The 288,358-nt window shown below is 36.6% G+C and overlaps 1 protein-coding gene across 1 annotated transcript; it reads left to right on the top strand.

Annotated features, from left to right (window-relative positions):
* The first annotated feature begins 85,061 nt into the window (after nt 1-85,061).
* SEMA3D (semaphorin 3D) lies at nt 85,062-283,263 on the top strand. Its single transcript, XM_080667041.1, has 18 exons — nt 85,062-85,430; nt 154,340-154,528; nt 181,462-181,622; nt 198,959-199,021; nt 208,811-208,930; nt 214,319-214,412; nt 216,975-217,103; nt 227,554-227,696; nt 244,317-244,431; nt 245,692-245,761; nt 248,607-248,751; nt 257,480-257,702; nt 259,683-259,771; nt 261,795-261,836; nt 264,772-264,929; nt 267,128-267,192; nt 271,887-272,026; nt 281,840-283,263. Exons 2-18 carry the CDS (start codon nt 154,378-154,380, stop codon nt 282,257-282,259), a joined length of 2,328 nt encoding a protein of 775 aa, XP_080523167.1. The 5' UTR covers nt 85,062-85,430; nt 154,340-154,377; the 3' UTR covers nt 282,260-283,263.
* The last annotated feature ends 5,095 nt before the right edge of the window (nt 283,264-288,358 follow it).

Below are 288,358 nucleotides of genomic sequence, written 5' to 3'. Positions count from 1 at the left end.
CCTTTTTAAGTGCTCATGTATCTGCATATGTTTAGGTGAAGGACTCAAAATTGTTATTGCATTTATGTAGCATGATGGTTCAAATATGAATTGTTCTTGATGGATCTCACTTGTTTTTGTGTGTTAGTTATTCATGTACAGATATTTAGGTTACTAGGTTATTATGGAGAAATTCTATATTTAAAATGTTTCTCTAAATCATGTAAGGGAATACTCTAAAAATAGTTAAATTACTAATTCTTTTAATAGAGTGCTGATATAGAAGCTAAGGTAAAGGATAATAAAGGGACTTTTTCAAAAGAGAAATGAGATTAGGATTCTTAACTCCCGTGTTTTCAATATATGACTATTATACAGAAGCCATTATACTGTATATGGCTTCTTTATTTCTAAGTCTAAAATAGAGTATGGAATCAATAAAAGAAGTGCTCAAATACAATAACAATGATAGAATAATTTAATTATGTTTCCTTAAATGGAATAAACTATTTAGAAACTCTTATGAACTATGTTTTTTTGTTTTGCACCCACTAGTATTAAATAACTTTTAAATAAGTTTACAAAGCCATATAACCTTCATTTAAAAATATGGTAATTTGCCTTTATTATCAATTATTTTACCCCAAACAGCTGATGTTTTATAGTAACTGGTTACACATGAATTGTAAATATTGAAAACATACTGGGACAATTAGAAAATTCATCCAGATTCAAATCACAATTACCTAAAGTACTTAGCTAACTAATTACCCTAATAATAGACTTATGTTTTCACTTTAAGTTGGTACTGAGAGCAAGGGTCTTAATTTTATTTAAAAAGAAATGTACATGGGTGAATCTACTGCACTGTGGCATTTGCAAATAGACTTTACAAAATATAACTTATAAAACCATAATTTATGCACTTAATTTATTTTACAGAAGACCAAAGTTTTTGTGTTCTACTGTCCCATTTTCTTGCAATTTTCTGCTAATCTTGGGAGATCCTTTTTAAAAAACTACAAAAGTTCATGAGGTGCCTCTTGAGTTGTAGTTAAAGGGAAATTAATTCTCTGGAATCTGCATTTGTCTTTTTAAGTGACAACAGACTTGCCTCAAGTGTGAAATCGTAAATTTAAAAGTTAAAAGGCCTCTAGGGTACAGTTGTCCTGGATGAGGAGTGCATTGACAATGGCAGCAGATGATATCCCTCAATGCAAACACTGTTATGTGTGTCCACGTGGAATTTATGGAGAGATATTCAATTCTCTTCTTTTATGGTTGGTGTGGTCTGTCTTCTAGAAGAGAAGCAATTGTTATCAGTATGTAACTTATGTCTCTAGGATGTGATTACATACTTAAGGCATGAAGAATTAGCAATGCTTTCAACAGTCCCCATGGACTGGCATAGGCCCTTGTGACTGATCAACAGGGCTAACTGTCTTGGTTATAATCCTCACATTACATTCCAGAGGAAAGTCATTACTGCACCCTTAGTTTTGTAAATTGTGTTACTTACGTCAACAGTGAAGCCTTATCCTAATATTAACTGGACAACTGTATACAGATGTGTCACCTAAGATGGTTAGCCCAGGGGGGTAAAAATATGTCTTGGTCTCACCATTCATCCAGCAACAGCTGACAATTTGGCAGCAATCTATGTTATGCTAAGACCTCCTAATATCCCTCCTTGTATTGTTTCATAGGAGGCTGCTTGAGGAATCAGATGATAGTACAAAGCAGGCTAAGTTACTAAAACAATCATCGAGTGTATGTCTCTCATCCTATCTAATAAAAGAGTAATATGCAAATTGACCATCACTCCAACATACAAGATGGCTGTCCCATGTGGTCAAAGATGGCTGCCCCCATGTGGACACAAGATGGCTGCCACAAGGTGGCCAGCAGTGTAGGGCAGTTGGGAGGGACCAGGCCTGCAAGGGAGGGCAGTTGTGGGCGATCAGGCCAGCAGGGGAGGGCAGTTGGGAGGGACCATGCCTGCAAGGGAGGGCAGTTGGGGGCAATCAAGCCTGCAGGGAAGGGCAGTTAGGGGTGACCAGGCCGGCAGAGGAGGGAAGTTGGGGCAAATAGGATGGCAGGGGAGCAGTTAGGCATCAATCAGGCTGGCAGGGGAGTGGTTAGGGGATGATCAGGCTGGCAGGCAGAAGTGGTTAGGGCCAATCAGGAAGGGAGTCAGGTGAGCAGTTGGGAGCCAGCAGTCCTGGATTGTGAGAGGGATGTCCGACTGCTCATTTAGGCCCAATTCTACTGGGATCGGGCCTAAACGGGCAGTCAGACATCCCTCGAGGAGTCCCAGATTGGAGAGGGTGCAGGCTGGGCTGAGGGACACCTCCCTTCCCCCCTCCCCCATGCGTGAATTTTGTGCACCGGGCCTCTAGTTAAAAAGAATGTTGATGATGATATTTCTGGATGTGCATGAGAACACTAAAAGGGGGAAATGGACAATGCCTGAATGAAAAGTTTCATATGTAATTGAAAATCTGTGTTTCCATATGTTTGAAATATGTTTTCTTTTTCTTGTGAAAGGGTGTCACAATTACCTTTGCTCATTTCCAAACTACTAACATATTTCAGAGATGAACCACTTACAGCTTTCCCAATAAGGAAAGAACATGTGGTAAAACAATCTATAAAAGATAGGAAATTAAATAACTGGATGCCACATACAATAATTATAGTCTGTCTCTGCATGATTTTAGTCTTTTCTATTTACTGGGTCTGCCAGTGGGAATATCTGTTAATCTGAGAGTTAACATGAAGTGTTTGTTCTGAGTGACTGATTGCTGAATGCTGATGTGAACACTTTGTTACTGTTTTCCTGTTAATCGCACCAATGTTTTAATCATTCCTTGTTTCCAACTGTGTTTCTTCATCTTTGGCATATATAATCTGTCCTGTGTTTATATAATTGCCTTCTTTCAGTATACCAAGAAAGAATCACTATATATTATTTTAAAAACTCAATTCATTTCACATGAATATTAATTAGTCTTGTAAAAACAGAATATGGCACTGATAATTGTGAACAAATTTTATCTCAAGCCTCACCTTCTGGTACCCCAATCTTGACATTGCAGCTTTATTGAATTATCAGTAGAATTAGTTTATTCTTCTATCTAGGTCATGAGCTTACATCATTATTGTAGCTAAGTGCCATTCTGATAAGTTGCTCAACAAAGTTATTACGGCATTATTAATATTGAAATCAAAATATTCAAAGCAGTGAGGGACTCTCCATATATTAAAGGAACACAATAATATGTCGGTATTCCAAGATAATAAAGAACATCATATTAACCGTGATGTATTCATTCAGATCCTTTCATTGCTCTACTCACACTATGTTATGTGAACCAGAAAAAGTTAAAAAAAGGATTTCCTAGAAGTTAAATAAGTAAATGGCTAACATTTACTAAGTGCTTAAGAAAGATTCTACATGCCTTATATGAATTGACTCATTTCATTCTTACAAGAACCCAAAAAGTAGGTTGCAATTATTTCCCTTATTTTACTAATGAATAAATTGAGGCTTAAATAGGTTAATTAATTTACTCAAGATGACAAAACTAATAGGTAGAAGAACCCAAATAATCTGTCACTGGAACTTAATGTCTTGACCACTAAGTTATGTTGCTTCTCCAATATGATCTGAAAATATAATAATAGCAGATGCACTTAAAAGCTACTGGTTTACATTTTTAAATAAGGATTTGGAAAATTTCTTATTTGAAAGAGTCTCCTTTTCATCACAAGGTTCTATACTATCATTTTGCCTTTATCAGGTATCTGTCTTTAGAATATTTCCTTACTTTCCATAGTGTTCTACATCTTTGATATTTTCTTTCCTAGATTTTTTCTTTTACAGTTTAATCACATTTATTCTATAAATTAGAAAGCATATTCAAAATTTTGTAGAATTGTCAATATGGAGTCATGATTAAGAAATTAAATTCTGAAATTTGAAACACCAATTTCAAATCTCCGGTCCAATGCTCAGTGGTGGTATAACCTTAGGCACTGTTGTTTCTATTTCTTAATTTCTAAGGCTTTGCTTTTCCACCTGCCAAATAGGCAGTAATAAGAGTATATTATTAGTATTAAAATTGTTTATATTTACCTCGTGATGTTTTGAGATTTAAGTGAGGTAACACACATAAAACAGCACAGCACCTAGCACAGAAAAAGTAAATTGTAACTATTTTTGTTTTTGAGAAAGTGATGGGTATAAAATTTGATGTTTGTTACAGCATTTGTTTGCCTTTGTTTGCTGCTTGTTGTTGTTTTTTGTACAGTTTTGCCAAGCAGATAACTTTGAACCTGAAGTCTTCAATTATTCTCAGTTCAGCATTAAAAAAATCACACATTAATAACAAAATACATGCTTATAATAAGAATTATAAAGATCCAAAGGAAAAAATATATCATAGATTTTAATGTTAGGAATGCAGTTGGGGGGAAATCTAAAGCATTTATTTTAACTAAATATTATTGGAAATAGAAATTCACACCAGATTTTACGTGGTGTCTTTGTACGAAATACAGGTTGAGGAGCTCATGGGCTTAGAAATTTTAGATACACAAGGCTGTAAGAAGCTATGAGAATAATTAAAGAAGAACCTGCTCAATGAAGCATGCAATAAGGAAAGAAAAATATTTTACTGTAACTTACATATGACTTTTTTTCTTGCTTTCGTGTGATAGCACATCCAGAAAGCAATAGATCCCACAGTAAACACTAGAAATAAACAATAAAAACTGCTTAATAGAACTACTTAAAAAAATAATCTACTGTCTCTGATGTCTTAATGTTCCCGGTGATTTACTTCCCAAGATGTCCACTTCATATTGTTTTTGCTGGATGATTGGAATAGAGAACCCTTTCACTATTTTTTGCTTCAGTGGAGTTGAGATGGAATGGTTCCAGTTGTGTAAACAGCTCTTGGTGATCTGCCAGCCTTCTGTCCAGTGCCCCATGGAGATGCAGTTGATTAAGCAGGGCACGGTATGGGCAGGTGCTGCACACAATTCCCTCACAGTTCTACCATCCCCTTGTGGGCCTTACGTCTGATTCTAGTCCTAGTTCTTTCATGGATTCAGACAACTAATTATAATTTACTTTGAGGTGATTTGGGTCATGTACACAAATTGCAGATAAAATTAAGTTAATAGAGTCCTTTTATTGTGTGCATGGCCAAAGCCAGTTCTCTTGAGAGGAAAGACTAATTGACTAGTCACCTCATGCATTATATGCTCAGATAGAGGGGCCTAAAGATAAGAGCAGTAAAACAACTAACGGTATCCAATTACACAGAGGACTAGGCTCTCCTTCTGCCTGAAATTTATCAACTGCAGCAGATTTTATATCTGCTGGAATCTTTTATTCCGCTGTTTATTTTTAATGGGAAGACCTTTAGATAAGAATGGAAAGGATTTCCATGACAAAAGTATTTCCCATATTACTTACACATTAAAATGTTCATTCATGGATAATTGCTTTCATAAATCGTAGAGTAACCATATGTAATAAAGATGTTTATACATGTGCTTTTAAGAGAATATTTTAAGAGAAAGAATATTTCAAAATTTTAATTTATATTTAGTAGACTATTTTGAAGAAGCTAATTACTAATCTCTTAAATCTATCCATGGTTAAATTTATTCCTAGATATCTTAATTTTATTTGTTGCAATGGTAAATGGGATTTTTTTTTAGTTTCCTATCCATATTCAGTATTGGAGAAAAGCATTAATAAGTGTGATATGAAGAGTTTTATGAACATGACTGTAATAAAAGAACAGTCAAAGTTATTTAGGCCACTTGTAAATATTAACTAAATAATTTAGCCTATATTTAACACATTTCAGGATACAAGGTTAAAATACCCAAATACCTAAACTTTTAAGTCACTATATTTATGATTTTCACCCCATTTCTTCCCATTGCTATAACAATTGTATTTTCTTACTTTCTTTTGTTTACTTTTATTCCATACTGTAATTATATTTTTAAAAGGAGATATGCAATAATAAAGGAGAGAAAAATAAATATTATGCCACTTCCTGCTTAAATATATATGGTCTAGGAGATATTTCAGTGAATTCACATTAAAAGTAGATTTTTAACATCTGCTAGGACAGTGGTTCTTAATTCCCTAGTTACATTAAAATTATTTGGAGAGATGACCGAACTCCCACTTCAGATCAACTAGTCCTTTTCTAAAGATTAGTCCCAAGTAAGAGTATTATTTAAAAGCTCCTCAAATTACTTAAATGTACATCCAGATTTGAGACCCATAGCTCTATGAAAATTCATACATGTTTACCATGTGCTAGATGTGGTTTCAGGCATACTTCAAAATTTGCTCTCTCTAACTTTCACCAAAAAAGTAGAATTCAAATCAAGTTTGAGGTTTCAAGATTTAACTTTATGATTACCTTATAAAACTGTCTTAGAACAAAATACTTTTGACTGATTAACTTTAGTAATATAAATTTTTTTTTAAATTAAAACATGGGTAGAGAAAACCACACACACACAAAATTTAGGACTCCATTTTGGTTTTGTGTGCATGGCCACAAGAATTGTTATAAGACAAATCCCTTGTGTACATCGCCCAGATCAAGAAATAATTTGTTATCCAGATCCAAAAATTTTATTAGTATATAAAAATACTTTGTTTAAATGGGTTTTAAATGTCAAAAAAGTTTACATTAAATTTTCTTATTTTTAAAAGTTGTAATTGAAGAGAGTTATCTTAATTTCTTTTGGATGAGTAATTATCTCAATAATTTTACATGATAGAATCTTCTAGAAATGATAGATTTATGGACTAGGATGAATTTTAAAAAGACAAGCGTTTAGATTTCTCTTTCAAACAATATTCACGTTAGGCCTACTATCATAATTCACTGGAAAATTTTATGCAATTATTCAATAGCTAATGTCATGTTTGGCTATTCATTGTTAATATGTCAAATAATGAATTAAAATATTAACATGTATTAGGCTTCCCTGGGCAATGGTATCTTTCTTCTTTTTTAAAATGATATGTTTATCTCTTTTGCAAAGATGATCAAAAATATGTAAGATTTTTCTCTATATTAATAAAATAAGAATCATTTCATTGTATTTTTACTTTATATTTTATATATATTTTTTATTGATTTCATAGAAGAAGGGAGAGGGAGAGATAGAAACATCAATGATGAAAGAGAATTATTGATTGGCTGCCTCCTGCATGCCCTCTACTGGGGATCAGACTAACACCGGGACATGTGCACTTCATGGGAATCGAACCCGGGACCCTTCAGTCCACAGGCCGGTGCTCTATCCACTGAGCAAAACCAGCTGGGGCTATTTTTTATTTATATTTTAGACATTATATGAATATTAGCATAAAAAACAACGAATTAATTTTAATTCAAACTGTTTACACAGGTAAACACTATTATATATTCTAACAACACTGTTATGTAACATATATGTAACTATTATATAATATACATAATACAACATGATGTATTACATATTATACACAGAATTAAAAAATACTTTATATATTCATTTAAAATTGAATTTATAGATCAATTGGTAAACTTCAGACACCGATGTGTTTATAAGTGAATTCAATCATACCAATTTAAATTATGCTCTTAGAACGATGGCCTGTTGAAGTTGTCTAGCCAGACAGCTTATTAAAATGCCAGACAGCTTTTCTTTTTCCTACTCTTAAATGAGGTAATTTCTGTGGGTTGGGAGTGAATAAGAACCTTTGGACACTATTGACAAAACTGTCTGTTTTTCCCAACCTAATAAAAGATATATATATATATATGTTCATACATATATTTCCTTTTCAATTTTATTGCTAGAATTTTCAGCAAAGAACAAGAGAGCATGTCAGATTTTCCATTCTCTCTGATGCTCTTGACCAGGAACAGAAGAGAATATTGTTAAAGAACTTTAAAAAAAAAAGAAGGGTCAACTTGTCTCAAATGTTTTCTTAGAAATTCAGACTTAGAATTCCAGTGCTGTATAAATATCCCATACAGACCCTAAACTTCAGCTCCAGCCTTTCTCCAGGACATATTATAGGATTTTCCACATGAAATGTGTGGCAACTCTTTTTTATGAAGTTCTCTCAACACAAATCTTTCTGCATTTTTAAGACAAAAGTAAGTTTTTATGGTGGTGTCTGAAAGTTGAAGGAATTAGTCAATTGTCATTTCCTATCACTTGTATTAGGTGATATATTTCTTTGGGAAATCAAATTATCCTCTAACCCTAAAAAAAAATCATCAAACCATTAGTGACTAATAGAAATAACACACTAACGTTTAGAAACATGGCTCTGGATTTCAGCACCTATCACTTCGACTACAAAGTGTCTTAACATTAAGTATTTACTTCATTTCCCACATGCGGAAATAATGGCAAAAATGTATTTGGAGAAGAGAACATGGGATTTCTGATAGGCTGTACTTTCTCTTCATTACTCATGTTTGGTCTCAGCAATAGCAATGAGCTTTTAAATACAAACCTTGACTTCAATGGATTTGGCTATGGAGAATAAAATAAATATCAAGGGTATCTTCTGGCAATCAAATAAAACACTCAAAACACTCCAGTAAAATAATAACTTTTTCATTCCTTCATTAGAAAAATATGTGACTGTCAGTGAATATTTTTCTACCCATTAGAGACAAAATTTCTATTTTAGAAAAGCTTCTAGTACTTTAAAAACTATTTCCACCCAGTTCGTTAGAGTATTCGGGTGACAGGAGATGGGGTGTAGAATTGACCTTTGAAAGGGATCAGTTTCCTTTATAACAACATAAAAATCTTCAACCTAAAAAATAAAACCATGTTATTCTGTATTTTTCACAGCACAGCACTTGCTTGAATGACCCTTGACCACAACAAAGCATTAGAATTGACATAGCAAGGAAAAAATATTTTTGAAAAGAGGTTGTTATCAATAAGCAAAGAATTTTGATTTAAAGAAAATATACTCTGGGTAGTAAGGGTTTGTGTAAAACAAACCATGGTATGTCTTCCTGCAGGAAAAGCTTCTGTCTTACTGTTATGTTTGGTTCAGGACTTTTTCTGCTTATGTCTTATTTATACATCCAAAGAAATCGAGAAAGAAAGCAGATCTGATAGGATCATGGTCATAAGCCATCAGTTTATACTCTTTATGTGGAAAAAATAATAATATAATTTTGTCAGTGTTTTGAAAATAGAATTGATATGATTTTCAGGAATTCAAAAATACATGTAAGTAATATATACAGTATATACACAACACACATGTATGCTTATGTGTGTGTATGTGAATACAGTTGACCTTTGAACAACATGGGTTTGAACTATATACTTATACATGGATTTTTTTAAAAAATAAATACCTCTACTGTTTTCAATCCACAGTTGGGAGTCGGCTGAGGCAGAGGGCTGACTGTAAGCATTTATCTACACCATTTTATATCAGGGACTTGAGCATCTGCAGATTTGGGTATCTGTGGGGGTCCTGGAACTAATCTCGCATGGACACTTGGGGACAGCTAAGTTTTGGGGGAGTCAAATGTGTATTTTCAACTGCATGGGATTGAATACACTAACCTCTGTGTTGTTCAATGATGAACTGTATATATGTGATGTTATGCATATAACACAGATTTATAATTAATTTAGAACCAGTACTTCACCATTATTGTAGAGCAGAGATAAGCTTTCGTATATTCTACTGTCTTTTTCCCCACTGTCTATTCCTTGTTCTTCTCCTGTTTATTCTCATTTTTATTCACTGGGATCAACAGTACATTGTCTTGCCTGCAGCACTCATTCATCCAGAACCTTTTCTGTACTACTTTCCAAGCTGCTATAGACTTGGAAGTTGAAATTATGAAATGTCATTGTCATAGGTATGAGGAACCATCTGGTACTGTCACTATGTAGGGAAGATGATTTGCCATTATACAGGATAAGCTGTTGCCTCAGAGCTGTGCTCCCCCTTACGACTAGTGACTTTATGTCAGACCATTCTGACTCTTGTAGTAAGATGAGTATCTTACAAAGTCTAGCGGGTCGTGTGTGTTTTTAGGTGGGGTTTTGATCAGCATAAATTGCAAATTCCAAAAGAGCAAATAAAAGAAATTCTGGTTGTTTTTTAATTTGCCATTATATCCTCAGAACCTGGATCAGGTCTGACATACAGGAGATATTCAATGAATGTTTATTGAATGAATAATAAATGCATTATGACAGAAAGGTCCACAGGGTAGTTGTGATTTATTCCATTTTACTTGCCTTTCTCAACATATGCCTTAGTTGTGATCAGCATTTTATCTTTGAACTTATTATACCACTAAAAGTAGTATATCCATCTAGAAAGTAGTGGTATATTTTGATTCACTGTTTAGCCAAGTTAATAAAATCTCACTGGAATAAGAAAAGTTAGATGTCACTGCCATTTGGGGAGATGGTAAAATTACTTGGGTTGTTATACTGTTACTTTTGAGTTTTTGCTCTGCGAATTAAACAACTTTGCCTGCACAATTTTACCATAGCTACATGGGCACTACTCTAGCATTAATTTAATTTAGACATTAAGCCATAATTGACTATAACTTCCTTATAACTAAGCTCCATCTTACAAGTAGTTCTACAATGTTAAAAACTCTCTAAAATTAGTTAATAGGTCATTTTGATTTGGGTGACTCACCAAAGAAACATCTTCTAGTAAGCTAATTACAACCAATAGATATTGATTGGATAAAATTATTTCCATAGATATCTTATTTGCAATGTTTACATTGTAATGCATTACCTGAGAGCATAATTCATTGTAGCTTGAGTCATCTCTGGGCTTAAATATGCTGATGACTACCTTTTCTATGAGCCTTTGTAACTGGGGAAGAAAAGACCTGAATGTATAATCAGTCCCATTAGACCCTAATTTCCAAATTAGCCTCTGGAACTCTAACTTCTGCTTAGAGATTTCAAGACTTTAGTTTGATAATTTTGGCTGACATTCTATATGAGTTCTACAAAGTAAATTCATGGCTCCAAAACCCTTCTTGGAGACCACCAAGGTAGAGTTTGCTTACAACTTAGTCCCAATAGAAGTAAATAACTCTGTGTTAGGGTTTGTAGTATTTTTCAGAGCTCAGAGCTCTCATATGTTTCTGGTTAATGTAACCACCCATGTCATTAGAATTAGTAAAATACAAGTTTAAAATACCCAGAAGTGATGAGAATTGTAGTCATAATAGAATCATGATATTTTTAGGAACATGTCAAATTCAAATGGCAAATGCAGAATTTTAATAAGGTAAACCTCACTGAGTGGTACCATGACTATCATAGCAAATCAGACTCTTTTGAAAATGTTTACCTTAACTTTTCATTGCTATCAAATTTTGTATTGCTATCTAAAATTCTGCATTAAACTTGGAAATGTATTCTGTGCCACATTTCACAGTAGATTTGTCTACATAAATGAAAACACTAGGTGAAGAGAGTAGTGAATTCAATTCATTTCTTGGTACTTTTTTTTTTTCTGCCTGTGGTTTAGCTTATTTGAAACTTATCAAATATCACACATACAATTAGATCTGACGAACATCTCTCCCTTTTCCTACAGAAGACTATTTCTGTCCTTGCTAATGGGTCACTTTCATCATCACTAAACTGAGAGAATTTCAACTGATTTCCTTTGTTTTTTGTTTGTGGTTTCTCTATTGCAGGTAAATATTACCTTATCCATGAAATGTTTAGTAAGAGCTATTAGAATCACCTTTTTATTTCAAGTAAACACATAAGAAAAGATTTCCCTTTCATAACTCTAAAAGTGACTAGTTTCATTTTTTTTCTATTTTATAATGCTCCAACCAACTGAGCCACACAGGCCAGGGCCTAGTTAATGTTTTTTATTTTAAGAACTTGAGACTTGAACAGGGACTCAGAATCCATCCCAAATGTACACACTGACAAAAATCAATAATATAAAGCCATCATTGGCCCTTTGAGGAGGAAGAGATATACAGGACCACTTAATGCAAACCTCTGAATTTTCAAGTGAAGAAATTCACTACCAGACAGGTCAGGTGATTTTCATGGCTTGCCTAAGGTGAGTGAGATATGGCAAAGGGAAGCCTAGAATCTAGGTCTCAGGACTTCATCCCAGTGTGCTCCCACTTTACTGTTACTTTTGGAATAATTGTATTAAATTTAAACTACAGGTACTACTTAAACGATTACAAGGCATAAAGCATATATATGCCTTTCCTCCTTCAACTCCATTGTAAAATTCAAGATGTAACAGTGACATAAACTCCCATGAGTATGGCTTAATACTATCTTAGCCCTGACCTTACTTCATTGTATAGAGTCCCAGAGTTAGAGCATCATTCTCTCTCATCTCAGTATTATCAGCACTTTGCGCAATTATTTCATTTCTTGTCTCAACTGTAGAAATTATGAACCAAGTTTCTCTATGATTTGGGATATGAAAGATCAAAGATAGATTTCTCTCTCTTACCTTTTAGATACTATCCAATAATTTTACAACATAGCAATTGTCCTACTTTTATAAAATGCAAGTCCATTTCATTTCTACTGTACTTTACCTTCTTTAAATGACTACTGAAGTAAATACCTCTTTAGGATGTGGGAGTTAGAGTAGATAATATTTTTACCAAGGTTTACCACAAATCTTTTTCGAAGCTGCTTATCTTAGATCACCGTATGCATCTGATTGCAAATTGCTGTTTTCCAGCAAAGGTTAATGGGAACTGTGTGGACAGGAGCATAACTATTTTCCCCCCTGAAAACAAAAATGCAAAGATTCTGGAGAAATCTATTAAGCCTATCTCCAGACTTGAGCAACACATTTGAGTAATGGGAGGAAAGTTTGCTGGCCATTGGTAGAATAATGAAAAAGCAAAGGAGTGTAGGTTGAGCTTTAGTTGATGGTTGCCAACAAGGGTTCTTGTTTTAAGACTACACCAGTACTTCTAGTATAATTGTACTGCTATTCTTTGCTACTCTATTCATTTTCACTATTATAATTTTCAGCCCTTTAAGACTAACTAAAATGGGGCTCAAGTATAAACAGAATTGTTTCTTTACACAAAACCTGAAGAGGAAATTGTGTTTAAATATAAAATAACAAGGAAGTAAATGTGACATCTATATACATGTAAGTGAGTTTTTAATGCAAGTATTCTTATAATTTTAGGTGCTATTATATAGTTGTCTTAGTACTAGAAAAAATAGAGCTTTTTGGGGGGTTTCTCATTTTCTTTTCTTTTCTTTTTTTCATTGATTTCAGAGAGGAAGGAAGAGGGAGAGAGAGATAGAAACATCAATAATGACAGAAAATCATTGATCTGCTGCCTCCTGTATGCCCCCTACTGGAGATCGAGCCCACAACCCTGCATGTGCCTTTGACTGGAATCAAACCCTGGACCCTTTAGTCTGCAGGCTGATGCTCTATCCACAGAGCCAAACCAGCTAGGGCTGGGTTTCTCATTTTCATTGATTTAGACCTATGATATATGGTAACCTAAAACTGGGAATTAGAGACAGACATTAGAAGCCATGTAAACTTGGCCATTTATGTTTAGAGTTTATGAGGGGAAAATTGTTCTCCCTTAAAGAAATTACTTAGTTTTTCTTCATTCTAAGTATTCTAGAACTAAGTTATTCTTAGTTAATTCATTCAAATAACATACATGACTTATAAAAGCCAGGCACTGTGTCAAAAATATAATAAAATTCTGTATTTCTAGTTTTAAGCTCCAATTGAAAATTTTCCAGACATTTCCTTTTTAATAACCTATTATTCTCCTTTGAGTTCCTGGTTTTTGTAATAATGGTAGTCTTACCTTTCTCCTAGTCACACAGACTTGACTCTAGGTTTTTGGCTTTCTTTCTTTCCCATAGTCACTCAGTAGAAAGTGCAATCATGTTTCTCCTCAAAAAAGTTCTGTTCCGTTATTACTACTATATTTTAGATTTCATTCCTAGACTTCCTCATTGACCTCCTGATTTCTACTATCACCTTCTTTGATGTATCTTATATACTAAAGCCAAAAAAATCTTTCTCAGTCACTCTGGAATCATGTCTCACACGTATAAATGCAATAATTTCATAATGCCTACAATTTTTCTAGCTTGAACAATTTTAATAGATTCACATTATTCCTAAATGAAGTTTTTAGACTGACATCCCAAAACCTCCCTATTTTGGCTCCAATCCTATCTCACTGAGCATAACTGAGGTTACTCCCCTAAATAAACTTTTGGCTCCACCTGTATAATCAACCTTCAGAACTCTAACCTTGCCAGCCACATTCCTGATTTGGGGCTAGTGCTGCATTTTTTTTCTTTGTTTTGGAAAATTTTCAACTCTTTTTCAGCTACTTACATTTGACCTACTTTGCAGTGTCTATTTCAAGGCTATGAGAATTATGTAATTACTGGCCCGGTGCATGAAAATTCATGCACTGGCGGGGGGTCCCTCAGCCCGGCCAGCCCCCTCTCACAGTCCAGGAGCCCTCAAGGGCAGGAGGCATCCTGGCGATATGGGGAAAGCGACGCCCTCATCACACCTCTGCTGCTGCCACTGCCAGCAGGGCAAGTCTCAGCTGGACTTGGTTACCTGAGCCTTGGGACCACCCTGGGCAGCTGGGTAGCCAACATCGGAGGCTTCCCTGTGCCTCGGGCATTGGCTGGGCAGCTGCCATCTGAGGCTTGCTTGCCTGTGCCTCGAGCTAGTCCTAGGTGGCTGGGCATCCAACATCCGAGGCTTGCCTGCACCTTGGGCTGGCCCTGGGTGGCTGGGGAGCTGAGGGTGGGTCTGGCCGCACCACGCACCTGCCACCCCCTGGTGGGGCTGAAAGGACTGGGGGACTCCAGCAGGGCTGAGGGGACTAGGCATTGCCATCTTGTGGCTATGGGCGCCACCATCTTTGTGACCATGTGATGGTCAATTTACATATTCCCTCTTTATTAGCTAGGATTAAAAGGGTTCAGATTGTTAGAGTTTGAATCCACTTTCCAGTCAGGAGAGTCTAAGTTAGGCTTAAGTGACAAAAGAATGTACAAATGTCAAGCAGCTTTAAAAAGTGCATATTTATTCCATTTTATGCTGGATGTCCATAGCAGACTGACTAGGGGGTTGAATCTGTGTTTTCTGGTCTTAGTGACACTCAGACTGGCAGAGTCTTCACCCTCTGAAGTACAACAGTGTGAAGGGAACCTAGACAACTAGAAACTATCTTTTAAAAGTCTCCCACCCTTCCTGTGGCCATGCCCAACTTCAAAGGTTATAGGAAAGTCAATCTTTCCATGAGTGTGGCACTAGGAAAACTGGAAATTTTGACAACAGCACTAGTAAATACAATGCTTCCCAAGCTAGAGTGCTCCATTTTTACCATGGAAATATTGATATGTTTTATTTTTTAATATATTTTTATTTATTTCAGGGAGGAAGGGAGAGAGAGAAGGAGAGAGAGATAGAAACATCAATGATGAGAGAGAATCATTGATCAGCTGCCTCCTGCATGCCGCCGCACACTGGGGATCAAGCTGCAACCCAGGAATGTGTCCTACCTGGGAATCAAACCATGACCCCTGGTTCATAGGTCAACGCTCAACCTCTGAGCCACACTGGCTGGGCAATAATGATATGTTTTAAAGGGTTGTTTTGAATTTTAAATGTGTACCAAAACAAAACAAACAAAATAGTTTCTATGAAAAGTAACCTGATAGGATGATCTGATCATAAATTCTTAACTAAGTAGGTCATGATGGGTAGTTACATCCCATGCATATAACTTCTTTAGTAAAAGGTTTATCTTTGCTGTAAGTAAGACCTTTCTATTGTTTCTGTGCATCTAGGTTAACATACCTTTGAAATAAACATACCCACCCTCAAGAGAACACATAATCTTGTTAATTATTCTGTAATCTAATCCTTGCCTTGCTTTCTTCTAATGCAATGTAATCTTCCTTACCTTCCCTTCCTTAATTTCAAATGAATAAAAAGAAACTACAATCTGTTACTCTCATACAAATCTATCAAGTCTGTTGAGATCTTGCTTCAGCCAGGTGTATACTCTTTTGGGCTCAAATAAATTTTTATAAAACTTCACTAATGTTTGGACGTTTTTATGTCCACAATTAGAAAATGCATGCTTAAGAATCTGGCACTATGTATTGCTGAGTACTAGTAAATATAAGCTGTATTTAGTTTCAGTTTCTGTGAAGCCTTCCTACAGAACTTAACACAGTGTCTGTCTTGGCCTATTTCCCCCAGAGAACACAAGTTAAGGAAATGACTTTGTACAGGTAGTTTATTTGGGGACAAGATCCCAGGAAACAAGAGTGGAGAAGTAGAAGAAGTGAAATTGGAGAGGAGAAAGCCAATCAAATCAAAGGTGAGCTAGCAAGCTCATTACTATGTGGGCAACAGAGGTTGAGTCCCACGGGGCTACAAAGAACTGTCCACTTCAAGGTCAGCAGAGGAGAGTATTTATCCACAGGCTTTCCTGTTCCATTGATTGAGGATTGCCCAGGGGTCATTAAGTCCTTATTTCCCAGGTTCACTTATAGGAAGTGACAGGTGGGATCTCACAGGCCTTATGAGAGAAGCTGCAGAACAGAAAACAGATAAATAACGGAGCTGACTAAAAATCAATGGGAGAGAAACCAAGATGGCGGCATAGCTAAACACCTAAACTGCTGCCTCGCACAACAATTTCAAAACTACAACTAAAAGACAAAATGGACATCATCCAGAACCACAGGAAAGCTGGCTAAGTGGAAATTCTACAACCAGAAGGAAAGAGAAAAGCACACAAAGACTCAGAGGAACTGCAAAAGGCTGAGGTACAGAGACGCGCGCACGGAGAGGACTGGCGGCTGAGTGCACGGCTGGCTTTCTCAAATGGGAGGGAGATGGAAGTTCCCAACTGCAATGAACTCCAGTTCCGGGCGAGACCCTGGGGACCCAGACTCATACAGGGGGAATCTGGACTGTCAGGAAAAGAGAAAAGCACACTGAGACTCAGGGGAGCTGCGAAAGGCAGAGGTCCAGAGGCGCGCGCAAGGAGAGGACTGACTGCTGAGTGCATGGCTGGCTTTCTCAAGCGGGAGGGAGATGGAAGCTCCTGACTGTGCTGACCTCCAGTTCCAGGCGAGACTCTGGGAACACAGACTCATTCTGGGAAAAACTGGACTGTCTAGCAGCAGGCGAATCTCGAGGGCAGTTTTCTCTCACAGGTGCTTGCAGCAATTACCAAGATACACTGAGACCCAGAGGCCTCATAGGGCAGGACTGACGGGAAGCCAAGGCTGTCTGCTGCACCCTGAGATTCCGCCCCATCCAAGCTGAGCACAGAGGCTTTTGTAATTTTGCAAGTCTTGTCTCATAAGGGTGTCTCCAGCACAGAAGTTCTCCCAGCATAGACACAGCTGATCCTCACAGCCAATTGGCCTGGAGGTCAATTCCTCCCAGTGATACCAACAACAATCAAGATTTAACTACAACAAGGCTGTGCACACAGTCCACAAAGGGGTGCACCAAGAGTGTCCACCTCAGGTAACTGGGGAGGCTGACCCACTGGGCCCTATAGGACACCTAGCACACAAAGCTACTCTACCAACTCAGGGAAGCAATGAAAATGCAGAGACAAAGAAACAGATCACAAATGAAAGAAATGGAGGAAAGCAAACGACTAGATATAGAGTTCAAAACCAAGGTTTTTCAAGAATTTCCTAGAAAAGGCCAATAAATTTAGCGAGACCCTCGAGGATATGAAAAAGGACCAACTAGAAATTAAACATACACTGACTGAAATAAAAAATATTATACAGAGACCTAACAGCAGACTAGAGGACCGCAAGAATCAAGTCAAAGATTTGAAATACAAAGAAGCAAAAAACACTCAACTAGAAAAGCAAAAAGCAAAAAGAATCCAAAAATTTGAAGATAGTGTAAGGAACCTCTGGGACAACCTCAAGTGTACCAACATCCGAATCATGGGGGTACCAGAAGAAGAGAGAGAGCAAGATACTGAAAACCTATTTGAAGAAATAATGTCGGAAAACTTCCCCCACCTGGTGAAAGAAATAGACTTACAAGTCCAGAAAACGCAGAGAACCCCAAACAAAAGGAATCTAAAGAGGACCACACCAAGACACATCATAATTAAAATGCCAAGAACAAAAGACAAAGAGAGAATATTAAAAGCAGCAAGAGAAAAACATTTAATTACCTACAAGGGACCACCCGTATGATTGTCAGCTGATTTCTCAACAGAAACTATACAGGCCAGATGGGAGTGGCAAGAAATATTCAAAGTGATGAATAGCAAGAACTACAACCAAGATTACTCTACCCAGCAAAGCTATCATTCAGAATTGAAGGTCAGATAAAGAGCTTCACAGATAAGAAAAAGCTAAAGGTGTTCATCAACACCAAACCAGTATTATATGAAATGCTGAAAGGTATTCTTTAAGAAGAGGAAGAAGAAGAAAAAGTAAAGATAAAAATTATGAACATCAAATACATTATCTATCAACAAGTGAATCTAAAAATCAAGGGAATAAAAAATCTGATGAACAGAATAAATTGGTGAATATAATAGAATTAGGGGCATAGAAAGGGAGTGGACTGACAATTCTCAGTGGGAAAGGGGTGTGGGGGCTGCGGGAAGAGACTGGACAAAAATCGTGCACCTATGGATGAGGACAGTTGGGGGGAGGTAAGGGCAGAGGGTGAGGTGGGAACCGGGTGGAGGGGAGCTATGGGTGGAAAAAAGAGGAACAATAATCTGAAAAATAAAAATTTATTAAATTTAAAAAAAATTAAAAAAAATAAAAATCAATGGAAAAAAAAAAAAGAATGGAGCTGAGGGGAGCAAGGATTGGAGAATAGGGGTGAGGCAGAGACTGAGAAAATTGAAAATGGAGCACAAGAGTTGTCCAATACATTTGGACAGCTTGTATTTGTAGTATCCTAAAATGTAGTTTCATTTTCAGATTGATAATCATATTAATCAAGCATATAGAGATTGGTGTTGATAATGCCAAATAGTGTTTTATTAATTATAATAAAAATTATTGTCATGTTGTATGGGGACTATCTTTGATTACACTCTTATCACTGTCATCCTGGCTTTGGTTGAAGCAATTAAATTTTTCTTTGGAGAACTAAAGCCACTAAAAAGTTATTTGGAAGCGACAGAGACAAACCCTTGTTCTATAATTGGACACATGACCCAAGACAGACAAAGGTATCTTCAATCTTGGGACTTTGAAACTATCAGGAAAGAGATCCAGCTGCTGGAATATAAACTGCCATTATCAGAGGACTCTTTTGTCACTGCAAGAGGAAAGTTGCCTGAGATGAAGCCAATATGGATAAAAGCAGGGCCTAGGGGTGGAGAGATCAAGACCCAAGTCCTGATGACTTCTTTTGAATGATTGCATTCACCCAGATTTTACAACTACTCCACCTGCGTAGATGTTGTTGTTGTTTCATGAATCCATTAATTCCCTTTTTTCTTGAGCCAAATTGAATTACATTTCATTTATTTGTAACAGAAGGCCTTCTGGCTAGCTGTCCAGAATGCTTGTTTCATCTGATCATTGTACTTTTCCTTGTACTTTTTCGTTACATGGAAACTATCTGATGAGCCTGGAATCAAAATACTGAAAATCAGCTGTGTGATTGGTTCATGTGTTGGAGGATACCAGCTTTGAACAAGTTGATGCCTCCCTCTTTACAGGTTATGTCCTGGACCTGCTCCTTTGGACTGCTAATTTCTGTCCCCTCAGAATTTCTTTTTATTATGAATGGCTAACTACCCCCTTTTTCTTTCTTCACACTGTCTCTTTCAAAAAGAGAATCTTTAAGATTGACTAAATATATCTATGCAAACCCTGACTCCTAAATGATCTTGATTAGAGTTTACAGAGATGAGTTTGTTTACTGTTTTAGATATCTAATCACATGACCATTATGCAGATCTTTTTTTTTCTAAGTTTAACAATTTAAAGACTATCTTATTTCTCTTATCTCCAGTTTATTTATTTATTTATTTATTTTTGACTAGTGACAAAGTCCATGGACTTTGCAGTCAGGTTGATTTGGGTTAAAACCTTGGAACTGTCTCTGGAATCTCTAAAAGAATGCTTAAGTTTCAGTTTTCCCAGTTATATCAGGGAATAAGTATGATACCTTAGAATATCTCCTTTTAGGAACATGCAGATAAAAGCACATGTATGTGAAATGGTTTTTAACAAACCTAAACAATAAGTGCTAACTATTTCTGTAATTATTGTTTTTATTAGAATCCCTTTATTGCAGTGGTTCCCAACATGGGGCATACATCTCTCGGGGCGGGGCGGGGGGGGAGGGGCAATTTGGTTTTTAAGGGGGGCAATTCGAGAAAGAGTTATTAACAGTGAATTTTTTACATTTTTATGGTTCTAGGGGCCTGATATACAGTATATAAATATATATTGTGACATATTTAAGCATTTCAGTTCTCTATGTTTTGAAACTTTATTTGCTATTTTTTCATATCACTTCATATTATTTCTTTAAACAATTTCTTAGTGATTTCTTCCTCAGTACTTCAACTGTTCTTTTTTTGTTGTTGTTCTTTTATTTTTCTCTTTCATGGATGCCATGTTCTCTGGTAGCTTGTTTAGACCAAGTTAATAGCCTTTTAGGTTTCTTCCACATGAATAGAAGTTCACTTTTGAATAATAAGAATTATATGTCATCGTGGGGGCATCAGGACTTTAGAGATGCTGAGGTGGGGCATGGCCAAAAAAAAGGTTGGGAACCACTGCCTTATTGTATCTATATATTGAAAACTCCCTAAGTGGACCAAGATATTTATTTTTTTGAGGAAATAAAATTTAAGATATTTACTAAAGATTATTTGAACCAATACTTTATAATCATTTAAAATTATTGTCTTTTTTAAATTATTGTCTTTGAATCATTAATATTTTCTGCATTAATGCAAAGTAAGCATTATAAGTGGATGTTAATAAATTCACAACTGAAGTCAATATTTAAGAATTCAATTAAAGAAAGTGCTTTGGAAAATGGAAATAATCTATGAATTAAGATGCATTTTCATAAGCAGTGCTATTATTGACTGAAAATTTGCATTGAATCAGGTGGAAATATAATAAAACATCAGAGTTACAGTGATTAGCACTTATCAGTTACCTTCAAAGGCTAGGGATGAAGGGAGAGGTTGAAAGTACCATGAAGAGGGCATGCTAGTGATTTGCAAAGTGGTATTCCACAGAAAGTAAGCAGTGACATTACTCAATATAAAGCTATAGAAAGGTAAAGAAATCAGTACCTGAGGAGAAAAAGATGGCATTTTAGCAAGATAATTACAGAAATTTTCCTTTGTGAAATGTAGTTTCAGATAAATCACAAACGAAGCAAATGTCTCATTTTTTCCAACAGGAGCGTGCTTACAGCTATGACCTGAGGGAAAAGATGATAGTAGATAGATAATAGGCAACAGAATCAGTGAGCCAAATATTCACACCTCTTCAGTCATCAGAAGTGAGATAAAAGTAAAAAATCTGTAAAAAGAAGTGAGATAAAAGACTTTAGCAAGTGTGAAATTTGGGAAGTCTGTTACCATATATCAATAAATATTTATTGTTTTAGTCCATTCTGGCTGCTATAATAAAATACCAAATGCTGCATTGCTTATAAACAACCAACATTTATTTCTAACAGTCCTGGAGGCTGGGAAGGTCAAGATCAAGGCACTGGCAGATTCAGCTCTGGTGAAGGCCTCTTTTCAGGTTCATGGATGGCTATCTTCTAGGTATGTCCTCACATGGCAGAAAAAGCCAGGGGACAATCTGGGCCTCTTTTATAAGGGCACCAGTCCCATTTGTAAGGGCCCTGCCCTTCTGACCTAATCACCACCTGAAGGTCCCACTTCCAAATACCATCACTCTGGGAGTCAGGTTTCAACGTACAGGAAATTCAGGGAGGGAAAGACACACATTTAGTCTATAGCACTTAATTTATGACTGCTATACATTTTCTCTAATTTATACTTCTTTCTGATTATCTCAGGTAAGAGCAAGAAAGTTTGCTAGCCATGCCTGTACCATACTTCAAATAGTCCTGAGACACTGAGAAGGATGAATGAAAATGAATTATAAAGAAGTCTTTGACTGTAAGTAACAAACTAATTCAGGCTAACTTACAGTAACAAGCCTTTACTAGAGTGTAAACAGGCTGACCATGAGCCGTCCCAAAGTATTCAAACCCGGGGACACTCTCCTGATTTAAAATACAGTGGTAAGGTTAGGGAGAGGTGGGGGAAATAAGAGATCAACTGAAGGACTTATATGCATGTATATAAGAGTAACCAACGGATGCAAAACATTGGGGGGTGAGGGCATATATGGGAGTGGGGTGGGGGTCGGGGGCAATGATAAGATATGTACACATATAATACCTTAATAAAAATTTGAAAAAAAAAAATAATAAAATAAAATAAAATAAAATGCCATGTCATCAGACCACCACCCTCTGAGCAAATCTTCCCCAAGTGTTTTCTTTTCTCGAGGCACTCTGTTCCAGAACCACATTCCAAAGAGAGTCTAATTGACTTTGCTTTATACAGATGACAATCTCCATTGACCAGGATAAAGAAGAGTGCTTTGGTTCATCGTGTCAAGACTGAATCTAACTAGGATGAAAACGTCTGGGCATGAATAATGGATAGCAAAAACCCTGACAGAAGCCGACTGACAGCAGCCTTAAGTGCATTTAGCCATTCACCTGGAGAACTCAGAAAATAGATGATTGATCCTGGTGCTACATTTTTGGGGGTCAGGGGGCAGGGGAAGTATTCAAAGAACAATACCGATTCATCTATTTGTAAAATAAGAAGTTGTCCACTTTCAAATAAAAATTCGTAGCTTTTCATTAGAAACAGCAAGCGTCACTCCTTCTGGGTTTTAATGTTCTTATCTGTGAAATGAGAGATTAGAACTAAATCATCTCCAGCTCCTACATTCTTTAAATTTATGAAGATAATGACCCACTAGAAGCCAGTCTCAAATATAAAAATATTTTTCAGAGATATTTAGAAACTGAAACTCATCCTCTGATACTTTGACTTGTGATCCAGAGTGGCTGAGCTTAGGGAACAAGGTCATGGAATCTCCACCCTGAAATTAGGAGTAAATCCCTGATGTCTAGCTGGGTCCTTATCAACCGAGTAGCCTGCCACACTTCAGAAGAGCAAAACGGTGATCTTTCTGGGGTAAGTGTAGTTAGATATCTTGAAATTAGTGAATACAAACACAATTGACATTGTCTGATTTTAGCTGTTTTTCCTCTTTCAAGAAATCCCCATTCCTTACTTTAGAATATGGATGAAACATATAATTCTTATGGACATACATGATATTAAAATATGGACATTAATAATAGAGGTAGTTCCTTATTATAATTTCCGGTAGATATTTTTTAAAAAAGCATTGTTGATAGGAACACTTTATCATGCGTGTTTGCCTGATGCCTGGCCCTGTATGTGAAAATATAATAGAGAACTTAACACATGATAATTATAGTTTAGTACAGGAAGTCTTTGGTTACTATTATTCTAACTCTTGTAAGAAGCCAAAATTTCCAGCTAAACTACAGTGATTAAAAAATAATAAAAATACACTTTATTTTTATAATAAATAAAATACTTATATGCAGTTTTAAGTGAGAGAGTGACATTCTAAAAATTCACATAATGTGTTTATAATAATGTTTATAAAATGTTTTATAAATATAACATGTTTATAATAAACATTTTTAATTAATTGTATTGGCAATATTTGGTGGCATTCTTACCAAAAGTGTAATACCAATTTCTTTGGCCTGTATAGTGTGAAATTTACAGACTTTAAAAAGCATAGTAGGGACTACAGGGGAGGGAAGAGTGAAGGAAGAGAAAGGAACGTGAAAGGTCCAGTAGAATGAAGAAACAAATAAAAGTATATTATTTATAAGTCAGCAATTAAGTTTACTTAATTCTATCTTTTCTATTTAATCCAAAGCAAATGATGCATTTTTAAATTAGCTTTTTATAGTATTATAAGAAATAACAGAATGTGTTAAACCAAATAACTAATGATTAAATCCTATCAAATCAGGCCCTGGCTGGGTAGCTCAGTTGGTTAGAGCAGTGGTCGACAAACTGTGGCTCGCGGGCCACATGAGGCTCTTTGGCCCCTTGAGTGTGGCTCTTCCACAAAATACCACGGCCTGGGTGGGTCTATTTTGAAGAAGTGGCGTTAGAAGAAGTTTAGGTTTAAAAAATTTGTCTCTCAAAAGAAATTTCAGTCGTTGTACTGTTGATATTTGGCTCTGTTGACTAATGAGTTTGCCGACCACTGGGTTAGAGCATGTCCTGATACACCAAGGTTGTGGGTTTAATCCCCAGTCAGAACACATACAAGAAACAACCAATGAGTGCATGAATAAGTGGGATAACAAATCAATGTTTCTCTCTCTCTTGCTCTCCCTTTCCTTCTCTCTCTCAAATCAACAAAAAAGTAAAAACTAAATAAATGCTATCAAATTACTATAGAGATATTCTAATCAATCAGTCATTGTCATTATTCATTGATTTTACCCAATTAAACTTTTTCAACACGGTGTTAGTGAATTCTTTTTTAAATTTGGAATCTGCTTACTATGCTTATATCTTTTTTCATTTGTTTAATTATTGTTTTATTGTTATACAGGTATCATAACAACCTGTCTTAACTTTGGAAAAATAGAAGAGAGTAAATTGAAATTATCACTGTAATATACTTTCATACTATATCAGTTTACTTCCCACTGGCTTGTCCTCAGCATGTCTATGTAGCTCACAATTTAATATGTAAATTTTTAGAATGTTACTCTCTCACTTTAAACTACATATAAATATTTTCATGCTATAAAAATAGAAATAATACCCATAATATTTAGTGGTGATTTAATATTCTGTCATGTATAAGATCTCACAAAATTTACTTAGCCAGCACCAATTTTGGACTTTAAAACTAATTTCCATTGTCTTTGTTTAACAGTTAGTATTGTAGTCCAGCTGGTGTGGCTCAGTGGTTGAGCATAGACCCATGCACCAAGAGGTCATGGGTTTGATTCCTCGTCAGGGCACATGCCTAGGTTGTGGTCAATCCTGCCATGGAGGCCATGAAGGAGGCAGCTGATCAATGTTTCTATCTCTCTCGTCCCTTCCCTCTCCCTCACCCCCCAAAAAAAAATCAATAAAAAAATATTTTTATAAAAGAATTAGTATTATAATAAAATATACATCAGTATTTTTTCCATAATTGCTTAGGATATATATAATACTTTTGGACTCACATGGTAGAGGGTATGAGTAGTTTTATATTTCATGTTTCACATTAGCAAATGGCTTTCTAAAAAGGCTGGCCAATTACACTCCCATCAACAATATGGAACTTCATTTTCCTTTGACAACCTAATTAATGAGAAAATGATAATTCATGGTTGTTTTAATTAGCATCGTTTTGGGTATTTCTGAGGAACCATTTCTCTCCCCTTATTTTCACTATTTGTTACTGGCTGTTTTCTCTTTTTTGTGAATCATTGCTTTTATGACCCATCCCATTTATCTAAGGAGCCCTTTGGCTGATTTGGGGGCACTTAAAGATTCAAGAAGCAAAACAATTGTCTCAAATCATTAGGTGACCCTCTCAATGATATTCTCAGTCTCCATAAATATACATATAGACTTACCTAGTAAATAGGATATAAATGATCATTCCATTTCAATTTTAATCATTGAAAATTAATAATTATATAAAATATGTAGCACATATGTGAGTATAGTTCTTTCCATTTGGTCTCATATTTTAATTTGTTTCAAATAAAGAAAGCTCCACACAACAGGAATGTAAGATAGGCAGAAGAGTGTGCACATACTGTCATATTTAACTTTGAAGGAGTTAGGTTTGTAAGAAGAAACATGGGCCTGTCAGTGATGACAATTGGGATCTTTAGCAGGGAAGAACATTGCTGAGTCTCTGACATTAAGGACAAAGGGTTATACTTCCCTTTAAGGGAGACCTAAGTAGGCTGTTGAAGCTAGGGAGTGTTGGTTATGTTGTGGCATATTTTAGAAAAGGGTGTGTTAGGTGGCAAGATATCTGAAAGAAAAATGTACCATTTAATCATCGTGCTCCAAGTTGTTATTTATTAGCATAACACGCAACAGCTTGTTTTAGTAATGTGTTTTTAATGGTGTCATACAGTCTCTGCTCCCATGTCAATCTGCACCCCAAAAGTACAGAGGACTTTATACTGCTAAGGGTGAATCACGAATAAAGATTTAGTTGTACAATAATTTCTGGTATGCAGGGTGTAGTCCTGAGTAGGTCCCATCCCGTGAAAGTCTTAGCTCACCCCCTCCCACATTATGCATATGGGGAAAATCTGTTATTTTGGATTATGCTGCTTCATTTAATATAATGACATTTAGGTTTACCTCTGCTCAGTAATTGCATTGGCTACTTTATCCATCCAGTAAACCCAGACACAAATATTTTCAACAAATATTTCCTAGAATAGTTACAGAAGTTCTTTGGGAATTTTATGTTACAAATCATAGTGTAACATTCTTTCCTTCTAGCATTATAAAGCTATATGATTAAAGAGTCTAAAAAAATTCTGACCTAATGTTGAACTTAATGAAAACAACATGTCTAGAAATATTCTTAACAAGTTATATAACTAGCTTACACAAATAAGCAACTACTGTTGTAATTAGTAATTTCAAAATATTTCTATTTTAATATAAAGAACTTTTATTTATTAATTAATATTTTTATTCATTTTTAACAGGAGAAAAATCAAAGTTTAATACATGTACATGGAAAATTCACACAGACATGATAAGTTCATGAAAATTCCCCTCATATAAAAAACTTTTAAATATTTTCATTCAATTCCTAGAGAGTATAAGTCATTTTTAAAGCATGAGAATTAAAATGTTTTATATTTTACCCTCTTGATACTTTTTTGTCTCTCTATTTTATTTTATGGTAGAATATTTTGACACTTGTTGTCTTTTCTGTGTTTTAAAGATTATGCAGTGTTTTAAAATAATTGGTATAATTATCCGTTATAATCTATAAGCCTTTTATTTGTGTTAGGTGGATAGAAAAATAAATCTAAGTGATTTGACTTGAATAATCTTCCAAGTTTCCCTGCATCTAGCATCACCCTCTGAAAGTAAAACTTCCACTATTGATTGAGATAATTTCACAATTAAGAGTCAACATTTGATTTTTGTTTAAATTTTAAAGTATTAAGATAGTAGCTTATCAAAGACTAATTCTTCTATCACTTCACAAAAACCTGAAAGATTGAGGAAAATCCTTTTAATTGGAAAGGCATGAAGAAAGAATCACAGGACCCATATCATGCTAAGAGACATTCATGCACTGAGGATACGTGGAGACTGAAAGCCAGCACTAGGCCACTGACCACAGTGAAGGAGAGAAGAGTGATGCAAAGATGAAATGGGACCAAGAAAAGTTTGCTTACTTCATATCTTTTCCTAAGTTATTTATGTATGTTTATGCCACGCATCTCTTCAACTTTATGATAATCCTGCAGGTTGTCTGAAGAGGTTTTCTTCATATGGTAAACTCAAAAGGCAATTCTTCATGACTAAAGAGGCCACCAGTAAACCCACAGAAAGAACATTTAAATTTATAGTGGAGTTGTATTGCCTTGGCACTTAATTGCATGTATTATCCATGGCTAATTGGATTTAAGGTTAAAATTGTGGCTGTGGGATAAAATTTTTAATGTAAACTTAATATTTGATATAGCAAGAAAACATCTCATTATTAATAAGTATTGTTTCATAAAGACTTGTTCTAGAAGAAAATTTTTGGTTAGCAGATCTCTTGTTTATCATTAATGACTATAAACCTTTATTACAGTTTGGCAAATATTTGAACACCCGTTATTAGTGTTATTTGGAATATTTAAATAATGAATAGGCTTGGTACATGCTTTGAAGAGCTTAGCTAGAAGAGGAGGCATACAGATAATCAAATCGTTTCAGATACAGTTTAGTAAGTACTGAGATGCATGGGAAAGCATGGACACACATAGAATTCTTTCAGGAAGATGAGATACTTAATTAGGAGTAAGGCAGGCCAAGAATGGGTGTGGTAGGGATGCCAGATGTGGGCTATAAAGAGTTTCCAGTAGAGTCAGAACAAAAAGAACAATTGCACAAACATAATGATGGGTAATTAGAGGCAGTTCAATACCGTCATGTAAAAACTGGACAGGGACACTTAGGGTAGATGAAGCTGAATTCAGGGGCTAAGTCACAGAGGGTCTTATATGTCATTATGTCAACATGACCAAGTACTGGTGATAGTTATAAAGCAAAGAAAAAACATCATTTTATTTACATTTTAATATATTTTTATTTATTTCAGAGAGAGAGAGGCAGAGAAAGAGAGAAAGATCAATGAAGAGAGAGAATCATTGATTGGCTGCCTGCCTCCTGCATGCCCCACACTGGAGATGGAGCCTGAAAAACAGGCATATGCCCTGACAGGGACCTCCAGGTTCATAGGTCAATGCTCAACCACTGAGCCATGCCAGCCAGGCTTAGTTACATTTTAGATATGACATTCTGGGATATAGTGTGAGGAATTAATTTGGGGAGTTGTTTTAAGGGGAAAACCAAAAAAACAAAAAACAGAGGCTGGGAAATTGAAGAAATGAAATAATTCACAGGAGAAAGATTAGGGGACTGAACTAAACAAATGGTATTGCTGATAGAGAGCAAAGAGACAGATATATAAAATACATGTAAGGTCTGATCCACAGAACTCAGTAACCAATTGGATGGCTACAAATGAGAGAGTTGGAGGAATTTAGGGTGATTTCCATGTCCTTATTTTTGCAGACAACTGGATGGTGAAAACACTATCCATAACAGGGGCTACTGTACCAGAAGTGGCATGTTGCATGTGAGGTGTCACAGGAACTTCACGTACAGGTAATATTAGGCAATGGGTTTTGTGGGTCTGGATCTCAGGGTTCCTCAGTATTAATATCTGCTTCTCTCTTGCATCATGCAGAATTATAAGCCTTTTCTGAGCTGGTCCCCGTTGCCATTTTTCTGGCTGCCCTTCCTCTTATGGTTTTGTGGTTGCACTGTAATGTCTGTGAGCATAGAAAGTGTCTCATTCACGTTTCTTGCAACAATTAGACAGTTTTATGTTCTTTTTGGTTCTCAAAAAATATTAAATCACTCCTTTCATTTGCTAGACATTGAGGTTAGCAAGATGAAAAACAGGCAGAGTTGCTGCCCTCAAATGGCACACAGCATCACTGTGCAAACAAGCAAACACATCATTACTCCTCTCGATACCTGTAATATTGGAGGGGCTGCCAAAGCAAAAGAGAAGTAGCCTTGAATTGGTTTGCAGTGGGTAGAGGTGGGTGGAGATTTTTGAGCAGAATTTACCCGGCAAGGCCCAATAGGACTCCTGCCTCAAGATGCTACTTTCACTGCAAACTGTAAAGCCTGAATGAGTAAACTACCTCAGTCCTCCATACTCCATAGCAGCTCGAAGAAGACAGAAGTTTATTATTTTTCTCCCCACATTAATAGTCACAGCTGACACTATGGTGCAATTTCAGATGTGGGTGCAATTTCTTTGAATTTTGTTCTTCCATCTCCTAGGTCTTAACCTTCCTGGGCATAGACAACGTATACTCACTAGCACTTTGTCTCCATATTAATTCATATAGAAAGTAGAGGGCAGAAAATTTAGTTTTTACAAGTATGGCACTGAAGTTGTCCACGTAAATTCTATTCATAGTCCCTTGTACAAATTTACTCTCAAAACCAATATAAGATAAAAGAGAGGCAGAGAAATAGGTCTGCCATCTTTCTGAAGAATCATCAGAGTTTTATGATCACAAGGAATGATGGAGAATTGATAGTGGGGAGTTTTATTACCTTCTCGGTTATAACCACTCAATCCAATAGAACCATTGTTATCAGAAATTTTATCTAAAATCCCAAATTGTTCATCCTATTCTCTCACCTACTAATTTTATTTTTGTAGTTCACTTTCTCTAGCATCCCCCACAACTACAGATTTTCAGATTACCTATGACCTTGAACTCACCTTTTTAGTTTCACTAACCCTTAGCTTCCTCCTCTCTTTTTCTTGTTACCTTAGAATTCTATGATCTGTTAATATAATCACAACATTGAAAATAATCTTAGTACTCTTATCTTCTTCTAATTGTACCATAATTATGTAACAAAAATCCATGTATGCCTGAAGACAATTACCCATCTACTCTGAGCCTACATCTTAGCTTTTAAATGTTTCTAGAGAAATTAATAAGATGATTGCCTTCACTTTAAATTAATTATCATAAATGTCATACAGAAAAACAATACCAGCCAGAGACTTACTATATTATCTGCGTAAGGTTTCATATTCCCAGGCTCCAAAGTGAATGGTTATACTTCTTCCCTCACACTTCTTGTACCCTCAGGAGCACCACCCTAACTAATTTCAAGGGTTTCATTCACAATGAAATGATGTCCCCCAACCTCAAACACCCCCTTTCCTCACCCACCCTGTGCCTGATAGTCTCAAACTTCAAAAATAAATTCCTTCATCTTTTCTAGTACAAGTCAACCTATAGCTACCCAGGTTTCCCAAGAGAAAACATCCCTTTAATGTATCAAAGGAAAGTCCAGGCCACGCATTCTTCTAGAGCCCATCCCCTGCACACTTTCCAGAGACATGTTAAAACACTTCTGATAGTCTTCAAATTCTTCCTTTCTAATGGGTATCATCATTAGCATGCTTTATCAGTTCTGGTACACACCAGAAAGCATCCTCTCTGTTTGTATCATCCTCAAGATACTGCTCAATTATTCTGCTATCTTTCTCAAAAAAAATTCTCTTAAAAACTATTTATACATATTGACTCCACTTAACTTCTTATTTATTGATTAACACATTTAACAACTTCTTACCTGTTCTTTAACACAATCCAGTTTAGCTTCAGTTTTACAATGCCACTGAGGTCACAGCCTTCAATGACCTCCATACCACATAGCTAAATTTTAAGAACATTATTTGATTTTCATGATACTTGACTCCTGGGAATATACCTGGGTGGGCAAAAGTAGGTTTACAGTTGTTATACAATAAAAATACAATCTACAATAATAAAAGGGTAATATGCTAATTAGACCGGGCATGTAAAAAGGGGGTTGGGGCCACGTGAAGGGCCCTGGACATGGGCAGGTGATCAAGGGGCAGGGCCACATGTCAACCCAGAGGAGTGCAGGTGAACAAGGGTGGGGTCTTCTGATGGTCCAGAGGTGGGCCTGTAAACAGGGAGGTAGTGCCAGGAGATCAACCTGAAGCCAGCTGGCTTGAAGACCCCAAATCAATTTTTTTTTTCATGATAAAACATAATCTGCCAGGGGAGGGAGTCGGCTGAAGCCAAAGGGAAAAACAAAACAAAAAAAACACGGTACTTTGTAATCTAAGCCACAGAAGGTGAGGAGAATAGGGGCATTCTCCTCACCTGGCCCTTGCCCCCAGGCAAGGGGTCTCCGGCCAAGGTTACCAGCTGGGAGGGACTCTGGGACAAAGAGAGCAGGCACCCAGAGGCCCTGGCTCAATGAAGGGACCCCTGTCCTCCGGGGCTGGAGGAGGGGTGTGGGTGGAATGGGCAAGCCCATCAGAGCAAATGGCCCTAAAGTGAAGGGCCACCTACCCAGAGGTCACAGGCAAAGGAGGCACAGTGTGTGGGCAGCCCAGGGTTCTATTTTGAGCTCTGCCCTTTAACTGCTCTGTGCCCTGGAGGAAGTCCCTCGCCAGCTCTGTGCTGCAGTAGCCTCCCCTGTACAATGGCCACAGCGGCTCCTCCCAGGCATGTGCAGCACTTGCCCTGAGGACATTCTGCTTCCTAGTCAACACCCCTGCCTCCCCCAGCCTTCCAGGGACTACGCAGTCCCTTCTGGAACTCTTGTATGGACTCTGGACAGGCCTTTGCTGTCCTGTCTCCTTCTTAATCCCAGTGGGAAGCCAGCCGGGTCCTGGGTGCCTGCTGGTGGCCCCGGGGAAGCTAGCCCAGGTGCGGGGGGCCAGAGGGAAGCTGGTGCCGGCAGCCGGGGGAAGAAAGGCCTACTCTTGCATAAATTTTCATCCATCAGGCCTCTAGTAATTACTAATTAATAATACAAGAATAAACTCTGTGTTTCTCGTACTCATAACTGCAAACCTACTTTTCCCAACTCCTATATAACAGTTTGGCCTTTTGCTCCTCCTAGAAATGCTCTTTTCTCTAATATTACGGTCCTCAGATTTGCTTCCAACTTCCCAAGATGCTCATTTGCTGACTTTATGACCTTTTCTCAAATTATACATATTGGAGTTCCTCAAAGTACAGTCTTTACCTACTGTCATGTCTATTTACATTCTCTACCTGGGAGATGACTATTTCCATAGCTTTAAATAATAGCTACAGGCTGGTAAATTACAATTTTACTTCTCTGATGAAGACCTCACAGGAGAGATAAAATTTAAATAACTAACTGTTTCTTTGATACTTTGAAGTGGGATACCTTAAGGGAAATTTAAAGTTAAATTATTCAAAACAAAATGCTGATTAGACCTCCATCTGCTACTTCTTCATCTTAGTAACTGGTGTTCAGTTCACCTACTGGTAATATCCCCCAAACTGAGAGTTATTTTTGGTTTATTTCTTCTTTTACCATCCATACCTCCTCTTATATTTCCCACAGTTATGGCACCATAGGAGTTTTAGCATCTACCTTTATAATATATTTTATATCTATACATTTCTACCTTCCCCGCTACTAGATTATCTCCAGCCATTTCTATCACTTGATCAGATGACTTTCAATCACTTTCAAACTGATTTCTCATTTTCTATGTTTCCTCTCCTCCCATCCATTCTTCATCCAGCAATTAGAATTTCCGCTAACGTGTAAATAAGCAAATACTGTCCCTGTGAACCTTCAATGGCTTCCATCTGCACTTGGAGTAAATGTGAATTCCCTGTTATGAACCAAAAGGTTCTGTGGGATGTCTCTTGGTTCTCTTCATAGCCTCATTCCCTGCCACTCCCTCTCAGGTACTGCACCAGCCTACCACCAGTTCCTAGCACCAGCTAGAGCACCTCCTGTATCAGGATCTATTGCTGTTCTCTCTACAGTTCTATCTTTCTGGATGGCTTGTTCCTAAAATCAGCATGGCTATCTTTTTTTTTTCTTTATCATTTAGGTATAAGGTCAATTAAAAGTAAGCTTTTCCCCAACCATCCTATCAAATATAGACACCACCCTGGATGCCAACAGATATTCTCTAATAGGTGCAGTGACTTTCCTTTCTAAAATTAAATGAAACAATATTATTATGTGATTATTTTACCTTTGTTATTTGTTCCCACACTAGAATCTCAGCACTGTGATTTTAATGTTTTTATTTCCTACCCTGTGTTATCTATTTTATTTTATATTAATAGTCCCAGAATAAGAACCATGGTTGGCACAGAGTAAGTTTTCAGTAAGTATTAGTTGACTAATTGAATGAACGTATTTTTATAAATAAGAATTCACTTATTTATAAAAATTCATATAAGAATTTTATAAGAATTCTTATTTATAAGAATTCTCACTTAAGTAGAGAAAGGAAACAAAGTCCACATTGTAAACATAACGAATATGGAAGGGCCATCAAATATCCTAAGGACAACAGGCAGCTTGGTATGTCTATGAATGTTAAGTGAAGGGCAAACAGTCAAATCATTAGGAACATTGTACATCACGTCAAGTACTTGAAGTATTTTCTTCAAGTTAGTGACAATATTGACTTCATTTTTTATCTAGCTAATTTTAGAAGCAATGTCAAAGATGGAAAGGAGAGATGGAAAGGTATTCTTCACTGCAAAGAGGAAGAACAACTAAGGTGCTATTACCCTGTTCCCAATGAGATAAAAAAGGATGAGAAACTGAACAAGGGGAGAATCAGTTGGACTACAGAGAATGTTACATAAGAGGCATTTGATACAAAAAGGGAGAAAGAAGAACCAAAGATGATTATCAGTGTGTCTGATATTGGTGATGTCAGTAACAGAGAAGTAGGGAAAACAATGGGAGTAGATTTCATGGCAAAGTTGATATTTCCGAAGTTAACACAATCTTATTTACTTGGGTATCTAAGACAAAATGATGTGTGAACTAAAATTCCTTCAAACTTCATATTACTATGCTCTGACTCCTATTCTGCAAGCTCTGTTTAAAGCAGCAAGAAAGGATCGCTATACAGATTCTATGACAAAGTGCAGACAGTTTTGGGTAAAAGTTGTAAACTGCATTATTTTACCAGATTTCTCTCTCATATTACATGTTGTTTTTCCTCAAATATATATATTTTTAATTATCGTTCCAAGCCATGAAGACACGGAGGAAACAAATGCATATAACTAAATGAAAGAAGCCCATCTGGAAAAGACAAAACTATGGACACCGTAAATGATCAATAGTTGCCAAGAGTTAGAGGGGAGAGAGCAATGAAAAGGTAGAGCACAGAGGATTTTTAGGACAGTGAATTATTCTGTATAATACTATAATGGTGGATACATATCATTATACATTTGTCAAACCCGTAAGATAAAAGGCACCAAGAGAACCTTGATTATAAGCTATGGAATTTGGTTGATTGTTAATGACATGGCAATGTAGATTCAACAATTGTAAAAAATGCAGCACTCTGATGCAGGCTGTTGATAGTGAGCAAGTTTGTGCATGAGTAGGGGACAGCTGATAAATGGGAACTCTCTGTACTTTCTGCACAGTTTTGCTGTTAACCTAAAACTGCTCTAAAGAATAAAGTTTATTGCCCAGCTCGGTGTGGCTCAGCAGTTGAGCATCAACCCAGGAACCAAGAGGTCACAGGTTCAATTCTCGGTCAGGGCACATGCCCGGGTTGTGGGCTCGATCCCCAGTAGGGGGCCTGCAGGAGGCAGATGACCAATGATTCTCTGTCATCATTGATATTTCTATCTCTCTCTCTTCTTCTCTGAAAGTAATAAAAAATATATTTTTAAATAGAATAAAGTTTATTAATTTAGAAAAATCAATGCTTCGGCCCACTGAAGAAGTTATCCATATTGTATTTAAAAGTAAAAGTGTTGGTGAGATAATCAACTAGCCTTTCCTAGTTTCCTCTAAGCTTTTTACATCTTAGGTGAAGACATAACCACAAAAGAGGTGGGAGAAAATGTAATATAAATTGATTTTCACTCCACCTACCAATGTAAAATCCCTATAATCTCAACTATAACAACACCACCTACACCTAAGTAGCTTCAAATCAAAATGAGGTCCATTCCTACTCTGTGCTGTAGGAGCTTACCATCCTCTGATATGAAAGTCTGCATTGGCCTCTAAGACACCTAGAGGAACACATGACAGCATTGTTATTTAATCACAAGTTAATTAACCTTGGAAATTACTTTTGCCTCGGGCTTTTACTAGTATACTCAACTATAAAAGTTATCTAAAAAATTTATCACTTTGAGGGAGAGTTAACTAAGTTCACTAGACTTCAACTGAATTAGTCCTTTTTTTCCTTATATAACACCTTGGGGAATTCAATTTTTATTTAACTTACTAAAGCCATGATTTTTTCTCCCAATAAATATACAGGATAGAAAAAGTAGGTTTACAGTTGTATGTAAAACAGAGTTAATTCTTGTATTATTATTTATTAATTATTATTTATTTTCCCTAAGAAAAACTGTAAGCCTACTTTTGTCCCACTCTATATATAAAAATAGAACCATCTGGATCATAGAGTATATGCATTTTTATCTTCACTACCTTTTTCTTCCAGAGTTGTATAAATTTATGTTTATGTTTTATAAGAATAATAGTATATAATAATATACTTGCTCTTCATACTTGCCATCATTTGGCTTGGTAAGGTTCTAAAATTATTGGCACTTTGATGAATGTGTCTACCTAAGGCCACAGGGAAATCTAATCTTCAAAATACTAGATATTATCATATTTTTCCCTATAGTGTTGTAACAAAACACTCACTCATCTTCATTTTATGAGCATTTCCACATATTTTAAACCATGCTTGGTATTTTCAGACTTTTAATGTGCCCTAACTGGAAGATGCATATCTACTAAGATATATCTCCTTGTGGTTTTAATTTTTATTTTCCTAATTACTGGTATCATATATTTTCATGTATTTGTGTGTCATTCGTTTTTCACCAATGAGGAGATCTTTACTTATTGCAATGGTACATTTACATTATCAGTTGAATAAATCAGTTCACATTCTTCAGTGAGAAAAACTGAAGGAGGGTGAAGTTCCTGGAGGCCCCTTTAACCTTTTGTAAAATTACAAGGGAAATTTGTACAGCTCTGTTATGTGAAATATTTCCAAATGCATTCCTGCTCTTACTTGTTGAACATTACAACTCATCTTAATGAAGTGTAATCCAATCTCCCTTGAATAATCTTACCTTTGCTGTTTTAAAAAATATATTATTGGAAAATCTGATCCCACAGGGGAAGGGGTGAGAGTGGGGAGAAGGGGGTTATTGGGGGGGGGAGGGGGAGGACATCTGTAATATTTTCAACAAGAAAGATAAATTTTTAAAACATAAAATTAATAAATAAAAGAAATGTGAAGAAGGCTCCTGCATAAAGTTTTGATGGCCAAAACCAAAATGGCATAGTACAAATGAATGTATTTATAACATAAATAAAGTTGACACTGAATGTTACATATTGTTGTGGATAAAGAATAAAATTATTAATAACATCTACTCCAATTTCACTCATTTTTATCCATCCATTCTATATCTTAGATTTTTATGTCATTTCTATTATTTTACCAAATCCTATTTTCCAGATTTACTTGTTTATCTTCTATGCTTCCAACCTCACCCAGTTGTTTCAAATTATGACATGACTAGAAGCAAGATAAAAAGTTTAGACAGTGTATACATGTTTTGTTATTATGTGAGACATACTTGTTTATAACTTTAGTAAAGGAATTTAAGAGAAGATATAATGAGAGGTAATCTATAGCTTTTAAAAATAATATTTTTGTTTTTCTCATTTGTCTCTTATAAAGGTAAAACATATTACACATAAGATAATTTTTCACATATTAAATTAGCTCATCTTTTTTAGGTCTAGTTCATTTGAAGATTAACTGTTTCCTAAGTAAGACAATTGTTTAACTTTCATTTGTGTACTGAATATGGGAAACCAAAGGTTTCAGCAACTTCAATTTGATTAAATGTGAAGTAAATACAAAAATGAAGAAGAATTCTACCAGTATTGAGAAAATATGTTCTTTTTTTTTTTTCCTTTGAGGAACTTAAGATTATAACTGATGAAAGCTTTTAGGATATTTTCTTTCTTGGTGTTTTTTTCTTGAAAATAGGCATGTTGATATCTGAATTGACAGCATAATGCTTTGCTTAGAAACTTATAATTACATTTCCATCAGTCCTTATTCAAGCACTATTCTGTTAGAGATTTTTCTTTCTTTGTATGTCACAATGCAGACACTGAATCTCTATTCTTGCCTCAGCACATCTGCTGTTCTTTAGTCATCTGGTTCTGTGTTGTCCAATGATCCTCTTATGACTTCATATCATTCCATAGACCAGCCTTGTGCTTTTGAATCATAATGATTTTGTGTCAGGGTTTCATATTTTTCCAAAGTTCACACTTTAGGTTCAGTATCTTGCTCTATCTACCATACATGCATTTTCAACATACTCTGTAAATTGTAAATTGCTGCTACATTCCTTTAAAAGTAAGTCTTTTCTCATAGTGCTTCAGTACAGTATTACAATAGATTGTGATGATTACTCGGGATTTCTCCTGGAAAAAGAATAATTTAGGTTTGAATGTTACCTGAATTGTACCCCTCCACCCCCATCATCATATGTTACTTACTAGTTCAGACTGCCAAATATCTCCCCGCACTATTTTTATTTTTAATTCATTTTAGAGAGAAAGGAAGGAAGGAAGAGGGAGAGGGAGGGAGAAACATCATTAATTGGTTGCCTCCCATACACACTCCAACTATGCCCTGACTGGAATCGAACTAGCGACATATTGGTGCACAGTCAATGTTCAACCAACCAAGGTCACACTGGCCAAGTCTCCCCACACTATTTCAACCTGGTGTTTTGTAGTTTATTTTATATCCATTTACATATGGCTTGTGCCAAAGTAAAGAATGTTTTCTAGCACAAACTGGATCAGTAACTCTGTACTATGTTGGAGATGTGAGGGGAGCCAAGTTTGCTAAAGTAATTGTGGTGATAAAAATGCATTAGCTTCAGCAGCTACTGAGGTGTCCCATTCTATCTTAGTACAGTGAAACAAAAATGCAAGTTTTATAAATATAAACAGATAAAGTTATCACTAAGAATGGATAAAATATACATTAAGTACATTAGATAATTAAGCAAATGATATGCTACTCTAAGTTTATCCTATCCCCCTAACTTATTAATAAATTACCTTCTTGAAGGCAACACCTATAAAGAACATTAATCTTGCTGACTATTCTTATTGCCAATACAGGAATGCAGAGGTGTAATTTACAAAATAAATGCTGAAATGGCAAAGTCTTCAGTTGGATGTTAGAAAAAAGTCAAGATCAAGTCATTTCATACTCTTCAAAAATGCATTTCTGAAAAGAGTTGAAGGAAAATATTAAAACTTTCCATAGCTTATGTTGCATTTGGAATAGTTCATTTTTAGATAGTTTTTTAAAAAGGATTATAAAATCCATTAACTATGAGGACTAGTGACATTTGAATAATGCCAGTGGATTGTACCAATGTCCATTTACTGGTTAAATTTTGTAGAATATTGCAAAATGTTATCATTATGGGAAACTTGGTAAAAAAAATTTCACTGCATTTCTTTGTAATACTTCTTGCAACTGCATATAAATATAAAATTATCTCAAAATAAAAATCAATTAACTCTACCTCCTTCTTAGAACATAATTTTTGATTATATATCTCTAATATTTTGTGCCTGTACTACCTCTTATTAATTTACTCAAAATTAATAAGTTGACTGGCTGAAGTCAAATTAAATGCAATTGATGGTCAAAGTTTCACTTTTAAAAAACTAAAGTTTTTCCACTTTATCTTATTGTAGTCATTTAGTGAGAATTATTATTTTTAAGACTAGTGAAGTCACTTATTTTTCTATATTCCATTCATTTTATAAAAATTCAATAAGAGCACTAACCATTAAAATATTTAAATCATTAAGCCAAAAACTGTAAATGATGTGATAGAGATGACACCATAAAAAGGAGTTCTTGGATTGCAGAAAGTGGCACCAGGAAATAACTTGTGTTACAAATTTGCTTGTGGTAGTTTGAATTTGGTATGTGAAAGCCAATTAGAGCTGTCAGTGTGCAACTACAAAAAAACTGGGGTGTTTGAAGCCATGTATAAACATTTGGGGTAAGTATTGTAGAATGGCATAAAGTCTAAAAGGTGGGGAGAAACTTACAAAATCTTAGTTGTACAAAGGAAACTCATAATCTAAGTTTTTCTAAGGAGAATTCATTGTTTTAAAGTTTAAAGATTAAATAAATTACAATGTCCCTTTAACAAAATGCCAATATTTAACTTGACCAGCCACCTCCCCCATTCCCCTCACCTGCTATGTGCCACACTCCTCACACTGGCTTCACTATCTGCAGCAGCACTCCCTATTAGTAACAGAGAACACAGATGTCTACTTAAAATTGTGCCTACGTAGTCACCATTTCCATCTTGTGGAACACAATTATAAGTGTCTCTCATTATTCTTGGCTAATTTCTCCACGTGTGCTTCAAAATTATGAACTGTATTTCTTCTGGATTTGTTTTCTATTAATATTATTTTCCCTTTCACCAATATCATCTATCTAACCCTTTCAATTGACTCCTGCCCTTGGCTGATGCCTGCTCAAATCTCTTCCATGAAAAAACAAAAATACTTTCCTTGAACACATAACATTTCCTAACGTTACCTTCCTTTGCTTTATAAGAAATGGGCATAAAATTGAGATGTTCTAGGTATATGGTACAATTAGCAGACATCCTTTTTTAATAATGTCCCTTTATTAGTTACTAGTGGCCCGGTGCACGAAATTCATGCACCTGGGAGGGGGGGTGTCCCTCAGCCCAGCCTTCATCCTCTCCAATCTGGGACCCCTCGAGGGGTCCTAAATGGGCGGTCAGACATCCCTCTCACAATCCAGGACTGCTGGCTCCCAACCGCTCGCTTGCCTCTGCCTGATTGCCCCTAACCGCTTCTGCCAGCCAGCCTGATCACCCCCTAACCACTCTAATGCCAGCCTGATCGACGCCTAACGGCTCCCCAGCCGGCCCGATTGCCCCTAAATGACCTCCCCTGCTGACCTGGTCACCCCTAACTGCCCTCCCCTGCCAATCTGGTTGCCCCTAACTGTCCTCCCATGCAGGCCTGGTTGCCCCCAACTGCCCTCCTCTGCTGGCCCGGTCACCCCTAACTGCCCTCCCTGCTGGCCTGATTGCCCACAACTGCCCTCCCCTGCAGGCCTGGGTCCCCCCCAACAGTCCTCCCCTACTGGCCTGGTCCCCCCCAAAGTGCTCCCCTGCAGGCCTGGGTCCCCCCCAACTGCCCTCCCTTGCAGGCCTGGTCCCCCCCAACTGCCCTCCTCTGCTGGCCTGGTCACCCCTAACTGTCCTCCCTGGGGGCCTGGTCACCCCAAACTGCCCACAACTGCCCTCCCCTGCCAGCCATTTTGTGGTGGGCATCTTGTGTCCACATGGGGGCAGCCATCTTTGACCACATGGGGACAGCCATCTTTGACCACATGGGGACAGCCATCTTGTGTCTTAGAGTGACAATTTGCATATTACTCTTTTATTAGATAGGATTAAGATTTGTTTTCAGAAAAGAAATGAATTTTTAAGTGATAAAACAGGAGCACTCAATCATCTGTTTATAAAATACCCTACCCTAACACATATAGTAGGACACTTAAATTCTGCTATCAAGAAGAGTTCAGCCTGGCTGGCTTGGCTGAGTGGATAGGCATCTACCTATGAACCTGGAAGTCACAGTTTGATTCAAGGGCACATGCCTGGGTTGTGAGCCCAATCCCCAGTGTGGGGTGTGCAAGAGGCAGCTGATCAATGATTCTCTCTCATCATTGGTGTTTCTATCTCTTTCTCTCCCTCTCCCTTCCTCTCTGAATTCAATAAAAATATATTTTTACAAAAAAGAATAGTTTTCATATATCCAAAAGAACTCACAATAAGTTATCTCTACTGGCTCCCACCCCCAACAGTAGCAGAATTAAAAGGAACTGAGACAGGAAATTTTTCTAGAGAAGGAAGAGTAATACTGTCCACCACCACTACTATTTTCCTTTTCTTTCATATGCCCATTGATGCTACTGAGCAGCCATGGAGCACTTATGTCCTGTCTAAAGACCTTACTGAAGTTAATGACATACGCACCTGTGCCAGGTCCCACCAAGCTCAGCTCACTCCCTAAGCAGCTGATAAATTCCTTAGGAATCAGTGTTTATCTGAGCCTCTGAGGGCTGCTGGCCAGCACTGGTGAGGGAGCCTCTTTGCTCAAACAGAACTATGATAGAGAACCAAGCAGTAGTGCAAAGGTCTCTTCCCATCCCCTTATTTTTCAGACTTTGCTTTGCCAAGCTATAAATTCTAAAAGAGAGAATTAGAGTGAACTATTTACTTCATTAGTTCTTAGCACTGTTAAAATCATTTTCATTTTTTAAAAGCAACCATTTTATATTTTTTAACATAACTTCTCTGAAAATAAATTTTATGTTGGATATCTACCTCTCTATATACTAGTATATGATTTAAGAGAGAACTTTTTAAAAAGTTTACAAGCCCCTCAAGAGTTTTTCTGAGCTTTCCACAAGCTTTTCTAGGCTTAGGCTACATAGGTGCAGCCTTCAAGCAACTGTCATTAGCGATGGCTCAAATCTTTGTCAGCGAGCAATTCCAAAGTTTGGTCATTTGCAATAGGACCACTGATCTCTGCACAGTCTCCAGTTTATCTTCCACTGGTTTCTGCTTCACATCTGCCTCCTTGGGGCCCCAGCAGCCCTGAGGAAAAATATTCTGGTGGACAGCATGAGAGAAACCCGTTCTGGTTCATCTCAGGGAAGGTGTGGGCTTCTGTCTCTTTGCCCTTTCCCAACACTTTAATGAAGCTTCCAGCTTTCTCTTCTTTATCACCAGCCTCGGTGTTCCCTGGGCCATACAAAGATGACAGATAAGAGTTAGATACTAAATCCTTCATCTTGGCAGGTGGCCCTTCAGGGTCTCTCAGCAACCACCCACGCTACTCCCAGAGGCCTGAAAAGCTTCATTTGAACTATTCTTAAAAGTTGTAGACAGCATTTTCCTTTACCTCTAAAAAATTCAGCTTATAAAACTTCAAAGAACAACATTCTCTTACTAATGTACAATTATCAATTTATCATTGGATAGTGATAAAATATTATCTAAAATACTTTTTTCATTTAGTTTTTGACAGATGTGCCAATAACATCATTCAAGACATTTTCCCCTGATCCAGATCCAGTTCAGGCTCTTGCAATGCCTTTGATGGCTACGTTGTTTTAGGTCCTTTTAATCTGGAAGAGTTCTACCACCTTCCTTTGTCATTCAGAGCCATGATTTTGTGAAGTACAGGCCTGCTTTTTTTTGCAGAAGTAGAAGATTTTATTATTTTCTTTATTCCTATTGTTGATATTAATATCACTTCCTCTACATCAGCCATAAAACCTTGTAAAATTAGCCCCCATTCCCACCCCACCCCTATCCAAGATTATTATAAATATCTTCCCCTTTTCCCTTTTCCATATCAATATCAATAACTGAACAAAGTTTGTTAGGGGAAAGGTTGCATGGAGTGGGAAGTGGGGGTTGTGGTTCTTTGTCTAGGTCAACATATGTGGAGCGCAGATTTAACCTAGTTCCAGACTATTTATCTAATAATACTGTGTGTTCTCACTAGATCATCCAATCTAATCATATATGTACACACTTTCTCTTTGCCTTCTGTTAAAAATTTTCAAGTGAGGCAACTTAAGTGGCATGAGACCATTAGTTAATAGTTCTTGTATCATGGCCCATATGTAGGAAGATGTTGTCTCACATTATCCAAGTACAGATGCCAAGTTTTCCTTCCCTCACTGCTACCACTCCTCTGGGTGTAAAGTCTATCATCTTTTGTTAGTTCTTACAAATGTCCTGAGTCATTAGAAAAACAGAACGATTCAGATGAGGGTTAGCCAAGTGTTTGAGTTTGAGTGGATGATGTAATGGTGATTTGAAGTCATGAGCTCACACCCCACAACAATTAGTCTTTCAGAGGTTACAAGCAATGATATATGGTCTGCAGATCTTTGCCTAGCTTCCTTGTGAATCCCCAGTACTGAAGTCTGAGGGACAATGTCTGATGCCAACCTACTCTTCCCAATGCCCACTGCAACCATCTCTCTTTTTTTAAAAATATATATATATTATTGATTTTTTACACAGAGGAAGGGAGAGGGATAGTTGCCCGCAACCAAGGTACACGCCCTTGACTGGAATCGAACCCGGGACCCTTGAGTCTGCAGGCCGACGCTCCATCCACTGAGCAAAACCGGTTAGGGCTCTCTCTCTCTCTCTCTTTTTTGTTTTTTTAATATATTTTATTGATTTTTTACAGAGAGGAAGAGAGAAGGATAGAGAGTTAGAAACATTGATGAGAGAGGAACATTGATCAGCTGCCTCCTGCACACTCCCTACTGGGGATGTGCCTGCAACCAAGGTACATGCCCTTGACCGGAATCGAACCTGGGACCTTTCAGTCCGCAGGCCGACGCTCTATCCACTGAGCCAAACCGGTCAGGGCTAGGGCTCTCTCTTTTTTTAAAAAAAATTATTTATTGATTTGAGAGAGAAAGAAATATTGATTTGTTGGTCCACTTATTTATGCATTCATTGGTTAATTCTTGTATGTGCCCTGACTGGGGATGGAATCAGCAATCTTGGCATATCGGATTATGCTCTAACCAGCTGAGCTACTCAGCCAGGGCTGCAACCCTCTCTTGTCCCTAGCACTCCTCCAATAAGGTCATGTTCCCATCTTTACTTTTCTCTCCTGTCTCAACTCAGGTAATCTCTAATGACCTCTTAGGCCATCAAGTAGAGTGGATGAATCTTCTTCATTTTCTTTCTAATTTGACTATTTTTATAAACTCTATTTCCTGCTTTCGTTTCCCCTTCTTTTGATATGCAGAAACCTAATTTTTTAAGAAAAAAATAAACTTTGATTTTCCTCTTTTTTTTCTACCAATAATAGTGCCACTTTTCACTCAGTCAATATGAAGGCCCTAAATGATTTGAAAAAATATCATCCTATGTAATAAAAGCCTAATATGCTAAGTGTCTCACCATTCATTTGACTGTTTGACCAATTGCTATGAGGCACACAGACCATCAGGGGGCAGATGCTCCAACCAGTAGGTTAGCTTGCTGCTGGGGTCTTGCCAATCGGGACTGGGAGAGACAGGCTGGACATGCCCTGGAGCCCTCCCATGGTCCCTCCCAGGCCTGATCGTGCACCGGGGTCCTGATCGTGGGGTCCCTTGGCCTGGCCTGTGCCCTCTTGCAATCCAGGACCCCTTGCAGGATGTCAGAGAGCCAGTTTCAGCCCAACCTCAACAGGCCAGGCCGAGGGACCCCACCAGTACATGAATCTGTGCACCAGGCCTCTAGTATGTAATACAATAATAAAATAAAAAATGCAAAGACTGAAATTTCAACATCTTATCTGGCTATATAAAAAAAAAACTCACTAAAAATTGATACCAAAGCACTTTATTGCTGGTTTTAATGTGAAGGTTAAAATAATTCAATGATAATTTAGCTATCTCAACTGAGAATGTTACCTTACACTATTTAAAAAAAAAAATGGAGTAGCAACTTCAGAGAAATTAATGATTTATTGAGAATTGCAGAGATTTATTCTCAGCTGTTTGGAAATAGGTTTCTAGAATTTAGAAGAGTTGTTGGCCTGGGAATGCATTTGGAACAAAACTACACAAAGGTGTTAGATGCAGACAATGGGGTATATACTTTAACATAGTAAATGGGGTGGGGGGAAAAGAAGATAAAGCAAAGGATAGAAGCTTGAAAGTGTCTATGTTTAGGGCAGAGAAAGGAAAGACACCTATGAAGAAACTAATGAAAAAAGGCATAGTGAAAGAACTAGAAAAGATTTATAAGAACAACAATCAATATATCAAAGAAGGAATACTCCTAAAAGAAGAGAAGGTGTAAAATATCACAGGAACTGAGCTCAATGTGTTTGAGGGCTGGGACCAAAGCACACTATTAGAGGGAAGCTGGTGTTCTTGTTGAGTTTGTTGCAACAGGCAACAGGAGATGAAAGGAAAGCTAAGTGGGAAGAAGAAAATTCAAGAGGCAATAGAGATTACTCCTTTGTGCCCTTTGACATTGAGAGGAAGGAGAGGTTATTGACTACATGAGGAAGTAGAAGTTTTGAGGGAAAGCATTTTGATGTAGGGGCCAATTAAGCATACATGAAATGTGGTGAGCAAACAGCCAAGGAAGAGAAGAGATTTGAAGATCATGAAATAAGTGTAATCACTAATGAGTTAAATTCAAATTAAATGAGCAAGGGGGGCCTCAGCACATTAATAAGCTTTTAATCTTAATAGGAAAAGCTTAAAAAAATTGGTATTGCGGTGAAGAAGAGAGCTATTAAATCATTGGGTGACTTCAATTTCTACAGTGCATAAAATGAGGTATGTGGACTGCTTTAACAAGGGTAGGGTATAATTGTGGAAGATAAAAATGATCTGAAACACTGTTGATAATTCTTCAATTATCAACATTGAAGACTTTTGGAGGATTGATTCCTTTCATATGCAATGTACCCCAAGAGCAGCCAGGGCAGCCCAAAATTAACAGCACAGAGATGCTCAAGGTTTTGATTTTGGTAAAGTGTGAAGAAAATAAGAAATTCTTAAGGTTCAATAAATTCCATTGTTGTAAAAGGTGATTGTAATAGAGGCATGTGATTCTGTAAGAGTTCTAGAAATCTTAGTGAAAGGGAGGCTAAATGAGACACAGAGGAGCCACATAGTGGCACAAATCAGATTCCAGAGAATGAAGGGAGTGAGGAATGTGAAAAGGAGGACATTGATTAAGATGCAGAGATACAGATGGGTAGTCAAAGTCGTTTTGCTGTGCAATGATCTGGAAGTGGTGGTGGAAAGAGCGAGGTATACTGATTTAATGTCAATAAATGAACTATAGAAACAGAAGATGTCTGAGTTTTTCCATTCAAGATAATTAGGCCTTATTTAAAGCAGTAACAAGACCATTATTTTTTAAAGAAGATGTACACTGGAGCTTGCTTACATTTAAAACCAGATCCCAAAGTCTGGGGTAGAAAGTAAGTAGTAAGCTGGCAAAGTAGGTAGTTGGGAAAAAATGATCAACAGGAATAGGGATTTAGAAATAAGCTGGATCAGACATATCAATTCAGTAGAGGGGAAAATTCTAAATATGTTGAGTATGTAAAATTTTTTATTGGAAGAGTATATTTAATCATATCCAGTGTTCCATTTTAAATGCTGGCAGAATAAAATAGGACTATAAAATTCTACTCACTTTATTTTGATTTTTTCATTAAAGACAATCAAATTTTCTTTAATGAATTTTCATGCTCATATTAAATTTAAACACATTGCCAAACAGAATAGGTATATTTAAAGTTTAGCAATAAAGCCGAAACCGGTTTGGCTCAGTGGATAGAGCGTCGGCCTGTGGACTGAAAGGTCCCAGGTTCGATTCCGGTCAAGGGCATGTACCTTGGTTGCGGGCACGTCCCCAGTAGGGGGTGTGCAGGAGGCAGCTGATCGATGTTTCTCTCTCATCGATGTTTCTAACTCTCTATCCCTCTCCCTTCCTCTCTGTAAAAAATCAATAAAATATATTAAAAAAAAAGACTAAAGTTTAGCAATAAAGCTTATATTAAAAATAATTGTGTTAAAAATAATTATCATTTTGTGAATATGATCCCATGTGGGAGATCCTACTCCCAATGAATATTCTTGTTTAGTATGAAAAATATTTTATATGAATTTTATTGAAACAAAATATTGTTATGTGGAGAGCATTATAAAAACTAGCAATGAATCAAGACACTTATTTAATAATACAGCATTTAAATATATTTGAAAAGTATTTCGCATATTCTGAGAGTGAAATGGCAAAATCTTGCTAAGACAAATGGATTATCTCATAGAATAACGTGTGTGTTTTTAATTTTTATCTTCTGAAGGTTTAAAATTTTATGTAATTTCAAGATTTCTGAAATACAGTGACATATTTTCTTTATATTAAACATGGAAAAGCTCTATTTTATAACTGCTCATATCCTCTTATAGTGAATAATATTTGTATAAGAAAAATACAGTGGAAATAACAACTGTAGTTTTCAAAGAAAAGTTGAGTTTTTATTTTATTTCAGAAGCAAACTTTAGTCAAAAAACATTGGAACAAATATAGGGCTTCCTTTTTTTTCCTTTTTTTCTTTTACTTTATGGAAACCTTACAGAGTACATTGTGGCCAATAAGCTGTGCTAAGTGAGGCTTTGAATAAACTGGACAACCCAGTTGTCTTCTAGGATTATCAACATGGTAAACAAATAGGTCCAAAACTGACTAGGGTAAGTTTGTTGTTTGCCTCTTAACCTAGAGCAGAGGTCAGCAAACCGTGGCTCATGAACCACATGAGGCTCTTTGGCCCCTTGAGTGTACCTCAAACAGATTGAGGACATTTTTAGCAAAGGCCAGCTTAGGAGTACACTAATTAAGTTAATAACAATGTACCTACCTATATAGTTTAAGTTTAAAAAATTTGGCTCTCAAAAGAAATTTCAATCATCGTACTATTGATATTTGGCTCTGTTGACTAATAATGAGTTTGCCAACCACTGGCCTAGACCTAGAGCAATGAGTTGAAAGTAGACATATAACTTTTCACCCTTCTTATAATTCTTCCATCTCCAATTTCATTTTTAAAAAAAGGAAAGAAATCACAAAAATGTCAGTTTTTCAGTCAGCAAAAAATAAGAAGAAAAATAGAGGAACTAAAAGGAAAAATCAGAAGAATAAGGATCAATACAGCCCTTTGAAAAACAAGTTTCCAAAACGTGTGGGTGATCAAAGAAAGAAAAGAATCAAGAGATTGCATAAAGAGAAAAAAAATTCAACTCTACAGCCTGGAAGGCATCAGCTCAGGTTATCTGATGAGATTTCCAGATCTTACACTGGAAGTAAATAATAGACCACTGTGTACCAGAAGATTTTTATCAAGTCACACATGTCTCTCCATAGATATATAAGCAAATACATGATAGATGATTGATAGATAGATAGATAGATAGATAGATAGATAGATAGATAGATAGATGATAGATCTTTGGTTTGTTCCATTTTTTTAAAAAAAATACTGCTTTTTTTTTTTTGTTATTTCAGAGAGAGGAAAGGAGCAGAAGAGAGAGCTAGAAACATCAGTGATGAGAATCATTGATCAGTTGCCTCCTGCATGCTCCCTACTGGGGATTGAGCTCGCAACCTGGGCATGTGCCCTGACCAGGAATTGAACTGTGACCTCCTGGTTCATGGGTGAAAGCTCAACCACTGAGCACACTGGCCAGGCCATATTGCTTATTTGATGACAAATACCTGATCAAAAAATGGAAAATATATCTTTCAGAAAACTGATATTCAGTGCAGAAGAATATATGAATGATTCTTTCCTTCTTTTTATTCAAACATGTTGAAATTATTTAGCTACAACTTAGTATTATGCAGGGTATGTACTGACTTTTCATGAGCAAATGTTTGACAAGAAAAACAAAAATAAAAATCCCAAAATATCAATCAGCATGACAATAATATCAAAAGCTCAAAGCCACGTAAGAAAGTAAGTAGTCACAGTGAAATATGTGTTGCTGTCCCATAGAAAATATATAAAAAGCATAACCTAATATCATCCCTATGACCAATTTAATACATTATAATAAAAATATTAGAAACAAATGTTTGCTTATGTCTCTGTGCCTAGTTAATTAGTATGAAAATTAATAAGAAAGACAAGAACAATATCTTAATTTATAAATTGTTTGATTTACATATTTATTGCCAATGTTAATCTTTGTTTTTAATGTGATTTGCCTTAGAAAAATATAATGTTGATCACAAGTAAATGAATGACTTGATTTATTGTACAAAGAATCTGAGAGAAATTGCATTTATAAGTAATGGGGTCTTTAAAATTTTCTTCACAAAATGGTAATCAGAACTCTATTTTATGAGACTTCATATATTTATTTTCTACTAAAGGAATACAAAGATTTTGTCTGTAGACTTTATATTACACATTCATATATATTACAAATGTTTTAAATTAAGTGTCATGTAAATAGAAAATGTTTCAAAGATAGTTTCAAAAATATCTGATGCAGACATTTTTATTTTGTTCAAACATTTTAAGCCCTAATCCTTATTCTTCATAGACAAAACATTTATAATTTTAAAGAAATATTTTCCAGTGGAACTTTGCAGTAAAAGATATAAATACAAAGGATAAAAAGAGTCAATTAACTCAATATCATTTTTCAAAATATAAAATGTCGAAACATATTGCAATTATTGTTTTTATGATTCTACTTTATTTGAAAGAGCACAAAGATCATTGTGTTTACTGCACACTCCTTATAAGGAATCACAAGGTTTTTTTCATTTGCCATATTATCCACTGATGTCTAGATAAATCTTTCCAGTACCATAAATTTCCACAATACAAACTCAAAAAAAGGCTATATGGCATGTACTTTGAAAGCATTTGCCCTTACCATCTATATTTCTATACCAAAAAGGAGACCATGTTTAACATTCATTTTAAACAGTACTTATTAATTTGACAAAATCTTCAGCTTATGGTACAAAGATTTTTCTTGGATATGAACAGAAAAAATAATCAGTATCTCAGGCTTTCAATGTTGAAACTGGAAAACTGCTTTTCCTTTATGTAATCATGTCATCAAAGCAAACTATGACTTCAAAATCCTTTTGATGCCACAACTACCATAAAACCTGTAAATATACTATTTGGGTTTCTTCCACAACCACAGAAATGGAAGGAATATTTACTATCATTTATATTTTAATGTATATTTAAGTGAAGAAAGAGAGGTCACCAACTATACAATAAGTGTGTCATTTAAAAAGAATGTGAAATAGTTTATAAAAAATATAGCTACTGAATTGTCTCTGGGTTGAAGTTTTAAAAAAACCCTTTAAGTTATTACAATTTTCACCTGCAGCATGAAGTTACCATTTTAATTTGTCAAACCTAAAAAAAAAAAAAAAATAGAATGTGTTTTTTGAAACTGTACTCTTGAGGCTACTTCCAGAAATAAAAGCTTTATGTTTAATACTAGAGGCCTGGTGCACAAAATTCATGCATGGCGGGGGGGTGTCCCTCAGCCCAGCCTGCACCCTCTCCAATCTGGGACCCCTTGAGGGATGTCCGACCGCCTGTTTAGGCCCGATCCCACCAGGATCAGGCCTAAACGGGCAGTTGGACATCCCTCTCACAATCTAGGACTGCTGGCTCCCAACCGCTCGCTTGCCTCTGCCTGATTGCCCCTAACCGCTTCTGCCTGCCAGCCTGATCACCCCCTAACCACTCCCCTGCAAGCCTGATCGACACCTAACTGCTCCCCGGCCTGCTGGATTGTCCATAACTGCCTTCCCCTGCAGGCTTGGTCCCTCCCAACTGGTCTCCTCTGCAGGCATGCCTCTCCTAACTGCCCTCCCCTGCAGTCCTGTTCCCCCCAACTGCCCTCCCCTGCTGACTTGGTCCCCTCAACTGCCCTTCCCTGCAGGCCTGGGTCCCCCCCAACTGCCATCCCTTGCTGGCCTGGTCTCCCCCAACTGCCCTCCTCTGTTAGCCTGGTCTCCCCCAACTGCCCTCCTCTGTTAGCCTGGTCACCCCCAACTGCCCACAACTTCCCTCCCCTGCCAGCCATCTTGTGGCAGGCATCTTTTGTCCACATGGGGGCAGCCATCTTGTGTCTTGGAGTGACAGTCAATTTGTATATTACTCTTTTATTAGATAGGATACTGTCATAAATTCAAGCTGGTAAATAATATTTACAGCAGAGAAAGTGAATAAAATGTGAAATCCATGGGATTTTAAACAGACTTAATCTTGTAAAGAAATGTATTGATATTGCATTGATAGAAAACCACAGAAATGTAATGGGAAGAGCTAAATGATAATTTTGACAATTTTATGATGAATTGGTGAATGAGAAACCATAAATATAAAAGAAAAAATTTCTTATTGTTTTTAAATCAAAATTAGTACAATTTGAAAACTTCACAGTCCTCTTGTATAGTTTTATATTTGTATTGTATTTGTATAGTATAGTAAGTTAAACTTTCAAAACAATATATATATATATATATGTATATATGTATATATATATATGTATATATATATATATATATATATATATATATATATATATATATATACATATATACATATATATATATATATATAAAAGCCTAATATGCAAAGTGTCCCCTCGGGAATTTGACTGGGAAACTGGGAGTTCAATCACTTGCTATGATGTGTTCTGACCACCAGGGGGCAGCGTGGAATGAAGGGAGGCCCTGGCCGGCAGCCAGTAGGCCCCAACTGGCCCTGATCACTGGCCAGGCCTAGGGACCCTACTCGTGCATGAATTTCATGCACTGGACCTTTAGTATAGTTAATATCTTTCTTAAAACTTGTTGTTTAGAAATGTATACTAACACCAAAGGCTTAAAATATGCCAATAGTACATGCTTAGGAAAATTTAAAGAATAAACTACAGTGAGAAACAAGTTTGGAGGTAGCATAAATGTATTGATTACTGATGCTTCTCTGTGTCTTTAGCAGCACTTTCATTTATCACAATATTTATTTCACGATGTGTATGATAACTTCACAGTTATAAATTTCAGACAAAGTCAAGGCAAATTCATTTTTTTTAAATGTGTGTAACAATAAGTCTGTATGTTAAATCTAAGTAAGCCTCAGACTACAGTAGGCTTTGTGGTAATCATGGCTTCCACTCCATTCTATTTACTGATCCTACTAGTTTTAGAAAATCTTTTGCAAAAGTATTCAAAAGATAATGTATCACAGACAACAGGGGGTGGGGGCATGCGTGGGGTGGTTGGGATGGGAATGGGGGGATGAGGACAAATATGTGATACCTTAATCAATAAAGAAATTAAAAAAAATAATGTATATCCAAGTAAACATAATTTAAAATTAGAGTATAGCCTAAAATGTCTCCTACTTAACTCAACAGAGTCTCTTTCTAAAATGTACATATTTACATGTTTCCTTGCATAGCTTTAGTACTGAAACTACATATATATACATGACCCTCCTCATCCATATTGTTTGTAATAAAAATCTAGACTAACCATATTTCTATATCAGTACTCAGAGATCACTCAAATTCTTGTGAACATCTACATATTATTTTACTAATTGATAGATTAAAATGTATGTAATCATTCACTTAGAAATGGACCTTTAATTTGTTTCCAGTTTTTTTTATAACTTTAATGCTGAAATAAAAATCTTAGAACACATATATAATTATAACTTATTAAATTATAGTAGTAGGGGAAATGTTCAGAAATAAAATCGTTTCACCTCTGGTGTGGCATCATCCTATGAACTAGGAGGTCACAGTTCCATTCCCTGTCAGGGCATATGCCCTGGTTATGAACTCAACAATCCCCAGTCAGGGGTATGCAAGAGGCAGCAGGTCAATGATTCCCTCTTATCATTGATGTTTCTGTCTCTTTCTCCCTCTCCCTCTCTCAAATCAATAAAAATATATTTTAAAAAAAGAAATAAAATTTTTGACCAATACTGATTATAAAGATACATTTTATTTATGATGTCTGCAAATCAGATTTATTTAATCCATTGTCAGAAAATTTATCCAAGTGATAGTTTTAAAAAAATAACTAGAAGAGTAATTAGTTCTTATTAATATTGATGTTATGAACTGTATGTTTGTATCCCCCTCCAAAATTCATATATTGAAGACCTAAACAGTCTATATTTGGAGATGGGGCCTCTAAGGAAGTAATTAGTTAAGCGAGGTCATAAGGGGAGACCCTGTTCCAATAGGATTACTGTCCTTATAAGAGACACCAGAGAGCTCGCTCACTATCTCCCCTACCCCCTCATACACACACACAGAGGAAAGGCCATCATGCAGACATAGGGAGAAGGCAGCTGTCTACAAGCCAAGAGTGCCTTCACCAGAAATCAACCCCTCTGACATCTTAATCTCAGACCTCTAGCCTCCAGAACTGTGAAAATATAAATTTCTGTTGTTGAAGCCACCCAATCTGTGTATTTTATTATGCTGCCCAAGCAGACTAAGACTATTGATGTCACATTTTTTTCTGTCAACTAGATAGAATAATTACTTAAATAAAATTTGCTGATAGTTATCTAGAGAAACTTTTAAACTATCAATCTGGCTACACATGACTTGTTAATAGCCAACTCAATGGATGTTTAAGTGCAAACTATAAATATACACATAATGAAGAGATAAAGAGTGGAAAACATCCATGTTTCAGGAAATATAATTCACAACATATGTTTATTTTTTTTCTTCTTAGAAAACATTTGTTGTTTTAGAAAATCCCCATACTCAAATTAAAAGTGTTTATAAAAACAAAGAAATGATGGATTTTCAAAATATAAAAAAATTAAATAAAAATAAAACCATATATAAAGGAATAATTATTAAATACATATGTTTTCATAGTCACATACACATTTCATTGTATTTCTATTCCTAAGCAAGTTATATCCCAGCATGTGTGTGGGACAGGAATCATTACTCACATAACATTTACCATTTTTGAAATAAATTTCACATATCTATTCATTATATTCTTACTCTTATACCACCCCAAATAAAAATTACACACTGTAAGATTGGAGAAATGTTATTACTGCAAATTTACAGATGAAGAAACTCAGGCTCAGGAAAATTTGTAACTGCATCAAAAGTCTCAAAACCAGGAAGTTACAGCATAAAGATATGAAACAAGATTTCATGAGTATCAAAGCTTGGGTGCTTTCTCCAGCAGTGCACTCTATTCTTTTTTTTCATACACCTTCAAATATGTGTTGCATTATCTCTAATGAGCATCCATTCTACATTAGCACTGTGTGAGAAAATCAGTGAGAGAGGAACACTGTGGTGTGAAGTCAGAGAAGCAAATGGATGGTGTAAGCGGGGTAATAAATGCTCTGATAGAAGCAGGCCCAAGGAGCCTGACAATGGGCTGCTGATTCAGTCTGGAGAATGTCAAAGAGGACTCCCAGAGAAGGTGATGCTTGGACTAGCACTAAAGGAACCATGAGAATTATTCAGATCAAGGCAACGAGAATTCTAAAACAGTCCCTGTTAGACTTATAGTTTTCAGTAACATAGAAGATGGAGGCTAGTTCACTGCTCCAAAATAAACATAGGTGCATACATGTTAATTAAATTGGTATTTACATATTTGCATTCATATTCACTTCTATATCTATTATTACATTGGTATTGATATATATTACATTTAAATCTATTTCTATATAGTTTTAAAAATCTTTGAGTTCACACCCTACTTCGAATCATGTCACAAGTTCATTCTAGTTTCCTCAATTTCTATAATTATAACCTTCTTTTCTGACAGGAGGAAACCAGGGTCCTATTAGTATTCCTAATTTATTAACATATTTGATTCACCTCTATACTAACCAATCCTCATTACCATGGCTGCCCATCCCTGCATGGAAACCATGCTCACCAACTCTTGCACTTCGATAAACACCATCTTCACCCATTCAGTTTTTAATATTCCACACTCCTTTACCCCACAGATTGGCATCCTCCCAACTTACTTGGGCTCTGAAACCTCCAGAGAGATGTTCTCAGCTTCTACTTGGGCTCTGATGTCCCTCAGCAGTCCAGCCCACCCCCTCCATAGGGATGACTTCCTATGCTGCTCCGGCTCTTAACATCCCTCACCAGGCTGCACCTCCAGGTGAGCTCAGACCTTGCTTACTGTGCTCTGCCCCACCTGTAGGCTGTGGGGCTCCATAGCTCAGGAAGAGGAAGAGGAAGGGGAGGGAAAAGGAGAAAAGAAAAGAGGAAGATTCACAAATAACAATCACAGCTTGCTCTTATTCCACCAAAAAATCAAAAACAGCGATTCTCAAAAAGGAAATGCCACAGATTCTGTGGTTTGAAAAGCATAGCCAATATATAATTTTGTATTTGGAATAGGAAACAAATATATTGTTTCATAATACAAACTACTCAGAATGAAGCTGGACAAAATATTCTTGGCTAAGAATAGGATCTCGTGGTGAGGATGAAAAGAAGTGAGATTTTTGTGTTTATCAAAATGAATAATGGGTTTAAAAATATTGCCATAGAGGATAGGTATCTCAGCTTTTAGGGACTATGGCAGTCTCCCCTTATCTGCAAGGGATATGTTCCAAGACCCCCAGTGAATGCATCGGACCTCAGATAATACTGAACCCCACATATATTATGTTTTTCTATACATACATGCATATGATAAAATTTAATTTATAAATTAGGCACAGTAAGAGATTAGCAACACCAGTAATAAAATAGAACAATTATAACAATAAACTGTAGTAACAGTTATATGACCGTGGCCTCTTTTTGTCTCTCAAGTCTCTTACTATACTATAGTCACCCTTCTTGTGATGATGTGAGATGATACAAAGCCTACCTGAGGAGGTGCCGTGAGGTGAATGATGAAGGCTATGTGACATAGCATTAGGCTGCTATTGACCTGCTGACAATACTTAACAAGCACTTTACAGCTTCTCTGACATATCCGAATTGCCAGCATCATTACTCTTGCACTTTGGGGGCATCATTAAGTAAAATAAGGGTTGCTTGAACCCAAGCACTGGATACCAAGGCAGTAGATCTGATAACCAATATGGCAACTAAGTGACTATTGGGTGGGAAGAGTATGCAGTGTGGAGATGCTGGACAAAGGGATGATTCACCTCGTCTACTAGACATCATGAGATTTCTTCACATTCCTCAGAATGGTGTGTTTTCCATTTAATATTGTCAGGCTACAGTTGACTGAGGGTAACTGAAACCTCAGGCAAGGGGGGACTACAGAACCTGTCTTATTGGTTTTATTCAACTCAATATTTATTAGCATGAAAAAATAGATGATCCTTAATTCAATACCAAGAAATCCTGAATTCCATTAAATTCTAACTCATTTTATATATTTACTAGAGGCCCAGTGCACGAATTCATGCTGGGTGGGGTCCGGCTGGCCCACCCAGATCGGGACCGATTTGGTCCAATTGGGCTGGGCCAGCCAAGAGGAGGGGCCGTGGGCAGTTGGCTGGTTGGCCCCGCCCCCTGGTCGATCACCCAGTTGAACTCCCAGTCGAACTCCTGGTCGAAGGGACAATTTGCATATTAGCCTTTTAATATATAGGATATGTAATGGGTTCAGATCATTATGCTGTGCCTCTCTCTAATACAAAACCATGAGGTCTATTTGTGAGTGTTATCTTCCCATCAAGAGTAATATAAAGGTGCCATTCTATTATGCTACTCTCTGTGATATAGTTCAGTCACTGCAAGTGGTCACAATTCACCCTCCCATCTAAAGAGGGTACAAGAGCCTTTTTCAACCTCCTTTCTCATTACCTATAGCAGTTTGACTTATGCAGATTCAGATACAAATGCAGATATTGCTGCTGCTACTAATTATTCATCCACTCCTGTAGATGAGTAATTATTTTACAGCCATAAAATGAGATATCATGTAGTTCTAATACCAATTTGAAGTATACTTTGATTGGGGAACAATTCTTTCATATGTTTCTGAATGAAAACCTAGCATATACCAGAACATAACTTTATATTAAAAACAAATTTCTATGTATATATACTTGTGCATATGTACATAAAAAAAGCTCTTATTGGGTATAGATAAAAACACTATTATGTACTAAGAGTTACCACTGGTTTTATTTTAATTGTTTGTTGTTTTCCCTGTGCAATGCTGCATACACAAAGTGGAGATAAAGTCAGTTCAGTTCCATCCTTTATATGATGTTTTCAAAAAAGAGGCAGATGCCTGTATAAGGGTCATTTGCCCTTCAGATTATAAAAACATAGAAACTCGTGCTCTACATTTATTAGTTGGAAGGGTATTTCTTATTAAGCTTCAGTTGAAAATGTGAGTTTGAGTATTTATTAAGATGTGATGTAAAATATAACAGTTGTGAGGTATAACAAGGGGAAGGTCATGTTCATTGCTAGTTATAGGTAGACATTGATTACTTTTAATTCAAAATAATGAATTTCATTTCATTTATGTTCTTATTATACTGAAACAAAAACAAGAGAAAGCAGGACTATTGTAGAACATTTATGTTAGAAGGCCCAAAGCCTGAATAAGAGCCCAAAGTCTGTTATGTATCCCCTAGGAGAGAGTTCTTGGAATGACTCATTAGCAGGCGAAGTCAAAACCCAAGAATATTGGAGCACTGTTCTTATGCAGTCTTGCAGTAGGAATGGCTAACTGTCAATCAAAATCTGTGTTCTTTCATTTGCCATGCAGAGTTCTCACTGGAGAGTACAGCCCAGCCCTTTTGCATCTCGAGGGGATATGTGATACTTTGTCCTAATGAACACAAGCAGAATCGATGTGTGCTACTTAGGGGTCAAAGCATTTAAAAGGTGAGTGTCATCCCCACTTTTCCTTTCCCTCTACCAGCTGGATGCATAGAACTCCAGGCTTCAGGGTGAAAGAGTCACAAGAAAGAAGAAGCCTTATTCCCTAAATGTCCCCATGGAATACATTTGCCCACAGACCAGAAACAACTATACCAGGCTGGTTATAATATGGGTGGATAATTAATTGTATTAAGGAATGGAAATTTGGGGATTATTTAAGAAATTATCATTACTCAAATAATACAATTCTCTATGATATTCAAATAATGATCTGAAAAGGCAGAGTACAAGAAAAATGAGGAGAAGGGATGAGCATAGATGTGACTGGGTGTTTGTTCATGTGCAAACAAAATGATACCCTGAACATGATATAGCTAACTCTGGGCTAGCAGTTCAAACAGGCACATTCTAGTTCCACACCTATCACTGTTAATTTAGGCAACTTCATTGTTACTTTCCACACATTTTCTGGGCCTCGGTTTTTTTACTTGAAAAATCAGAAGTTCCACTAGATGAACTCTATGATTACTTTCACCTATAACATTCCCATCCCATATTTCCACTAACACATGAAGCGATCCCAGAAGAATCGTGCCATAAAGAAACACAACACTGGGAGTCACCTCACAGCATTCCAGGGTTTGCTTTACCTCTAGTTGGCTGCAGGTATTTAGAAAAGTTATTTAAATTCTCTGGACTTTGGTAAAAATAATGATAAAAATCAGCTCTAGGTTCCCTTTAAGCCCTAATAGTCAGCAATTCTACAAAGAGTCCAGTTTGTGTACTTTTTATGGAAATCAAAGGGAATACCACTAGTGTGCCTCTGTTAAATAAAAGACATAGCTTTCTTTGTGTAGTGCTATCAAGAAGTTAGGGAAAAGAAGTTCGGCCAAAATCTGTTGACCCGTAAATAATTTTTAAGAGACCTTGACATTTCCCCCAGCCCTTTCCTGACTTATCAGTGTGGCATAGGAAACGCTCCCTGAACAGCATGGCAGAGGCAGCAGAAGAGCAAATTTATAGCTGCTGCTCGCCCCTAGGCCAGGGTCACATTCCTCATTGGTGATGTCCTCCGTGCAGGCTCCACTGCAGCCTAAAACGCAGCGCGATGCAAGGCCTTCCTTTCTGTGAGGCAGAGGAGGCTGGCTTATGCCATGGTCAGTCAAGGAGAGGAAAGGGGACCTTTTCTCAAATTAAGCTTTGTAAGCACCAATTGATTCTGACAATATCTTTATAACAGTGCAGATCCTCCATAAACACAGAAAAGTGAATTGCCTGGATTTATCTTAAAAAAAAAAAAAAGTCAGTGAAAAAGGAAAATAAAGAAGGAAAATGATGACAGGTCAATGTAACCTACAGCCATTAGTAGGCACACACACACACACACACACACACACACACACACACACACGTGTATGTATGTGTGTGAAGAGAGAGGAGAGAGTGAGTCCTTTATTATTATTATTAATATAGGCATTGCATTGGAAATGTTAGTTTCTACCTATCTCCAAACACCCACCTTAGGTAATTTTTTCCCATTAAAGTAATTTAGAATTTAAATACAAAATTCCAATTTTATCTTTAGCTACTTAGAAAAGAGCTTTGTTTAAATAAAATGTCAACTCACTGTCAAAAGTATAAACACAAGGAAATGTTTAGCTTCTCACGGGGTGAAAGTGGTAGCAAAATAAATTTGAGAGATAAAGACTTTCAGATGTCTTTTTTTTTTTTTTTGGTTTGTTTTAAGGGTGTGTATTGTATAAATGAGAATACGTATTAGGATAATTGGACTGGTAATGTACACATCTTGAGAACAAACAGCTAAATTTGATTAGGGATTTCTAAACCTCACTATATACAAGCTTTAGCACTTTTGTTTTCTGCAGTGATTACCATGCTTGCCTCTATGTCTTGCCTTCAGAAGAGACTTGTTTGATGGCTATTAACCTACGTGTGATGGCTCTGATGGCATAAAATAATGTAGGTTGAAATTCTATAATTGTACATGTGGCTTTTATAATAGGAGTATATGACATTCAGCCAATGTTATTATTTCTTCACGTTTTTGTGCTAGTTATAACATTGATTGCTACATTTTCTTTAAGATGGATTTTTCCCTCCTTGCTCCTAAGGCTACCTATAACATTATTTGACAGTTTGCATGAGACATCTTATTTGTCTGTATGTTTGTGTATACATTTCATGTGAGTGGCCAAAGTAAGAGAAATTGAACTACTACATACATAGCTTCCTGTTTTATATTTGCTTATAGTTTGAGAGCACTAAACATAATAAACGTGTTGGGACCTACCGAATGAAGACATCAAGAACACCAGAGGAAACTGTGTTCAGATCCTTGTCAATATGTACACTTTGGCATGTGATCTATCGTCTTAAGCCTTCGTTTTCTTAGCTATAAAGTGAGGGTATGTTGGAGTCTCAACCTGTAAAATGATGCAGCTTCTACTTCAAACAACAGACTGTTATCCGAATTGCCATTTTATTCCTTTTGCATTTTGGGTTGCATATTAATCATAGTCTTTTCTGAGTTGATTTTTACTCCTATTTTCCTTTCTCCCTCACATGGGCATCTACTGTCCAAAGTGAAATGGCCTGGCTGAACAATGGACAGTTTAGACATGGACCCACCGTTCCTGCTCTACGGTTCACTGGGATTCGTGCTACTTTTGTCTGTTACTCTGCTGAGGTCATGATATTAGAGCACAGGTCTGCTTGAAATAATCTGAGGCCAAGAACCTCTGGACTCCCCCATTGCTTTCCTACCTGACCCTGACCCTTAGAAAATAAAAGTGCAGTTTGCTGCTGTGACTTTACCACTCTGATCCCGTTTTCTGTTGAATTCTTTGTTCTACAGTTTGTGCAACATGATTCTCTCTATAATCGGGTCCTGGCCCTTCTGACCTGAACCAACTGATTGTACCATGGGTTTAAGTGATCACTCTGGTTGGATCAAAGAAGCGGAGAGCTCCTTTCATTCTCTGTCAACACCATCTCAATAGTTGTCTTTCAAATAGCACTGTCTCTTTATCAGACAAAAGTGTAATTTTAAATCTGCAGTCTTCTTTAGATGTCACAAAGCCCATATTTACCTATTATCTTTTTAATTCCTCCTATCAATAAGATAACACAGATAAGGTAGGTATTACTTTTACCTAATTTTATATACAAGAAAGCTAAAACTCAGAGAGGTTAAATGCGTTGCCCAAAGTTACACAAGTAAGCAAGGCACAGAACTGAGATATAATCTCGGGCTTTTTGAATCAGAATCCTTCCCCCCCACTCCCCACCCCCCCCCCCCCCCCGCCACCAAAAATTACTGACTTGAGCCATTTATAAAGTGTGAATCAAAATGAGGTAGGGCAAAGTACCAATAAACATTTTTTTTGTTTCTTTTTAGGGGAAGACTGTGGCCAGAAATAACAATGATAAATTGAATGGAAATTTATGAATAGAACTTTGCTTGGAGAGAGAGAAAAAAAATGAACGCTGAAACTGTGCCACCCTTATGTATTTTTTATTGGAATGTTTCTAGGCTGACTTGTTGATATAGCCCAAGAAACCGAAGTGTCACTAAAAGAGTGAATTGTTTAGCTACATAGCTACAACACATGGTGTCCAGATCTGGCTCAGAAGAGCTTGAGTATATTAACAATTGTTAATATAAAGACTATAACTAACACCTGAAAGAATGTGATAACATAGAGCAAATTTAAAAAATAAAAGTACGGATTTCTTATTATAGAAGAAGCACAAAATATATTGGGGGAGGTTACTGATAATTTGCTAATGACTTACCAGATATCATATTAAAGCCTTATTGATTTGAAATTTCTTATTGACAAGTTGGAATAAAATTAATGAAAAGTCCTATGAGGCAACTGTGGGAGACAAGTGTGTTCTTTACTTTTGTATAGATAATTTATAATTCAATGTACTTTACAGTAATTTTTATTTCTTTTTCTTCTGTAAATTTCCTTTGAGATGATTAAATATATTGCTAGGTGTAATACTTTGCATGCACAAGTATAGAATTATGAAAATCTTCCATCAGTATCAATATCTCACCAATGTTATGCATATAATTTTATCATACTAACATCAGTGAAAGATTTCTACAGTTGGAATAGTGTCCCTGTGAGTGCATGCCTGTGTGTGGGTGCATGTGTTGACACTGTATACTTCTGTTAGGAATCATCTTTAAAAATAGATATTTTAATCTAGCTATCTAATTAAGGTACTAGATATATTGTATCTATGAAGTAAACGCACATGTAATTAGAATATGATAGAAAATAACTATAGAATTATTCACATATGACTAAGCAAACCAAAATGTCCTCCATCATATATTAATGGACTATTAATATGTAGTAGGTATGAATTAAGTACTTGAAATACAAAAATAATTAAAATATGATCAGTGTCCACTCTGAGGTCTATTCATTGAGGCCCTTATCAGAGAAGCCAACATAACCAATTCTGTTATTCCATCGTAGGAGCCTCTTCATGCCCAAAGGGCTCCTAGATTTCTTTCTTTTTCTAGTAGTAAATGATAATAATAGTAATTTAATAACAGCTTTATGGCAAGCACTGTGCTAAAAGTTCATCTAAACCATTTGCCTTAACTGGTTTGGCTCAGTGGATAGAGCATTGGCCTGCGGACTGAAGGGTTCCAGGTTTGATTCTGGTCAAGGGCATGTAGCTTGGTTGCAGGCACATCCCCAGTAGGGGGCGTGCAGGAGGCAGCTGATCGATGTTTCTCACTCATCAATGTTTCTAACTCTCTATCCTCTCCCTTCCTCTCTGTAAAAAAAATCAATAAAATATATTTAAATAAATAAATAATTTATTTCCATGTATGAATGAGGAAACACCTCTATTAAAAAAAATAATTTCTAGTCAAAGTCATAACAAGCTGCATAAGAGATAACATTTTTACTGGTTCTTGACAAATAAAAGGTGTTTGCTTAGGCAGAACGTGGCAAAGGACATTCCTGGGAAAAGAAATATCACAACCAAAGAGTTCTCATATGTTGGTTCCTGGAAGTTAGAACACTCTCATTCATCTATCCTCTATTTTACTTGCTAAGTATTACACTTCTTTATGGAATTGACTTTTCCCCACTTATCAGTCTTCCTTATCTATTGAATTAGTGTCCCAGAACACGTACCTTAATTTCTCATTTAACTATTTGTCTGAAATCCCCCAACATTATTTTCACTAGACTAGGAGATCTATGAAAGCAAGGACCATATCTCTCTCACTCATCGTTATCTTCTCAGAGTCTAGAAGTATGTAAACATATAGTAGGTACTGAATAAATATTTGATGAATGAATGACTAAATATATTAGTCTGGCTTGATAACAGGCACAGGCAACTATCACCTAGTGGTATCTAGACAGAGTAAAAATAAATACTAGTTTGACCTAAGTTTTGAAAGCCTTAAAGTAAGTAGGACTCACAGCACTATAGCTAAAGAAGTGTAGATAACTGGAGGAGAACAAGAAGGTACATATCAGATCAAACAAATTGGTGCTGAATAGAAGATTCTCCAGATTACTCACTCGGTGATATTAGCAGACAATTTATGCTTCTAAATCTTGGTGTTATTATTTCTAGTATGTGAATAACAATAACTCCTATTTCACATGGTCCTTTACAGAAGTAGATGTCACATGAAACTAAAATGCTTATGCTTCAAGGCCTGTGATTTTCACAGGCACCTTTCAAGGCTCTAGTTAGAGTATAGAACAATTGAGAATAGTTACTGCTTACTGTTAAAGAAAATCTGAAATTTCCTGAAACATTACAGCTTGCATATATAGTAGAATTTATCTATCTGTCTGTCTATCTATCTATCTATCTATCTATCTATCTACCTATCTATCATAAAAATGTAATATGCTAATTAGACCGGACATCTTCTGGACATCCTTCCTGATGAAGCCAGGGCCGGAGGGAAGCCAGCCAGGTCCCAGGTTCCTGCTGGTGGCCAGAAAGGGGAAGCCCGGGTCCCAGGTGCCAGTGGAAAAGTCAGTGCTGGCAGCCATGGGAAGAAAGGCCTATTCTTGCATGAATTTTTGTGCATCAGGCCTCTAATATATATATATATTAGAATTTCTGGAAAATTAGATAGCAATCCTAAATTTTTATATGACCTTGACTATAACAAGTTATAAAGCTAATAGGACCTTTTCTAAACTATCAGTGATAAAACACGCATTTTAAATTACATTGATAGAGGAAAGACTGATTTTCCCCCTATTCTTTCTGTAGGAAAAAATATTACAAAATTATTGCTATAATACAGGCCAAAAGAATTATAAATAATAGGAAAACTAATTTACATAGACTAGTCCTTACAATGTTTGATTAGGGGTTTATATGTAGATATATATCCACTTCAACCATCATTATAAAAGACTAGAGGCCCAGTGCATGAAATTCGTGTATGGGGATGTGTGTCCCTCAGCCCAGCCTGAACTCTCTCCAATCTGGGACCCCTTGAGGGATGTCCGACTGCCCGTTTAGGCCCAATCTAGGATGGGGCCTAAATGGGCAGTCGGACATCCCTCTCACAATCCAGGACTGTTGGCTCCCAACTGCTCGCCTGCCTGCCTTCCTGATTGCCCTTAACCGCTTTTGCCTGACAACCTGATCACCCCCTAACCACTCCCCTGCCAGCCTGATTGATGCCTAACTGCTCCCCTGCCAGCCTGTTTTCCCCTAACTGCCCTCCCCTGCAGGCCTGGTCCCCCCCAACTGCTTTCCCTTGCAGGCCTGGGTTCCCCCAACTGCCCTTCCCTGCAGGCCTGGTCACCCCTAACTGCCCTCCCCTGCAGGCCTGGTCCCCCCCAACTGCTTTCTCCTGCAGGCCTGGTCACCCCTAACTGCCCTCCCCTGCAGGCCTGGTCACCCCTAACTGCCCTCCCCTGCAGGCCTGGTCCCCCCCAACTGCTTTCCCCTGCAGGCCTGGGTCCCCCCAACTGCCCTTCCCTGCAGGCCTGGTCACCCCTAACTGCCCTCCCCTGCAGGCCTGATCCCCCCAACTGCTTTCCCCTGCAGGCCTGGTTGCCCCCAACTTCCCTCCCTTGCAGGCCTGGTCCCTCCCAACTGCCCTCCCTTGCTGGCCATCTTGTGGTGGCCATCTTGTGTCCACATGGGGGCAGCCATCTTTGACCACATGGGGGCAGCCATTTGTGTGTTGGAGTGATGGTCAATTTGCATATTACTCTTTTATTAGAGAGGATAGATGTTTAATCAGTAGCATTAATTAGAGGAACAATCCTCTCACTCTCACAAGACTGAAATTAAATAAAACACCTTTCTATTTATTTTCCTAACAAATGATACTAGAGAAGTCACCCTAAATACAATTAATAAAACTGAAAATATTTACTGTAAAATATATACAACTTAAGCATATTTGCTAATGATGACCAATGTTGGAATGTGGAAGCAGTCCTGTTGCTATTAATCCACACACTGAATTAGTGATTTTACTCTAAAGAATGCATTACATTTGTGAGAGGAAGAAAGTACCAACTAACCAAAACAATATGTATATTCTATTACTCTTCCCATTTAATGTTTCACAAAATAAAATTGTACCTACACAAACCACAATATCAGATTATATGTCCGACTGAATTTTGTTTATTTGAATCAATATACAGGACTGTGCACGTTTATGGGTTTATATTACCACAGCCACAGATGGTAGCCACTGAATGTATGACATTTTTAGATAGATGCACATGTTTTCAATGATGTTAAACTTAATAATTTATGTATTTTTTATATAGCCCATGAGACTGAAAGGCAGCCAAAGGGAGCCACATCTAGAAATGTTGCTGATGTAAACGAAATTAAGTTTAGCATAATGTTGTGCAAACAACATGAAAATTAAAAATAAAAACACATGTCTTAAATACACTTTCAGTAATAATCAAATACTGTGGGTCACAAAGGTTAAACACATCATGCACTTATAGTAAGTGACAAAGGGAGAACAGCTTCTGCATTTAGAATACTGTCCCCTCTTGCCTTCTTAATAGATTACATAGCACTAAACAGAACAACCTTTATCCATCTGTGAAGAAATACAGGGTGTGACACATGCAGGGAACCATCAATACACTCAATAATTAGAAAACAGTTCCCTCGAGACACAGAATTTAAAGGGTGAGTATTTAAAAAACAAATACGTGCTTTAGGATTACAATAATAGAAAAAACTCTTAACTGAAACTTACTGGAAAGGAATTTTTTCTTGAAATTAACATTTAGCTAGCCTGATAACATACAAATGAAATTATATAAAACATACAAATGAAGTAATTTTTAATTCTTTATGTGTATGTTTATAAACTAAGCACAGTATATTTACTAGTTAACTATTTACTGATACAATAGGTTGCAAGATAACCAATGACCATAACTGGTGTGTCCAACATATGACACTTGTGTATTTTTAAAATCAGTACTATGCATTGCTTAACATCTGGGAAAACTGATCTTATAATAACACTAATATTAAAATCCCTAAATGCATTATAATATGTTTTGTTATATGCTGATAATTTATAACTTCTAGAATAAATTCACAAAAATAGAAAACAGGGGGGTGAGGGCATGAGTGGGGAGATGGGGGTAATGGGGGATAAAGACACATATGTAATACCTTAATCAATAAAGAAATTAAAAACAAAAAACAAAAGAATTCTTTTAATATTTAACAACATAAGCCTTCTTATGGATGACATTTAGGCAAGTCTATGATTCTGTCTAATGCACTGTAGAAACATACATGAGGTTTCATTTAACAGATATGTTGCCTGAAATACAATCACGTTATAAATTTGCTATAAATTGAATGGAAATAAAAAAATATAAAAATAAATAATAAATAGTACATGTTTTGAAAATGAGACTATAAATTTATAAATTAGATTTTGAAAGAAAATCTTGTTACTATAGCTGAAGTTTTGTTTTGTGTTTTATTTATACTTTTTTTATATCCTCACTTGAGAATATGTGTATTGATTTGAGAGAGAGAAAGAGAGAAGAGAGAGAGAGAGGGAGGGAGAAAGAGAGATATGAGAGATCTGTTGCCTCCAGTACATGCCCCAACAGGGGATCAAACCAGCAACCCATGTATAGTATATGCCCTGACCAGGAGTAGAACCTGCAACCTTTTGGTGTATGGGACAATGCTCCAACCAATGGAGCCACCCAGCCACGGTGCAAAGTTAAGTTTTAATATTAAAAAAAGTTATCTGTGATAAATCATTAAATGAAGGTTAATTTATCCCAACTGTATAAAATTTTGATATTAAAAGGAAAAGTATTTTAAGGTCTAATTACAAAAACACATGTACACATATACATGCACGCACACACAATTCATAAGCAGATTTTTTAAAAATTAAATCTAAGCCTATATCAAAGCTGAAAAGTGGAAGAAACCGCACAGGTACCATATTTCTCAGAAGAACAGATTAGCCTTGAAGTTGGCTTCAGGAAAAAATACTGGTTTTTTTAGGCACACACTGCTGTCTTGAGGCTGGGAGTTTTGCAGAAAACACAAGTTTTGGTCTGTTGAAATGCTTTGATGTAAAGAATCAAAGTATCATATGAAAGAAAATGCTCAGGCCCTCTATCTTCATCTAAAGATGTCAGCTGCATGAATTCTCTCTCAAAAGATATCAGCAAAGAAAAAGACAGAGGGAAAATCGGGAATTCAATCTGGAAAAGGCCTTCAGCAGAGATTAGCAACTAAAACACACTCTGTTTTTAAATAGTAACAGAGTTAACACATGTTTAGAATTGGGTCCCATTTCTCTACATTTTTACTCATTTTTAGGAACTCATCTTAGTGGTTCAATTTTTCAGAAATTCCTTAAACTTGCTTTCAAGCCTATTCCATTTCCTTGGTTAAACAACGATAGTGACTGCTGTTGTGTGAAACACTGAGTGGAAGGCAGTAGATAATCAAGGAGCCCCCTACTTAATCTTTCATACACGATGAACCTTGCTCATAAATTTATCACAGTTCCAATGTCACATTTATTTGAGAGTATCTGATTGTAGTTGAGAGACTTTTTTTATTCACCATTTATGCTGAGCAGCTGCAGCACATAGTGGGCATTCAATATATCTGATGAAAGAATAAATAAGTAAATAAAAGCAGAGTTAACTATAACAAAATCCTTTGTCCTAATCCTACTGAAGACTATAGTAAACAATACGCTCACTAGCTCATCAGATCTTATATTGATTTATATCTCACAATATTTGCAGATCAAACAAATCAGATGGAGTAATGTTTGCCATAAGTACCATAGTAGCTTTTGGTTTTTTGCCCTCTTTTGTTTTGAACAGATAAAAGTTTCCATCTCTAAAAATGGTCTCTTTCAAAACAATCTTTAATCCTAATGAATGTTTATTTTTATATCTATTTTGAATGTGCTGATTAACTCTTTGAACTGGTTACTAATGTAAAAGAAAGTATAGTTCATGATATAATTTTCTTAATTTCAGACCTATATACCTGGAATCTTTCATCATTGTGCCTTTATTATGTGAATGCCTAATGATCCTAAACATGTTTATATACATATGATGATTTCTAATTAACCTTAGAGGGTGAAATGATTGTGATCTGAGAAATTCACTAAAAACATGAAATTAAAAAGTAAGCCTATTTTGCATAGATGAAGTCGTTTAAAAAATTTCTCATTTAAAAAAAATCATTTGTGTTTTGACTACATAATGATTAACCAATGTTTTGATAGGAAAAAGGCAAAAATAATCACTAGGTTACCTTCCCAGGTATGGAAATATATGTTTTGTTATAGAAAGGAAGGATTGTGATGATATTACTTAATTTGCATCTGCTAAGAGACGCAGTGGTATATAATAGAATAAACACAAAATTGATCCTAGTTCAGGACCTCCCAATTAGCTAATGGTGTGACCTTGGGCAAACCATTCTGACTCCCAGTTGACTCATCTGTAAATGAGGAGGTTGGAGCAAAGAATTCTAAACCTAAAGTTCTACAATTTTCTGTCATAGCCTCAGGGGTTATCATTCCAGTTCTGATGTTGTTGCAAATTTTTGAATGAAGAATTTGAATACACTGTGAATAGTTTGTCAGGTTTAATAATAACTAAGACAAAGATTGAAAATTGCAGACAAAAAAAGTAGTTTGAGTTGCTGTTTTTAAAAACAAACATATTTTAGTTGATTTTGATAAGAATTAAATATGTAGACACTGCATGTAAAATGTTTAGAGCCTAAGAGCTTAAAAACTAATTGATCATTTATTATTAAAAATTTTAATATTTTGAATTAAACAGCTTGAGTGTTCAGAGTTTTTACTGGTTGGTAGTTTTACAGGAAAATGTATTTGGGAGAAAAAAAGGAATGGAACATTAGAAAATGTCAAAGAAAAAGTGTAGAATGAAGGGCATAAGATGGGAAGAAATGGAGATGATCAACAAAGAATAATTACTTTACTCTTGAAAGTGTTTAGAGAATTGATTGGTAAGAAACAGCCTCTACTCAGTGGGTATGCATTGTGATATGTCCCTCTCTCCCTGTTCTCCCCCCCTCATCCTTTTGGAGGCATCCTCCTGACTCAACAATGTCTAACTAGTACCCACCCAGAGGACCAGATCGTGTGTGTAAACTGTGATGACTTTAATTTGCACAAAGCTTTAGCGCTATTGTACCAGTTATACTTGTTTGTGTGTACTTATATATTATATCTAAATCCTACACTTTTATATACTACAAAAATGAGTGGTCTTCTCAAAGATTCAGTTTTTCCATCAATCATATCAGTAGATATATTTTGAGTTTGTTCTATTAAAGCAATTTCATGTGCTGAATATTCTGTATTATATTTTGATCAATATATTTTGTTATTACTACTTATTAAATTGAAAAGTTAACCATACGTAGTGTTGATCTGAGGTTAAATAAGACTAAAGGGGTGTAAATTAGTATGATGGAGTTCAACAAGGCTAGTGGGGTATAAAAGAAACAATTGTCCTTGACTACTTTCAATTGGGATAGGCACATATCTCACACTTGTCTTTCCTCAAAGCTACCAATCTCTCCAAGTCTGAAACAGAATTTCCCTCTTCCAATTAACGTATCTAGGATATTTATAATGATGTGTGGATTTTCTTTGCTGTTTAAAGCTATATACAAATGTATGTCACAGAAGGATATAGCTTATAAGTGCCTTGGCTTACTTACTTTCTTTATCACCACTCTTTCCTCACATTTCCCTCTGGTGGTGTAGGGTGAGACCTAATGAAGTAGGTCACAGTAAGGGAAGCTTATCATCTTCTCAAAGTTACCAATATTGCTCCTTCAGGCTCAAAGTTACCAATATTGCTCCAATGTTTTAAAATTTTGTACAAAAAATATCCTAAATTTATATTTTGGAAAATGCTAAGTGCCCAAGTAGCAAAATGAAAATTAGGTCTAACCTGAGACAAATCCAAATCTCACCATCATAGAATAACTCCTAGAAAGTAAGAAGAAAAAAAAAAACCACTATTTAAAATTATTTTACAAAAAAACTTGAATAGTTAATTTTTAAGAGTTAGGCATTAACATACACTTATTTCTTAGCACTGTCCATAGCTTCTTTATTCATGCCGTTACACTATTGCACATTACCAATATCATATAACTAGAAGCTCGATGCACAAAGTTTGTGCACTGGGGGGCGGTCCCTCAGCCCAGCCTGCCCCCTCTTACAGTCTGGGAGCCCTTAGGGGATGTCTACTGACAGATTAGGCCCACTCCCCGGAGGGAGCGAGCCTAAGCTGCAGTCTGGCCTCCCTCTGCGGGAGGCGACCGGGCTGATCAGGGGAAGGCATCACCCCCATCACCCCACTGCTGCTGCCACTGCTGGCTGCTGCAGCCGCCAAGGTGTTTTCATCAACATGGACCCCAGTCCCTTCACCATGAAAAAATGACAACTTTCTTTAGGCATTTTCAAGATGTGTCTTTCATAGGATATGACATTTCTTTCTTTCTTTTTTTTTTTTTTAATCATCACCTGAGGATGTTTCCATTGACTTTTAGAGAGCATGGAAGAGAGAGGGAAAGACAGAGAGAAACATCAATGTGAGAGGAACACTTCGATTGGTTGCCTCTTGCATGAGCCCTGACCTGGGAGAAGCCTGAAACCTAGGTACATGCCCTTGATCAGAATTGAACCCAGACCTTCAGTCTGCAGGCCAAAGCTCTACCCACTGAGCCAAACCGGTTAGGGCAGGATATGACATTTCTTAGCCCCTCCAGCAGCAGACCTTTGTTTTTCCTCCAGGAGTGAGGTGGAAAAACCCTAGATCACCTTCTTGGATTCTTATTACCCAAGTTACTGAGAACACTGCCAGTGGTGTACAGGGAGCTTAGTCAATGAGCTGTCAGAAAAGGTGTTTCCTCTGCAGCTCACATGCAGAGGCGGGACTGCCAGCACATCGCGGCTGGCAGGCCCACATCTCCGCTCCGGGCCTGCTCAAGCTGCTGCGGCATCCGGGCTTGCCTCACCTCACACGCAGTCTCCTCCCGCCCACCTGCTCACACAGCCTCCTCCTGAGCAGTCATGACATTACGGCGTCCCAGACAATTTGCATATTACCTCTTTATTCAAATATAATAGTTGGTTGCTATGATAATCAGAATACAATGATTAAGTCAGGAAGTGTCTCAACTTGTTTTTACATTGCTGGGGGAGGAGAGGTGGAGAAAGATGTAGAAAGGTATAAGGGGAATGAATAGTGATGGATGGACTTGGGGTGGTGAACACACCATACAGTGTACAGATGATGTGTTGTAGAATTATACACCTAAAACCTGTATTCTATTTTTTAAAATATATTTTATTGATTTTTTACACAGAGGAAAGGAGAGGGATAGAGAGTTAGAAACATCGATGAGAGAGAAACATCGATCAGCTGCCTCCTGCACACCCCCTACTGGGGATGTGCCCGCAACCAAGGTACATGCCCTTGACCTGAATCGAACCTAGGACCCTTCAGTCCACAGGCCAATGCTCTATCCAATGAGCTAAACTGGTTAGGGCAAACATGTATACTTTTGTTAAGCAGTGTCACCCTAATAGATTCAATAAAAAGAAAAAAAAATAAGCAACGTTTTACAATTGATGCAGTTACTTGGAAAATGCAATTTATGTAAATAAAATGTGTATGATATTTTGTAATTAATAGCTACCAAACTTTCTTTTATAGATTAGTGTGTGCGAGTTTGAAAATTGAATCTGAGTAAATTAGGATTTATTTGGCATATTATTTAAATAAATGAAATTTAAATTTTGGAAGATAGATGCTCACTCTCTCCTGAGATTAAGTCAAAGAAAGAAGATATTTTCATCTAACTCTATCAGTGGACATTGTAGACAGTGATGCTATGACTAATTTATTAAACTATTTTTCTTTCTATAGTAGATAGGTCTACCAAGATTAATACCTATCTCCCTGTTAGCTCCAGAACTCAAAGACTGATACAGATAAAATTTTGTTTTTTAAATATTTTATTGATTTTTTTTTTTTTTACAGAGAGGAAGAAAGAGTGATAGATAGTCAGAAACATCGATGAGAGAGAAACATCGATCAGCTGCCTCTTGCACACCTCCTACTGGGGATGTGCCCGCAACCAAGTTACATGCCCTTGACCGGAATCGAACCTGGGACCTTTCAGTCCGCAGGCTGACGCTCTTCCACTGAGCCAAACCGGTTTTGGCGAGATAAAATTTTGTTGAGGCAAAACAAATTAAATATTTTTTAATGATTAAAGAAAATATTTACTGAATGTTTTCACAAAGTTAACATGATTTTCCTAACTTATATTTTTATTTATATTTGCATGTCTCCGATGCTTCACAAAATCACTTTAAATATTCTTAATCCTTGGATATAGATGTGTGACAACAGATCAATGTAATTGGCATGCAAGATAAAAATAAATAACATTTCTGAATTTCTGCCTGGATCTCCACTTTCATTGAATATACACCATTTTCAACATCTTCCCTGGAGAAGAATGATTAGTAGAGTCTTCACAGCAGGCAACATAAGAAACACTTGCACTCTGAAAGAATATCATTTGGATTCCTTCTACAGCTAGTTTTGGCAAACTACTTTCTCTGCAAGCAACCATTGAATGTTATTAAATATATTTTATCTGAAAAGTCCTGTATTAAGACATTTGTTGAAACTTCGTTTTCAACATGAGAGCTGCTATTCTACCTTATTGGAACATCTTGAATAAATAAATACCAAGGCAGTTATAAAACCTCTCCTCTTTTATGGAGTTTGGCTGAAGCAGGATGATGAAAACACCCCATTTTCTTTCTGCTTATGACCAGTATTTCTGTCACATATCACTTGAACCACTTTTGAAACACATAATTAAAGAGCATAAAAAACATTTTAAGATTGTGATTTCTTAATTAATCATAACCTTTGTAGTGTCTGTTCTATTATCCATGATAATTATATAAAAAACTAGAGGCCCATTGCAGAAAGATTCCTGCAGTAGGGCTTCCTGCGGCCGGGCCTGCTTCCCTGCCTTCTCCCCTGCCCCTCCTACTTCCCTCCCTTCTCCCCCGCCCTGCCTGCTTCCCTCCCTTCTCCCCTGCCACTCCTGCTTCCCTCCCTTCTCTGCTGCCCCGCTTGCTTACTTCTCCAAAGCTTCGCTCCCTTTTGCAGAGCTTGGCTTCCTTCTAGGCTGTCTTCAGTCTTCGCTCCATGCCTGGATATGCAAATTAACCGCCATCTTGGCTGGGTTAATTTGCATACTTGCTCCTGATTGGCTGGTGGGCATGGCTGGTGGGTGTAGCGGAGGTGCGGTCAATTTGCATGTTTCTCTTTTATTAGACAGGATACTCTATTTCCACACTATAAATATTGTTACTTTTATGAGATCAAAAAAGCTCTTGGTAAGGAAGTAAAGCAGAAACAGAATTTATTTGACATGATGACAAACTACTAATCATAGAATCATTGATCCTACAAAAGTCCTGACACAACAAAATAAAGTGTGAAAAGTAGGTATTTGGCAAATAGCATGTTTGAGTCAAGTGTGAGTCTAAAGCTAAACTTTAACAAAATTTTGTACAGGCTGGTGTGGCACAATGGTTGAGCATTGACCTATGAACCAGGAGGCCATGGTTTGATTCCCAGTCAGGGCACAGGCCCAGGTTGCAGGCTTGATCCCCAGTGTGGGGCATGCAGAAGGTGGCCAATCAATGATTCTGTCTCATTATTGATATCTCTATCTGTCTCTTTCTCTCCCTTCCTCTCTGAAATCAATAAAAAATATATTAAAAAACAAACAAACAACAACCATATTGTACACAGTCTTTCCCTCCCCAACTTAGGCCAGATTTAAGACTCACCCACATTTGTGTGAGGAAATGCCATCTAGATGATCTTTTGGCTATTTTCTCCCAAACTGGTGATATTATTTTGAGCATTTGAGTTTCTCCCTTTAATCTTTAGACCCTAAAGCTAAAGAGACATAACTAAGAGCCTGGAGAGACTGAGAGGAAGGTCAAGATGCCATAGCAAAGAGTTCTGCATTGTTTGCTGCAGCAAAGATGGTTTGAGCTGTGGCCACATGGGCACAGAAGGCAGATCTCAAGAGTGTTCTCTAGAACCAGCAAGGGCTGAGGAAAGCCTGAGACAGTCACAAAATGCTACTGGGCCAGGTGAAATGAAGAGACCACGAGTTGCCACAATCATGGACTTTGCAGAAGAAGCCAAAGGGCAAGCAAGCATCACCCTCATGGGTAAGGGAAATGTTCCCAAGGACAGAAGAAGCCAAAGATGCCGTGCTTCGTGACTTTGAAACTTCCCTGCTCCTGTGAGGCCACATGCACACCATGCCATGATTTCAGGGAAAGAAGCAAAGGGAGAGAAAAATTGTATTTGAGTTTAATCACTTTTGTTTTAATCTGAAAGAAATGGAAAATAACTTCAAAGGATAGTTTAAATTATTGATTTTAGCTAAGTGAAGGAAAAGGAGAACAGGGGTAAGGAAGGTGAAAGAGATGGGTAAGAAAAAAAATTTGAAACATATTTTGTTTGTTTGAATTTCCCTGATTACTGATCTTACAATTCATTAGAAAACTTCAAAATATCTTTGAAGTTATTTTAGGGTCTAAAGAGTACCAAGAGAAACAAGTTACAGGGTGTTGGAGTTCTTCCTGGATCGGGACAGAATGAAACCAGAAATGTTGATAGGAAAAAAGGATGCAAGAGGGTCAATCCCTAAGGCTAGAGGAAGAAAATACTGAGAGAGACTGGAAAACTAACGCTGGTTCCAGTGATCTTACAGCCAAAAGCTTCTATTCAGGACACTCAGACACCTCTCAGCCTCACCGCTATGCAAGAAGCCTCTTCTCCCTGATCACATTAACAATCAACAACATGGAAGGGAGCAAGTACTCGCACCCACCACTACTAGGAGTCCTCTCATCATCCCACATTGAAAGAACCAAATATACCTTCTCCATACAAATGCATTCCAGAGTCGTCTAGGCTGTATTGTACTGGCTTAGCTCTGGGTGCTGTTTCTAGGGAGAATTAACTTCTAAGTGTAACCAAATCAATGAATGACTTCGGAAGGCTATTTTTATGTGGTCGACAGCCTGTTTTTACCATATTAAATCAATAGCTGCTCTTTGAAATATCTATTCATTCAAGTGCTGTGGAGTAATGCTGAGTCACTTTCTAACTTTTTAGGCAAGCTGGAAAAGCCACTGCCCTCAGATGACTAAAGTGGAAAAGGCCAATTAAGTAATCGTCTATTCTAGTTTACTAAGTCTCTTCCCTGTCAATGCCACATTATGGCTTTATATTTTTTAAAGCACAAAGGTATTAAAAAGTGTTCTTCATTATGAATTTTTTTATACAAAAAGAAGGATTTATTTTTAAAACTACTTTCTCTGTTTAATCTTATTAACATAGGATGTTTAATTTTCAGCTGTTTCTGATACCTGGATATTTCTGATTCTATGGGTCATTTCTGGAGTTTAGATTTTTATTACCCAGGAATATTGCAACAATCTCTTAGAAGGACTTGTTGCTTCTAATTTCTCTCTCTTCTAACATGTGCTATTGAAGTGAATAATATATCTTTCTATCTCTATAATGTTCAAGGTTGGGTTTATCTGTTTTGTTTTGTTTAATCTCTCTTGGTCAGTCCTAGCTTCTTAGGTAGGAAACCGAAATCTGCCACGATATCTTGCACATCTACTTGTCCAGTTTCATTTCCCACCTTTTACTTTCATAGATCTTCATTTCTATTTTCATATCCCCCTTAACACAGTGCCCACATTCCCACATCAGCACTTCATTCCCATGGTTTTCTCAGAAAGAGCCTCACTCTGAAGCCTCTTCACTCAAACCCCCAGGTGCTTATATGCTGCAGATCCTGCAGGAATTTGTCCAAAAGCCACCGTAACTGTAGTTTATCCACATACTTAATAACCTCTGTGCACAACCTTAGGTTATATCTTTTCTCCTCTGAACTACAATAAAATGTTAGGTTTAGTCATTTTTAATATATTTTTATTGATTTTAGAGAGGAAGGGAGAGAGAGAGAGAGAGAGAGAAACATCAATGATGAGAGAGAATCATTGATCAGCTGCCTCCTGTGTGCCCCCTACTGGGAATTGAGCCAGCAACCCAGGCATGAGCCCTGACAGGGAATCAAACCAAGTCCTCCTGGTTCATAGGTTGACCAAACCATGGAGCCACACAGACCAGGCTGTTTAGTCATTTTTAAAATGCCCTTTATATCTTTAAAACATATGACAAAAATGTAGAGAATTTTAGATGATTGAGAAATCACTAATTTACTGAGTTTACCTGAAAGCAACTAATTGAAATGTTCTGCTTTCAGGTAGAAATGAGAGCTTGTGTTGCTTATTTACCTGCTTTCTGTAAAGCCCACATCTGTTTCCTATACTCTGTCTGTGCCTGGGAATCCGAAAGTTACATTTTTTTGTACTGCTTTGTCATCTAGCCATTGGATAGATTTAGTCAATAGTGGAAATTTGACCCTGGCCAGTTTGACTCAGTGGATATACTGTAGGCCTGCAGTCCAAAGAGTCCTGGGTTTAATTCCTTGGTTGCAGGCTCCTCCCTGGCTGGAGCCTGGGTTGGGGCTCCTGCAGGAGGCAACTAATTGATGTGTTTCTCTTACATTGATGTTTCTCCCTGTCTTTCCCTAGCTCTTCCACTCTCCCTGAAAATCAATGGGAAAATATCCTTGGGCGAGGATTAACAAAAACAAAAAAACAAACAAACAAAAAAGAGTGGAAATTTGCAGGAGGTCAGTAGGCAAGAGAAACAGAAATGCTTCTGCCTCTAAGAATGAGGCAGGCTCCGGTAGTTCCTGGTAGTGGCAGGTGGATAGGTAATGGGGTCAAGGTATTTCTAACTCCAGCATCGCTGAGATAACAGTTTTCAGCAGCCCAATCCTGGTCAAGATAGCACATCCTGATAAACCAATATGCACTGGAGCGGCATGCCCAGCAGTGAGCAGCTGGTGGGCCGAGAGACTTCCAGCCTGGGAGCATCAGTGGTATCTAATCTCTGAGTATCATTCTTTCTTTCCTGTTACTCTCTCAGATACCCTCTCCATCTCTCTTTTGTTGTTCCATTTAACATCTTTTCATCTCATTCCCTATACAAAGATGTTGAGTTGAGTAATGGAAAATAAGGTGCCATATGCAAGCATGCTCAAGCAGCATTATTTGCAATAGACAACTATTGGAAACCACTCAACTAGCCATCCATTATGAGAATGCATAACAATGATTAAAAGCAACCAAAGTGAACAAAAGAACAGCATACACAATAGGAAAATTAATCTTAGGGCTGAATAAGAGAATCACAGAAAATTATCATTTTAATAAAGATGATTCTATTTATATAAAACTAATAACAACACATCATGCAATATATTGTTTAGGGCTATATACATAGGTGGGATAAAAGGGAGATAAAATAAGCACTAAGTTGAAGATATTTTTTACTTCTATGTGGTAAGCAAAAGGGCAGATTCAAGGAGGAACCAAAAAATAACTTTAAAGATACTCAAAATGTTCTAATTTTTAAGTTGGGTGGTATATTCTTGAGTGTGAGTTCTACTTTAGTGTGTATGTATGTTACTTTTTTGTATTTCAAATGCTACATAAAATAACTTTTAGAAAAGAAGGCATTCATTGTCCACTCCAGTTTGGGGCCAGAAAACAAAATTTCCATTACATAAGTGAATTATGATATGTTATTTAAGTCTGTATTGTGACTTCTAATTTATTTTAATTATTTGGTTATCTATTCACTAACCAGTACATCTTTGTTTTAACATCATACATTTATAATCTTTTCTTTTTTTAAAATCTTTATCATTGAAAGTATTACATATGTAGCTTTTGTCCCCCATTGACCTCTTCTAGCCCACCCTGCCCCCACCCCAGGCCTAATGTTTTCATAGCTCATATTGGAAGATCACCATTTCAACATTGGGCATGCCATCAAAAATATCATACTTACAATACTGACTTTCATGATTATGGATGACTTGTCTTTATTCTTAATTAGTGAAATGTTAATTTAATTTCTTAATACATTCTTTTTAAGCGGTCATGTTTTTAATCTTTAAAAATTGTCTCCATTCTTGAATTAGAAGTTTTAAATATAGTAAAGTTAGAGATAATTTTTAAAATATATGCATTATCATAGACATTTAATGTGGTTACTCTCTTGGCAAACACATAAATAAAATTTGGGAAGTAAAACTTTGCTTGACCTAGGGAAAGATAATTTTATTGAAACATCAAGTAAAAAGAGAATGTAATTTGTTGATAGTATTATAGTATAGTGATTCATTATTATTCCCTTAATTTATAGTAAATAAAATTAAAAATCTTGAATGGTTTTATGAATGGTCTCTGCAAATGATAATTCTAATGAAAGTGTATCTGTGCTTCACCGGGAGAATGATCATTGACCTAGATTGACTTAAAAGAGTCATTTCAAACAGGTTCTATTTTAGCTTGTAACTTCAAAAAACAACGGTTCCCTGTATTGAATTGGGCACTTTGAAAAATTGTATTTATATTTTTCAGATAAGTAGGAGACAATTTGGTCTATTTCAGCAGCAACTTGCTAAAGTAAAAGTGCAGATTAGGAAATGCACATTGGCCCTCTTAATGCGCAAGAAGATCCAATCAAATGAAAAATATATGACTTAGGTCACTGAACTTTAAGCTGCTTTGTATATGGAAGAATAATAATTTCATTCATAATAAATTATTAATATAATAGGTTTGGACAGATTTAGCAAAACTTGCCTGTTTTAAAGCTTTGACATTCACTTAGTTACTAAGTTATTGAAATCACAGTTACCTGAACATCTTTCTCATGATCAGCAGAGGTCATTGTCTACTGAACCCATCTCATCGCCACTTCGCTGTTTCAGGAAAACATGGTCATGTTTTTGTGGTATCATAAAGTTAATTATATCTGCAAATCATAGAATCTAATATATTTATTATATCCTCATTTCGAGTAAAGTAGAGGGAAAGAAGAGAAAAATATGCACAGTATGAAAACCAATATTCCCTTAACTGCTTTATTACATATATATTAATGGAAAAATAAGCATCACCCACAGTTAAAGAAATAGTAGAGATACAAATACAGTAGGAAAGGAAATCATGAATTTTCTCCTATTTGTGGAAACGGATGGTTTAGGTCTCTCCAAAACAAACCTCACTATTTAGAAAAGAAATTCTATCTAATGCATTTCTTTGGAAGGTATTTTTATGTATCTGTAAGAATCTGTGGGGTATTTTGGATAATCTCCCCCTGTTTTCAGGGATACTGATTTCACTGTGGCTAAGCAGCTGCTTATGACCTTGAACAAAGGAGAGGTCTTGGAATGCCTTCCTGCTGTCTGCGGGACCTGCTCTCTCCAGTTAACTACACAAAGGAATAGTTGAATTCCACTTGGAATATAGGTATGTTTGAGTTTCAGGAAATAATAGAGTACTGTTGATTAGTTGTGAACTAGAACAAATAAGCCACAAGAGGGCATAGTATTTTTCTTGGTTTCATCACCCTTATACAAATAAGGTTTGCATCCATTTGTATCACAGGAATCCCCCCCTCCCCCATTTTCTTAGAAGAATCCACTGTATCTAAAGTGTGCTCTCAGGGTGGAGTGCTTTTGGTATGTGGTATTAAGAAAAGCAAACTTAAAAATGATATTTTTTTTTCCTATATGATGCATAGGAAAGTTGTTTGTTTTTCCTTAAAGTACTTCCTTGGGGGGATTGTTTATTGATATAAGAACGTTTTTTTTTTTTTTTTAAAGAGCCATTTATTTAATTTTAAACTCCCCATTCTGCAATAGCTATGTGGACTCTTATATCAGGAACAGAAAGCCTTTCCAACCTCAAGTGAATGTTCATAGACAAGGAGGTTTTCTTTTCTGAGGTCTCAGGACTTGGGCCAGAGGGGTTGGGTTATGTTTTTATTTTTATTTTGAAGTGCATTCCTGCTGAATTTAATTATTCACCACACCCCAACCCAGCTAAGTAAATATAACCTTAAGATTCTGGCTTGGAAAGGTTTAGAAAAATAGCTGATTTTTTTTTTCTTTTCCCCAAGAAAAGGTTCTATAGTTGGGTGCTGCATTATGGAGTACATTGAGGCAGGAGTCAGATGGAGCTGGGTGATCATCTTCTTGGCCTTGGTGTCCTTACATATAACATGAGGGCTAGAAGGTGCAGAGGCTTCTCCTAGTTCTGAATGTTTATGATTATTTATGATGTTATAAAAGTTTAAAACTCAAAGATATTAAGTAAAGTTCTGACAGTTTTACATTTCACTTAACTAGCCATAAACTATTTTCTGTCTTTATCTGATGATAAGAAACAGAGATACATTTACTTCTGAGAGTTCTATATACATGTAATTAATATTGAAATAAAAACAAAAGTCAGATGTGTTATTTCATCACTAAAAATGATCTAATGATCTTAATATGTAACTACCTAATGATCCAGTGATGAGAGGATTGCCATGATCAAATGAAACAGATGGAAAAAATACCTTGTTTCTAAGGGGGAAATGCCTGATAAAAGATTAGGTAAGTTGCTTTTACCTCATGCCATCACTTGTTCCAATTAGACATAAAGTAACATATATCTCAGTTTTCTCATATGAGTATAACATTTATCTGTCACTATTGATATGTTAATATGTGGGAACACATTCATAAAGGGTATTTATTATAAGGCAGGGAGGTTTTATATATGACCAAGGTATGACTAATTTTACAGATGGGAACACTAAATGGCTTTGGTTTTTAGCTCCATTTCCTTATGTGTGTGCATCGGACTTTGCAATCCCTTTTACTGACCCATTTTTTCCCCTTTAAATACACCAAATTTCCATTTGTTTTGTGAATAGAAGTCTGTACAGAGAGAATTTGGACTGCAGATTCTGTTGAAAGAGAACTACAGGCTAGTACCTTCTGTGGAAAGTACAGCCAAACCCTCTGAGATTTTGCTAGAGTTAAATTCTGGACCCAGTAATTATCTTTCTTCTGTTTGCAGGGCAGAGGTAGCTATATGTGGAATTAAAGAAGCCTAGAATATACCCATTCTACCCATTCTACTCTTACCTATCCCTGCTGCCTTCCCCTCTAACTCCCAACATAGATTGATTCTTTTTGTTTGTTTGCTTGTTTGTTTTGTTAATCCTCACCTGAGGATATTTTTCCATTGATTTTTAGAGAGAGTGGAATTGAGCCGGAGAGCCCGAGAGAGAGAAACATCAATGTGAGAGAGACAAATTAATTGGTTGCTTCCCGCATGTACCCCAACTAGGGCTAGGGATAGAGCCTGCAACTGAGTTACATGCCCTTGACCAGATTCAAACCCTTCAATCCTCGGGCTGACACTCTATCCACTGAGCCAAACCGGGTAGGGCTAGATTGATTTTTGAAATTCTACAATTCAAACTTTATTATTTGGCTTCCTTCAGTATTAAAATGGGATGCTTTGAGAAATTGTGTATTTCACCTTATCTACCACATATCTATTACCATACAGTAAGAATAACTTGTTCCTATTCTATCTGTGAGTCCTAAAGGAGATGGGTGAGAGGTGGTATGTCACAGAGGAAGCCTGGACCCTCAAAACAAGTTTACTTCTTCAACAATTATTCCAAGCACCTAGAAAGTACTTTGATTTATTTTTCCTTTCCTTTCTTTCTTGCCTTTTTCCCCCCACCCTTCAAACATCATAGCAGCATTAAGTAGTCCTGATGATATACATACCTCTTTCAATATAATTAAGGGTCACTTGTTGAATCTTGAATAGTCAACCTTGGAGATAAACTAAACTGTATGACATACTTTACATTTTAACAAAATTTACTTTAAAACAGACTTTTCTCACTGGATGTTATTGCAAAGACTCAGATAGGATATTAGCTCTACAGAAGAGATTACCAAATGCTTTTGGTGACAATCTTAAATGCTGGTGGGATCCAGGATAGGTAATACAAAAGCAGAAATAAATTCAGTGACTGATTTTCACCATCATATCCACTGTTTTCATTAACTCATTTAATCCTCACATACTTCTTAACACCTATTGTATTCAAGACACTCCCTGTATTCAAGAAGTACCCTGAGGATTGCAAAGCCATGGCCACAGCTGAGGCCATTCATCACAACTGGGCTATGCCGTGCATTCTGCCTGCTGCGTGCCCAGAGTAATTAAAAGGATGGGAAGCACAGAATGCAGTTTCCAGATGTTTTCTTCTCATGGTGTGTTCCGGATGCCTAAGGAAAGACAGTCTAAATGTGAAGTCAGGGTACTTCAAGCTAAACCAGTTCAATACAAATTCATGGCAATGTTTTAGGGGCAGGGAAAACAAAGACACACAATATCCCATGCTCTTGTATGAGATGCAGACAGATGCATGACTATATGATATAATACAAAAAGGGCTTATAATAGTAGTGAAATCAAAGCGCTTTGGGAAAACAGGAGGGAGTAATTAATTTTGTAGGGGCTTTGTGAAAAAGGTTAAAATAGTAGCAAAAGGGAGATATCATTTGGTTTGAGTATATTAAGCTAGAATTTAGACAGGAGGGGAAGAGGGGAAATCCAGAGTTAACCACACTTCTAGTTAAATATGATTTTCGGGCCAATAAGTTGACACATATATTAGAAAATTTAAAAATAGAGCTTTCTGAAAAATAAAAACAACAAGGTATGAACCCACCATGTGCAAAACCCTAAGCAATGCTATGAGAGACAAAGGAGATACTTTGTCCTCACCATGAACTTGAAATTTCAATCCAGGGGCAAAGGCGTTTATAAAAAATATAAAAATATAGAAAAGGCAACAAACACACCAAAATGAGTGGCATAACTTTGAATGTAAAGCATTCAGAACAAACGTTGCTATAGATTGAAAGTCTATAGAAACTTCACTTCTCCTGTATGCAACGAGGGATATTATGGAGTTGGCTGGTTGATAGTCAAAACCAAGGTTATAGACATGGGGCAGCATGAGACACAGGAAAGAACCTTGGTCAGAGTTAGGCAACTTGAGTCCCTTCGAAGCCTGGCTCAGCCACCAACCATCTGTAACTTAAAGTGACCCCTTGTGTTTCTGTGGCCCAAAGCTCTCTGCCACTGAAGGGAGGTTGAATGAAGAGTCTCCTCCCCCTTTTCAGTTCTTCCATTGTTGCCATTGTCTGCTCACTACCCCCAAACCAGAACACCCCTTGTCACTGCCAAGGGAGCTTGGGGCCCATACAAGCTGTGCTCTTAAATCAAACTGACAAAGGCAGGATCCCATGGTTGTTGTTGTCTCTCTCCCTCCCCGCCGCCCCCCCCCCCAGCTCTACCCCAAGTCAGCTTTATGTTGGGACTAATAAGTGCAAGGTATGTGACAATAGACCTAGCTCTAATCACAGAAGGATTCACAATGCAGTTAGCAAGGCCCAGGCTTGAGGACTCATCACTTACACAGGCCCTTTCCATATCCCCGAGGGCAGCCCGAAGAGGAACACGGTCATATGTTATTGCACAATTTGCAGGATTAAACTATTTCTGCATCCTTTTTCTTAAAATGGCTCCCACCTCCAAATCGTGTAAGTTCCAGACTCCTGAAACTGTGAGCCCACCCCTTGTCCCCCTATACTTCCAACTTTCCTGTTTCATGACGAAGGTCTGTACAAATCTACAAAGGAAACCTCCTGAAACAGGAATAGGTGACGCATCTCTGTTGGCCTGGTATGAGGTGAAGGGGAAGAAGACCTACATCTTGGTGTTGGTTTCATCTTGGTCTTTCCTGGATGCCAGCCCCTGGATGGGGGGTTGATCTCTGTGGCTCATCCCCCCGCCTGCTCTTTCAAGGCCAGTGGCAGTGGGCCAGGTGTTACATACTGGAACACAGGTACTCTTGGTGAGGCTTAGAATTTAAAGGGCAACCGCTGAACTATTTCTTCCTCAGGAGGTCCTTAGAGACTTTATGGTATAGAATAAGTCAGGCCGGAGCGCGGGCTCCGGATGTCAGGTTGCTTTACAGAGTGGCCGGTCCTGAAAAACACCTCTCAGCGAGGCCAGAGCTCCATTGACTACGCGCTGCTGACAGCCTGCGTGCAGACAGGGATGGACTTCTGCTGCTGGGGAGGACTGGCGTGCGCCGAGAGGGGGGGCCGAGGGCTGGGGGAGGAGATCGGAAGGGGAGAGGTAATCCCCGGCGACTGAGCATCCCCTTTTTAGAAAGACTGAGTCTCTCCCAGGACAGCTGCTGCGGTCACACCACAAACTTAAAAGCCGTCCTCCCGCTCGGAGCGTGCCTTTCCTCGCCACCCTAGCCTCCCCAAGTCCCAGCTGGTGCCTGGCTCTAGGCCGGTGCCGGCGCGTTGCTCGGGGCCAGCAGCGCCCCCTGCCTCCCGGCCGGTCCTCTGCGGCCGCAGCCTCCGCGCTCCGCCAGGGCCGCCCGCGGCTCCGCGGCTCAGCCAGGGCAGCCGCTCCGAGGAGCTCGCGCCGGCCCGGGTCGCGCCTCCCACGCCCACAGCCGCATCCCTTCCCTCTGTCCCTGGAGGGACATCGGCCGAAGAGAGAGGGCTAGAGGCGTTCGCGGCAGGTAAGGCCGGTTTCGGGTCACCTGCTACTCTAATGGGAGGGCTCGCCAGGGATCGCGGAGTTAAACAGGGGTGACTTTATTTGGGGGTGGCTGTGGGTCCGAAGTGAGGATGCGGGTGGCCAGGAGAGGAGGAACTGTCCAGGGACAGAAAAAGCGCTCGGAGCTGACAGGGAGCGGGTGCGCGGGGAACGGACGGACGGCGAGTCGGTGCGCTGTGCTGCGCGGCGCCGGGGACAGCGTGGCAGCGGGGCGCGTCCCATCTCCCCGCCGCCGTGGCACAGCCTCCTCGTCCAGAGCTTACATCGGCGGCGGCCAGCACCCGGCAAAGTTTTCCTCTCCAGATGCGCCCAGAAACTTCGCGCCTTCTCCCTGGCTCCCTCGCCCCATCCCGGGCCGAGAGCGCGTTGGAACGTGCCCGGTGGCTTCCACCGGCGGCAGGTTCTTTTGGAGACGCCTTGGTGCGGACCGTCTGGGGAGGACTTGACCGCGGGCATGTGAGCCTCGCTCCCTCCTTTTCCCATGGGGCTGGGGGAGGGGATGGGAGACCGCGGTGATTGTTTTTGTTGTGGTGCTTTTGGGGAGGGATGAAGATGCCTTTTCCCCTGCGACTGAATCGCGATGCTCCGTCGGAAGGAAGCCTGCACCCTTCGGGACCCCGAGGGGGAAATTGGAGTCAGAGCCCAGCCACAGAGCTGGCTGTCCGGGAAACGGGGTTGCCGGGAACGCACTTTGCTGGAGCGCGACAGCCCTGGGTAACCCTCCGGAGCTGACTCCGGCTGGGAATGGAACCCAGCGAAATATCCCCTCTCCTCCGGGTGTTCCCCCCCCGCCCGCCCCGAGGTGACGCTTTAACGGGCCGCCCTGGCAGCGCCGGGCCATTTCCAACACTGGCCGATTCTCCCTCATTCTTGACTTCTGTTCAACCTCGCGCGCTGAATGCTCAGCTTGGGTCCCAGCGCGCGGAGGGGACCTGGTAGGAGGAGGAGGCGCCCAGCTCTTGCCGGTAGGCTGGAGTCTAGGGGACTGGACAGGAGCTGCACCCCAACAGCTGAGGCCACCGAGACCCCGAATCTCCTGTTACAGAGATCGGAGTTGAATGGGTGAACTTTCCGCCACTTAGGCCCATAAATAAAAGCAAGTGTCCCTAGGAGGACTCCTCTTTCTCCAGCAAACCCCGCCCATTTTTCTTAGCTACTCACTGCTCTTTGCACAAGCACAAGAAGAGAGCAGGAGAGGAGGGATTTAAAGTCTCCAGTTTAGCAAAAGGGTTCTCCTCTTGTGTGTGTGTGTGTGTGTGTGTGTGTGTGTGTGTGTGTGTGTGTGTGTTTCAGGGGGGTGTCGGGGAGGCAGAGGAGATGGGAACTTCCTGGGTCTGGTACTGCTATTGTGTAACCTTGGCAACCGCCAGGACAAGAGCGGTCATAGCCTTCCGGGTTCTGCACGTGGAAAGAAAAATGTGAAGGGTGGGGAAGGGAGAGAGCCACATGTCATCACTCCAATGATGCCTTGCTTCTCTCGTGGCTCCTAGGCCAGACAGCAAGGAGGATGAGTAGGAAGGGCAGGGTTTGGAAGGCAGCAGCCCCAGGAGGGAGTTGCTTTAACTGTGTCCAGCCTTGGAATCCTTGAGGTTCATCCCAGCAGCTAAAGCTGGCCAGAGGAGCCATCGCTGACAGACTGCAAAGTGATGGTCCAGGTCAGGGAGATGAGAAAAGACCTTGGTCCTTGGAAGAGAAAGGCCAGGAAATACCGGAAGGTGATGTGGGAAGAGATAAGAATAGGGTCAAGAGGTAACGGAGAGACAATAAAACGGTTCTGATCTGAACTGGCAACATTGCAAATGGAATTTGCCAATTTATGAAATGGAAAATTAGTGGAGAAGCAAAGGGACATTTATCAAACACATGGCATCCCAGGTGCTTTGTACATTATCACGATTATTATTACTACCAATACTACAGAAAATGTCTTTTTTTTTTAAAGATGAAAAGTAGAGACACGGGGTTAAAAATGTGGGGTGTCCCATTTTGGCTTTTTGAATCTTAAAGAATCATAATTCTCAAAAAATGGTGTTGAAGGTTAGGGGACTAGACAAAGCAGCTATTCTCATTTTAGAAATAAGAATAATGAGATATAAAGGTGTTAACTGATGTGTCCAAATATAAGCTGAGGGGCTGAGCTGAAGCTTGAATTGTTTTACCTGGATGTGGGTCACCTTCAGGCATCATCCCATAACCCTACTTAAAGGAAGAGCCTTTCTAAGATCAGTTTGCCTCTGCATATCTGTATTATAATTTGTAAGGAAAGAACATTCAAGTAATGGAATCCATGGTTGAGAATGTGTAGAGGCCACATCAAGTCTACAGGCTGAGAATCATATGTACCTGATATTAATAATCTATATTTATCCAGATCTTATTGTAGCTTATATGAATTATTAGTGGCTTTAATAATGTTAGCAAAGAATAAATTAAAAATATACATATTTTGTCAAATAGTAACCCTTGCCCCTGTTGAAAAAATTTCTGAGATTAATGAAGTTTTCCTTAGTCTTCTTATTGCCTTCATGACCTGAATATCTAAAACCTTGCTTCATATTTCAGCACCACTGGTTCAACTTTGTTAAGAATCTGTTGCCAATTCACTTGGGAGAAGTGATGATTTGACTTCTGTTACCTTCCTGCTGACTTTCTGAGAGAGAGAGAGGTTAAGGGAAAATGTCTAGCAATGCAAAATGTTTTGGAATTATCAGAGAACTATAATCAGCACAGCAGAAACTAAAAGTAAAAGGTAGAGAAATAATTATGTGGCTTTTCTTTTGCCTTCTTACAGAATTGCCTTTATAGTTACGTCTTAGTTGATGAATTTGCATTATGTTTTTGCATGGGAAAATGTACAAAGATAAACTGAAATTTTAATCTATTTCTTTTATGTGTGGGTAAGGGTGGAAGTGGGAATTATTTTTGGTAGCAGGGAAGGTCTAGAATATAAGCAATTACAAAGGCAGAGGAAGTACATGCAGTGTTTACAATGACAGGCTAACAAATCAACTACATGTTTAAACTTGAGTCATTGAGCTGAATTATTCTGAATACTAAAAAATATATTGTTTTGGGTTGGAGTTAAATTAAGATAGGAAGTTTCCTGGTGCCTTTTCTTATTCTTCATAATATATTCTTATTCCATTACATGGATATTTGGTAACTATCAAAAGGTTATCACAGACCTTAAAGAGTCCCTGAAGATGGCTCTGGAACTGGCAGGTATTTCTGCAGACTGGTGTTTGTGTACTGCTTGTACAAACTTACTAGGTTGTCACCTACATTTTTATGAAGCAGTTGGAATATCAACTCCGTAGTCGCAAGGGAAAACATTCCGATTGGTGCTGGTTGAATGAATATTAGTATATCTTCAGATTGTTATAGCTTCATTATTTTGTGGGAAAAATGTGACTGAATTTTACTGTTCTGTATGGGAATTATAATGTTTTGATGACACATGTTCCTTGGGAAGCATTCTTGCCAATTAATGAATGATTTATTTCATAAATAAGAGTAACCATTGCTCTATTTTGAAAATTATTATTCTTTCCATAAGTACATGGATTTATATAGATTACTCAAGTGAAATAACAAATATTTCAACACTCAATAACATATTCCTTGAAAGAGAAAATAAATATTAACATTTGTAAAATAAACAGTAATAACAGTAATAATAATGATTGATCATGGGCAAAATTTGTTAATCACATTATTTTTCACATCATAAACTAGGTTAAAAAAATACTACCTTACTCCAGGAAACCTTGTCCGAAATCCCTTTTTATTTTTATATCTTCATTATGCCTGTCAAGCTAATATTCTAATTTTTCAATCTTTTTTTTTTTTTTTTTACTCTTATTGTTGTTTATGATCCCTCATTAGATCATAAGAACCTTGAAGGAAGAAATTTGTCTTCTTTAACTTTTTATATTTTCAGGTTATTAGAGTGCTAAATATATTCTAGATACCTAACATACATTGACATCTAATAATATAAGCAGTTAATGGAATGATTTTGAATCTATTGCCTATAGAAAATCAGATTAAAGATCTTTGGTGTTATATTTTACTTTCTCTAAGATTTTAGGAAGGATAATTTTCTATTATATCTGAGTTTTACCCTTTCACAGAGAAAAGTGGTGTGATGCTGAGTATTTTTAACATTCTGTAAAATGTTATTTTATTTTTAATTTCTTGTATTTTTCAAGTACCGAGTTGACAAATGAGAATCTGTATCATCAATGTCCATGTTTGTTAACCTTAACTAAATAACACCTACCCAAATAATAATTAGAAGGGAGGATATAGCTAAAGCAAAATTCTTTATAAACTGAAACATGCTGATAAGCAATGCAACACCTTTTAAATTATTACAAAACTTAAGTAATAATGAGTTATACTTAAATTATTAGACACGTATAAATACAAATTATTAAAAAACTGATAGTTAAGTGCTATAAAAAGCTGCAATATATCATGAAGTGTACTGTTCATACTTAGATTTGAAATTATTTGATGACTTTCAGTCTATCTTCCTCAATATTTGACCCTTTATCTCTATGTTAATAATATTTAATAATTTCTAAAGTCATGAATCAGGATATCATTAACCAGCTTGCTAATCTTCCACTGGTAAATTTAGACAGTTTGTTCATTTTTTTTGAAAAGTTCAGTAATCTATAAATACTACCCTTCCATAGAAATGTATAAAACAAACTGAGAATTAAGTGACCAAAGTTCGTAGAATTGTCTTTGTCTTTCTGAATTTGAATCTGTCATCCCCTTAAAGATGTGGTGTCTTCTGCTTCAGACATTAGGACTTACTTTATGTCCCTTGGTTTTTCAATAGGGCAGTTAACATAACTTCAACATATTAAAACTGTTGGTTAATAGTGTGTCCTCTTAGTGAGTTTTACTAGCAAATCACAGGAAAACGGAGTATTTGCTATATTTTTCTAATTAAATAGAATTAAGCATCATTAACTGGGACTATTACTACTGAGAACAAAATCAATCAAATAAGCAAAAAAGTCTAAATTACTGAGCATCTTAAGAGAAATACAATACTATTTCTTTCTTGGAAAATAAGCAACATGGTATAGGTATATAAAGATTACATTATTAATCTACCATCAGATAAATGTTCAATTTATTTTTCCTATATTAATTATTCACTTGACTAGGTTTTCTACTTAACCAATATCTTACATATCTTAAACAGCTTTTAAGAATTATGATGCCATATTTATTCCATAAATGAGCCTGTATGACCCATATCTAATAATAGGTACATTTATTATCACTGCTTAAAAACAATGTCCAGAAAAATAAGTACCCTCCTAATTTGCTTAAATAGGCCAATGGAAATCTTTTTTTCACATCTTATATTGAGAGCTGGGCCCATGCCTAATGATGTAATAATTTCAAATTATGTCTAAATAATCTGGTTTTTCTTTGATGAATGTATACACCACTCCTTTTTTTTTTTTTTTTTAATCTTTATTATAAAGATCAGTCCTTATTGGTGAAATTCAGGCATTCTGGGATGTTGGTATTTGTTGGTGGTGCTTTTAGATAAATATTTTCTCTTCATATCTGAAGTGATTATTCTATGAAAGAAAGAAGTGTTCCCTAAGGTGAAAATGAATACTACTCATATTTGGAGGAACACTTTCAATCTTCAAATGAAATCTTCATTTCAAAGATAAATATTTGGCATATTCAGAACTCTTAATTTACTTATAATATTAAATACTGGGTCAATAGAAGTTCAAATTAATGTGATTTTTCTTATTGATACGGGGTGTGTATTTTTAATAGATCTTTTGTTATTATAGTATTGATTTTCATTACAGATATAGTTTATGATCAACATTGAAAAACTAGAAAATGCTGATAAGCATAAAGTATTTATTTTACAAATGAATTTTATATGTGACACTTTGTGCCTAGATCTTCATTTCTAATACCAAACTAGGGATTCTTGGAGAAATGGCTGACTCTAGGACTGGGGTAGGAACTATACAAGGTGAGCCTGGATCATCTTGCAGTGCCAAAAAATTAATGTCCAGAAAACACACACACACCACCACCATCACCACATCCACACTCTGATAAAGGTATGTCAGAGAGTCATAGGAACCGACTGAAAGAACTCCCTGGCCAAAGCTGGAAGAATTTGAACAAAAAATAAATTAGTATTGATTATGACCCAAAGTATAAAATAAATATTCATGAGACCATGATAAGATAAATAAATGATTGAATATATTAATAAACAGGGAAGAAGAGACAAATCTCCCATGCAGTAGAATTTAAAGTAATATGTAACTACGCTGTCCTCAAGGAAGAGGAGCATAATGGCTACTTTGATGTGTGAGATGAGCATGGTCACTTCTTACAAAAAGTACAGGAAAGAGGAGGAAAGAGTACTTTACAATGAATGAGCCCAGGAAGCACTATCTCAGCCAGATGGCCAAGGCCAACATCAACAGCTGTAGAGAATGCTGATAGTATGTGCCCTTGATATGATGGGATGAAAACAGCACTTTACCTCTGCAATCTTCCTCATAAAAACCCATAACCAGAATAACTAGAGAGAAGCATCAGACAAATGTCAATAGAGGGGCAGTCTACAATACACTTAACCATTATTCCTCAAACCTGTCAAGATCATCAAAACCAAGGAAAGTCTGAGGTACCACCAAAGGTAAGAGGAAGCCAAAGAAACACAAATAAAAGTAATGTGGTGTCCTGGATGGAACCCATGGAAGGAAAAAGACCATTAGATAAACACTAAGGAATCAGTACAAACTATGTACTATAGTTAATAATGTATTAATATTGGCTCATGAATGATAACAAATGTCTGTAGTAATATAAGATCCTATATAATAAAAGCCTAATATGCAAATTGTCCACTCAACCGGGAGTTTGACCAGGAGTTTGACCAGGGGGTGGGACTGGCCAGCCAACTGCCCACAGCCCCTCCCCCTGCCCAGCCCTGCCCCGGCTGGCAGCTATGGCAGGTTGCCAGAGGAAGGGAGGCCCCGGCCAGCAGCTGGCAGCCAGCAGCCGGCAGCTGGCAACTGCTAGGGACCCTACCCATGCAAAATTTCGTGCACTGGGCCTCTAGTATAAAAATAATAGAGGAAACTAGGTGTGGGTTATAGGGGAACTCTCTGTAATATTTTCTCAATGTTTTTATAATTCTAACACTGTTCTGAAAAAATAAAGTATATGTTTAAAAGTGAGATTGCAAAACATATTGATTAACCATGGTGAAAAATTTTATAAAAGGTGAATATTTCTCTGGTCAGCAAGGTTAATGTCATTCAATTAAATGCTTACTTTATTCCCCTAGTTCAAGGTACTACTAGTCTGCCATTTTTATACTGTTAATGCAAAATATAATAATTATAAACTCATATTTTTAAAGAACTATTCTCATAATTACTTATTTTTCTAAATAAAATGTATTATTTGGCCCCGGCCAGTGTGGCCAAGTTGGTTGAGCATTGTCTTGTGCATGAGAAGTCTCTGGTTCAATTCCCAGTGGGGGCACATGCCCTGGTTTGGGTCTGGATCCCTGGTCGGGGGGCGTGTAGGAGGCAGCCAATTGATGTTTCTCATTGATGTTCCTCTCTCTCTCCCTCGCCCTACCTCTCTCACTAAAATCAATAAAAACATATTTTAAAATGTATTATTTGGATTACTAAAAATTTCCAGATCACCATTATTATAAGTTCTTGTGCAAAGAAAGCTATGTATTAGTCATGTCCTATAAATCAATATTCAATATTAAAAGAGAAGGCAAACTTTTTTTCCTACTTCTTTCTTTGCTATTTTATTGATATTGCCAAGATTTATCATCAGTGCCAGATGTCTTCAGGTATGGATGATGATTATGTTTCCAAAATTCTTGCCAAAATGGCTCCATGACTATTCTCATCTTTGAACCTCAAGGAATCTACTATGTTAAGTATGTTAAAGATGATTTCCTATGAAATATTATATGTATAATAAACATGTAACTGCTACATTGAAAATTAAAAGTGTACCTATTTGTCCTCTATCTCCCCCAAAATTTCTAGAAGCCGAGATTAATATATGTGCCAGCCAATGTAGGGTGGGTAGGAAATAAGGGCCACCATTTCCCTTTCTACCTATTATATATGTTTTCTCAAGGCTTTCACTCACTCTCCACAGACACTTGCTCTCTCTGTGTGTATATACATATGTATATATAAGTCACATGTTATTCCTTCTCTTCCTTGTTTCAAATTGTTGCAACATTGTTTAAAAAATTTGTTGTTTACTCTCTTTTAAGTAAGCTCTTACAATTGGACCAAAAGTCTTGTAATTTTACTGTTTTTATGTAAGCTTTCATACAATGCTGTCTTACTTTTTGTTACCTCATATTTATAATTATTTAACAATTACCAGATTCTATACTCTACAGTTAATTACAGTTTCTGCTGAATTTGTGTTTTACTGTGGCAATTGTTGAGAAATTTAGGCATGCTTAAAAAAAAACCGTTTGTTTTGTTTTTAGTTTGTATGAGTCATGACATAAAACATTTCAAGGACTTGTTCGGGAAAAGTTATGGAACCTGATCTCAGAATGTGTGACTAAAATACTTTTTTTTGTGTGTGTGTGTGTGTGATATCCCACCAAATTCCCTGAAAAAAAGAAAATGTCTGAAAAAGACTCTAATCAACAAGATTAATATGCTCTGGACTCTCACTGGAATCTTAGGTTCAGCGTTTTCTTTTTGTTACACAAAATAATTTAACAACTTTTTTTGATATAAAGAGATCATGCCTACAGTAACTTAACCTAATTAAAAAGAGGAATGAAAAAGTAGAATATTCTGACCAAAAACTTTTAAAGTATATACTTAGATTTTATAACAAAGATAGATACCATTTATACTTTTGCATTTTTTACTTCCTCTTAATAAATTTTAAAGTACTAGTTCTCTTGTTTTATTTCCTACCAATATGTTTTTAGGTAATTGATGGCTAATGAAATCATAATTACAACTAGAGGGCTATTTTAAAAAAAATGTCTTTGTTAATGAAGATCATCATCTCAAATTTTACCAATTTTGAGGTTTACCTTTCCATATTAGAGGACAAATTCTTTAAATAGTAGAGCAATTGTATACTTATTAATTTTATCCTTGACATATCTTCTCATTGAAAATTCACTCTTTTGGCCACATTAGCTTCTGTCTTATGTTTTCATATAGTAACCTAGTTAGTGTGTAAAAAATTGCTCCTGAGCAGGTTGGTGGAGGTTAAGTAGCCAGACTATTCTGTCTGCAAAGTATTTGCATGATGAAATGGTGGCAGATGAGTCATTTGTAATTTTATAATGGAAAGTTAATCCAAGTCAAGATTATCTTATCAACTTTTTAAGTTAAGACTTTTATCACCTGTGAAGCAGCTGTTCAAAAGCATTTCTACTGGGTATATAGATGAGAGAATAACATTCCCCTCTGTTTGGCTTGATTCACATTTCATAGAGCCATGGGGATTGTTGTCTTAGACTACACTGAGAAGAGGTTTGGCAGAGAATGTTCATTGTTCAGGTTTTAAAAAGGGCAAGTTTTTGGCAGTAATAACTTGCATGGAGAAGGAATGCTGTGCTTACACATGTGGGCTCAATAAACCCTACAGAAAGCTCGGGCTAAGATCCTACGGAAGTCTCCCTCCACCTCCCCTGTCTCTGGATGTTGACTGCTTAGCACTCTTCTTTTGTTGTGTCACTATCGCATAGGCCTGTTCATATTCCGGAAATGATACTTTTGACTCATCTTGCAAAAGTTATGCTTGCAGGGAGTAATCATTTCATATCCTGTGCACTTTCATTTGAAATTTATTTAAAATAACAATTGCATTTAGATCTGCTTTCTGCTGGTGTGTATCAGTCATACAGCCATCACCTGCATGACAGCCAACAATCACCCCTTTTATATTTTTGTCACTCTTGGTTAGTTCTAATCATCAGAAATAGACATTTAGAGGTTCCCCTTTTTCCTATACACACAGAATTGAAAAGTGTTTTTGTAAGTCAGGTAAATTGCTCAAATCAATTATAAAAAGACAAACCAGTGTCAACCACATGGGCCAACAATCTCTGTGTTCTTTCCTCCTGGGGCATCGGCTGTGCTGATTTCTCCTTTCATTTGGAATAATTTTGTCTTTCACTGCCACCACCTTTCCTGACCCCCAAATGATGTCCACTCTGCATGCCAGCCTCACACATGTTCACTACATCTTGCTTTGAAAAGTGCTTTTCACTCAAATTTTATCTGTCCTTAATATCTTTTACAGTTCCTAATAACTGTTACTTTTTTTCTTCTAGCATCACAAGACTTAAGGTTTTGAAATGGTTACCTCCACATCTTTCTCCATATTCTTATAGCATATGACACACTCTTATAATAATTAATATGCATTTTCTAGTGCTTTAGTTGAAATTAATTCATTCGGAGTCCATTGCCTCTGTTTTTTTCCTCTTGTGACTACTTTGGATATGTAATTCATCACAGGTTTATTTCACACATATAGTCCTCATCATAAAGGTTATTTCACACACATTCATATGACTCTAGATTCCCTTCTATCTCTAATTCCCTTTTTATCTTTTATTTAATCCAAGAGGTACTTACAGAGTGCTGCTATGTGCTAGGCACTCTAAAAGTCTCTGATGAAATACAGATGAAAAAACATGGCTGCTATCCTGAAATAGAAAATTATAAAAGAATTCATTATCATGGCTCAAGTTAATCTCTTTGTGATATTAAATCTAAGCACAAGGTCTTATTCATAATCTTGGTCTTTTCTCTCTACAGCATTTCCTTTAATGATGTCATCTTCTTTCCTAACGCTGCTTGTATGTATGTGGAGATGATGCCCAGAGTATTATCTCCAACCCCAACTTCTCTCGCAGGTCCCATTTATTTTACCACAACATTACACTGGTGGATTAGACCCTACTGCTAAATACTCTATCAGTGGTTCCCAATGTGGGGCACCCCCCACAGGGGGGCAGTTTGATTTTTAAGGGGGACAATTCGAGAACGAGTTATTAACAGTGACTTTTTTGCATTTTTTATGGTTCTAGGGGCCTCGTATACAGTATATACATATATAGTGACATATTTATGCATTTCAGTTCTCTATTATGTTTTGAAACTTTGCTATTTTTTCATATCACTTCCTATTACTTTTTAAAACACTTTCTTCCTCAGTACTTCAACTGTCCTTTCATTCTTTTATTTTTCCCTTTCATGGAAGCCATGTTCTCTGGAAGCTGGTTTAGACCAAGTTAATGGCCTTTTAGGCTTCCTCCACATTGATAGGAGTTCACTTTTTGAATAAGAAGAATTATATGGTATGGGGGGTGGGCATCAGGATTTTAGAGATGCTTAGGTGGGGCATGGCCAAAAAAAGGTTGGGAACCACTGCTCTGTATGGAGGTCACTCCGGTAACTGAAAGTCTCAGAGTCTTATTCAATTTGTGTAACTTGAAACTGGGGCTTTAACGTGTGGAAGGGAACATGGTGCAAGGCTAAGACTATGTGAGCAGACAGACAGCCCAGTTTAGCTCCTGCCTCTGTCACCTCTTAGCTGTGTGATTCAGACAAATTACTTGACCTTTCTGCATGTTTCCCATCAGATTACTGGGGGTTCATGCAAGTCCTAGCCTTGCAGGATTATTGTGAGGAATATGTGGTTAATATAGATTACTCAAATACTTTATGGCACGTTATAGTATCTATGTATCATTTCTTTATCCCCACATAGGTTATGCATATTGCACCTAGATCAGATTCTCATGCCATCTATGCACTGCTCTATGGCCTTCTGGTTTTTTATATGCTGAGTTCTGTTCACTTCATGCAGAGAACAGTCCTTTGGTGACCTCCCTCAAGTATATTCCTGGAGAAGAGAATGCCATTTTAGAATTGACCATTACCACCTCCTTCTTTTGCATAAAAGTGTGTTTCAAGAGACATAATTTGGGAAACACTGCAACAGACCATGATATATAGGATGTGAGGGAGAATCCAGGGTAAAGGAACCCTTCATTGCTAGTTATCATAGAAGCAGCATCTAGTTATAGAGGCTAAATATCAAGTAATACAATTCTTAGGAGCCACATCTAAATTTCCAGCCTTATTTCTTGGCACCCCAAGGTTCTTTAGCTATCCACTACTGGATTTGCAACATGGCATGTGTCCTTGCTGAAGTGCCCCGTCCCCAAATATGCAGTACAGATTTGTTCCACAGCCTCCTCCACATACACTTATTTTTTTTTAACCCGATGAATAGATATTTTTTAACCCTTCACCATGGGCCTGCTGTCATTTTAATCCTCTTGTCTATAGCTTACTTCCACTGTATGGACACTATCTTGTCCCTATAACTCTCCTAACCAGGTATTGTTCTTGACATCTCTCATTTAATGCTCTATTCTTTGGTTTCAGAAGACTCTGTTGTAATCCTCTTTACAAGAAAATCTAGAGAAACAAATGACCTAATTCACTGTCCACCACTTGAGGACATGGAGATACGACCAGTGACATTCTCCTGTAGTGCAGTCTCCTGCCCAGGGACTTGACTTTTTCTAGACAATTTACAAGTGCTGACCTTTTCCTACAAGAGCTCTTTAGCTGTAAGAGAACCAAGATTCCTTACTCCCTAAATTTGGGACTTGAGGGGACCTTGCAGAAACTTTCACTACAGAACATGTGGAATCAAGTTGGCTAAAGGAAGTGAAGCCCTCATCTGTCAAGGGCATTTAAGAAGAGCGCAGAGATAAATGAGTAACTCCTGCTTCTAGGTGTGAGCCATCTAACATGCAAAGAGCATCTTTGTCCCATGCCACCTCATCTGCTTGGCAGTTCTCTAGACTTTAACTAGCTAATAGAAGCAGCAAGTATGTTAATCAATGATATTTTTCAGAAATTGAACTTAAAGGTCATTTTAGCTTCTGAGCAAGTGGAAGTGAAACTGAATAATGTTCTAGTTATTTAATGGGAAAATACTTTACTAATGCCTTTCTTGGTTTCAGAGTAGTCTATTCCCATAATTGTTACTTTTGCATGTGACTACTCATCAATATACCTTATATTACTCATAATTTGTTATGTATATATTCTAAATTAATTATATACTTTATACCTATCTTATATTAATAAAATTTATATAAAACCCTATTTCTATTTCATAGAAGGTGAAATGTATTCAATAAGATTTACTTGAAATATTTTCTAAATAATCAAACAGCCTATAACTCTACAACATGCATTCTAGGAATATTAAATATTTTCTTATGGTTCATTTTGACTTTAGCTTATTTTCATTCAAAAGAATGTTAAGAACAAAAAATACATTGTGAAAGTAGCAGACAACATGTTAGTATTCAGAAAATAATATTCCTAAAGTTCAATTTTACAATCTAAATACAGGGTGTCCCCAAAAAATGTATACATATTTTTTTCTGATAACTCAATTGATGTTTCTTTCTTTTCAAATTTAATCCATTGGAATTAATAATTATTTAAATTGTGTATACATTTTTTGCACCCTATATGTTGAATTTGTGCATTCTCCAATCCAGAATTTTGGAATTTTTTTCAACATGGTGTATTTTGTTAAAACTTTAACAGAACTAGTAAGGTTTTTGTTTGTTTCTTTGTTTTGTTTTATTCCAGCCTTGGAAATAATCAGGGTGTAAGCCTGATAAGCTGTTAGTCTCAGGATGTCTATTTGGAAATACTTCTAATTAAGAAATAGTAATTAGTAAAATCATTTTTACCTTCTTTGTCTCATAGACTCATAATATTTCAGAATTAAAAAATAAAAAACACCTGAGAGGATGTCTGGTCCTATTGTTTTTTATTTTTATTTTACAGAGACAATTGTGGATGAAGTAATGTGAATTCTCTCTCTTCCTCTTTACCCCTCTCTGTTCTTCCTTTCTTCCCTCTCTATTTCCTTCCTTAAACATGAAAGAACATCTATATTCTAAGATGGGTGCTGACTGTTTGGAGAGGAATGGCCCCGCACTTGAGTAATTCATAACCCCTGTTTATAAGACACTACTTGTAGTGTGTGTGGAGGCACACAACTGAATAAACACAAAGCTGAGATTATAATTGAAGTCTCTTTACTCCTGGAAGGACAGACATCCTACTTCTTATTGCTGTAGACCCCGATAAGAAAGATTCATTTGATGGGATCCCGGAGAAAGAATTTGTCTGCTGGGATGAACTTACCATGGTCAACGAAGGGCTCGCATTTTATAAATAATAAGAGCCTAGCGGCCATTTCTGACAGGAGCTCCTTATGTATTCTGAATACCAGGAAGGGCCTCAGACTGAACTCTCAGCTTCCTGCACTGTGCCCTGTTTGTTTATGCTGTCTGGGTCAAACACTACAGGCAAGTCCTGGTTTCCTCTTTCTACCAATGGACTGAGGCCTCCCCTGTCCAATGAGAACTGCACGGTTTGAACACTTCATTTACATAAAACTGACCTAATTGATAATCTGCATGGGAACTTTTGCTATTGCAATACAAGAGGGCCTCCCCTTTGAGTCCATGGAACACAGTTTACCTGAATTTGTGTCTCCCAGGCTGTGGTTCCTTTTTGTTCAAAGATGCTTTTTATTTTTTATTATAGTTGAAAATTAAATTTGGTTTACACTGATGTTGACAGGTTTTTTAGAAAATAAATCTAATGTGTCCTACTGGAATTGTTGAGTCAGACCCAGGTAAGGTGACAACTACTAGTGACATAATGATGACTATTTCTGAAAGACCAAATTAACTATTTGTATCAGATAACCAACATGGCTATGGGATAAGCATGGCAAGTACAAGAAAGCAGGAGTGAAGCAAGAGGAACACAAGGGAGAGAATTCCTTTGTCTTTAGAGATTTTTTTTTATTTATTTCAGAGAGAAAGGGAGAGGGAGAGAGAGAGAGAAACATCAATGATGAGAATCATTGATCGGCTGCCTCCTGCACACCGCACACTGGGGATTGAGCCCACAACCTGGGCATATGCCCTGACCAGGAATTAAACCTGGTTCGTAGGTCAATGCTCAACCACTGAGCCACCCCAGCCAGGCTTGGGGATTTTAACTAGGAGCATAACCAATTAAGCCTTCAGGATTTTCTGCACTTGCAGTGGCTCTGCCCCGCTAGCCAACTATCTTTGTTTCCAGGTCAGACTGACAGACAAGCACCTCACCTATGTCACCAGGACTTCACTGAGCATGTACCCATCTTCTCTTTTCTCCCAGTGATCTGCAGGGAATGGCCCGGGATTCCCTGTGGGAAGTGTGAAGCTGTAGCTTCCTGGGGAAGCTGCCCAGATGGCCATGCTTATAATGTCTGGCCTTCCCTTTGCTTTCTTCCTACTTTAATATTAGCTAGTTAGTTACTATGGTAACACTGGGGCCATAGAGGGAAATCCTACAGTCTTGAGTAAAATAGTTTTTATAATAATAGTAAATGACATGAGAGCACAAAAGGAATCAACTCTCTCTCCCACTCATCCCTTGCAATTGCCTGTTTTCTAGTCTGTGTTCTCCATTATAATATAAGCTTTATGAAGGCTGGAATATGTCTATCTTGATCACCATGCTATCACCCCTGCACTAATAACTACATGGTAGATGATCAGTAATAACTGTTAAATGAATGGGTGATTCTTAAATAAAATGAATGTGTCTGTGAAGAGTCCTTTGTGATACTCTCACTGGTTTAGGACATTCAGGAAGGTTCTTCCAATCTGGCAGCTGTGAAATCTTTGATTTGCTTTCTCTTTCTTATTTGAGTTTATCATCTGACTTAGGTTGTTATCTATTGATTTTAGGATGACTTTATCATTCAAGAAACCTAAACCAGGGAAAGATTGAAGGCAATTGCCCTCATGTGCATTCTGTAATTCATTTGTAAAGAGAGGCTTTTGGTAGTAACTCAGTTACTGAAAATAAATAAAAAATAATAAAATGAGATCATACTTAACCATTGATAAAAGTTGTTAAGATATATTTGCTGTTAATCGTTCCTTGTATACTTTATTCTGCGTAGTTTTTGGAATGAAGCTCTCTTGAAATTGGTGCAAAATGCTAAGTAATGGATAAATTATATGGTCAGAGATGGGTCCTTTTTCCACATTTTTTAAACAACTCTGGTTCAAAATGCTGTCAGGTCATTCAATTATAGTGTGGACTTCAATCCAAAATAAATATTCACATAAAAATATTCATGTTAACAAGTATACAATGTGCTTTTAGTTTGTTGCTTATAGTTCTTTCTTTATAGAAGGTATAGACTCATCTAATATGTTGCCACTTTCCATTCATCATCTGGGTGTGAACAAAAAGAGATAACAATGTCACTCATGCATTCTTGATGTGATCACTTTTATAAAAGAAACCAAAAGAAACATTTCCCAACGTATTTATCATAATTCTACCAGGAAGCAGATGTGCACTCTTAGTTTTATCTTACTCATGTATTTATTTATTGCATTACATCTTTCAACTGTGGATATTTTCCTGCAGAGGGAAATTCCATCCTTCCTGGAATAATAATTCCCGAAGTTTTATATGTATTTTTTTAAACTGGTGAGTTGATGTAAAAAATACCCTCTTCCTTCTTATGTGTATTCGTCTTTTGATTCTATCTCTATATAGGTAGAGCTTAAACAAATGGATCTCTGACAAGAGTATCAGATTAATAGAAAATTATATCATATAAAGGTGATATGTGTAATAACTCAACCCCCTGTCATTCTAGCTTTTTCATTATTTTTTTTTTCATTCTTGCTGAAATGATTTATGTCTCTATCAGAACATCTCCACCCTTGACTTCCCTCCATATTTCCAGAGACTCCTGGCTTCACGTCTCCATGTATCCAGCCTATTATAACATTTCATATGCTGATGCTTTGATATAATTTCTTACACAATGATGCCTAATCCGCTTGAGCTCTATTGTCTCCATGTGGATTTCTATTCACCTGTGTCTAATGAAATACCTGCTGGTTCACTAGCCACCCTTGCTGGTGGATATTTCTTTAGTGCCAATTCATTTCTGATGGTTTCACAACACCATTCAGCCATTTTTTGACAAATTTGATAATTAATACTCATATTTGCCACACCTATATGCTGTCATTCAAACAATGGAATGATGTGTTTCTTTGGCCATAGTCTGTTATACCGTCTAGTACAAAACCTCTAACTCATGTTTCCTTATCTAACTTTATATCTTCCTGGCCTTGAAATGTGTAAAGTAAAACAGGGATTTAAAACATTTTATTTTCTTTACTGTGCTTCTTAACCTCTTTTCTTTGTTTCTATTATCACTATCCAACTACTAATCTGAATTTTATACAACAGTTACCTCTAATGTAATGTAGACCATGTGTTTTAGGCTTAGTCATTTTGGGTTCCCATTTATTGGCTAGTTGGCTTTGGACATCTTATTATATCACTACATTTTAGTTTCCACATCTATAAAATGGAGTAATAAGAATATTTAAGCCGAAACCGGTTTGGCTCAGTGGATAGAGCGTCGGCCTGCGAACTGAAAGGTCCCGGGTTCGATTCCGGTCAAGGGCATGTACCTTGGTTGCGGGCACATCCCCGGTGGGAGGTGTGCAGGAGGCAGTTGATCGATGTTTCTCTCTCATCGATGTTTCTAGCTCTCTATCCCTCTCCCTTCCTCTCTGTGAAATATCAATAAAATATATTTAAAAAAAAAAGAATATTTAATAGGTTACTGTGGGGGTTAAATAAGTCAATATGGGTTCACAACTTAGAACAATGTCTGTACCTTAGTTATCCCTAGATAAATGTTAGCTGCTATTATTATGACTTTCCTGTGCTATTTCCAGTTAGTTCAGCAATTTTTTAAAAAAATCCCCTTATTTCCATTCTCACTGCCAGCACCATGATCCAAAACTTCATAATCTTTTGCCTGAATTATTTAATATTGTCCTAACTCATATTCCTTTTCTCATTAAATTATAAGCCCTAACCAATTTAGGATGTTGCATTACATAACCTTTATCTTAATCATGAACACTATATTTGGTTAAGATCAAGGTCTGATAGAAAAATATATAAACAAAACTAAAAATTATGTAAGTACTATGTGTGTGTATGAGTATGTATATGTGTGCATGTGGATGAGATAGTAAAAGTGAAAGCAACCGTATTCTAACCAAATTAAATACTTATGGTTATTAAACCTGCTCATGTTAACCATATTCTTGGCACATTCTTCAGTTGATTAAAAAACTACTGAAGCATGGAATATATGGAGACCACATGTCCTTCGTTTCTTACACCACACACTTGCTCCTATTTTATATGAGAGGGATCAAAATTGGTTGATGCTCTTCATTTGTTTAAAGGGGTGACCTGATGTAAACTTAAATGCTGTAATTTTTAAAAATTGATATACATATGCATCAAGTTGTTGAAAAATCACAATAAAACCATTGTAGGTAAGGCATGATTTTCCCTTGATAATGTGTTCCCCTCATTACCAACTATGCTTGGTTGCCACAGTTATTCTCTCTGCCCTAAGTAATGTCAGAATCTCATTTAAATGCCTTATGTAGGCATAATTTAGCTGTAATCTAACTTTGCTGCTTAGATCACACTTATCTTAGGCACAAGAAACTATGACATCACCTCTTTCCTCATGCCATACCTATGTGTCTCTTGAAATAATACCCAGTTTCTAATTCTATATTAAACAACATCCCTGAAATGAAATTTTCATTGAGTCCACTTCATTTTCCTTCCATCTCAATCAAGAAATAATTTTTAGCCGAAACCGGTTTGGCTCAGTGGATAGAGCATCGGCCTGCGGACTGAAGGGTCCCGGGTTCGATTCCGGTCAAGGGCATGTACCTTGGTTGCGGGCACATCCCCAGTGGGAGGTGTGCAGGAGGCAGCTGATCGATGTCTCTCTCTCATCGATGTTTCTAACTCTCTATCCCTCTCCCTTCCTCTCTGTAAAATATCAATAAAATATATTTAAAAAAAAGAAATAATTTTTAAACTGTTGAATTCATGTTTTATATCTCTTTTGGATCACATTCTGCCTAAATGATAGCTATTTGTATACACATTTTTTTAAAGTACATTGTTAGCTCCATTAGTAAAGGAGCACTTTTTATTGACCAGCTACAAACAAAATACAGTGGAGTGGAATCTCATACAGGTTCTAAATTCTAAGCCAATATTTAAAGTTAAATTGCATACTGTCAATATTATCATAGAAAGCTGCTAAATAATACATAAAATGTGTTACAGCATTTATGTGCTACATTGACATTCAGTCTCTCAAGAATATATAACATTGAAAGTGTTCCTTCTGCATCGGATTAAGTCACTGATTCTTCACTTCAGCACAGATGAAGTAACTGGCTTGTATTTAGAGGCTGTGTTGCATGAAAAACTCCATGCATCTTTATATATGAAAATCAAAAACAGCTTGGTGAGATGCTCAGACTATGAGAACTGAAAATGACTAAGGGGGTTTTTCCTCCTTAAAATTGTTTTTAAAAAGCTCAGTAGTTCAAAAATTCTGTCTGTCTCCTTGATTTTCATGAAATTTGGTTGTCCACATTCATAAGAGTTTGGGTAGATAGATAAAAGGTGATAGGTGATAGATAGGTAGATAGATAGATAGATAGATAGATAGATAGATAGATAGATATAGGTAGATAGATAATAGAGGTTTGGGTACAATATATGAGTTTGGGGGGGACTGTATCAAACTTTAAAACTTCTGTGCATCAAAGGAAACAACAAAATGATAAGGCAAACTTTAGAATGGGAGAAAATATTGGCACATCATATATCTGAAAAGGGTTACTATTTAGAATATAGGCTGTCTCAAAAAATGTAAATGCACAATTTGAATAATTATAAAGTCAGTGTTTATTAAAACACATTCCATTTTCAAAACTGAGCTATCAACTCTTAAAGTGTGTATACCCTTTTTGGGACACCCCGTATATGAAGAACTCCTACATCCCAAAACAACAAAGAACTAATGAACAATAAACAAAGAACTTCAATACACATTTCTTCAAAGAAGATATATAAATGGTTATAAAGCATATGAAAAGATGCTTAATATCACTATTCATTAAAGAGATACAAACCAAAACTACAGTGAGATAGCACCCTATTAAAATGGCAACTGTGCAAAGCCACAAAATAAAAAGGATTGATGAAGATGTGGAGAAATGGGAACTCCTATGCACTGCTGGTGGGAATGTGAAATGATCCAGCTTCTTAGGAAAACAGTATGGAATTTTTATAATAAAATTGAAAATATAAATACCATATGATTCAGCAAGCCCACTTTTGGGTACACAGTAGTTCCATATTATCCGTGGTTTCACTTTCCACGGTTTCAGTTACCCAAGGTCAACTGTGGTCTGAAATATTGAATGTAAAATTCCAGAAATAAACATTTCCTAAGTTTTAAATGGTGCACTGTTCAGAGAAGCATGATGGAACTCTGTGCTTCCTGCTTCATATCTCCTGCCCAGATGTGAATCACCTATTGGATCCACACTGTGTATACTACCCACCCGTTCGTCACTTAGTAGCTGCTAGTTATCAGATCATCTGTCAAGGCGTTGCAGTGCTTGTGTTCAAGTAACGTTTATTTTACATAATAATGTCCCCAAAGTGCAAGAGTTGTGATGCTGACACTTTGGATATGCTAAAGAGAAACCATATAGTACTTTCTTTAAGTGAAAAGGTATGTATGTATAGGAACAAAAACATAGTATATACAGGGTTCAGTACTATCTACAGTTTCAGGCATCCACTGGGTGTCATGAAATGTATCCCCTCTGGATAAGGGGAGGCTACTGTATATTCAAAAGACTTGAAAATAGGACTGGTGGTGTGGCCAAGTGGTTGTGCATTGACCTATGAACCAGGTTGTCACAGTTTGATTCCCCATCAGGGCACATGCCTGGGTTACGGGCTCGATCCCCGGGGGATAAGGGGGCATGCAAGAGGCAGCTTATCACTGATTCTCTCTCATCATTGATGTTTCTATTTCTCTCTCCCTCTTCCTTCCTCTTGAAATCAATAAAAATATATTAAGAAAAAACCTTAAAAACAGGATCTCAAAGAGATATTTGCATGCCCATGTTCATTGCAGAATTATTCATAATAACCAAGAAGTGGGAACAGTCAAACTGTCCATCAATAGATAAATGGACAAAATGTGGTGTACATGTACAATGGAAACGTATTGAGTCTTAAAAAAAAAAAAAAGAGAAGGAAATCCTGTCACATGCTACAATATGTGTAAACCTTGAGGTCATTATGCTAAATGAAATAATCCAGTCACAAAAGACAAAGACTATATTATTCCACTTATAGAAAAATCTAATCAAACTCATAGAAACAGAAAGTAGAATGGTGGTGTCAGGGGTTGGAGGGAGGGGGCAAAGGGGAATTGTTCCATGGACATAGAGTTTCAGTTTAAGATGAAAAAGTTTTGCAGATGTTGCACAACAATGTGAATATACATAACAATATCGAGTTGTACATTTAAAAATAGTTAAGATGGTAAATACCATGCTACATTTTTAAATCAAAATTAAATATGATTTTTAAAATACTAGTGTAAAGAACCAATTTAAACCCAGGATGACTGGCATTATATGATGTAATGGTTCAATTCAAGTTATTATTCAAGGAAAGCTTCAATATAAAAGCATTGTTTAAAAGAGCAGACTTTTGCTCAGATAGATCTTCCTTCAAATCCATGCCCTCATACTGACTGGCTATATGATCTAAAATGCTAGCTTCCCTGAGCATAAATATCATCAAAAATTAATTGGGATTTAAAAAAAAAACAGATGGAAGGAGCTTGAAATGATATATGTTAAATTTAGTACATGGTAAGCACTCAAAAAACATTGGTTATTGTTATTATTGATGGTTCCATTTAAAAAATAAATATAACTTCTAGCGTAAGTTTAAGGCTTCTTTGTTCACTTCATATTTGGAAGATAGGCAGGAATTACTTTTCTTTGCTGTTTTTGAAAAGGCATTCAGACATGAAATAATTATTTACTTGAATCAGAATGAAACACTTGGCCAGTTGAAGCTCTGGGAATGAGAAGAAGGGCGCCTCTCTGAATGATTGAAGCTGGATTTCTGAATCGGGTCTTTCAGAGAGAAGGGGCTTCTCTGCCCATTTTCCATGAATTTTTATTTTTTCATAGTAAATTGCCTTGGATCAGATACATTTTAAGTAACATCTCTCATTTTTTCCTTACTTTACAAAAAACATGCAGTCTTAGATAATTTTAATCTTTCTTACTCTTCTTATATACTTTCTGTTGGACACTCGATTCTTTCTTTTCTTGTTTATTTTCCTATTAGATTTGCCATTTTTATAGCCTTTGTTTTTTAAAAAATTCCATTTCTTATTTTTTAAAATATTATAAATATTTATGAATTTTGGGAGAATGTAGCATTATTTTATGGTTCACTCTCACAAAGTGTTCTTTGCTTTGCAAGGGTGTTCTGACTAAATTATAATGGTTCTGTTGTGTGGTAAGGAAACTGAGGCTCAGAGAGATTAAACACCTTGCGCAGGTTCTCTCCCACCAGGTGGTGATGATGCCATGGGACCCAGGCACTTCCATTCCAGAGCTCAGGCACTCACGTGCTCCACAGATATCCGCTCACTTTTTTTTAAAATTTCTTTATTGATTACGGTGTTACATATGTGTCCTTATTCCCCCATTACCCCCCTACCCCCCCCCCCTCATGCCCTCACCCCCCTGTTGTCTGTGTCCATTGGTTAGGCTTATATGCATGCATACAACTCCCTTGGTTGATCTCTTCCCCTTACCCCCAACCTCCCCTGCCTTCCCTCTGAGGTTTGATGGTCTGATAGATGCTTCTCTGTCTCTGGATCTGTTTTTGTTCAACAGCTTAGAGAGGGATTTTCAAAGGCTGCCCTTCTTTTTTTCATTTTTATTTTTATTCTCTATATGTTTTATGTTCCTGCACATTTCTTTTAGGAATTTTCCTCTTCCCTTCGCCGTGTAAATTATATTTTGAAGTATACTGCTTTTCCCTTTCCTCTCCCTCGCCTTCCATGCCACATCTCCATCCTTCCGAAAGCTCATTAGCTCCCTGCTTGGGATGTCTCCTGCCCTGTGACATTCAGTCGCTGACTCAGTTCCTTTACTTCTTCCAAGGAGTCTGAACATTTTAAATGTTCTTTTCCTTTCATTCAGTTCCAAGGTGATGCTTGCCTCTGCTAAGTGTATTTTCTCTAGGCTACTGGAAACTTCTGTTTTGCAGATTGCTCCTTGGTGCATTTGGGAAGAAGTTGCCAAGTTTCTTTTTTGTGCAAACGCTTGTTTTTTGGTTCCTGGAAACTTGACAGAGCTTCCACTCTTTCTCCACATTCTTCTTCCTCAGGTTTCACCTCCCTCTCCCAGCACACCTCTGCCATGTCGTTTTCTCCCCACCCCAGTTCACCTCGGAATAGCCTCTTGTTCTGATTGCTTAAATCCGCCTGAACCATCCACAAGTTGTATTTTAATTAACTAGGTATGATATGTCATTCTGTGAAAACAAATGGCTACACGTTCTGGAAACTTAAACAACTAAGTTTTGTTCTTGTTCTTTCTTTTTTTTTTTTTTTTTTTTTTTTTTTTTACCTGCTCTACTTCATCTGCTGCTTTCATTCCTCTTATATAAAAATTGTGCTTTAATGACTCCCAAGAAACTCATGATGTGGCTTTGCACAGTAATCACCGGGATGGGAATTCTCAGTGTTTATTGGTGCTGTGATTGAGGATATGAATCATGTAAGGAATACAGAGCGGTGGACAGACCACAGGGCCTGCACTCAGAAGATGCTGGTCTTTGCTCTTGGTGGTTCTTCTCCTTGTCAACTTGATTTTGGCTTCTCAGTAATTCCTTTGATTCCCAGCTTTGTTATTGTAAAGTGGAGGATTTAGGTGTGGTTCAAATGGCATAAAAAGCACACGTTTTTTACAAATTGGAAATAGCTCCATAACAGGTACAGATTATTGTTACACTGACCTCAAAGCACAGAGATGAAAGTGGGTCAAGCATATAAAAATTTAAATAAAAACAATAGAAAATAGTAGAAAATAGTACTAGAGCAGTGTAAGAATTTTATTCAGTTTTCAATTGAGTGTCAGACTTTTCTTAAAATCCTGAAATCTACACCCGGGGTTGTGTTTGTTTGTTTTAGTCCTCACCCAGCCTGGACCACCCTGGGTTTTATTTAGTAAAGGAACATTTCTAGCCCTGGCCAGTGTGCTCAGCTGGTTGAGAATCCTCCCATGCACCAAAAGGTTGCCAGTTTGATTCCTGGTCAGGGCACAAGCCCAGGTTTCTGGTTTGGTGCATATGGGAGGCAATCAATCAATGTTTCTCTCCCACATTGATGTTTCTCTCTCTCTCTCACCCTCTCCCTTCCTCCCTCTCTAAAAAATCTATAAAAACACGTTTTAAAAAATGAAAGAAAATAAAATTTCTAGGTAGCCCTGTGAATATTTAAGTGTGTGAGGTGGGTGGATAACATACCAGTTTTGCTAACCCAAATATCATATGCTAAAATAACACGTGTGGGCAGTTCATAATTTCTTCCTCTGATAGGAGTGGTATTCCAGTGTGATTCATGGGAAAACACAGATGGCCTACGTGGACGTGCAGGGGCATGTGCTGTTAAAGACCAAGTTTAACCTGAGAATCCTTTGCCTCCTTCTGTGAGGAGCTCTCACACTCCCACAGGAATGGTGATTTCACTGTTTCATATCTACCTACATGTCTATTACATAAGCGATTCATTTATGCTTTAATCTTTAAAAACACCATATTGCAAACTAACACATAGAAATCACTGGAAACAATATTAAAAAAAGTTATTGTTTTATTCTCTTCTGGAAACTGCTGAATTACTTTACTATTCAAATAATTAATTAATGAAGACCATTGTAGAGGGTAAAGCTAAATTTTTCTATCCTTTGAAAACGGAGCTTTAATTGTTAATATGATTGTAGCATTTCTTAATTCTGTTGATTGAGTTGTCTTCTAGAATCATGGTAACCGTCCACATGGTCAAGTTGCTTATATCTTACAGTCTGATATTAGCTGTTTCCCAGGACAGTGCCTTGGATCCATCACACCCAATCAGATTTATTGATTGTATGTTTTTACTTCCTTTCCTAATTTTAAGGTTGCTTTCTTTTCTGCCATATTATATTTATTCTCCATAGACCTCTCCTCCTGGTCCCAGGTTAAATAATAACGTTTTTCCTCTAGATTATTCCGTCCTTTTGCCTGTTTGTAGGTAGCTACTTTGCCCATTAACTTGTTGCTCAGTCAAGCTGTGCTTGTTTAGTGCTTTAATCTTTCATCACAGATCATTTTCTCTACATCTTAATCATTCTTCCATCATGTCTCTGAACTCCTTCCAGCTTATCTGAACCTTGGGATAATGAGATGCCTGGGTCTGAACACCAGGTGCAGTCCCACCAGTTCTGTCTGTGGGGGGGCTTAGGTCCCCCGTGCTGCTAGGTGCCTCCGTGTTCCTCGAGGTACATTAGAGAAGTGCTGCCTGTCTTTACAGGCAGAGTCAAGCATGGCTGCTTCTCCCTCATTCTGCAACTCCCTTCTGCCTAATCCTTTTTCCAGAGTAAAAATCTCAGCTTCTCTCTCTCTTTCCCTGTTTCTTCTTCTCTAGCTCTTAACTATAATTCTATCTCTGTTCTTTACTATTTTTATGTTACTCTTCCTGCCTGACTCATGATCTAGTTTTTTATTTCTCTACTAGGGGCCCAGTGCACAAATTCGTGCACCTTAAAAGGAACTGTGGGCAGTGAGGCTGCAATGGGCACAGAGGCGGATCTCAGCCCATCCTCTGTGCCCCCACCTGGCTTTTCCCACCACGGCTCCTGGTCCCCTGTCTGCAGCCCCACTCCTGCCACAGCTGGTCCCACATGCTGATGGTGCTGGCTCTGCTCGCACCCGCTAACTGCGTGGAGCAATTGGGGCTGGCACCAGCAGTGGGTGTGAGCAGAGGCTGCTGCCCCAATCGCCCCTCAGGAGCAGGGGGAAGTGGAGAAACCCCGCTGCTCACACCCATTGATGGCGCCAAGCCGGCAGTGGGTGCTAGTGGCTGCTCTGGCAGCGGCAGTGGGAGTGAGCAGCAGGTGCGAGTGCCCGGTGGGACCGTGGCGCACAGGAGCAAAGAATTTTTAGTAACCACCAGAGGCTCTCCTCGATGACAGAGACCGGCACCCCGCCTTGGTCTGGTGCCCCTGCTCACCTGCTCCACTATCCCTCCACAGCCGATGCCCACCGTGTTCCCACTCTGCTGCCTGCTGCCAATGTCTGCCATGTTTTGCCTTCACCCTCTGGTGGCCAGCGCATTTCATAGCGACTGGTTGTTTGGTTGTTTGGTTGTTCCGCCGTTTGGTCTATTTGCATATTAGGGTTTTATAGGTTTCTCTCTTATTCTAACCCAATATCTTCCCAGTTCTACATTTTTATACTTGGTGCTAATTAGCAATTTCTGCCACTCCGCATGTGCATATTAACTTCTTTCACACCTCCATGGGGAAAGACACTTGTTCCCTACTAATGTCATACTGTAGTAGGCAGGTAGACAGGCATAAGCAAAGCAAGGACCATGGGCCAGGTATGGAAGGCCCTGGGTACCTAGCAATGGGCAAAACTGGGCTGGGACCTCACCTCTAGGATGACTTTTCATTCCCTAGAGTAAAGCTGGTCATGCAGTTTAGACCCTCTGATCTTTCATATCACTGGTCATGTTGCTAGTCATGTGGGTTAGATCCCTTAGAAGGGGAATAAATAAAAGCGCCAGGGAATAGCTCTTAAGCATCAAGTCCCCAGGATAATGAGGTTCTGACCCACAGCAAACACATCTAGGCTCAGTTGTATTTCAGCTTCAGTCCCCAGGATAATGAGGTTCTGACCCACAGCAAACACATCTAGGCTCAGTTGTATTTCAGCTTCAGGCCCAGAAAAGCAGCAAAACCAGACAAACAATGTCATGGCTGACATCAGGACCAGATGCATTGACTGATGACCCCCTGTCCTGGCCCCAACCAATCAGGGGAGACCATGAGGACACCTGGAAGGCTGATGACTATTCTATGGAGATCCTCCCCTCATGCTCCAGATCAAAGCCCTCAAGACTAAGGACCCAGTACGGCTCCCTATATGGAGCATGCCCTTGTTTTACCACCCCTCCCCCCAGGCATGTTTTCCTTGTCTCTCTCTTCCTAAGCGCCAAGGGCCCTTCTTTTGCCCCTGTTTTCTAAATAAACTTTCTCTTATAGTTTTAGTCTTGACCCTGATTCTTTCTTGGACAGAACTCAAGTACTAGGGTTGCTGAACTGAGATCCAGTCTGACTCTACATCTGGTGCCATTTTCGCTGCCAACAATACCTTTTCTTTTTTTATCATATCAACCAGAGGCCTGATGCATGACATTTGTGCAAGGGGCTCAGCCCTCACAGCCCTGGATGCCTCGCGGCCCCGTGACCCCACCCACTGGTCATTCCGGAAGGTTGTTCTGCCATCCAGTCCAATTATCATATTAGCTCTTTATTATATAGGATAGTTTGGCATTATTCTGTTGAGTTTGAAAGATTAATTTTATTATAGCTATTCAGAGAATTGCGCTATAAATTATTTTTAAAATTATTGTTTGCAACTTAATAAAATAACATTTAGTTCAATTTTTATTGACAGATTATATATATTTGGGGAAAGATAAGTATTACATTTCTGAAATCATTACAATGTAAATTATGGCTTAAATACTAGTTAGTCCTTCTTTCTTTTTTCATGCCGTTCTTTCCTCTCTTTCTTGCTTTCTTCCTCCAATCCCACAATGGTTACTGAAATCCTACCATCTGCAAGATAGTGTGAGGGAGAGAATGTAGCACCTACATGGTAGGCTCTGCTTTAAAAACAATTAACTATGCAGCTACATCAAATCACTTACATTCTGTAACTTGTGTTTGTATACATAACAAGAGTGGATTAAAAAATATGAAGAAGGCCTGGTAGGTAGCATGTGGGTTGGGGGTGGAGGAGGTCAATGGGGAAAAAGAGAAATATCTGTAATACTTTCAACAATAAGGATAAATTTAAAATATATATATATGATGATTGAGAATAAGACAGCATTGTACTACAGTTATAGGAACAGTGAGAGATAAATCCCAAATAAAGTTTTAGATCAGATTTAGGAGGACCTTGAAACTTGAAATGTGTATAAAACAATAAAAAACCCTCACCCCATTTTTTTCTGCTAAATAAATTTTATAAAAACCTTCAAAGTATTAATATGGTTTGTGTATGAATAGAGAATTGAAGTGAGAGAGACTATAAAAGGAGCTAGGAAATATTACAATGGTCTAGGGATTAGATAATACAGACAGATAAGGGTTAGAGCTTGGAAGAGAATTTGAGTCTGGTACTATGGATGTGGGAACCAACTTTAAAATCAGTGTCCAGTCAAAATGTGTTGGATTAAGTCTTACAATCTGAAGTGTTTTCATGGTTAATCCAGGCTCCTGAACAATCTTCTGTGACTGTTGAAATAGAATATTTGGAGTCCAGGGTAAGAAAACTGTAATTGTTACTATTCCATCAATTGATTCATATGCTTGAAACCGGTTACAGTATTTTCAGGTGAAAGAACAGTCATTGTCAAAATAAGTTAATTTTAGGGTCAAGTGTTGGTAGAAAAAGAAGGGATAGCCAAAGGGGGTTAATGGACTAAGAGTCCAGAATTACTGAGGGGGAAACAGTGACTGCAGTGAGGGAGTGATGTAATTAACAGAATAAACAGTTGCTGGGAATTGGGTGGAAGAAGTTAAAGGAATTTGTAAGAGACCTAGGAATCTGGGCTTTTGTTTTTAGTGGAATAGGAACACTTCTGAGTAATGTTGCAAATATCAGTGTTTTCTGGGTGCTTAAAGTGAAAAGCTGTTGGGGAAAGGAACTACACTGGCCAGCAGAGATTTTGTTTTGTTTTGTTTTTACCAAATAATAGTGATACATGTACAGCTGTAAATTGATGTTTTTCATTTACTAATAAATTGTGGGAAATAAAAAATAAAAAATAAAAGGCAGATCATATTAGGGCACAGTGCAAAAAAACTCAGACATGAGAATATAAGAGTGAGCACTTAGATATTATGCTCAGGGTTTGGGCAAGGGTCAAATAGTGGAGAACAGACACATAAATTGTATGGGGGAGAGCTGTTTTAGGGATACTAAATTAACCTGTTTATATGGAAGCATATTTTTAGGAACTTAGTCTCACTTGGAGAAATTACAATTTGTCTGTTAATATTTTGAAAATGGAATCTTTCATTTGAATTATTTTATACTACATCAGTATTTTAACATTAACATAAAAATTGTTACCTTATTTGATTCTAGCATTATTTATATACTGCCAGACTTTTAGTATGGACGTTCTTTATTCATTTATGCAAATAAGGATGAATCTTTTGTTCTTATAAAAATTAATAAATATAATCAAAACCAAGATTTAAAAAAAAATCCGCCTAAAAGGGAGATTTGTATTAGGGGTCATGATACTTTCTATATTTCAAAGTGCCATTTATTTCTGAAGCAAGTCAGCCTCTGTGCACAATGACTTCCTGTGTGTATCTTCATAAAGAGTAAACTATTATGCAAACTCACTTCCACTTGGGAATTGTAGTGCCAAGTGTTAATGACATCATTATCCCAAACAAAATGTGTTAGAACCCTTACTTTTGATTATAGGTTTCTTGAAATTTCCATGAATGGCTTGTAGTCAATAAGGTATTGATATGGTGTAACTATTTTCTTGTTATTATCTGTTATGCTAATGATTTTTTTGGTTGAAAGGTTGGTCGTTTTATAAAGATGTGTCATTTTCATCACCTTTGTTAGCTATATTTTTATATGTATCCTTCATACTCAATAAGTATGGATGACATACAGGTAATAGCTTTGCCAAAAAATGTAAACAACATATAAGGGACAGAGTATGCTTATAAGTTGGTAAGCATCTTAAAATTTTTCAGTATTGACTTAGAATACTGTCAAGACTATAAGTCTTAAAGAGAGAGTTGTTTTTTTTTCAAGATAGAATTTTAGAACTTTATACTCTTGTTTAAGTTGATAGAATCAAGCTCTAGCATTCTATACAATAATAAAAGTTAGAGGCTGCTTTATTATGTTAAGACATACTTACCTTATAGCATAATATGAGATATAAATATATTAACACTTTATTTTGTTTACATGTAGCATTTCTAAGAAGCTAAAATATATGTCAAAAATAGGTGATAAAAGCTACAGATTTTTCAGAAGAAAAATCAAAATCAGCTAAATTTGGATTTTAAAGTGTATCAGGTAAAATAAAAGGACTTGTAAGTGTGATGAGTCATATTGTTCACTCCTATTTTCAACAGATCAGCATTAAATTGTTGTTCACTTTTCTAATGAACAGCCAAGGACTGTTTACTTGTTCTATGGTAGGTGCAAATATCACGCTGTAATATTAGGCTCTTTGCTGAACTGCATTCTGTTTAAAGAGCTAACCTGCATTAGAAATACAGAAATACCTAAAATAAAATTTTCATTTCTGTAAATATGATACACCTAGAAGATAAATAGGCTGTGATTGTTTTATTATACTTCTTCAAATAATAAATCTGTCTCACAGTCACTAACTATGTAAATTAATCATTCACAAAATATATTTCATGAACACCAACAGCAGGGGCTACTCACTGATTTAACTTTAACTGAAGATTTGTGTATACTTGCAGGTTGCCTTGTTGCAAACATATTAAGTTTCAGTCTGACTCAGTGTTATTAGGGGTTTAATATGTACCCATAGAAAAGAAAATAACTTATTGACCCATCAGGGAGATTAAAAACTAAGACCAGAGCCCCATAAGAACTAAATTCTAATGAATAAGTTAAATAGCCTCTGAGTGATTTAGTGCACAGTAAGAAATGTATTGTGTTAGTTATTATTATCTGTTAGCAACATATCTTACATTTTAAGAGAAAATGTAAATATATCATGCTAAAATGTTTGGAGGTGAAGTGTACTGATATCTTCATTTCATTGGCAAATGGATAGATATGTGACAAGCAAATGCATATAGAAAAAAATGTTAATTGTAGAATCCAGGTGTAAGTATATGGATGTTTGCTATATACTTATGTTTTATGTATATTTGAAAAGTTTAATAATAAATTTTTAGAAAAAAATTGCAATTTAAGAAAGACTTATATCATTTTGGAAAACGATCAATGTAATAAAACAGGAAGGTAGGTTCCGATAATAATATCACACAATTCCTAATAAGTAGAAAGGAAAGCTATGCCATATTTTAAAATGTGAAGTATATTTTTAAAGTAAATCTGAACTTTAAATTCCTTTCAGAGTTATGTTATTTTTTTAAAGAAAGATTTTACCCTTTTCTCTAGATTATGTGTTTAAACCTAATTATTTTTTATGGCTGCCTATTATTTAGCACTAACCTAAAGTTATCACCTTGAGTTGTAGTCTCGTCAATGGGCTTATTCAGTTTTATGGTTCTCTCTGGTCCATTTACAAAGTGCACTTTATACTGCACTTCTAGTTCTCTATAAACAAGGAAACAATCTGTACTACTGTATTTCAAATCATTGCCATCCCGGCCATTACCCCACTTGCAATAAAAAGCACAAATAAACTGGGCCAGTGTAGTTCATACATGCTCATTGCTGAAGTGTTAATAAGTAAATGTCTGGTCAGCCTTGGCATAGAGGAAGCCGGCAGGCCCCACACATGGTGGGATTTGTCTTAGGTTTGTTGGGATACCAAGATTATACTTCTCTGCCCATCCCCCTCTCTTTTATTAGTTCTTATATTGCTTATCTTCTGTTAGTTTTGTTCCATCTTTTTAAGAATAAAACATTTAAGGAGTGTATTAAAGAGTAAATGCTATCAGCCACTACTGTTGCTCCACTCAGGGGTTGGTCCATTGGTTGTTATAGTCAGGAAGGAGATGTGGTTGTTGCAAGTAAAGGAGGCAGGATTCACATCCAAAGCTCTGTCACCTCCAAGGGAAGCTTAGCCATTGCTTATATACACTATTTGGTCTATTACATGTTGATTTCTCCTTTGCAGTTGACTACACTTTCTTGGTTGGGTTCCTGTCAAGCTCATCCTGTTTATAGCTGCATCTTCAAAATACTGTGCTATGTTTTAACATTTAGCAGGAATAGCATTCAGTAAGAATGGTCCAGACTTGAGACCCTTGACCTAACACTATGAGTTATTAATATCTTAGCTGCAATTCATGTATATCCTAGACAGTGCTAAGAAAATGAGGCATAGAGAGTTTGGAACTTAGAAAGTATCTGATGTCTGTAACATCTGAACATTTCTCAGTTCAGCAGGCACTGGGGAGATAGCAGCTTGGAGAATGGGCAGTCAGGAGCAAGCAGTAGGCACTGTGTACTGAAGAAGAGGAACATGAGAAGGGTCTCTGGTCTGAGGTGATAGAAGGATAGTTTGCCAAGTCTAGTAGTTTTGGCTAAACTGTGGCCATACCATATGCAATATTCTTTATAGATGTGATCATTTCAAAAAGATCTTGGATTATAAATGATTATTAATATGTTTCTGCTACATAACTTTACTTACATTTTCCATTGAAACAGATACAGTGCCAAGTCATTATGATGCCTGGTGTGTTCTACTTTTATACTTTCTAATGCTGTCACTAGGTTGACATTCCATGTAAATCCTTACCTCTCTCAGAATTAGCAGCCATAGCTTTCTGACACTTACCCAATATGAACAAGTGCAAGTGTTCCAGTCACTGAAGCTAATTGACTTTGGTTTCCATGGGCATCAGAGCAAAAGACTGACAACTATGCTAGGATTTTTTTTTTTTTACTGTCTTATTTTTATAGAATAACAAAATTTACCATGTGAATGACAATCAATTGATCAACTTTTTTCTAAATATGCCTTTACATTAATTATTTTGATAATGAGATTATCAGTATACATTTAAAGACATGTCACTGGTGCATAATCATAGCAATGTTCTTTTATTATTAAACTAGAGGCCCGGTGCATGAAATTCATACATGGTGGGTGTCCCTCAGCCCAGCCTGCACCATCTCCAATCTGGGACCCCTCGAGGGATGTCCGACTGCCCGTTTAGGCTCATTCCCAGTGGGATCGGGCCTAAACAGGCAGTCGGACATCCCGCTCACAATCCAGGACTGCTGGCTCCCAACTGCACGCCTGCCTACCTTCCTGATTGCTCCTAACCGCTTCTGCCTGCCAGCCTGATCACCCCCTAACCACTCCCCTGCCAGCCTGATTGATGCCTAACTGCTCCCCTGCCAGCCTGTTTGCCCCTAAATGCCCTCCCCTGCAGGCTTGATCACCCCCAACTGCCCTCCCTTGCAGGCCTGGTCCCTCCCAACTGCCCTCCCCTGCTGGCCATCTTGTGTCCACATGGGGGCATGATCTTTGACCACAAGGGGGCAGCCATCTTGTGTGTTGGAATGATGCTCAATCTGCATATTACTCTTTTATTAGATAGGAAAGAGGCCTGGTGCACGGGTGGGGGCCAGCTGGTTTGCCCTGAAGGGTGTCCCGGATTGGGATGGGGATTCCCTTGGGGCGTGGGGCGGCCTGGGCGAGGGGCCTGTGGTGGTTTGCAGGCTGGCCATGCCCCCCGGCGACCCAAGCGGAGGCCCTGGTATCTGGGATTTATTTATCTTTTACAATTGAAACTTTGTAGCCTGGAGCAGAGCCAAGCCTTCTGCTTGCTCCGTGGCGGCAGCCATTTCTCTTGGGATTTATGTATCTTCTATAATTAAAACTTTGTAGCCTGGAGTGGAGGCCTGGGCCTGCCAGGGTGTGCGGAAAGCTTGGCTTCCTCCATTGCCGGGGAAACCCAAGCCTCCCTCCTGCTCTCTCCATGGCCGCAGCCATGTTAGTTGGGTTAATTTGCATACTCGCTCCTGATTGGCTGGTGGGTGTGGCTTGTGGGTATAGCAGAGTAATGGCTAATTTGCATATCACTCTTTTATTAGATAGGATTATTACTAGCTATTGTATGCTCTATTAATATTGTTTCACTATTTTCCAGGCCTCATCAATGCCTCTCAGTTTTCTTTGTCTAAAATATATTATTAACCTTCCATACACTTACTCAGCCTCACATCATTTCATCTTTGCCACTTGTCTTAACAAGCTCAACATGAGTTATATTGTCCTCATATTATAAACTATTTCTTTTTATGTAAGAATATGGATTTCTTTTGGCTGCAAAATTGTTTAACTGGTTCATATTAGATCAAATTTAGTTGCAAATATTGATTTCTCTTTCACTTGCTCATGACTAACAATGATCCTTCCACATGCAGCTTTGGTTGAGCCTAATAATCAGTAAGAGGTGAATTCAGTCATTTATTTGCACATTTCAGTAAAATTTGTCCAACAGGTGGTTGAAATAATCAAAATGTAAGATCAAAAAGCACCCTCTTTGGATAAACAAATACTTTCCTACGCGTAAGTGCAGGTATAAAAAAAACAGAAACAGAACAAGGAAGAGATCAAAGTGATAATAAATAGTTAATAAATCAAAGGGAAGCAGAAAATTGTACAGTGATGATAAAATTCATAAGTGAAGAATGAAGGAAAGAATACAGACTCTGCAGGAACGAAAGAAGAAATGAGAAAAATGAACAAACTTTATTAATACCAACACTTTATTTTCTCTATTTAATTTTTACATAGGATTTCTGTGGCAATTTCCTTTTCATGTAGCTCTATATACCTTTTTGTCTCAATAATGTCAGACGACCGCTCTAATTCTATAGGTGTTCATGTGCATTTCTTTGTTGCAGGCAACAGTGATATTTAAATATTTATATTGCTTACCATTTGAAGAAAGTTCAAGGTGATATTTAGCTTTTAAATATTATAATTGGGTTACATTATTTTAAAAACTTTAAAAACATCGTTTTGAAATATTTTGTTTATCTCACATTTGCAATGAAAGAAATTCACAGGAAACACACAATAACACCACACCACAGGGGGAAGTCAGTGTGAAGAAAGTCAGCTTTGGACTCTTTCCAGTGGGGCTTAATTGTACTACATAAGGACATTGTTATACAAGCCTTCTCCCACCTGGTGAACTTAGACAGACTCAGAAAACAGCAGCAAGAAAAGCTTCAATAGCTATGATTTTCTGCCTATAAGTCTAGCAAAAGCTGGAAAATATGGAAGACTAAAGGTGATATCAAAATGACGCTTGAAGATTAAGTGGTAAATTAATTAATATATCGTGTAGACAAATTCTCCTTCAGATATGATTTGGTGGGTGATCATATCCCCCACCAAAATTTTAAAAGTGATACATTTTCAAATTTTCTAGAAAAGCACTTAGAATGGAAGCTTCTAAAGTTTTTTGGATTATAGTACCTTAGCAACTCAGTGTTATTTTCTTTGCACCATTTAGGCCGAAAAACAAACAAAAACCAAGAACTCTGTTTATTAAGTAGTTACAGAGAAATAGCTTACTAGTCACAGCCAAACAACTTAATACAAATTCATGTCCTGATAACCTAAAGTGAAAGAAAAAAGTAAAATTAAAATGTGTGTGTGAGTGTGTGCATGTGACTCCGTTTCTGTGTGTATGTGCCTGTTGGGCACTGAACACCTTTTCAGATCTTGGAGGCAGATTCAATGCCACCAATTTTATCACCTGTTCCACCTGGATTTTCAGCAGGTAATGGCTTTTTATCTCATCACCTGCCGAAAATCCAGCTGCACACATCTCTGATGCCCTCAAAAGGAATGTGTACTTTCTAATGTTGAAACTGTGAAATACCTTGATTAATAGTTTGGCAACTATTGTTGAATTTCAGTGTCTGACAGATGGTGAATGCTGTTGTATTTACCTTGAAATATTAAAATATCCCACAGCAGGCCCTGTGAGTTCAGTTAGCATTCCAGGGTGCAGTGGCACACAGGTTTGGAATCCTGAATTTAAGCTATTGATTGAATGCCAATGTGAATCATAACTCCTAAATCTTAAAATTGAGTAGTCAAAAAGCCTCTGCCACAGTGAAAGTGAATGGAAAACACTGTAATGATGCTATAAAACCTCATTTCTTAGTCTTTAATCTCAGTATTTTTTTCCTTTTCTCGGTTACAGCTGATATTTCTCAGGAATCACAGGGTAATTATCTGTGGCTTTAGAAATTTGATGTTAGTGTACGTGGTGGCTGTACCTGGTCTCATTATCTTTGCTTGATGTAAGTGTTCCATATATACATACATACATATATATATATTATATATATATATATATATTTATGTATTTTTATTGATTTCAGAGGGGAAGGGAGAGGGAGAGGGAGATAGAAACATCAATGATGAGAGAGAATTATTGATCAGCTGCCTCCTGCACGCCCCACACTGGGGATCAAGCCCACAACCCAGGCATATGCCCTGATCAGGAATGGAACCGTGAGCTCCTGGTTCATAGGTCCACTGATCCACGATGGCCAGGCTATTTTTTATTTAAGCCTTATCTGAGGATATTTTTCTGTTGGTTTTTAGACAGAGTGGGAGAAAGAGGGAGAGACAGAGAGAAATATTGATGTGAGAGAAACACATCAGTTGGTTGTCTAATGCATGCACCCGGACCAGGGCCTGGGCCAGAGAGGAGCCTGCAGCTGAGGTACTTGCCCTTGACAGGAATGGAACCTGGGACCCTTAGATCCGCAGGCTGGGGCTCTATCCACTGAGCCCAAACCATCTGGGGCTCTTGCATATTTTTTACAGAAACATTATCTGTGTCTGTTAGAACATTTTTAATTCTGACATGACATTTTAAGAGTTGGACTAAATATTTTCCAAAGTTTCTAACTATGCTTTTTCACCTCAGAAGAGCTGCTTTTTAAGTCCCCATGAGATGCATCGCACTGAGAGGAGACTTTCTGTCTTCTCATGTGGGTATCCTTAACTGCAAATAAACCTTGGGGTGCTCTGAGCCAGGGGATTTGAACTAATTTTTCATTTTACCTCATTTTTGTATTTCTGTAACCCAGTTAATTGTATAAACATTATTTAAAAAAAACAAATATCTTACAGAAATGTATACTTACTTTCAGCTAAGGAGCTCAGTGGACCTTATGTGGATTATTAGAAGAAATCAAGTATGATTATTTTAAACTCAATTATATACATTTTCTGCACAATATATAATGAGAGCTATCACTGCCCCCAAGCAAAGGCTCAGAACAGAAAACTAAAGTAAGTTATTTATTTTTAAGTAAAAAGAAAAACAGGAAACAGAACAGCATAGAGCTCTTCTTACGTAGCTCAGGCAGGGCTAATGCTGGTTATTAATATTGATACCTAGATCCTGCCACTGACATGCTCATGACTTTGAATTCAAATTTTGAGTTATTCATTCTTCCCACCTGCTCATTTTTAATCTTAATTTCCTACCATCAACTATGTCAATAAATGTCTCATACCATTTACATAGATTAAGTCATCATAACATTTGGTTGTGGTAACAAATTAGCTGGCTTTAGTAGCAGGGACAATTTGTTTAATTTTTATATTTGTCATCTATTAGCCAACAGGTGTTTGAGGGAATGAAACCCACAACTAGTTGGGCAGGCTGGTTTGTCTGGCACCTTGTGGATTCTCTCAGCTGAAAGACTCCTAAAACTCTACAGGGAGACACAGCAGGGAATTAGCCCTATGAAGAAGGCAGTTTGGGGGAAGGGCACTTCACTTATCCTATCTAATAAAAGAGTAATATACAAATTGACCGTCACTCCAACACACAAGATGGCTGCCCCCATGTGGACACAAGATGGCCAGCAGGGGAGGGCAGTTGGGAGGGACCAGGTCTGTAAGGGAGGGCAGTTGGGGGTGATCAAGCCTGCAGGGGAGGGCAGTTAGGGGTGACCAAGCCAGCAGAGGAGGGAAGTTGGGGCCGACTGGGCCTGCAGGGAAGGGCAGTTGGGGGTGACCAGGCCTGCAGGGGAGAGCAGTTGGGGGGGACCAGGCCTGCAGGGGTGGGCAGTTAGGGACAAAAAGGCTGGCAGGGGAGCAGTTAGACATCAATCAGGCTGGCAGGGGAGTGGTTAGGGGGTGATCAGGCTGGCAGGCAGAAGCGGTTAGGAACAATCAGGAAGGCAGGCAGGCGAGCAGTTGGGAGCCAGCAGTCCTGGATTGTGAGAGGGATATTTGACTGCCTGTTTAGGCCCGATCCTACTGGGATCGGACTTAAATGGGCAGTTGGACATCCCTCGAGGGGTCCCAGATTGGAGATGGTGCAGGCTGGGCTGAGGGACACATACCCCTGTGCATGAATTTCGTGCACCAGGCCTCTAGTGATATATGAACAGGGCTGACTCTGGTTATTTCATATGCAATTAGAAGAGCAGAAAGCAATAGATTCACTGATATTTTGATCTGCAATGTCTAGGTAAGTGAAACATTAGGAGAAAAAGTAATATGTAAGTAATAAGGTATGAGAAGAAAAAATGTTAGTTTTTTTTTTTTTTTCATTTCATGAAATCCCATCACCTAAACGTCAGAAACGAGTGTGTGCGCCTAATGTGTATACGTGTGTGTGTTCCCAGATTTTGCCTCTAAATTGATTGTGTCATTATAGTTTTCATGGTTGGTGTTGGATTGCTTTCTGTCTAGGTAGCTAGTAGCAGGCCTATAGATAGAGGTATATTTATAGATAAAGATAGGGATAATTAGAGAAATGGATACAAATTCTAGCCCCGTGACTAGAACTGTGAGGGAATAATGTTAAAACTGTGATTTGCAGCACTGTGAGCCCCTTCCCTAGAGGAATAAATAGCATTTTCCTGGTTTGCTCATTTAATCCTAATTACTACACCAAAGTGCCTTCGTTTGGATATTCTATTCCTGAGGCTCTTTCCATGACTTGTTCCTATGACTTTTCAAATCCTATGAGCACCCACACAGATTTGCAACTTTCTTTTGTAGCTTGCTTCAAAAGTTGCTGCCATGTTACCGGAAGTATCTGGAAATTTTGTGATGTATTTCTCCACCAACACATATTTGCAGACCTGAGAAAATTGGTTGTTGTACACTACTCCATTTCTTTTACCTGTGATAACTGCCAACATGCTAGTTTTTAAAAAAGATCTCATTTCTTTCTACCAATACAATGACATACTTTCTTAAATGTAGAATTAAGTAAAATGTTTTAAATATGATATGTGAAATGTGATCTTATGTGGCTGTAATGAAACTATAAAGTATTATACGAATAGTTCCATACAAACAGATTGAATTAACCAGCTATACCAACTGGTTATTCTTAATGTATTCTTGTTTTGAATCTCTCAAAGTTTTGTATTTGTCTCATCAAAAATGTTATTTTTGCAAATACATTATAAATTTTCCTCAATATAGATCCTTTTTCCTACCAGATATTTTTTACTTATTTTTGGTATTAAACACAATCCATTATCTTGCTCAGTAATTTCTGGCATTACCAGAAAATTTCTGCTCCTGATAATTTTCTGTTCCTTTTATGGGAGTTCTTTCTTATGAGTTGTATTTTCAAATCGCCAAGTTTTCAGTAAGGCAGCCTTTGAAATACGAAGTTTCCTAATTTGTTGTTTAGTTCTTAAATACTTTTAGTATGAAAAATAAACCACAGGAATAGAATACAAATATATCAATATCTTCTGCTTATATTATTGTTTTATTTAAGAATTGTACTTTGTCTATATCCTACCAAAATAATAAAACTTTAAAGGCACCTCTCATATGTTGTTCAGTCTGTGTCAAGACTTTACATGTCTGTGTCAAGACTTTACAATTATATTTGACTCCAATCATTCATTTACTATTTCTTTCTTTCATTCTATATATAATAAATTTATTGAATGTATCTTATGTGCCAAGCATTACACCATTCTGGGAAGTAATAAAAGGGATAAAAAGTAGGAAGTAGAAGTCTCTATCTCATAATTTCTGTACTGAAATGGAACCATTCCAGGAAGAGGTTAAAAATTTGGAAGATAGATTGTCATGATTCTGTCATTTACATTCAACAATGCAGAGCATTGAAACACACCTAATGAGCTTTCAAGGATTATATTTTTCCTCTTTGCTTTATAAACAAATAAATTAAACCAAACTAAACACCAATAAAAGCCAAGCTAGGACTCTGTATATTTTCCAGCTGCTCCAGGATTTCTCTCTAAAACTTACTTGTTCTCCTTAGAGAAGTCCACTGGCTGCCATTGATTTGTAATGACAGTTTCTTCCGTCTTTGAAATGTTAATCAATGGGTTGACATTAAAGTAGGAATCCATGCTAAATCCCAACATAATCCTATGAAATATTAGTATCTGCTTTACACGAATCCAGTGTTTCAAAGTAATGGTGAAGGGCACAGGGCAGGTAAGAAAAAAATGCAACTTTAATTCCGGGCTCCAGACTGACTTAAAAGTGTTGTCTTGAAAGAATTCTGTGTGTCAATGCTTGACAACCTTGTTAAAGATACAGATATTCTGATTGTATAAATTGTTCGTTTTTCTTTCATGTGAAATCTAAGGCAAAAATCCTATCTAATAAAGAGGGAATATGCTAATTAATCATCACTCTGTCACAAAGATGGCTGCACCCACAGCTGAGGCCAAGTTCCCATAAGAAGCCTTAACAAGCAATCAACAGGGACCTGAGGCTACACCCTACCCTGCCCCTATGGGGCTTGACAGGGGACCTCAAGGTGCGCTTCCTGTCCTGGTGCTAGGCTAGGGGACCTCAGGCTGCTCCCCCGACCCCAGTGCCAGGCCGGGGCACCTCAGGCCGCACCCCACGCCCCAGCACTGAGCCAGGGGACCTGAGGCTGTGCCCCCTTGCCTGGTGGGGCTTGACAGGGGACCTCAAGGTGCACCCCCAGGGCTGGGTCGGGGGGACTCAGGCCGCGCCCCCCAACCAGTAGGGCTTGACGGGGGACCTCAAGGTGCACTTCCCATCCTGGTGCTGGGCTAGGGGATCTCAGGCTGCTCCCCCCGCCCCAGTGCCAGGCCGGGGGACCTCAGGCCGTGCCCCCCACCTGGCAGGGCTTGACAGGGGACCTCAGGCCACGCCCCCAACCAGGGGGGACCTGACGCTGCACCCCCCTGCTGATGGGGCTTGACAGGGGACCTGAGGCTGTTCTCCCCTCCTGGTGCCAGGCCGGGGGACCTGAGGCTGCGCCCCCCCTTCCACTTGGTGGGGCTTGATGGGGGACCTCAAGGCATGCCCCCCCACCCTGGTCTGGGCGCCGGGCCAGGGGACCTGAAGCTACGTTCCCTGCCCGGTGGGGCTTGACAAGGGTGGGACTAGCCAGGTCTGGATCTATCCCAATGAGGTGGGGAAGGCGGCCGGGTCTGGGTCTCATGCGATTTTGAGGCGCATGTGGGTGGGCGGGGACTTGACTCTGGGTTCCGTGGTGTGCCCCAGACTCTGACAGGAGGAAGGATTTCATATACATTTTACTAATTTTCTTTCATCTCTGACATTTCTATTATAGAGAAAGGGCAAATAACAATATTAAATTATTTCCTCTAATTAATCCCCTTTTAATGTGCACAAATTTCATGCACGGGGCCACTAGTATATACATATATATATATATATATATATAATCTACCCAGGGAATCCCTTCCTCTCTACCTCACATCAGAATAGGTTTTCTATCTCTGGGACAAGGATGAAGGGTACATATTTTGACACCTTACCTAAGTTTTAAAGCTAGCTTTTGATTTGCTTTTTATTTTATTTACTTTAATCACTTTTAAAGTAAATATAAAAAGTGATACTAGATTCGGTTATTAGAAACTTAAGTTTGTTTGAAACAGCTATGGTCCATTCAATCCCCCTTTTCATTGTAGATTTCATTAAATCTGAATACAGATAAAGTATTTGTAATGAAAATTTAGAAGTGAAATTGGGGAATGCTGAAAGTGCAAAATGCACAGCTGTTTTAGGACAGTTAGTATGAATAAAAGTTTGATTTATACTTTTTCTATTGATTAGATGTTAGAATGATGATATTTTAATATACTGGATTAATTAAAATATATTACTTTTTACCTTTCATATGTAGCTACAAAAATTATTTTAAGTTACATATGTCTCACATTACATTTTTATTAGAGAGCACTTGGACATATTTTAGAACTGTATTATATTACATATGAATTCTATTTTATGTCATATTTTTAAGTAATCTTGAAATAACTTTAGTAATGAAGTTATTAACACTAATTTTAAAGCTTATATTTTAGGCACTCTGCTAATCACTTTATAGTCTGACTATATATGAGTGCTCCATATCATCTCAGTTTTATACCTAATTGCATGTAGCATCATGATAGGTATCAGTAGGTGCTTATTATCATTCTTGTGAATGATTCATTTTTAAGATGATATTTTTGGAAATAATTTTTGCCTTATGGGTAAGGTCTGAGTGACAGTTATTATTGAAAAGAGAAGTTTAGCAAATTATCTGAAGTAGACTTGCTTCTTATTAATATATATTTTAAATAGATTTTCACTGATTTCAGAGAGGAAGGGAGAAAGAGAGAGAGAGAAACATCAATGATGAGAGAGAATCATCGATCAGCTGCCTGCTGCACATCCCCCATTGGGGACCAAGCCAGCAACCTGGGTATGTGTCCTGACCTGGAATTCAGCTGTGACCTCCTGCTTCATAGGTCGATGCTCAACCACTGAGTCATGCTGGCTGGGCTGGACTTGCTTTTGATGCTATGTTTTTCTAATTAAGGTGACACTGTCTTAGCATTTGGCATTACCAGAGAATTCAAAATATAGCTCAAGAGAAAAAAATATTCAGGAAAAAATGTATAAGATGGGTTATATTTATTTTGAGAAACTATCATTCAGCCAAAAAGTAAAAAGAAAAGAAGAGGTTATTACATTCACATCATGTTGCTTGTCGGGTAATCTTTCTAGTGAGAAAGTAAAGGAAGCTATAAAATTAAAGAAAATATTGACAGGTTTTCAGGCACTGAAAAATGACATCCCACTTTCCTTTCTTTGTGTGTGTGTGTATATATATATATATATATATATATATATATATATATATATATATGTAATTGAGTTCAGAGAGGAAGGAAGAGGGAGAGAGAGATAGAAACATCAATGATGAGAGAGAATCACTGATTGGCTGCCTCCTGCACACTCCACACTGGGGATCAAGTCCTCAACCCAGGCATGTGCCCTTGACCAGAATCGAACCCAAGACTTTTCAATCTGCAGGCCAATGCTCTACCCACTGAACAAAACAGGCTGGGGCCACTTTCCTTTCTTATGAAAAACCTCGTTCTGAGATTTATGAAACCAAACAAATATCAAAAGCCTTTATTCTTTTAACCCTTGTCTACATCCCACTTTCTGAGATCCATGATGAATGCAAATTGGGGGAAATGCCTTATTACCATGGAGAATGATTAAATAAAAACAGGACAACCATCAGATAGCTAGATTCCTTATTTCCTGGATGTAGTCTGTGTCTTCAATCAATAAAGTATGATATCCTCAGAAAGTTTTTATTATGGAATTTTAAGTAAGGTTGTAATTTCATGTCTAGAGAAATAAATTTTGACTTTTAAAAGAATCAAATTCAGCCCTAACCGGTTTGGTTCAGTGGATAGAGCGTTGGCCTATGGACTGAAAGGTCCCAGGTTTGATTCTGGTCAAGGGCATGTACCTTTGTTGCAGGCACATCCCCTGTGGGGGGTGTGCAGGAGGCAACTGATGGATGTTTCTCTCTCATTGATGTTTCTAACTCTCTATCCCTCTCCCTTCCTCTCTGTAAAAAACCAATAAAATATATTTAAAAATAAAAAAGAATAAAATTCATATAGAATTAACTCTAGCTGATACTGAAGCTGTAGATAAAACTAAGCATTTTCTCAACGTTTTACTAGGTATTTTTTTAATTAAAAATCTGTTATATTGATAAAGAAATAACTCCTCAAGATTTAAGTAAACAATTAAATAATTTAAAAATTGGGAGAGAAACACCAAATTATCTTTTTTAGTGATATTGATACATTGTTGCTTAGAAATTCTTACACACCCAAACAAACCAAAATGCTTTGCCAATGTCCATATAATTCATAGCAACATATTTTTTCTTCTCTTATTTATTACTGTTGGGAGGTGGCTGTTAAAATTTAAATTGTACGTTAATGCATTAAGGCTCTGTTTAAATGCATATTTTAAAATTCTTTTTCTGTTCTCTTTCTTTGAGTGCAAAGTGCATTGCACACATCATAAATTAATACTGAAAAATCCAAATTTACCCCAATAGGGTCTCTCAGTGCCGACTTTATAAACTTGGTCCTTGTTTATTCTGTGTGTGGCCACTTTGGTTATTAGTAGGGGTTACACTGACTGCTTTTTCCAGATTTATGAGAGCTGGCAAAAACCTTGAGAAAACAGAGCCCAGCTTCCTCTTTAGAAAACATTATTAGATACTAAGTAAACATGAATTTAGGTAAACTGGTAGTACTCAGCCCAACATTAATACACCTTTATTTAGATTTCAGTCTGATGGGTGGAAGAATGCATTGGGGGCAGGGGCTTGCTTTACAGGGACCACAAAGAAGGTACATTTAAATAATAGCTGAGACTTTGTCCTTCGAACACCTTCGTGCTCATTCATGAGGAGCAGTGATCCTGTGCCAGGGCAGCATGCATCATGTCCTTCTCCTAGTGGAGGGAGATCAAGAGGACACTCAATCTTTTTAAAATTAGCACAGAACCCCTGAAAGCAACATGATTAATTTTCCCAAGACTTCAACAGGAGCTTTGAGAAATAGGCATACTGCGCAGTTAGTTAACACATGGTTTTCAAATAACTTATAATTCTTGATAACATTGAAGTTATGAAGAGATTAAAGCATTTTTTAAAGGATAACTTGAACCTATCTCTTGCCAACAAGTTCATGGCCTGAAAAAGAAAAGGAGGTATAATTTGTCTGCTAGATTAAAAATGATAGAGACACAGCAACTAGGTACAGTGTGTCACACAATTAAATCCTGAGTTGGACAAACCAGCTGTCACAAGCAGTGTGGGGACAATCCTGAAAATTTTTATATGGATTGGATAATTTAAAAAGTGAAAACTTATTGACAGGCAAAATAGAAATAATTAAGTTACAAATAGGTTACATAATAAATATGTATTATAAACTCATGATAATATATATTTATATATGCATAGAAAAATATGGAAAGATGAACAAGATTTTTTTTTTTTTTAATCTTTTTTTTTTTTTTTTTCAAATTTTTATTAAGGTATTATATGTGTACATATCTTACCATTGCCCCCCACCCCCACCCCACTCCCATACATGCCCTCACCCCCCAATGTTTTGTATCCGTTGCTTACTCTTATATACATGCATATAAGTCCTTCAGTTGATCTCTTATTTCCCCCACCTCTCCCTAACCTTACCACTGTAATTTGACAGTCTGTTTGATGCTTTACTGCCTCTGTAACTATCTTTTTGTTCATCAGTTTATAATGTTTTTCATTATCCCCAAATGAGTGGGATCATGTGGTATTTTTCTTTCATTGACTGGCTTATTTCACTTAGCATAATGTTCTCTAATTCCATCCAAGTGCCTACAAATGGTAGTAATTCCTTCTTTTTTACGGCAGCATAGTATTCCATTGTGTAGATGTACCATAGTTTTCTGATCCAGTCATCTGCTGATGGGCACCTAGGCTGTTTCCAAATCTTAGCTATTGTAAATTGTGCTGCTATGAACATAGGGGTGCATATATCCTTTCTGATTGGTGTTTCTGGTTTCTTAGGATATATTCCTAGGAGTGGGATTACTGGGTCAAATGGGAGTTCCATTTTCAGGTTTTTGAGGAAACTCCATACTGTTCTCCACAGTGGCTGCACCAGTCTGCATTCCCACCAGCAGTGCACGAGGGTTCCTTTTTCTCCGCATCCTCGCCAACACTTGTCGTTTGTTGATTTGTTGATGATAGCCATTCTGACAGGTGTGAGATGGTATCGCATTGTTGTTTTGATTTGCATCTCTCGGATAATTAGTGACTTTGAGCATGTTTTCATGTGTCTCTTGGCCTTCCTTCTGTCTTCTTTCGAGAAGATTCTATTTAGGTCCGTTGCCCATTTTTTTATTGGATCCTTTATCTTCCTTTTATTAAGTTGTGTAAGCTGCCTGTAGATGTTGGAAATTAAACCTTTATCAGTGATACCATTTGCAAATATGTTCTCCCATACAGTGGTCTTTCTTGTTGTTTTGTTGATGGTTTCTTTTTTTGTGCAAAAGCTTTTTATTTTGATGTAGTCCCATTTGTTTATTTTCTGTTTGGCTTCCATTGCCCTAGGGGCAGTATCACTGAAAAAGTTCTTTTGGCATATGTCTGAGATTTTGCTGCCTGTGGATTCCTCTAGTATTTTTATGGTTTCCCGTCTTATATTTAAGTCCTGTACCCATTTTGAGTTTATTTTTGTGTATGGTGTAAGTTGGTAATCTAGTTTCATTTTTTTGCATGTATCTGTCCAATTTTCCCAACACCATTTATTAAAGAGACTGTCTTGACTCCATTGTATGCTCATGCCTCCTTTGTCAAATATTAAATGCGCATATTGGTTTGGGTCGATATCTGGATTCTCTATTCTGTTCCATTGATCTATATGTCTGTTCTTGTGCCAGTACCAGGCTGTTTTGAGGACAATGGCTTTGTAATACAGCTTAAAATCTGGTATTGAGATCCCTCCTACTTTATTCTTCTTTCTCAGGATTGCTGTGGCTATTCGGGGTCTTTTTTTATTCCAGATGAATTTTTGGAGAGTTCTTTCTAGGTCTGTGAAATACGCCGTTGGTATTTTAATGGGGAGTGCATTGAATCTATAGATTGCTTTGGGTAGTATGGACATTTTAATGATGTTGATTCTACCAATCCATGAACATGGTATGTTCTTCCATCTGTTTACATCTTCCTCTATCTCTTTTTTCAGGGTCCTGTAGTTTTCCGCATATAGGTCTTTTACCTCCTTGGTTAGGTTTATTCCTAAGTATCTTAATTTTTTTGGTGCAATGGAAAATGGGATTGCTTTTTTAGTCTCTCTTTCTGTAAGTTCATTGTTGGTGTATAGAAATGCCATAGATTTCTTGGCATTAATTTTGTATCCTGCTACATTGCCGAATTCATTTATTAAGTCTGTTAGTTTTTTTATGGAGTCTTTCGGGTTTTTTATGTACAATATCATGTCATCTGCAAATAAGGACAGCTTTACTTCTTCTTTTCCAATTTGGATGCCTTTTATTTGTTCTTCTTGTCTAATTGCAGTGGCTAATACTTCCAGTACTATGTCAAACAGGAGTGGTGAGAGTGGGCATCCCTGTCTTGTTCCTGTTCTTAGGGGAAATGGTTTTAGTTTTTGCCCATTGAGTATGATGTTAGCTGTGGGTTTATCATATATAGCTTTTATTATGTTGAGGTATGATCCTTCTATTCCCACCTTGTTGAGAGTTTTTATCAAGAAAGGGTGTTGGATTTTGTCAAATGCTTTTTCTGCATCAATTGATATGACTATGTGATTTTTATCTCTCAATTTGTTTATGTGATGTATCACATTTATTGATTTGCGGATATTGAACCATCCTTGCATTCCTGGGATAAATCCTACTTGGTCATGGTGTATGATCTTTCTGATGTACTGCTGGATCCTATTTGCTAGAATTTTATTGAGCATTTTGGCATCTACATTCATGAGGGATATTGGCCTGTAATTCTCCTTCATTGTGTTGTCTTTATCTGGTTTTGGTATTAGGGTGATGCTGGCTTCATAGAAGGAGCTTGGAAGTGTTCCTTCCTCTTGAATTTTTTGGAATAGTCTGAGGAGGATAGGTTTTAGTTCTTCCTTGAATGTTTGGTAGAACTCTCCTGTGAAGCCGTCTGGCCCCGGGCTTTTGTTTGCCGGAAGCTCTTTGATGACTGCTTCAATTTCTTCCATAGTTACTGGCATGTTGAGCTGTTTAGATTCTTCCTGATTGAGTTTTGGAAGGTTATATTTTTCTAGGAATATGTCCATTTCCTCCAGGTTGTCCAGTTTGTTGGAATAGAGTTGTTCGTAGTATTTTTTAACAATCCTTTGTATTTCGGCGGGATCTGTTGTTATTTCACCTCTTTCATTTCTGATCTTGTTTATTTGGGTCCTCTCTCTTTGCTTCTTGGTGAGCCTGGCTAGAGGTTCATCAATCTTGTTTATCCTTTCAAAGAACCAGCTCTTGGTCTTGTTGATCTTTTGAATTGTTTCTTTGGTCTCTATGTCGTTTATCTGTGCTCTGATCTTTATTATTTCCTTCCTTCTGCTTACACTGGGCTTTTCTTGTTGCTCTTTTTCTAACTCTTTGAGTTGTTGGGTTAGGTAATTTATTACCCCTGTTTCTTGTTTTTTGCAGTAGGCTTGTAGAGCTATGAACTTCCCTCTCAAGACTGCTTTCGCTGTGTCCCATAGATTTTGGATTGTAGTGTTTTCATTGTCATTTGTTGTCATGATGTTTTTTATTTCTTCTTTGATCTCTCTGGTAACCCAGTCATGGTTTAAAAGCATGCTGTTTAGTCTCCATGTGTTTGATTTCTTTGGGTTGTTTTTATTGTAGTTGATTTCCAGTTTTATGCCACTGTGGTCTGAGAAGATGCTTGATATGATTTCTATCTTCTTGAATCTGAAGAGACTTTGCCTGTGTCCCAACATATGGTCTATCTTTGAAAATGACCCATGTGCACTTGAGAAGAATGTATATTCTGTGGCTTTGGGGTGAAATGTTCTGAAGATGTCAATTAATTCCATCTGGTCTAGTGAGTCATTTAGGATTGATGTTTCTTTGCTGATGTTTTGTTTAGAGGATTTGTCCAATGGTGATAGTGGGGTATTAAAGTCTCCTACTATGATTGTATTGCTGTCAATCTCTCCCTTGATATCCTCCAGGAGTTTTTTTATGTATTTGGGTGCTCCTGTATTGGGTGCATATATGTTTACCAGAGTTATTTCTTCTTGTTGGATTGCTCCCTTTAGTATTATGAAATGGCCTTCCTTATCTCTTGTTATGTCCTTCAGTTTGAGATCTAATTTGTCAGAAATAAGTATTGCTACCCCAGCTTTTTTTTCAGTTCCATTTGCCTGGAAAACCTTTTTCCATCCCTTCACCCTCAGTCTGTGTGCGTCTTTTTTTCTGAGGTGGGTTTCTTGTAGACAGCAGATATATGGGTCGTGTTTTCTTATCCAATCCGTTACCCTATGTCTTTTGATTGGGGCATTTAATCCATTTACATTTAAAGTTATTATTGATAGGTACTTATTTGTCGCCATTCCTATTCTTTACCCCTGTGTTACTTCTTCACTTCCTATTTTTTTTTTTTTTTACAGCAGACCCTTTAGCATTTCTTGCATTGCTGGTTTGGTGGTAATAAATTCCCTTAGTCCTTTTTTGTCTGTGAAGATCCTGATTTCACCTTCAATTTTGATTGACAGCCTTGCTGGGTACAGTATTCTTGGATTCAGCCCCTTCCTTTGCATGACTTTGTATATTTCATTCCATTCCCTTCTGGCCTGATGAGTTTCTGTTGAGAAATCAGTTGCTAGTCTGATGGGGGTTCCTTTGTATGTAACTTTCTGTCTCTCTCTTGCTGCTTTTAAGATTCTTACTTTGTCGTTGTTGTTTGCCAATTTAATTATAATGTGCCTTGGCGTCGGTCTTTTGGGGTTCATTTTGCTTGGGACTCTGTGAGCTTCTTGGATTTGTGTGTGTTTTTTCTTCCCTATATCTGGGAAATTTTCTGTCATTATTTCTTCAAAGAGGTTTTCTATTCCTTGCTCAGCTTCCTTTCCTTCTGGAACCCCTATTATGCGGATGTTGTTTTGTTTCGTGTTGTCCCAAAGTTCCCTTAGACTCTCCTCTTGCCTTTTAATTTTTTTTTCTAGAAGTTGCTTTTCTTGGGTATTTTTTTCCATCTTGTCTTCTAGCTCACTGATGCGGTCCTCTGCTTCTTCTAGTCTACTCTTGATGCTTTCTATTGAGTTCTTTACAGCAGCGATGTCATTTTTCATTTCTTCTTGGTTCTTCTTCATTTCCTCTTGGTTCTTGCTCATATTGTCGAATTTGTCTTCCATTCTTTTCAGCCACCTTATGACCATTTCTCTGAATTCTTTTTCTGGAAGGTTGCTTGCCTCCATTTCGTTTACTTCCTTTTCTGGTGATGCCTGCTTTTCTTTCATATGCGGGCTGCCTCTTTGTCTCCCCATGGTCTCTCTTCTCTGGGTGTCTGGTTATGTAGTTCTCTCTCTCCTGGGTTGATTTAAAGGCACAAAATACAGCACTACCAGGTACAACTCACAAGGCACTGAACAGGAATGTATTCACGATATTAATAACCTCCAATAAAGGTGACCACCAGAAAAAGGCAAATTAGGTGATAGGAGAGAAAGAAGAAGAGGAAAAAAGAAAGAAAGAAAGAAAAAAAATAAAAAAGGAGTGTGAAAATGAAATTGGGAAAAGGGAAAGTAAAGAGAAGAAAAAAAAAAAAAGTAAGAGAGACAAGAAAGTGACTAAGAGAGATAGGGGAACAGACTATATATATTGGGGATAAAACTCCAATAGAACAATCACTAATCCCAGCAAATGCCAGCAACAAGTGCCTGGGGATTAGTACAAACTACAACACCAACTAATATGGAGTGAGGCAAGGGAAAGCTGAAGCACAAAACAAACAAAAAAATAAACAAAAGAAGAATAAGCAAAACAATCTCACAAAAAAAGCATAAAAATTGGATATAATCTACATTCAAGCAAACAACAACAAAAGGACAGAGAGAAGGACAAGTTTATGGATAGCTCAGACAGCGAAGGGAGAGGTGTATGTGGACTTGGACCAGGGGATTGGAGATTAGATATGTAAGTAGGGTGAAATTTTAACAAGGGGTAAACAGAAAGAATAGGGAGAATCTAAAGCAGTAAAAGGGTAAGATAAACAGGACACTGAAAAGGGGGAGGTTAGGAAGAGAGTGATGGCCTAAAGGTAGAGTTGAGATAGAGTAAAACGATGCTAAAGGAAAGATAGAAATAGAATGTAGAACCCTAATCCCAAAATAAAATGAAGAGAAAATAAAATGACACTTAAAAAAAAAAAAAAAAAAAAAAAAAGATAAAATAGCAGTAGTAATAATACGGATTGAAAATAAAAATGTAATAATTAAAAAGGTAAAATCAAGTGATGAAAAAAGAAAAAAAAAGTTTCTTGATTAAAAGATGCAAAAAATGAAAATAAAAAAGAATAAAAAAATAAAAAAATAAAAGGTAAAAATAAAATGTGAAGTAGTGAAGGTCATTCACTTCCTCTGTTTTTCTGTTTGGCACGCCTGTTTCTCAGTCCAGACAGTATTGCAGTTCCCTGCGATCCACTGCTCTTCGGTGTTGTAAGCCAGTCCTGATTTTAAGCAGGCGGTGTGTCTTAATTTTTCGTATTCCTTTATTTTTGATTACACAAGAGTCAATTTGTGATTCAGCCCCTGGGTGGCAGTGTTTCTGGATTAACTTCCGGGTCTATCTATGGCCTCTCTAGGCAGTGTTAGAGCCTTCTTTCCCGCACTCGCCACTGGCCTGTGGGAGTGGTCTGCCTCAGAGCTGACTCTCTGATGGTCACTCCCAGCTCCGATCCCCAGGTTCCAGAAAAACAACCTTCCCCTGCAGTCTCCCAGGGTGTCCCCAACTGGGTGATCCTATGTATTGGGCTTAGTAATCAGAAGCAAGAATTTCAAGAGGAAAAAGCCCAGTTGTGCGTACTCCGGGACTCCGCGTAAGCCCAGACACCCAGGGAACGCAGGGGCTGCGCGTAAGTCTGGACTGCCTGAAATTCTTCGGGTGTCCCTGCACTTCAGATCAAAATGGGTTGCTTTTTAGAGTGCCCTTCTCTTAGCAGCTCTGAGGACCCCTTTCCACAATCACAGATCACGCCAGCCCCTACAGCCACGGATTTTTCTAGGCACAGACTTCCCTGGTCCTCCAGCTCCCGCGAAACGCGCGTTCCTCTCTCCCGCTGGGACCAGAGACCTCACCTTATCCCAGGCGAAATCTGACCTTTCCCTGGTGGAGTGTAGAGCTCCTCTGAACCCGTGTGCTTGCGCCAGTTGGGGAGCGTTGTTCTGGGGCTCGCAGCTGTTCCTGGGGTGCCGCAGTTGTGGATTCTCAGGCTTCAGATAAGCTCCACTTTCCGGATCAAGATGGCGCAGACTCCGCGTCCAACCCCGCAGCTCCGGGAGGGGACCCAGCCGCAGTTGGTGCTGCCAGGTCAGGGGAACCCCGTTCAGCAGTCCCCCACCTCCTTCTGGAATTCAGCTGTCTCCCAACCAGCCAACAAACACTCCTTGTGCGACCCTCAGCTGTTCTTTCTTTCTGCTCCGGGACAAGGCTCGGAACACGTCTGTCTATTCCGCCGCCATTATTCCCTCCCTCAAGATGAACAAGATTTTAACAGTGATAATTTCTGAGTGGAGCATGGATAGTAATTTAAAGTTTTTGTTTGTTTATTTGCTTATTTATTTTGCTTATCTGTGGTTTAACTGTGTAGAGTGTAAGCATACTACTTTTGTTGATAATTACAATCTATTATTAATAAAATAATTAGCTAGTAGTAAAATTTACTTTGGTGTTTACAATAGGATATGGATATTGTGAAATAATATAAAGAATCCCTAGTCTTTAGTCAGTGCAGTAGGTAATGTCTTTATTTTATTGTGTAGAATCCCATAGATTTTTTTAATGCTATGAAATTGGTTTTTCTTTTTTTTTTTTTTTAAATATATTTTATTGATTTTTTACAGAGAGGAAGAGAGAGGGATAGAAAGTTAGAAACATCGATGAGAGAGAGACATTGATCAGCTGCCTCCTGCACGCCCCCTACTGGGGATGTGCCCGCAACCCAGGTACATGCCCTTGACCAGAATCGAACCTGGGACCCTGCAGTCCGCAGGCCGACGCTCTATCCACTGAGCCAAACCGGTTTCGGCTGAAATTGGTTTTTCTTGATACCAAACTACTTGATACTTAATACAAAGAACAACACTTAGACTTTGCTAAGAAATTTCAGGTCTCTTTTTCTACCAAAATGAAGAAAAAAAAAACACACAGATTTTTTTTCTTTTGGGGAGAATTCTAAATGCATTTTGAATTTTGTTGTTTTTAGGGTAACAAAATCAAAAACTTTGTTATAAATAAGAATTTTTCAAACTCCTTTTACTTCCATCCATAGTCATATTATAAATTCATTCATTTAGCATTAGGCCATTCCCTCAGGGAACCTTTTTGAAACTTGATGAAATAGATTTGGCTCTTATTAGGGACTCCGTAGTAATCAGAAAGTGTTAATAACATTATTAATAACTAGAGGCCTGATGCACAAAATTCGTGCAAGAGTAGGCCTTCCTTCTGCCAGCTACTGGCACCGGCTTCCCTCTGGCACCAGGGACCCGGACTTCCCTCCGGCTGCCGGCAGGTACCCAGGACCCAGGCTTCCTTTGCAGCCCTGGCTTCGTCCAGAAGGCTGTCCAGAAGGACGTCTGGTCTAATTAGCATATTACACTTTTATTATTATAGATAATCATGTCTTGTAAGTTGTAGACTATTGATTCTAGAAAATAAATAATAGATTCTACACAGAAATCCATATATATAAAAGCCTAAGTGACTGGCCAACAGGCTGGTAGCTATGACACACACTGACCACCAGGGGGCAGATGCTCAATGAAGGAGGGAAACCACAGGCCTGGAAACATGGGACAGACTGAAGAATTTCAGAGGAAAGGGTGGGAAGAGATTAACCAAAGATCTTATTAGTATATGCATACTAGAGGCCTGGTGCACAGATTCGTGCACCAGTGGGGTCCCTCAGCCTGGCCTGTGGGGATCTGGCCAAGACCAGCTCTCCGACATCCCCCGAGGGGTCCCAGATTGCCAGGGGGTGCAGGCCAGGCCAAGGGACCCCACCAGTGCACGAATCCATGCACCGGGCCTCTAGTAAGAAATAAAAACTCAGCTATAACAGGTTCGACCAAATTGTGTGCTGATGTTGGAAGTGACAGATGAAGAATGTCATAACATTTTTTTAATGTGAGTGATCTTGCACACATTAGAACAGTAAGACACCTTAAAGAGCATCTTCACTAGTCCTTTCATCTAAGGATGAGGATACTGTGATTCATAGAGAGTTAATTTTCTAATAGTCACACTATTTGTTGGCAGAGTTTAAATCAGAATTTAACTTACATGATTTCTTCTAATACTGTGCATTTCACTCTGCACTAAAATGTTTTCCATATTTGAGGACAAGAAAATGCAGAAGTGTTATTTAATAAATCAATATGCTTTACAGAAACTCATATTGAAGTTAAAGTGAAAACTTGATGCTAAGCTGATTTCTCTCATATGACCAAATATCTCCCTCTAAAAATTTAAGACTAGTAACCTTAAACACATTAATTAGTTCATTTCCATTGATGTTATGAGCTTACTTAGCCCATTATATAATACTATTTAACTTACTTACTTCTCATATTCAGAGTATATGTAACTCTCGTAAGAATTACAAATCCAAATAGTTCCTTATTACTCATCTCAAGATTGAGAGAATATGAGTAATAATTTGAATTTCAAAAAGAAACAACTCTTTGCTAGGTTCTGCAAAACCTTGCTTTGTGTTTCTCTTTTCAATTTTCATGTCAACTGGGATATTATAGTTTTTAACCATTTCATGAAAATGCATTTGAACTCTTTTATGATCCCACCTATTATATCAGAGAGGAGCAATGAGTGGTAAAATAGAATATTTTTCACTTTATGTTAACAAGTGTATTTTTTAAAATGCTATCATTTCTTACAAATCATCTCTTAAGATCATAATGTTCTGAAGATTAAAATAAATGTTAGAACTCTTGTTGCCAATAAAGTTTTCTTTCAGAATGTCTGTATGTTTTTTTTTTGTTTTTTTTTGGGGGGGTGGGGGGAGAATTGGGGCACTTCAATATAACTCGATCTGTCATACTGGGATTTTAGATTTAGAAAAGATATTAATGTTCAAATAGGTCTACCTCTGTTTAGGCTGCTATAACAAAATTCTATCAACTGGTTAGTTTATAAATAAGTACAATTTATTGCTCACAGTTATGGAGGCTGGAGTCCAAGATCAAGGGTCCAGCATGGTTTGCTGTTTAGTGAGGACCCTTGTCCTGGTTCATAGGTGGCATCTTTTCACTGTGTTTCACCTGAAGCAGCTAGGGATGCTTGTGCCTCTTTCTATAAGGGCACTAATCTCGTTCATGGGGGTCCCACCTCTTTATTTAGCACCTCCCCAAGGCTCCACTTACTAATTCCATCACATTTGAGGGTTAGGATTTCAACATATGAATTTTTTGGGGGGTGCAAACTTTCAGACCACAGCAAGGTCATTTATTTCTATCTGATAAACATTTACTAGGCTTCTATTCTGAGTCTACTCAGCTTCTATGGGCCATTTGAGATGGATTTAAAAGACTATACATTTTCCGTGTTGAAGCATCTTTCAATATTTTTTGAGAGGTAAGAAGGGCACACAATTAAGGCCATATACAAGATAATTTAAATGTAAGTCGATGTGGTAAAGAAAAAATGTGCTGTTGTGATCCTGATAGAGAGTGAATATTTTGACCTGGAATTTATCCAGATGCTATTTGGATAAGCTTGGATCTGAGAAGGCAGGGCATTGTGTACAAGGAGAAGGAAATGAACATGACTTAGATGGTAAGTGTTCCTTGACCATCTTGACTGGAACAAGGCGTGCACATTGAGGAACAGAGAGAAAGTAATTTATTTAAAGAAGGAACATGCCAAGCAGGAAGTTTATATTTTAAACTAGAGATGGCATTTTGAAAGCAAATGCTTTAAGAAAACAAATCCAGAAACACCAGGCACTCCCAGAATTGGTGTCTACCAGCAGAGTCCAGAATAACAATAATGTAACCCAGGCATACAGTCATAGCAACTCAGGGTTCCATTAATGGGTTTGAAGATGGAGTAGAAAAAAACTAATTGTAGAGATAAAATCACATTCACATTATTCAAAGACATCACTGACACTGATGATAATCTTGTTTGGTAGTTAAAGAACATATATTCCCTTACTTTTCCCTCTGGTATATATGCTACTATTACTTCTCTATTTGATAAAAAGAAATTGCGGGCACGATGCCCAGTGTGGGGCATGCAGGAAGTAGTTGATCATTGATTCTCTCTCATCATTGATCTCTCTCTTTCTCTCTCCCTTCCTCAATAAAAATACATTTTTTAAAAATAATGTTCTTATCATAAAATTTTCTCTACTGAGACCATGGAATTAGGAGGGCTGGAGAAAACAGAATTTTCCAAATTGCTAATGAGCATTTGCTCACTTCCAAATCATAGGTACCAACAGGATTCTTTGGCAGTGGGGGGATGAGGCTATCCTAATCTATATACTAATAATAGAGGAATATGCAAATTGTCTGGGACACTGTCACAGTAACAGTAATGACCAAACAGCAGGCTGCGTGGGGCAACAAGGCCGGCAAGGGGGTTAGTGAGGGATGACCAAATGACTGAACAGCAGGCTGTGTGGGGCAACCAGGCCAGTGGCGGTGGGGGAGGGCAGTAAATGGCAACCAGGCTGGTGGGGGGGCAGTTAGGGGTGACCAGGCTGGCAGAGGCGGGCAGTTGGGGGTGATCAGGTTGGCAGGGGGCAGTTGGGGGTGACCAGGGCAGCGGGGCGGGGGGCAGTTGGAAGTGACCAGGCCAGCAGGGGGGGCAGTTGGGGCTGACCAGGTCAGCAGGCAAAGGCAGTTAGGGGTGATCAGGCTGGCAGGGGTGGCAGTTAGGGGCCATCAGGCAGGCAGGCAGGCAGGTGAGCAGTTAGGAGCCAGTGGTCCCAGATTGTGAGAGGGATGTCTGACTGCTGGTTTAGGCCCAATCCCGGATTGGAGAGGGTGCAGGCTGGGATGAGAGAACCCCCCTCCCTGTGCACAAATTTTGTGAACCAGGCCTCTAGTTTGTAATAAGGAATAATCATCACAATGACCATGTTTATTTTACACTTACCATGTGCTTATAAGGATTTTACTGTTATATTATTTCAAATTGAATAACAATAAAGTTGCCATTATTTCCAAAATTTTGAAGAAATACTTGTTCAAAAAGTGCTAAAACTGAAATTCATACCTAAGTTCCCTAACTCCAAATTTCAAATTCTTCACTGTTTCATGGCCCCTCTTTACATAGTGGGTTTTCTGTAATACTCTCAAATAAGGTTAGAGAAAAGTCTTGAAAAAAGATACCTAGGGATACCAGGAATGTCCTTGACCCACTTGATTATTTCTTCTATTTTTGGGGAGGTATGAATCTTTGAAGTGGCCATCGGTCATTTCATTTTGATCCCAAAGTTCCCATATGTTTCCGGTACTCTTGAGGCAAAGCAAATTGTTCATGTCTTCATGATTCATGATGACACACACAGGGATAAAATATAGAGATTTTAGCTACTTCATTGCCATACACTATTAGGTGAGCTGGTAATGAAATGAATAGGAGATTGGCTACTTCTGTCATTTATTTAACAAATACATGCTCATCTCCTACTCTGTGCCAGTCACCTTGTTAGTGTTTGGGGTTACAATGGTGAATGTGGTTGATGTCCTTGCCTTCATGTGGCGTAAAAGAAGTACATGTTGTGTCCATAGATGGAGATCACATTTGTTCTGGAAGGTACAAATGCAAATTGTGACATGTAGACAAAGGCCTAAAAATTATTTGGAAGAGGTTTTTTTTAAACTGTACTATAATAGTTTATCGTTTTAAATACTAGGAAAAATTTACAACAATTATAATTAAAGCTAAAATTCTTTATGTGTATAAACTCTTTTGGCTCTTATACATCCAAATAAGCTTTTAGAAGTAGCTTTAGGTTGGCTTATTGTCAAAAATGTTTATAAATATTAATCTCAATTCTAAGATATTCTTTATGGAATTTTGTTCAAACATATTTTGTAACTCTAAATTGAATAATTTAAATAAAAACATTTCTTTTTCATTCTTATTTTATTTTTATTGTCTAACAATTTCCATATCCATTAAAGCAATTAAATGCATTCTTTTGTTTAGGATTTCATTTTGGCAGTGCATATGGGCTCAACGAATTGGAAGTTCAGAGAAAATAATGTATTATTATTATTGTAATCAGAATCTTATCTAATTGCACATTAAAAAATTACATTATGGAATGCAGGTTGGGAATTCTCATGCCAAATCATACACACACATTTGCAAGCTGGATAGGAGAACATGGGGGTTTCTATATTTCCTTTTAAGTTTCATATTCACTTAATATCTTTGGAAAAATAGTTACTATCACAGTCCATACAAAAATGAAAGACCTTTAAGATAATTTTTTTCAAGAGCTAGCTATGTGCCAGACAAGATACTAAGTGCTTTCCATGGGTTATTCTGGCAACGCTCATCTCATAAGAACTGATAATCCTATTTTATAAACTGGATTTAGAAAAATTAAGTGAATTCTCTCAGAGTGTAAAGCTGGTAAGTAGCAAAACAAGGATTACAATGAAAACATAGCAGAGCCAGGGCAAGATCTCTTCTTAGGTCTGTTACCCCTGAGAGAATTAAGAATTTTATCCCACTTGCTATATAACACATAGTAAAAATAAATGAGTTCAGTTATTGAGGATTTTGAGAGATTATTTAAAGTGAGTTCTGTATTTTAATCTAGACTACAGTGTTAGTTTCACTTTTGAGTCAACTTCAGAAGTTATGCAGTAGAAGGTGATAGGACTTTTTTCTCTAAGAGAGAAGTAGGTAAAAAAATAAAAATGGGGAAATATCACCTAGGGCTGTGTGCTCAAGTCAGGAATCCCCTGCTTATCTAAGCGAGGCAGAAAGATATGGGATGGCCATTTAAATCCAGTTTTTCAGATATGGCTGAGAATATAAGGATGGGATTAAACACAGTTCAGAAACTGATAGTAAATATACACAATGTTATATATCAATTATATCTCAAGAAAGAAGAAAGAAGCTGATACTAATATATAGGGAATTAGATAAGGCTGATGATGAGGGTGGAAGGGCAAATTGCACAGCTAAATATTCAGCACATGGCCTCAGAAGAGAAATCGTGCAAAAAAAAATAGGCAAAATATATTTACATAAGGAAGACCAGAGGGTGCTTAGAAATATGGACTGCCTGATAAGTTGAAATTTCTGTACAACTTCATACATTTTTGTACAACAAATGTTTGCACCCCAAGCTGTTTAAATAGGCATACTGTTCATGTACTAATTGCAAGTTCTATTTAAAATACAAACATGTGAGTTCCTTGTATATATTTAGAGAATGTAGGTAAAAGAGATTAATTCAGCTTTAACCATGAACTTTTTAACGAGTTTTACACTGTGCTTCCATATTGCATATTCAATAAATCTAATAGTTTTTCTGAAAGAAAATATTGTAGTTATGCTTTATTATGTTATATATATAGTTTAAAACTTATATTAATCATATAACAATATTTAATCATTTTATAGTAATGCTATTTGCTATTATACAATGGTCACATTTCTTTTGAGTTTTGTTTCTGAATAATAGTAATTTGAAATATGCATTTTGAGAATAAAGGTCATGTTATACAAACATTGAATTCTTATGCAAATGCTACTTGAGTAATTATTAAATATGGAAGGAATCTGTAATATGTATAATATGTGCTATTTATATACCATCTCAGGACAAGCAGATATATTAAGATCTTCCAAGAAATACAATAGCTTTTTGAATCTGGGGAAGAGACAACCTCAAATACTATAAATACAGCAATCTTGAAATCTATTAATAAATAATACTTGGCATGTTTACAGATCTGGAATGGTTTAAAATGAAATTGAAAGTTTTTTGTTTTTAAACTTACCTAAACCTAATTGAACATTAACAGAATATCTAATTTTCTCCTATTTTCAGTCAGGAGGTACTGCTTCTATGTTTTCTGGGTTATTATAGCCAATAAATTAAAAATTATTTTTGAGTTCCTGCTATATATCAAAGTTTTGTTATGTTATATATACAATTATAGGGTTGTTAATAATGAAATTAGATCAACCATGTTTTATAAGCTCATTAATTTCAAAATATACTTTATAAAAAATGATAATATAAGTAAAATTACTTGTAAAAATAGATCTTGGATAAATATAACTGCCTTTAAATGTGATTATTTTTCATACAGGAAAATTATTTTAATTAACTATTTAAAATAATCCTATTGCTCTGGCCAGTATGGCTCAGTTAGCTGGGCATTGTCCTGTGCACCAAAAGGTTGTCTGTTTAATTCCCTGTCAGGGCACATACCCAGGTTTCTGGCTCCATCCCTAATAGGGAGCCTGCAGGAGGCAGTCAATGGATGTGCTGCTCTAACATCTATGCTTTATCTCTCCCTCTCCCTTCCTCTCTCTCTAAAAATCAATAAATACTAGTATATTTATAAAAATTAAAATAACCCTATACATAATTCAAAGGATGACAGCAATTTATTAAACTATGTAAACTTAAGTGCCATCATAATTAGTCATAATAATTTGTTTAAAGAAAGTGAGAAAAAAAGAACTTTAAAAGATTTCATGGAAGATTTTTATGCCCATTTTATTTATTTTTATTTTATTTATTTTTTTAAACCTTATCTGAGGATATTTTTCCATTGATTTTTTTTTTTTTTGAAACACATTGATCGGTTGCCTCCTGTATGAGCCCCGACCAGGACCTGAGGGGGTGAGGAGCCTGCAACCAAGGTACATGCCTTGATCAGAATCGAACCCGGGACCCTTTGGTCAGCAGGCTGGCGCTCTATCCATGCAGCCAAAGCGGCTACAGCTTTATGCCCATTTTAAACATAAAGGTGATGGGTGGGAAAGGAAAACAGTACTACACTGAATTAAATAGGATAGATGGGTAGCTGTATAAAAATTAAAAAGTATATTTAGTGGAGGGGGATTGGAGGACTGAGTGAAAAGGTGAAGCGGTTGGTATCTGGTAGTTACAAAATTGTCATGGGATGTAAAGTGCAGCATAGGAACTATGTATGATGCCAGGTGGGTACAGGATATAGCAGGGAGAAAGGTTTGTAAAATATATGATTGCCTAACCACTATGCCATACACCTGACACCAACAAAAATAATATTGAATATGAACTATGATTGAAAAATTTTAAAACATTTAACATTTATATATATAACATATTTAATATAAATATATTACATTAAAGACATAAGCTATTGCTTACTTTCAATATATTACTGAATATACCAAATCCTTCAATTTTGCATAGCCCAGAAGGTTATTTAAATTCATACTTTCCCCCTTTAAGGCTAGTATCCTGTCTGGAAAAGACACCAAGAGAAACATAATTCTGTTAATCTTTTTAATACAAGTGAATATCTTCAAGTCAAGTATTAAACATATTCCACAATGTTTATTATATTTTTACTTTAAGGTTTTGCATGAGTTTATTTATTTTATTTGGTATCTACTTATCTTTCCTTTCTTGAAAAATTGAATGATTCAATTTAGAAGAATAGCATTGGAACCACTCCAGTTACAATTATGTCTCATCCTTCATAACTGTATTCAAACTATCACTGACTATCTCCTCATAAGCCATAGAAATGGAGTTTATCTGCTTGCATGTTCATTTATTTGTCTTGGTGATATCCTGTAATTGTGTTCTTCATTTGGGTTCATACTCTTGAGGTTATATAATCTGTTCCTGGAATCTCTTTATTTTACAGGACTTATAAACTGTAGGCATATGTTCAGATCATTATTAAGTGTCTTTAAAACCAAAGCATTATGTTAAGCGAAATAAGCCAGTCAGAGAAAGATAAGTATCACATGATCTCACTCATATGTGGAATCTAAGGAACAACATAAACTGATGAGCAAAAGTAGATCCAGAGACATAGAAGCATTTAATGGACCACCAAACCTCAGAGGGAAGGCAGGGGAGGGTGGGTGGGAAAGAGTTCAACCAATGAACTTGTATGCGTATATGCATAACCCATGGACACAGATAATAAAAGGGTAGGGAAGGCCTGGGGGGCCAACGTGGGCTGGGAGAGGTAAATGGGGGGGAAAGAAGACATATGCAATACTTTCAACAACAAAGATTAAAAAAACAACACCATAATTTGCTTTTGCTTTTGTTACTTAAAATAATTTTAAAAGAAAACTAGAACAAATTGAATACATTAATTATAAAAATGATTAATACTCCTTGATTATTTACTATGTACTGGGTGTGGGGTAGGGCTTTAGAATAGAACCAAAATGGAAACCATTACTATATGTCATTATCACTAGAAATATAAACAACAATCATTAAAGAACTATTAGTGCTAAAAAATGCTGGACAATTTTTTTACTTGTTGAAAAAAGTCTGCCTTGCTCATATTCATTGGTTATTGAATTCAATATGTTAAAAATGTAAAATAACATTAATTACATTTACATTTAGTAACATCACATTGCTGTTTTCATTTACTTAATGTTTAGTAGCTGAGTTGGAGGAAATATTATAAAATTCATGAAAATCTGATATGAAGATGAGTTCCTAAATTCTACATATGGCACGAAGTTCCTTTCACACACTACCTACTTTAATCCCAGATAGTGTTATGTTTATGAAGTGAATTATTTAAACTCTTCTTCCCATACAGATGGAATGCCTTGCCTAGTAGGAAATGCTTATTTCCCTGAGGTGTTTCAATAAATATTAAAGAAAGAAACAAATTAGTGTTAATATGTTTAGCACATATTTTACCTTTAAAAACAAACAAACAAACAAAAAAACAAGGCTATCTCTAGCCAGTTTGGGTCAGGGAATAGAGCTTTGGCCTGGGGACTGAAGAGTCCTGGGTTTGATTCCTATGGGGCCTGGGCAGGAACCAATCCATATGTCTCTCTCACATTGATGTTTCTTTCTCTTTTGTCTCTCCCCCTCCCTTCCACTCTCTCTAAAAATCAGGTGAGCACTAACCAAAATAATCAAACATCCATGCTGCTTTGAAAGACAGGTTTCCAAGTGCATAGTTCTTTCTGCTGACACAGAAGCCATGGGGCCACTAAGTTAGTTTGCATATAGACCATTTTGTATATTTTGACATTGAGGAGTCATTTTTTTTTCAAAGATTTTTAAATCCATTTATTGCCTACATTAGCAGAAATGTTAGATAAATACTACAAAATCTGGAAAAACCTTTTTGGACATATAAGTCAATGTCTAAATTAAAACTAAATGTGTATTTCAGGTAAGAAAGTTAAATTTTGGAGTATTTATTAAAACATCACTCAGTTTGATAATAATGAGATTCCTAGTAGATATGAAGCATAAAATAAAGAGACATCTCAATAATAAATACATGGTTATTTATTTTATTATTTCAAGAAAATGTACTAGTCTTGCCTTCTTAATTGAAGTAATTTCTAATCTGCTTTATTCAATATTCTACTTATAAAATAAATTCCTTTAAACAGTAGGTAGCACATATCAGAATATTTGAGGTGGAGGGTGTTAAGTTTTAACAAGACAATCAGTTTTAATAATAAACATCTATGTCTTCCACACAAAAGACAGACATTGAAATTTGATGATTTTCCTATAACTTATACAAATATTTCCATAAAATATGTATACACATTCTACAATTCTCAAAAAGCATATCAGAATACCAAAGGGTGAGGGATAAGATTATCTTGGTCATGAAAAGGTGCATGGATTAAAATGCTCTCTAGAGTGAGAATTTGAAAAGGAAAATCTTAAATCTTTGAGTTGTGGATTAATTAGATTTTAAGGGAGACCAACTTTAATTGTGCTGTTGGTTCTTTCTCTGACCTGCCAATTGGTAACTCTCAGTGCTCTGCTTTGAGTAGCAAGTTGAAATGATATTTAGGATAAGGAAGATGATTAGCAAAAATATCATTTATAGTAGCATTTTATTATTTTTATGTTAATGTGCTAATTATTTGAGCAGTTTGGACCTTGGGGACTCTGGTTTCTTTAGGACCTCTTTACAACATAAGGATTATTTTGTTGTTACTCTTATGTTCAGGAAAAAATGCAATCTGCAATATTAAATCTAACAGGTTGCACATGTATATTCTGAAATCTCACTATTGTATTATTTTCTGTTGAGATGGATTTAGTAGAGTAAGATCCTGAAGAATTTCATCTGGCTATAAGTACAAAGCTGTAAGGCACACAAACTCAAGCAACATGTAACAATGTTGTTTTGTTGAGCAGGTATTTACACAACAATATACTTGCAGCATATTTTAGAAATGTGAACTAGTATGATTTATCTTTACTGACAAGTTACTGACAACTGATTACTGAAATGTAATACTTAGTAATTCATACTTAGTTTGATTTGTGATGAAATATCACTGGTTATTATCATAAGGATGTTAGGAAGTAGATTAACATTTAATTAATATAAGTGTCTTCTACATGATATCTGAAAAAGCAGATCGTCTTCCAGACTCTATGGGAATGTATCAATTGATGAGGAATTTATGAGATCTGAAGACAATAAAGTCCACCAATGGACAGTTAAAATTATTCAACCAAAAGTTGCTGCCCTATAAATTATACTCATCTGTAAGAGTGCTGTACACTTCAGTAGTATATTAAAAAACACACAAATACATTTAGAGAGGATAAAATAAAATAACTGTATATGAAACTGTTAGCATTCCAATCTCTATCCCGGTGGATCTTTATACATACCACTTGCCTTCTTCGATATCACTGGAATATAAAATATCCCTCTGCTAACATAAAGCTTCTTTCTGTTCACCTACACTTTCTCTTTGGCTCATTAAGTTTCTTCTATAATTTCTATTTGGTTTCTTGTCCATATTTTTGCCATGAAGTAATGGTTCTAATAATTCAATCTTGTGTACCCTATAGGAAAACCATCTAATCAAGCAATAACTCAAAAATATGAGCTACAATTAGGCCAAAGTGAGTTTCTACTTTTAATTTGGGGGTGGTCATAGCTTCTCATGTCTCCTGAGTTTAAAAAAAAATTCTCAGGTGACCCTATGTGTACTACAAAGGTGTGAGGAACAAGTAGCTCTTTATAAATTAAAAAAATAAAGTTAAACCACACACACAAGGATTACTTTCCTCCCTTCCCCTACCTACCTACCTACACACATCCCTGAGAAAGAATCTGAAATCTAAGTGTTTAAGGTTTTCATGTGGGAAGACTTATTATGTATTTTAATTCTTGTCCTATGTATTGAATCTACTTTTTCACCATAATTATACATTATCTTGCCTTAATGATTTTTGGAACAAGTGAATATAACTAAATAAGGCAAATCAATGAAGTTCATATATCAAATTGTATATACCTTACTCCTCAAATAATATTTTTGAGGAGTTACCATCCATCTAATAAGTTCTGGACTCGGCATTCTTTTATAAAATGGTACAAGGCCTTCTTGAGTGTTAGATTATGCATTTGGATCTCTGATTTAGTGGAACAGTGTAAAAACCTCTCATAATCAGAACACTCCCTATTGGCTTCACATCTGAAGATCCCCAAGAGTGCTATTTGTCCCAGTGAACATCTGGAATAGATTACATGCAGTTAATTGGCTCCAGGTCGAGCTTGTTACAGACAGTAGCATGCAGTATAACCTATGCAATTCACTAAATCCACCCACTTGAGGTTAAATCGCACCTACTTCTCTCTATAATTCCTCCCAGATGCAGGGCACACATATGTGTGCAAACACAAAATGCACACACACACACGTAGACACACACACACATGAACTGGAAGATAGCAAAATAGGAATAGATTAGTGGAGAGGTTGTTGGCAATACATTTTACCCATGAATTATTTCAATTAAAAGATTAACAATTGAATTCAAAAGATTGTTGGGAAGAAAAACAAAGAATCAGGAGCAACAGATTTTAGAGAGTTGACTGTTTTATAGCAGAAAAAATATTTAAAGTCAAATAAAAAGTTCCAGCAGGTTCAGGATTTGTGTTTTATTTTGTCCCTCACCCTTACCATATGTTTCAGCACGTGTAGGTACTTATCAGAATGTCACAGAAGCAAGGAAACCAGTGCTTTGATATTTAACTTATTTAACAATATTAATGAGTTGGGTTACAAGGAACAGTATGACTACTGTTCATTGAAAACCAAAACATCAATCTTCTTAACTTATAGTGTTGGAGGCACAGGGCATGTCATAGCGATTAATGACCAGTTGGAGGAGTAGATATCTCAATACATAGCCAAGGGCCATTAACCCCAACTGGCCATTAATTCCCAGGAAATGTCCTGTACTGAAGTCATTATTGCTAATAAAATGCACACATGGAAAATTTCCTCTCTTTTGCCTCTGCATAAACATACATTCACATTACATGCATTGTTGCATGTCATGAAAAAAAAGTAGTATTTCACATGTCCAGAGGCTCAGAAAGAAACGAAGCCTGATGAGAAATTTAATACCTACTTAAGTTCTACATTCAATTTGCCTTTCACTTCTTTTTCAAAGGATATGACTAGGTGGAGGAATACATGTTTGTATGTCAAGGCTATGGATCTGCTGCAATCAGATACCTATGTTCTGCTAACAAGTGGGTATAGGGAAAAGTGAAAGGAACAGGCAAATGGGATTAGAAAAACTTGATGAATATAGATAGAAGCAGCTCACATGATGTAATATCAAAGGCAGTGTGGAATAACAGCATAGTTTGTGTCATAATATATTAGGTACCAGGACAGGCATGAGGCACATTGAAGAGTTAGTTCAAGTTCCTCTTTGGTGTCCTTTCTTTTCTGCCCCACTGGACTATGCAAGGTCTCTGCCTTCTCCTCAGCAATTTAACTACCTCTATCATGCTTCTAGCTTTTCACGAACCCTTATGTAGGTTTCCCTGTTTTCTTGAACTGTCTCTTTTTGTATCCCATTCACCTTTATCTGCCCTCCATGAAACTGTCCTAGTCTTGCTTAAACCTATGTGATACTCCTTTGAGCTGTCACCCCTAACATCCCATAAATATCCCAATTTTAGGAATTATTTCATGGTACTTTAACTATTTATATATAATTAACCACTCTTTTCAGAAAAGAATCTTATTTTTATTCTTACCTTAATAAATACTTAGGCTTTAGCTATCGTTTAAATACATGCATATGCATATATATATATATATATATATATATATATATGTATATATGTATGTTTATTTGAGCAAAAATTAATTAGAGCAGCACCAAACCAGAAATGGCTAGGAGCACTCCACCATCAGGAGTCAGGGAGAAGACATATAGAGAAAGTGCAGAAGGGATAGAGAAATAGAAACATCACAAAAGAGAGGCACATCGATTGGCTGCCTCCTGCATGCCCCTTATTGGTGATAGAGCCCACAATCTGGGCATGTGACCTGACTGGGAATAGAACTTGTAGCCTATTGGCTCATGGGTGGATGCTCAACCACTGAGCCAAACTGGCTGGGCAGAAAGTAAATTATTTCATTGGCTATATTTTAAAGTTTAGTTGGCTGTTTGTGATTGGTTGTCTTTAGTGTTTTGAGTTCATAACTTTGAGTCATTCATAGGCTTAGATTTAGGTTTACTTACCATCATGACATTGGAGCCACGCCAATCTAATGGCCTCCTTCTTTAATTAATTTACTAGCATTAAGTCACTTAATCTATGTAAAGCAATTTTAAAAAACTAGTATATATAAATGCTCAATGAATGTAATTTGTAATTATTATTATTAGGATTAGTTTAAAATATGTGAGTTTTGATTTTTTCCATATCTTAACAAAGATAACCAAGGCAGCTTCTTTATGGCAACCTTGTTAATAACCACCTCCTTCCTCTTATAAACCTTTTATTTTACAGTTTGTTTTTCTATTCAGTGCTCTCCTGTGTAGAACTGTATACAGTGCAACTAAGATTACATTGTCCCAGGCCTAAAATTGTACTGGTGGCCCTGACCTGATCATTTCTAATTTTCCCAGTTTTAGGTAGACCTTGTAAATATCTTTAAAGTCAGAAGCAAGAGAAGAACTCCTCAAGAAGACAGCTTTTATTTGTTTTTGCTTGGGGGGTCTTTTCTTTTGACAATAATATGGGAAAAGAGTAGGCTTCTGCCAGTGTTTTTATCTGATTAAAGAATTCAAGTTACAGAAAGAATTGGCTCCTTCTACATTTGCATAAATAACTTTAGAAGAAGATATGCTAATTAGCATAAATTGTTGATTTTAAGTTATACACTCATTTCCACAACTGAGTAAAGCCAGACATGGATTTTATTATTCATTTCTGATTCATTTCTCTGGCAAAAATTTGTAAGAGCAAAACAAGAGAGAAGGAGCAGTTGTTTTTACATCGATATACATTCATAAATTTATGACTAAGACTTGGAAAAATCTACAAAATGCTGTATTAATAATAGTTCTTTTCTTATTTTTAGCTTGTTTCCACTGTTTCAAAGAGAACATTGTTTTCATCATGAATGCTAATAAAGATGAGAGACCAAAGTCCAAAAGCTACTATTTTTACTTTTTTCATGCCTTGATGATGCTAAGCATGACCATGCTGTTTCTTCCGGTCATTGGAACTTCTAAGCAAAATATTCCACGGCTCAAGCTAACCTACAAAGGTAAAAGTGTAAATGTTTTCAGATTTTCTTTTTAATTACTGTATTTCTTTTATTTAGAAATGCATGCTGACTTCACTGACATGTTTATTGTATGGGCATCAGTTAATAAAAATATTACGGAACACAAAAGCCAATTATTTATTATTTTTGTGAGGAAAATAGATATCCAAACTGTATGTGTAGATGCAATTTTCATTCCATTTTTTACAATGATCAACTACTTAGGAGTATAATTGGGAAATTTTGGTCTGCAAGTTGTAATCAGTTTTGTATTAAAACAAATCCCTAAAAAGAGAAAAAAATATTTCATATAGCTGCTACCAATTAGTTTATCCCTAGAGGATATTTTATTTTTTAAAACAGTAAGATATCATCAAAAAAATTAACACACTGATATACCTTTAACATCTCAAGCATATACATATTTTATTATTTTAAGGTAGTATGAAAGGCTTAAAAGGATGAGAGAACTATTTCAGGTATAAAATATGCTAAGCTAATTACTTTTAATATTTAAATTAATATAAAAGCAAAGTTTATGTAAGTTATATTCAATTATCTTATGTATATGTATGTGTAAAAGATATATGTATATACTTATATGTGAGAGAGAAGACAGAGAGTGCCAAGTTTTATGCTCAAAGATTTCTTTCTTTTGTTCTCTTTCCTATGATATACCCTTTGCTTCTTTAATACCTTAACTAATGAGAGGAATGTAGGGGGCTCAGACTTCTCTATTCTGAAGTTGGCAGGTAAAAGATTATACTGGGGTTTTTAATATCCTCTAATCTTTAAGACAACTTATTTTCAGCTTAAATTAAATATCAATTATAAAAGCTAATTTGATATCAAATAAAAGTATTAGTGGAATTAGCATATTATACACATTACACATTTTTATATGTTGGTATTTGTTTGGAATTTATATCATGAATTAAAGAGTTAGGGCAACAGACCTTTCTTAGTTTTACAGTTTTATTGAATTTCTAGAACAGATAAAACTAATCTATGGTTGAAAAAAATCAGAACATAGCCTTTTTGTGGTCAAAGGGAAGATTGATTGGAAATGGATAAGAGAGGAAACTTTCTGGGATTACGGAAATGTTATCTATCCTGATTAAGATATCAATCACTGAAGTATATGGATATTTTACAACCCTTCATATTGCACATGTCCGATTTGTTTATTTGCCTGTACTTAAAATTACCTTAAGAAAAGAACAGAAAATAAATACTAAAACTATATGGAAAGTTTGAAAACAAAGATATTAAGGGAAAAAAGGAAATGTTATCTGAGTCTATGCTAGTGAATAATACAAGAATGTTGCATTGATAAGGTGAATAATGTAAAATAAATCAGACTTGCAAAAAACTTTATTAATAGTTAATGATCAGTAACTATGGATTCATTAGGAGCAAAGTATTGGTATAAGGATTGGTGTGAATTAGGTCATTTCATGCTCACCACCATCCTGTGAGATGGGGATTATTACCATTCCTTTTACTCTATATAAAGTTACAGAGGTGCTGAGAAGTTGAAAAATTTGCCAATATCTCAAATTAGTTCATGGTTCAGCTCCTGCATCAAACCCATGCTTCATAGGACCTGGATGCCTAATCCTGTTTCTCAGACCCTAGACATCAGTAGTTCTTCCCAGAGGCACTTGCCTCCCAGAGTGAACTTTAAAGTTGGAAGAAGCATCATGCTGATATTTAACTAACTGAATATGAGTTTCAATAGTTAAAATTGAATGGAGTTGAAGAAGACTGCATGCTCTGTTTAAGATCACTGGGTGACTAAAAAAAGAAAAAAGAAAAAACTGTATGGCCAAAATAGATGTACAGATTTGTGGGATTCTATGCCCTTTGATAAATTTATGGAAAAAAGATAAATAGATTGTCATTATGATAATTGGTGTTCATAATCAAATTTTTATACAAGTGATTACTCAAATGCAGTAAGCTAATCATTTAAAAATAAATAATTAAAAATAGAAAGGCATTAACTAAGTTTTTTCCCTAGGTAGAGGGTTTTTTTATATCTATTAATAAATGTTTTTGGACTTGGAATCAACCTTATAAGAGTTTAAAATAATTTTTTTTATATATCTCTTAAAGATTCTCAGACCTCTCAGCACCTAGTGCTTATATATAAGGAGAACCTGGTATAAGTGTTGGATTGATTAGACATTAAGAACTAGTCTTTTTATGGTTCTTATATTCAGTATACTTATGGAATGTTGTAATTGTTAGGTTTTGATCTATATGTAGGTCATCTACATATCAAAGGCTGCTAAACAGTAGCAAAGATTAAATGCAGGGTAGGAATTATAGAAATTGCCTCCCAACTCAAGCTCAATAGTGAAACATAGGCATAGGCACATTCTAGCTGGCTCCCAGTAGCTTCTATTAGCCATTCATTTCCAGATCTATCTATCTATCTATCTATCTATCTATCTATCTATCTATCTATCTATCTATCTATGTAAAAGACTAATATGCTAAGTGTCTGACTGTCCGACCAGTCACTATGACGTGCACTGACCACCAGGGGGCAGATGCTCAACGCAGGAGCTGCCGTGAAGTGCACTGGCCGTTTACAGAGAAATGGCACTGCGGATCTGGCGCCCACAAAGCGACACTCGGCTTCTCCCAAGTGGGACACAGGCCCTGCCACCACCCCAGAGCAACACCCCACCAAATTTCAGCCAATGCTGCCGAGACCCCATAGCGCAAAATGTGGCCCACAGCCCGGCCCACAGCCCAGCCCAGCCCAGCCCAGCCTGGAAACGGTGGCTGTGGGCACCAGGTAATGACATCATGTAGCAACGCCCGGCTTCCTCTCCCTAGAGACTAGTCTCCTTGGAGTTTCTTCAGCCCAGGAACACGACTTGCTTTATAGCCAGGTAACATTTTACACTTTAACCAAAAGTTTGTGAAGCATTTTCCCATGCCCCATCTCATTTGATACTTGCAGAAGTCCTGGAATAGGTAGATAGGGGATTCAGTGGAATCCTATTTTCTTTTCATTAGCCAGAAAATGGAAAATCAGAAAGTTTAGAAACTTGACCCAACTGAAAAGAAGAAATGGTAGACCTTGAAAATGACTTCAGGTTTTCTCACTGTGCAGAATATAGTCAAACACTGCTGCAGTTAAATATTTTACCCTTTGTTTTCCCTGCATGATCTATAATAATAATCTGCTTCTTATTGATATTTACTGCTATGTTGCTGAAAATTACCTGAAAGAGAAGTTGGGGTGCTTCACTGGGCTGGAAAAGTTTAGCTAAATCAGAAAGCAGGTCTAATTAAGCAAGTATATATATATATATATATATATATATATATATATATATATATATATATAGCTCTCACTGGTGCTAATCGCACGTGTGTGTTTTGATCTGTCATTGTTGATTGTGAATTTGGTTGACACTTCTATTATAGAGAAAGGGCAAATAGCGATATTAAAATAAGTCTTCTATTTAATTTCCTTTCAATGTGCATGAATTCGTGCACTGGGCCACTAGTATACTAATAATAGAGTAGTCATGTTGTCTAGGAGAATTATTGACAACTCTTACTACTCTTTCCACTCTAAAGCATGTGGGTCCCCTCTTTGGAAATCATCATGTAGAACTATGCAGTCTACATTTCCCATCCACTTTAAAAAATGTCAACAGTTTTCTTATCCACCTCTTCTGTACCATATCTGAGAGTTTAGAAGGAAAGAAGTTCAAATCCTGACATGCTGCTTTTTAAAAATGGACTATTCCTGAATATACAATGTGATGACATAAAAATTATTGTTAACTTAGTGTTATGGTGAGAAGATTGCTTATATAACATTTTCTACATTTATGATAATAATCACAACTCTCCCTTGGCACTTTCTCTCTTATGATTCTGACTAATGAATTGAGATCAACTAGTACCACCCATTGCTTAAATAGTTTTAGCAGAGTGTAAAAGTTCATACTTGGGCACTAAAACACTGGCAGAATAGAATGTGAGGTTAGAAAAATAATCCAAAATTAAAAATTAAGTTGGGTTTAAAAACTAATTTTAATGGGCACAAAATCAGCTTTGTTTTCTTTGCTTTCCATAGCTCATGCTTCCTTATATGTGCTGATCAGAGATGCAGCCAGTGCCATTGTATCAGCTCTTTCAAACATCTGGAAGATTATTTTGAGGGATTTCCTAAAGGCCAACAGAAATATAACAACCATTTTATCCAAATAATGCTTTTTGATAAAGACTTAGCTCTGAACCTCTAAATCCACAGGAGCTTGTTTGGTTCTATTGTTGTATGAAGAGACTTCTATTCAGTTGCATATTTTGAATTCTTGCACATTTACTCATGCTAAATCTGTTTCTTGAGTAATGAGTCAGGAGCCCTGAGTCAGGGTGTTCTATATTTCTGGATTTTGTGTTGATATATATTCCTATAAGGTGGGCTTCTCACAGTGACTTGTACAGTTTATACTACAGATGAAGTAAAAATAATTGTTGAGAGATAACCTACTTCAATCTTGTAGCAGTGTAAACATTTTCTAACTCACAATCATCATGAAGGAACTCATATGGCTTAAGGATATTTATACATAGAATCACTAGTATCTTCAATGTTCTTTGTTTGAAAACCCCCAGAAGATGAGATAAGTAACATAGCTAAAGGGAAAATGGACAAAAAATCTAAAAAGGAAGAGAAAATGAAAGTTAATCAATTTATAAAGATCCATCCCTTAAGATAAATGTTGATTCTTTTCCCTTTTTTACATCTTCTCTCTAGCCTTTCTTTTTATTTTACTATTTTAAATTTTAGAATTGACTTACATTTAATGGCTTATAATAGAGATATAGATCTGTCATATACATATATATATATATACACACATATATAGTATATATGTATATAATCTGATTCTCTATTGTTATTGAATTTATTGGGATAACATTGGTAAATAAAATTACATAGGTTTCAGGTATACAATTCTATAATACATCATCTGTATATTGTATTGTGTGTTTACTACCCTAAGTTTATATAGTCTGTTTTCTAACTACATTCTGCAGACATCCTCAAAGTACAGCCCGCGGGCCACATGCGGCCCACCAAGGACATTTATCCAGCCCACCAGGTACCGCTGCCTGTCCTGCTTAGCAGCCGACTCATCCCGGGCCCGCAGTGCGCATAGGAATTTGTTCATAGTTTTTTTTTAAACTATAGTCTGGCCCTCCAATGGTCTGAGGGACAGTGAACTGGCCCCCTGTTTAAAAAGTTTGAGGACCCCTGTTTTAGAGCCTGGTGTAATACGCATTCAGGTATCAATTCCATTTCAATATTTTCCTCACAAAAGTCTTGCTATCTCAAAGAATTACAGTAAATCTACAAAGCACCAGCTAGTCAACACTGAACCCACACGTATAAGACATCAGAAAGGAAACTAACCCACTTAATAGTTACCATATATTCATCCAGTCTACAAATATGTATTGAACAATCACTGTACCTCACACTGTCCTATGTCAGAAAAAAGTCACTATCCTCTTTTAATTTCTTTTTCAGATAGACAGACAATGAACAGGTAATCAAACAAATGAATATTACTTAAAATAGTGGAAGTGCTATGAAGAATATGAAGCAATAGAGTGACTGGGTCCATGAGCCCTATTAAAAACGTATCACGTTGAAGTTTTATGACACCCTGAAAACCATCTTCTTTATACCCATTTTGTAGATAAGAAACCTGAGACTCAGAATCTTAAGGCCTTGCCCCAAAGCAAAAAGCCATTGCATGGCAGAACTAACTTATGTGTTTTCATCTTTCTAGTTCAAAGCCCATGCTGTTGCCACCTTGTGTGCTCTTGAGAGAAACATTGTGTGTTCAGAAACACAAATATCGTGATATATAAAAAAATACAAGGTTTTATCCTTACTCCTTTGGCAGTATGTTCTTTTCAGTAACTATCATTAGTAATAATTATTTTTTTCTCCTCAAAACTTACATGTATTTTCTAGGAAAAAAAAAACACCCAACTAGAAATCACCTTTAAAAATTTTATCTGCTGTTGTATAACTAAACATTAATGTATTTGTTAGAATGGTTTTTGGCTTTGTTGCAGTTTTGTGATAAATGAGTGGATATGTCTATATATTTTTCTTCACTTAAAAACTACTCTGGCCCTAACCGGTTTGGCTCAGTGGATAGAGCGTCGGCCTGCAGACTGAAGGATCCCAGGTTCGATTCCGGACAAGGGCACATCCCCAGTAGGGGGTGTGCCGGAGACAGCTGATCAATGTTTCCCATCGATGTTTCTAACTCTATCCTCCCTTCCTCTCTGTAAAAAATCAATAAAATATATTTTTAAAAAATTACTCTGTTTAGCTGTGAAGTGCAGGATGTATCTTAAGTAGAGATTCATGGCTATTTGACTCATCTAACTTGTTTGATTTGACTAACCCAATGTTAGTTCAATGATCGCAGTTTGGTATAGCAGGGGAAGAAAGCGGGCTCTGAAGCCAAACTGCTAGGTATTAACTGCTGTTACTAGTTGAGGTATATTTGGACATTTATTTTCTGTGCTGCAGCTTTCTTATCCATAACAGTGTAAATCTAACAGTAAATCTAAATGCATTAATTAATTTAATTCTAATAAGGTTGTTTGTGAAGGTTGATCTATGTAAAGCGCCTAAAACAGTGTTTGGCATAGTAAGCATTTAATATGTTGGCAATTATTATTTTTTGTGAAATATCATTATCATGCTAGATGTTAATGGTTGTTCCCAGCCTAGAGTTTCCCCTATGTAAATAAATTTGAAAAATATTATATAGTTTTCTCTTGGGGTTTACAACATATTAAAATTGTTTTTTCTCCCAAAGCATTTTCTACAAGAGTTAGTTTCCCTCAGTCAAGCACCACCCACAGATTGTGAATTTATTTAAGGCACTTTTCAGGATTTTTACCTTGTGGTCTTCTAGTTGTTAACAAGCTCTTACAGTTAAAAAGGTCATTGTTGACCTTGATTAGTGTCTTTGAGTGGTTGGTAGCCCTCAGAGTTGGTTAAAATGAATCATAAAATCATTCATGAGGTCAGACATGTAGTCTGGGTTTTTCTTTTTTCCCCTTTTTTAATAGTGGGAAAAGATGATGGCTTGCTATGAAATTGTTCCCTTAAAGTACTTATAAAGAAGCATTATCAATCTTATAGTAAGAATTTCTATATATATATATATATATATATATATATATATATATATATACACACACACACACACACACACACACACACACACATACATTTTTATGAAGTAAGGCATTTTGGTGGATGTGCCATTTTTGAATGGACTCACTTGTTTACCCAGACATATTTTCTCTAAACTGAGGCTGTGCAGTTGGGCTTCCTCCATAGGTTTAAGAGTTCAAGGATAATTTTACTGTGTACACATTTGATATTCAACAGTCACCGGTTCATAACAATAGATTCTGAGTGTTCACTATGTTTCCGGCCTTGTTCTGTCAACAAGAGGATATATCAGCAAACAGAAGAGGCAAAATTCCCTGTCATCATGTAGTTTATATTCTGACTAGAGGCCCAATGCATGAAATTAGTGTAAGAGTAGGTCTTCCTTCCCCCGGCTACTGGCACCAGCTTCCCTCTGGCACCCGGGACCCGGGCTTCCCTCACAGCCCTGGCTTTGTCTGGAAGGTCGTCCAGTCTAATTAGCATATTATACTTTTATTATTATAGATATGGAAAGGCAGACTATACATAAGTACATTAGATAAGCAAGATAGGAGATGATAAGTGCTATGGTATAGAGAAAATGAATGAGGAATGTTCGCTAAAGAGTGGTGAGGTGTAATAGTCAGGGAAGATCTCACTAGAGAGTGATGTTTTCACAGGTATTTAAAGAACAGTCTAAAGTCCTGCAGATAATTGGGAAAGGAACAGTAAGTGCAAAAGTCCTGAGGTAAAAAGGTATCTGGCATGTTCAAAGATCCTAAGGAAGACAGGATGGCTAAGCCACAGTGGGATGCCTGAAAGATTCAGAACCACATTTATAAGGTTACTCAAGAATCTTCTAAAAACCGCCGAGAAACTTGATGAGACCTTCAAGGACCTTAATGGGAATGCCAAAAAAATGGAAAAGGACCAGACAGAAATTAAGCACACACTGTCTGAAACAAAGAATATACAGAAACTCAACTGTAGATCAACGTACCCCAAGAATCAAACCAAAGATCTGAAATATGAGAAAACAAAAAAAAAAAAAACCCAACAAGAAAAACAAAAAGAAAAAAGAATCCAAAAATATGAAGATAGTGTAAGGAGCCTCTGGGACAACTTCAAATGCACCAACGTCCGAATTATGGGGGTGCCAGAAGAAGAGAGAGAGCAAAATATTGAAAACCTATTAGAAGAAATAATGACAGAAAACTTTCCCTACCTGGTGAAAGAAATAGACTTACAAGTTCAGGAAGCGCATAGAACCCCGTACAAGAGGAATCCAAAGAGGACCACACCAAGACACATCATAATTAAAATGCCAAGGGCAAAAGACAAATAGAGAATCTTGAAAGCAGCAAGAGAAAAACGGTTAGTTACCTACAAGGGAGTACCCATACGACTGTCAGCTGATTTCTCGGCAGAAACTATGCAGGCCAGAAGGGAGTGGCAAGAAATATTCAAAGTGATGAACAGCAAGAACCTACAACCAAGATTACTCTACCCAACAAAGCTATCATTCAGAGTTGAAGGTCAGATAAAGAGTTTCACAGACAAGAAAAAGCTAAAGGAGTTCATCACCACCAAACCAGGATTACATGAAATGCTGAAGGGTATTCTTTAAGAAGAGGAAGAAGAAGAAAAAGCTAAAGATAAAAATTATGAACAACAAAATGACATCAAATACATACCTACCTACAAGTGAATCTAAAAATCAAGTGAATAAAAAATCTGAAGAACAGAATGGACTGGTGAATATAATAGAATCAGGGACATAGAAAGGGAGTGGACTGACAATTCTCAGGGGGAAGGGGGTGTGAGGGGTTCAGGAAGAGATTGGACAAAAATCTTACACCTATGGATGAAGACAGTGGTGGGGGGTAAGGGCATGGGGTGGGGTAGGGAATCAGGTGGAGGGGAGCTATGGGGGAAAAAAAAGAGGAACACCTGTAATAATCTGAACAATAAAGATTTATTAAAAAAATAAATAAAATAAAATAAAAGATTGCTTAAATTAGAAAGTTAATAGAAGGCAGGAAGATTAGTCCTACCACTGCTGCCATTATTAAAACATTGATTTTTCATCTGTGTTATGGGAATTTACTGGAGAATTCTGAGCACAGAGGGAACATGATCTGACTCGCGTTATAGATTCAGTCTGGTTTCTGTGTTGTGAATACACAGAAAGGGAAAGAGCAGGGAAATAGGGAATCAACTTTGAAGCCACTGTTGCAGTGTAGGAAGAAGAGTATAAAGATAGAGGCCACAACATTTGTTGATGGACTGGATATGGAATAAGAGGAAGAGATATAAAATCTGACTCCATGGATGTTTTTATTTGTTTTTTGTTTAAGGACGGAGTTACTATTAATTGAGATTGAAAAGATGGTAAAAGAAGCTGGATTGGGGAGATGAAGTGGACATATTTGCTTAAGAAGGCTATTAGATATCTAAGTGAGATGTCAAGAAGGCATCTGAGTATATAACTTCCGGAATTTATGGGAGATGTCAATTGAAGATATGAATTTGACAGTTAGCCTATAAACATTTTTAAATCTATGAGACTCTGTGAGATGACTAAGGGATGTAAAAGAAGCCAAAGGACTGAGTTCTGGGATACTCTCAAGTTAGGAAATTAGAGAAAGGAGGAATAAGCATCAAGTGAACTGAAAAGAAGCACCCAGTTGTGTGGGAGAGAACTCAGAAATTTACTACAGCGGAAGTTAAATTAAAAAAGTAAGGGAAGTCTGGCCAGTGTTGCTCAGTGGCTGAGTGTTGACCCATGAACCAGGAGGTCACGGTTCGATTCCTGGTCAAGCAGGGCACATGCCTGGGTTGCGGGCTCGAACCCTCATAGGGGACTTGCAGGAGGCAGCCGATTAATGATTTTTTTCTCATCATGGATGTTTCTAACTCTCCCTCTCCCTTCCTCTCTCTGAAATCAAGAAAAACATATTTTTTAAAAAGTAAAGGAAAAGGGATTATCAGCAGTGTCATACTGAGCTAATGTGTTATGAAAGATGACAAATAAAAATTAACATTAGATTTAATAGTTCATTGCTGTTGATGATACCAGTTTCTGAATGTGGGAGCCATAGCAAAATTAGGATAGATTCTTATAAGTATAGGCTGAGGGACTAGAGACCATTAAAAATAAGGTTTTTCAAGGATTTTTTTTGTAAGAGAGACAAGAACAGTAGTAGCTGGAAGGACAATGTGATCAAGAGACTTGTTTTTCAATGTGTTAAATAACAGCATATTTATATGCTAATTGAAATTATCTAGGAGAGGAATAATTGATGATTCAGAAGAGATGTGGGATAATCCATACACTATTGAAGAAAATAGTAAAGAAACTCCATTTTTCCTTCCCAAAATAGGCAACTCTTAGAAAATAAGTTAACAAAAGTGGCTTATGTTACATAATAAACTATTTCCTGGTTCATTAACAGCGTCGACTATTGTCAATATGGAAAGAGAGGGTAAACAAATAGTAAAATGTATTCAAGGAGGAATGTGTTCAATTTGATATAGTGACATAGGTTGTAAGCACTATATATGTTTAGAATATTGATATATAAGGATTTAGAAATTAAATTCCAGAAAGATTAAATAATAAACCCAGGGTTACATAATAGATAATTAAAAAAAAAAAAAACTGATCCAAGTCTCCTACTTTTCACTTCAATATTATTTGTACTACAACTTGTCTGTATCCAACCCTGTTATTTAATAATAATTAAAATCTATTTTAGTGTATGTGGAGCTCTGTTCTAAACATTATTGATCTGTGGAGGTTTACAAAGTGGTGGAAGTTATATAACAATATGAGGTAACAGATGCTGTCATTTTGCCATACAAATATCATTACAAAATGTGTTCCTGGAATTAAGAAAATCCACAAAAATCACTGAGGTCTCAGTGATGCCCTTCAGGCAGGGTCAACAAGACCCATGTCACGAGACACTTTGGTTGTGTCTTTGGTTATACATAAATGTGGAAGGGACTTTAGAAGGGCCATAGCTTAAGTAAAGGCAATATTTTGAGGGATTACACTCAGTCAACATTTTTTTTTTTTTTTGGTTAAAAAATGTTTTCTTTGAACAGATTTTACATGTAGTTGGTTTACTATTCTATAAATTACTGAGTAGATAAAAAGTTTTATATGCAACTGCTTGTTTTATGATTTCACATACCTACAATTTGGCTCTCATTCCTTAGGTCTTATTATAGAAATTGTTTTACAGTAAAGTTCTTTCAATACATGTGTAAAATATAAATTTATGGACATTTTAGAAGTGGATGTTATTGGGTCTTTTTTAACAGAAAATTTGATAAATGGCTCTGTTTCTTAAGAACTAGTAATATACATTTTGTATTTTTGTAAGAGTCCATTAAACATGTTGATTTAATTCTATTAATCCAAAAGAGGCATACATTAGAACTAAAGTGCTTTTTACTTAGAAAGAAAGCTACTCATAAAGAGTTTTATTTGTCTAAAGCCACAGTGTGCTAGACACAGTAGAAAAAATAAGATAAATATTTCAGTAATCCCAATGGAATGGTGGAGTGGAAGAAGCAATAGGAGTGAACTTGTCTGTGGGTATATTCCATAAACGTAAGTAGAGTTGTTTTTAAAAAGAACCTTGTTTTTCCAAGTAATGCTAAATCTTAAAATATAAACTATAGTGGTAGTGGCTAATGGGGTTAAAGATAGAAGGCATAGATAGGTTTTAGCTCTTCCTCTGGTTTTTTCATGCTGCATTAGAATAATTATTTGCTCCGAGTCTAGATTTTCTCATTTGGACATTAAATAATATAGGGAAGGCTACTTGGATGTTATAAAGCACAAAATGAATGTTATGCTAAGCTTCAAAGAGAGAGAGCAACATATATTATTGAATAAACTGAAGACATGAATTTAAGGTCTTTAAAAATATAATTATATTCAGGCATCTTGGGTAGAATTTCTGTTGCCATAAGTAACAGGAAATTTACTTAACAGTCAATAATAAATCATAAGTTGTCATCTTTGCATCTTCTTTCCAGGTTAATGCATATTAAATGAATGTACTTTCCTCCTTTATGTAAGAAAATAGGGGCAGTTGGAAGTTTACATACATCATGGGTTTAAATTAAGCAGGTCATTTATTACCTATAGCAATTAAGTTCACTATCATTTAAGTTAATTAAGTGAGAGATGTACAGACTTGACCAAAGTAGAATTGTAAAGGGGGAAAAATAATAACTTGGTCATCTTGCATACATTACTACATGCCATCATTTAAAGGTTTGAGAGAAATTCTCATGTGAAGAAGGAAAGAGTGCAATGGGTCACAGTGTTCTTTAGCTTTTGTAGTCCAGCTGTGGTTCAAGGACCTGTAGCATCAGCATAATCTGGGAGCTTGTTAGAAATGCAGAATTTCAGACCCCCTCCCAAACTTCTAAATGAGAATCTTATTTTAACAAGACTCCCAGCTGATTTGAATGCTTATTTAAAGCTGAGAAGCACTGCTCTAGAGTATTGTTTCAGAACCCCTCCCCTCCCCACCCACACATGAGCATTTGGAAATCACATCAGGAACCTCTTATGATTGCAAAGCATTAGAGCCACAATTGGATCTTCAAATGGCACATTAACCTCTCTAAATTATTAATAAGCCTAAAGTAAATCCTGATTTAGAAGGAAGGTGGTTAAAAGAATGCAAACAAGAATCAGTAGTTTGAAACTTCATTAGTTAAAAGTTTACTATACTTATGTGCAAGAAATGATCATGAATTACAACAGTAATTTAGACATTATTCTTATCTACTAGAGGCCCAGTGCACAAAATTCGTGTACTGGGGGGGGGAAGTCCCTCAGCCCGGCCTGCTCTCTATTGCAGTCCAGGAACCCTCGGGGGATGTCCAACTGCCAGCCCTCAGGGGATGTCCGACTATCAGCTCTTGGGGGATGCCCGACAGCTGCTGTGGTGGGAGAGGCTCCCACCACCACCGCTGCGCTCACCAGCCATGAGCACGGCTTCTGGCTGAGCGGCGCTCCCCCTGTGGGAGCACACTGACCACCAGGGGGCAGCTCCTGCGGTGTCTGCCCCCTGCTGGTCAGTGTGCATCATAGCAACCGGTTGTTCCGCCGTTCAGTCATTTTGCATATTAGCCTTTTATTATATAGGATAAGGTCTTTTAGTATTTTTAAGGGGCAAAGTAACTGCAGAAAGATTAATGTCATAGGATTAGGGTAAATAAAGCAAACATTTACAAGAATTTCAGAGGCAGTTGGGTATGAAACTGAACTTTGAACATTGGAAGAAACTTAGGGTTTATTGAATGAAGTGTATATTAGCATTGGAGGATTTTGATCATGAAATTAACCTAACTTAATTGTGATTTATGGGGGAATAAATGAAATTGGCAGCATTATGTGCTAAGAATTGGCGAGGGAAGAGCACATAGAACTAGGTTGTTTATGAGTCTGTTACAATAATTTAGAGAAGTAGGAATATGGATCTTAGCCTGGCTGACAATAGGAATAAATATTTGATGAGAAGAATAGGAAATTTGCATGACAGAATCTATAAATACTTTAAATTTAGCTGGATGTTGGTGTGAGTGAAATCAATAAAAATATATTTAAAAAAAGAAAAAGAAAAAGGAGCCCTAGCCATTTTGGCTCAGTCGACAGAGTGTGGGCCTGCAGACCAAAGGATCCCCATAAGATACCAGTCAAGGGCATGTATCTGGGTTGCAGGCTCCTCCCTAGCTGGACCCTGGTCAGGGCACATGCAGGAGGCAACCAATCGATGTGAGACACATCGATATTTCTCTCTGTCTTTCCCTCTCTCTTCCACTCTCTCTAAAAATCAGTAGAAAAATATTCTCGGGTGAGGATTAAAAAAAAAAAAAAGAAAAAGAAAAGAAAAACAGACTGACTTGTGCCTATTCCATTTTTTTTTAAATTTTTTTTTAAATTTTATTTATTGATGAGAGAGAGGGAGAGCGAACTATCAGTTTGTTGTCCCACTGATTTATGCCTTCATTGGCTGATCCTTGTATGTTCCCTGACCAGGGGAACCCACAACCTTGGTGTATCTGGAGGACGCTCTACCCAACTCAGCTACAGCCAGGCCGTGCCTGCTTCAATGTTGATGTGTCACTGATCAAAACAGTCTGACTTTCTTACGTTATTTCCCCGAGTCTCCCGCAGTTTATGCCGAGTTAGCGGGAGGGTTCAGTGAGTCCCCTAAGGGCTGCTGTCTTGCTTGCTTGGATGGAGGGGTACCCATGGTTTTCCCTCGCTGACCCTGTAGATGAGGGCGGCTGCATCCCCAAAGTGTGGCCCACTAGGCCTCACCATGACACCTCCGGGCTCTCGCACGCAATTCCCCCACAGGTTTAGGACAAAGTTTTAGGACAAACCAACTCCAAGAGCTCAGAACGCACCCCAAGCGGAGCTCAGCCCTAGGGAAACTCACCCGAGAGGCGAGCGGCAGACAGCGGCCGAGGCAGCGGACGCGGCTCCGAGGGGTCCTCCACCTGCGTCTGGGGCCCGGAACCCTCCGCACCTGTCTTCCCGCCCATCTTGTCGCCAGAACTTCCCATGGACAGAACTAAAACAGTTTAGTAACAAGTGCAATGTCCGTTATTCCCGGGGCTGGGGGAGCCCCGTTCGCGGGTGCTGGCGGGAGAGGGAGCGCCCATGCGGGGCGTGCGGGGACCCCAGGAAACCCAGCTGGATTGGCGGGGAGGCCCGCATCTAGGGCTCTGGTGAACCGCCTGCAGCTGAGCTGTTCTGCACAGGTGCTCCTGCAAGTCCAGCCTGGCTGGGTGCAGGTTCAGGTCTGTGGCGGGAGCCTCCACTTCCTGGGCCCCGATATCTGAGTTACCTTTTTGGAGGTTAATTGGTATACAGGCCTTTGATTAACTTGCCATTTGCACCAACATGGATAGACCTAGAGGGTATTATGCTAAGTGAAATAAGTCAGAGAAAGACAAATACATGTAGAATGTAAAAAACAAAATAAATTAACAAACTCAGATACAGAGACCAGATGGGAGGGAGGTTGGGAGGCTGGGCGAAAAAGGGGGAGGGATTAAGACGTACAAATTGGCATTGGGCTTTAGGTTTGTCTGTTTTGAAGTCATCTTTTGAGAACGAATAATTTATGACAGAGAAACAACTTATGGGAACATTATTTCATTTCTCATACCCTATAAGCATTGCCTGAATTTCAGGAGAACATTATTTTATAATGTATTTTTAATCTCCCTCTTGGAAGTCTATGTACATATTCTGATACAAATTCCCTGCACACTTACACCAGGACTATCCCCCTTGGGCAGTTGATCAGGGGATCCTTTCTGGAGAAAACTTAGAGAAATTTCTACAGTTAATTGGCATCTGTTTATTCTGCATGAATAGCCAAACTGAAAATTTTCTGAATCTATGGAAATTAAATTTCAGCTCAGACTTCACACTGAATACCCAGGATAATGAATGAAAACAAACAAATGAAAACCAACAACAGAAACAAAACTGAGACATATGTAGGCCAATTACTTTAAATTTCATAATAGCCACAGTGAGGAGGTGATTCAAATAACTACCAAGAAAAATAGAAGACACATTCAAAGGCTTGGGATACGTGTGGATCAGACTTCTCAATGGTGACTTTAGAAACTGGAAGATAGTGTATAAATGCCTCAGAGCTCTGAGGATGAACCCTGTCCAACCCAGAAATCTGTAGTTGGCTCAACTATCAATAAAAGATGGTGCATTAAGGTATGGCTTTCTGAGTTTTTAAAAGTTAAATTCACACACTTTTTTGAAAACAAATCCACATTGATTTGTGACATGATGTTTTGACTTTAAACATATCTTAAAATTTGAAAAGAAAGAAATTCTCAATACTTTGAAGGGAGTTAAAAAATAATTGTCAAAGTAGAATCAACTTTCCTCTGAATTATCCTCTCAACTATTTCTGAGGAAGTTTATTTTATTATCACATTGTTCTTCTGGAAATTTACTAGGTATTTTTTATAATGCTAACCTTTAAAAATGTTTTTAAATTCGTTTTTTAGAGAGAGAGAGAGGAAGAAGAGAGAGAGAGAGAAAGAGAGAGATAGAGAGAGAGATTTGTTGTTCCACTTATTTATGCATCCATTGGTTGCTTCTTGTATGTGCCCTGACCGGAGATTGAACCTGCAACCTTGGAGTATCTGAACGATACTCTAACCAACTGAGCTACTAGGACAATGCTAACCTTTTTTTTATAGTTCAATAGGAAAAAATTATCATGGCAAAGCTTTTGAGATTTTAAAAGGCCTCATTCTTATTCAAAGTAAAAACTTTAAAGGTCTCATAATCATAAATTATGAATCTCATATGTGATGGATTATATAAAACAACTACTGTTGAAAGCTAGCCAAATACGAATAAACCTGTGATTTAAAAGCATGGAGTAGATGGAAATGTGACAGTGTAAAATTGCCACACTCCTACTCCACATCCTGTCCTGGCAAGAACACAGCTCTGATGATATAATAAGCTCTATTTGTTTCTAATTTATGCTTCCCTGTGTGGTATCATCTGATTTATTGTTGACATAGATAATGATCTGTCCAAGGCTTAACGAATTGAATGGTTTCCAACATTCTGTTGGAGAAGATTAAATGAGAATTTTATTTTATTATTTTATTTTCTGATTGGGACTTGCATTTGCAGGAAGAAAACATAGCTGGACTTCTCACCTAGGAAGGTATAGTGATATCATATGCACCTACAGTTTTGAAGTAGTCTTTTGTAAGGATTTTAGGTTTAATTAATATTCTTTCTTTCTGTTTTTTTTAGTTGTTAGCTCTGAAGAATAAATGTATGTAGGTAGAGGTTAATTGGTATTTCTGATACGTGGAGGTAACCAAAATCTTTTCATATGATCTCAAGCCTCAGAAAATCAATTGGAAATGATGGATCCAACTGAAAATGAATTAATTTTCCAAAGGCTGAATGCAAGAGAGAATTCATGCTTTGCCTTGAACCAAACGTTGGAGAAGCAAATACAAGTTCACAGAGAGCAAAAGGGACTCAGTGAGCCACAGCATTCCTGATTTTCCTTTTGGAATAACAGTTTGCTTCCTTTACTCAATTCCTGATCCAAACTGAGAATAGGCCGTGTGTGTGTGTGTGTGTGTGTGTGTGTGTGTGTGTGTGTCCGGGGTAGGGGGGGTGCCTTGGTAGCCAAAACATTTCTGGAAACTATGGGAAGAAGGAATTTCATAGAAGGAATCTCTGGATACTAACAGACAGCATGAAAATCCTGAGAATTCAAAGATCAAGGGGGGAAGCTGAATTTATGGTGAAGGAAGGAATAGAAATATCTTTATTTTTTTACTTAGACAACTTTGCAGAGAACGCACTGGAGATGTGGTTGTATTTAAGAAACCTCAGAACCACCCTACTGATGTAATAGTTATTTCCTTTAGGGAAAAGAGGAGTGGGTGGGACAAGATTCTGTGTTGAATATCTTGAGATGGTAGCAAAAGGTGACTGGGTTTTGATCTGGATTCATTTTGGGTTGTAAGCTCTCTCTGCTGAGGAAGCTTTCTCTTCCTAGACTGGAGTAGATTGGAAATTGACTTTCCTCAAAGGTGATTTTCTTCCTACCCCATGAAGTTGTCTTTAATTACCTCAATTTTCTTCTTAAAAGAGAAAAGAAAAGAAAAGAAAAAAGCTTCCTGTTACATTTTTTATTTTTAAGACTATGGGAAGCCATTTTTTAGCTACATGGCCTTCTCATCAGAGAACTGTCAACTCCACCCAGTTCAGGATTTCTGGCAATAAATGCAGGGTTTCAAGGGTATGAGATCTCGTTCATTTAACAGTCAAGCATTGAGGAAGTCTTTGTTGCTTAATCCTAAATTTATTAGGTTCAATGTGACTAACCACTCCCTTCCTCTCTGAGGTGAAGAGGAAGAATGTAGACCATCAGGTCAAATGTTTCGTCAGGTCACATGAACAACTGTATTGAGGGACACTAAAAGGGAGATACAAAGAATTTTTTTTTTTTTTTTTTTTAGCCCAAACATTTATTTGAAGTAGGAGCAGGGATTAAGGGGTCTTTAGCCTTCCCCTCATATGAGCGGCATCTAGCTGTGAGTGAGGGGTTTTATTGTCACTATGCTCTACTTAACTGTCCTGGACTTTGCTGAATTGGTAACGTGGGAGTCAAACAGGATATTGACAAGACCTTCCTTTAGCTCTAGTTGCTTTGTACCATATTTCTGTTCTTCCAAAAGGTTAGAGACTACCTGCTCCCTGGAACAAAGCAACGGCCATAGGTTGGTGAATAACAGTTTGTGACTAGACACATCCTCAATTTTAACAACCTTAATCATAAAGTTCTAATGCCATAGCGCTCCAGTGTTGAAAGGGGTTTAGGGATCATTTGTTTTTTCTGCTCACACATATTGCTGAGAGAAGTGAAGTAGCGTTATTGGACTTGCTAAAGGAAATACAGATAGGAAGTTCTTTCCATTTTACTAATAAAGATATTTAACAGTCTGCTATTTTGGGGACTAGTCTCCTTTGTCAGCAGTATATTTTCATTTTTGTTGTGGATGAGCATTTCCTTTACATTAGTCTGTAAGATCAATGCGAGTAGAACGTATCAGTCTTTGTGGCAAGTGCAGAATACCTGGTGATCTTAGATGAGTCAGCCATTTGCCTTCAAAACGCAGACTTTCTGAGGATAGTGACTCACTTTCTTGTGCTAAAAGTGAGAAATTATTCTAAATAAAGTTATTAACTATATGTGGGAAATATACAATTTTTCCTGTGACTTTTTTTTTTTTCCCTGTAGCAGGGGTGAGGAATCTTTTTTCTGCCAAGGGCCATTTGGATAGTTATAACATTCTCGGGCCATACAAAATTTCACCTTAAAAATTATCCTGATATATTTGATCAAACATTTAATTCACTCACCCTTAATGCCTTGGCAGGGCCAGACCAAATCATTTTGAGGGCCTTATATGGCCCACAGGCCCGACATTCCCCACCCCTGCGTATCAGGAGTTGTTGACAAAGACTCTGAACATACTCTTCAGAAAAATGCACACATGCATACAAACATATGAAAATGTTGTTTATAGGGTTTCAGATCCTCAGAACCATTCTGTTACTCTGTAATGGTTTATTGATCATGGATCATAAACAACTTGTCTGTCATCATTCCATTAAAATCCATCATGTGCATGAATTCCCAGACTTACACTAGTAGAATAAATGAATGATCATAACTTTGCTTTGTTCATTTCAGAAAGAATCAGTTTTTAGATTTTCCCAGAGTGGGCATTTGAGGGTCTGGGCAATTGCATGAGATTAGAAACTGAGAACAAGGTGATAGGACAATGAATTGCTAAACGAACAGTTAGAAGGAGTGATTATGGTGGATTGAGTCAAAGGTTTAGATGGATAGAACAAAGAAAGCATTTATGGCAGAGTTAACTGCTGCTGTCACCTGAGGAAAGGGGGCACCGGTAAATACTAGTAAGAGCAGAACAGGCCTCCTCTGAAAGGCATGGGAGAAGCAACAAGCTCACCCACCACCCAAGGCAGGATGAACAATAGAGTTCCTATTTAAAGGGATGATCAACTGTAGATAGTCCTAAAAATCACACGCCTGACAGTTGCCAGTTTAGGAGAAGAAAAAAGATAAAGCTCAGAAATGTATTGACAAATTAGTGGTGTTTAACTTTCACGAGTTTGCAGCTCGCAAAGCCAGCATCCATTGCAGATTCCGGACATCCAAGGAGTCGATTAGCTCTAGGTGTTAAGATGCAGGCTCTGGACTTAACCTTTGTTTCCTTTTTCTCTCCCTCTTGGCTTTAGTTGATGATCCCGTGGAAACAGAAAAGACTTTGCTTAGTTTGGCAGAAATGCAAGAAAGATAAGCTGCCTGGGGAAGAGGGAACCTGTTCCAATCCCTGTCCCAAGGTCTTTTTAAAATGTGTGCGTCAGCCTGAGAAATTTTCATATGTAATGCCTAAGTCTAATTATTTAGTTTGGCTACAAAGGATCGGCGAAGTAGGCTTTAATCGTTTTGATGCTAACATTGTCACAAGGCAACATTAAATCATGTTGAAATGATAATACATCAGGTTAGTCACTATTTTTGCAGCTGTTTTTCTTTGTCAAGTTTGTTTGAAACTGAACCCAATAGAATTCGTTATGGTGAAAGAAAATAAAGCAAAAGACGACGTCAACTTTATATTTCTTTTCCTCATTGTATAAGTAGAAACAGAACATGAGATTCAAGATTCTTAAACATCTCCCTCCTCCAACTGGCACTGCTAGAATTCAGGACTCACCGTCTTTCAGAAACTTCTAGGTAGTTTCCCTGCCCCTACCTTTCCTGATTCTCATCCATCCTGAACATTGTAGCCAGAGTTATTCTCTGACACTCAATTAGAGTATTTGTCACTTTTCCGCATAAGATATTTTAGTGACTTTACCTACATAATAACCAACTCCCCAGCCTGCCGTCTGAGGCCCTGATTATCTGGAGGCTGCCTTATGTCCAGCCTTACATCTCACCGTCCCCACGTATTCTCTGTGCCAGCATACTCAACTACTTCAATTCCACATATATTTATGAAGTACTTAACTTGTCTCAGACCCTGAGCTAGGTGCTGGGGATTCAAAGGTAAGTTTGTGAGATGGTTTTTGCCCCACAGGAGCTCACACTCCAGAGCAGGAGAAATATTAAAAATACAGGGTGTAACTGCAATATGTGCTGATATATGCCTTTGTACATTCTAGTATTGTTCTGCCTAGAATATAATTTTCTTTACATCTTTCCTGTGAAGCATTTATCTGTCTTTCAAGACTGTTCTCAAATATCACCTCCTTTTGTAAGATAATGAGCTGTTAATTATTAAAAAAGATTTATTAACATTTTGTGTATACTCCTATTAGAGTTTCTTTCACTTATATTATATTTTATAAATATATTTACTAGTATTTGAACATTGATCTATGAGCCCCTTGAAGGCAGGATTCAGTCATTCCACAACCTTTATGTGTTCAATTTCTGACATATACTAGATTCTAATATATATTTATGTATTGAATAGCCTTTTAGTATTATTTAAATGTTATAAAAATAGAGATGTTCCAATCTCTATAAGCCAGGTTTAAAGGAAGATGAGATAATATTTTTCTTTAACAAAACTTACTAGTATTTGGTCCAAATTAAAATTTAATAATTATGTTCAAAATAACAGTTAATATATTTTTTTATTTTTTTCATTGAAGTGACATTGGTTAATATAATTATATAGATTTCAGGTGTACAATTCTATAAAATGTCATCTGTATATTGTATTGTGTGTTCACCACCCCAAGTTTATAACACTGACTATTTGTTGAACTTTTCCTATCTTCAAGGCATTGTTCTAAGAACTTTATACAAATTATCTCAGGAGAATTATATGAGTTGGGACATATTATAACTTCCTTTTTATAGATTTTTTGTATAGGGTCTAAAAATTACATCATCATCATTATAATAATACCTGATAGTTACATAAGATTTACGGTGTGCAAGGCACTATTCTAATGCTTTATATATTAACCTACATCACTTATTACATAGATTTTATTATTATCCCCATTATATATATGATAAAACTAATGAACAGAGAAGTTAAATTTCTTGTCCTAGATCATACAGCCAGAGTTGTGTGGCCAGGATGTGCTCCAGGTGGTCTAGACCTCAAGCTCCTACTCTTACTCATTAGGCTGACCATGTTTCATTTTGTAATTAACATGGCAATGTATGGTTCAAAATAGTTGATTGTTGTCCATGGACACGTGAAATAATAAAGATTTATATCATATAATCTTTTTTTCTCTATTAATTGGGTCAATATACTCTTGGAAATCCCATACATACTTTTCATTTTGCCCATTTCATTCTTTGTTAAACAAGGGAAAATCCTGCCCTGACCGGTTTGGCTCAGCGGATAGAGCGTCAGCCTGCGGACTGAAGGGTTGCAGGTTCGATTCCAGTCAAGGGCATGTACCTTGGTTGCTGGCACATCCCCAGTAGGGGGTGTGCAAGAGGCAGCTGATCGATGTTTCTCTCTCATCGATGTTTCTAACTCTCTATCCCTTTCCCTTCCGCTCTGTAAAAAATCAATAAAATATATTTAAAAAAAACAAAACACCAGGGGAAATCCCTTGGAAGATAGAGAATTGTCTGATTAAATGAAGGTTTGTGTGTAATGTGTGTCTTAACTATTCTCTCAATTTCATTCTTCTCTCCTCAGTTCTATTTTACAATAAGCATGGACTGTTTTTTGGATATTAGCCCTGCAAAAATAGGTTTACTGCATTTAGAGATGCTAAAATATATTATTCTGTCCTGAAAACCTACTAAAGATCTATGTAGCTTAATAGAAATATAATTAGTATAGAGTTCAGACTTCATCCAATGTACACAAAGCATGATTGATAAATATCAATAAGATACTTATACTTGGTGAAGCTACACTCACTTGAGAATTCACATAGTATCACATCTTCAGCATATAGCTTTTCTGCTTCTCAAAACTAAGACAAAAATCTATCTTAGCGACTGTGGGAAATAACATTTAATCATTGTAAATTAGAAAAGAGAGTGAAGGGAATTCTCAAAACTATGAAATAATAATGAAGCCCACAGTTGATGGATGGAATATATTGGCTTTAAATTTAAGGGACTTACATATCTATTTTACAGAGTTTGAAACTGCTATAATATATTCTAAAAGTATAGATGCCTGTTTCTGAGACATTATCTTTTTTTTAATTTAAAAAAAATTTACTGATAAGAGAGAGAGAGACATCGAGTTGTTGATTCATTTATTTATGCATTCACTGGTTGATTCTTGTATGAGCCCTGACCATAGATTGAACCCACAACCTTGGCATTTTGGGACAACTCTTTAACCCACTGAGCTACCCAGCCAGAGCCCCTGAGACATTATCTTTTTATTTTTCTCATCAATTAATAATGAATTACTTTTACTTGAAAATAATGATTTGCTACAAAGTCTAGTAACATAGTATAATGGGCTTCAATAAGTGATGAAAGCTATTATTACCTTCTTGGTATTTAATACTCTAGAATTGTAGAAAATGAGAGGGTGTGATAAGTGCTTGGGTAAAATCTGAAATGATTTGGGTTCCTATAAACTCAGACCTAAACTTAAGTAAGAGTCTGTCCATATCACAATTATAAATAAAATAAAGATTAAGACCTATAGGCAAGTGTTGAAGATAAATGGAGACCGAGGTTATATAATCAGCTTTGCCACCACATAATTTTCTAAGGCATGCAATTAACTTCACTGGAAGGAAATACTTTCATTTATAAAATCAAAGAATTCACATGAATTGATTTTCAAGTTCCTTCCCATTTACAGTTCTGCTTCCATTACTGATTCAGGATCATATCTCTTTCAGAGCCCATTTTTTTTTTTTTAATTTGGCTTTTTTGTTTATGTCTTCCTGAATATATGAATTAGGCACAATGTAACCCTGCAAACATGGGCATCAATCTAAAAGTAGGAGGGGAAGGAATGCTATCAGTAACCACACTTAGTTTGAAGCTTACTTTGCATATATATATATATATATATATATATATATATATATATATATACATACATATATATATTTAAAGTTTTTATTAATCTTTATTGTTGAGATTATTACAAATATCCTTCTTCCCCCCCCTCCACTGCCCCCTCCACCTGGTTCCTGCCGTGCCCAAGGCCTTTGCCACCCTATTGTATGTGTCCATAGGTAATGCATATATGCATGTAAGATCTTTGCTTAATCTCTTCCCATCCTCCCACCCCCCTTCCTCTGAGAATCATCAGTCTGTTCCATTCCATGCCTCTGATTATATTTTATTCACCAGTTTATTCTATTCATTGGATTTCTTATTTGTTTATTTTGATTTTTAGATTCAATTGTTGATAGGTATGTATTTGTTGCCATTTTGTTGTTCATATTTTTTATATTTTTCTTTCCTCTTTTTCCTCTTCTTAAAGAATACACTTCAACCTTTCATATAATACTGGTTTGATGGTGATGAACTCCTTTAGCTTTTTCTTGTCTGTGAAGTTCTTTATCTGCCCTTCAATTCTGAATGATAACTTTGCTGGGTAGAGTAATCTTGGTGGTAGGTCCTTGCTATTCATCACTTTGAATATTTCCTTGCCACTCCTTCTGGCCTGAATAGTTTCTGTTGAGAAATCAGCTGACAGTCATATGGCTGCATCCTTTGTAGGTACCTAAATGCTGTCCTCTTGCTGCTTTTAAGATTCTCTCTTTGTGTTTAGCCCTTGGCATTTTAATTATGATGTGTCTTGATGTGGTCCTCTTTGGGTTCCTCCTGTTTGGGACATTTTGTGCTTCCTTGACTTGTAAGTCTATTTCTTTCACCAGGTAGGGGAAGTTTTCTGTCATTATTTCTTCAAATAGGTTTTCCATATCTTGCTCTCTCTCTTCTTCTGGCACCCCCATAATGTGACTGTTGGTACGCTTGAAGTTGTCCCAGAGGTGCCTCACACTATCTTCATATCTTTTGGATTCTTTTTCTTTTTGCTCTTCTGGTTGGGTGTTTTTTGCTTCCACATATTTCAAATCATTGATTTGATTCTCAGAATCCTCTACACTACTGATGAATCCTTGTACATTATTCTTTATTTCAGTCAGTGTATGCTTAATTTCTGACTGGTCCTTTTCCATTTTTTTTTTTTTTTTTTTTTTTGGAAATGGAAGGTTTTGGAGGTTTCTAGAAGATTCTTGAGTAACCTTACAACCATGGTTTTGAATTCTATATCCAGTAGTTTGCTTTTCCCCATTTCTTTCATTTATGACATGTTTCTTTGTCTCTGTATTTTGGCTGCTTCCCTGTGTTTGCTTCTATGTATTGGGTAGAGCTGCTATGTCTCCTTGAGTTGGTAGAATGGCCTTGTGTAGTAGGTGTCCTATAGGGCCCAGTGGCTTAGCCTCCCATCACCCAAGCTGGGAACTCTAGGTGCACCCCTTTGTGGGCTGTGAGCAAAGTCTTGTTGTAGTTGAGACTTGATTGCTGTTGGTGTCACTGGGAGGAATTGACCTCCAGGCCAATTGGCTGTGAGAACCAGCTGCGACTACAGTGGGAGAGCTGCTATGCAGGAGATACCCCTATGGAGCAGGACTTGCTTCAGTGGGCTTTCGTGTTCATAGAGTTTGCCCCTTTAAAATGTCACTTATGGATGTGTAGAGTTATAATCTGGTATGGTATGACACTAACCACTGGGTACACTAGCTCTTGGGTCTTCAGGGAGGTACAAAGTCAGCCCCTCCCTGGGGCCACCCAGCAGGAACTACAGAGAGATCTGCAGATTCCTCCTCTTTGTATTGGATTTGGAAGTGCCCAGATAAGGCCCAGCTGTGAAGCAAGGCAGGCTGGTGCTGGTGCCCGGTCTTGGGCCTTTTATTGATAGGTTTGGGGCTCCCTGACCCAGCTGCAGCTTGTTTGGGATTTTAGCCTGAGCAAGGACAGGCCATTCATATGCAAAAGCTGCTGCACACAGCATGGGTGGGGTTGTAAATTGGATGAGGCTGGGTCTCAGGGAATCACCAGGGCGGAGCAAACAGAAATGGCTGCCAATCAGCCCTATGATTGGGGAGGTCCCAGCATAGGAACAATGATCTCTGGGAGCACCTCCATCTGGAAGAAAGCTGCCTCTGAGTTCCTGCCCTGATGCCAGACAATCCAGTTCCTCCTCCTATATGTCTGTGTCCTCCAAAGCCTCTCCCTGGTGCTGGACCTCAGAGGAAGCAAGAGCTTGTAAGTTTGTTAATGGTGCTGGCCTTTTAAGAGGAACAGCTATATCTCCAGCAGCCTCTATGTCACTGAGCCCCAATCTGCACTGGTTTTCATAGCCCGTAGTTCTTATTGCCTATAGGGACTTCTTTTCCCAGCTCTAGGACCCTGGGCTGGGGGTCTGGTGTGGGCTTGGGACCCTTGCTCCTCCAATTGGCCTCCGCAGAGACGATCTCCCTCCTGATTAAAAAAGCAGCCCATGTGGGTGCTGGACCAGCCTGTCCTGCGCCTCCGGATCTCCTACCAGTCTCAGTGTGCTTTCTTCTTTACCTCTCTAGTTGTAGGATTTCCATTCAGCCAGCGTTTGGCAGTTCTGGATGATGGTTCTGTATTTTAGTTGTAATTGTGATGTGGTTGTGGGAGGCCGCAAGTACAGCTGTTTACCTATGCTACCATCTTCCTACTTTGCATATATTGATTAATCAAATCAGTGTGATAATACTACTGTCGCTATTTTATGACTTAAGTAGTTCATTTATAATTTAAGAAGGTGAATACAGGGTTGTAAAAGATTTTGCATTTAATTTCTTTTGTATCAACATATTTTATATTTATTTTAATATCCATTTTTCGTAAGATAAATGTATAAATAAAATAATTATACTTATTTCTAAATAAGTATGTTGCTAAAAAGTGTATCTTGCTTGCATCTATCTAAATTGAAGTTTTCATGCTATGTTTATACATTTACGAGGTGGGACAATATCTGTATTGAGGTACATAAATATTGTGCTTATTAAGAATTTTTTATTTCATTCTGTTCTTCTTTCACTTTTCCACAGACTTGCTGCTTTCAAATAGCTGCATTCCCTTTCTGGGTTCATCAGAAGGACTGGATTTCCAAACAATTCTGTTAGATGAGGAGAGGGGCAGGCTGCTGCTGGGAGCCAAGGACCACATCTTCCTGCTCAGTCTGGTTGACTTAAACAAAAATTTCAAGAAGGTCAGTTTATTTATATATATTTGCCTGGATGCATTTATTTTCATCGATTTCTTTCTCCCTCTCAGTGTTGTTTCAAGTGTCTTAGTGTCAAATGCAGTAGGTCATTTACATGTCAAAAAGAACATACTGCCTTTGATATACATCTTAGATTTTTATGGATTTAAGTACATATACATGTTTTTTGTTAAGAATGAATGAGCCCGGCTCAGTGGTTGAGCATCGACCTATGAACCAGTAGGTCATGGTTTGATTCCCAATCAGGGCATGTGCCTGGGTTGTGGGCTGGATCCCTGGTGGGGGGTGTGCAGGAGGCAGCTGATCAATGATTCTCTCTCATCATTGATATTTCTCTCTCTCTCTTCCTTCCTCTCTGAAATCAATAAAAATATATTTTAAAAAAATAATGAATATAATACCATAACCTTGAAAATATGAATGGAAGGCATAAAAAAGTAGTAAATGGATAGTGTTACTAGCAAATGAGGTATTCATCAAATGTTAGCATTTATATCCACAGCAATTTTTCTAAATAAGCAAACTTTAAATTGATAGTGTGACTATGGTAGCAATTTAACACCACACTTTTTCTCCACACTCCCATTTTATATCTGAACAGGTTTCTCCTATGGCCCAGTCACGCTCAGATAGTGAAAATTAACAATGATGTCTTAACTATGGGCTCATTAAGAACAATCTTACTACTAAAAGGAAACATATATTACTTATTATAAACACAATAGGCAATTGCTGCTACATTCTACTTTTCAACTAGTACTGTGATAACCAAAGCAAGGGTACCACACCTCAGGCCTTGTAATTATTATTAGCTAGTACTTTAGCAAACATCAATATCTATGCAAGCAAACATAGATACCAAGACTAGAAGCGATGGAATGGCTGATGAGAAGACATACTACATGACCTATTCTGCATCTATGAGGGATCTTTGTGTGTGTGTTTCTTTTTCTTCTTTTCTGGAAGCATTCCAAAAGAAGTACTAGGCTTAGGGAGGGGGTGAGAGTGGGGTTGAGGGGAGTCAGTGAGGTGTGGAGGGGGAGGGGGTGATCTGTAATACTTTCAACAATAAAGATAAATTAAGAAGAAGAAAAATACTAGGATCATCGCAAAGTTTCAGGTTAATAGAGACTTCCTCCCATTCAAAAAGAGTTGTTGATAGGTATGTTAGGATTGTGAGGCCTCATTAGAATTCACCTACAGTGACCACTTTAACTCAACTCTATAATTTTGAGATGATTTTAATAATTAAATATTAGTTGCTTAGTTATTTGAATATTATTAGCATTCAGGGCTTTAGTCTACCCAGGGAAAAGACTTATCTTCATATGTATTAATATTGATTAATTAATCTGCATTAGAAACAATGGTTTTGCTTTTTAATCATTTTAAATTTAAACTTTTTCACACGTTTCTGTGTGAGATTCACTGAAGGAGAGGTAGTTATTTCTTATGAACGCTCAGATTTGATAAAGAAATAGTCCTTGAATGCAAATGTATATGCATGCATTTCATGTAATCTATATTTCTAGAAGAAAGTGTGAGAGCTAAAATATTGCCAGTAGTTGTTTTTGACTTGTTTTAATACAAACACACTTGCAAGCACATAAGGTTATCTTATTAAAAAAATATATTATTCTATAGCCTGGATATTGTTTATAATAAAATGAAATAAGCAGTTGCTTATGTGCTAGAATTCAAAAAGCTTGCCATTATTCGCCATTCCATTTATTTTTAAGGATGTGCTTTTTTTTCTTTAGGAATTTTTTAAGGACTTATACTTTTAAGAGAGCCTATTAATGGTATTAGCTATATCTCAGTCATCAGTAAATATCATAGGGGATGAATCTTCTTTAAAAGAGTCCAGAGAAAAATCTTAGTCTACTTTGTTATATTGCTTTAAGAGATATTAAATAGCTAACAGCATTTTTCCAAATATGTCTCAGTATAATAGCAATAAAGCAATTCATACTTTTAAGGGAATTTATTCTTGTACTATTCTCTGCCTTTAGGGATTAGAAGAAAGTCCATTTATCTGAACTGAGTGTATTAGATCATTGCTTAAAATAAATTGTGATAGCACAATTTCCTTCTGTGACTATTTTAAGCAAATTGCTCTTTGGCCATATTCCATGCTTGAAATGTGCTAATATTTAATAAAATAAATATTTATGAAATATTGATTTCCCTTATTATGTTATTGAAATAAATGATTATTTGAACACATTATAAAATTAGGGTCTGTGCTAGAGATTTTTGGCCTAACTGATATTTTCTGATATCTTTATAACATGTATAATTCATAAAGGGGTTATGCATGTAAAGTATGAATTGTTTATGTAGGTACCCACCTTTAACATTTCTATAAATCACTCCAGTGTTAAAAGGTACTCCACAGCAGCAAGTGTCAAGATGTAGTACTTCAGCAGTGTTTAGACCTACACGGTTTGCATTGGCTCAGCGCCGCTCGGCAAAAATCCAAACTACTCTGCAGAAGAAACCACACAAGTTGGGACTCTGTGGGGCTGAAAGATCTTCTTTGTACTCCTTAGAGTGAAAGCAATATACAACACATAATTTAATTATGAGTGACTAGTTGGGAATATTTTCCACTGGGAAATTTTAAAATTTTTAATATTTTTACATTTTTATTGAATTTGGGGGGTGACATTGGTTAATAAAATTATATAGGTTACAGGTGTACAATTCTATAATACATCATCTGTATATTGTATAGTGTGTTTACTACCCCAAGTCAAGTTTCCTTCCCTCACCATTTATTCCCCCTTATACCTTTTTCTACCTCTCCCCACCCCCTTTTCCTCTGGAAATCACCACCCTGTTGTCTGTGTCTATGAGGTTTTTCTTTTCTTTTTGCTTACTCCACTCACCTTTTTTCACCCAGCCCTTCAACCCTTCCCACCTCTGATAGCTGTTAGTCTATTCTCTGCCTATAAGTATGTTTCCATTTTGTTTATTAATTTATTCTATTTATCAGATTCCACATTTGAGTGAAATTATATGGTATTTATTTTGCTGTGATGGCTTATTTCATTTCGCATAATGCTCACCTGGTCCATCAATGCTGTCCAAAAGGTCAGACTTCCTTCCTTTTTACAACTGAATAGTATCCCAGTGTATAACTGTACCGCAGCATTTTTATCTATTCATCTACTGCTGGGCACCTGGGCCTCTTCCAAGTCTTCGCTATTGCAAATAATGGTGCTTCTTCCCAGCTCTGGTGCTCTGGGCTGGCAAGCCTGGCTTGGGGCTGAGACTCCATGCTTCTCAGGGGGATCCCTCTGTTACTGAAATATCCCTCCAGAAACTCAGCCACTGTCCATCCTTGGGAGTGGGGCCAGCCCTTTTCATGTCTTCACTCTTTCTACCAGTCTCCATGTGGCTTCTTCTGTAAATTCTTGGTTATAAGACTTCCCTTCAGCTAGTCTTCAGTTGGTTATTCAGGATGATCCTCTGGGAAATTAAAAAAAAATACATAGATAGATAGATAGATAGATATAGATATAGATATAGATAGATATAGATATAGATATAGATATAGATATAGATATAGATATAGATATAGATATAGATATAGATATAGATATAGATATAGATAAAGATATAGATATAGTATAGATATAGATTAGATATAGATAGGCCCAGCTGGCGTGGCTGAGTGGTTGATCATTGACCTATGAACCAGGAGGTCATGGTTCAATTCCAGGTCAGGGTACATGCCTGGGTTGTGAGCTTGATCCCCAGTGTGGGGCGTGCAGGAGGCAGCCGATCAATGATTCTTTCTCATCATTGATGTTTCTATCTCTCTCTCCCTCTCCCTTCCTATCTGAAATCAATAAAAATATTAATATATGTGTATATACATATATATACACATTTACATATACATATACATATACAAATACATAGAATATATTCAATTGAAGTATCAAAATTCAGGATATAAGTTTATTTAAAGTTTTTGTACAGACAAGACTATACCCATTGAAATGTGAGACCTTACAATTTAAGCAGCTTTTCTAAATTTGTTCTGTAAGGCCTCTCTTAGTTAAGGGATGCCCTGTGGATTTCTCTCTAGGAAAGGTTTGGTGGGACAAATATGGACATTTATTTGACATACCCTTCCCCAACATTAGACCACACTGGAACCACTAGCAATCCCATTCCAAAGGAAATATATAGATCTGGAACTGTATTTACCACTCCTGACTATTTTGTTATAGGTTGAGTTCCCCCAACAGCTAACTATGAGATGAAGACTAGCTTATAGGATATTTTTAAAGTTGTGTTCTTGGGATCAACACATGTGAGAGGGTCGCTAAGGAAATAGTGTTAGACAAAGGGAGGCTGAGCTCTGATGCAATTCCAACAAAAGCTTCAGTTGACAGGCCAAACTGATAAGGTAGCAAACATTTCAATATTTTCCTCTAGAGTAAGTGATAATACCATTATTTAGCTGGGTTTATCTTATAAAAGCAAATCTCTATTTTCTCTCTATCTAATCTATTCACCATGACCATCAATGTTATCTCTTAAAAAAATAAAACTCTTATCATATTTCTTACTGGTTTATACACTTCTGGCAGTTCTTGATTTCTGAAGAACTTGAATGAACTCCAAATTTCTATTGACTTCTAAGGCTCTTCCCAACACATTTCCACCCTATGCTTTTATCCACTCTTCATTATTCCCTCACTCATACTTTATAGAGATGGAAATATCATCTGCTTAACGATGTTATCAAGGACCCAGTTCTTTCTTTTTCTTCTGTTGCCATTCTTGGTGTTGGCATTATCCTTAGGTTGGTAGCGAGATGGCTAGAACAGTTTCAAGGATCACATGCAAATAAGGAAATGTAAAGGAATAAGAGACCATCATTTATTGTCTCTTTTTTAGGTTACCTGAAATGTAGGTTACCTGAGACAAACATAGAAGTTTTCTCAGCCAATCAAAAAGGAGAGTGTGTATTGTCTATTTGAAGAGAATTATCAAGATTAGTTGGTCCTATAAGGAAATTATCTGTAAGAATTTATTTTTCTTTCAGGAGACAATCTTGGAAAGTATTCAGTGCAAGTAAAAATCTTTGAAATAATTTATTTTTCTCTACCCTGCATGGTAAAAATTGGAAAATCTGCTAACCTTGACAAATACTTCTCTTGCTTATGTAAGTTTATTTGCTCAATAAAAGTTCTCTGTTATTTGTATGTAATGTGAGCTTTATGTAATCTGCTGCAGATCTCTTCAAATATCTGATATCTTGTAGCTTTTGCAATCTCACAAAAAAATATAGGTATACGTTTGATTTCTTTTCATGGATGGCTATTGTTGTGCTGGGAATTGTCATTTTTTTATTTGACAATCTAAGGCAGTGGTTGGCAAACTCATTAGTCAACAGAGCCAAATATCAACAGTACAACGATTGAAATTTCTTTTGAGAGCCAAATTTTTTAAACTTAAACTTCTTCTAACGCCACTTCTTCAAAATAGACTCGCCCAGGCCGTGGTATTTTGTGGAAGAGCCACACTCAAGGGGCCAAAGAGCCGCATGTGGATCGCAAGCCGCAGTTTGCCGACCACTGATCTAAGGGAAAAGAGGTCAGTGCCCCTGACTAGTCAGGCATTGTGTGTTTTAAAAATTCTTGAGACACACCAGTGGAAATGTGCTGGTTTAAATGAAAGAAACTAGATTTCCCTGCCCTTGCCTTCAATATCCTACCCCATCTCTAGGGTCAGAGGGAGTATATATAAAAAGCATTTTAATAGTCCTTGAAAAAGTTTAACTGTAGATAGACATTTACTAGTACATCCATTTGTCATTCACTTATAAGTGAGACCTGTTCAAGGCAGACATCATAATAATGAAAGTATTTGACATTTGTACAATATGATTTAGGGACCAATGATTTCTAAACAAATGCTTTTAAACTACCTGCCATCTGTCCCTGTGACAAGTGCACATTCTCCACTTCAGCCAGCCTTAAGTAGTCCTAGCAATAATTCATATAAAATTCAAGGCCCTCTCCATGTAAACTTCAGGAGTAATATATACAAGTTGAAAGTCTCTCCCTGTTTTTTTTAATGGAATCACAGTTGACAGTAAAGAAAAAAAAAAAAAAAGTCCAGCAGTATTCTATTAGGTTATGTTACTTAGTTGAGCTTCCGAGTTAATGAATTGTTGGGATCTTTCCATCTGAAAATGTTACTCACTTTGGAGCCAGTTCATGCATGGGTGGAAGGAGTTGCTGAACCAGGATATAAGCAAACAGGTCACAAAGCGAATGATTTATTAAATGGAGCACTGCTTTTATATCTATTTCATTCAAACATTTGTTTCTTGGTTTTCTTTCTTTTTTCTCCTCTCTTTTTCAAGTGGGCTGTGGAGGCAGATGAGTAGACCAATGAGAAATAAACTTACTCTGAGACTACAGTTATTATTTATTTCACCTACTAATCTAATCACAACTGGTATGTGAACTCGGAGTAATAATAAACAACTTTATTTTATCTCCCATAATCCCTTTCCATTCTTCTCCTGGCCAGTTCTATATCTTCAGCAAGCCTGTGACTTCTAAAAAAATTTATAAGTATCTTTTTATTGACTTGAGAGAGAGAGAGAGAGAGAGAGAGAGAGAGAGAGAGAGAGAGAAACATCAATGTGAGAGAAAACATTGATCAGTTGCCTCCCCTGACTTTGGATTAAACCCGCACCTGGGTATGTGCCCTGACTGGAAATCGAATCAATGACCTTTCAGTGCACAAGACAATGCTCAACCAACTGGGCCACACTCGCCAGGGCATGCCCTTGGCTTTTGAGGTCACTGTTAAGTAGTACAGACAATTGTTATCAGCAAATAAAAGGTCCAGTCTAATGTAATAAAACTTCCAACCTCATTTAAAATTGAATCTCCTCTCTCTCTACCTGTCCCTGATTGGGCACACCATGTGAGGGAGGGTCCCAGCACAGGGAAATGTTCAGAGGCTTTTTCTTCTACCTAACGCTCCTCCTTTTCCCGAAGCTTGTTAACCACAGTGTATGACCCCTCTGGAGCCAAATCAGGACAAGGGAAGGGAAGAGTGTTCAGAGAAGTGTCTACTGTCATTGTCTCAGGAACCTCTCAACTTTCTGGTCTTGTCTGATGTTTAAGGGTAACTTCTTTCACAGGCACCTTTGTGAGTTTTTGGAACTTACACTTTTTGGAGTTCTTTTCCTTGCTGTTCTCTGGATAAGGGTGACTGCATTTCTCCTCTGACTGGTATGTTCTCTTCTTTCTCCTGCAACAGATTGCAATTTCTCCAGGTGTTAACTTCTGCAACCTTTTCTCTGCAACCTTTTCTCAACACTCTTCAATAGGACCTAAGGTGATCTCATGCCATCCAATTTTTAAGTGAGCATGGCTCCCATCTGTTCCATAGGACATGTCACATGCATTTTCCTGGACACACACTGGAAGTTCAGGCTGATAACCATTATAGCCATTGAGCCTGTTCTTTGTTTTCTTTGTAGCTTGTCAGTCTCTCATCCTTTGGACATTAAACCACAATTTCCCAGGAACTACATGTGCAGTATCAAGTGCTTCTTAAGGTCCCACCAAAGCCCCTTCCCTGTCACCTACTTCTCCCCATAGGGATAGTAGGACACATAACACATCTGTCTCAGATAAAATATCCTTCTCAAGTTTCCAACTATTTTATAGTTTGAACATGGGTGATTCTGGGCCACCTACTTTGAAAATTTATGCAACTTGAGCTTGCATCTCATTTTGATTTTTTTTTCTCAGCTAAAACTTCTCTTTTAAAATCTTGCTATACTATAAAAGCCATAAAATGAGCACTCAAAAGAATGTTTGCTCTACCTCCAAATGTAATGGGTGAGCTCATTATATATCATTCCTGAAGTGTACACAGTGGAACCATAGGAGTAACCAAAGGGAGAATGTTAATATTTTTATTTATATTGTTTACCCTTTGGCTTTTAATAACTTCAATCCAAACATTTGCTGTTTTATATCTTGTTTCCCATACTTTTCAATAGTTTGATTTTGTTGGGCTTCAGCAAAGCTAAGCTATAACCAAGTGTCTAGATAAAAAGTGTAAGACAAGTATTGATCCATTTTTAAATAATCTTCAAAATGAATCTTTAAATAGTTTACTGTCACTTTGAGATAATACTTAGTCATCTTTATTCCTTTTTATTTCATTAATTTAATTTTTTTTTTCGTTTGAAACTGTCAACATTGAATATTGCACATAAAATATTAAAACAATTGCTATGTTAGCTAAGCAAATGTAAAGATCTTTAACTGGGCCCCACCCAACAAAAATATTCTAGCTAAACTTGTAGTGTTAAAGGCAAAAGCAGTATAATACTTAAAATTTTCTATTTAAAGTAATTTACATTTATTTTTAATGTAAAAAATAATAAATACTTTTTTGTGGGGGAGGTATTGAAAGGAAGTTTTCTTACTGGTTTTAAAATGAGAAAACAATGTACCAAAGCAATATGTACTTTATATAGTCCACTATTATGGAATAACTCGAGACAATTTCACCTGGCTAAAATTTAGCTCCTCACATTTCACTCTGTTGGTTATTTAACAAAAAAATAATCCGAATTTTTTAAAAGGAAACATTGGATAAACTTAAAGATGAATTTGGGCACTTAAAGAGGACTGGCTTTTTTTATGTAGCAGAATGTTAAAAAAAAAAAAAAAAAGAGTAATTTCTACGTCTACAAGTGTTTTTTTCTTCCACCTAGCCATCAAAATGTAATTATTCTATTATTTATCTTCTAACTGAACATGAAAACTAGGTATGTAATTATAAAAAATTAGTCAGATTATTTGAAATTCCTCAAACTTTGCCTTATTTTAAGGCATTTTATTAGGAAAATAACTAAACTAAGATAGTATATAATTTTAAATATAATAAATTTCAGTGGAATATTCAAACACCCATATCTGTGTAGCATGAAAAGGACTTTGTTATTTTCCGTTCCTAAAGAAACTCTAAGACAAGAGGGTTTTCATACACAAGGATCCTGTACTTGCTGTCTTTATATTGAGTATAAGCAGAAATGCTTTTATAAATCAGTAACTCACTTCGTGGTGACATTCCCATCTAATGCCTTACCCTGTAAGTCTATTATTTAGGGGGAAAGATTCAGAATAAACATTTTATTTTAAATCAAGTTATTGATAAAAGAAAATTGCCATCCTTTTTATTCTTAATCAATACAAGAAATTAAGAAAATGTAAATACTTGGAAAGCAGGCGGACATCGCAATAAATTAACGTTTGGTATAAGGCACCCTGCTTAGTTTCATGGTGATTAATCTGTCCTGCTGCCTGCGGAGCACATGCTGCCTGAAACCGCGGAGGTGAAACCATCCCCTCGTTCATGGATGTGCCGGCTCCCCAGCGCGGGTGCCGATGTGCAGTCCCATCTGGTCACTGTAACGGACTGTCAGGATGCTGTCAGACTGCTCACGCGGCTGCCAGGACTCTGACAAGAACTCTGTCTCCATTCGAAAGGAAGCTGTGCAGATCACTCTGCAGGAATTAATGAATGCTGATTATGCATGTGATCCTGTGCCCGGTGCTAAGGACGGTAGGAAGGAGAAGCAACGTCCCTTGTCACTCAAGAGCGGTGACCACTGAACGTCAATGAGTCATATCCTCTTTTAACAAGATAACAGAGACTGTGAACTGTATTCCTTACGAAGTTTTGAAATCTAGCCACAAACATAACTGCACCACATATTCAACACTACCAATCCATTTGTGGATTCCTTAACATTTCTTTTAATTAGTATGATACAATAGCATTTCTCTCACTTTCTTTATTGAACCTCCTACTACGTTCCTAGCATTCTTTTAGATGCTGGGAATATAGTGCAGAATAAAGCCATTTAGGCCTCTGTTTTCAGGGTGCCTCTATATTTCAGGGGGATGAGAAGGGAGGTTGGTGGAAAAGAGAAAAGGAAACAAATAAGAAAATATCACTTAGTGTTAAGTGTTATTTAAAAAATATAATAATCCTGGGAAACTACTTTAGATTGGTCCTCAGAGAAGGCCTTTCTGGAGTGGTGATATAAATACGGACACTTACAGGAAGAGACCTTCCAGAGGAGGTTCAGATGTATTCCAGAGAGAGCAAGCTCATTCTGAGGATGTCACTGAGATAATATTGGAAAATGCAGCATTAGCTGCTAATGAGCAGTATGGTAGGGACTCAAACTCATGAACTTGAATTCCACCACATGTCATTGATCTTTTTTAAAAATATATTTTTATTTATTTAAGAGAAGAAGGGAGAGGGAGAGAGAGATAGAAACATCAATGATAAGAGAGAATCATTGATTGTCTGCCTCCTGCATGCCCCACACTGGGGATTGAGCCCACAACCCAGGCATGTGTCCTGACCGGGAAGTGAACCATTACCTCCTGGTTCATAGGTTGACACTCAACCAGCTGAGCCACACGTCCAGGCTCATTAATCATTATGTCTAGGAAAAGATCCCAAACTGAATTGCAAAAAGAAAGTGGCAAATAGATATGATAAACACAAGTGTATTTGAATTCCAAAATGGTTGGGGGAGAAAAACTAAATGTAAAAGAAATGTTGAGTCGAGTCCTAAGGAAAGAAAGGAAAGACTCTCCTCACCTATGATTTCACGAAGAAAGCTACATGGGCAGATTTGACCCCAACCTGTAGAATTTAACCTCCCCATCTGTAAAAATGTCTACCCCAGCCAGTTTCAATTATGCAAGCTTTTCCTTTGGTGCTTCTGTCCTTATTTTTCAGAAGTCAGTCTCTGAGCTCAGGTCTCTTACGTCTCTATATTTGAACCCTAGAGTAATAATTGCTCCCTGGGTTTTTCAAATGCTTGTAACCATTTAGCATTTACAGCAATATGTTTCCCCCTTCTTTGCAATCATTCAACAACTTGGATCCTGTTCTTTGATAGAGATGGCCCCTTGCATTTTTATGACTCTGATTTTTTGTGTGTTTAATTAGGTTTATGAACAAATTGTAACTTCCTCTTTTGTATTCTATTCAGTTTTTTTGGCATCTCTTTGAATTAGGCCAAAGAGAATTTGACTGACCTTGCACTTGGGAACTTGAGTCAATTAAATTGCGTCTCCAAAGATGAAACAAAGACCAGCTATAATTAGAATTTCCTTAGGATGTTGTTATAAGGCCTTATCACTATTTGAATGTTTTTGTAACTTGCCTAAAATTAAATAATTAAAAATAAATTGCCCAACATTTTCACCTTATCAAATGCTAACTGTTTAATGAATTATAAAAATTATGAATGAAACAATAATTGTTAGGGACATTGCAGCATTTTACTTTTGAGGTCCTCCTGCCTATTTGTATTCAAAATGAAGTAGAATGCTTCAAAAAAAACCCAGAAATGATACCGTTTTGGATTTTGGATGAATATAAGCAAATAAAATCAACGTAAAGTAACTAGATCAAAGGTTGTATTTTAAAACATGCAGCTCCCACCATATTTTCATTAGAAAATTAATATCAAATCTCTTTTGCAAAAACCTGTTTAAAATATAAAACTTTAAATCAAATAAACATATTTAAAATGACTGAAAACACTTTTAATTTTATTACAGTGGTTTCTCTCATACTGGTAAATCTATTTTCTATAACTCTAAAGGAAAAAAAACATATACATATTTATTTTTACTCACATTCTTTTAAAAATATGGAATGCTTCATGAATATGTGTGTCGTCTTTGTTCAGGGGCAATGCTAATCTGTGTATGGTTCCAATTTAGTATATGGGCTGCTGCAGAGAACACTACATATTTATTTTTTTAGGTTCCTATTTGATTCATCCAAGTGTAAGTGCAAAAATCATTTTTTAAAATAATTTATGTCAATTGTGAAATATTATGAAAATGAACATACCAACAGGTTAAGTCAGTACATTATAGGATATGGGGTCTGACTTAACAGACATACTTGTTTTAAAATATTAATGCCAGAAATTATCACTTCCAAGTGGAGAAACCTTATAAATTTATTTACTCCTATTTCCCACAGTAGTTTTCAGATATCAACTTGCTCTATAAGATTAGCACTAAAATTAAAACCAATTTGCAGCCCTAGTTACTTAGTAGCGGTAAAATTAGTGGTTACACCCTGGATAGTTATATTGAGTGGGATTCTTGGGCTCATCTGGACCCACAGAGTTCTGCTTGATTTCTGATGTCTGTCCTGCGTGTGGGCGGAGAGAGCAGCAGTACACTTTCTACAGATTTAGTTTTGATATCTAAGCTCCAAGGTCCCAGCAATTGCTCCTCACCTAAATTGTGTGGGAATATTTCAGGACAACTAAAACATGGCAATTGTGCAAGTGGCATCTCCACTCCTACTATGCCTTTCTTTGATAAGTGAAAGAAAAATATTCATGGGTAACTTTGCCAGGGAGTGGTACAGCTGCATGGACTTTTCGATATCACTACTGTGCAAAGCTTCATCAACTTTTAGGGAGAGGGGTATGCGTCTTTGTTTTGTCCTGCTTCATGAAACTTTTCATATGGCATGATATCCCTGTACATGGCAAGAAAATGTATAGGTCATTTTACCGCAGATGAATTCAGAATGTAATGAGAATAATGATAATCATTGCCTCAAAACTGTTTACTTAATGTTCAAGAGAGACTCTTATAGATCATGTGAACATTGTATTTTTAAGTGTGAGATGTGGTTTCTGTCTGAGAATAAAGTAATCTCAAAATGTACTGACTGGGCTATTGAAATAGCCTCAGGATGTTAGGTACTTCTTAAACTTTTATATTAATTATGCTGCAACTTGAAGCTTCTTATACCCTTCAGAGTTAACATCTCCATCTCTTCCTCTATGCACCTATGAATCTATCTCTGTGTCTATTTCTCTATTGTGTTTTCCCCTACACACACACACACACACACACACACACACACACACACACACACTGACTAGAAAATCATAAAAGTGGTGGGATGCTTTTATATAGAGATAGAGATAGAGGTATGTCACATAATCACTTTACAAGATTATTGAAAAACAAAAATGTTACTTGAACATATTTCTGCAAACCTTATGTAAATATGAGTGTAGTTTATTTATTTTCTTCTGTTTTTAGATTGAAATAAGAAAAATTCTGTTTCTTTAAATTCTTTATCAAAAAATCAAAAGGAATATTAAAAACACACAAAACACCCTTTATTCTAATGACTAGGTGGCAAATAAAAGAAAATCCCAACATAAATCATAATTAAAATTATATCTTTTAAATTTTGGCCCCACTACAATGGTTTTTCTTTTTAAGTAAATGTTTGGAGTTTGGAAGACAATCAGATACCTTCTAGGTAGTTGTTACTAAAGTAATTTTATTTGTGATTTCTAGATTCTTGACAACTTTGTGTCAAAATAAACCAATATATAATCCCTACTAATCTTTACCTTAAGAAGTAAAATTATCTTTGTGATACTATCTTAGAATTCCTATGTAATAATAATAATGTTCCAAGGATAATTTATATTTTTAACAGGTGCTAGACTTTATGGATTGAAGGTAAATGATGAAAAATGAGATAACATCTTGGTAAAAAGTCTGCTCCATAAACAGAAAATAGAAGATTTTTTAAAAAAATTGGTTTCTGGAGTCCAACAAATTCCCATTTCTGTGTACCTTTTTTTTTTTTTTAAGTTGATGAGAGAGAGAAAGAGAGAGCGAGAGAAGGAGAGAGAGAGATGGGACTCACAACCTGGGTATGTGCCCTGACCTGATATGAACTTGCCACCTTTTGGTGTATGGGACGATGCTCCAACCAGCTGAACCACACCGGAGCTTGTAATTTTAGCTTTACTGCTTCATTAACTAGGATGACATATTCAGTTTATAATTACATGACTTACAGTCAATAACTGAAAATTTACAAAACTATTAAAATATCTCTTAGATATTTGTATTCCTTTGCAAAGAGAAAAAAAGAATCTAGAATTACTATTTTAATGTCAAGTTCTTAAGACAAAATTATAGTTTAAACTATTAAACTAAACTATTACATTAGTGTTGAAACTATTGAAAGCAAGTAATTAAAAATGTTGGCTCAGATGCCAAGACTGATCAAGTCTTTCGTTTCCCACTCAGTGTTCTTTGGTGCTCCCCAAGCATAGTGGCTCCGTCCTCCCTGCTCTCTTCTCACTCTGTATCTCCTGTGGGAATGCAGTTCCTGCACCTATTTACAGAGCTGTCTTCCTTTTAAATCTTAACACCTCAATGCCGCACCTTTCTGGACATATCCTTCATAAGCATGTGCCTAATGCACAAACGATGAAGGATCAGTAACTACTCTATGGTAACTTCGGAACTTTCATTTGGGTGTCAAAAATGATACAGTGATTGTTTTCACATTTTTTCAGTCTTTAAATAACTCCCTGATAACCTTTCTCTTCTTTAAGTCTCATTTACTTCATATGAAAGAGTTCCACACTTCTCTTCTTTCAATGCTATTAATATCAATAAGATATTCAGGTTTGACTAAATCCATAAATAATTGTTCTAAATTTGTTTCTGAAAAGTGATTAAATCTGACCATCTTATAAAATAAAAAGAACAGGGTCTAACATATCTAAAGAACTCAAAGAAATATTAATCTAGACTAGAGACCAAAAAAATGAGCTAAAGATTAAAATAATTGAGAGATGCTAGACATGCATTCTTTGTATGATTTATCTTCAGTCCAATGATACAAAGCTGTCTTTTGCAAAATGACTATAATACTTACGAATCAATAAATATAGAGTTGCAGTTTTACACAATGAAAGAATTCTAAAGATTGGTTACACAAACTGAATATGCTTAATACTGAACTCTATGCTTACAGTGACTAAGATGGCAAATTCTGTTATGTATGCTTTATCACAATTAAAAGTTTTTTAAAGAATTAGCAAGAAAAAGTGAGAGGATAGCTTGAATTCATAATATCAAATATGAAGCAAAAATTTTATAAATTCAAGATGCCATTTTTAAAGGAGAGAAAAAGAATACTCAGTTCAGTATTTTTCCTATTAGTGGCTTAAAAAAACCCCACACACAATAAAAAACAACTTGAAGACACTCAAATTTCCTGCCAGTTGCAGTGTTTTATTTTTACTTTTCATTTATTCATTTATTTAGGACTTCATAATTCTAGGTTATGACTATTGTCCATTGACCTGTGCATGGATTATTTTGGTTTACTTATTTACTAACTTACATTACTTAGTTGTTTTTAATTATGCATTAAACACCTGAAAATGTGTCATCCAGAACAAAAGCTAAGAGATGGTAAATAACTGGTTTCTTACCACCAATTTTCCCTTTTTTCTTTTTCTTTTTTTCAATCATGGGTAACTATCTTTCTGAATCATGTATTCATCACTCTCATGCTTCTCTTTTTACATATTGATTGTGTCTATGTATACTCACATAAAAAGTGTATTTTATTTTAGTTGTTTTTAACATTATTCTAAGGGGAACAAACTGTTTGTAATTTTAAGAAGTATGTTTTTTTCACATAATAATGAATTGTTAAAATCCATCCTTATTGCTTTGCATTCATGTGTTAACTGCTGGCTACTATTTAAAATTGTGTGAAAGTGTAATTGCACTGATGTAAACCATGCCCGAATAAATAGCGTCTTTAGGTCCTTATTGCGACCCATATGAAAGTTCGCTTGTCATTTGAACTGCTGTTGGCTCACCCACCCTGCCTATGTACACCTTTGGACTGTGGGTTGTTCAGGTGTACTCTGAATGAACAGCCTTGCTTCATTTAAGAAATCTCAACAATATCATGGCTATTAAGAGAGTTTGAGCATAATTCTCTGCCCTTCTTGTTCAGACATAAAACCCTAAAATTTCACTATGAAGGTACTACCATATAGACATTCGTGATTTCTAAATCATTTGTTAATTCCAGGTTTAACAAGTTTCTGTCAGGGCATTGCCTCGGGATATTTTCCTTTTCCGCATCTGTTAAAACGTTTTCTGTTAACATTGGTGAGAGACATAATAAAGAGTCGTCAGGAACTCTTGGAACATAAGCAGTTCAGAGCTTGCTCTTCTTGTTTCTTCTTGCCTGTAGCTTAACACAGATCCTTTCTTTCTGCACGCTAACGGAGTACTGTATCTATCTGTTTAAACCTTATTTTGCAAAAGAACTTCCTGACATTATTTCTAGTTTGTTTAAAAATAAAACAAAATAAAACAAATAAAGCTCTTTTGATACCTTCAGGACTGTTAAAATATGATTAAAAGCTACCAACCAAGAAGTTTGCTGCCCTTGTTCTTAATTATTTGCCCAATAATATTTATGTGCCCTGACCGGGAATTGAACCCTCAACCCTTCAGTGTACAGATGACTTCCCAACCAACTGAGCCACACTGCGGGCCTTGCCCAATAATATTTATTATGCAGTGGTTGAAACCCCTCCCCCCTATAAGTTCAGGAGACAGTTTGAGTCATATTTTGGCTCTGCTGTGAACTAGTTTTGTGGCCTTCGACATGTTATTTCACGGCTGTATGAATACGTTTTCTGACCTGAAAATGGAAAGTAAGTACAGCTATCTCATAGGGTCACTGTGAAATTTAAATAAGACGATGCACATAAAATGCTTAACTTACTGACAGTTGCATCTGAGCTCCATACATGGTAAACAGGGTGGGGCGAAAGGAGGGTCACTGTTGTGACTATGTGAAACAGAGTTTTTTCTTGTATTATTATCTATTAATCTTTTTATTATTTTCCACACAATTATAAATCGACTGCCACACCCTGTATTGTCAACAGACTCACACTGGTTTTTGGCATGGAGTGAGTCATAATGTATGCTTGTGAGAAAGGGCTCTTGCCCACACTTCACTGCACATGTTTATAATGTATCACTCTGAGTAAACACAGAAAAACAGGGTAAAAATAGAATCTCTTACTTAAGCAAATGCTAATCTGAAATCCTGTTGACATTGCAATAAGAACTTATAGCTTTATCAACATAATTTACCTATTAATAAGAGCATTTAAAAGTAAATAAAATAAACAAGAGTGGATGGTTCTACATATTTCTTTTTGGAGAAATTTTTAGGGTGACTTCGGAAAATATTTAAATTTCAAACTTCTTACATCATATCTAACAATACATTCTTGGCTTGATATTCACTCTTTAAATTCACATGCTCACTTCCCTAATTAGAATTGTGGGGTGTCTTAGATATTCGATTCTAACAAAACTTAAAATGTTTTCCAGATTTATTGGCCGGCTGCAAAGGAGCGGGTGGAATTATGTAAATTAGCTGGAAAAGATGCCAATGTAAGTATGAGACTTTAAAAAACATCTTTGTTAAACTGGTACTGATATGATAACAAATATTTATATTGGGTTTTATGAATTAATGATATTAATGTACTATTTTAAAGGCTATACTAACTTATTCTGTGTAAAGATTTTGGTAAAAAATATTTCTACCTTGCCAAAAGGAATGATATTATCTTCAGAAATTTAGAATTACTACACTTTCTATAGTGTTAATTCTGAATATTGTTATTTTTCTCACACAGAAATCTCAGATCCCTATCAAAATATTCAGAAATAAATCATCAGAAATTATTGTATTTCTAAGATTATGTATTTTTCATTTACATGCATGCATTTTGTGAATGTACACAAAGCCTTCAGCTTTAGCATTACAAACATGCAATTAGTAGTTAATTTAATTTAGGTTAACATTAAACTTACAAAATCTAGCAGGATTCTTTCAAAACTGGGCATAGAGAGATATTAAGAAAGATTGGTTGAAAATGAATGACAACATCCTGGAATGAAAACTAGAAATATTTTACTCTAAAATTGACTAAAGCACAATTATATAAAACTAGAGGCCCAGCGCACGGTTAAATCATGCACGTGTAGGGTCCCCTAGGCCTAGCCTGCCATCAGGGCCATGTCCGCCACCCCATGACGCCTCACACACTCCGCGGACACTGCTGGCACCCCGCAATGCTCCGCTGATGCTGCCGGCACCCCGGGGGTGAGGGGGTGGGGAGAGGGCCCAAAAGGTGCTCCATGCACCTCCTAGTGACCGGTCATTTGGTCATTCTGGCATTACGGCATTAGGGCCACGAGCTTTTTATAATATAGATAACTTTTAAGGATAAATTGTGGGGTTCTAATATAAACTTCCAGCCTAAGCTGCCTTAAGGACCAGAGAAAAGCCTTAGATCAGGGTGACTAACCTAAGCATCTTTGGGGTGACCTCTCTGGATTGCCTTTGCATTGTCCAAGTTGTCCTGCCTGCTCCCCCAAACTGTGTTCCTGTTTTATCTCCAGCGATGACTGCAGCGCTGTGGCTCTGGCTGCCTCTTCTCAGCCGAGTGCTCTGATTCAGGCCAGATGCTCTGTGTTCTGCCCTGACTTCTTGCCCTGTGGTGATAGGGAGAATTGCTCTCTTTTTTTTGGCAAATAAATCACTTCCTGAATGTAACTCAAGATGATAAGAGGTTCTAACTTTGGGCAGAAACATGGACATCTTGAGGCTTCTTTTGCAACATCCTCTCCTGTTGCCTGTAACCACAATAACACAGGAGTATTAAGCAGAGCAATGTCTTCATATTCAATAACAAATAGCGTGTGTTATATGAAAGCAGGATTAAATTTTAAAACTCTCACTTTATTAATGTGATAAAAGTAATGTAATAGGACACATGATGCCTAATGAATTGAGGGGAAGGTTAGAAGACTAAGAATCTGAGACAACAAATTTGCTCACTTATTTGGACAGTCATTTATTCAACTTATATTTATTAAGAGCCTGAATATGTGCATAAATATATGTATGAAACTGATAGAGGATCTGCTGTCATTCATGGAGCTTTCAGTATAATTAGGGATATCAGATATTACTCAACTGATGTTACATACTGTCACAGTACTGCAAAATAAAATGATCAAAATGAAACAAATAAAGTTTTCATTATGCCTGACGAGGTATTCAGTCAGTATTAAATGTGACCTTTTCAGACACATTTATGTTAGCAGAAATGTATCAGGGAGTGAATGCAACAGAAAACAGTTCTTGTGTTTATTTCATCAGAAACGAAAGAGATAAAGCTGTCCTAGAACATATTTTTCTTTCTCCCATGTCTCTATCTCTCCACCCTGTTCAACATCCCAACTGCAAGCAAGTGCCCAGGTCTGCAAACGATTCAATACTTTTTGACCTTGTGGGAAACAAAGACGCTTTGCTTATGAGCGTTTCCAAATTATTTTGTTGATTTACAGGGGAAGCTTGTCATAAACAGTACAAACACCTTAACATTCTGTGTTTCACCAGTATTGAGTGTATGGTAATGAGGCAAATAGGGAAAGGGTGTTTCAAATTTACTCCGATAAACTAAATGTCAGTTTTCCCATGGAGTAGGTGAGGGATAAACACTCAAGGTCAAACAGTCGGTGACGGGGTTCCCATCTCAGCATGTTCACCGATTCTAGTTATACAGTAACTCAGTTGCCCCTATTACTGAGTTAAAGCAAACGGTGATCAACCTTTCTGAAGGTAGCATCCTAGAACACATAGGACCCAGCATATGAAAACCATTCTTCCAATTCATTTGTATCAGGGGGCTTAGTAATAACCTCTAACCTTTAAGCACACCTCCTGCCAACCCAGGATTAGAGATTTGGGGAGTTTTGCTCATTTTGCTGAAGTCTATAAAGTTTGCTGTTGAATCATGTAGGGATAATACAAGTCTTTGTCTCCTTTTCAATTTGTCCCTTTAAAATAATATTACATTAGAGTTACTAAGAATAGCTTACACTTTTATAGCACTTACCATGTTCTGAGAGTTGTTTTTAATGCCTTATATTTATAATCTCATTTAATCCTTATAACTATATGGTATGCTAGATTTTATTATTAATCCTCATTTTCTAGATGAGAAGACTGAGGCCAGGAAAATTAAATGACTTGCCTGGTATCACATATCTAGTAAATAGTGGAGCCAGAAATTGAATCCAGAAGTCTTGCCCCCACAATCTGTGCTTTACACCACACTTTTACACCCACACATTAAGTCTGCACTTTATGTCTGAGGTCTGAAGTCCGTATTATCCCTCCAGTCATTTCTCTCTTCAGTGTCACCATAACATAGATCCTCATTCTTCAGCATTGCAGAGATTTCTGCCAGCAGAAAACTGAGACAAGTGTGGGGTTTTATTGACATTTTTTACTATCTTTGGCATTACCCTCTCTTTTCCCTTCTCTCTAGTAATTTTTACCTACTTCCCCAGAGTGTGTTTAGGATTAACAAGTGTTTGGAAAGACTGTCCCTTTACACAAAGGTACTATATAACTGAAAAATAGTGAATTATTTACCATAATGAGAGTTAGCTAATTGGGGTGGGGAAAGAGTAGAAGATGAGGGAACAAAAGAGAACTATTCCACTTTCTTGAACACAGTTCCCAGATTAATTCAGGGAAGGAAAGGGATGAAGGAAGCTATTTGGTAGTACTGTGTTTCTGCTTAGAATATTTTTCAAAAGAGAGTCACTAAAGAAGTGCCTTTAGTCCTGATGATGAAGAGTGGGGAAAACAGGTCACTCCAGGCAAAAGAACGCACAGGGTGCAGGCAGCCTGGCCTCTGTCTGTTCACCATGGAGACACACAACCTGTCAATAGAGCCATGACATAGAGTTCAAGGATCTTGCTTCTCTACAGTTGTGGTTACATTTCTTTAGAACATCTGAAAGTACAACAAAGTGTTCATTGTAGGAAGTTTGCAAATTATATAGAAATCATCTGTAAATAGTTCCTCCCCCATGAACATTACCCAGAGATAGCTGGTGACATTTTGATGTTTATTCTTCTATCTTATCTATTTACTATTTCAGAATGAAATCATTGTATACATAGCCCCTTAAAACACTTTTTTTTTCCACTTCACAGACTGCCACGAGCATTTTCCCATGTCATTAAATTCCTTTTTATAACACTACTTTTAATAGCTATACCACATTCCTCTATATATTATTTCATCAATCCCCTATTGTTAGAAGTTTGGTATAAATCCAGTTTTAATTATTGTGAATGATGCTGCACATGAAAAACCTCATATAAAAATATTGTCAACATCTTTGTCTATTGAGTAGAATTACTGCTGAAAGGATATAAAATGTTTTATACACTCTGCAAAATGGCCCTCCAGAAAGTCTCTGCCTCTTGTGCTTTAACCAGCAGCGATGCTCATGAGAGAATGTATTTCCCATACCCCTGCTAATATTGGATACAACATATAGTTAACATTTAATACTGAAACGTAAATGAATAAAATAAACACATTAAATATTTGCCAACAAAACTAAAGCTATTTTTGTTGTTTCAGCTTGAATTTTTTTTATTACCATTAAACCTAAATATTTTATCTAGTTGTAAAATTAGAATTTATTTTTTGTAATGGCATATCCCTATGATTTGTTCATTTTTTAAATTTTAGTATGTTTTTTTCCTTACTGATTACAGATTGTCAAGATTTGCAGATATATATATAACTATATTTATAATAAAAATATATTATTACTCTGTGATCTCATGTAAAAATATTCTTTCCAAGTTGTTTTATTTGATATAGTCTTTTAAATATTTAAGTAAGCATCTCTCTTTTTTTCTTTAAAATGTTTACCTTTGCCCTTCTACCACAACTGGGTTTAGCACTGTAGAAATCTCCACTGTTAGATCTTCCATTTTTAAGAGAGAATTGTAATATTTGGATTTCATGTATTTATTTTGAAGCGTTAAAATATTTTCAAAGCTTTAAGACCTAAACAGATATCTCTACAGACTGGATTCTACTCGAGGTCTGCTAGACAAAACCAACATGCAGCAGTGACAGGCATGTGATGAATGATCAAAGATGTTTCATGTCCTAGCCAGTTTGGTTCAGCCTGAGGACTGAAGGGTCCCGGGTTCAATTCCTGTCAAGGGCACCGTACCTCAGTTGCAAGCTCGATCCCCGGCCCTGGTAGGAGCCCATGTGGGAGGCAATGAATCCATATGTCTCTCTCACATGAATGTTTCTCTCTCTGTCTCTCCTCCCTTCCACTCTCTCTGTAAATCAATGGGAAAATATCCTTAGGTGAGGATTAACAACAACAAAAAGGTTTGATGACCACAATGTTCTGAAAAGTAAACTAAAAACAGAAACAGACCAGATTCCTAAGTCTTTCCCTATATAACCTAAATAAATTAAAATTAACAATTTATAAGTCACTTATCAGAATTACATATAAAGTTGTATTGAATTTAATTGGACTATATCTAAGTCTAGAGAATTACACGTACTTCTGTTTCACTAATACAGGATGTCCCAAAAAAATGTATATAAACTTTAAGAGCTGCTGGCTCAATTTTGAAAGTGAAATGTATTTTAATAAACACTGCCTTTATAATTATTCAAAGTGTGTGTATGTGCTTTTTTGGGACACACTACATTTTTCCAGCTATCTAGGCAGAGGCTAAAATTCCAAGTGTTAATACATAAACTAAAACATATTTGCCTTTTCTCCAACTACTAACTCAGCTTTATATTTGTTTTATTTAGTTATTAGTTATATAAACGTGTGGATATATGTGAGAGGTAAAATATTGAAATAAATATTACTTGAGAGAATTTTTAAAAGTTGATAACTTTTTTTCTCTCTTTCTCTTCATCTCTCTCTCTCTTCCACTGGGGGGGGAAGAGGTAGGTAGGAAGGGGAGTAGGTAGAAAGAATAAAAAAGGGAAAGAAGGAGAAATTCAATACATTCCCAAAGATGAGTATATTACTCAGTAAATTGAATTGTTTGGTCGCATGCAACAACCCTGCCATTGTGGGCAATAGCTGACAAGTTAGCCAGCTTTCAGGGAAAGTTGAAAAAGCTGCTTCTCAAAGTTATCTTTCTTCATGCCTCACAGAATTATGCTACCATTAATAGCCACGCTGCAAGTCACTAAGTGAATTAAATCAAGTTAATTATTGCTTGTGCTATTTAAACAAAACGTTGGAAGCTCTGTGCATAAAAAGAATTAAAAACAAAACAAAACACAAACTTCGAAACAAAAAAGAAATAAGTTACAAAGTAAAGGGGAAACCATTGTAAAGTTTTTGCCTCACATCACTGGTTTGGCTGAAATGTCCACCCAGGCAATTTTGAGTTAGAAGACCTTATCTTTCAGGATCTCTGTTTCCCAGGTTTCTTTCCTTCTGGCAGCCAGTTCCTTTCCATTGCCTCCAGGCTGCTTAGGGAACCGCCCTTAATCAACTTCAGCACAAAAAAGTTTGCACAGAGCTGACTTTTTTGGAAACTATGTCTGGTAATTCAGGACCCATCCACACATTGCCCTATTCCACATCAGCCCAATCTGAGAGAGGGGAGGAATTTCATAAATAAATCCTTGCTAATAGTTTACCAACTCAGAAACTAGCATAATAGGTTAATTTCCTGGGCTGAGTGCATTTTAATAAAGTACTCCTGGAAAAGTTAAAGTATGTGCCCTGGCCCATGGGACTCAGTTGGTTGGGCATAGTTCTGTGCACCGAAAGGATGCTGATTGGATTCCCGGTCAGGGCACAAACCCAGGCTTCATTTTCCATTCCTGATTGGGTGTGTTCAGGAGGAAACCTATGGATACTTCTCACATCAATGTTTCCCTCTTCCTCTTTCTCTCTTTTCCTCTCTCATAAAAACATTTAAAAAAAAACGTTTTTTAAAAAGTTAAAGGATGTGAAATGTTTTTGGTGTGATTTGGAGCTTTTTCTTTTAATATATTTTATTGATTTTTTACAGAGAGGAAAGGAGAGGGATAGAGAGTTAGAAACATCGATGAGAGAGAAACATCGATCAGCTGCCTCCTGCACACTCCCTACTGGGGATGTGCCCGCAACCAAGGTACATGCCCCTGACCGGAATCAAACCTGGGACCCTTGAGTCCACAGACCGATGCTCTATCCACTGAGCCAAACCGGTTAGGGCTGGAGCTTTTTCTTTATAATCACTAAAACTGTTTCGTTTTTTTTTTTAAAGGAATTGTTTATTGATTTGTAGAGGAAGAGAGAGAGAGAGCGAGAGAGAGAGAAACATTGATGTGAGAGCGCAACACCAATAGTCTGACTCCTGCATGCCCCCTACTGGGGATGGAGCCTGCATCCAGGACATGTGCCCTTGACCAAGATGGAACCAGCATCCTCCTGGTGTATGGAAAGATGCCCAACCAACTGAGCCACACTGGCCAGGGCTAAAATTTTATCTCTTATGTGTATAAAACTTCACTCCGGGCCTTATTTGCCTTTGTAAACAGTGCTGTATCTCCCAGAGTCCTTAATCTTTCTGACTCCATCATTTATAAGCTAGAAAGGGAGTTGTTTTATTCCTTTATACAAATGTTTAGTTCAGAATCTTGTAAAATTAATGTTTTATTCATCTTAGGCTACTAAAACAAAACACTGTAAACTGGGCGGCTTAAAGAACAGACATTTATTCCTGCCAGTTCTGGAGGCTGAGAAGGTCAAAATGAAGGTGCTGGCTGATTGGGCTCCTGGTGAAAAGTCTCTTCTTGCTTGCAAATGGCCATCTTCCTCTTGTATCTTCACAAAGCAGAGAGTGAGAGAGAAAGCTCCCTAGTCTCTTCTTAATCCCATCCTAAGGATCCTATTCTCATGAATAGCAGACACAGCTATTCACTCTAAAATCAAAAGAGCCACCAGGATATTGATATTTAGGATAGGGCAATGAGAGTAGGTCATTGAGGACTATCTTAAACGGACTGTCTCCCAAAGGCCCCATCTCCTAATATGTCCTTGAGCCATCACACTGGGGAGTTAGGGTTTCAACCTAGGATTTTTGGAGGACACAGATGTTCAGTCCATAACAATTACCTTTTAACTATAGGATTATTTGGTAAAATTGAGCGTTTGAAAAGAAAAAGATAAGGTAAATGGCAGTGAGTCACTCCTACCTCACTCCAGCCATATAATTCCACTCTTCCCCTCCCTGTGTGCTAGTCCTGTGTAGCTCTCCCCCTGCATGAATCTCTTTATGGGGGTAAAGGCAAAGAGATAACAGTCCTTTCAGTGTGCATTAGTGAACAAAATAAAGAGACATTAAAACTTCTTACCCTAGCAATGAAGCCACATTACAGTTTATCTGGTGATCCATAGATATTTACTCATATTACTGTGTCCCCATTATTTGTTCAAAACCATTCGTATGGCATATTTGCTCTCTGAGTTAGGTTTTTAATTGAGATTGCCTCACATGATGTTAAGGAGCATGAAGCTGGTTTCCCACGGTGCCTTTCTGCAAATGGAAAATAAGTTCTCATCAGACACCTTGGCAGGAAGGTGAAAAACGGACATAATATGATTTTGTTAAATAAGACTATATGCCAGAAAATTGTCTTAATGAATGTAAAATCTTCAGTTTTTCGGAGTCTACATATAATAAATACATGAAATTATCCAAGGCAATACAAATGTCCATAGTGCGATTTGCACATCCTTAGATGTGACCTTTCTCTCTCTCTCTCTCTCTCTCTCTCTCTCTCTCTCTCTCTCTCTCTCTCTCTCTGTTTTCAGCATACAATCTAAGCAACCACATTCAGTTATCCTGCTCCTATTAGAGAGGCTGCCTCTTTCTACCCAATAAAGAAGCACCCTTTACTTGTGTAGCTGAGGGACTATTATTGTCCTTTCTCGTCGTCTTAAGCAACCTGTTGTTTATAAGGAAGCAGAGAACAGAAGGCTCAGTGTGTTCACTGTAACATTCTTCTGTGACAAAATGTGCAGATTTTAATAACTGGGATCTACAAATTCTGGAGACATAAAATTCTGGATGGGTGCTAGGAACTCTATCACAGTATGCAGACATAGCTGTTCACTCTAAAACCAAAAGAGCCACCGGGATATTGATATTTAACATAGGGCAATAATAAGCAATTATTAAATATTATACTATTAATTTAAACCACATAATAATTTTATTAATAAGCAGTTATTTGCCTTTTGAAATGTATTTAATTCTAAGAACCATCCTACCAGTCCAGTTAGGTCATTAGTGAGTTGTGTGTGTGTGTGTGTGTGTGTGTGTGTGTTTTAATTTCTTCCTACCAACCCCCAAAACAACAGTGCCATAAGCTAGTGCCTGACTGGTAAAGAACCCATGGCCATCCAGATAGGGATAATGAACCTCAGTGGTTCCATAGGTTTCCCACTTAGTAAATTCTTTCCCATCTCTTGGGTAGAGTCAATCTAGAATAAAAGCATGTTATAGCCCAGTGTTTTCTCTTTGGGTCCAAAAATCATAAAGCCATAATTAAAAAATTGTTTCCAATAATTTTGTAATGATAAAAAGTCACTTTGGGAGATAAATTGAAAATTATACATAATAACAAAAATGACTGAAAAATTGAGGAACTATTTACAAGTAACTGGGGAATGGAAAATAATTATTATAAAGATAATGAGAATATAAAGAAATATTTTGGGGTCTAAGCATATGCAAAACAATTAGAAATGTAAAATTTTCTTTAAAATTTGGACTTTGTATAAAAATATTCATGGAAATATATACATATATATAAAGAAAATAAATGGAAATAAAATGGTAGGGCATTCCAGCCAATAAAAATGAAATACACATCTGTGTTCAGTGTAGCTGAGACAGTTTATGTTGCAAACAGCAGAATCTATATGGTGAACAATATGTGAACATCAGAACATGATGAATTTTGATCTCTAGGTAATTCTTGAAAGAAAGTATGGATACCTCATGAATATTCTATGTATATTTATTCTACAGACCCCATTGAGTACCACTATAGAGATGTGCATTCTGGCACTCTGATAATTTCAAAACTTTAAAATTTCAAAAAGTTTCAAAGTCAATCATTTAAGCCAGTTTCTAATTTGTTTTACCTTCTTGCTAAGTCAGGTGTCTAAACATTTATCATAAATCTTTTTCATTTCCCCTTATTTTTGATGATTTATCTACATGAAAAGCAGGTAGCATGAATGACCATCATTCAAAAACTTGAGTTGTGTGCTAATGCTTTTATTTTTTATGCCCAATAGACAGAATGTGCAAATTTCATTCGAGTCCTTCAACCCTATAATAAAACTCACATTTATGTGTGTGGAACTGGAGCATTTCATCCAATATGTGGATATATTGATCTTGGAGTCTACAAGGAGGTAATATAATGAAATTGCTTGAAAACAATTTATTGTAATACTTTATTACGAAACATGGAGTCATATAATTTGTGTACAGTATAAGAACTCATGTTCCCAACCACTTTATGGATTGCCATTTTGATTATATTCTTTATCTATCTAATAAAAATTATTCTATTAAAAGTTATTTTTTAGTGAGATGATCAAAATTAATAATGCAAAATATTGAAAGTACATGTTTTCCATGGGCTCTATGTATGTCTTTGTTTTCTCTTGAGGTTCCTTTACAACTAGGTCTGTTTTGTATGTTGCTGTTGGTAAAAATCCATTTCCCACAAGACCTTGCAATGGAATTGTATCTTTTAAGAAATTTCATTTTTCCCATCCAACAAATTTGACCTGTTATGTTTATAATGGCGGACACTAAGTACAGAAAATGTAATGATTTTTCTAATAACTGTATATAGGTAGTCATATTAGCACACTGAATCCATTATTTTTGCTGGACCAAGTTGACATAGTGGAAATAAAGTACATATTAATTAGGAGTAATGTATAGCAGCTCTCTCACATGCAGATTTCAGAAATTTCATTAATAACTAATCTATTAGAGGGTTTTTGTGTGTCATGGATTGTACCACACATTTTACATGAATTGTTTTCTTAGAATGTCACAACACTCATAATGACGTTAGTATCTTTATCACTTCCAATTTATAAGTTACTAAAAACTGAGTCTCAATGGAATTAAATAACATGGCCAAGGAGCTGAACCAAAGCACTCCGTCTCTAGAACAAACATGCACAGCTGCGCTTTTGGAACCTGTACTCTAAAGTGTATCCTTGTATAGGCTGATGGTTGCACTGTCATCCTTATGTTTATGTATAGACTTCTTGTGAGGAACCACTCATATTTGCAGAATAATAGGCTGCATGATTGATATTAAAGTCTGAGTTTATGGAACAGGTTTCTTTATATTGATTTAACTGATCCATGCAGAAATCAAACTCACAACTTTGGCTGGATAAATTTTCCTCTCTAACCAACTTGTCTAACCAGCCCAGACTCAACTGTTTGAAAATAAAGCAACCCTGATAGTTAAATCTCTGAACCACTAGGAGACTTGGCAACTTGAATCCATCATTCTTTGTTCCTTGTGTAATGTTCTCTTGGCTAGCTTTGAGGAAGGATAATGTATAATAGTAGCTCATAGCACAGGGTGTAATTATATGAGATAGCCAGCCCCACAGTTTGGATGTGTTTTGAGGCCTGAGGCTAAAGGCCAAACTCACAACCTGCTGAGGGATGCAAAGAGTGTTTTTTAGCTCCTAAAAGTCACAAATGCTGAAAAGGAATTTAGATGGAGCTAATTATTTAGCTTCGGACTGTCAAGAAGCCCAGGGGCAGTGAAATTTACAAGTTCTGGGAGAATAAGAGAATTATGAGTGCACAGGGGTATGGAGCCTTGTGAGGTTGCTGCTGGTCAGGAGTACACGTAATTGTAGTCAGCCCTACTTAAAGATTGTTAACTTTGTGAATGAATTATTAGTCCTAGGAATTCATTGTTCTTCCAGAGGGAATTTAAAAGGCTCTTCCATTTTCAAAATAGACAAGGTTGCTCTGGAGGTGACTGAGAAGAGGGAACTAATATATAAAAGGGATGAAGAAGAGAAATATGGGAAATCCCGTTTCTGGGGACTCCTGTTCAGTGCACCTGGGGTAATGGGCAGAAGGGTCAAAAAGCTCAAATGAATTCTAGATTTCTGTGTTTGGCAGTGAGTTGGAGAGTGGTGTTATTTACTGAGGTGAGAATAGTAACAAGTTTGTGGGGAGACTGGTGAGTTAGTTTTGTACATCCTGCATTTGAGAAATGGTCAGTAGGTCATGCCAGTGGGAAGTTGGATCTGGATTTTGGGACAGAAATCAGGGCTGCTGTTAACAACTAATCATTGGAGCTCGAAGAGCCAGAGTTTGAATTATGGCTGCAGTCACTTACCAGCTCCATGGTCTTGTGCACACTGCATAAGCTTTCCAAGCTTCTGTTTATTCAGCAAAATGATAATAGTAATACTAACTACCTCACAGAGTAATTTTGAGGACAAAATGAGAAAATTATAGTATAGGCTTTGGCATAGCACTTGCTTCATTCCAGCCACTTAATACTTAGCCATAGTAGCCCACAGAAATGCAGAAAAGTACAAAGGCAAGGATTTCAAAAGTATTATATTAATGTCTGCTATATATAATATACACATACATATACATATACATATACATATACATATACATATACATATACATAATACATATACATATACATGTATTCTGCAAAACTTGGAGTGCCTGATAGCTGTTAAATAATTATATTGGAAGTATATTCTACTTCCCTTCTGCTGCAAATCTCATCTTTAAATGAGAAAAGTATTAATAAAAACTTTGCCTAATTATGATGATTAAATATTTCCTATCACTCTTGCTTTGCTTCAACAATATTTCAGTGTGCAGCCTTGATAGGTGCTTTTTGCAAAAATAATTAGATTAAGGAATTAAATGGAAAAAATCTTATGAAGTTGAAGCTGTCTCAGAAGTTAGAGTGCCATGTGAAACAGTCTGTTTATCTGAGGCAGTCCATTTAATCAGCCATTATTTTTTACATCATTTTCCTGTTGGTATCCTTGACTCTGGCCCAGGGAAACTTGCTTCCCCACTATCTCCTTTCTCCAGGAGATTATAAGGGAGGCCTTGTCCTCAGCCTGCACAAATACCCATTTTACGGGCTTATCTTGAGAATTTAATGAAATGTTGCATTTTGAAAACAGAAGTCTGTACAATTATAAGGGAGTATTTAGTACTTTGCATCAACTGTGACATTCTCTCAGATATTTTCTTGTGTGTGTGTTTTTTTTTAGCTTTTCACTCTGATCTTCTGCCATAGCAGGATTCAGCTTACTTTTCCCCTTTACAATATCCTATTATAGGCTTTAGAGTCAACACTTGTGTTTGATCTGTGAAGAATAATGTTCCCTTAACGATATTTAAACATACTTAAGAGCCACTATCTACAGGTGTGTTTTTCCTGACATACCTTTAGCCTCATCCACAGTTGGAAAGCAGCCCTAAATGTATTCACACTGGACTTATTTTTTCATGCCTAGTCTCCACTCTCACAGCTTGCCATTAGCTGACCCGTTCTAATTAAACATACTTGGGCTTGATCATGTTACATGGTCACTGTGAGGCTACTATAAATTGATTTCAACACATTTTAAGTTCATGAGTTTGAATTCTGAGACTACATTAGTTAAAAGCGTGAACTTTGGAGACAACCCAAGTTCAAACTACTGCTTTAATTCTTACTAGCTATGTGATTCTGAAAAAGGTATTTAATCCCTCTATCCTCAATATTTCTCTTGTAAAGTTAGAATCTCAGAGTACCTTCATTATTAGGCTTACTAGAGGCCTGGTGCATGAAAATCATGCACTCAGGGGGGAGCAGGTCCCTCAGCCCGGCCTGTGCCCTCTCACAGTCTGGGTGCCCTCGGGGGATGTCTGACTGACAGCTTAGGCCTGCTCCCCGCAGGGAGAGGGCATAAGCCGGCAGTCGGACATCCTTAGCGCTGCCGCGGAGACAAGAGAGGCTCCCACCACCGCCACTGTGCTTGCCAGCCATGAGCCCAGCTTCTGGCTGAGCAGCACTCCCCCTGTGGGAGCTCACTGACCACCAGGGGGAAGCTCCTGCATTGAGCATCTGCCCCCGATGGTCAGTGCGTGTCATAGTGGCTGGTTGTTCTGCCATTTGGGCTGAAACTGGCTCTCCAGCATCCCCCAAGGGGTCCCAGATTGTGAGAGGGCACAGGCCAGGCCAAAGGACCCCACCGGTGCACAATTGGGGTCGGGGAGGGACACAGGAGCTTGGCCAGCCGGGAAGGGACCGTGGGAGGTCTCCAGGGCATGTCCGGCCCATCTCATTCAGTCTCGATCGGCTGGACCCCAGCAGCAAGCTAACTTACCGGTTGGAGCATCTGCCCCCCTGGTGGTCAGTGCATGTCATAGCAACTGGTCAACTGTCTGACCCCTGTTGGTCAGTGCACGTCTTAATGAGCAGTTGAGTGGCCTTAGCATATCATTAGCATGATTGGTTGAATGGACAACCAGATGACCAGACACTTAGCATATTAGGCTTTTATTATATAGGATGGTATGGATTAACTGAGACAATATACATAAAGTTTCTGGCCCATGGTTAGTACCTACTAACTGTTAGGTATCTTACTAATAGTATTAAAATGCATTTACTTGGAACTGTAGAATAACAATTGTTAATCATGCTATTTAAATTACTATTGCTATTTTTTTAAAGGCAGTAGCTACTGTTGGTCTTATTCATAAGAAAAACATTTGACATGGCAGATAATACAATAACAATAAATAATCCAGTTCCTCTATCCCTTTTGTTTCATTGCTTACTTTCTAGATAAGTGGCACTGAATGGTCCTTTTTTATGACATGTATGTGTGCTCTGGTACAACTCTGTAGCTATACCATCTAGAGAGAATGTCTGAAATGCTCAATTTCTCTAGTGCCTAGGCAGGGTGAGTCATCAGCCTTTTTGCAGTAGGGTAGTTTTGTCATTGTTATGAAACACTCAAGCTCATGGGACCGTATTCATTATACATTCATATTTTTCTTGGAAAGTTCAACTTAAGATGTTATTTTTTCCTGAATATTAAAATATGCCAATGTCATTCAGTGTCTGTGGCCACTATTGTACAAACAGATGTTTCAGCCAAAATAACTATGTGGCTTTTAATGTGTACAGTGTTTTCATAATAGTGAAAATACTGTAACAGGATATTTTTTGCCCACATGCATCAACAGCTATGAAAATGAACTTCCTACCTTAGAACATTTTATGTCACTAAAATTACAAAATACAACAAAGCTTAAGTAACTTGGAATAGTTGCAGATGCTTAGGTAAATAGATCATAATAGCTATGGAAGTATAAATACTATAGTAAATTTATCTCTTAGATGAGGAAATTGGCTTGCTAAGCTCAACAGATTACTTATTAGACTTAAGAAATATGTGTGTTTGATGGTGATATTGATAATGATAGTGGTCCAGACTAAATAAATTTATGAGTATATTAATACTTCTGACAGAAAAATCCATCCTGTATTATTATTATTACTTTGGGCAAACAGAGACCAAAACATGGAGATTGAGTCTTGCCAGTAATAATATTTGCTAAAGAGTTAAGGAGCACAGCATGATGCACATGCTATATATGCTAAATCAGTTTTTGTTGAATTAATGAGTTAGGTATTAGTTCTTATCTCCTATGTTCTTGCTGATTCTGATATTTTTAAGAAATCTCACTTGTGTTAATATTTCTCATAACAGGAAGTTATGTTCAAACTAGACACACACAATTTGGAGTCCGGCAGACTGAAATGTCCTTTTGATCCTCAACAGCCTTTTGCTTCAGTAATGACAGGTAAGATCAATGACAGGCAGTTCTTGCTTTAGGTGTTTTAAAAAGGTATATATAGATTAAACTACATTTTTCTATTGAGTTAAAGATTATTTTGGAGTCTTCCATTAACTATAGTGTTTTAGTGCCAAATCTCTCTATATTTAGCATCCTTATCAATAAAGTGAGGTCTCAGCCATCCTTACTGTCTACACAGTTATGTTTTACATGAACTTCTGGTTGAATTCTTTTTAATGTAAATCACACACACTCACTTGTTCTTAAATTTTACATTTAAATTTCTCAGATTATCTTTACTAAGCTGTGTCCCCATAAATTTAGCAATTCCTTAAACATAATATGTTGAACATTTTAAGACTTAAGTGGAAGGATTAATGATAAGACTTAAGTGGATAAGTTAATAAAATAAATTGATCAAATTATGGAGTACAGATAATAGGATACCTTTTCTTCTGATTTCACATGCTAATAAAAATTTCACATTTTCACTAGCATGTTCAGTCTCTTGCTTTGTATACATCTTAAATTTTCTTATGAGAAGACTCTTCTGTTTAAAGAAGGCAGTGCTGTGTGGTCTGAAGTCTATTCTGAGGAATGTCTGCACAGCATTTCAACCATTATAAGAACTCCTTTTGTCTTGGTTTAGTTCGTGACTTTATTCTCTTTTTATTTAGCTTGTCTATCAAATGTTTGAATAGTCTATGCGAGTGAAGCACCATGACATTTTAATTTTCACTTAGTGAGAACTGGTGAACTCCCTTTGAAGTGAAAGCTTGTGTTTTTGTGTGTTTTGAAAATCGTGACTAATGTTCAGTCATTATCCTAAAAAAAATGAGATAGATGATTTGTGATTCTAATCTGTCAAGAAGGGTTAACACGCCCTTAATAAAAAATAATAGATGGTAGGCATCGGTGACCCCTCTTAAGAATCTCTAAGTAATTTAAATACAAGGAAGACAGTTTTAGAGCCTGGATCTACAGATTCGGTTTTGGAGTTGAAACAAATTTTATTTTTCTGACAAAATGTTCAAATAGTTAAAATTTTGTTTGAAGGTAATAATTTATTTCCTTTACTCTTACCAAACTTTTTTCACAATGACTTTGTTGATGTTGGTTTTTTTGGACTTTTGTTTTTAAAAATTTGCCCCCAAATGAAATGTTGACATTTATCACATATTTTAAGGGAATGTTTTAGGAGATGGAAGCAGTGCCATATGTACATTTACGTTACATACTATACTGGATTTCTCTATTTTGTGCTTTTTTTTTTTTTTCATTGAGGACTGTTGTCTCAATTAGTTTAGTAAAAATGCATTTAGATGGATATAATCAGAGGATTTAGAAAGTATCTGAATCACTTATACAAAAGCAAAATTTAAATAGATGTTTGTGAGGAAAATTGGTCTTCAATGAGAAAACAGTGTCTTTATTGTTCTTTTATTTAGACATTTAAAAAATCTAAATTTTCTGTAGAGATTGGCCATTTTTAATTTTGATCTATTAAGGCTAACCCAAAGTAGTTGACTATGAAGATTTCTTGCAATAGCTTAGCTCTCAAAAAGGCAACACATTCTACTATAGGGATAGCATTCTTTTCTGCCACCTTCCTCCACCCCAACAATGTGCTAATAATCACTGGGGAACTTTGATACCCCCTCCTCTTTTTCTCCCCCCAATCCTTTTGTTTACGCCTCCCCCACCTCCATCTCCCTTTACTCTCTTCCCCTTTCTGTCATCTTTTTCTCTCCTTCCTGTCTCCTTTTCCTTTTCCTCCTTCTATCTTCCTACCAACTTTTCCCCTCTCAGCCTCTTTCTTCTTTGCTAGCCCCATTTCTCTTTCCCCTCTTTCTACTTCTCCCCACCCTTCCCCTCCTCTCTCCCTTCCCCTCCCCTCCCCTCCCCTCTTCTTTCTTCTCCTCTCCTCTCTTCCCTTCTCTTCTCTCTCATAAAACATGGATATGCACTTTACATAAATAACAGGACAAAAAAGTTTGGTATGCAGTAATAGCAACATCATTCCCTTCTTTCCCCTTTCAGGAATTCCTGTTTATCAGAACTGTTAGAGACACGACTAGCTACAAGGAATGTAAAATGTTATAATTACAAAGAATGACTTCAGTGCTGAAAGCTCCCTTTCAGCAGAGATTAGGCAAAGAAAAGTTGTGGTCATTGAGGTTGTGTCTGTTAAGTAAATACTAATTACACAATCCATTCCTCATTATGGCATTTACTTTTTAATATTTCTTTGTGTTGCTACAATGAGAAACTCCTAATTATGATACACCATTGAATTATTTGTGAGGAGAAGGGACGGAAGAGCTAGTTCATAAAGAGAAGCCAATACATGTACAGTTCTTAAAACATCAGATTACCAATGTTTACGGAGTTATCTTTTCTTTAAGCACATTTTTCAGAATCTGAATGTGAAATTTATGAATTAGAGCATCAATATATTCTGATGTTGAGCAATAAACATCTTTGGTTCCATGCTGTGAAATTAGTATATTGTAAATAGTACTGCTGGTAAACTCTTAGAAGTCTTATGTATTCTTTTCTCCCACCCAGATGAATACCTCTACTCTGGAACAGCTTCTGATTTCCTTGGCAAAGATACTGCATTCACGCGGTCCCTCGGGCCTACTCAAGACCACCATTACATCAGAACTGACATTTCAGAGCACTACTGGCTCAATGGTTAGTGATTTTCTCACCTTTGATTGTTTTGCCTTGCTTTTGGAAAGATAAGAAAGTCATTATTATTCATGCAGATGTGTTTTGGGATAAGCAATTTAGTTCAACATTTTAAAATAAGCTTGAAATAATTTCTCACTAAGTTATACATGTTGTATATATAATAATAATAACTGACATTTATTGAGCGTGTGCTGTTGTCCTTGACATTTCTATGTTCTAATCGATTTTTTAATATTTTAATGACCTATGAGGTATATTTAATGAATACAAATTTTTAAAGATGAGATAGAGAGAAGTTGAATAATTTGGTCAAGATCTTACAACTTGTAAGCTGCAGAGCTAGGCTATAAGTTAGCAATCTTTCTCCTGTAGTCTTTTGATGACTAAGTCAAATTCTGTCTATGAGCAAATTGGAAAGAGGTTAGATTATAATGCTAACTTCTTTTGTTTAAAGATAATTTATGTTTTGGTTAAGACATCTCCCTCCAAAATTTTAAGCATATTGCTATTGACATTAGTTTGATTCCTTTTTTGGTTGGGGGTCATACAGTATTCTAAGTTTTCAATAAGAAAAACAAACTCCTCCAAAAAAGAAAAGAAAAGAAAAAACAACAACAAAACAAAGCCTAAATATATTTATTTAATTCAAGGAACAATGCAAGGATTTTTTTTTCCTACTGCCTTGCAACAAGTCAGTATTTATCATTAATGTTTTCTAATTAACATAGGACTTTATTCCGCTGCATGGAAGAATAACATAACATTGCTATTTAAGCAGGCAAGCAGCATTTCTCATTCCCACCATAAATATTGGGTTTTAGTGGAGGAGGCCAGGATCGAGACTTCCTACGGCTATCTCTCTATCTCTCCATGTCATTTAAGGAGTGACAATATAAACAAAAGGGAAAAAACATTTCTTTAGTCAAAACTTCCAGATCCATTTGTTTACACAACAATGTCAATTTCATTGACCAAAATAGAACCCATTAATAGGTAACACAAATTTAGAATATCCCCAATTAAGTGATTTCTTAATACTCATGCAAGGCAGGACTCTCTTCTTGAGCCTTGTGAGGTTTTGTGGAAATACTTGATTTGAGAGGAATTCTATAGATTTTACCAAAAGAAAAGTTTAGTCATCTGCTTGGTAACAAGATATATGTAAGGCTTTAAAGTGAAATATAGATTGTATTTTCCAGTCTTGGGGTGGCAAATATCATTATATTGCCATTTAAAAGATTATTCCATTCTTTTCCTTAACTGTGACATGTCCATAAAGAAGTCTGAATACTACTAGGACAATAAATATAGGAAATATTTATTCAACTATTATTTGCCTAGCAGGGTTGTTCTTTGTGCTATGTGGAGAACATGGTAAAAGTAGAAAGCTTTTGAGTTGGTTGAACATCTTACCACTTCTTGACATTTTGGCTAAGATCAAGTGAGTTGGTTGAACATTCTTTTAGTAAACAACATTTGAGGGCCTATGGCATACTACCAGTTAGTCTATACACTGGGCCTGAAAAGATTATGCAGGAGGGTTTATAGGCATGACAAATGCCTGAGGCATAAAAGAGAGTGGGATATGAAACTAGAAAGCAGTAAATATCCAGAAACTGATGAGAAGTTATCTATCTTTTAATTTATATTTTATCTTTTTGAGGGATACAAGTAACATTATATTAGTTGCAAGTATACAACATAATAATTCTATATTTGTATATATTATAAATTGATCACCACAGTAAGTGTAGCAACATCCATCACCAGACATAGCTAACAAATTTTTTTCTTGTCATGGGGACTTCAAGATTTATTTTCTTAGCAACTTTAAAATATGTAGTACAATATTATTAACTATAGTCACCATGCTATATTTTACATCCCCAAAGCTCATTTGTTTTTAACTAGAAGGTTGTTTCTTTTGACCCCCTGTCCCATTCACTGGTATTAATTAGAGAATCAGATCTTTGTTTTTGATGAAGGTAACCGACAATAGCATGAGGGGAAGACTAAAGGAGAATGAGGACAGAGAAAGATTAACAGACCATTGCACAAAAGCAGGAAAAGAGGATGGAACAGGAACAAAGGTAGTGGCAGTGGAGGTGGACATGAGAATATACAGGAATAAATATTAGAAATTGAAGATATTTGTTTGGGAATAGAAGAATTTGAGGGAGATTTCAGGAGAACATTTTGGATACTGGGGGAAAATTGCAATTGAAGCCATCAGAAAGGAAGAAATTGAAGGTAGGAGAAAATATACATCGCAGAAGGTCTCAATGGATTGAAGGTAGGCAAATGATTAAGACTGAGGGAGAACATTTATGGTTCTAGAGCAGGGGTGGGCAAACTTTTTGACTCCAGGGCCACAATGGGTTCTTAAACTGGACCGGAGGGCCAAAACAAAAGCATGGATGGAGTGTTTGTGTGAACTAATATAAATTCAAAGTAAACATCATTACATAAAAGGGTACGGTCTTTTTTTTTATTTATTTCAATAGTTTTATTCATTGCAAACATTTTAACAAGAAGAATGTAAACACTAATTATTATAATTTGAAACTTCAAAAAATGGAGGAATCATAGCACAATAACATACCTTATATTGAAGATGGCAAAGGCAAAATAAAATTGCCTAACAAAGGAAAGGTACAAAAGCCTTTCAAATTAAACTTAAATATAATAAAATAATTTAAAACTAAAACAAATAGAAAAGAACAAAATGTGTAAACAGTAAATTAAACATTTTCTTTAGTGCAACTTCCAAATTATGCCCGGGACATAGATGTAGATGGCAATGTAGACTGGGTTGAAAGGTTTTTGGTCTTTAAAACATCAACTTCAGTGGGAACAGTGTTGTTGGTCTCCTTTTTAGCTAATGCTCTGATACTGTGCTCTCCAGGGGCGTGTCTCCCTACATCACCACGATAACGTGTCTACGCATTCCCAGGGTGATGTCGGGGGACGCGTCCGCGGGCATTACAAGGAGCCTCTGGAAGATTGAGAGGTTGTTCCTTCTACTGAATGGGCGGATATAAATCCGCCCACTCAGAAGAAGGAGCTGTGGCCATGTTTCCGGAGGTGGCCATGTTAACACTGCTGCTGGTGAAGGAGCGGAGGGGAGAGCAAGAGAACCCTCCGCTCTTTAGGCTCCGCGGGCCGGATAGAACAGCCGAACGGGCCGGATCCGGCCTGCGGGCTGTAGTTTGCCCATGGCTGTACTAGAGCATTCATGGCAGATTGCTTAGTGGTTAATGACAGGAGTGCCATATGACCTGATTTGCCTGGATGTTTCCAGTTTTAATATGTTCTTTAACTCTCAAATGTGCCCCAGTTTAGATAAAAGTTATAGCTTTGTTTATGTATAATTTAGTTGCCTAGGTTTAAATACTGACCATCACTTATTTGTGACCTTGGTCAAATCTTTCTTGGTTGAAAATTTGGAATGATAAAAGTATTCACAGGGTGCTGAAGTCTTTGAAATTGTTTCTAGTGTTCTAGTGTTTCCTAAGACTGTATTTCCAGCCTTTTCTTAGAACTGAGTGCCCTTAAAATATTTATTTGGATATCTTATGTTTTCATCTCAGATGAGAAGAAATGGTTGTTTAATATGGGAGTAAAGATATCTAAGCCTTAGCCTTGATTATACTACAAAAGTGCTTTACAACTTTTACAAGTTGTTTAGTGATCCTTTGAGTTTCCTCAAATATACACGTATACATAGGTAGATAGAGATGTAGAAATAGGTACATAAGAGACTATTGTGTCTAAAATTTTATGAGTCTAGCCAAAGCCGGTTTGGCTCAGTGGATAGAGCGTCAGCCTGCGGACTGAGGGGTCCCAGGTTTGATTCTGGTCAAGGGCATGTACCTTGGTTGCGGGCATGTCCCCAGTGGGGGGTGTGCAGGAGGCAGCTGATCGATGTTTCTCTCTCATCGATGTTTCTAACTCTCTATCCCTCTCCCTTCCTCTCTGTTAAAAATCAATAAAATATATTTAAAAAATAAATAAAAAATAAAATAAAATTTTATGAGTCTAACTTTAAAATTATCATGTTTTCCCTTTGTATCCTATCCTTCATTACCAGTTTCCTGATTTTTATCTGTCTTAACTTTCTTAATTTCATCCACCCAGTTACCTTGAAATTATCTTTGATTCCTTCCTCTCCGTCACCCTTTATCTAATCCTTTGCTAAGAACCTTTACTTCCTTCAAAATATCTATTGACCTTGTTTTTTTCCATTGGCATCATCTTCCTATAGGTCTCCATCACCTTATCTCTGGTTTATTGCCATTATGTTGTTGTGTTTTTTTGTTTGTTTGTTTGTTTGTTTGTTTTGTTTTTTAAATATATTTTATTGATTTTTTTACAGAGAGGAAGGGAGAGGGATAGAGAGTTAGAAACATCAATGAGAGAAACATTGATCAGCTGCCTCCTGCACACCCCCCACTGGGGATGTGCCCGCAACCAAGGTACATGCCCTTGACTGGAATCGAACCTGGGACCCTTCAGTCCGCAGGCCGACGCTCTATCCACTGAGCCAAACCAGTCAGGGCTATGTTGTTGTTTTTACATCATTTTGGTCTAGCCAGAGTCAGTCGGTGTGAGCATTAAGTCAGAGGTTTGCTGAGGGACAAGCAGGCTGCAATTAGAAGAGCACAGTGAGTACTTCAAAAGACCCAGGTAGTCAGCTTCTCGGTCCATGAAAACTAGGACAGAGCAAGGGAGAAAGTGGAGAAATTATATGAAATTCTTATAATGAGCCTGTACCTGGCATGCTCAGGTTGAAAAAAGATAGGCTTGCTTAGGGAGAGTTTCTGTCCTCAGTTCTGAGGAGTGGCCATTTTTCAGTTGTAATAAGCCTAGGGTCCAAAGATAGGTCATGGGGTCATCAGCTAGTGTCAGGAGTGTGGTGGGGACAAAGCACAGTGATTGTTAGAGGAACTGTGCTGATTACAGGGAATGAATGTTATCTCAGACATTATCTTATTCAACCTCATACTCCACAGATGGAGACTCAGTGTGAAGAAGGGATATGTCCAGGTCTCCTAAGTACCAGAGCCATCTTTCCATTACAATACCAGCTTCTGACGAGAGCGGCATGTCAGGTCTCCTGAATTTGGAAGCTTGACTCCTATTTTGGTAGCAATTATAGGGCTAAAGCTCAGTTTCTTCCTTAGCACTGGACCTAACACAGTTAATAACACAGCCTAATTACTCTATAGCTGCACTAACCAATATGGTAGACCCTAGCCACATGTGAAATTAATTAAAATTAAATATATTTAAAATTTGGTTTCTTAGTCACACTGGTCATAAATAAAGTGTTCAATAATCAGATGGGCTAGGGGCTACCTTATTGGATAGCACAGATATAAGACATTTTCATCATCATGGAAATTTCCATTAAACAGCTGTAGTCTAAAGTATACTTATTTATTAATTATGTATAAGAGCCCACAATAGCATAATGCAACATATGTGTAAATTTTCTTTACTATTCATTTGGCATTTTGATGTAAAACTTAATCCTGGGTCTAATAAAATTATTGCCAGTTTGAAAGATCTGACAGATATTTGATATTTCAAATAAGAGGATCAATGTCTAATTTATTTCTTCTTATATATTATTACATTACTATAGCCCAATGCATGAAATTCGTGCAAGGGCCTTGGCCCCAGCCCCCACCCCTGGCCCATACCCACCGCCGTCAGGGGCCTCTGCTTCCTCTGCCTCGGCCCCCGCCTGCTGTGGCTTTGTCTGGATGGAAGGATGTCCGGAAGGACATCCAGTCTAATTAGCATATTACGCTTTTATTATTATAGATTGTATTATTTCCCTTTAAAGATATTTCTCTTAAATTTTGCTTTCCATACTTTCATTTTCAATTTAAAATCCTACTTTTTGTATGTCTGTGATGAAGTAAACTCTCATAAAGGTAAATTGATATTATGTTAAGATGAAATTAAATTTAAGAATTAAATTAAATTTGCAATTGAGTATTTTAGCTATTAAGGTGCAGATTTTAAGCAATTAAACTTTTAAAAAATATGATACTAAATAAATCTTTAATAAGTCCATTTTTATCACTGAACCACATAGGGAGTTTAAAATCCTTGATGTGTGTATGTGCCATATTTTGTTCTTTGCCCTGCCTGGAATTACCCAGTGTGATAGCAGTTAACCTCTGCACTTACTACTATCAGAGAAATGCATGGATGGCCTTTCTCCGTTGCTCGTGGGAGTGGGGTTCTTTGGGTACCACTGGAATAAACATTTCTGGAGGCCCCCACGGGAGGATGAGATGTGGTAGAAAGCTTTATTTTCATGTAATTAAATCCCTTGGTTTGAAAAGTCCCATTTTCCTTAAACCAGTCCTGGAAGAGGTGCAACTGGGGATTCAGCAGAGCTAAATGCAAAGCCAGAGTCCAGAGTTTCTGTTCCATGGTGGAGTTGGGTCCTACACAGCATCAGGCTAGTTCTAATCCATCAGTCCACTATGTGGGGTCCAGATGGCCCTGAGCCTTCTGGGCAAATACAGGGGGCACACCCCCGACAACAGGAGAGCCAGGAGCCCAGCATTCAAGAGAGAGAACTTTGTTTAAGAGCTTATATATCTCAAATCTTTCCACACTTGCAGTGGCCAAACCTACTCTGGCCATTGATCTGCTCCCTACATCACTCAGACCTTACTTGGCATGTTCCTATTATCCAGTCTCTTCTCCCAGCAATCTTCCAGGAACAGACTAGTGGCTTTGCAGCTTCCTGGTAAAGTTGCACTAATGGCATTCCTATAGACTTTGGCCTTCCCTTTGCTCATTTCCAGTAAATTCATAACTGGGTTATTTATAATGGTGTCATTACTAGTCCAAGGATCCTTGTCAGAATTTCTCGATGACTTTGTCTAATCCAATTCCAAAAGACTTAGGTATAAGTCCTGATGCCTTCTTTGAGAAAATAATCCGCCTATTAAATACCTAACAGTCGAATAAAAAACCACAAGGGTGAAATGGAAATACTATGGGGAGTTCTAGATGAAGACTTCGATGATTCCACATTTTTTTTTTTCTCTTTAAACTTTACCTGAGAACATACCGATAACTAGGAATATAGATACAAGTCAGGGTGGTCACTCAAACACAATGGAGTTTTTATGAGAATTTTAGGAAAAAACTGAAATATGGAAAATGAAAACAAATGATGACACCCCAGTTGCATATGTTTTTGTTTCCTTCCATGAAGTAAAGGAGAACTTTTGTTTTAATTTTGCATTTTTAACATATGGAGGCAGTTTTTATTTGCAGTTTCTTTGGGAGTGCTCTGTTGGCTATAAATTCTCCTTCCACACAAAAGAACATTTTTTTTAGGAAAAAGATGTTACGAGAAGTAAAAGAAAGTAAGAAAATCATTATAGATTGTCATTGTGTAGGTGAGCTCATCTGGGTGAGAGGTTCAGAGGGAGAAATGAAAGTGATGTGTAATACAGGCCATGTGGATTTATTCCATTTCATTTGGCAGTGACTCTTGGTGTCATGCTAAAAGTTCATTTGTGAAAATGCATGAGTACGAACTCCACCCCTATTAGGACATGTGTTTCAGACGCAAAACGGGGAAAATGCCATAATAGAGCCCAGGTGTCTGTTGGTATAATTTTATATTATTTAATTCAGCAACAGTGCATGTCATATACTGATTACATGATACCTATTTTTACCCAAATTAGGCAGCAAGTCAGGAAAGTTTCTATCAAGAAATACTAACATCAATGTTCTAAGACAGACCTCAATTGAATCTGCAAAAAAGAAACTCTTTATTCTTGAAATATGTGTATATTTTTAACTCATAAATATGCATATTGTTTAAATCACAGAATACAGTACTATTTGATACTCTTTTTCCCTAATTAGATTTCTTCATTTAGTAAACATTTGGCTTAAACACTTCCACTATTCAATTTTCTTACAGTACTCCAAAGCAGTTTTCTTATAGTACTGGAAAAATAATCAACATTCAAAAGAGAGTTCAATAAAACCAGTAAAACTAAAAGTCACTGAATAGACACAATAAGACCATCTGTTATATATGTATAAAATGGCCATCTACGTCCGTGACTCTTAATCTTAGATGCTTATGAGAATCACCTATAAGGTTTTATTTATTTTTGTATATAACTACATTTTAAAAATAGACATGCCAGTGCAACTGGAGATTTTCATCCAGGGCCCGGACATTGAATTAAGACATCTGCAAATTCAAAGAAGTTATGTAGATGATTATTAATGTCTAGTCTGTGTATTTGGGAGCCCACAGTTGGTTGTCTTTTCTCTACCTATATTGTCTCAACCCCCTTTTAAGTCATTGAAAACATCAAGATGGGCTTTCTTAGCCATATATCTTGGCCATATGTTAATATTTCCTTAATCTAGATTGTAATGGGTTTGAAGCGAAGAGTTAGTTTTATTAATCTTTACATCCTTTGATTCTACCAGTTTTCTTGTTCTAAGTGCCTTGAACATAGTAGTAATTAAAAATAGTTTTTGTTTTCATGAATTTGCTGAAATCTTAATACCGTACTTACAGGAAAATTTATTTCCACAAAGAGTTTAGTTTTTTTTAAAAGAAACATAATGTATTTAAATAAAAAATGAGAAGTGTTAATTTGTTACAACAAAAGAACTTTTGCTTTGCTCAGAAATTCAAAACCAAGTGTTTGTAATTTATCAATAATTTAAAAGGCAGGCTGGAGGGGGAAAATCATACAACCTTGAGTGGAATTGTTAATGGACCTTGCTAATTTAAGATTAATTTTAAAAGAAAATTTAAAGCATCCTACATGGTTTTCTATAATTTAACTTTTATATAATCTAGGATCACATGAAAGTGAGATTATCAGGAGCATAGGAATCCATTGGAGTTCTAAATTCCAGGAACAGAACAGGGAGTAATAAAGAACAAAGTGGAGAAAGTTGGTGCCCATATCCTCCCCATCCTCCTTTTCCTCTCAACACTTAGAGAAACAGCTAGATGGGTGACCAGGAAAGACCCAGAGAGCTGGGGTGGTAAAGACTGACCTACCCATCACTTGGACTCAAACATTAACTTTTGTCTATTGAACTGCTCTGCATTTGTGAGGGAATGATTTTTAGTCTCCTAGGGTACACCACAATCAGATGCCTGGGCAAATCTCTAGAGAAGGCAGTATTGATCTTTCTTACCTCTCGTTTCTTATTATTTTTACTTTTTTTGGGTGTGTGTGTGTGTGGTGTGGAGGGTTATCTTCTCTTGTTTGCTGCTTCTATTCCCCGAACAATGCTCTGTGCTTCCTTCCAGGTATCTGGTATTTTCCATTTAGCAGAAGTCCTTTCTTTATTTCTCAACCACTGTCTTAGTCAAAAGGATTATTTCTGAACTAGCATCTCCCAGTTACAGATCTGTTACCTGGTTAATTCACAATGATATACAACTAGGACTTAAAATGCCCTATAAACAAGGAATTAATAACACAACTTGACTTGTCATTGATGCAATGCAAAGGGTTTAAAGTATTGCCAATGCTTTTTTTCACCTACTCTGTATTATGGACATCTTTCTATGCAGCACTTTTAGAACTATTTCATTATTAGCCCCTACATATTATACTAATAATTGCTTGGATGTGCACAATTTTTTTCCTGGTTTGTGGTCCTAATAATAATAATGATTATCATCATAATCATCATCTTAATAATAAACATTTACTGAACACTTATGTGTCAGTCACTGTCAGATACTAAGTACTTTATATATATTAATTCATGGTATCAGTTATCCAAGTAGGTAGATGGTATCGGTAGCCTCCTATTAGGTGTGAGTAACTTGAGGCATGGAGAAAATAAATCATTTGCCCAAGGTCACCTTTCCAGTAGGTGGCAAAGACATGATATGAACTTGGAGAGAATGTCATCAAAGTCTACACTGGAGTTGATCCACACACTATTTGTTGTTGTTTTTCATTTTTTCCCCTTTGGCAATTACACAAAATGCACCAAATAACTTCCTAATATAACACAATTTAGGATACATTTATAGTTTTTCCTAAGCTTTTTACAATAGTTATTGTGGCTAAAAAGCAGTGACTCCATCATATAAAAGAATATAAGTCATAGAATCTCCAGGTGTGAAAGGGTAAGTTAAGTAATTTAATCGAGGTACAAAAATTGTATTAGCCAGTCATGTTCTCACCTGCTCTCTAGAGTTCCTAGATAACTTGTTCAGGACCTCTTCATGCGAATACATGTTTCTGTGGGTATCATATTTATTTTTTATATGTCTCATTTCCCACATTCCACTCATGGTTTATTTTTTTTTTAATTCTGCTAATTGTTTTACATACAAAAGATGCCAGTAGTATTGTGGCTAAATTATTTCAGTATTTTAATTATTTATAGCTTCTTTTCTTTCAAACAGGTGCCAAATTTATTGGGACTTTCCCCATACCAGACACCTATAATCCAGATGATGATAAGATATATTTCTTCTTTCGTGAATCATCTCAAGAAGGCAGTACTTCAGATAAGACGATTCTTTCTCGAGTTGGAAGAGTTTGTAAGGCAAGATATGTTTATTTTACTTAAGCATGTATGTATGTGTCTGAACAATTACCCATGTAATGGGGAAGTAAAAGTTAATGTCCATTATTTTTAAGTGGTAAGATATATTCATACTATCTTACATGTATAATTTTTGAGATCTGAAAGGAAAAGGGAAAAATGATTCAGCTTCTGCAATGTTACAGTTTCCTTTTCCAGTGCCTGAGCTGTTGCCCAGGTGTGAGTCTCGTTGGCACCTCGCTCCTTTCATTTATTCTATATCCCTTTGCTAATTATTGATATTCCAGTAAAATCACTGCATTGTCTTAATTTGTGGAGATTAAAATGTTCTTATACATTAAATAATCTGATTTAAAAATTAAAAGCAATTTAATAATCCCTAGAGTAAGTTAAACACTAAAAAAATCATATCGTGTATTTTTCTCAAAACACAGATTTCATCACACATCTAAAATTATATATCTTTACCTGGGTCAAATAAGTTGAAAATGTGGTTCTAATATTATTATAATAAATTTTTTAGAACATTAATCTAGATTAGGTTCTGAAAGAAAATGAAATAAAGAGGAAAAAAGAGCAAACAAATCAAAATGCTGTAATTATTTTGAAGAACATAATTAGTTTTTTTAGTACTGCTGTTTTATGTAAATTACAGGAAAATGCAGAGACTCTATGAGACACTTCCATTTTGTGCCATCAAAGCTCTCATTTGGTCCAGCCCGTATGGTGCAGTGGTTGAGCATCAACCCATGAACCAGGAGGTCACTGGTTTGATTTCCTGGCAGGGCTCATGCCTAGGTTTTGGGTTCAGTCCCCGGTAGGGGACAGCTGATCAGTGTATCTCTCTCATCCATGTTTCTATCTCTCTGTCCCTCTCACTTCCTCTCTCTCTAAAATCAATTAAAAACAGTTTTTTATAAAAACTCTCATTTGAGTGAATGCAAGCTTTGTAGAATAATAATGCTACTGGATCTACTTATGACTTTAGTGTATTATTTTTTTAGTTGGATTTATCTTTACTAAAATAAATTTTTCTTTTTTTCTTTCTTCTTTTCAATCCTCACTTGGGGACATGCTTTATATTGATTTTTAGAGAGAGAGAAAGGAAGAGAAAAAGAGAGAGAAACATCCTTCGGTTGCCTCCCGTACTCACTTCCACTGGGGATTGAACCCCCTACCTAAGTATGGTACATGCTCTGACAAGGAATCAAACCCAGAACCCTTTGGTGTATGGGACAACACTCCAACCCATTGCCTCAGGCCAGAGCAAAATCACTTTTCTTAAATAGATACACGCCTTCAGTATTAACTCAGTTATTAAGTGGAGGAGCTGTTAAGCTAATACATATTCTCAGTGGGAAGCTTGCTTAGGTTTACAAACTTTTCGTTTTCTTCCATCTATTTGAGCCTATTACCTTTTTGTCTCAAACTGTGCCCTCAGGCTTTTGAACACTTCCAGGGACAGTAATGCAAACCATCACTGCACTTAAAAGTGCTAATGAAAACATGACTTCTGAGTGAGGCCAACCTGTGAGCACAGGTGATTCTTTACCTAGTGTCCTAGTCCATAATGCTGTGGCCCACTGATCCCTTTACCCCCAGGGGACAGACTTGCTAAAATACATGCTTATTATTTCAGAGTCTAAGAATTTGCAGTAATTTCTCTTGAAGCCTCTTGGCTACAGATGAATGGCCCTTGCTAGTGTGTTGGTGTGCTGAAGCGTGCCTTTTAACAGCAGTACCCTGACCCTGAAAGGCTGTGTGGTGGATTGACATTTGTCTAAGTGAGCTATGTTAAAGAAGTCATGAGAATTGCAGTCAATTAAATGTACTTTAAGAGTCACTTTCTGATTAACTTGTTTAACAACTGTATGTTATATGAACTAGTGCAATACTTATTTCTTGATACATTTAATCCAATTAATTGATGAAAATTAATTTATGATGTTGAGTAATATTTTTCCTACTATCAACATACTGAAAGTTAATCTTAGAGGTAGAGAAATAAATTAAAAATAAATTTAGTTGCCCCATTTATATATAAAATTCTTTATTAAAAATATAGTATAGACTTTAAGTGTCAGCCATGGGATATTTTATTTAAACTATGAACAAAGCCCTACAAAACTGAAAAGGCAGAGAGAATTCTAATACTTGAGTCTTCCCACCACAAAACCTCTGAGGCCACACAGCAAGATTTTGTCATGCTATTGTTTTTGGATAAAAAGCTAACAAATTGTGAGATCAAATAAGGACATGTGATGGATGAGTTTTCTTAGAAAAAGATATAATAGAGGTTCTCACATTAGTGTATCTCTACTCAATCTCTGTTTTAATTGAATACCATCTTTTGAATTCCCCACTTCACATATGATCTATTGGTCAAATGTTTACAATATTTGGTTCTAAATACTTTCTTTGTAATTTCTCAATTGTAATGCACCCTGCCCATGGCTTCAACTTTATTTAATAATTTAGGATTAATGTGTGGCAAAAAGAGAGCATTTCTAAATGGAGACTTCACTGACAAGATTAAAAATCTTTTTTAAATGTCACGTCCTGCAAAAAACCAAAAAGTTTAATAGCGAAATACTTATTTATTGATAGATTTAATCCAATTAGTTGATATAAATTAATTTATGATGTTGAGAAATGTTTTTGCTACTATCAATATACTGAAAGCTAACCTTAGAGGTGGAAAAATATATTAAGAATAAATTTGGTTGCACCATTTATAAAATTATTTACTAAAAATATAATATAGACTTTAAGTGTCAGCCATGAGATATTCCATTTAAATTATGAACAAAGTCATCATTTATTGTATTTTTAACCCCCATTTGATTAGTATAAGATTGTTTTTCTATTTTCAACAAATAACAAATAACAGAATGCATCTCTGCTACTAAATAAAATTAAGTTTGACATACACAAGCAAAGATCTCAGAACAAAGAGATCATGTTAGAGAGAACTAAGTTAACTGTGAATACTGTACTGAATTTATAGAACTTTTCACTAACCTGGGAGTTCTTTATATTACTTTTTCCACCAGGATTTTTCCATAGCACATACTTATTTGGAAATATTCAGGTTTTGTTGTTTTTGCTGTAATTGTTGTTCATTTTAATTTTTAATGGATAATTTCAGCCCAATGGAAAACTATTGACAGTTTAAGAGCTCCCCACTTTTTAAGCTCCTAAACTAAAGTAGAAGTTGTTTTATTGACTTGTCAAACATTTTCTTTTCAGACTGAGTAGTCTATAGTGATTGATGGGGAGGGGGTTTTGAAAGGAGGTTGAAATTATACAGGAGTGACTAAAGAATCATTTTCAGAACAAGAGGAATCTTTTTAAATTTCATAACCCATTTATTCACTATTTTATTTTTTCAACAACAATAAAATATAAGTTCTATGCAAAATGCAGTTCACTAAGCACTGGGAAATAAGTAAGCTTCTGTCCCTTTTCTTTAAAACCTCATAGTACAGTGAGGGTAACAGAGATATAAAAAGATAACCTCAATATAATGTAGTGGAGGTTAGAGCTGAGAAATCTACATGCAATGCAATTCAGTGAAGCTAAAAAATTGTGTCATAAAGGGGAGGCAACAGGTATTTTAGGCATCATTGCCACAGAGTATATTTTGCTTCCAGAATAGTGAAATCATGCAAGTGGAACTCAGGGGTATAAATGGAAGCAATGCCATTTGAGTTTGGGGTGGTAAGTTGGAAGATAAGAAAATTTGTTTCTATGTTAAGGTGTTTAAACTCTATGCTGTAGGCAATGAGAAGTTATAAATGTGTTAAGCAGATAAGTGAGTTGATAGGTAGTATATATTTAGCAATAATTTCAAGAATGCATCTGGGTTGAGAAATATTTGTGCCTGGGAGACATGTTAGGTGGTTTTCTAAAGATAGTAGGAATGAAGATATATGGGTAAGTTCAAGAGAGATTTCTAAGATAGAATCTAGGTATTGCTTTCTAAGAGGTCCTTAATTTATCACCACTCTATTAATTGTTTGTTGTAGACTAGTGCTGTCCAGTAGAACTTTCTGTGCTGGGAATGTTTCACATCTGTCCTCCCCAACACAGTAGCATGTGGCTGTTCGTGTTGACATATGACTAGTACGACTGAGGAAATGAATTTTAATGTTGTTTAATAGCTTCATGTGGCTAGTGGCTACAATCGGAATATAGACTACCAAAGCATTCATTTACTTAACACATTTATTGATAATTGACCCTGTGTATGACACTATGCTAAACAATAGTTTTATAGAAGTTTTTTTTGAAAAAAGACATTATACTTGTACTCACTGAGTTTACAACTTAGTAGATGATATATGCATTAAACAAGGAAACACAGAGATGGTGTTTATATAATTGGCAAGTGTGGCAAATGCTATAATAAAAATATGCTATAATAAAAAAAATCACAGGGTGCAATTAGAAAAAATGAGTGGAAGGTATCTCTGAGAAAGTGGCTTTTGAACCAAATGTTGAAAAGGATTAGGAAATTATATGGCAAAGATGGCAGGCATGGAAAAGAATATTCCAGGTGGACTATGCAACTATGCATCTGTAAAAAAGAAGAATCTGTTACCCTTTGAGACAGCATGGGTGGATCTGGAGAGTATTATGCTAAGTGAAATAAGCCAGTCAGAAGAAGACAAGTATCACATGATCTCACTATTATGTGAAATCTAAAGAATAAAGTAAACTGACAAACAAATAGGTCCAAAGACATGGAAGCATGCCACAGACTGATAGATCTAAGAGGGAAGGGGGTGGGGGCAAGAAGAGATTAACCAAAAAACATATATGCATAAATGGGTAATGGACACAAACAGTAGTGCTGTGAAGGCCAGGGATGGGATGGGAGCTGGGTGGAGGGGAACAAAAGTAGGGGAGGATGGAAGACATCTGTAATAATCTCAACAATAAAAATAAACTTAAAAAAGAATATTCCAGGCAGGAAAAAAAAACCACATGTGAAATCTCAGAGATGGGTTTTTCAAAGCATTTAAGGAATTAAAAGAAATCCACTGTGACTGGATTATAATAAGTGGGAAATTATCACAATAGTGACTGTTTTCCCTTTAAAACATACATACAATTTCAAAAGTCTCCCAAAGCCTTATCTTTCTTGTTTATAAATTACACTGACTGACATTGCCATGTACTAGTCAGTCTATTGACTCCACCATGTACTAGTATATGCAAGTCTGCAACAAGTTCCTGTCCCATTAGGACTTCCATGCATTTTAATTCCCCCTTAGTCCTATCCCAAAGACTTTGGTACTTGCCCTATAGACAAGGTCTCCTATGTTCTTAGTAATTGTGGTTTCCAGAAGATAAGGCAGAGATTAAGAAAATGTACAAAGAGATACATTCTGAAATTTGGGACAAGAGACACCAAAAATTTTATGGGCATAGATTTTATATTTGGACATGTTGAACTTGATGTGGCTCTGGGATATGCTGTCATAATATCCACTTGAAAAATAAGAACCAGCAGTAGTGTCTAGAGACCAAGCATGTCAAACTCAAAGGCTAACACGGGCCAAGTAAACAAGGTTTAAGTTTATGTGAGCCGCAAAAAAACAAAAGCTTCAATTTTCATAGAAACGTAGGTTTATTTCGATAGAGACATGCTGAATACAAAGAGCTGAAATAAATGAGTAATTGTTAACATAAAATAATAGAACATTTTAATAAAAATTAATATTTTGTCTTGAACATTAACTTACTAGACACTGAATAACTGCACAAATTAATAAATGTAATGCAAATGAACCTGTTTTTCTTGTTCTCTGAAAGCAAATTATTTCCTGTTGTGCACACTTAAACAAGTCAGTACAATACTAATGACATGGCAATCGGCTCCTAAAATATTCGCTGCTGGTATTAGTGGAGAGAAATGGTGCACCTGCGCTTAAGGCACATAAGGGAAATGAATGCAACATGATTATAGTAATCAGTCATTAGCGAATGTTGTAGTTCATTATTAATAATTATGTATAACAGGATATTGTAAAAATTAAGTTATGAAATTTTTGTTAAAATGTTTCTTACATAATGTTATATTGGCTGGACTGCAAAAATATTCATAGTGGGCCGCATGCGGCCCACGGGCCATGAGTTTGACATGCTTAGTCTAGACCAAGGGTGGGCAAACTTTTTGACTCGAGGGCCACAATGGGTTCTTAAACTGGACCGGAGGGCCGGAACAAAAGCATGGATGGAGTGTTTGTGTGAACTAATATAAATTCAAAGTAAAGGAGCGGAGGGGAGAGCAAGAGAACCAGATAGAACAGCCGGATCCGGCCCGCGGGCCGTAGTTTGCCCACAGCTGAAGACTCATGAATTTGGAAATTACCAGTATAGTGGTGGTTCTTGAAATCATTAAAGTGTCTGAAATTGCCCAAGAAAATGTGTAGTGCAAGATCAAAGAGAAAGGACAAAACCTGAGAGACAATGACATTTAAGAAATAACAACTGAAAATGTCTAAAAAGACAATTGAGAAGAAATAGTTTGATACCTAGTTGGAGAACTGGGCACAAATATTGTTAGAAGTCAAAGAAAAGAAGGAAAAAACTCCAAAGAAAAAGCAGTTGCCAGTAATGTCAACATCAAAAGGAAGTCAGGTAAGACTATGATTAAAAATCATATGGCCCAGCTGTAGTGGCTCAGTGGTTGAGCATCGATCTTGAATCGACCTATGAACCTAGGAGGTCATGATTTGCTTCCCCATAGGGGGTGTGCAGGAGGCAGCTGATCAATGATTCTCTCTCATCATTGATATCTCTCTCTTCCTCTCCCTCTCCCTTCCTCTCTGAAATCACTAAAAAATATATATATTTAAAATCGGTGTTATATTTGGCAGAAAGGATGATAATTTTTGCCTGAATGATATGAATATTCAACTTGAGATCAGATCTAGGTTTACATCTCTGACCTACTTCTTCCTAGCTCAGTTTCTTAACTTAGAAAATGAGGGCACCCATCTCTCCCATTACTCTTTTACCAGTCAAACAAAATGCTTATATGAGATCATATGAATTTGAATGTGACAGATATCGAGGAAGGTCCTGGAAAACTGAGGAAGGATGACTTATATGTTTGTTTTCAAGCAATTAACAATCCAAGAGACTGACTTGTAAATAATGTAAGTACATAGCCATACCTCAGTGAGTTAAATGTCAAAAATCATTTTCACACACCCATGTCATACATCTACATTTTTGGGGCCAGTTCAACGAACTGTGCTTAGAAGAGGAAGAGTGATAGTATATGTGTATTGGAAGGTTGGAGACAGGTTAATTACAAAGGTTACTGGAAAGTGTTAATATTTTATTAGTTTTAAAGGCTGAATATACTGTCATTATTTTGCCCTCATTTTTAGCAATATTGGGATCTTATTTCTGGACATAGTCAAAAGAATTTGGAGACATGTCTAGCGAAATTGTATCAATAATCTGAACAATGCAAATTTTGGACAAAAGGTATGGACAGGGAGAGATACTAAATAGTAAAGAAGCTGACTTGGAAGATAATTTCATAGGGTATGTTGATCAATGACAGTCTCAGGAGAAAAAGTACTTTCATCATCCACAGAATCTCTTTCAAATCCAATATGCTTATCATTGCACATGGCAGAACACATTTACTTATGAATTATCTTTCAGTTGTGTCAATACTTTCCAGTCAAACTACCTTTTTAGTTGTTTCATATTTAAAACTAGAGGCCCAGTGCACGAAATTCATGCAAGAGTGGGCCTTCTTTCCCCTGGCTGCCAGCACCGGCTTCCTTCCAGCACCTGGGACCCAGGCTTCCCTCACAGTGGGAGGCAGGGCCCCTGACCAATTGCATCGCACCCGCCTTGGCTGGCCTGGCACCAGTGGGTGTCATAGCGTGGTCCAGGGTGGTCGTTCCGCTGTTCGGCCACTTGGTCGATTTGCATATTATGCTTTTATTATATAGGATAAGGGACTTAGTCTAGAATGATTTATAAAGTCCTTGCCAGGCTCTGTGATTTGTTGATTCTGTAGAACAACCGATATTTTCAAGCACTAAATGGGGCACCTTATACTGGACTGCTCTCACAGGTGGTAAATTACACAGATCTGCTTGGTAAGGTAAGAAATGCTGACTGAACCTACAGGTGAAACAACATGAAATAAACCCACTGAAAAAATTTCTCTATTTACTTTGTAAGTTAGTCCTTTTAGATACTATTATTTCTGCTATGTGATGTTCATTGCTGTGTGTGTGTGTGTGTGTGTGTGTGTATGTGTCCCTTGAAGAACCACCCTGTAAGTTAATGTGTGGAAATTCCAGTCACTTCAGTGAGGTTTGCTTACAACTTTCCGCCACAAGGCTGTTTTGCATTATTTTTGGATTCTGTTCATTTTTGGAAGCATTGTCCATTAGCTTACTTGTGCTAGCCCACACCGGATTCCAGCTGTAGGTTATGCCAGTTCTCTTTTTTGTTCTGCAGTATTTCCTTTGTCCATGCCAGGAATTCAGTTTGGATGGCCCCTCACATAACTTGCCTAAGGGGGGCTAATTAATAGCCCTTTGCCTCAATTCCCCTTGCATTGTCTATTTTGATATATGGTCCTATTTGGACAATTGCTACCTTTGAAGATTTGTGTTTTTAGGCCGATGACACTTTCCGTATTTATTGATCTCCGCCAGGTTGTGGTTTTTTGCTTACGCTCAGCATGTCACTTACAACCTAAATGAGAGATTTAGAGCCCACGAGTTACAGATGTGCTTTTGCTCCACTACCATCTGTTTTCCTGTCAGAAATTCCTAGGCGAGGGTTTATGGGGCTGGCTCTAGCTTTTTATTATTTAATGAACTCTCATCTTACCTGAAAAAGACTGCAGAATATGTCTAGATTTACCTCATTTTAATCTGTTAAATCTTAGAAATGGGATTTTTTTAAATATTGTATATTATCCAAATCCTACATTTCTAATTTTTACAAGTTGTTGAAGTAGTTTGAAAAACATGTTCTCTATTTCAACTCTCCAATGACAAATCAAAAACAGTCATCTCTAAACACTGGAGTTCTTTTTAAGGGAAAATTATATTTTGCCTTGAGAGCCTCCACAGAGTTGATTGCTTTGAAAACTACTGCATTTAATACCTGCCATACAAGTTTTTTGCGTGCTTTTTCTTCTCCTCTCCTTTGTCTGTGATGTCTAAGTTTGTATAGTTGTGTGTTTTTTTTTCTATTAAGGTATTTCAAGATTATTAGAAGACGAAGTAGAAGACTATATATATATACACATTTTTTTGCTTTTATATTTTAATAGTCAGAACTTTTTTTGGCATTTCAATGAAACAGTGACATGATACTGTTATAGCATATTGCAAAGAAGACTCATAGGCTGAAAAGGAAAATGCAACATTTTCAATTGCGATTTGATTCAGTGGGTGTAATTCACTATTTTTCATTAGTTCAATAAACATATTAAAATATCTTGATTTAAGTTCTTCCTCTCAGTATAACCATCTATTTTAGTATAGTATATGGAATGCCCTTCTAAAGAGGCTCTTGAGATTTCATTCCAGGTTTTACTTAATATTTCTCTCACACATGATCATAATTTCAAGCTTCTAAATAGGCCATCCTGTATTATTATTACTATTACTTATACACACCATCTAGACCATCCATATTAATTTTACAAAGATTATAAAATATATCTCTAGAAAAAAACTCAGTGAAGATTGAGGCAGCACAGAGAAAAGTAAATTGGACAATTGCTCTGACATGTCAGTCGATTGATCATATCTCCAATATTTCCTGGTGCAACTGGGACTTGAGGCAATTTGAAGGCATATCTCAACACAACACTATTTAAGACCAGCCAAGTACAGCTTTTATTATAAGTGGCATATCAGATAAGCATATGAATGATGTAGTGAAATATAACATTGAAAACACAAGAGTATTAAATCGCCCTAATCTTATTTGTTGAATTTTAAAAAGAGTCAACTGTGTGTTTGCCTCACTGTGTCTTTTTCAGTTATGAAAACAAACACAATTTAATTGGTTTAGATTACTCTAGTATTTAGGTCACACTTCAAAAGAAGGTGGGCAGAGTTAGTTCAAGTTAAAATCTCTGAGATTAAATGTTATTGATGGGTTATACTGGTGAGAAGGTGCACAAAACATGCTTAGAGTATGGTTTTCAAAGTGTTTCAGGACATTCCTGCACAAAGATGCAAAAGAGCAGCATTAGGCAAAAGAACTAAACTTTAAGCAAAGGAGAATTTATAATCTCCGACTCTAGGATCAAACCATTTTTTTTTTTAAGTGCTTAATGTATGTCTTTCTCCAATGTTTATTGATTAGAAAAGCCTGGTATCCTTCAACTGAAATTCATCAGTATGGTTACAAATTTCTGAATACACATCCATATTCTAATAGAATACATGTCCACAAATATCTTGGAAATTTCACTGATTTATAAAATCATCAGGATTTAAGAGCATTGGAGCTGATAGTCAATCACTACATTTTTCCCAAGCTTCTGTTTCACAATATGCTGGTGAAAATGACAATATTTATAAAGTGCTGAGAGATCCTCAAAGAGGATAGGACACATAGACAAAATCGTGTTTAACAGATGAACCCAGCATAGTGACCCTAAGGTCAAAAGACACACTCAATAAGAGTTCATGTGTGACAGCTTGTAGCTACTCTACATGGCTATGTAAGATTTATAGGGACGTGCATTTGCTGGGACAGTGGAAGGAAAATGGAATCACTAGCAACCTGCCTCATGACTACTCTACCCTTTAACAGTTACTATGATTACAAGATCATAGTATTTCATAACATGCAGCCATCACCCAATCAAATGAAATACTATATTTTATGGTTGCTAAAAGATTGTAGATTGTGTTTTGTTTCATTTTTAATTTTTTCTTATCTTTTATATTAATCACTTTAAAATTTAAATATATATATATATATATATATATATATATATATATATATATATATATTGCAAGCATATAAAAAGCTATAGAGAATAAGAAAACAAGGACCCTCTGCACTCACCACCCAGACTGAACCCATGTGGTTGGGCTTGTTTACACTTAATTTCTTTGTTACTTTCATCTGCATCTTTGTGTAGAGGATGTCAAGGCTTTGGCAATCAGACCACAAAGAAGCTGTGATAAATAGAGTGGAGACGTGTAGGAGTGAAGGGTGACTAAAAGCTGCTGATTCTGACATCTTAATAATAAATCTATTGTGTTAGTGAGAGGTTGTGTTCTTTAGAACTTCACAAAAATAAGCAAGGAGGTGACACTTTAATACAAAAGTGGTTGCCTCCCTTTCAGCCCTCTTGTGGGCTTAAAGTTCTCAAGGAGGATTGTGTGGATTTGCAAACAAATCCAGGGACTGAAAGCTGGTCAACAAAGTCAGCCACTGACACTTCCCTGCAGGAGAAATACAACTCCTTGTGAATTGAACTTTGCCACCCAGGTCATGCTTCTGGATGTCTGTAAGAGTTACTATCCAGTCATTAAATGCTTATAATCCATTGCTGAGAGCTATTATCCCAGAAACTATACTTGTTTCCTTGCTGACAGCAGGTGGCTTTCATCTTTGACCTGGATTTTTAAAAATCTTTTTATTCCCGGGGGCCAGGGAATGCGGCTTGATGGGTAGGCAAGGATATTTGAAGATTCTTTTGTTTAAAGGATTGCAATTTCCATTTGTCAGGGTAAAAACTATGCAAGTATGGTATAAATTCCTTCTCTGCCCAACAAATTTAGAGCTAGTAAAATAGTTAGCATTTTTTTCGTGGTCTGTCTTAAATATGGATGATAATTACAGTTAGAAAGAGGGGCAGTATTTGAAAATGGACCTTTATTGTCATTTTTATCTAATAAAATGGCCTTTATTGTCACTTTTATCTACTAAAAGGAAGAATGTGACTGCTCCCTTTTATGATTAAGTAGTGATGTGTACACCTTTTAAAGGAATGTCCTCAAACAAATATTCAAGCTATCTATTCATTTAGCAAAATAATTTGAGCAACCACTCTGTGCTGTGGTAAAGCAGTAAGCCAAACATAGTTCCTGGAATTGTATTCATAATAGTTATATTTTTCCTTATATGTAAATTGAATCAACACTATTTTTGGTACTCATTGTTGATTCTCTTAAAATATACAATTAGGCAATGAAAATTTAATAAATATCTAAGTATGTAAGAAGAATACATTAAAATAGGAAGGTTTTAACTAGAGCTCTGCTTAGTACACCTAAGGCTCTGCTAAAAAAAAAAAATACATAAAGGCTTGGTGTGTGAATATAAAATGTTATAAATTAAGGGTCATGTCAAAGATGAAGAGATAACTTACCTTGTATTTTTAAAATCATTTAAAATATATTTCCTTTTTAATAATTCCAGATAATATATTTTCTCACTGAAATACTGCTATACATTGACACACGATTCGTTACATTAGGAGGAAGCATCAATATTTCCTCATTTATGTTAACATCTGGATTTATATTTATTAAATGACCTGAGGATATTAGCATTAACAATAACAATCATATCTAGATAAATCTGCCTTCACATCTGCAGACATATGACATCATCCAATAGCTAGCTGACACAGAGATTATTTTTATTATTGAGCAATGATAATTAATAGAAACACCTTATACAAAATATAATTTTAAGAGCAATTATACACATTTTGAGAAAGTTATTATATACAACATATTTTGTATTTATTTTCTTTAAAAAAAACTCTTATTTTACTTCTCTGCTAATTACCAAATCTTTTAGTAATTCATTGTGTACTAAATAACATATGGATGCTTTTTCTGGTATTAAGACCTTCTTTGATCTTATCCCAATTTACTTTTATAACATGTCCTCCACTATTTCAATGTATCCCATTCGTCATCAAAACCAAACTTGTCCTGGTTCTCCATATATGTTATGAATCATTCCACCTATTGTCCTTTCCCCCTAGTTTCCAGCACTTAGACTATTTCCTGAATTGATCTCTGCATGTCTGAACCTACCTATCATTTTAAAGACAGTATTAAATCTAATTCTTCAATGAAGCCTGTCCTCAATTTCCCACTAAAAATAAGATTCAAAGGAGATTCAAATTCATTGGCATTTATCTATAGTTTTCTCTATACTTTCCTAAAGACTTTCAGCAATTTTATCTTGTATTTTTAGTCACTAATTATAAAGCATATTTATTAAACACCTGGCAAGCAGGGTGTTAGTGACATATCTGGAGTAGATGTTGGGTAAAAGGAATAAAAAAGTACATTTTCTGGTGAGAATTAAAAATTATTAGAAAACCAACTAGATGTTATTTTTCTTTTTGTTATCACCACGTGTCAGCCATTCTAAACAGTAGCGGGGTCAAAATACAACTGCCATAAAAAAGTTTTGTTTGTCCAAGATCTAAATAGCTGCCGTGCTTACCATCATGTTTCTATTATGTATATGTACACATATCTGTATAGTCAGCCTCCACCACACATAAACTCAGCTGCACACATGTTCTAAAAGCAAGTTCCTAATAACTTGGAATTATTCAAATTTTAAAACAGTGAGACAGAGCAGTCTGTGAGGTGTGATATCTTGTTTGTTAAGTACGAATTTTAGTTCATGAGTGAAATATTTTATTTCACTTGGTCATCTTTAAATTTAAAAATTATCATTTTTAAATTATTCGTTATAACCCTAAAGGACAATTCAATAAAATTTAATTGTTAAGTAATAATTATGCAGAGCTATTGCTGAAAATAATTCTGTTGTTCAGAGGGACATAAAATGTGATTAACTCTGGGTGTCATGGTGTTAGGTGCTAAAGCTATAAAGATAACTAGGGTCTCCAGTCCTCTGGATCTTAATTGCCTTCTTAGATTTCCCCCAAATCTAAGAGGTTTTTGAGATTTGCTTTGTAACTGTCATTATATCATCTCAAAAATCGCATCTTTGTATTATCCATGTTAACACTAAAAGGGATCTCTGCCTCCTCCTCCCATTTTCTTAAAGAATAGCAGCTATTTGTATTTCAATTCTCCTGTTTGAAGTATTCATTTAGATGCTTTTCTGTAATTTAATTTAACTTTCAAAGATGAAAGAAACATTGAGAAGGCAATTCCTAAATGTGCAGCCTAGAAATTTGACAGTGAAGTTTGTATTAACTTTACAGATCGTAGATTACATGAAGGATAAAACTTTTAATAGAGTTTATATTTAAAGGCAAATGCATTAATGGAAATAGTGGTCCCAAAAGTAATTTTTGGAGATGAAAATTAAGTGCTTAATATATTTAAACTGTGAAACAGTCTCATTTTATTTATCATAAGCATAGCAGATCTAGTTGAGTCAAACAAAATTCATATTAATTTGGTGTTCATAAGGACATATTAAATTGGAAATAGTAAGTCTATCTTTTTATGGTGAATTATTCCATAGTTTAACTGTATTTGGTTGAATGACAGAAGAAACACTAAAAATTATTAAAGTCAGGCAAGAGTGAAAAGTGACATAAGCAGTCTTAGAATTCTGAACACAGTTTTTCAATTACTATCATGAAGAGATGAAGAGAACTATTACAGTAGTCAATGCAAGAGATAGAAGAAAACAAAATAAAAATAAGAGCTCTCTCCCAAAAGATTCAAGAAATGAAAAATAAAATCAAACCTAAACTGGGAGTGCTAAATGCCCACAAGAAAGTGCATTACCAGACCAGGAGAAAATAAAGGGAAGATAGAAGGTGTACTGAAAATCCATACAGAAGAGACAAAGGATGACTTATACCTCTGAAGAAGATTTTTATGAGGAAGAACCTGTAATTCTAGAAAGAGAAGTGAAAACCTCTCTGAAAATATTGGGAAGAAGTAAATCATCAGGGTTAGATGGGATACTGATACAATTATTTCAAGCCACTTTGTCAAAATCCTAACTAGAAAATGTCCAGAAATGTGGAAAACAAAGCAATGGCCTAGGAACTGGAAATATTCAATACATATCCCCATTTTGAAGAAAAGAGATGCCAAGGAGTCTACTAGTAGTAACTGTTAGGACCATTACTGTAATTCCTACACAAGTAAAGTGACCCTTAAGGTGATGCAACAAAAACTTCTACCTTACATGGCACAAGAAATTCCAGCTGTTCAAGATGGATTCAGAAAAGGAAGGGGTACTCTAACTGTAAGCATTTTTTAGATATGAAGTGCTGCAAAGAATTTCGGAAGAAGAAGATTAGTCTATGCATTATAGACTACAGTAAAGCCTTTGACTGTGTGAATCACGAGAAACTATGGGATGCTCTAAAAGAAATGGGAGTGCCTCAGCATTTGATTATCCTGATGTATAACCTGCATTGTGGACAGGACAAAATTCAGATCAAAAATAGTTTCCTATAGGCAAAGGTATCAGACAAGGGTCAATTTTAAGGCTAATAGAAAAAAGAACAAAAACAAAACCAAAAAAACTTCATTTGAAATATGGTGTTGGAGGAGAGCTCTACTGATAGCCTGAACTGCCAGAAAGACGAACAAGTGGGTCCTACAGCATTGTCCTATGTTGGGCTCATCATGAGAAGGCAGAGTTCTTTAGTAAAGACAATACTGGGGGAAATAGAAGGCAGCAGGAAAAGAGGAAGACCAAATGGGGGGTGGATTAACTCTATAAGAGAAGCCATAGGCACGAGTCTACAGGAGCTGGGCAGGGCTGCTGCGGACAGGATGTTGTAGATATCACTCAGTCGTAGAGCCACTAGGAGTTGGCACTGCCTCAATGACATGTAATACACACATGCCTGTTTATTCCATTTAATTGATTTAAATGCTTAAAAAAACATTTTAATGAAATAATACAGAGTAAAATAAAATATGGAAAATCAAGATTGCTTTAATATGTATATGTTTATGTTGCCTTGGAGTTTAATTAGTAGGGCAGTAAGTTTGGAAAATATTTTTTAAGTCTATACCAAAGCATATTTCTAAAGATGCAAATATTGACCTAAATCATATACTTAATATACAAGTCAGTGCTAGCATTTATACAAGTTTAATATATTTGAACACTTCACACATTTGTCATTTAGTCATCAAAATAACCCTATCTCAAAGCATTAATTCAATTTTATCTATGAGAAAACAGTTTTTAGTAGGTCATTGAGCAAGAATTGGCAGAGATGGGAGTTGATTCCAAGCCTGCCTTATTTACTTGTGCCTTACACGCATGTACTCATTCAGTGGAGGTATGCTGCTTACATTGAATTAATTTAACCATGAGAAAAGCATTTAATGTTGGGGGTCAAAACTGTCTTTTCTTTTTTCTTAGTTTTTATTTATTTACTTATTTTAAATTTTTATTGTTGAAAGTATTACATATGTACCTTCCCCCACCTGCACTGACCTCTTCTCTTTTCCCTCATTTGAAAGTTCAAAGATTGGAATATGTAGGCTCTCTGTCTTTATAAGCAATGACATTAATAGACACCTCCTGTCATCACCACCATTTTCAGTTGGTGATTGACTCATAATGGTAAATCTGTATCTTTATTTCTTTTCTTTTTTTTTTTTTTGTCAGAATGATGTAGGAGGACAACGCAGCCTGATAAACAAGTGGACAACTTTTCTTAAGGCCAGATTGATTTGCTCAATTCCTGGAAGTGATGGGGCAGATACTCATTTTGATGAGCTCCGTAAGTCACGTTTCATTTTTTCTTAAAAAAAAAAAGTCTTATTGCCTAATTATTTCAGCAATTTATTTTATTTTAGCCCCAACTGCCTGATTATATAGCCCAGTACAACTTGAAGGAGTAGTTCTTACTAAATTTTCACACATAAAGAATACAGATGTGCTCTAGGTCTGTAATGAAACAATTCTTCCTCAAAGTTAAGAGGGAAACAAAACTACAGCAAGAGACACTGTAGCTCTGAGAGAACAATGCCCATCCATGCATTACCCATGTAGTCTTTCACTTTGGAAGGAGCCACTCTGTATACAGGTAGAAAGACCTTGGGTTCCTTATTCTGTGGATGCCCCCTGCTGGAGAGCATAGATTTGGTGAACTCTGGCCCTCCCAACTTGTTAATAAAAATACTAATTTTTTTTAAAAGAGGGGGGAGGGGAACATCTGTAATACTTTCAACAATAAAGGTAAAATTTTAAAAATTTAAATAATAATAATAATACTCAGAGAAGCATTAGACAGCTTCTTTCTGCCATCCCCCCTCTTTACTCCTCTCAAAGCTAATACAAGAAGGAACTTTTTCAGTTTCATATAAATTTAGTATTATTAGCTTTTATCTTCTTGAATTTGTCTTTGTTGGCAATATACAAAAGGTTGTATCATTGATGACTTTGTCAGGATTGTATTTTATAGTATTAAAGCATATATTCAGTATTCATGGATGATCTCTAATGTTAACTATAATTATGCTCACATCTTAAATAATCTTTTAAAAATATTTTTACGCATACTTTAGTATCAATGCTGCACAAGTAATTAGACAAGCAATACCACACAGGAGTTAACTTGTGCAGCTATTTTCATACATTTACCAAATAGGTAACTCAGTCACTAATAAGTTGACGTAATTACAGGACAACACTTTTTACAGTGGTGGATAAAAATAGCCTATGTTTTTAATTTCTATGTGAAATCACATACTCCTAATTGTGAATAGTGATGGAAATTATCAAGCAAACCATTCCATTTATAGGTGATGGAAGTGAACACCTAAGAGGTTAAATGTCTTATTCCATGTCACATAGCTAGTAAGAAAACCAGTCTTTTACCCTTACTTTCTAATGTAGTAATGTAATGACTTTCACTGTTACCTTTATTTTATATACTGTTTAGAGTTTCAGAAATATTGTATTATTAAATAAAAAAAGCAAACATGTTAACTCAAAAACTAAAAATATAGTGAATCATTATTTTTTTTCCCGTTAATAGAAGATATTTACTTACTCCCCACAAGAGATGAAAGAAACCCTGTAGTATATGGAGTCTTTACCACAACCAGGTGAGTTAAAAAATGCTTGTAATTCTTCTAGAGAATTGTTACATATAAGTAAGAAAATACAGTTATATGTTTGGTCCCTTCCTTTTGTGTGAAAAAAATATACTTTTTTTTTTCATTTTCCTTTTCACCTAGTGTTTCCTATAAATCTTTTAATGTCAATACATACAGTGTCTCTTTGTTCTTTTTACCCCAGTAGAGTGTCCTCTATGTATTTGTCACAGTTTATTTCAATAGTCCCCTTTACATAGATAGTTCCACTGTTTTCAGACCTTTTCTAGTACACATAATGCCTCAGTGACTAAACTTGTGCATATGCCACTTCTCTATGAGCAGGTATATCTGTGAGCTAAATTCTCAGACTAAAATGACTGGGTACAAAGACATATGCATATACTAATCATAATAAACATATCAAGTTATGTGACATAGAGGTAGTAACACTAAAGAACTACATGTCTCAGTTGTGTGGCTAAGCTGTAATCAGGAGATGGGACACTCTTTTAAAATGTCATCACATGCTGTCTTACTTGCACCTCCTCATTACCCTGGGAAGCTGGGAGTTTGGCTGCCATTATCACCATACCATCACTGCTCTACGAATATAGGCAAAGGGAGTTTGTATACTTAACATAAAAAGAGGAGCCAATTAGTAGTAAAAATGGGACTAGAACTAAAGATCATTTCCTAATTGTTATCCTGTATTATTTTTTTCTTTATGCATACTACCGTTCGGTACTTGTCATTGAATCTTGTGACTTCCTTAAAGTTTTCCTTGCACTCATGAAGCTTTCTTAAAGAGTATATGGACACTACTTTATCTTATGGAGTATTAATTGTATTTAATTCAGTAACTTACATTGGGCCATGTTCAAAGTATACCATATATTACTGCTTACAGTATAGTATTTGAAATACTTTGCATTTTTTCCACAGCTCCACTATCAATTTTTATCAATGTATATTGATATTATTATTGGAGAAATTGGCAGTATTGCTATGGGTACTAGAAAAATGGTCTTCCGGCCTCCTTTTGATTAAATCTTTAAAATATTTTGCAGGCAAATGATAATTTCATTTCTGTGGCATTATCCTCATTTACATATACATTATACCTTATGTATAAACTAAAATGTACTATTGGTTCAGAATATACCAGAAAACACACTTGTTGGTTCATTATAAGATAGAACATGTGAACATTTAAATGTTAGAATAAAAGCGATATCCTAAGGAGCTACTGTTTTCTCCTCCATTTTTCTGCTAGTTTACGTCTGAACTACAAGGTGCAAGAAGAGCAAGTGCCTGTAGTTACTCAAGTTAAGTATCTCAGCCCTAGGCTCTTGGCATCTCTTCATTCACAGAACTGCCCTTGAAGTCGCTGTGTGTTCCACACACAAGGCATACATAGATATGTGCCAGGGTGGTGTAGCCCCAAGATAGTTCTCTTTTCCTCCTACCAAGGTTCTGCCCACCCAGGGTGTGAAGTTACAAGGTAGCTCTTTGTTCTTGGTGCACTTTATTACCTTATTTTTAATGCCACCCTGAAGACCGTGGTCATATTAGGATGCACGTCACAGCCTTTGTCCAATGAGAAGATGTAATTAATCTGGAATAATAGCAATGGCATTAAGCATGATGCATCATCCCTTTAAGATATCATAGGCTGGTCATGTGATTTTTATGGGAACATCTCTCTTCTTAGCAGCTAGTTTTCTCCCAGATGCCTGTTCACTGTCAGCTCCCAATGTTTCCCATTAATGTCATTCCAAGAATATTAATGAATGAGTTCTTCCTGCTAAGAGAGTCCTTAGCTCATTTGCGTAGTGCTGAGATGATATGTCTCTTCCATCATAAAGGGTGATCTTGTATTTTAGAACAGGAATCATTGAAAGTTTTAGACTCAGAGAAAATGTACTTTAGTTTCCAGAAATAAATCAAAAACAGAACATCTGATGGCTGTGTTAACAGTTTTCATCATTAGTTGGCAAAACTGTCAAATTTCCATGGAGCTTTTCTACCCCTTAATTACATGTGCTCCAACTCTGTGTAATTAAGTTTAATTTTAAGCATCAGATAAGATTCACATGTAAACTCAAATACAAGAAGGAGCAAAAAAGATTGTTTCAACATATTTTTTTAATTCTTTACTGTTTAAAGTATTACATATGAATCCATTTTCCCCCATTGACCTCTTCCCGCTTGTTCCTGCTCCCTCCCCCTCTCAGCACATGCCCTCACTCCCCCTACTCACTGTGTCCACTGTGGAAAACAGTATGGAGTTTCCTCAAAAAATTAAAAATGAATCTCCCATTTGACCCAGTTTCAACATATTTAAATTAATTAAACATTAAACATGAAATAGCCAGTATGTATGATCATTCACTCAATTTAAGAAAACAGACACATAATTATTAACTACATGTCTAGATTATTCCTTTTTTTAAAAAAATGTAAATAATTCACCTTTTTATTTTAAATTCTTTAGAGGGCATTATGCTGAAATAACCTCAAAAAAAATTTAAGAGCATGTGGATAAATATAATACTCTTTTCTACATATTTCTTTCTATCTTCCAGTTTTTCTAGGAAATTCTTATTTATCCATTGTTGGTTGAGATGCCACCTACTCCCTGAAAACTTACCAGACAGCCCAGTATTGGGTCCCTATCTGTGTGCTGCTTAGATTACTGCAATTACCCTTGATATAACTGTTCATACACTTCTTTCAGGCTATAAACTCCTTGAGATCATACCTACATCTTGTCTGCAGCACCTCTCATATTTGTGCTCAATGAGTGTCCAATGAAGGAAACTGTGAAGGATTGAGTCATGTTGCTTTCTTTCAGCTCCATCTTCAAAGGCTCTGCTGTTTGTGTGTATAGCATGGCTGACATCAGAGCGGTTTTTAATGGCCCATATGCTCATAAGGAAAGTGCAGACCATCGCTGGGTGCAGTATGATGGAAGAATTCCTTATCCCCGACCTGGCACTGTATGTATTCAACTTAATAATGAAGTCACTTTCTTAAGCCCATTGTCTCTTTTTAAATCTATTGTAATAAACTACATCCTTCACCACAGCAATAAGTACTGTGTTGTTGTTTTTTTAAATAACTATTTTTTATTTACATGATGTTTTAACATTTCCATCCTTTACTGGAATTTAACCTTTTTCTTCTGAGTAAAAATTGTGAGTAATATAGGAAAAAATGGACGTAATCTTAAAGTGCAGACTATGCTGAGAATATAGCACTTATATAGTACTTACATGGTACTTATAGCACTTACACAGACTCAATGAGTCTGCAGAATCATCAAAATGATTGAGTATCTAGAATGACAAATATTCTAAATTAGAAGGAAATGCCAATTAAGTATTTACTCCCCAATTAAAGTACTACATATATGTAGCTAGAGTCCCCACTTAAACAACTTCATCAATTAAGAAGGTTAATTCAAATTATCTCCTTTCTTGTTATGCATTGATCTTTTTTAAAATGCCACTCCTTGGAATAATATGCATAGGTTAGATAGGAAAGGGCCTAGAGAATCCTGGGGCCAAAATTCCATTCAAATACTATAAATCGTGTTTAAAATATAGATGAAACAAGAAATGTGTTTTAGAGTTTATGCATTTGTCTAAAAAAACCATTGCAGTTTAAAATCAGTATGTGCATTATAAATAGAAGGCTTCTGTTTTACTGTTGATGTGATTAAAACAATTTGTGATTTAAATATTTAAGGATTGGTTATTGAACCAATATTATATTGTTCTAATTCAATATATATTGAATATTCAATATTATATTGAACTGATATAAATAAAAATGGCATTTTTTGTCATTTTGGATTTAGTATGAATATTCCTACCAAGAGATCTAAAATAATCATCAGAATCTCTGAGAAAATTTGTTGACCTAACCTGTCTAATTCTACTGAATTTTTGTTTAAGTAAAACTATGAATCTTTTTATTTTCTACAAATCTCCAGGTCTAAAAATTTAGTAAAAAACCATAATTAAACATGCCTCATGATCCAGACACAGTGATAAGTACATCTTTACAACAACATGATGTAGATATTTTATGGATAAGAAAAAGTTCAATGAGGGTCACCTCATGCTCATAGTCTCATAGTTTATGAAGTGATGAGACTGTGATTCAACTTAGATCTACAGAACTTCAAATCAAATGCTGTGATCTCCATGCCATTCCACCTTCAAAACGATAGAGGCAAACAACCAAACAAAACTTTGCATTGTTTCTCCAGGGAGAAATGGTCTGTTCTCTGCACAAATAATCATGAAGTTTTGAAGCCAATTTTTTGCACTTGCCATTCCTTTTATTTATTCCTTATTGCACTTGTAATTAGGGGAACATATCACATTTTAATAAAAATATTGCTGAATAATATGCTTTCTATGAAATGACAGGATCTTTCCTGAAAACCACTTTCTGCTCAAGTTAAAAATTTTAAATAGATTATTACAAACCACCTTTGCTTTTACATTTTCTGCATCCATTTTACTGTCAAAGTTGAGTTGTAGCTTGTTCTCCCAAGAGTGACTTCTGTTGACATTACCACTCGGGTAAATAAACACTACAACTTTCAGGGTGCCATAGCTACTTTATTTTTTTAGTTCTGACATAATTATGTAGTTCCTGTGACAAGGCAAACCTAAACTCCTAGCCTTGCAATGATAGCACTACCCTACAGTGTTCATTAATAAGCCTGGAAACATACCGATGCACAGGATATATTTACAGAATCCCTTCACTTCAAGGGATTCTTCCGCCCTCTGGTGTCCAAATAGCATGTTTGAACAAACTATATTTTGTTCTGATGGACTTTGTAAAGCATTAATGTGCTGGGAGTCTTGGTAATGAGAAGCTCCAAGTGACATGAAATATGGAATGATGTGCCATACAATGAATAGTACAGGTCAGATATGGATATCAAACTGGGATCATGAGAAAAATAACAGGACACTAGATAATGCATTATTTGGGTAAAATTTTTTAAAGCAGATTTCTTTTTTTTATATTTGATTTATTATATATACTCTGTAATTTTATTCTGTTTTGATAAGGAATTTTTAGGATGTATGCATAAATGCGAAGTATTTAATGTTTACTTAAATGTGAGTTTCAGTTCTTAAACCAGTCTCTTATTAAAAAGGTGAGAAGAAAGTAGTTAAAATTTTGTAGTAGTGGTAAGAACATTTAATGTGAAATCTACCTTCTTAACAGATTTTGAAGTGCAAAACACAGTATTATTATCTACAGGCACATTGTTGTGCAGTAGGTCTCTATAGCTTATTCATCTTACATAACTGAAATTTTATGCCCATTGATTAATAAGTTTCCATTTTATTCCCTCCCCTGGTCCTGGGGCGGAGGGGAGGAATCACAACTCTATTCTTTGCTTCCATGAGTTTGACTACTTTAGATAACTTACATGGGTGGGATCATGCAATATTTGTCATTCTGTGACTGACTTATTGAACTTATCATGGTGTCCCAGGTTCATCTCTGCTGTCATATATTGCAGGATCTTCCTTCCTTTTTAAGGCTGAATATGTATAAATCTATCACATTGTGTGTGCCTTTATCTAGTCATACATCAGTGAACATTTAGGCTGTTTCCCACATTCAGTATGAAGATTCCTCAAAAACTTAGGAATAAAATTATGTGATCCAGCAATCCACTTCTGGGTATTTTTATTCAAAACAATTGAAATCAGGATCTTGAAGAGAGATCAGCACTCCCTTATTCCTCGCCACACTATTCACAATAGCCAAAATGTAGAAAGTACTTGTTTTGGAAATTCAGATATTAAAAAAATATGTTTCACTGTTTTTCGAATTATTGTGCCAGTTTTTGACAATGTATAAAACTCTAATTTTGTAAAAATAACAAAGTCCATTTCCCCCAAAACAGTTATTACTTTTACTGTTAAACTTTTAAACTTTATTTTTAAAGATTAAATACATATGAATTTCTTAACTGAGGTTCCATTTTGTTAGGGAGCAAAGTGAGATAGCTATAAGTACTATCTTTTAATTATGCAACTTGATTTAATTAATTTTACTTTGTGTACATTGGTGAATGATAGCACATTATAGTTCCCACTAATAATTTAAACCCAGAAAAACTTTGTCTTTTTAGTAAGAAAAGAAGAAAACAATATCAAAATATCCTGGAAAAAACTTGAGTAAGAATTGTTAAATCTCAAACAGCCCCTGTATAAACATTTCCCCTCACCAAATCTATTTTAGGAATTCATATATCTAGAAAAATTAAAAATACTTTTTAAATTCATATTTACATAATCAATTAGCTATTTACTTTAACTGACCCACTGCAAAAACAATCTTAAGTGACTTTTTTCAGCTGCCACCTAATTAAAATAATGAAATATCTCCCTTTGTGTAACATTTCAAATCTTCACTAAACAAGAAGTACAATTCTTCACATGGGTTTTTCTCGAGAGAAAATCAAAGGTAAAGGAGAGACACTCTCCTCCCTTTACAGTAAGGCCCTTATTGTCCCTCTGCTATGAGATAAAATCTTCCAAACTCAAGATGTGGATGTAGGTATGTGTAACAGTCCCATTTCCCACCACATTATTAGACTTTCTAACACTGTAAAAGACATTGGAAAATCACAAAGTTTGATTCCAGTTCCACTGGAAAGTTCATCATACCAAATATGCTACTATGGACCAACTCTGGGCACTGGCATATCCACATGTTCTAGAAAGGCATTCTTTTTTACTTTAACATGTCAATTCATCATTGCCTTAACTGAAACCGGTTTATGACTTTTGCTTCAACAAAGCAAATCCTGGAGGGATTGCATCACAGAATAATGATATCTAATGTCAATAACAGACTGGATATCAGTAATGGTGCTTAACCTAGAACTAGAATGATTGCTGAGGAATTCCCACTTGCCCCGGAAATGGCTGGGGTTGGCATGACCGTGGAATCCACAAGTTCCAAAACTCTTTGGGTGTTCAGTTTTCTCTCCCAACACTCCTAAAATAGTTGGCTTTTGCACAATGACATGTTCTTAAGGACCTGATGATTCTCAGAATTTTCAGTCTTCATTAAGCCCCTAAATTAGATCTGAGTTGTAACCTAGACTGGCCCCATTAAATAAGGGTTTTCTTGATTATATTCTAGCTAAGAGATGTTTGAAGATTGACTTGCAAGCATAGGTGTCCCTGACTAAAGAAAAAATAAGTAATTTAAAAATAGTTTCCTAAACTTCCTTTCAACTTGTGGAATGGTAGACTGTGATAATTTTACCAACAGGGACTGAAAAATATGGAAGAATTTTCTGACAGTGTCTCATGCTATCTTTTCATTTATGCACCTGAAGAATATAGCTAACATTTTGTCGTTTGCTTTCCTTTGTTTTGTTTTAAGTAAAACTTTCCCAATTAATGTAAAATCTTTGGAGAACTGTAGGAAAGTCTCATTTTATACATCACTGGCTCCTAGATGCCTCTCTATGATATAAACATTCACTGTTTCATTTTCTTTTCAACATTTGTTCACTGCATGGCCTTCCACTTAATGACAAACTTTTACTTTGTCATCACTTCTCAAAATTACTGAGGCTATCTTTAATTCTATTCCTCTTAGGTTTTTGATTCTAGAAGGGAGAATCAGAGGCAGGACTAGAATCTGGGCCTCCTGATTCCAAATTCTTAACACTGATTATATTGAAGAGGATATAAGACAAAACATCACTTTCATTTCCCTTAGCTGTGTATATAGGCTGAGTTTCTAGGAAATGATGAGAGGCAATTGATTTTAACTTTCTTTTCCATAGAGCCAACACACACTTTTACAATGAGGGTCTCCAGACTACTTACTGTGTTAAACAATGTTTTCCTTTTTCTGATGTTGCAATTCCTCTAAAGGAAAGGGAACCTTAAAAAAGAGAGAGGGCCCTAGCTGGTTTGGCTCAGTGGATAGAGCATCAGCCTGTGGACTGAAGGGCCCCTGGTTCAATTCTGGTCAAGGGCACATGCTTGGGTTGCAGGCTCGAACCCCAGTAGGGGGTGTGCAGGAGACAGCCGATCAATGATCCTCTCTCATCACTGATTTTTCTATTTTTCTCTCTCCCTCGCCCTTCCTCTCTTAAATCAATAAAAATATATTTGAGAGAGAGAGAGAGAGAGAGAGAGAGAGAGAGAGAGAAATTTCTCTCTGTATTTGTACCCCTGGCCTTTCTGTCTCTGATATTGAATATAGGGTCTTTCCTATCCATATCTGTTAAAAACTGACTCTCAGATGAATAAGCTGGAAATAGGATGGTCTCTATTAAATCTGCATTTTTTTTTCTTTATAAATAAAAATCAGATTCTTCTCTTGCATTGTAGTTTACTTCTCCCAGTTTGCTAAAATGAAAGCCTGGTTTAGTTTTTTCCTTGTGCCAATTCTTCCCTCACGTTAGTCATTCCTCTGACTTGTTTAAAAGGAAACTGCAACCTGCAGAGAATAGCCTGAAGCGTTAGGGGGAGAAAACTTGTAACATCTGTCTGGTGCCTGGCCAAGGGGCAAAGTTCCCTCATTGGATAAAATCCATTTTTCTCCTCTTATCCATTGCTTCCCACTGCACTATTAAAGGCCCTCTACAAACACACAGATCTGCCAAGCATAACATGATCACACCTAGCCAGCTGTGGCCGCCAGCCATGAGAGATAGGCCCTGAACCATGGCCTGCGGCTGTTGGGTTTACCCTTTAATCTCACGGTTTGCCTAGGCAGGTCTCTTTTCCTCTTCTACACTTTTTGCGGTATTATTTCCAGCAAGATAATGGCATTCTGAACTTTTGTAAATTGCTCTTTTCATTTTACACAGATAAGCTCCTTGATTTATTTCGTACAGTCACAGGAGCTAAATTAGCGAAAGTCAGGCCAAAGATAGAAAGCTGAAGGCAGGAATAAATGGACCTCTACAGTATATTCAGATGGACCATGTTAATGCGTAGAATTTAAAAGTATATACACACAGAGAAAAATCCACTTGATTTTTCATACCTGGAATGTAAAGCCGCAATAGGAAAACTTTATAGGATTTTCTAAAGGAAAATAGTTGAATATGCTCATTGGCTTTAGATGGACCATTTTCCCACACTCTCTTTTTCCTCTATGGAGTTTCTCTTTCCTATTTCACTCTTACCTGCATCCTTTGCTTGGCATCTCAAGCTATTTTTAGATCTGTGTGCTCCACAGCTATATGATATCAAAGGAGAAATTCCTCTGGTTTTTAATGTACTATAATAACAGTATTTGGTTCAAACTGTACTATCTTAAACCTTAGGGAGCAACTCTACCAAATCACTTTCATTTGTAAAAGCACAGTGGGGACGTGGACCTGCGAGATCGCACGGAGCAACCTGGAGGAAAAAGATCTTATACAAACACTGGCAGCATGCCATGAGGAAAAGCTGCCATAAAAAAAAAAAAATACATGCATTTTCAAAGATCATTTTATAGTGGTCAATCGAAACCAGGTTTCCCTTCTTTACTTCTTTTTTCTAGATTTTATTACACTAAAACCTTTTTGTCAGTGGTGAGCAATGAGGAAAAATGTCATATTTGTTTCATCGTTAAATGTTCATATCTTCATCCATCTATACTTTTTCATATTAAAAACTTGAATTATTTGAAAATGTGATACCAAAAAACTGTGGCATCAATATCATCATATTATTTCTTTTGAAATTTTGGCTACTGCATAACTATAGCTGCAAAATCCAAAGAGATTTTTTTTCTGAAGTTGGAAGGCTGTTTCAAAAATATGCAGGCAAAATTTTGCTTTTGCTTTGATTTAATGATAGACCAACCAGATTGTACCTCAGGCATTGTAAGCTATAAGCCCACTATAAATTGCCTTTAACTGAGCCTCAAACAGGCAGCTTCTAATTGGGCAAGAGCTTTGAATCACTTGAGCTCCATATCCATTCTGAGTTACAGCTTAATCTATTTAATATGGTGTTCCTTCCATTATAGAGTTGACATTGCATTTAGCTGAAGGCTAAGTGCTAGAAGCAGTGACTGCAGCCACAAACTTAGATCTTTAGACCAACATGCAGTTAAGACTATGCTAAGTAATAACCAAATGACTAATATTCTAGGATATTTCTATTCTCTTTGGTGCAGACCTGGGACACATAAATGGATACCAAGAAAACATCAGTTTATTGAGACCATTTATACAAGGGTTTGTGTGTGTGTGTGTGTGAAAGATAAAGATATTTTCAAATTAATTTTAAAAATCATTAACAGATTTATTTTTGTACAACTTTGTGATATTTTTCTAACTTAGTGATCCATTGGTATAATATTGGGCCAGGGTCATATATTGTGACTTTAAAGCTATCTCAGTATCTTTAGTTCCCTGAGGATGAACCTTTTGATGCTTTGATTAAGAAGTATGATATATTTTGGGCTTTTGACGGGGTTCTACTTAATGCCTAATATAAATGGTTCAGTTCAGTGGAAATTATTCCCAATTTGTAAAAAAACTAAAATATGGAAAAAGCAGCACATTCTTTTTTTTTAAAACAGTAAATATTTTATTTTATTTTTAATTGCTTTATTGATTAAGGTATCACATATTTGTCCTCATCCCCCCATTCCCATCCCAAACCCCTCCCCACACATGCTTCCAACCCCTGTTGTCTGTGACCACTGGTTAGGCTTATATGCATGCATACAAGTCCTTTGGTTGATCTCTCCCCCTTACCCCCACCCTCCCCTACCTTCCCTCTGAGGTTTGACAGTCTGATAGATGCTTCCCTGTCTCTAGGTCTGTTTTTGTTCATCAGTTTATGTTGTTCATTATTTCCCCTAGATGAGTGATATCATGTGATACTCTTAAAAGTTTTCCTCAATGTCACTCATTTTCTTCTCTATGTCTGTGTCATGTACTAGTAGCCAAAGTTTGCCATTCTAAAAGAATGCCTTAGCTCAGTAAGAATTCAAATGTGGTAACGGAATTATTCCGCAGTAACTTACTAAATTACAATATACTGCAATCATAAAATGTAGAAAGCAGGAGTGGAGATATGTACTTAAAAAGTAATTATAAAGTAATTATTCCTGTTTGGATAAAGATAGCAAATCTTTTAATTTCTGCTAGTATGAATGTTTCACTTTTCCACCAGGGGGCAGGATATGCTAACTATTGAATTGGTGGACACTAAAAGGCACTCAGGCAATTTTAGACAGAGATGAGAAAGTTCCACAGATCCTTTAGGGGAAGAGCTGTTGAGTTGTTCACGGTATTAATTTTCACACCAGTTATAAGTATGGTTTGAATTTAAAAATGAAATCGTAAATTAATTAAAAGAAATGGAAAATAATGGCTTTCATATTCCCATGTTTGCTGATTACTTTCTTAAAAATTATTTGACTCAAATTTCATGTATTTTTACAAGAAATAAACATTTTTATAGGAACAAAGCTTGCTGTGGAAACTTTAGAAAATAAAGGTAAATAGGTATAATTTATAATATTTTTGTGAGAGAAGATTGGATTTAGATATAACTGAGGTAAACTGCATTATTTCTAAGTACAAGTGATTCTACCTTGATCCTGTTCACCATTCCTTTAATATTTTCAGTGGTAAGCCTTTGTATTAGAATAAAGTAGAAATGTCTCAGGTGCATGAACAATACTCCCCTCATTTTTTTTCAGTGTCCAAGCAAAACCTATGACCCACTGATCAAATCCACCCGAGATTTTCCGGATGACGTCATCAGTTTCATCAAGCGGCACCCTGTGATGTATAAGTCAGTATATCCAGTTGCAGGAGGACCAACATTCAAGCGAATCAATGTGGATTACCGACTGACGCAGATTGTGGTGGATCACGTGGTGGCAGAAGATGGCCAGTATGATGTAATGTTTCTTGGAACAGGTACCCTAGAACAAGATTATGCTTTCCTTCCAAGGCATTTTTCATTATTACACAAATAAAACAAAAATTCAAAATTATTTATTGATCAAAACCAAAATGAGTACTTATTAGTTAATATCTAGTCAGTAATTTTTTGTTGTGTTCAAATGCCTCAATCTTTATTTATAGGAAGATTACCACTTACTCCTCTCCACACTCACCCCTACCTCTTTTCTTATTAGTTCTTCTCTTGCGTTTTAAATACCTAGGGAGTTTGGAGATTACCTTGCTGGGGAAATCTGCAGACCAAGATAGATGCATCTCTTTCCAGGTGGTCACTCATTAGTTGGTATTTCTTAAAAGTCATAACATGCCCTAGCTGGTTTTGCTCAGTGGATAGAGCATTGGCCTGCGAACTGAAGGGTCCCAGTTCAATTCTGGTCAAGGGCACATGCCCAGGTTGCAGGCTTGACCCCAGTAGGGGTGTGCAGGAGGCAGCTGATCAATGATTCTCTCTCATCATTGATGTTTCTCTCTCTCTCTCCCTCTCCCATCCTTTCTGAAATCAATAAAATATATATTTTTAAAAATTGCATAACACATGCTCTTAATTGACAATCCTAAATGTCTTTCAGCATCCTTTAGTATTTATTTGGGATTTTAAAATATATTTGTATATTAGGACTGCAATGTGCCAGCTGTGGAGTAGGTTCTCAGTATCTATTTGTTGAATGACTAAAATTAAACAAGCAGTGGTCCCAGATTGGAGAGGGTGCAGGCTGGGCTGAGGGACATGCCCCCCCCCCCCCATAAACGAATTTCGTACACCGGGCCTCTAGTGTAATATAATGGATCAAGCATTACATAATGGTAGAAATGAATGGGTTTCCAAGCAATGAACTTTTTATTGGAGTAGGAAATAGAAGTACAGAACAACTTTAGAATACTTTTATCCTAAAAATCTATTGGTTCTACAGAAGTTGGATTTACTAGGAATCCTGTGTGTAGCAGACTCCAATTGCTCTCCAGAAACCAGTCAAACCTAATTGTGTTGCAGTGGTAATCCCAAGGCCAAGGAAAATAGTGATGTTCCCAATGCCACGGAGACTGCTACTGAAACATCAAAACTTGAAATAATTAGGTGTCACTAATTCTGATGAGTTTGTCACTTAGTTTCTACTGCCTACCCAAGCTCATTCCTAGGTTTTGAACATTTCTGTGTCATAAATGCCACTCTGCCACTAGGTGGTACTACCTAACTTTTACTGATTACATTATAGGGATGCTAAGATAGATTTTCAATCATGACATTTGGAAATTTTATATTTAATATTTTTAAAGATTCCAGAGTTATTTAAAAACAGAGAAAATAATCTAGACTAATTTGTGCAAACAGGATTATTACCATACATGTAATACCCTCTAACCCCAGTGCTTAGAACTTTAAAAGCATCTATTTTGTATAAGTTAATTTGCAAATGGGATTCTTTTCTTCTAAAATGTTCCTTAGATTGTCTTTCTGTAATGGCGTGTCCCCTTACAGAACTGCAACGTAAGATTCCTACTTAAGGCATCTTTTCAAAAATGTTGATTTTTGGTTTACATTATTAACCTTTTAATAGTCTTAAATTTAACTAAAATAATTCTAAACAAAACTTTAATTTCTAGCCCACTAATAATGTTTATGTGTATAAAATACATTTGATAAGTGAGCTACTGTTTCCTCCATGTAGATAATGTCAATAATTTCTCTTTCAAACATATGTTTTTTAATATTTTCTTTATAAAGATGTGTTTTATGAGATAAAAGCTATAATGTTTTGGGAAGGGAGAATCATATACATTAAGCTTTATTTCTTGTATGCTTTATTTAATCTGATTTCTTGAAAGGTATTTAAAGAAAAATTAGGGTGTTATCTGAAGGTTGCTAGGAATATGCTTACAACTGAACTTTGAAAGAGAAATAGCAGGATTATGGGTAATGTATTTTTTTTTTTTCAGACATTGGAACGGTCCTAAAAGTTGTTAGCATTTCAAAGGAGAAGTGGAATATGGAAGAGGTAGTACTGGAAGAGTTGCAGATATTCAAGGTAAGACTCCATCCAGAGTTTGGGGAAAAGAGATGAAACTGAGTGGGCTTTGATATAGGGTGTTTTAACATCATCACTTTTCCAGGAGAATTGCTTGCAAACAACTTCTTTCTTTTCCTTCTCCTTAAGCTATGGCAAAAAACGTTTAAAACAGTTAAGAATAGGACTCACCTTCCCCTGTAGAATACCACTGAATTTGGGGCTCCTGGGTTGCCCCTCATTACTGCATTCTCTGAGCCTATGGCCAGACAGATTGCCACAGTGGATGAAAGCCTATATCTTTTTTACTATCCAGATGCTTTTCTACTTTATCAATTTTATTTTTCAAAATTTCCTCATTTGGATTTGAGAGAACTGGAAGAGTATTCTCATGTGCCTTTGCTTTTCTGAAAGGACATTAAAAAAAAAAGGTTGCATGAAAGTTAGTTTTCACATATGTTAAATCCCCCTTGCCCACCAAAAGAGTTAGTATACCTAAAATAATAGCTCTCTAGATTTTGGGAATGTCTTTGACTTTTCACAGTAAATTTGAGTTGTGGCATTCTTTGTAGATCCTTAATGAAATTCAATATAGAATTATTTCCTGAAAATAACATTAGAAATAAAATTACATTTCTTAGAAGAGCTTTTAAAAATATGCTAAGCCTTTTATAACATTTTTTGTTGAAACGTTTTATTGAAATGGATGTTTCTGTGTAAACATTTTTGCCCTAAAAGAGAGTAGAGCCCTAACTGGTTTGGCTCAGTGGATAGAGCATCAGCCTGTGGACTGAAAGGTCCCAGGTTCAATTCCAGTCAAGGGCATGTACCTTGGTTGCGGGCATATCCCCAGTAGAAGGTGTGCAGGAGGCAGCTGATCAATGTTTCTCTCTCATCGATGTTTCTAACTCTCTATCCCTCTCCCTTCCTCTATTCTATTAAATACATAGAATAAAAAAATAAATAAAAGAGAGTAGAGCCTTCCACTGTGAGGAGCTCAAGTTAAATAACATGCTGGGTTCTACAGAATCCTGTTTACATTGTGAAGATAATAGTGGTCAAGGAATTAACAAGAAAAAAAGACCTGCTATCTGGCATCTACCAAAAACAAAATCTATGCCAAATATGAAATGTGAATCCAGAAACCAAAAATAAAGCCCCAAACATAGATAGGTACATTAGAATAAGTTTCCTTCAGTGGCTGTCCGTGGTCAAGAAAACTATTTGGATTGCACTGTTAAAATTAAATAACAACAACAAAAAGATTAAATAATGAACCTGTTTTATAAAATACATAACAAGAAGTTATTGGCTAGGACTTTCTTGCTTTAAAGTTTTTTATTTATATGCTTTCGTAAACTTTTTACATTTGCTATTGTTTTTTCAATTAGTAAATATTGACTGGTGAGAAATAAATGAATTTAGATAAATAGATAGATGAAAATATTTAAAACATTTCACCTTTTTTAGTTTGGAAGCTTTTTGTGTTCAGGCGTCTGATTTTGTACTGCATCCATCTTTTCTACAAAACTGGCCCTAGTTATATCAAGGTATCATGTGCATCAGCATTTTGCAGAGTTCCATAAAGAATGTGGTCATCCACAAGGAGCACTATAACTCTTCAGAACTCTGCTACTTGAACACAAGTTTTTCAACTACTGATCTAAGTAAGAGCAGAAAAAGGTAATAAATAATTATGGAGATGTTCTTGTCAACACTAGTTTGAATTACATGGAAGCAGTTAAGATAAGCAGAAGAAGGAAAAACCTTTTGGGTCCCTGGGAATGATTTTCAATGTAGTGTTTCTCATACAGCTAAGTGATTATTCTTTAATAAAATGCTTTAAAATAACTGTTTCGAAAAAAAAAATTTAAAGGTAGAATTACTACCCATTGGGAGGAAGTAGCAAACATTAAGATCCTTTCCTTCCCTATATAACAGAGCCTTGAAGTTTACTTCATTGATCTTTGGTACAAGATAAAACAACTTACTGGCTACTATAAAAGATTCTTAATGATCATTTAATATTTGATTTCTTTTTCAGCACTCATCAATCATCTTGAACATGGAGTTGTCTTTGAAACAGGTATTTTCTTAACTTTTGTGTAAAAAGTAACCACAAAGCAACAGGATGATTGAACTAAAGTTTATTTTTAGAGAAAATTCATTGAAATTGAAAGCTAAATTATAAATAATAGAAAAAACTTTCGATTATGTGTTTATTTTATAACTGATTAAAGACTATTGTTTCAGTCTTGCCTTAGGATAAATGAAACCAAATTTCATTCATTGAATAACATATTCTCCCCTTCCTGTGGCTCTTGAAAATTGAACTCTCTTTCTGTCAAGGCCATAAAGTAATTCATGTGGAACACCAGCCCTAATCATTAAAAATGGTTTTTAATCAGGAAGTCTAGGAGTTAAACTCTGAACTGTGGTGGCAAATAACCCAATAGTTAACCTCCACCTATCATTTAATATCTGACTCCCACAATCAATTTCCTCAACAGCAAAGTTAGAAAAATAATATTCACCTCCTAATAAATAGGATGTCAAATGCATACTTTTGAACTGAGTGCTGGTACATTTTAAGTGTGAAGTAAATGGTAGCTAATAATAATAATATTTAATATGACTTCACAGTTCCCAGATATGATATGCCAAGTCCCAGTTGATTTAAGAGATTAAGACTTGCATTCCTATTTTTATATGTACCCCTAAAGTTTAAGAAAGCCACATGATAATATGTTCTACATTAAAGTTTTGCTAAAATTGTCTTATATGGGTATGCCTAGTATGGTAGAGGGATTATTAAGAAAAGATCCAAATAGGTTTCTTCTTCAATATTCTCCATTAATTTGTTCATCCACTCAATATTTAGTACTTGAAGACCTACTGCTGTCCTTGGAGGGTACAGAAATGCATGAATGGCATAGCCCTTAGTCTTTGGAAGCTCATGGTAGAGCTGGGAGCCAAAGGATCTGCTGACAATGTAGAGAACAATGGAAGCATGTACCAGGGAGACAGGGTGGTGGGGTGGCGGTGGAAGAACTGGTCTAAAAGGAAGCCAGGGGAGCAGGGGAAGATAGCTAAAAAACAGAGATATATAACCTGAGCCATCAAGGATGTTGCACTTAACCAGATAAATATAAAGGGAGATGGTTGGGGAAGCATATGCCAAGTAGAAGAGGAGAACGTTTGAAAATGTGTGAAGAGCGAGAGACCATAGTGTAGTCTAATAAGTTTCTGTACAGTTAGAGCAAAGGACATATCTGTGCTCCAGGGACAAGGGACTAGAAATGAGTCTGGGAAAATAAGACCAGAGCAAGATTAGGTACATTTTTGTATGTCCTCCTAAAAAGTTTAACAGTTTTGTCTAAGGACAATGAAATCCTTAAGCAGGAGGGTGTGGTGGTAAGATTTTCCTTTTAGAAAGCTAAAAAGGAAGGAAGGAAGGAAGGAAGGAAGGAAGGAAGGAAGGAAGGAAGGAAGGAAGGAAGGAAGGAAGGAAGGAGGGAGGGAGAGAGGGAGAGAGGGAAAGAGGGAAAGGAGAGAGGGAAAGAAAGACCAGTCTGGTATGACAGTGCTTAAGATGGATTGATTGACCTTTGGGTTAGAGGTGGGGGTTGTTGGAAAACAAGGCTGAAGCCAGTGGAAATATTAGGACACTTACAAGTAATCCAGGAAAGAAATGATAAGAACTGAGACAGGCAGTGGCAGTGAAGAGGGAGAAAAGGAAATGGATTAGAGAGTTCTATATGAGAGAATGGAAAAGATAAGGTGACAGGTCGAAGGAGAGAGAAAGATGATTAAAGACAACTCCCAGATTTGTGTCTTGGGTGGCTAAAGATGGTGCCTCTTGTCAAGGTGTAGATTTAGGGAAATCAGTGTGTCTACATTTTTCTTTTCAAGATACCTCTAGTCTTTGTGTAATAAGGGTAAAGGAATGAGAATAGAAAACAGAGTGACCCAACAATTAAAGCAAAGAAAAGAATTAGCAAAGGAAACAGAAGTCAGGCAGAAATAAAGAGGAAGAACCAGAGAAAGTAAAGAGGGTTTCAAGTCTTTAGTGTCAAACACTATGGAGAATTGAAGTAAAACAAATACTAAAAAATGTACATTGTATTTAGTCACCAGGAAGTCTCAACTGACAGTTTAATAGTACAAGATTTCTTTAGGTTGAGTACATGTATGTTATTTGTGCCGATATCTATTTTCTCAGATTATTTTTCTTCACATAGAGTTTCACATGGTCCCCTGAGTTGGCCATGAGTTCTTGAAGGCACAGACTATGGCTCATTCACTTGTACCATGCACCCCCTACCCCAATCCCTCACCACCACCACATACACTCAAGTGAATACATATAGGGAGCTGTGCATTATTTTCAGAACTTCTCAAAATGTAACTGTATTTGCTGGTTTTTCAGTATCCTGCAGCCTTTCATTTGTGATAAGGTATCCCTCAAGTCTCCTTAATATTTTCTTCATAGTGATACCAAATACTTTTTCTCCCACTTATAACCCATTTTCCTTCAGGGGCCAGTATGTACTTCATTAGCAAATGAAAAGGTTAGTTAAAACCACAGGAAAGTTTCCTAAATCTCTTTTCAGTCATCTCTTCCACAAGTAACTGTGTCAGGTGAAGACCATCATCATCGCTTATAGTATATGTGCTTGATATACTCTACCAAAGAATATTTTCAACTATTGAGAAGGAATTTGACATCTTAATTCCTCAGTCTGGCAGCTGGTTTTTAACCTTCTTCATTTACTGCCAAGGTTACTCTAGCCCAATAGAATGCTGTCCATTTTAGTACCAAGGTCTTCAAATCACCATCCTGTCAGGGGAAGGAGTGATTGACTTATCTTACTCTTTGTTATGTGTCTGTACAAGTGTGTATTATGGGCAGGGCACCCTAGGAGACAGATTTAGTTCTGTGATGTGGTATTCAAGAAAGGGAAGTTCTTAAGACTAGTTTGAAAGATGCTGCTAATTCATTTGTTTTGCCTGCTTTGCAGCAACAATTGTACATTGGTTCCCGAGATGGATTGGTTCAGCTCTCACTGCACAGATGTGACACTTATGGGAAAGCTTGTGCAGACTGTTGTCTCGCCAGAGACCCCTACTGTGCCTGGGATGGAACTTCATGCTCTCGATATACACCCACTTCAAAAAGGTAAGATGCTCATGGAGTTCATATGACGCCTTCCTTTCTATGCAATGAATATTTCACATGAATACCGTGTCTTATAGTTTAAATGAAAGAGAAAATATTATATAGAAAACATGGTCTACAGTAGGAATATTAAAATTCTTTATTTTATAGTTTAGCATAACACTAGATTTTGACGTAGAAAGAATGTGAAATTCTGAAATGTGGAATTTTAAAAAAATTCTGATAAATTTTTTATATTCTTTTCCTTCATTGATGTTAAACACAATTAAAAGATTTTTTCTCTCTATTCCTTTACTCTTTCTACCTTCCTCCCTCTTTCCCTTCATATTTCTAAATGTGTATGTACTCATTGTTTTGCATATCATGTGTAGATATATATGTTTGTAAAAGTGTGGGTTGCATACAATCCATAGCATATCCAGTGACTTGGTACAATTTTACTTTTATAGTAATAACTCTAACTTGACCAATTTCTGCCACTCAGATATACTTCAACATCAAAATGTGCCCTCCCATTTGTAGTTTATTGCTTTATGTGTCTTAAAAACATTGCTATTTTGAGACAGTAATTCCCAGCTAGAAATTTATGTTACACACACATGTAAAAGTTATATATTCAGAGATGTTCATTTCAGCATTGTTTTCAACAGCAAAATTAAAGGCAAGATCCTGACTGCCCATCAGTATGACTGAAGCTGGCTAAATATATCATGATATATATATATATATTTTAATGTGGAATATAGTAGTAGCACTATTTTCTAAAATATGGTCAAAGTACATTTTCCTCTAGGTAAAAAGTCACTGATTTGCATATGGTATTCTTTTTAAATCTTCAGGTTTTATTAACAAAATAAGATAACAGGAAAGCTATATTAGTTTCACTACTGCCTACGCACTTTTTTTCCAAATGTTACTGATTTGTCAAAATGCAAATTTCAGAGATCACAGACTGAAGATATAGTATAATAGCAGATACTGACTAAAATTAGGAGGTGTTTTATAATCCTTGGAATCTTTGAATTAAGTGTGAGTGGGGATTATTACAAAATTGAAAGTAAAAAGTCACCAACATTTTATTATAGATTTTGTTCAAGAATATACTCAGCACAGTGAGTATTTGGGGAATACTTTTCTTTTCTACAAGCTAAAAAGTAAGAATTCTCATTAGCTGGTAATAAATCTTCAGTTTGATGAATTGACCCTGTTGCTTAAGAAGTCAAGATTTAAAAACATTCTTGACCTATGTACCTTATACTGTCATAATTTTTCTTGTACTTCCCAAGACTGTACTGTAACTGGCAGACATGCCACTGTGATGTTCCCCCTTATCAGCACATTGTCCACATGAGCCAAAAAGTGTGTATAATAGATGACTCTTGCACAGGGTTAACATTGCCCTTAAGGAACACTCTAGATATCACCAAAGGTTTGCTGTGACTTCTGTGATAGCTGAAGTAGCAATATAAAATAGCCAAAGCAAAGATATATTGTAATTATGTAATACTTGTTTAACTTTAGCAATTTTTTTTTCTTTTTTCATACAATAGTCACTATTTTCTCTTAAAGAAAATATGTAACAATAATGCAAGAAACCATTATTTATTATTACTATCATCATCATCGTCATCTCTACTATCAGAAAACATGAAGTGCATATCAGCAGATACAAATAATATCTTGCCATTCACACCATATCAAGCTTGTACTTCTATTTCAAGTGACAGTATTTAACTTGTTGCTTAATCAAATCTATGTAAGACTGAATCTTCATATGATAAGGTGTTTTGTATGTGAGTGTATTTTCTTACCCACTAAAGTTCTTTACGTCTTAATACTTTCCCATGGCTGACTTAAAAAGAGGGTAGGTATGATTACTCCCATTTGATGTATGTAAAACCTGGATTATATTTATAGTCAACCTATTTTGTTGTCAAATGTTAAAGAAAAAGAACACTGTAGTAGTTTAGTAAAATTCAGATCATCTCATTGTTCAAGTAGGATTCATGCCATTAGGACTCTACTACTACTACTATTTGATGCAATGTTAGAGTGATTGGAATATTGACCTACATTTAAGTTGGGCAGTAAGATAAGCATAGTTCTGCTTCTGCCACTGTTATTAGTGTTAGCTGTAAATTTTCTATATTTTAATTATCTTGTTTGAAGTTCTAAACAGTTAAATCCCTTTTCCATAGGCGAGCTAGACGCCAAGATGTTAAGTATGGAGACCCAATCACCCAGTGCTGGGACATAGAAGAGAGTAAGTATAGGTTTAATATGCTCTTCACTCATTTAAAACTTTAAGCCTAGTCTTTGTGTGTCTTTTCATTATATAACTTAAAACATCTATTATATAGGAAGATCTCTTTTTGTTAAATGCTTGTATTCTGGGAAAGCAGTGGGAGATTTTATAAATCAACACCCTGTCCATGTGCCTAAGTGAATAATCCTTTGTTATATCATTGTTTCATATGTCCTTTAACATTTCTATACATTTTTTTCTTTTTTACTGCCTTATCTATCCTTGTAAAGTTTGAGAACTACTATTGAAGATAAAACAGAATATAGTCCAAAACATATGGACATTTAGAGAAAACTCAGAGACTCTGCCAGAAAAGTCTGATAGCAGGGTAGGCTAGGCACTTATTAGAAAGAAGTATTAGGTAGCTTATCCATTATTTTTATTCACTTATTAATTCAGGTCTTCAATCATTAAATACTTATTAGTGACTTGCATGTGCAAATAATTATCTCAGTTGTACTTTGTGAGACAAAGACACTCCTTAGAGAGCTTACAATTCTTTGGGGAGATGTCATAAGGCACAATTAGTGATAAGGGAATTTAGCAAAAAGAGAGATCACCAGAGGCTGTATAGTTCAGTGGAAGATTCATAGAAAGTTGAGTATCTGAATATGATAAGTACAGAGTGGAGATTAGAGAGGCGATTTGTTGAATAAGTGTGCAAACAGAGAAAAATCTATAAAATTATATATTCTAGAGTTTTAGTTACTTTCCACTGTCAAGCTCTGCCATCAGATAGGAAGTATAAGTGCACGCACTCATGCATGTGCATACGCACATACATACACACAGCCAGAGGAAGAAAAGAACTGCCTATGATTCATCACATTGTCAGTAACCACCCTATAACTGAATAAACAACCCAAATTTTGTACTCTATTACTTATTATCCAGTAGTGTTTCTATAATTTAAAAATAAAACAATTATTTATAATTTATAATTTCATTCTCCTGAAAAATAGGCTAGGGACTAGAATTGTATTTTGAGTTCTTATTCTGATACGTACGTGACTCACAGTCATGTCCAGTGTTTTCTTTGAAAATCATCACTGGGTGCTAAGTGTACAGTTTTCCATGTGTGTATATGAGGTTTATCAGGAAACATTAGAGACATTGAAGAAGATATCAACGAACAAAAAGAAAACCTGCACAAAATTCAATATGCAGACGATGTATCATAGAATTGTACACTTAAAACCTCTATAATTTTATTAACCAATGTCATTCCAATAAATTCAATTATAAAAACACAAACAGAAAATGTGTGCATTCATGGAACTTATATTCAAGTGTGTATTAGGGGAGGTAATAGGCAATAAACATAAAAACAAATAATATGTGTGTTCTGTCAGATGATGACAAATATTATGAAGAGTTATAAAACACAATTGCTGCCTAAGGCACTTACAATTATTGTCTCCACTTCACCATATCCCATTCTTGCTATAACCCACTACACACAGGCTTTTCTCATCATCATCATCATCACTTGACCCAATCCATTTGTTTTCAAGGTCACCAGCAATTTCTACTTTGCCAAATCCAAGGGTCAGTTTTTAGTTTTCATTTTTACTTAATCTCTAACTCCTTTCTTAAAACACCTTCATTATTTGACTTCCATGCAGTGCTATTCTGGTTCATATGGCCCCATGAGAACTGATTGTTGATTATTTAGAAAACTAGTGGCCCAATGCATGAAATTCATGCACATTAAAAGGGGATTAATTAGAGGAAATAATTTAACATTGCTATTTGCCCTTTATAATAGAAGTGTTAGAGATGAAAGAAAATTAGTAAAATATATATGAAAACCTTCCTCCTGTCAGAGTCTGGGGCATACCATGGGACCCAGAGTCAAGTCCCCACCCACCCACATGCACCTACATGCACCCCAGTTGCCACCCCCCATTGGGCTAGATCCAGACCTGGCCAGTCCCATCCTTGTCAAGCTCTGCAGGGCAGGGGGCATTGCCTTAGGTCCCCTGGCCCAGTGCCAGGATGGGGGGCGTGGCCTGAGGTCCCCCAGCCCAGACCAGGTTGGGGGGTGTGCCTTGAGGTCCTCCATCAAGCCCTGCCAGGTGGGAGACACGGCCTGAGATACCCTGTCAAGCCCCACCAGGCAGGGGCACGGCCTGAGTTCCCCCGACCCAGCACTGGGGGTGCACCTTGAGGTCCCCCATTAAGCCCCGCTGGGTGGGGGGCGCGGCCTGAGGTCCCCTGGCCTGGCGCTGGGGCAGGGGAGCAGCCTGAGGTCCCCTAGCCCAGCACCAGGACGGAAAGCGCACCTTGAGGTCCCCTGTCAAGCCCCGCCAGGCAGAGGGCATGGCCTCAGGTCCCCTGGCCTGGCACTGGGGTGGGGGCTGTGGCCTGGGGTCCCCCAGCCTGATGCTAGGGTGAGGGGCATGGCCTGAGGTCCCCTGTCAAGCCCCATGGGGGCAGGGAGGGCGTAGCCTCAGGTCCCTGCTGATTGCTTGTTAAGGCTCCTTATGGGAACTTGGCCTCAGCTGTGGGTGCAGCCATCTTTGTGAAGGAGCGATGGTCAATTAGCATATTCCCTCTTTATTAGATAGGATTTGTGAGCTGGTTTTAAACCATTGGTAATGTGAATAAGCCTGCAACCCTGGTATGTGGCCTGACTAGGAATCAAATCAGCAACGTTATGGTGCACGGGGAGACACCCAACCAACTGAGCCACACTGGTCAGGGCACCTTTTGAGTGTTCTTAGCTTTCTTTTTCAACCCACCATCTGAATATTCCATCTCTGCCTATTCACTCCCTAGTACCATCAATGTCAATACTACCATACTCACAAATTCACAATCTAGTTCTGAACTTCCTCTGTATGCCAGATTTGTAAGCTCATATGCCTACTCAAGAATCCCTCTTAGATGCCTAAAATCATCTGAAATTATATCTGTGAAAGAATTCTTATCTTTTCCAAAACTTACCTGTTTGGCAGAATTTCTCATATTAATAAATAGCACCACTGTTTCAACTGCTTGGGTCAAAAGCAGCCAGTTATTTTTCTTGTATTATTATTTCCAGTCAAATTAACAACTTTGTGTCCAAGGGTCACTGTTTTTACTGATTTGAAAAAGGATTTCATACAATCTACTCACTATTTCACTTTATTAGCTGATTTTTCTAATTTGTCTTTTATTAAAAGACAATTCTTTGGTTGAATCAGTCTAATTGAATTTCTCTTGAGCCCTTTCCCATCACCTAATAATCAATCTGCATCCTCCCTGCTTTGTTCCTGAACTCGCTTTGCTCAGGAAAACAGTATCTGTTACTGTGAAATTGATGCATGTCTTGCTCTTCCAGATCGGCACTGGTGATCTTTCTGTGCATTAGGAATTTATTATCTGTGAAAATTGTAGTTATAATATGTTCAATTGGCAGAGATAGTGGATAGATTACGGATTCCAAATGGAATCCACACATTTCAAAGGTTAGATTATAGACAGACAGATAATAATGGTGTCAGCAGGCTTCACTTAACCATGGCTGGTAAAACACGAATAAGTTCAAAAGAAGTTTCTTGAAACGAAGCCTGACCAATGGGTGTATGTACATTCATGGTATTTGCTGATAATTTTGTGCATAGATTTAGGATTCACTTAGGTCCCTTAAGCCTTACTCTGGTTTATGCCTAAAATGCTAAGTAGGCCCATCTGCAGAATTGAGACATCTGAACAGACGATGAAAAAGTGCATGTTTGGGCCAGGCTGAGCAGCCATCATTTTTTATTTGATCAGATTTGAGCTACGGATCTTAGATCACACATGGGACACAGCCTTTGGCTACTCAGGATGGAACGTATTTCAGATGGTGCAGTTGATTTACGGAAGAGGTGTCTGACACACTGCTCTTTTAGCATCCCATTAACTATCTTATAGTAAATGAATGCTGGGCTAAAGTATCCTTCTTTGAATAAATAATATACAGGCTGGAGCAAAGTAGGTATACAGTTGTTTGTATGGAAGGTAATATAGTACTTAATACACAATAATACAAGAATAAACTCTGTCTCGTGTACTCACAACTGGAAACCTACTTTACCCCAGCCTGTATTTTGGTAAGTAATATAGATAAGGTCCTGGTTCTGAGTATGGGAGCCTCTAGCTTATTATCATTATAGAATTGCATCAAGTATAGACCACTGTACTTACATTTCTGACATCAAAATATCTTAATGTTATATGGTCAGCTTTGTGGACCAATTTATGATAGAATTTCTCTTTAAAGGTAAAGTAAATTGCTCTTCCAGAACTATCTTCAAAATTGGTTATATTTTATACAAATTAAAAGGTGTTAAAGCATTAAAAGATGTTAATAGTTTATTCATTTCAGATCAGAGAGAGTCAATGTTTAGAGTTAGACTTGGTGAATTCTTATTTTAAAATGTCAATTGCAAATAGTTAATATATTGATGGAAGAGTGAAAACTGCAAGGAAGAGATAGAGTTTTAAAAATCAATCTGTTAGATAATATTTGACTTTTAGGTAATAATATTATAACATGAATTTCCTTTCTCTTTAATAATGTGCATGAATCTTTCCCCCATGGCATCTGTTCTAAATTAGTCTATTTTCCCATTGCTTTTAAAATCAGGTCAAGGTTAATCTCCTATTCCATGTTTGCTTTCCAGGCATTACTCACGAAGCTGCTGATGAAAAGGTGATTTTTGGCATTGAATTTAACTCAACTTTTTTGGAATGTATACCTAAATCCCAACAAGCATCTATTAAGTGGTATATCCAGCGGGCAGGAGAGGAACACCGAGAGGAGGTAAGTCATTGCCATCTAAACAGCTCACCTTGAGGAAAATAGTATAAAACTTAAATCGGGTTTTGTTTGTGAGAGATGTTCAACTTCTCATGCCATATGGTGCTCTCATTGCTTTTTGATAAAAAGGAAAATAACAGCTTATACCCATTAACACCAAAGGCTACAACATCTTTGAGATAAGAATAGCCCAATTTAATAAAACATATTAATAAAATATATTTAACAGAAGGTTGAAAGTTTAAAAAGAAATTTGTGTATTTTAAAAAAATTATTTCTCATAGAATGTCTGTATGTTAGAACAATTCCCTGACCAAGAACAAGAACACAATATTTCCCCTCACTGTAGCACAAGAACTAAATTTTAGCTCAAATTGTGTTCAGTTTAGATCATAAAATGACACATATCAAGTATGTATAAAAAAGAAGTGAAATATATATCTTATGACTAGTTGGATAAGTATCTGGACATATGTACATTTTCATTCTCCTGTATTAAAATTAAATCAACAGAGGGAAAAGTAATATGGATGTTCTGTTCATCTTTTGACTTTTTTTCTGGTTCAGTCATTCTAACACATATGTGTGATTGAAACATATCATGAGATTTTATGAGGTCTAAAGATGTCAATTTAAGGGGATGAGTTGGGTAGTCTGAGAAATCCTGTATTAATATTTTTTGAATGTCATGAAACAAAGGTTAATTGGCAGAATTTTTTCAGTACCTAAAAGAAAACTGATGACACTCACTCTACAGTTCTAAAATTCCCAATATTGAAACTATGACACTGTAGTGAATAAGAATGAGTGCAGGATTCAGAATTCCTTTGGTCATATCACTGAGCCCCAATGGGCCAGAATTTTATAACAAAATAAATCCAAAAGTTATTGTGAAAATAAAAATGAGAAAATACATACAAGAATGTGAATTTCAAAGCAAAGGATTACTCACAAGTGTAAAGTACGCATATAAAATTGCAGATACTCTCAGGGAGGATGTGTAAAACAGGAAATAGCGCTGGTCATGTGTTCAGCTTGACTGATGAGCATTTATGAGCAGGTTGTAACTTCTCGAACACTCCATTTCTCGGTCATATATGGAGGTGACCAAATGTTCTCTGAAATAGCAGCCTCCTTGATAAGTCTATAGACATTTAAAATAGTGTATATAATCACCTAAATATTAGTATGGAACAGTGGTTGTCAGCTGCAGGGGACTTTGCTCTCAGAGTGCTCACATTTGGCAACATTTTGGTTGTCACAGCCTGGGTGGGAGGGGTGGAGGATGCTAGTGGGTAGAGATCAGAGGTTGGGGACTGTGCTGAGTAGCCCACAAGGCACAATCTCTCACAATGAAGACTTAGCTGGCTCCAATTTCAGTGCTGAGTTAAGAAACCTTGGGGTAGGAGAATCAAATTTTATCATAAGAAATTGGTTCAAAGATATGTTCCCCCATTATACAGGGTGGATCAAAAGTAGGATTACAGTTGTTTGTATGGAAAATAATACAATAATTAATAAATACTAATACAAGAATAAACTCTGTTTCGTCTACTCACAACTGTAAACCTACTTTTGCCCCACCCTGTATTAAAAAGTTAATGTCATTCTCTTCATCAATCTTTAAAAATAAAATGTTATATCAAAATAATGACACAATATGTTGATACCAAGGGCATGACTTCATCCTGATTATGTCAGATTGACCCAGTAAAACTTGATTATATATTTTTCTTTATTGATTAAGGTATTACATATGTAAACTTGATTCTTCATTATTACTGATATCCATAAATTCTAAAATTATGGCATATCCATACGAAATGTTTATATTAAGGATCCTAATTTACCAGTATATATTGAAATATTATCTGACATAGAAGTTTATTTTATTTCAACATATAAAGCATTTACTTTTTATCCAAGAAACATTGGATGTCCTGGCTGGTTTGGGTCAGTGGATAGACTGAAGGGTCCCAGGTTTAATTCCAGTCAAGGGCACTTATCTCCATTGCAAGCTCGATCAGGACCCATGCGGGAGGCAACCAATTGATGTGTCTCTCTCACATTGATGTTTCTCTCTCTCTGTCTCTCCCCCTCCCTTCCACTCTCTCTCAAAATCAATGAAAAAATATTCTCATGTGAGGATTAACAATATATACTAGTATATATGAAAAATGTTATCTGAATTTTTTAACATACTGATTTTCTATTAGATACATTGCAATATTTTATTTTTAAATGTCCCAAATTAGTATTTTCAATTTTATAGTTAATGAAGTTTGATCATTTCTTTTCATTTATAGACTTACATTTGACTATGCATGTTTGCATTCACATCTTTCATCCTCCTGAAAATGTTATGCATTAGTTTACTTTTTAACAGTATATCATACAGTCATGGTGGTACCATGCTCGATGAACTTCAATGGAGCAGAAATAGTATATTTATTGAATTTTACTTAAAAGTATCTGAGCTGTAATATTTCAAATGGTATATTCATTTATCTTTGTAAATAGCTAGTCACACTTGGTCCAGGTTCTACCATACTGCTTCCTGAGCTGAGGAAAGGGGCCAGATCCACACTAGGTTTGAAACATTTTCCCCAGCAGGATACCTTCTGCTCCTTACCACGGAGGTCACAGTTTGGAATCTTTCCTCCCCTCAAAATAAGCCTGAGGGAGGGACCAGGATCTCCTGTGGCACAGAGGCTGTCACCAGGTTTTTCTCTGCCAAGGGGCGGACATTTCCTCACTGAGCTGTTTCACAGTTGGGTGCTGCTGGGAAGGTCATGAGTCAGTTATCTGCTGACTTTCTTGTAAAGCTGTGCTGGAAATGGATGATGTTTATGCTATAATGAGCGCATTAATCGGCAGTCCCCAAGCTTCTGTTGAACTTTGGGGATCTTGAGGAATAGAAGAGGCAATACCTCATGCCATTTGCAGCAGTCTTTTTTCTGTGGATTTTAAAAACATTTTATAAAGCGTCTTCAAATGTTTGCATTTTTCCCTTTGTAGGTCTTTGTTTTATTTTGTTCTTTTAATTATAAAGGTAATATCAATGGTTTTGAAAATATAGTAACACATAAAGAACTATGAGACCTCTAAGCATAGATAAACACAAATACTATATTTTGATGTCTATTCCAGCATTTCTCCCCCCACTAAACCATTACATTGTGAGCAGTTTCCCTTGTCATTCAACTTTAATACCATATTTTTTTCTGTCCGTACGCCCACTGTCCTGATGTCACAGTCATCATGAATGTTCCATGTTTTATTTAAATAGCTCATGTTTTATCTCAAAAAAAAGTAAGCAACTTTCCTATATTTAAATCTTTCTCTACTTTTCTATTTTCTTCAGACAAACCCTTAAGAGAAAAATAATTAAAAAATAAGATTAATTGTCTTTATGGCTCAGGATAAAAAACTGTATATTGCCAATTTTCCATTAAAACCACCATACTGGTGCCTTTTCTGACCTTCTGAGGCAACATTTTATATTATAATTTAAGAAAATCATTTTGATATGAAAAACTATTATATTGTGTAAATGTCTATTTCTTTGAATATTACTGGATGTTAATTACCTTCTCATGTTTCTTGGCTATTAGCTTCAGTTGTAGCTGGTAAATTTCCCTAACATTTGCTTGGTTTACATCAATGTATTTATTTAAAAATTATTTTATCCAGAAAATTCTCTGCTTGGAGTCTTGAGGTAGGATCCAAGATGGTGGCGTAGGTAAACACCTAAACTGCTGCCTCGCACAACAATTTCAAAACCACAACTAAAAGACAAAATGTCTATCACCCAGAACCACGGGAAAGCTGGCTGAGTGGAAGTTCTACAACTAGAAGGAAAGAGCAAACAGCATTAGGGGTGCACAAGCGCTGAAAAGCTGAGGTACAGAGACTCACAAATTGGGCTGGCGACGGGTGACTGGGAGTGCTGCTGTTTTCAACCCGAAGGCAGATAAGCTCCCGATTACTCCGAACTCGTTTCTGGGGAGACTCGGGGGACCCATACTCCTACGGGGAGAAACTGGACTGTCTGCTGTGGGGTTGGAAAGTGAGGGAGGCTTGCTTGCAGGGCTGCGCGCAGGAACAATTGTTTATTGTGCTGGGGCGCGGGACGCGGGGACACGGTCAAAGACGCAGAGCCGCAGAGCCGGCTTACTGGCAGCCATCGCTGTTTGCCATGCCCTAGCCTGGTCACGCCCTGAGACCCCGCCCTGCACAATCTATGAACCCACCCAAGCTCCAAGCAGCGGCTTTAGCATATGAATGGCCTGCCCTATCGCAGCTTAACCTAGCAAACTTGCAGCCCGGGTCAGACAGCTCCAAAACCTCCAAACCCCAAGCAAAGAGGAGAAAACTGTAGTTCTTGCTGTAGCTCCTGCTGGGTGGCCTCAGACAGTAGCTGACCTGCACCCCATTGGAGATCCAGAAGCCAGTGTACCTAGTGGTCAGTGTGAGACACCAGATTTCAACTCCTCACATCCATAAGTGATACATTCAAGAGGCAGACTCAGTGAGCACCAAAGCCCCACTGAAACAAGTCCTGCACCATAAGCGTGTCTCCAGCGCAGCAGTTCTTCCATTATAGACACAGTGGGTCCTCACAGCCAATTGGCCTGGAGGTCAATTCCTCCCAGTGTACCAACAGCAATCAAGGCTTAACTACACCAAGACTTTGCACTCAGCCCACAAAGGGGTGTACCAAAGGCGTCCACCTCAGGTGATTGGGGAGGCTGAGCTACTGGCCCCTATAGGTCACCTACCACACAAAGCCACTCCATCAACATAAGGAAGCAACAAAATGCGGAGACAAAGAAACATGTCACGAATGAGAGAAATGGAAGAAAGCAAACTAATGGACGACATAGAGTTCAGAACCACATTTATAAGGTTACTCAAGAATCTTCTAAAAACTGCCAAGAAACTTGATGAGACCTCCGAGGAGCTTAGTGAGACCTTCAAGGACCTTAATGAGAATGCCAAAAAAATGGAAAAGGACCAGTCAGAAATTAAGCATACACTGTCTGAAATAAAGAATATACAGAAACTCAACTGTAGATCAACGTACCCCAAGAATCAAACCAAAGATCTGAAATATGAGGAAACAAAAAACACCCAACCAGAAAAACAAAAAGAAAAAGTCCAAAAATATGAAGATAGTGTAAGGAGCCTCTGGGACAACTTTAAGCGTACCAACATCCGAATTTTTGGGGTGCCAGAAGAAGAGAGAGAGCAAAATATTGAAAACCTATTAGAAGAAATAATGGCAGAAAACTTTCCCTACCTGGTGAAAGAAATAGACTTACAAGTTCAGGAAGCACACAGAACCCCATACAAGAGGAATCCAAAGAGGACCACACCAAGACACATCATAATTAAAATGCCAAGGGCAAAAGACAAAGAGAGAATCTTGAAAGCAGCAAGAGAAAAATGGTTAGTTACCTACAAGGGAGCACCCATACGACTGTCAGCTGATTTCTCGGCAGAAACTATGCAGGCCAGAAAGGAGTGGCAAGAAATATTCAAAGTGATGAACAGCAAGAACCTACAACCAAGATTACTCTACCCAGCAAAGCTATCATTCAGAGTTGAAGGTCAGATAAAGAGCTTCACAGACAAGAAAAAGCTAAAGGAGTTCATCACCACCAAACCAGGATTACATGAAATGCTGAAGGGTGTTCTTTAAGAAGAGGAAGAAGAAGAAAAAGGTAAAGATAAAAATTATGAACAACAAAATGACATCAAATACATACCTACCAACAAGTGAATCTAAAAATCAAGTGAATAAAAAATCTGAAGAACAGAATGGACTGGTGAATATAATAGAATCAGGGACATAGAAAGGGAGTGGACTGACAATTCTCAGGGGAGAGGGGGTGTGAGGGGTGTGGGAAGATACTGGACAAAAAGCTTACACCTATGGATGAAGACAGTGGCAGGGGGTAAGGGCATGGGGTGGGGTGGGGAATCAGGTGGAGGGGAGCTAGGGGGAAAAAAAGAGGAACACCTGTAATAATCTGAACAATAAAGATTTATTAAAAAAAAATAAAAATAAAAATTATTTTATCCAGTCATTTATATATGTTAGATATTAACATTTTAATATTATGTATATTAGAAATAACTTTTTACTATGTTATTGATGAAAGTTTGTGTGTTTCTAACATACAAAAAGATTTGTAATTTATATTTATCACATATAAATAGATTGGTTTATATCTATATGTTTCTCACTTATGCTTAAAAATTCCTTGTTTGATGAAATGAAAAATACATATTTTGTAATTATTTTAATTTTAAAATTACAATTCACATTTTATATTTACATTTACTCAAACATATTAAATAAATCTAGGGGTTAGGTATCTATACATTCTTTTTTTTTCTTTTAAATTATGAGCCAGTTGCCTCAGCACTATTTTTAAATGTCTTTCTTCTGTTTGTTGAAGAAAGGAGATATTCCTGCAATCCCAGTCACATGTAGGACGTGTGTGATGCTTTAGCTATGAAAGGAATGACAGGTGAATTATTTGCAAAGGAATTGCCATTAGGCTGCTATTATCAGAGAACGGAGTCCCTGACCTTTACCTGCTGCTTAGTACCTAAATGTCCTTTGTCTCTTTCCATGTGATTCTTCTCATTTTAAATGAATTGCCCTTCATTGAAGATCTACATTTAATAATGCCAAATATATTATCATTGTTCACATTAGGCAAATGGACAGTCAACCCCAGTTCAAGCATGGTTTTGATTTGTAAGGCTGAGCAGTTTTTACTTATCACTTTAGAGTGGAGAAAATTCCATGAGTTTAAATTAGTGGCCGGAGATTACATTATCTCTTTGTAGTGGAGCTGAATCTTCTAAATTGACTGTGCTGACAGTTCACTGTCGAGACACAGTCTGCATAAAAGCATCCTGTTCCAGCATGGAATGAAAGCATTACAGTGACTGAGAATGCAAAGTAGGCAAATGTTAATCAACCACTTAATTCCTGGGTCACAGATTTCTATCTCTAGATTGCAAAAGTCTTATGAAAATATGGCATTCAAAATATATTTTGTTAGAGATACCACTTCATATTTTTGAAATTAAAAAAAAAAACACTTACACAATCTAATAGACATTAGATAAATCCAGGAAGCCTAAAATTTATTTTTAAATATATTTTTATTGATTTAAGAGAGGAAGGGAGAGGAAAGAGAGACAGAAACATCAATGATGAGAATCATTGATTGGCTGCCTCTTGCCCACTCCCTACTGGGGATTGAGCCCACAACCCAGGCCTATGCCCTTGATTGGAATCAAACCTGGGACCCTTCAGTCTGCAGGCTGATGCTCTATCCACTGAGCCAAACCAGCTAGGGCTTATTAAATAAGTTTATATCTGTAGGTACAAAACCAAAGTAAAAATAATCATTTCATGGAAGTAAGAAAAGGCGAAGAAGGATCACAATGGAGTAATGAAATGCCAGGTGTCTAAGAAACTCTGAGTCCTGTGGGGGCAGAAGCAGTATGGAAAGGAGGGAAGGGAGCTAGACTTCAGAGCACAACAATGTAAACAGGATGCAAACAGAGAACAGCAAAAACAATGACAAAGTGTTGCATATTTTGTGTGAAATCGAAGTGGTAATTTCTTCCTGACAGGATATTAAAGAGAACAATAAAAAGTACTGAGTTGCAGCTGTGACAATCTTTAAAACCACATTAAACAGTTTAAACATTAGCAAGAATACCAGCTATGAAAAGAAATCTAGAGCTGAACTGGAAAGAAAGTTACCTGCTTTGATTGTCATGCTAATAACCACAGGTCATTTTCTATTAAAAGAATTACAGAAATAAAGGTTTCAGAATGTCACTTCAACAACATGTAATGTTGCTAATAATACTTCACACTTTAACCTTCAAAGAGCTTTACTTTTAACACCCCCCCAAAACACACACACACACACACACACACACACACACACACACACACACACACACACTACCATATGCTATGTCACCAACTTGATAAATGGGAGACCAAGCAAGGAAGATAAATGAGTTATCATCAGAAGCCTAGCAGATAGGGACCAGAACCTAGGCTTATTGAGTCAGTGTTTGTATTCTAAGGTGTATTTAAATTTTAAAAAAGCATTTCTACAGTAAAATCATTTAAAGTAAAAAATATATACTAGTATACCCAGTGTGTTAAATTTGAGATTGATGTTTTTGTTTCAGCCTGGCCTTTTAGAACCCTACCAATTCAATTTATTTTAGGGCACAAGACTCCTATGGTTACTGAGGATGTAAGTGAATTCAAGATTAGTTTGTGTTACAATAGCATTAAAAAATGTCCGGTCCTTCAGAATAGATTCCTTAGAAAAAAATGCTACACACCCAGCTCACCAAATGGGCAAAGTAAGGGAAACAAACACACAAAACCCTAATGGGTTGGCTTCAGTGTAGAGCGAAGGCAGGGCTGGAGACCATTCAGCCTCATTAACCAGAGATCTGCTCTGTGACCTGCCTGTGGCCTTGTGTGGTACCCCACCAGCTGCACTTCCCTGGCACAGAGGGTGGTTGGCCATATACTTGTTAGCTGACTGGGCTGGTAGCCAGAGATGTTTCTTTTCCTTTTCTCATATTTCCAGAATTGAAGGATTTTTCCTACATATTTTTCACATAAAGATGCAGAGCGTAGTCCACCCACTGTGAATAAATTTAATTTGGTCGTCTTTATGCCTCCTTGATTTCCATCATCTGAAAGTCTACAATACAGGGGCAGATGTGTAACCTGGAAGTCTTCCAGACTTCTTTGTTGTTGTTGTGATTCTACTTAATGCCGGGCCACTTCCACAATCCCCACATTAAACAGGGCTCTTGTGTCAGTAAACATGCCTTCAGTTTTAGTGAAGATAGGTTCGCTATTCACACCAGATTGTGGGCCAGGCAAGCTTAACTGTTTGAATTGCCTTTCAGTAGTATCGCTTCAAAGGGTAAAGAGCATTGCATTTCAGGGAGGTTCTTTTTGTTCATTGAGCGTTCTCACACTTGAAATCACATTACCATGTTATAGTATATTGAGGTATGGCAAATATTTCCACAAATGACATCGTCTAAGGTGTCATATATACACACAGTATCAAAATTCAATCCAGAGTAAAGAGGAAATTCAGCCTTAAATGTTGCTATCCTTCTGAATATGGTTCTGCTTAATGGTTAGCTCTAACATTCAAAAGGCTGTATCCACCCATGCCTTTCCACTGACTTTTAACAACTCACCACGTACAGTTTCCATATGCTATTCAGATCATTTATTTGGTGATATCTAGAAAACAGAGTAAATTCCTTTTGAAATCATTGTTCTATTCTACATTAAAGGTGGTAGCATGCACTAAAGCTACTAATATTTTTCTATACACGACTGTCTATGTCACATTGTAGCTCTGCAATTCTGAGAACACCAATTGGCATCTGAAATCTCTGTGTAGGTGGTCAGTTGATAGTTTCCAGTTTTACTTCATTCCTTTTTTTACAGCTTTTCACTCCTATCCGTAGACTGGGAGAAAAACTAACCATATTCCAAAGGTTCAGTTAGGCATCATGAGATGCAAACACGCATTTTTGGGGGCTGTTACCTCAGTTGAAGTTTTTTTTTCACTCTCTTTGGCTATGGCTGACGATATTATGCTTGATGACAGAGAGACAGGGAGTATATCTTAGGTTCCTCTAAGTAAAACTGTGTAGCCTGTTTTCATTTGCTCATAGCCTCTCTGGTTTTCATTTATTACCTACATTTTTTTTCCAATCCTGCAGCTGAAACCCGATGAAAGGATCATCAAAACAGACTACGGGCTACTGATTCGAAGTTTGCAGAAGAAGGACTCTGGGATGTATTACTGCAAAGCACAGGAGCACACATTTATCCACACCATCGTGAAGCTGACTCTGAATGTCATTGAGAACGAACAGATGGAAAACACCCAGAGGGCAGAGCACGAGGAGGGGCAGGTCAAGGATCTGTTGGCCGAGTCACGGTTGAGATACAAAGACTACATCCAAATCCTTAGCAGCCCCAACTTCAGCCTGGACCAGTACTGCGAGCAGATGTGGCACCGGGAGAAGCGGCGGCAGCGCAACAAGGGCGTCCCAAAGTGGAAGCACATGCAGGAGATGAAGAAGAAACGGAATCGCAGGCATCACGGAGATGAGCTTCCGAGAGTGGTGGCCACGTAGCTTCCTATTTAATTTAAAGAAAAGAGTCCTTTACCTGCAAAAATACTGTTTCCTGTTTGTGCATCCTTGATACTAACTCCTAAGAGTTTTCCATGGTGTTTTGTTAAGGCACAAGAAGAGCAATCTGAGACAGTGTGTGGTGAATATGGCCAAGGAAGGGCAACTAAGTCATCTGACCCAGTTTTCCAAGAACTAAACTTGTACCGGCAATGTATCCGAGTTATCTGCAAAATAGGGACTTTGCATTTGTAAATGGTTTGTGTTCTGAGTTTTTCAACTTATGATGTCATGTAAATAAGTGAGCTGAGCAAACATCACATTTGATCATGTACTGAGGTGCTTCGTTTCCCTTGGGTGGCCATTCAGCATGGGGCTGACCATGCTGTTGTGCTTTATGTTCTTATGAACAGATATGTCATTCCACTCTAGAGCTGGCTACTTTCCGGTAAGAAGTGGAGGGAAGACACAAATTCAGGCCACTCATATAGCAACAGGAACTTTCCCAATGAGCCACTCACTCTTGGTGCATGGTTTAGGAATTTGGAGAGATGCATTAGTTTTATCAGACCACAGGGATTATTTAGTGTACTACGGCCTTGATTTACTGAAGGTTGTAAGTGTTCCTCCAGGATTCCTTATGACTTACCGGGAGAAACAGGTTCATAGAGAGACGTTGGTGCTCAGTTATGTGTTTTTAGATTAAATGCTGAGCTTTTAGGGACAGAATACTTAATAAATATTTAAGTAAGATATGGGAAAACATTTAAATAAAATAAGGGAAACATCATGACGTACACTGCATCCTAATGGGAAGGCATGCAGATGGGATTTGTTAAGAGACAGAAGGAAAGACAGCTATAAATTCTGGCTTTGGGGGAAACTCATAGCCCCATAAAAAGGAAGAACAGTCACAAATAAAGTGGGTGAAATGTAATGTAGTTTTATTCACCAGAGTATAAGTAGCTGCCAATTTATAATACATCTGCTAAAAAATTCTAGATTATAAAAAAAAAAAAAAAGCCTGCTAGCAAAAGGCCGAGGAAAAGTAAATTTTCTAAAGGATCATGGAAAGAATGAGCACAAATTTATTTACAACCAAGGGGATTTCAGTACTTTTTCTAAAAATTCATCATAACCTATAAATTATTTTCATTTACTGCCTTTAGTCTCTTGAATATTGGATTGTGGGACTTTATTTGAGTGAACAGAAAGGAACAATATATACATACATAGAAAAAGAATTAGGTAGACAAGAGTGGTGGGGAGCGGGGAGATATATTGTTAAGTAACAGAACAAACGCAAACATTTTGACAACGGAAAGGGTTAAGTTAACTCTTTGACATCATTTTTCACAAATCTTTTTGCATTTCTGAGATTATATGCTGTAATTCAAGTAGCATTGTTTTAGTAATTTAATAATAAATAAGCCTACCACATGTAAAGAACACAAACTTACAACATAAACATCCTTCGTATTTTGTTAGCACTTTCAAATATTGCCCGTTTGCCTTTACCTCTGAACCTGCATGGTGTTTTCTGCCCCTTTACGCAGGACTCACCTTTCTTTCTTCAACACAAAACCCTTAGCCTTCTTCTGTTTTGCCTTTTCACGCCCTTTTTAGTGTGAAATGAAAAATTAGTCACTTCCTCAAATGGAAGGCAGCCTTTCAGAAAACTAAATAGCAGACATTGCTAGTTTCTCATGCATTCTATGTGTCTTGAAAGAAAAGCCTGTGGGAACCCGTGTGATTAGCGGGCAACTTATTACCATGTTCAGTATCATGTCTGTGACTGCTTTATGTTCAAAGCATTCTATCTTACATTCATTTAATTTGCATCACTTACCTTTCAAAGTAGTCACTCTGATGTATGAGGTTAAGTACCCCTTTTGATATGAAACTCAAATATTTATAGATGTGTCTGTATAAGGAAAACTTAAGGATTTAAAACTTGGGTTTTAAAAACAGTAAACCAGAACAAATCACTCTTAAAAATTAATGCATAAGAATAGTTGTAGTAGGATCAGAGTGCTAATTAAATACCATAACAAGAGTGTTTGTAACTATTGATTTGCTAGGCTAAAATGTTTCAGGAATTCATAGTAAGCTCCAAGCAAATAAGTGGGAGTATGTTTTATTTTTTAAAGATTTCCATATATTTGTATGTCAGACAGTAATGATCAAATTATGGATGGCTTTGAGAAAATTACATGAAGCTCAAATGTTAGGATTGACTTGTGAAAATAAATTTGGTTTTCATCCAAATATGAATGTCTAAGCCATTTTTTAATTACTTCTTTCTTATTATAGTTATTCAGACAAAATTTTGAAAACCTATTTTGATTTACAGCTAATATTCTGGCTACTTTAGATCTAAAACTATTAATTTATGATAAAATCTTAAAATACATTTGAAATATTATTAGTAAAATAAAATGTCATATAATAAAAACATATGGACAAAGATTTATGTGTATTTATAAAGATAGAGGACATCTAAACTACATTTAATTTTTTAACCTTTTAATTGCCTAGAACATCTGAGGAACAGTGTGAATATATTAAATGTAAGACAAGACACATTATATATACTTCCTCACCCCTGAAGGTTTTACCAAATTCTCTTTGAAATAATGAAAAATAAAATTATAGTTAATATTTTCAAATACATTTGCTTAGAAATCAGCTCTTTATGAGAGGTCTTAAATCGTCTGTTTATTCTTAGATTCATATTTTTCTCCCCTGTTTTGAATACATATGTCTTTGATTTGCCTTTTCTCACCTGCATCTCATTCTGGCTATTTATGCTGCTACATGGAATCCTGCCTGTCTGCATTCATTTACATTCAGTTTAATAAAAATTTAAAGTTTTTTTTTTTTTTTTTTACAAAAATTGGATTGTTGAGTAATTTATGTAGAACCCCCCTTCCCCAAAAGCCACATAGTAGTAGAACTATCATTGACACAAAATACCATCAATCTATTTACTAAATAATGCTTACTTAAAATATGCTGCCTGAAAAATCATCTTACTCTTGGGTTTTGCCTTCGGTCTATATTTAGGTTCTTCATATGCTATTGTTTTGTTCCTGCTGGATTGTACAGTCTAAACTGAAAACATTAGTTTACAGTGGGCAGTGTCTCCTTTTCAACATTACCAAAATTAAAATTTTAAAGACAATTTAATATCTAGATGTCCACTAAATATTAAACTGAACAAAAACATTCATTTAACACTGATACTTTAAACATATATGTGTATATATATATATATATATATATATATATACACATTTCACAGATATCATTAATGCAAATGGAATTAAAAACTGAAATAGCTTTCATTGAGAATGTTACATTTCTCTTAGACAGTATGTTGGGATTGATTCACCTTACTGGGAATGGATAGTTTAGAAAAAAGGGAGATATTTAAAATGTTTTTATAGAAAGATATATTTTTCCAACAGATGACCACAATAGTTAAATAAATTAGCTTATATGTGAGTTTAAAAAATACCTAAAATTCCAAGCTGCTACACATTGACAGTACACAGGCAGGAACATGTACATGACTTATACCTCTCATTTAAATATTTTGTAGTATAAAGTATTTATGGTAAGTTTTAAATAGATGCTTTTTTGGGAAAAGGGCAAGAATCTATCAGTTTATTGTATAATTTAATTCTGGTATTGTAAGTGCTTAGCAATCAATTTTGAATTTATAGTTTTACTATTTTGAGAGAATTGTAGTCTTGTAATCTAAAGTAATTAAAATTATTAAATGTATATTTTGGTTGTATTTTAATAAAACACAAACATTAGTATTCTATGGTGATAAACAGAATGTTGATTTGTGTGCAAATTTTGTTTTCACACCCCTGAAAATACCCCAAATTTTATCCATAAAATTGCACTAAATCAAATACCAAAGAAATATTTCTTGACAATTATTAGTAGATATATTCTACACTGTAAGTTTACAAATAATTTCCCTTATGAAAAAAATAAATAAAAAAATAAGTGGCTGTACCCTATTAATACAATTATGTAATTAAGCTTTACTGTGATTTAAATTTAGACTTTGGCAGGCTGAGATGAACATTATTACCACAAGCAACTACTTTTTTTAAAAATATATTTTCATTGATTTCAAAGAGAAAGGGAGAGAAAGATAGAAACATCAATGATGAGAATCATTGATCAGCTGCCTCCTGAGCCACACCCCACTGGGGGTGGAGCATGAGACTCAGGCACGTGACCTGATAAGAAATTAAACAGTGACCTCCTGGTTCATAGGTCAACTCTCAACCCCTGAGCCACACCAGCTGGGCTCAACATAATTCTTTTACTTGATTATTTCAAAATAAAAAAGTATATTAAGCATATAAATCTCAATAAAAATAAAATAAAAACAAATTACTCAGTAATAAAAGATAAAGGAAAAGAGAGAAAAGACTACCAAATAGAAATATTAGATATACAGCCATCATAATAGATGCAGGCTTCTAGTTCCAGTTACTCTTACATTATGGACTTTCTTGGGCACCCTTATTATTTCTAAGACATGACAGCTAGAATCTTGTTTGGCCTCAGGGATCCTAGTTTTCAAAGCAACATCTTATAGTTATGGGAATGCCTAAAGCAATTAGGAGATGTGCTTAATATGCCAAAAGACTCTAAACAGCTGAGTTGGCCTTTCTTGGACTGAACATTGTTCCAGGTTGCTATTTAAAATATAGATTTCTTTCTGGCTCACATATCAAATTTATAAATCTCATGCTCTTTAGGAAATCTGAAGAGGGAAGAGAATTATATGTATATCTAGTAAAATGCCTTTAAATGATCCCACAAATTATTATTTTCTATAGGATAGGTTTTCTATAAGTTTAATTCACTCTTTTAATTTACTATGGATGTTTTGTTTATGTGAGCCAAAATTTAGCCCCAAAATTTTGCTTTTTTGCAAATTCTCAGTTTTATTGGGCCCTATTAATGAAAGGCTAGTCTATTTAAATATATTTTGTAGGAGTATAAGGGGGCACCTTCAGACAACATTAAAGTACATAAACTTGGATAGGAAGAAAGTGAACCAATTTACCAGATGGGACGTTATTTGGAATTAGGAAAAAAGGTTGTTTAATGGCCCACGTCCTACTAAGTTTTTACTATATTGAAACACATTACTCTTTGGTAATTATCTCTAATTATTGAATTGTGTTATAATTGTAGCCTGTTCCTACAGACCATTTTTACTATTGAAAAACAAATAAAAAAATCAGAATCTCCTGTGGTAGTTTGTATTATAGTTAGTCTTTATGGACATTTGGAAGTAGTGTTAAGTTTCAGTAGCCACAGGCAAAGTTAAGAGTAAGAATTGCCATACCTTATTCATGTGTGGAAACTACACCAACTGGACAAGGAGGCCAGGGTCTCAATATTAGGATTTTACATCATAAATTTATGATTCAGAATAGATAGAGATTTAATCATGTCGATGAGGAGACATTTTGGTATTTTCAAGCAGGGAAATGATAATGTGATTTTCATCAAATTTGCATATGAGAGAGAAACGCGAAATGACAAATGACCCCTTGACTTCCATGTTTTACAACTGAGTGATGACAATTGAAAAAAAAAAAGGTGTAAAAAGGAAAAAAGATTAGGATGGGGAGATCATTGTTTCAGCATTGAATACTGGGAGCTTGAGATGATTTGAGGACTCTGTGGTAGGCAGTCTGCACATGGGTTTGGTGCTCAAGAGAAATGGAAGCTGGAATCATGCTCTGGTCACTGGCACAGATGACAGGAGCAAGCAGTAGGGAATTCAGTGACTGGAAGCAGAACTGGGCGGTCAACATGGAACCCTAATTAGTGTGTATCCTGGTGTATTTTATCATTCATTTATTCGTACCTCAATGAGATATCTCTAAAGTATGAAACAGCCTACAAAATTATGATTTTTCCTTATTTCTTCCCCCAGAAGCTGTTTCTTGAGGACTAAATGTTTATTCTTAATGTCTAGTCTAAACTCTAGCAAATAAAAATGACAGTTAAGCCAGTGTTGTGTGACAACAAAAGAGTTTTCCTCAAAACTATTAT

This window comes from Plecotus auritus (assembly GCF_963455305.1).
Source record: "Plecotus auritus genome assembly, chromosome: 4".
Taxonomy (NCBI): domain Eukaryota; kingdom Metazoa; phylum Chordata; class Mammalia; order Chiroptera; family Vespertilionidae; genus Plecotus; species Plecotus auritus.
This window is presented reverse-complemented; position numbering and strand designations above follow the sequence as displayed.

What these genes read in the sequence shown, in the direction of transcription:
- SEMA3D (XM_080667041.1), top strand. Translation starts at nt 154,378, where the DNA reads ATGAATGCTAATAAAGATGAGAGACCAAAGTCCAAAAGCTACTATTTT. An exon ending in AAGAGTTGCAGATATTCAAG is followed by an intron (nt 259,772 to 261,794) that starts GTAAGACTCCAT and finishes TTTCTTTTTCAG; the next exon opens with CACTCATCAATCATCTTGAA. An exon ending in GTGCTGGGACATAGAAGAGA is followed by an intron (nt 267,193 to 271,886) that starts GTAAGTATAGGT and finishes TTTGCTTTCCAG; the next exon opens with GCATTACTCACGAAGCTGCT.